This window comes from Oenanthe melanoleuca, chromosome 7, assembly GCF_029582105.1.
Source record: "Oenanthe melanoleuca isolate GR-GAL-2019-014 chromosome 7, OMel1.0, whole genome shotgun sequence".
NCBI classification, from domain to species: Eukaryota; Metazoa; Chordata; class Aves; order Passeriformes; family Muscicapidae; genus Oenanthe; species Oenanthe melanoleuca.
In genome coordinates, this window is record NC_079341.1 from 34,814,310 (window position 1) to 35,061,907 (window position 247,598).

Consider the following 247,598-nt stretch of genomic DNA (forward strand, 5'->3'; position numbering starts at 1 on the left):
CTGGGATCTCCTGGACAGCTGCAGGAGCCCTGCAGGATCCCATCCTGCTCCCTGGGAAGCAATGCAAGCAGAGAAGGTGCTGCTCTGTCCCAGAGCACAGTGCAGCCCCTCTGCCCACACTGCCTCATCCCAGGGCAGAGCAGTGTTTGCAAGCAGAGCAGGGAATTCCTTCTCTCATCCTTCCAGGCCTGGAGGCTGCTCCAGAGGCTCCTTTAGGATCTGGGAATAAACATCCCAGCTTTACAGACCCACACCAGTGCAGGTTTGATGGTGCCCTGTGTGCTTTTGTTTATTTTCCATGGGGTGATGTCAACTTCCCTGGCACTTTCCCTTCCTGTGCCTCCCCTCAGCTCTGGAGCATGGTGGGTGAAGGAATGGCTGGAATGTGTTTGGTGGAGAAGAGTTTTCTGCTCTGCAATCACTTGCTGTTTCCTGTCAGACTGCAGGGAGAAAAAACTAAAAACATAAACAAAGAGGAAAAAAAAGGCTTCTTTTAATATCCCCCGTTCAAAATCTAGCTCAGGCTCCATCTTCTTGGGATAAAAGAATGTTTTCTTAATGGGAATTATGCAAATCAAAATACTCCTAATTCATTTTTCCCATTAATTTGCTCCTTTCTATACTGAAGCATGTAGGTCTCTGTATCTCCTCCATTATCTATTCCTGTGTGCCTGTTTTGCAGAACAAAGAGATGGAAATTGTGGAGCCAGTTCTCCAATCCCAGCTCTGTCACAGCCACATGAAGAGGCACCACCAGAGCCAGCAGAACGGGATTCACAAGGAATAACCTCAGGAGGAGGGAGTTTCCCAGCTGTCACTGAGCCAGCTCTGCAAAGCTTCTCCCTTGCAACCAGGGCAAGAAGAGCTTGGAGATATCCCTGCTCTTTCCCTTCTGGCTTCCACAGCTCAGCATCCTCTGCCTGAATGAGACCCAAAAAATGGAATCATGGAATGGTTTGGCTTGGAAAGGACTTCAGAGGTCCAACTCCAGTGTCCAGGTTGGAGGCATCTCCTCTCCTGACTGGATAAGCAGAGCAAACCCAGCCTGGGCCCTCACAAGAAATCAGAATGTTTCAAAGTTGGGGTTGTTGTTCCTCAAAAAGAAGGAGTGTGTTTTTTAGGGTAAAAAAGCATTCTGTTCTGCTACAATTAATACAAGATCTTTTCATTGGTAGCAGTTAAATCTTTATATCTGGTTCAATCCAAGAGCAGCTGCCCTCAGCTGTTTGAATTTAAACCCCGTTTCTCATTGCAAGCTTTCCAGTTGCTCCATATCCAGCATTTTCCTCCCTTAGCTGACATCTGAAATTTGTCCCTGGTTTACAAGGCTCCAGTAGGCATTTTTAGATGTATTCCTTAAATGTCATTTACAGAGGTTACTGCCTTGGAATATCTAAAAGCAACTGCAGCTGTATCTCACTAAAAAAAGAAAACAAGTTCCATTTATATTGTATTCACGACACCAGAACCAAAAGCATCCATGGATTCCAAATTATTGAAGGATGTGCCTATTTTTGCTCCCACTATAATTGTGAGGAAAATAACCAACCCCCCCCAAAAAAAAAAAAAAAAAAAAGAAAAAAAAATGTAGTGACATTTCATAACAAGCAGTAGGGTTTTAAACCTCCATCCCATTTCTTGTTGATATTTCAGCAGGATTTTTCAAAACTCAAAGATATTGGAGAATCATGGAATGGTTGAGGTTGGAAAAACTTCCAAGATCATCCAATCCCCACCTTGTCCCCAGCCCAGAGCACTGAGAGCCACATCCTTCCTTGGGCACCTCCAGGGATCCCTCACAGAGTTTCTACATCCACTCACTGTGCCTTTGCCTTTATAAATTGGGATTATTTTGTAAAATTAATCTCAAAGATAAAACTCCAATTTAAATCCTAACCTGCTGGGCACTTGGTTTCCCTCTAATTCAGGGTAAAGACAAAATATTTCTAATTCTACAACCACCACTCGGGATTTAAATCAACATTTATCTTTTCTGTCCTTGATGGAATCTCATCTATTTCAGACCAAGTTGGTCCAAAATATTGGATTTTTCTATTTTTGCTATGTTCCACAAAGATCTGTGGTGATTTTACTGTTTGGATTCTAAGGCTGACTTCAGGAATATTTAACCTGTTTTATTCATTTTTGCCATGATTATATTTTTAAAAAGACCATTTATAGACAGAAAATCAAATTTTCCCGAGATCATGTGTGATTTCCACATCCAAGGATTTTTCTCATGCCAGTATATGTTGAATTAAAATTTTAAACCCAGTACCATACACAGCTCCCATGGTGGTAACAACCACAGTGTTTGGCCCAGGCAAGCAGGAAAAATGGGAAACTTCCCAAGTGAAAATGAGGAGTGGAACAAAAGCATTTCCAGTGAGCTGCCAAGGCTCTGGAGCACCCAGCAAAGGTGCACAGAGAAGCAGAGAAAAGGAATGGGGATATGAAAGCTTTGCTGGGATGAGGGAGAGGATTGCAGGATGTTTGGGATGGTCCTAAGGGCAGAACCTGGCCTTGCATGGGATGTGGCTTTGGGATGTCTGGTGGATATTCCTGTTCCACATCCTGGAGGAAATCTGTGGGATGCACTGACCTCCTGGTTAATGCTGAGTGAATAAGCTCTAATTGGAACTAATTCTGAGACCAGGCAGGAGGTCAAGTCTGATCTCAGTGAGAGTTTTACTGCAGACAGGGATGGGAAATAAGGAAAGGAGTGGAGGAACAGGAGAGTTAGAGATGAACAAACTACCTGACATTGCTCCTACAACACACAGGAGGTCTTGACATCCTCTCAGCATCAGGATCAGGGGACAATCCAGGATGAGAGGAGAACCCCAGCCCAATCTTCCTCTCCAAAATCCACCCCAACTTCCTCAGAGTTAAACCAGCCAGGCCCTGAAAACCTCCAAGGCACCACACAGCATTTCTGAGCAACTCTTCCCCAGCTTGGCTGTCTAATGAGGCAAAAGGATATTTTTAAATGCCCATGACACCATTAGCCAAGTTTAGCTTGGCTTTGGGTAAATAAACAGAACAAGCAAATCATTTGCTGTTCCAGTGAGTTAATAGACAGATCCCTGAATGCACCACCTACAGATCCCTGCAGCATATGGAACTTGTTGGGAGAGGAGATGCATCTCCATCCTCCACAACAACAGTCAATAGCAGCTAGCAGTGCTCCCAAGCCTGTCACATATTTGGGTTTTGCTTTTTGTCATTCAGGAGGTGGGAGAGCCCAAACAAGTGTGGCTGCCCTGGGGAGGTGGCTGCAGCAGGAACGTGCAGGGATTGCAAGGCACAGCTTGTGCAGGTTGGTTCACACAGCCCCAGCCTGCACAGATTTCTGACTGCCCCTGAGCCCAGCCTGGAGCATCTATATTTTACTGCTGCAAACCAGACTGGGAGGCTTCTCCTTGCTGACTGTGCTGAAAATCCAGCTCCAGGCTGCTCACAAACACATTTTAATTGATCTCAAGTCCCTCCACTCTGCCATAAAGACAACAATCAACAAACTCAGGGTTCTGGGAGAAGAAAAAGACACCAATTTCTCCACTGGACATTGAAATAGTAGAATAATGATGGCAATAAACTGTCAGATATACAAGCCAGATAAATACTGAGGTTGTTATTTCTTTCTTGCAGCTCCATCTCCCATCCCACAGCTCCTGTCACACATGAGCAGCTTCTCAAAGGTGCAGCTCCCCATGGAATTCTCTCTACTCTGGCCTTTAATGTCCTTTTTGCACCTGCACTCACCCCCCACTGCACACTTAACAACTTTATTCCTTCTTTGGATGTTTATATTTCAATATATATTTCAATACATTTCAATATATTTTCTCCTATAGTTCTACAGAACAGGCTCCACGCTCTGTTTATCAGCAGGTTGGTTCACAAACTATTTTTGGCCACAAAAAAATGGAAAAAGGGGAAAACCAGGTAGATTTGGTGGGAATATTTTTGGCAGTGCTTCTGCAGTGATCACACACAGCTCTTACACCAACCTAGGCCGGAAGTCCTAAGGGGTATTTTCCTCCATAAATCCAATTAGTATTAATTGGAGCCACATCCACGTTTTGAAAGAGAAACACAGGCTAAGAAGTGACTGATCAGAGTGGGATTAGTCACCTATATCAACTACCAAAATGTGATAAACACAGGCAGAATTCCATGATGAGATCATTCCCTGCTCAATTCCCTGTGCTCCAGGATGAGAGCCATCAGAAGTTGCTCTTGCCCTTGAAATGATCTCTTTATAGAAAAACTTTCTTCAGTCATCATCAGATTTTCTTGTCATTTCTCTAATCAGCACATGCTGCTGGAAAACTAATTTGGGGGAAAATACATATATATATATCCACAGACATTAAAATCCACCTGCTGACTATATATAGATATACTTAACATTTCAAAGTAAATGATACAGCCACACAGAAGAATCTCTTCATGGCTTTCAGACCCTTTTTTGCTAATAAATCACTAATTCTGAAACTTTATTCATGAAAAACAGAAGGGGAGAGAAAATGAGTCTGGTTTATTTTAGGAAATGTAAAGGGAAGGATGTGACAATGGCTCTGGGATGTCTCCCTGTATTTCCAGAAGGATTTATTTCAGGATTTGTTGGAAAACACACCAGTACAGCTTGAAGCTGGTCTTTGTGGCAGTGTCTGGTGTGAATTAATATTAATTTTGGATTTTTTAAAGTTGATTGTTGTAGGAAAACTCTTCATAGGACAGGTAAACCAGGCATCCAAAAAATTGGCTGCTTATTTTTAAACACTGAGAGGACAAAACAATATTTAAAAAAAAATTAAAATACCTACACTGATGTCCCTTCTTAAAAATTAGGTTCAAAAATTAGTCCAGAAATCTTAAGTGAAGTTAATATTTAAAGGAAATAACAGAAACTGGGAGTGGGACATAACATCAGTTAACTGTGATTGTATTTTATACATATATAAATAAAAGATATGATAAAGACAGAGAACAGAAAATTTTCCAGAAACCATAAAACAAGAACAGGAAATCTATGAAAAACAACCTTGGAATAATTAATTTCAGCTACAACCTATTGATGAGAAATTCCTGAGCAGCAGAAAGCTAAAGATGGCAAATACTGATTTTTAAGGAATTTCTTGCTCATCCTTCACAGAGAAAACCCAAAAGGGCCCTAAATGTAAGTGCTAAATGCAGTGTCACCCTGAGATTGTCAGGGGCTGCAATAAATAGATTTTCACACCTGTTTTGAAGCCACATCCAAAGGTTCTGTGACAACAATGAAACCCTATAAAATTCTCCTTCTTTCCAAGTGGTGCCATAAACAAAAGTGAGACAAAGAATTCAGGGAAGAATCATTACAATTTATTTCTCATGAGAAAGAGGAAAATTGACTCCAAACTCATTCTAACTGAATGTTTCAAGTCTCAGGACTCTTCCCAAATATTTTTTGTTCAGGTAGAATCAGTAATTTCTCCTAGAAAAGAATTCTCAAGGAGTATTTAAGAGGGTTAGGAACAGGGACAGACATTTATTTTTTTAAACTAAAACATGCTCCTAAACACAGAGAGTGTTTTAGATCCAGATTTTATAGCAGAGTTAAACTAAAAATTCTGGAAGTTTATAATGGAAATGCTGACAGACCCTAAAATACAGCGACACCAGTGTGTGTCACTATAATAAAGTGGCATTTAGGACTTTTTTTTTTTTTTTTGCTAGACTTTGATTCCTGCAAAGGTCACATTTGAATAAAACTATCAGTAAACCTCATTAAAAGTATCAGCTCTGCCAGAAAGGCCTTCTTTTTATTATTTTTTTTTTTTTAACTCAACTTGCATAGTTTTAAAGAACAAATGATTGTTTTTCTGCAGTTTTCTCTCCTGCATCGCTCAGGATGGAGATCCATGAAGGGCAGAGGAGGAGGGAGGATTTCCCTGGAGCTGAATTCCCAGAGGATGGAGCGTGGGGGTGGGACCCAGAGCCAGGCAAACCCTCTTGGCTCTGTCCCAAGCCTCTTTTCTCCCTGATTATATCCCATGGGGGGCTTAGGGAGCTTAAACACTACATGGGATTTTCCAGCAAAAGAAAGGAGCACCAGAGGTCCCACAACCAAAATTCACCCTCAGCTTTGCACTAAAAGGGAGTAAATTTCAGGACACACCTGACTTTCTTTGCTTTGCTGCCTTTCCACCACAATTTGGTCATGGAAAATTTATTAAGAGTTTGTTTTAACCATTGGAAGGGCTGGAAGTTTTGCCAGAAATTCAATTTGATGAGCACTCTCAGCTGGAAAATTCAGCAGAATTTAGAATTTAAAATTCAGAACTTGAATTTAAAATTCAGAATTTAGAATATAAAATTTAGAATTCAGAATTCCAAATCCAGGCATCCCAGCAAGGTTCCTTTTCCCAACAGGCTTTCAATACTTTTCAGATTTAAAAGTGGTGATGTAGGGCTGCTGAAATAAACACCTATTTTAGGATGCCTCACTCCAGGGATAAATCCACAGTCCTCAGCTCCTTTACCAGATAAAGAAGGAGAAAAATATCAGGGAATAGTTCCCAGGAGCTGGAGGGCTGGATGAAATATCCCAGGGCTTCAAAGGAGTTAAAAACCAAACCAAACAACAACAAAAAAATCACATGTAAAACTGCTACTACAAATTCTGGTGACTGCTTGGCTTGTCCTTCTTTGGATTTAATATCTAATACCAGTTTAACATATCCTATTTTCAAACTGGAAATTCTGGAAACTGCAAGTGAGGAAAGGTACAAAATGCATCTCCTTTCATCACTGCTCCACAGTGCATTTTTCCAGTGGGAATGCTACAGCTGGAAAAGGATTCACAAATGCAAAAGCAGAGTATTTATGGGTCAGAGGTGGGAAAAAATCCTTCCTATGTATGCTAAACTCAAATTTGCTGTGTGCAACATTCTCAGGAAGTGGAGGAGAGTAATTTTTAATTTTGTATAAATTACCTGAATCTAAAAGCAAATGTCTGTCCTTACCTGGCTCATCCCAGTGCAGAGTTACCTGCAATTCCCATCCCTGGAATGTTCCAGGCCAGGCTGGACAGGGCTTGGAGCAGCCTGGGATAGGGAAAGGTGTCCCTGCCCATGGCAGGGGTGGGATTGGGTGATTTTTAAGGTCCCTTCCAACCCAAACCATCCCAGGATTCTGGGATTCCATTTTTCCATGATTCTATCCCTCCCAGATGTGTCACAAAAGACCATTTTACATTTTGCTCATGGAAGCTGAGGCTGAGCCCCACCCACTGTGCAAACCCTTGGCTGTGTGAGCTGTGATGGGCCCAGAAAAGTCTCCCAAGAAGAGAAATAAGAAATCACAAGTCTCCAAGACAAGCCCAAAGTCATGGGATGATCCACTTGATGAATTAAGGAGCACATGGAAGCTCTGCCTCCCACATTAGTGGCTGCTGGTTTTGCAGATTTTGCACAGTCCTTTTGTCCTCCTGTGCTGTCCCCAGGCAGGGATTGCTCTGTGCTGGGCTCTGTCCCACTTCCTCTGCCACAGGGAGCTGCTTTCTCCACACTGCCCAGGGGAATCCTGCTGACCAAATCAAAGGGACAGCTTCTTTCTCTGCCTCCCCTCAGCCCTCTGCCATCAGCCACACAGACATGAAAGCTGGAGGCACTGCAGGCTAGGGACCAGTGGCTCCTGATGGTATCAGAGCAGCCCCAGACACATCAGTGGTCAGAGACAGGAGGCTCCTGTGGGAGCTGGGAAATCAGGATCTCACTGGGTGATGCTCAGATGTTTCAAAATGAGGGTCAGAAAGCCCCACATGGAAAATTCTCCTCCACTGTGGATACAGCTGTGAAAAGAGGTGGATGCTCCATCCCAAGGCCAGGCAGGACAGGGCTTGGAGCAGCCTGGGATAGAGGGAAGTGTCCCTGCCCATGAAATGGGTGCCACTGGATGGGATTTAAGGTCCCTGCCAACCCAAACCAGTCTGGGATTTTGGGATCTTATCTCATTCCCTTCAGTAGCTACAGTCAACTTAGTATTGGTCAACTTAGTATTGGTGGAGTTTTTTAACTTCCCACATTTATGTTTAAGTCCAGCACTATTTCTAAATTTCATCTGCAGGATCTGAAAGTCATTTCAAGATAATTAACTGTGCTCCCAGAACAGGCATCCTTTGCTTCACATAAACTTTCTGCACATATTCTTTCCCCTAATATCTCTCTTAAAGTTCTCTTTCACAGGTAGATTCCACCTGCATTAGACTACTTTTTTCTTTAATATTTTTAATAAATAAACACTTGTCCACAAGCTGAGTATCCTCATTTTGTTATTTCTTGCTTTTCTTTTAATCTGTGTGATTTCCTGCTCACTTTCTGCCTCTCCTGTGCTAATTACTGATAATCAACTTTGGGATTGGTTCTGTTGAAGACAGAGGGAGCAGAGTCAGCACTGCAGACCTGGAGCCATCAATCAGTCTGGGAGAGGAGGCAGCTGATGCCAGCTCAGGGCTTTCAGATAAGATGTCCCACGCTGTACTGGGATGTGGGGAGGTGCAGAAATCCCACAGTGACACATCCCAGAGAGAATCACCAGCATAGTGCTCCATGGAGTTACACATGTGCCATGCCAGGAGAGGGTGATCCTCACAGGGACAGGGAATTCTGGAATGGTTTGGGCTGGAATGTGCCTTAAAGATTTTTTTGTCCCATCCTCTCCCATTGGCAGGTGTTGGAATCCTGGAAATTGAGAATTTTAGACTTTCTGTGCTGACAGGCACTGACCCCCAAGAAAACACTGCTTTGACCTGAGGCTGTGGAAAAGTTTTCCAAAATTGAATGACAGAACTGGGATCATGGGTGTGTAGTTTGAATAGAAATGTGTAATATCACATGGTGGAAAATTTAGAGTTTAAAGGTTTGGAATACAGCAATATATAGAAAGCAAGATGGAGGTTTTGGAGAGTAGGTTTTGTCCTTCTTCACCTTCTTCTTCCTGGGTTTGGGTGATCTTGTATAATTGGATAGAAAATTCCACATTGTGGATCACAGGTTTTGGTTATTGGGTTAAAAGTAAAAATAATTTAGGTGTCTATTCTTGGTTGCACAATTTGCCCTTAAAAGGCCTTGTAGAGAAAGAGATACATCTCCATTTTCAGTTTGTTATCTAGAAGTGCTATAGAAATCACTGTAATATAGATAAGGCTCAATAAACATCTGAGTCCAAACAAGAAATATCATCTAATGAGCATTTAATCCTGACCCTGGCTAGAAGAAGATGAAATGTGAAAGGCAGGGACACCTCCCATTATCCCAGGCTGCTCCAAGCCCCATCCAGCCTGGCCTTGGGCACTTCCAGGGATCCAGGGGCAGCCACAGCTTCTCTGGGAATTCCATCCCAGCTCCTCCCCACCCTCCCAGCCAGGAACTCCTTCCCAATATCCCATCAAAACCTCCTCTCTCAGTGTGCCTCCCTTCCCCATGTCCTGTCACTCCATCTCACACATATTCAGCACATATGCTTCGGATTTCCCTGTTTTTCCAACTGCAGCTAATCACTGACATTCCATAATCCCTCCCACTCCCCCAGAGTGGAGCTCAGCTATTCCATTAAAAGTGCACATCCTTGGAAATGTTTCCGGCTTGCTGCTGCAAGGGAGCTTTTAATAAATCCACTCCCAATAGCTGTGAATGCTAATAGAAATAATCAATTCAGCACTTAACACTTCAATCACAAGACATATTTTTAGCCCATTACTGATAGCCATGTTTTAAAAACAGAAGTCTGTTCTGCTCCATGCTTTTCTGGTGGAAACAGTGCCAGAAACAAGCAAAGAATTTCAGCTTTTCCATCTTATTTACTTGCTGTATCTCAGACTAAAATAATAACACAGAAGCTCCACTTTGGCTCCACTGTTGTCTTGGTGAGTGTTTAGAATGTCAGGCTGGCAACAAGGTAAATATTTAGTGATTACTTGGATTCTCATCAGCATGACATCCTCTGAATTCAATTTTTTGGGTGATATTTGAAACCATTTCAAATCCAGATTGAAGTTTTATTCCATCATATCTCATATTATTGGGTTTTTTTGTTTGTTTTCCTTCTTGGAAACTGATATGAAAAAGCCACAAGCTTTTGTTTTCTGGAGGTTTCCACACATAAATACATCTGTGAATAGGTCACTTTAATTAGGAGAGCTTAATCCTCAGGGCAGCTCAATTGCCTTGCAGAAGGAAATGACTCTTGCTGCAATCATTGATTCTCTCTGCAGCCCCAATCTACATCTTGATTCCAACCACAAATTAATTACAACCATGTGACTTGTTGCACTGGAGTCAGGGAGATCTGGACAATCCAGTGTGTCCAAGCAGAGTTCAAGACAATCTGGGGTGTTCAAGTTTCATGCAAGGATTTTAAATCTGTTTGGCAGTCCTGGAGGTGCCTGGAATGAATTCCCACTGATTTGAGATGTCTTTGTGCCAAACTAATGATCCATGCACGGGTCCAGCTGGACAAGGCACACCCAGCCCTAGAGTAGAGTGGAAACTCAGAAGTTCAAGGAGGAAAACTTCCTCAGGAAGAAGCAAATTCTACAGCCAGAGCTACAATTCCAATGCAGCCCAGTTGTCCAAGCAAGAAGCCTTTGGATGAAAGACAATTCACACTTCTGGTTTGAAATTTGTCACGAGAAAATTGCCAATGACCACATTTATTCAAATATCACTTTTCAGTACTTGAAGAGGACTTAAAAAGAATTAAAATGGATTTTTACATGGGCAGATAGTGACAGGACAAGGAGGGATGGATTCAAACTGAGAGGAAGTTCAGTTTGGATATTGGGAAGGAATTTTTGGCTGTGAGGGTGGTGAGGGGCTGGAATGGAATTCCCAGAGATGCTGTGGCTGCCCCTGGATCCCTGGGAGTGTCCAAGGCCAGGATGGAGCAGCCTGGGACAGTGGAAGGTCCCTGCAAGCCCAAACTTCTCTGTGGCTCCATGAATCAGAAATTTCATAGCATTACTTTTATCAGGTTCCTTTTGCACAAGGAGCCCAGCCCCTTCTAAAGCAGGGACACACTCCATGTGCACTGGGATGGAGGCCAAAATCCAGAGCCTTTGGAGGAAGAAACAAGATAAATCATTCCAGGGATGCTGCCTGCCTCATCTCTGATCCATTTTTATTGATTACCCTAAGTGAGCAGCTACAAACAATTGACACCGAGATTCCAACCACCAATAAATAAAACTGCAGGGGGAAATAAATGTAAACAACCTCCAACTAGAAAATACCTTTTTTTTTTTTTCCTCTTTTTTTTTTTTTTTCCTCTTAAATCTGTGCTGAAGCAATGCCTGCAATAACTCTTAGTGCACCAGAAGGTTTGTGAGGCTGAATTGCACCCAAGGCACAAATGCATTCCCACTCTGCCTGTGCCTCGTGGCGTCAGGAGTCTGACTCAGAGCCCTTAAGTGCAGCAAGGTCAATGCCAGCCCTCACCAGAACGTTCAGCCACTCTCCCAGACGTTTTAATGTATCTATTAAATTTCTGCTTTATTAACCTTAGCTAAAACCTACAGTAATAACCCTGCATCAATTAAAGCGGTTCCACCATTCCTAGACAAAGGCAAGAAGGAAGAAAGAAGGGAAAGGAAAAAAAAAAAAAAAAAAAAAAAAAGGAAAAAAAGGAATGCATTTTCTTATTTCCCAATCTGAGCAAGGAATGAGTCTGAATGAGGAGGCTTGGATTGAAATCTCTTACATGGGATTTCCAAAATTTAGGAATGCAGTGATTGATATTTGGCTTGTCCCACACCCAGCAAACATCAGAGGAGGAAACAATCCCCCAGATAATATCCTTTATTTCATTTTAATATATATATATCTTCATATATAATATATATTATTCTCAGTTAATATCCTGTGTTTTAGTATATGATATATATATATAGTCCATATATTATATATATTATCCTCAGATAATATCCTTTATTTCATTATCTATGTATTCAATGTATAATATATCTATTATCCTCAGATAATATCCTTTATTTCATCATATAATGTATATATTCATATATAATATATATTATGCTCAGATAATATCCTTTAATTCATTATATAATAATATATATTCATATATATAATGTATCTATTATTCTCAGATAATATCCTTTATTCCATATATAATATATATCTATTATCCTCAGATAATATCCTTTATTTCTGTCACAGCCAGCCACACTCAGTGTGCCAATAAACCCCCTTGGCCAAATGTTCCTGAGAAAATCATGGAGTGAGGAACATTTTCCTGGTTTGTCCATCCTGGTTTGTCCCTTTGGGCTCCCAGGAGGGGCTGCACTGTTGCATTTTCCCTGGAAATGAAACTCGAGTTAATTGAATAAATAATTGATTTAATAGCAAAGGGGATCTGTGTTTGAGGACTCAGGGCTCTCGTGGGCATCGTTCCAGAACTGCCCCAAAGGTCCCAGACAAAGATCCCCTTGGCCATTGCCTCTGCTGAAATGATCTCAGATTTCAGTCCAGGCTGGGGAAACAGCACAGGGCAGGTATTGATCAGCAGCACTGATCAATAGAATAGTATTGATCAATAAAACTGATCTGGGCATTGATCATTAGAACTGATCTGGGCTTTGATCAGCAGCACTGATCAATAGAATAGTATTGATCAATAGAACTGATCTGAGCATTGATCAATAGCACTGATCAATAGAATAGTATTGATCAATAAAACTGATCTGGGCATTGATCATTAGAACTGATCTGGGCTTTGATCAGCAGCACTGATCAATAGAATAGTATTGATCAATAGAACTGATCTGGGCATTGATCACTAGAACTGATCTGGGCATTGATCAATAGAACTGATCTGGGTATTGATCAATAGCACTGATCTGGGCATTGATCAGCAGAACTGATCTGGTATTGATCACTAGAACTGATCTGGTATTGATCACCAGAACTGATCAGGGCACTGGATCTCTGCTCACTGGAGTTTCCCCTTTCCCTGTCCCCACACAACAAGGAGCTCCAGCTAACTCAATTAGATTTTTATCCACTGGAGCCATTCCCAATCCTAGTTCCACACTTTTGCTGCTGGTTGGAGTTAAAGGCTCAGCCCAGAGGGGAAGCTCTGCCCCATGGCTGAGGCTGAGCTGGGCACAGCCACATTCCCAGCTTTTCCCAGAAAAACAGAGCACCTGGAGGATCTCAACCTGCTTAACCCCCTTTACCTTTCACAGAGGGCAAAAAGTCAGGAAAATGAACATTTTCTTCTTGTTTTGGCCTGACCAAAATGCCATCTCAAATTTAAAAATACCAGGAATGGGGAATTGAGGAGGATCCAACTCCCTTTTGACACAAAAGTCTGGGGATGTTTCTTTTCCTCTTCACCTTTTTCCATGGAAATATCACCTTTTGCAATTACTACTCTGGCTAAAAAAGAATTTGGACCTGAAAAGTCTTTATCAAAGGATTATAAAGAATTTATCCTGCCAAATTATTATAATAATATAATATTATATAAAATATATATAACATTGAAAAAAAAAATCACTCTGCTCCTGAATATTTTCTTCCTAGAATCACAGAACCAGAGAATTCTTGAGTCATTTGGGTTGGAAGAGATCTTAAAGCTCAGCTCATTCCAACTCCTACCATGGATCATATGAAGGAAAAAAGGATTAAAGGACAAGAGCTTGATATGGACAATATTCTCTCCATAAACTTGCAGAGAGGCCCAGAGATGTTGAAATGTTGCCCTTTCCAATATAATTGCTGTTTAATATCTGGACCATCTGGAATTATTTATTTAGGCATCATATTTGTTGCTGTTGCTATTTAAAGAACCTCTCTGTAAATTCAGGAAATGCTGTACATATGCAAAGGTCCCATAAAAATCTAAGGAAATCACTTTCTAAGTTCCTGGGAAGCTTTCCTGCTGATTTTCCAGCCCCAGAGGAGCACTGGATTCCTGTTTCACCCAATTCCTTTGCCAGCAGTCAATACTCCATTCTCTGTAACTTGTCCAATAATTCCAGTGTGGTTTCATAAGTGATTTCCAAACTGCAAGAGGCAGTGCAAGAAAGATTTGTGTTTACTCAGAATTATTGCATAACCAAGACTGAAAAATCAAGAGCTTTTCATTAATTTCATGTGAAGAAGCTACTTCCAAGAATAAACATGAAAAATCAGAAATGTGGTAGGTGATGGTAACTCTGGGGGCCTCTTTCAGCTCTGAAAGGGAATTTATAGGTCATTTAAATGCATCTGTTTGGTGGGCAAGTACTCAAAGAAAGAGTAAAGAAAGACTTAAAACAGAAAAATCTTGAGGTAAATGCAAAAATAAATCATGCCTTGTATGACACAAAAACTTGGCTAAAACATTTCTTAATACTCCTTTGGTCAAACTATTTCTCCCTCTCACACACTGGATTTAATCATGAGTTAAAAATAAGATATGGAGATTCTCAAGCTACAATTTTAATTTTTTCTTAAAATCATTGGAACAAACAACTCTGATTTAAGAGGCAACAGAGTTCTTGTGTTCCACTTCATGGTCAGCAGGAACTCAGGCTCTGTGCAAGAGAAAACAATTCCTGACCTTGGAGAGATGCATTAAAACCACAAACTCCTCCAGATAATGCTCAGCCAAAGACAAAACCCTAATTTGAGGAGCTATTAAAAATTAAATCAAATTTTAAAATCCTAGTGCTATCACTGCATACCTGAGCCAAAAGTACAGATGACAAAAACCCCACCACTCTTTTTTTTTTTTTAAATTAACAAGTGAATCAGAAACAGTCAGACTCAGCACTCTAATTTCCTCATTTCCTATAATTAACTGAGCTTTCAACACCTCTTCTAATTTACTGATGATTATCTTTTTATTCACCAATCTAGATTGGAACATAACTGACATTCTTTGCTACCCACTGGCTCAGATGTTCTCATCTTTCTGCCTTGAAAGATAACAAGGAGTTGTTCCTTGGTGGATTTATTTTCCTTCCCTTCTCCCACTCCAGGTGTCCACACATGTCCTGGAAACCAGAAATCCTTCAAAACCCCCAAAGTTGCTTTTTTCTCATCACTAAATAGAATTTTTCTAAGAGTCAGCTCTTTCCTCATCTTCACCTAAATCAGATTTAATTTTGCAGAGGGGTTTGATCAACCTGTTGCTCTTCTCTGTGCAGCAAATTTTTCATGCTTTGACACAGCAATTTATATATCTACTAAAAAAATGAATCATGGCACCAGGATTTGCCCAGCTCTTATTGATGAGAAAAATGGGAAAAAGAACAACAACATAAGAAATTCATAAAAAAGATAGAAAACAAAACATTTCTTAGAATTAGTCAGCTGTTTGCTTTGTTTTTCAAGTGTAACAGATATAATTTGATTTTTTTTTTTTTTTTTTTTTTTTTTTTTTTTTTTTTTTTTTTGAAGAACTTTCTTTATCCCCATTTTTCCAGTGTTTCCAGAACCCCCCAGCCTGGGAATGTTCTCCCTGCCTGCCCAGGCAGTATTTCTGCAGTCAGGAGCTGACGTGCAGCTCCTTCAATTGCTGCTAATCTCCCAGGATAATCAATTGCAAACCAAGAAAATCTCGTCTCACAAGATCCTGGCCCAGCCCACTCCAAAACGAGCATTGCCACCTCTGCTTTTCCAGCTTCCCTCTGCTATTTTTACACTGCTGCTCCTTCAGGATGCCTTGCAAGCACCATTCCCCCAAATCTTCTGTAGGCAACAGAATAGTGGATGAGATCCCCAGTTTTGTGTAATTCTGAGGAGTTACAAGCAGTTTTAATCAGGAATTTGTGAGAGTAAAAGCAGGTCATTTTCCAAGTTTTAGGAACAATCTTCCAGGCAGCCATCAAGCACTTTGTCAAAACTGAAGGGTGGATGGATGAGCACATTCCTAGAGAACAGATATCCCGAGCTTTGGACAGGGATCAGATTTCTCCTCTCTATCCCCACAGCAGGGACCATATGGACTCTGCAGTGGGAGCCTCCCCAGCAACTTCTTCCACCCAGGGAAAACCTAAATGTGATCTCAGTCCTATCTCCAGCCCCATCTGCAGGCACTCACCTGACTCCTTATGAATCAGATCATTTACTGGGGTTTCTCACCTGATTTAACCTGCTCTGTTCTCCAGGCTGTAATTGCTGCATTATTACCACACACATTCCCTGAACAATCCCTGTGCTTTGTAGGAATTCCTGACAATCAGGGGCAGTGGTCTGGACCCCCCCACCATGCTGCTCCACCTGATGTGCCCACACACAGGAGTTGGTGTATTAATGACTCACAGATTGATTTATTTCCCAGCTCACTGAGCCCAGAATTCAGCCTCTCTCCCCCAAATCTCCTTGGGAACAGAGAGGAACAAACTTCAGGTGCTGTACATGAGGGATGAACACTCCACAGGCTCTGCACTCTCTGCCACAGCCAATATCAGCACTTCTAATGGATGGCATCATTAACATTAATCAACTTTAAAGCCTGCACACCCAGACTGTGCCTATGGTGAGCTCTTTCTGCAGAAAATCCCTGCAGTTGTGGTTCCCTGGGGCTTTGCTCACCTCCTTCCCCATGGCCATCCTCACCCATCAACTCCACTGCCAGGTCCTGGCCACACATTCCTCCTAAACTGAACTAAAGTTTTTCTCAAAGTAACTCAGCATCTTCCTCTGTCCCCAGATCTCCCTCCTGCTGTCTCCAAGACTGATTTCCACCTCAGCACAGCCCATAACCAGATCTTGTCTGCCTTTCCCATTGTTCAAATACATATTTTATATATCCTCAGCTACTGTTCCTCACACACAGAAATTATTTCCTGCACAAGTTACCCAGTTGCCCTCTTTCAAATCCTGCTTGGAGGTTTTCCTCTGGGTGTTACCTGTTCCAAAAATGATGTTTTGCTTAAGCCCCTTCCTGCCAAGTGGATCCATTTCATCCCAGTGCTGCCAGGGGCTTCCCTGTTTTGGTGGCTTCATACTTAAATCATCAATTAAAAGTGAATTGCCATATCTAGGGGACACTTTTAATTCAAAATCTGAACAAAACATTGCAGAGCAGCCCATGTTCTGTAACTTCACTCCCCAGGCACTGCAGTTACAGAAACAGTGAACAATAAAAAGAAGTATTTGGGGGGGGGGGTGGTGTTGGCAGTTTTCTAAGCAGAAATACAAATATAACAAAAAGTTAAAATGATTTTCAGGACCAGAAACAGATTAAAACTAAAGCCATGCAATGTGCCAGAGAATGCAATTTATTCCTCTTGATATTCATGGAATCCCAGAATGGTTTGTGTTAGAAGGGACATTGCAGCTCAGCCCCTGCCAGGGGCAGGGACACCTTCCACTGTCCCAGGCTGCTCCAGCCTGGCCTTGGACATTTCCAGGGATCCAGGGGCAGCCACAGCTGCTCTGGAAATTCCAGCCAGGAATTCCCAATTCCCAATATCCCAATATTCATCCCTGCTGCTGGCATTGGAGCCATTCCCTGTGTCCTGTCCCTCCATCCCTTGTCCCCAGCCCCTCTCCAGCTCTCCTGGAGCCCCTTTAGGCCCTGAGCTCCCCCTGGATCCTTCCCCTCTCCAGGGGAACATTCCCAGCTCTCCCAGCCTGGCTCCAGAGAGGCTCCAGCCCTGGAGCATCTCCATGGACTCCTCTGGATCTCTCAGCAGCCCCAGGTTCTCCTTACATTGATGTGCTGGTGTTTCTCCAGCTTTGAACAGATTTATTCCTAGGACAGCCACAGCATCTCCTTTCTGGCTGGGATCCTCCTTCCACCAACCTCTCTCCATCTGTAAATCACAGGAGTAAGAGCAGAAAGGGGAATATCCAACATTCCATTGTCCATCCATCCAAACTCCAGAGTGAACCACGGCCTTGGTGTGGAAGCCAGACCCCCACTGCAGTGCTGGCTTTGCCAGTGCCCTTCTGTGGGAATATTTTGGGGTTTGGGGGAGCTGTGGTGCAAGCTCAGCTCTGCTTTGGGTGATTTGCAATCCCAATCCCTCGGGTGTGTGTAAACCCCAGGAACAATAACCAAACAATGTCTCTCAGTTTATGACTAAAGGAAATTCTTGGCACTGGCAGCTCTCTGCTGTATTTACTGATTTTACAGTGTAAACACATATGTTGCAAGACAGATGGACCTTTCCCCCCAGCTTTCAGCAATGGGTGTCTCATCAGGGAAGGGATTAAGAAGATCTTCAAATCTTTAAACAAGGTTTCACAGCCCTGGCCATGGGCAGCCCTGCACCAAGGCCAGGATTATGGGACACAAAGGGCTGTGCTCCCAGGGAGCAGCCAGGCCACACTAAACAGATCATTCAGCAGTGTTTTAATTACATTACAGAAAAGGGGTTAACCATAGATTTGACTATCAACTGCAGCCAGGTGGCTTTGCAAGACAAAATTTTGGTTTTTCAGTTCACATCCATGCTCTGAGCAACAGTGGGGGCTGTGATTTTACAACAGTTCTCATCTGAAACTTCTTGTGCAGCACAGCCACGCTATCAAATTGTCTTTGACACATTTTCTAGGAAAATGGAGTGGATTTTGTAAAAATAGAACCTGTGGGTTTGGGGATGAAATAAAATTCACCTCAAGGTTCTCAGAAATTTGACAGAGAATAAAATTTTTAGCCTCAATCTTTGTTTGATCAAAGGTCTATTGTGATATTTGTCAAAGTCCACCTTGTAACAACCAACTTTCTTTTTTAACTGGGGAAATCTCTGATAGGGCAGAACAAACTCAATCTATGAACAAGAGGCTGATAAACCCCTAAATCTTATCTGGAATCAGTTTTTCTTCCAAAGAGTTGCAGGAATCATCATAGTTCCTATTTCTTCTGGAAGTTTTTTAACCAGAAAGTACATTTTTTTCTGTATTTAGCTAAGGAAGGCTCCAGAGAACTTCACCATCACCAGATTCCTGTCTTCATCATTGGCTCTGGGAGAGAATTACATCCAGAATTTTTATCCCTGTTTTGTGTTTTGAGGGGTATTTTTGTTACTTTCAGAGACAGAGGCTTTAAAATTACATATGGTAAAGCTAAAAAAGCCTGTTTTAATGAAGTTACAAAGATTTGTCTCAAGTAGCTACAATCTTTCCAAGGCAAAAAACCACCAGCAGAAAAGAAAAGCTGTGGAATGACTGGAAAGATGAAGGGCATAAGACTTTTGACTGATATTTGAGAAGTATTCAATAATTTGTTGGTGTAAGGCTGGGTTAGGGAAGATAGGAAGGACAGGTGTGGAAATAAGTGGGAGTGAAAAGGAAGCAAGGAGGCAAAGAAGAAGAGAGAAGCATGAAGGGCATGAAAATCTCTCCAACTAGCAAAACAAGCTGAGAAGATGAAGAAATGAGTGATTTCCTGCAGGAAAACAAGCTGTTGTGCTCAGTTTGGGGGGTGGGATCAGAGGGGAGCTCTGTTAGCAGGGATGCTGCAGCACATCCTCCCCTGACCTTGCACATCAACGTGTCTGACAATCACCCTGTGCTCTCCCATCCCAACGTTGGAAAATCTCTGTGGAGAGGCTGGGCTGTCACACCTGCCCCATTCCACCTCCTTTTCCTCCCTGATTTACCCCACTGCCAACACTCCTTTCCTCCATGGCACAACCACCTTTGCCAGCAAAGCCCTTCTGGAATCAAACCTCATTTTTCAGCACAGCAACTTGGAAAACAGCAAACCTTGTGGAGCAGGGGGTGCTAAGGACTGCCTGCCACTCTCATATGTTATGGATGAACACACTCCCTAATGCCACTTAAAAGATTTAACGTCTGATATTCTCCTAATGAGATTAAGGGGACAAAGAATTGAAAACAAGGGATGTTTACAATTACTGGCACCTGAAAAGCAGTGATGTCACTGCTGATGGAAAAATAAACTTTCCAATGTTCTCAGTTCTTGTTTTTCTGCTTGTACCTGTTTCAAATGCTGGAATGGAGAAGAGAAATTAATGCAACAACAGGGTCAATCATCAGCAATTAGAGGATGAGCATATTTAAATGACAGGAGGAATCCAAGTGTAGCTGGGAAGCAAAAGAAGGAAATTATCATTAGGAACATCCCATGCTCACTCTCCTCACCTCTCAAACACATCCCAGCTCACAGAATAACTTTTTTTTTTCCTCTGGACTGCACTGCTTTTCCCTGAAACACCATAACCTCCTGTCCCCACTGTAGGAAACAAATCTGCTAATTCAGAGTCCACAACTCTCACCTTCCTCCTTCAAACCCCCACTGCTCTTCTACTGTGTTATTTTCAAAACACAAATTTTGAAAAAGGGTGACATTTTCAAATTTCCTAAGTGACAGGCAAAGAAGCAATAAATTTTTTTTAAAAGAGCCACTTGCCTGAATAAGCATTACAAAACTCAAGGGGAAAGTTGGATAAATATTTTCATGTTATTTCTGTTCACTCAGTCGTGTTCTACAAATGTGCCTGAGTTTTACTCAGAGATGAAGTCCTGCCAACTTTCTGAGAGCATGAAAATGGGCCCTGCATCTGAAAGGTGTCAATTAATTCTTTTTTTTGTTTGTTTTAACATTTCAAGAGCTGGGTACAGGTAACATCATAACTGGAGCTTGGGACCCAAATCTGAGCATTCCAGATCCAAGGCTGCAAAACCAAATCATGGAATAGTTTGGGCTGGAAAGGACTTTAAAGCTCTTCTTGTTCCACCCCTTTCCATGGGCAGGGACACCCTCCCCTACCCCAGGCTGCTCCAGGACTCCTGGTCCCCATCCTTAGGGATCCTGGTTGGCCTCTGGGTTTCAGCAGCTCAGCACATCCAGGGCTCTGTCCAGGAGCTCTGCCCAGGGGTTGTGTTTGAGATCCTGCAGATCTTTAAGGAGGGATGAACATTCCAAGGAATCCCTTCACAGGGGAGTGCTCTGTTAGGCTCTAAAAAAAATTTTAAAAATTAAAAAATCCAATTTTCCCACTGTTTTAAGAAGAATCCATGGCCTTCAGTTGATCCCAAGTGATGGAGCCTGAGATAGGCACCAACTTCCAGAGGAGGATTTCCCTTGTCTGTCTCCAGAGATTTCTCCAAACCTCCCAGGTGACTCCTGGCAACAGCTGCTCCTCCCCAAACCCAAAGCCCCAGATGGGACACATGGGGTGACCTCCCCAAAGCTGCAATTCCCACCCTGCTGTGCCCATCTCTCACATCCCAGGTATTTTTGGGATCTACCAGTCCAGCAGAGGAATTTGTTTCTGCTGTGGCCACTGAAAGCTCAGACCTCAAATTACTGAGTTAGGAAAAAACCCACCAAACAAACCCCTTCTTATTTGTGGAGCTTTGATCCATGCAGTGCTTATTCTTGAAAACCTCTTATCAGCTCTGAGGAGGTAAAATACTGTGATAAGATATGCAGATCTCATTAAGCTAATTTTTATCTAATGTCATCTATGCTTTTAATAGAGAATGCAGCAAAAATTCTGAAGGAGAGGCATCTCCTTTCCTTTCTTGGAGATTTTTTTTAAGTCAGGGAGCTTTGAGGTCATATTTAGAGGCTTCTCTGGGGTTCTGTTTGCACAGCAAACAGCAGTGTTTTATTCTTCAGAGGTTAAGACAGACTGCCAAAGTAAAATTTACTTCTGAATGTGGTTTTTAATAAAAATATTGAGCTAGAGATACAGAGCTTGGCAAGAATGACAAACAAAAACAAGCACACAGGAAAATGACACCTTTCTCAAAGGGCTGAATCTCCTGAAAATACAAAAACTGCTCTCAAAAGCAGTTTTACAACTGCTCCCTAAACCAGACAGTCTTTCAATGTCTTAATAAACACTTTAGCTGCCATGTTTAAATATCTGCTTCACTGATTATATGGAAATGAAAGAGCTCAAACATTTAAATTAGTCATACCAATTTCTTCTATCTGTTAGTGATGTGTCACAGCGCTGGAGTACAGCACAAATTCCTCAGACTAAAATTGTGGAGTGGTTTGGGTTGGAAGGGACCTGAGATCATCTAGTTCCACCCCTGCCATGGCAGGGACACCTCTCACTGTCCAGCCTGGCCTTGGACACTTGCCCCTGGATCATCTCCCCTTCCTGCTGCCCAAGCTGTGGGACCAGCCCAGGGCACTGGAGGGTTCTGGGTGCCAGAGAACACAGCTGGGACACCTCCAGCTTTTCCTCAACCAACATCCCCAGTTTTTTCCCCCAGGACTGTTCTCCATCCCTTCTCCACCCTGGTTTGTGCTGGCCCTGTAGAACTTCACAGGGATCACTGGTCCCACCTCTCCAGCCCATCCCCATCCCTTCCCTCTGGCTGTGACCTCACCCAGGGCAGGTTTGGGCTCTCTGGCCCTGGGCTGTGGCCACCAACTCCCCCTGATTCCCACAAAGGATTGCCTGATTCCCTCAGGCACACCTTTACTACAGGAGCCAGGAGTGGGCATAAAATTGTCCTTCCAAAAGGCACAGAGCTCCCAGCTGCAGATACAGAATGGAAAATGCTGCTCAAAGTTCAGAGCTGCCATCCTACCACTTGCCCTTTCCCTAATCCAGTGCAGTCAGGACCTCTCACTGCGTTTAATGTTTTCTCTCAGAATCATTATAATGAACAACCTTTATAAATAATACATTTCCTCTCCTCCCTTTTGTTCTGTGGGGACAATTCCTTCTCATGAAACATCACAGATGACAGAAGAGAATCGGGATTTGAAAAGATTTAGAAATGTTCAAGCATCAGAGGTTTTTTTCATCTAATAATGTAATTTTTTTTGTATTTAGTTTAAGTACTTAGTATAATGCTATTTTGTTATAAAACACCCATGCTGTACATATTAAAAAATTACTGGTCTTGAGCTCATCTCTTATGTTCTTTCTGTCAACAACCAGACACATTTTGCCTCTTCTTTCATGAAGCCATTTCAAGAAATGTCATTATTCTCCAGTCATAGCCCACAGCTTCATTATCGTTGTCAGCCTGCTGCTTGAATATTTATCTCTGGAATTTTCTTTCACTTCAATGGTACAGAGGGACTTGGAGGGGTGAAGATGAAATACAGATTTTTCTGTCACCTTTTTCTATATTTTGAGGGGTTCATTTACAGATTCCCCAAATGCACAGACACAAACAGTCCTTGAAAGGTTTAAAATTATCTAAGTCCATATTTACTGAAGTTTATGAATCATTATTTCTGCCCTAGTTACTTGAAAAGATGCCTTGCCTGCTTACAACTTGTTTGAAACACACTGATCTATATCTGAGATTTTTTCCTCAAAACAAAAACCCATCATTTCCAGCAGCAGGGATTGAGCTGTATTTATTGGGAACAAATACATAGACATGGGGCTGTGCTCCTTGCAAGGGGGACAGGATGTCATTGTCACCATCACAAATAAGGACTGCACTAGAAACTGAAACAAGAAGAATTTCCATGTGCAAATTCTAGTAGGGAAAATGTTTTAAAAATTGAGATTTCTGGACAAGAGAACAAAGTGGGGTCTGCTACAAGTTACTGGTGAATACTTAAGTTACAGGGCACCAAATATCTACTTTCAGTCATTTACTGGTCTTGTCTGATATCTCTAAACCACAACTGTGTTCCCACCTGGGCTTTGACAGAATTAAGGAAAATAAAAGTGCAAAAATTCATTAAAAATGGAACTGATCACCAGGGAAGTTGTGGCTGCACCTGGATCCCTGCAAGTGTCCAAGGCAGCCTGGACAGGGCTTGGAGCAGCCTGGGACAGTGGAAGGTGTCCCTGCCCATGGCAGGGGCTGGAATGGGATGAGATTTAATGTCCCTTCCATCCCAGACATTCTGGGATTCTCTGTTCCCATGGACTGCAATAAATACAGATGTTCCCAGTCCAGCTTCACCACACTCAGGTTAACAACTGCAAATCAGGCTGCAACAGAGTGACTTATAACACATTTAGTAATTGGTAACAAATAAAAATTACTCCCAAATAGAGTTATATGTATGTTTCTTGAGCCATCTGCCAAATATAAAGAGCTGGGTGTGTTGGGAGCAGTTTCCCAGAGCAATCTCATCTGTCTTGTTGTCTGCAGCCTTAAAGAGTTGGATGACTAAAACTGAAATCTATAAATAAAGATTTTGTACAGTTTTTAAATTTATACTCTGGAGCTTTTCATATAATACAGCTTTTCTGTATTCTGCAATTTCCTACATTCTGCTTTCATACTCTACTCAAATTCTGTCACACAGCTTCTCTGGAATTTGAGTCCTTTTCAGGCAGAAATGAGAATAAAGGGAGAATTGTGGAATCACAAAATCTCAGAATGAGCTGGAAGGGACCTGAAAGCTCATCAGTGCCACCCCTGCCCATGGACAGGGACACTTCCCCTACCCCAGTTACAGAAAATCCTGCTGTGAAAAGCCAGTGTCCATAAAGGAGAGTGAGGACTCCTACCTACCCTCCCAGGCAGGAATTCCTTCCCCAGATCCCATCCATCCCTGCCTCTGGCAGTGGGAAGCTGTGGGAAATAGAAAAGGTATAAAACTCTTAAAAAGCTGAGTGAAAGCAAATCTGAGGATGGAGAAATGCAAGAATGCTGAAGATGCAAGGACAAGAAACAACAGGGCTGGGAGCTGAATAGAGATAGATCTCAGGAAAACATATTAGGCAAAATAGAAGAAATCTCTAAGGTTAATAATGAAGATTTCTCCATTGATTTAAGCTATTGCAAGCAAGCATTGCTCAAAGCAAGATGTAACTGCAGCTTTATTAATTGGGTTAAGCAAACACTTTTAATATTAGTTGCTATTAAGGATTTTAATCACATTTTTTAAAGAGTTTGTAACACTGCTGTGCCAGCAGCTGAAGCTGCTCCATCTTTCCTGCTTGGTCTGTAAAATGAGACTGATGGCTGTAATGGAATAAAACTTTGAGACAGCAGCTCCAGCATTCCCATCCTTTGTTTGTGTGCACAGATATGTAAGTATAAGGTAAGAGAAAAAATATCCCAGGAAAACACAAGAGGAAGCCAACCCCTGTGTCCTCATGGAGCATCTGGGGCTGCAGCTCCTCAGGATTCCCGAGTGTCCCTCCCAAACATCACTCCTGAGGGATTCCTCTGCTCACACGATTCCTGGATTGTTTTTCTCAGCTCTCTCTAATATATAAATGAGGCTTTTTTTCACTAACACTAAAGAAAGGCCTTTATTCAAATGCTGGCATTAAGGATGATTGCAGAAAAACTAATTTAAATTATTAATTTATAGTATATGGATATTATTAATTACAGACAGAATCTGTGTGTGGAATCACTCCAGGAAAACATAGATGCATCACCCTCAACAAACCTGGAGTGGTTGCAGTTTTCTCTGTTTATTTATTTCTTTATCCCTCCTTTGGATAGCCAGTATTTTGGGAACACCTCTGGAGTTAATGCATCTGTAATGAAATGAAGGAGTTTTCCTCTCAGATTTCTCACACAGGCTCAACCTACTTCCATAATAACTCCAGGAGTTTGCCTGCTCACTTTGTGGTAGATCAAAGCAGAAAGGCAGGATTCAAACACAGGATTTTGTTCAGCTTTTTCAAGAGCTCTAAAACTGCCAAAGAGACAACACCCAATAACAAATAACAAAATGCCAAAGAAATAACACAGATAACATCCCTTTTTTTCCCCTCAAATTCTAAAATAAACACTCAATATTTTAATTTTTACTTTATATTTACAGTGTGTTTGCATTCTGTCCCTTTGGCTACAACTGAAGTTCATGTACAGCTCTATTTTTTGGAGTGGTGGGCAAACTTATCACTGTTTTAGTGATAAAGTACTAATATATTAATATGATATTATTACTATTATTAAGTTCCTGTAACTTCCTCTGCATACAACCTGCTGGTAGAGAGTAATTGAAATATAATATTTGATTTTTAAAAGGCAACTCCCAAGAAAACAAACAAGACCAACCTTGCACTGTTTAGAAAGGTCATGGGTGAGAGCACTAAAATTGCCAGGAGTAATTCTGGGGCTTGGAAGGAGAAAAATTATTCTCCTTTCTTTGCATATGAATAATAAGGGTTTATTTTTTTACATAAAACATGAGAATAAAGACACCACAACAACCTCTTGAAGCTGTTCTGGAATTCCACAGCACCACCACTTCTCACCACTCTGCAGTGTTTTTACTGAGCTTAAAAATCATTTATAATTTTGTGTATTGCAATGTAACACAAAAAACTTTCTATCTCATCAATGTGAGGCTGAGTAGAAAAAAACCTCAGTCACATCTTGTAGATATTTTTTGATACAGCAAAATTCTACAAGTCCTGACACCACCTCCACCAGCACATCCCATTGTCCATCCCTGTTTTAAAAGGCATTCCCAAGAAAGCAACAAAAATTTAGTGTATAATTCCATCAGTGAATTTTTCAACATAAAATTTTATAGTTTATATGTCATGGAAATGTAAAAAAAAGGAATTATCATCAATTACTTTCCAAAAAATTGATCTGTGATGTTTTGAAAACTTTCTCATGAATTGTAGCCCTTAATGATTCCTTCCCCTGGCAAAGGAACTTTGTTAGAGAAATATTAAAAGTTTTTTCTACTAAAAGGGGCATGAACAGAAGACAGCAACAAATTTAACTGTGAACAAATTTTCTCTGTTTCCTATAAGGAAATATAACTAAAATCTGACTCTGGAGCAGATGTCCAGGAAAAGTATCCAACCTGTGGATTGAATCTGATTTAAAGATCAACCCCTCTCCAGCATCAGTAAAATATTCAGAAACACCACAATTTAACAAGTAAAAATTTGTAATTTCCAACTGAAAACCAAATATCACAAACAATTCCCTCCCAGGTTTCTGAAAAAGTCTCCAGAAACACACCTCAAAATCATGACTGAGATTTTTTAATCAGTAAATTGTATTAGGGATGGGAATTTATAACTTCAGTCTAGAACCAAAAAATAGGAAATTCCTTAATCTGAGTTTAGCTAAAATAAGAAAATATTCCAGGTTTTGATGGGATACTCACGAACAACTTCCTGAATGCAGCTTTAAATAAGTGTGTTTAATTTAGAGGTTTATCATTAATGCCATTATTAATATTATTATCAATATATGGATTCTATCCAAAACCATCCAAAAGTTCTTGCAGGAAAATCCTCCATATGTTCAATTCTGGTTGCTCAATAAATAATTCCTGGGAAAACTGCTGCTCCTTGGGTCTGAGCAGCCCTGAATTTGTTGCTGCTTCTGTGACCACTCTGCTCTGAAAAATAAGCTGCAATTCCAGCCACACAAATGTCCTGAGACCCTCTCTGATATTTTTAACTTAGCACCAAAAAAAGGCAGTTTAGTGCATGATTCTCATTAACAGGGCACAGTGAGCTCTCAAATGTCACTGGCAGCTTGTGCTGGTTTTATTTGGGCTCCCTGGGGAAGCCACCAGGCTGAAATAATAATAAAATATAATAAAATATATATATTTAACCCTACTAAACAAACAAGGGTTTTTATTTTTTATATTAGGTCGTTAAATGGTGAGGAACTTGTGGGTAGAGTTGGACTTTAATGTCCAAGTTATGAGTTCAGGTGAAAGAAGCAAAGAACAAACGTGCACAGCTGCTGAAGTTTCTGGCACGTTTCACCAAGAAAATGAAATATCAATGGGAGGTGCTCAGAGAGTTACCAGGAAAAAATGTGGGAAACAAACTTCATCCATCCCCCAGGTCACTCCAGAACTGATTTCCTTTTGAAACTCAGGCTGAAACATTTCTCTGTTTGAAACCAAAACCAGTAACAATGACTTTATTTGATGTTTCCAAGGTTTAAAAGTGTTTATTTCACCAAAACTATTTGCTCTAATTTCATACATGAATTTTCCAGCAGTGCTATCGAGCCAAATTCTTCTTTTTAAAGTTTCACTACAAATACACACCCAAGTTTGTATCTTTTTAATGAGTTTATAGGATTTTATAGTCTTTGAGCCTCCTGCTTAGTTCAGGGACAAAACTTCAGCTGAGTTTAGTGAAAGCAAATCAATCCATGGGTGGAAAAACTCCCACTTCTCCTAAGGACCTGCCTTTTTGGGGATTATTGGGAGAAACAGCAGAAAGGATAAGAAAGATGATTTTTCTTCTCACTGCCAATAACTCAGTGCTTTGTTTAATCTATTCACAAATAACTGTTTGATGTGGTTTTTTCTGCTTTCTCCCCCCACTTTGGAGGCTCCCAGCCCTGGATCCCCACTGGGCCCCAGCTGTGGCAAGCTGGGCTTGCTGGTTAATCCCAGCTGGCCACGCTTTAAGCTCAACCCCCTGGAAAAGTGCTGTGCCCGACTTCCAGCCCAGACAAACTGTGTGAACGGGGCCTAAGAGGATTCTGCTCTAATGCTCAGGGGGGAATAAGGCTCCTTAATGCAGAAAAAGCCTCCTAATGGGTCAGTCCTCACTCCCAACAGCACCCAGAGCTACCTGGGCACCTTGACACTGCTCCAACCTGCACCTGCTGCCCTTATAATGCTGATTAACCACCTTAATTATTCTCTCTTAGTCAGTAATGCTTTCTCACCACACCAAGTGCCAGACAGCAGCATCCAAATTGGAGCTGTTCCTTTCCAGCTTCCCAGCTTCCCCCAGAAGTGTTGTCTCCTGAAATCTGGATTTCAAGGGAGAGGATCGAGGCCACCGTGTTTGATCACTCCGAGGCTCCTGTGCTGCAGGTTCCCAAAAATCACACATTTTATTTAATGCCTGACTATTTGGTAATTGCTCCTATTCAGTCTCACACCAGCTTGAATGATTTCAGCTTTTAATGTGCCTCATCTCATTCTGAGGCACATCAATCCAGGAGGAGATCGCAGCACCTTGAAATACTAATGCTTGTCACACACTTTAATCTCCTCTAAAAGGTCTTGTTCCTTGTGTGCTTAAATCTCTTAATAGCTTTTCCCTCTCCCTAGGTTTTTACTTTTGTGCAACCCATTCTAGTTAGGCTGAAGTTTGTTGAATTTTCATTTCAGTGAAGAGCAGGAGCAATAATCTAAAAGCCTGGATTGTTACTGTATTAGTAAAAAAGTTAAAATTGTTTCTGCTAGAAAATGATTTTTTTTCTCCCCAAGCATGAAACTCTTAAAAATGCATCCCTAGAAATAAAATAAACTTTTTAGAATGTAAGAAAACCTGCAAGAACTTACACTTGGTCCTGTCTGAGGATCACTTGGAGCACAGTTGGATATCACAGATGATTTCTGAATTATGGAACAGTGGGAGTGATTGACACCATGCTGCTGAACACCTCTTACAATAACGAGATTATTCTTTTCTTCCAGACTCGTTTTTATTCTATTGCTCATTTAGAAATGGTTACCTGGTGCTGTTTTATCTCCCTGCACCATTCCTGCTCTGGCCAGGCTGCTGAGATTCCTACGAGGGACTCACAGTGGGAAGGGATCCTTACAAATTAAACTACAGCAGAACTGATTTTTGCCATTTCCCTTTTAGTATCCCAGCAAAAATCTAATTCAACAGGCTTGCTCCATGGAGTAAAGCTGCAGGACTTCCCCAACCCCCCTGGAGATCAGCCACACTCCTTGGGACAGCATTTAAGGCTAAATTAACACCATCTGCACAAGAGCAACAGTTGTTAAAACTGTTTTTCTGGAAAGCTGCTGCTGTCACATACAGACTTTTTTAATCCTTTACTCATTGCTCAATCCACTGATGTGTTTCAGATTCATCAGTGTTCACTCAGACCTTCAACTATCTCCAGGATACACAGAAAAAACTGTGCCAGTCAGAATAAGGCACCTGCTCTGTGATACAAAAAGACCCCCAAAATTAATATTAAAAAAATACATTTTACACCCAATGTGGAAATCTTAAACAATCTTTAAAGTTCAGGGATTTTTTCCCCCCCTCATTGTTATCCAAAATGTTTAATAATAATTGTCCCCAATTTTTAAGACATCTGCAGTTCAGCCTCTGTTTGAAGTGAGGGATTCTTGAAGAGCTCTCACACAGAGTTTTAGCAGCAACCAGGGATGGGGCAGGGTTGAAATATTGTCTTGTTTTTGCCTGTCAAAAAGGAACATACCTGATCTATGAAAATATTGCAGTGAGGTGTTTGCTCAGCACTCAGGCCCAGAACTGATAAATGCAGGCAGACCCTGCCCAGGTGTCCATCAGCTGTGGGGTGAATGGAGCCATTCAGTTAAATAACAGTTAAAGATACAGGAGTTTTCCCACTTGGCTATCCAGGAAAACTTCCCCTTTTCCCTCCAAAACACAGCACAGGGCTCTCCCTGCACTTCTTCACTGTTCTTCCTATTTTCTTTCAAAGTTCTGAGGCAAAGGAGATTAAAACAATACCTGGGGTGTTTATGAGATGGCACCTGGGCAGTGCAGGAATCCCACTCTGTTCATCCAAGGTGAGACTTGATTTCTGTGCCAAAATATTTACTCAAAAAAGGGTCCTCTGCCAAGGTGCTGCTATCCCATTTTGTGAGGATTTCCAAGTAGTTTTTCAGTTGGGACAGAGAGGTTTTTTCAAAGAATTCCAGATTGGTTTGGCACTTTAAATCCCATCCAGTCACATCCCCTGGAAGGCAGGGACACCTCCCACTATCCCAGGTTGCTCCAAACCCCGTCCAGCCTGGCCTTGGACACTTCCAGGGATCCAGGGGCAGCCACAGCTTCTCTGGGAGCTCCATTCCAGGGCACCCCACCCTCCTAGCCAGGAATTCCTTCCCAGTATCCCATCCATCCCTCCCCTCTGGCAGTAGGAAGCTATTTCCTTTGTGCTGTCACTGCCTACTTATGTAAAAAAACCACTCTCCCACTTTTCTGCAAGGCCCCTTTAAGTCCTGAAAGACAAAAACAAGGTCTCCCAGAGCCTTCTCTGCCTGCTTGACCTCTACACACAACTTCTGTAATTAAGACCTCCCCAAACAATCAAGTGCAGCTCAACAACCACCTTGATGCTGAGGTCAGGTAACACCTGAACTCCCACATTCTTCTTCCCAAATTCAGCCATATTCAGTTGTGGAATTTTCTGTCACAATTTGCCAGATTTTGTAGGAATGAAGGGAGGTTCTGAGTGCCTGTTCCACCACCCTGATTAACTTAGGGTTTCTCTTCTCCTCTCACTGTTCCAACAGGAGCAGGAGCAACTCCAGAGCCTCACCAAGTAGCTGCCAGTGCCCACCCCTGGCAGGGGATAAAGCTGTTTATTCCCCCTGAGTGTGTGGGATTTCAGCAGAGCCACACTCAGGGGACCAGAGGAGTGTCACATGTGTCCCTGAGCAGGGCTGGCTGCCAGGACCTGAACCTGTGGTTCCAGAGAGTCTACATGTCCGTCTGGGAAATGCAACCTGCTGCCTGGAGCATGAAACCATCCCCAGTTTAAAACTGGCAGCCTTATTCCTCTGGAATGTCCCTTTGGATGAATGGAATAGCCAACCCTGCTGGATAAGCACATTAACTGGATGCTTTGCCTAAAATGATCAGAAGTAAAATAACTCTGCTGGCATTTAAATCACCATAATTCCCTGCAAAGGCAATGCTGGGGAGATGAACAGGAACATGGATTAGCTCCATGTGTTCCCACATCCAGTGTGAGGGCACCACATCCAACCCCATTCCAGAGGTCACCTCTGGCAGTTCAGTGAAGAAGTTGAAGGAGAGTTTGTCACATGAACACGTGGATAAACATGGATGTGATTCCATATTCTGTAACAATTAATTAGGAATGTTGTACCCATAGTACCTGCCTGAGCAGAAAAGGAGCAATCTCAAACATTTTTTAACAATTGCCAAGTGTTTATTTTTATAAAGACCATTGAAGACTTCTATGATGAATTGTCAATAACAATATTTTATTCGTTTTCCCAACTACCAACTGCCTTTAAATATCTTTGAATCACTGGTGATTAACAGCTGCAATAATTATAATTGGGTCACTGCAGCTTTAATCCCCACTTTCACACCTAAACTGAAACACCTGAAAATCAAATCAGAAACAAAGCAGCAAAACACACCTTAAATTCCTGCAGCAGTAGTGCTGCTCTAACCCTCCAGAGGTAATTATCATCCTTAATGACTCCAGATATGATTGAGGCTTTTAACAAAAGGAATGCTGCCTTGGAAGCTGCTGTGAGAAATTGTCAGCTGAGGAATAAATGTGCTTTATTAATGATGGGTATGTGAGGGGATGTGCAAACTCTGCCCAGAAAGAGCTGGGAAAGGTGAAATTCCTTGACTTTTTCAGTGGAAGTTGCACAAGAAGCCCCAGCCAAGGCTGAAGGGAAGGATTTGGAACCATCACCTCAAAACCAACAGGTTGGGCAGAGGAGGGTTTGGATTGGGATTATTTGTGGGTAGGAATGGATTTCCTAAGTATGAAGCACCAATGTTTCTAAATATTACTGCTTAAACAACAGCTCTTTCCACATCCAGTGTTGTGGATGCTGCAACCAACAATCAAATTATTAACCAACAGTTTTGAGATTGAAATGAGTCAAATCAGGCCAAGTTTATCAGGTAAAATAATTCCATTTTTTATACATTACCAATTCTCACATCTTCTGTTGAATAACTTATGAATCCATTCTTATTTCAGCACTGGGAAGGGCACTGCTGGTGTTGAGTTTAAAGAAATCAGGGATGTTAATAAATACCTGAAACAACAGAGCTGTTTTTTGTTTTTCCCCAAAGGATTTTGTGTAACTCAGGACCAGGCTGCTCCTCCGTGTTTAAGACAAGGAGCAAACCAAGATCACCCACTGAGAAATAAAACACTATTGCAAAAATTACTCCAAATTATGTTGTTTCCAGATTGTAGCACAATACACCTGTAGAATGTAATCAAAAATTAGTAACAACCACATGTGCAAGTAACAGTCCCAAAAAGAAAATTCACCTGATCCTGAGAGATGCTCTGCAGATTGCTTTGTATTTTGAATTTCTAAAGCAAATACCACAGCAGTGATTATGATCTGCTAATGACTTTTCCACCTACTCCTCATAACTGTTTAAAAACCTTGAGGTAAGAGTTTGAACAGAAAGTTTGCCTGGAATACTTTCTCTGGAATTTTTAAGGACACATATTTTTTAGGAGAAAGATTTTAGCAAATAATCAAGACTGAAGATCAACCTCACAAAAAATTCCTGCTGAAAACTCCACCCTTTAGGACACGGCTGTGCCAAACCCAGCAGTGGGGATTGCTCCCAGGGGAGCCATCAGCTGCAGGGCTGGAGCTGTACAAGCTGCCCTTTCCCTGGAATGGTGCTCACATGTGTGGAACATGCAGGAAAAACACACTTGGATTTATGGAGGGTAAAGAAACATTCTGCTGTGCAATTATTTATGATGTTAGAATGCTTTTCACTTTCTTGTAATATTCCTGACCGGTGCTGCTGGTCAGATAAGCCATGGCTTCTACCCACCCATGCCTTCCTGACATTTACATATTTGCAATAATTATTCTTAAATACCACAACAGGCACTATTTAAAAAAACCCTTTCTATTTCTCTCTGTTCTGTAGTGAAAGCCATAAAGTCTTTTTTTGGATTATAAAGGAAGTCTGGGACAAACTGGGAAAGGAACAGGTATTTCCTGAATCTGTCAAGAACCGATGGCTTCCAGAAATCATCCTAAATTCACCTTTTCCATAAGAAGAAAGGAAAGCTGACACACAAAATGGCAGGATCAGAGAATCCTGGGAGGATTTGGATTGGAAAGGACCTTAAAGCCCATCCAGGGCCACCCCTGCCATGGGCAGGGACACCTTCCACTATCCCAGGGTGCTCCAAGCCCTGTCCAGCCTGGCCTGGGACACTTCCAGGGTTGGGACAAATTTCAGAATGTGAAGACGGGAGAAAATTAGAGAACATGGGGCAGAACAAACAGAAATAGCAGCAAAGTTGTGCAAGCAGTAAAAACAAAAGACCTCAATGAAGCAATGACTGAGGGGAGAATTCCTCTGGGAATGATCATTACATTATTAGGGAAAGGAAATCCTGACAGAGCTGATTGAATCCATATTCCAGGTAATTTGTATCATACAGACACCAGGTATACACCAAGTGTAGCAGCACAGCTCACAATTATGTTGTTCACCAACAGAATGGGGTAAAACTCCATGAAAAAAAAAATAATTTTTATATTTAAAATCCACTGCCCTCAGTGATTGTTGTGCCTTGAACAAGTGGTCAGTGTGAATTCTCAGTAATTCTCCCATTCTCAGCTCCACCACAAATTGTGTGATTATCAAAAATGAGCTCAGAAGTTTTCTGTCGAGGGGGTTTTTCTTCCAGCAGGAAAACACCAGCAATCACCAAGCTTTTCCACAAAGAATTCAGCTCAAATCAAGATACATCTCAACTTTGACACTAAAAAAGAGCAGGGAAACAGATTAGCTGGCAGCTTTTTAAGCAGCTGGCAGGGAATAACTCTAAATTCACTTCTCCCAAGGAAATTTGCTTTCCTGATTACTGGAAAGAGACTCATAGGGGAGGTTGGTGCAATCAGAACATTCTGTGGTGCAGCAGCACTTCAGAGCTTCAGAAATCCTGAGATTTAAACCACCTAGACACAACTTTATTGTCTAATCATCCTTTTGAACTTTGGATGGAGTTGTTTGAAAAGGAATAAACTTAGGTCCCCACATTTATTCAGTCTCACCTTTGTGTTTTTTAGTAAAATATTTCCCCCCATTGTCTGTAGCAGCCACATAGGTGAGGGTTTTCAGTTTCTGGTTGCAAAACAAATTGTTTCATTTTAACTCACAGCTGATAATTTTAAATTTTGTTTAATTCTCCTTTGACAAGCTGGCTATTTCCAAGGAAATAAACAAGCCAGCCCACTCCTAATCTCCCTGCTGGTGCCAAGGTCACGCAGGGAACGCCGGGTCAGTGCATTAAGTGCTGAGTGCCAGTAATAGCTGCTCTTCTTGGAGATGTCACTTTGCATTTGTCTGGAGAAGTCAGCAGAGGAGTTCAAGACGCCCTGATGGAGGTGATGAGCAGAGTGTGCCATTTTTTAATCAGTAAATTGGTTTACAGGAGCAAACTTTCTGTTCAATTGGCTCGCAGCGTTGGAGCAATGTGCAAGAAATAGCATTTTACCTCAGAATTATTCTGTGCACAAAGAACCTGCCTCATGCACCTTCTTTTTGTATATTCCTAATTCAGATCCAGGTTCTGGGCTTTATCTCAGATGAGAGGTGATAAGAAAACACCCCAATTGCAGTTAAATAGGGGAGGCAAGAGCCAGGCTAACCCACACTGTCCCATCCTTCTCCATTTCCCAAGAAGGGCAGTGCTTATGCCCCTTTTTCCTATAAATATCCAATATAATTCAGATATTAAAATGTCTTGGGCTCCTTTAAATCTCAGCATTATCAGAAAGCTTCAAAATATGTCTTAATAAAATACATTTTTTGCCTGTTTGGGTTTGTTGGGGATTTTTTAATCAACCTGGTTGTGCAATGTGGCGAAATGTCTGAATTCCCAGCATTTCTTCCAGAATATTTTCATCCTGGGAAGGAACATAAGAGGTGAAAGAATGGGAAGAGCTGTAGGATATCTGCTCACTGTGTGCTCTAAAGGCCTCAGGAGTGGACACATTGACTGTAACCAGATGGCTGCTAAAATATTCCCATTTCCAGCATGAACAATGCACTTCTCAGCAGTGTCACTGCTCTGTGCCCCTGCTTTTGTCAAGTGTCCCATGCAGAGCTCCAGAGTGACTTTTTCCAAACCTTTCCAAACCTTTCTGCCTTTCACAGCTCCTCCCCACATCCCCAGCTCTGCACCAATTCCAGCTTTCCCCACTCCTGTTTACAAATCTTCCAAAGGACATGGTTTTACTGGTAGGAAAGAGTTTAATTAAGTCATCCTCTTAATGAGCAAACCCAGCACAGCAATGTCAGGGCTCAAAAATTATCTTTAAACACAGACTCTTTTATAGCTCAGAGCAAAGCCAGGGCTGTTAGGAGAGTTCTAACAGATTTAATGTATTTAATCATTTAACTAACATATGGATTTAATAAATAACACTGTAAGATATGAAAGGGCAGACTTACAAAGAAACCCCAATGTCCCAGTGCCCCATTGCACCCAAATTCCTGTTTCCCACAACCTCCAGCAGCCTGCACCCCTTCCAGCCAGCCCCACTCCTGGTCCACCTGAGCTCTTCTGGATCTTCCTCCTCAATCCTGGTTCTCAGATCCCTCTCTCATTTCCACTCCTTATTTCCCATATATTTCAAATTCTTTCCATGTTTCCAAGACCTACACTGGGCAGAAGTTTCCTGGGAGTTTGGTCACTTTTGGAGAGCAATCATATTGATAAATAGAAGTTTGCAAGGTCACAACAGTTTGTCACATCCTGGCTGATGGAATTATTCATTGTAGAGGACAAATTCTGAGTGAGAGCCTCGATTATCCAACACCATCCATGACAGGTCTCAGCCTCCTCTGAAAAGTGGAAACCATCCCATTCCAGGAAGCTGAAAAGGACTGAATCATTTCTCTGATTGCCCACATCTCCCACAGAAAATACTGGGCAGAAAAGGTGATTAGCATTCCAGTTAACAGAGCCCAAAGTTATCAGTAATAAATCCATTACAACTTTTAATTAAAACCCTGAAACTCGTCAGGCAAAATCCACCCCATACAATAAAATAAATTTATAATATCAGTAATAATTAGCAATGCATCCTGTAGGATTAAAGATCATCAAAATAATTACATTTTGAAGTATTTTTAAATAGGTAATAGACTGCTTCAAAGACACTAATAAAATTATATTCAGAACCTGTAGGCTACTGCCCAGGCAGGATATACTCTGAGCATAGTCTAAAATAATGAACTTACAAGTAATTAACAAGTAGCAGGCACTGGATAATTACTTTTAACGATCTTGCCTTCCTTCTTGAAGACAACAAAGATTTGGGGCCCCTTTGAGCAAAATTTGGTGACAGTCACACTTGGTGTGCTGCCCACTGTTCCCAGCATCCAAAAAGAAACAGGTTCTAGGTATTCCAAGATTACAGGGCCACACAAATAGTCTGGAGCCCAAAATTCCCATTGAGAAAAATCAAAAATAAATTCAAATGTCAGTTGTCCAGGGTGATAAGAACAGGTATTACCAGCAATTGCCAAAATTCAAGTTGTGTTATATAAAGGCTCAATGGACTTGGTTAATATTTGTCTAAAATCATGGGGAAAATGAATCTGCAGGATAAATTCCTGGGTTGGTTGGAAGTTTAGGGGATTTTCCTTGTTCTCTGCTTCCAGAATTTCGTAGAAAGTATGCAAAAGCCTGAGGAAAGGGAAGAGAATGAAACAGCTTCCATGAAATGAAAGGTTAAGGGACAGAGCTCCACTTTTCCAAAGCAGCTCCACTCCACTCTTCACTCTGGCTCCTTCCCAGCCTTGAGCTGAGCAGGATTTCTGGAAACTCCTGAGATCTCAACTGCTCCACCCAGCCCCAATCTGCCAAACTGGTTCATAAACAGCCCCAGGCAGAGATGGATGGAGCTGCAGGACAGAGGAAAGGAAAACTCCATCCTGAAAACCTCCCAGTAGGAAACAACTTGGGAAAATTATCAGGTGCAGAGGATCAAAATTAAAGCTTAATTAAAGTATGAGGAACACACCAACATTAAATGGATAAGCTGGACCTTTAGTACAAGTTTAGATGAAATTATGCCACTTTAAAAATCTCTTTGTACAGCACTAAGTCTCCAAAAGTCCAAGCCCAGAAGCAATGCATTACTTTGCCCAAAATAAAGATTTATCTCAAAATTCAGTGTGGGGTTGAAAGAGAGCTACTAATTTCTAAATTTCCATTAAAAATTCCAGAATAATGCAACAGCACTGCCAAAGCTGAGCGTGGTCAAGCACTCTCAGGTTTTATCAATATCCCCTTCTCATTTAGAATATCTGCAACTGCAGGTGAGATTGGCAGATGTTTGGGGCTGAGGTGCTGACAGCAGCTCAGAAATGCACAGCCAGAATTGTCCTCAATGAGGAGAATTTAGGTGATAAAGTAGCTGAAAGACATCAGCAGGTGGCTCCTCCTCACCTGTCTAATGTGATCAATGGGAATTTGCCTGTTCATGAAGACATTTGTCTGATTGAACCATTTTTTTTGGTTATCATGAATCATGGAATGGTTTGAGACACCTTCAACTACCCCAGGGTGCTCCAAGCAGGCCTTGGACACTTCCAGGGATCCAGGGGCAGCCACAGCTTCTTTGGGAACCTGTGCATCACCATCCTTCCTGCCAGGAATTCCTTCACAAGAGCTAAACTATATCAGCAACTGGAACAAAAATTAAATTTTTTCCACACCATGCACTGGTGTTTCCTGGATAGCCATCCAGTACTGAGTCCATAGGCTCACATCCACACAGAGACTGAAAGTAAACACACAGTGCTAATAAGCAGAATGCAAAACAGTCATTAAAGGCAAATGTAATGAACTGTTAAGTCTAGACTATTCCACAAAGACTGGCAATAGGTTGGATTTTGAGCTCTTTTATGATGTGTTCTGGAATAAAAAGTAACCAACATAAAAATGAAGTCTAAGAAAAAAAAAATCCCTCAGAAGATGTTGCAGTTTTAAGGAAGAATGATAAAAAATGTTTTAAAGAGGAATAAGAGAGAAAGAAAACTGATGGAACAGGATGAAAAAAAAAAAAACCCTAAAAAGAAATTTATCTAAAATGCTTCTTCATGAGAAAAGTAAAATAAATAAAACCCAGTCATCAAGGTAGTGGTGAAGAGCAGCTCTGTGAGTGAGAACTGAGCTTGGCAGGAAAATAAAACTGAAGTGATGCAAACTTGCATATGCTGAAACTCCAACTGAGGATTGTCACTGCCACAAAGATTTAAATTAATGACAGGAGATTCATGGAAGAATAATAAAAAATTTAAGTGAGCAGGGACGAATGAAAAGTCATTAAAACTTTGAGAAAACCTCAGATACAGACAGCATAGCTTAACACAACTCTGAAAAACTGGGGGAAAATGAGTCCTGCCTATTCATTTTTCAATGGGATAAATATTAGTGCTGTAATTGTATTTCCCTCCCTGGAGTTCTGTCGTTGGCTTTATGGGGCAATAACCTGACTTAGGAGTAGGAAGGGAGACATTTAAGGTACAATCAGAAAGCAGTTTCAAGTCTGACTTGTTCAATCAGTTGGCAGTGGGGTACTTTGACCTGACAAGGCCAAGTAAAGGAAGTTGTGGAGTTCAGCACGTGGTGCCTCCAACAGCCTGGCAAACAGCCTGGCAAAGCCATGGCAGCTGCAGCCCTACTCTCAGCAAACCTCTGGGCTGGAAAATTCTCCAATTCTCTGCAAGAATCTCAAAGTTCAACAGATGTCCAAAGCCAAAGTTGGTATCCAGCAGCACTAACTGTAAGAATGATCCAGCCCCATCCCAGGCTCTGTGCTGGGTCCATCCCTTCCCTGTGCTCCTCTGGCTCTGAGGCACCCCCAGGTTCAGTTTCTTTATCCTCCTGTGGTGTGGATGGGATTGAGCTGGAATGAGACAGCAAAACCAGGGACAAACTGGTGGAACCTTGTGTGCTCTGCAGAGAGTTCTGTGAGATCCCAGCCTTTTGTTGGGATGTGTCCTCACCTCAGCAGAGAATCACAGAATCATTGGCACAGGACTCCAGGATCATTGAGTCCAGTGTGGGACAATCCCACCTTCTCACCCAGCCCAGAGCATTGAGACCCAAATCCTGTCATTCCTTTAAAACTCATGGTGCACAGACCTGCAAGGGAATATTGACCAAATTCCTGTCCCTAATTACTCTTTTTCAAGAGAGAAGCTCATTTAGAATCTGAGGTGTCTGTGATGATGTTGGGTATGGATGTGCTGTCACCCCAAATGAGCAGCAGATCCCTGCTAAAGCAGCAGTCCCTGATGAAGGAAAGTCTCCCCTGGCTCCCAGAGGGTGTGAGCAGAGGGAAAGCAGCACTGCAGAGGCAAACTGGGCACAGTGGGAGCTCTGCAGGAGCCTCAAGCACTTCCAGGACTCAGGCCCAAAGCTGGAAGAGCTCCCCTGACAAACACACCCCTGCAGAGCTGACACTATTTACAGAGCTCCAGGATGTTTCCTAAGGCTCAATAATTCCTGGTTCCAGCCACTCCTGCCTTTGGATCAAGTCTGGCTGCTTGAGGGACTGGAGAAAAACAGGCAGTAATCGAGCTCAATGTGGGATTTTTGCACTTAAAGCAGAATTATATGGACTTAGATCACCTCTCCACCTGAAGCAGGCTCATATTTACCAGGGTGGTGTGAAAGACCTCTGGCCATCTGGGATTTTTATTGAAAGAAAAGACCAAGCCTAAGAAGCAGCTAATACTCCCTGAGCAGCTGTGCACTGTCTCCAAGGAGAATTATGGGACAGGCACTGCATGCATGGCATTGCTTTGGGAGGATCTGATTAGACACACTTGGGTGAGGGGAAAAATAAAATGTTCTCCATCAAATAAACACTTGGAGAAGGGAATTCTGGGTGTATCCTCACATGTTTCCTTCTGTTGAAAATACAGGGTGATTCCAGAAACTCCATTGCTGGTTATTGTAGAAGTAATTAATTCTGGCTATAGAATAGGCAATGGAGCTAATTACAGATAGAAAGTATCTATAAAATGAATTAAAATTCACAAGCAAACGTTGCTAAAGGAGTTGACCATTTATTTTTAATGCTTTTAGGAGCATCTACACTCAGAATGAGGAGCATAACAGCATCCAGCCAAAACTTCTCCTTTGAAGAATATAATTTTAAAAAGTGAAATGCACAGTGTGAGTGCATTTAAGATGTTATTTTAAATGTTCTCAAGCTACTCCTGACACACATGGTACAAATTCTGTTGTCTTTGAAGTCATAAGCTGACTGTGACACTGGAAATATACTGAGGATTTAGTTCAATTCTATCTCTACCTACAGAAAGTTGTAGAAAATACGATTCTTTTCTGAATTTCGTTAATTATTTATTTCTATCTAAGGTGTCTGAACCGAAAAGAAATAAATTGTGTTGCTGGAATACAATTCTCAATTTCTGCAGGCACTAAAATTAACTCCTGCACAAATATGGCAGCTGTAAAATTGTGTTACACCCCTTGTGATACAGCTGAAAACCTCAAGTATTTAATATCTGATACAGTCTCCACATTCTGAATTTCTCTAATGCACCAAACCTTTTTCTGATGTAATATTTTAAACACCTGTAAAACTTAATGAATGGACCCAATGTATTGTGCATAAATCCTCATTCTTTTCTGCTAAAAAGAAAAGATTTTTCTGTGGGATTGATTCTCCAAGTTTTTGAGAGCTGCTCCAATAGATAGATCACAGCATGGAAGAATCAAAGATACCCAAGTTTTGTTGTTTTGTTTAATCCCAAGAGAAATGAGAAAAATAATAGCAATTCTCATTTATATAATTTTTTATGTTCATGAGGGTGCATGGTGCTTACAAATTATCTTGGATGGCAATTTTTGCTCACGTGGCACTTTTCTAAAATTGAAGAATGAACAAATGGGAACAAACAACCTGCAATAAACAAGTGGCCTTTCTTTTCTTCCAAAGATTTTATACATCAGTAGCTTGAAATAATATGGATGCTATTTCCAGCCACTTAAAAATAACTCCTAGTGCAGTATTTTCTTGTTACTATTGAGGGTGGGAGCAAGAATAGCTTTCCAAAAGAATATTTGGCATAGGAACAGTGTGCTATATTTTTTTTAATAAAAGATCTCATGACACAAAGGCATCTGCAACTCAAGGACATGGAAATTCAGCTGGAACCCTCACATGAAAAATGCACCTTATATCCCTTAAAATCCTTGATTTGTAAAGAATCATGATAATGATGTGGGATTGGAAATATTAAATGGACTGCAACAAGTTGATTTATGGTAGCAAATAAAAACATACTCACAGGCTATCAACACATTACTCAGTGCAGTGTTTGCTACAAGAGTGTAAATAAATTTCTTCCAGTAGATCTTTATTGGGACCTGCCAGTCTATTTCTACTTGAGGCCCAGCTGGTTAGATCCTGACCTGGTGCAAAATAAAATCATTCACAGGATTTCTTTACAGAGAACGTAGAGAATTAAAAATAAACAAACTGTGCTGGCATTAATTCCTTTGTTGATGATTAATTAAGAAGTGTTTTCTGCCACTCTTCATTCTTAGCTCAGCACTGGATTCTTCCCTAGAATGTCAGCAAGTCCCTGCTGAACCTTGTGATCCCCCACAAAGCTAAAAATGTTGTGCAGGGTTATCAGGATGCCTGCAGGGATCCTGGGCACACAGCAGCAGTGACTCCATAAGGACAGCCCAGCTTTAAAAAGAGTCTGAAAGAAATAGGAAACTGCAGCAAACCCCAAAAGGCTGCAGTGACCTCACCCTGCATTTCAGGAGTCTCTGGAGTAGCAGGAAAGAGAATATTGGGACTATTTTGGCCCCAGCTATGCACAGGGGTTGGTTTGCTGTCTGCAGGGAAATCTGGGCTGTGGGAATGGCTCTGGAGTGACCCAGAGCCACAAGGAGCAGCTACAGCACTCAGTGGGCTCAGAGAGGAGCAGAAGCAGCTCCCAAAACCTGACCTGGAGATCACTGCAATGGTTCAGAAATCTCACAGGAACACTTCCAACAATCTGACCTGGAAATCACTGCAATGGTTCAGAGACTTCACAGGAGCAGCTCTCAAAATGTGACCTGGAGATCACTGCAATGGTTCAGGGACTTCACAGGAGCAGCTCTCAAAACCTGACCTGGAGATCACTGCAATGGTTCAGAGACTTCACAGGAGCAGCTCTCAAAATGTGACCTGGAGATCACTGCAATGGTTCAGAGACTTCACAGGAGCAGCTCTCAAAATGTGACCTGGAGATCACTGCAATGGTTCAGAGATCTCATAGGAACACCTCCCAAAATGTGACCTGGAGATCATTGCAATGGTTGAGACCTCACAGGAGCAACTCACAAAACCTAACCTGGAGATCACTGCAATGGTTCAGAGACTTCATAGGAACACTTCCAACGATCTGACCTGGAAATCACTGCAATGGTTCAGAGATCTCACAGGAACACCTCCAACAATCTGAGCTGGAAATCACTGCAATGGTTCAGAGATCTCATAGGAACACCTCCAACAATCTGAGCTGGAAATCACTGCAATGGTTCAGAGACTTCATAGGAACACCTCCAACAATCTGAGCTGGAAATCACTGCTATGGTTCAGAGATCTCACAGGAACACCTCCAACAATCTGACCTGGAGATCACTGCAATGGTTCAGAGATCTCACAGGAACACCTCCAACAATCTGACCTGGAGATCACTGCAATGGTTCAGAGACTTCACAGGAACAAATCCCAAAATGTGACCTGGAGATCACTGCCATGGTTCAGAGACTTCACAGGAACATCTTCCAGAATCTGAGCTGGAAATCATTGCAATGGTTCACAGATTTCACAGGAACACATCCAATAATCTGACCTGGAGATCACTGCCATGAAAGTACTGAAAGGTTTAAAAACTGCAAAAAAGCAGCTCTGGCAGCAGTCCAGTCTGACTGCAGTTCCCCTCTCTGTCCCATACACACCATTTGTCATTTCAATAAATCACCAGGTAACATTTTTCACTAAATTCCTGCATTCTCCAGCCACATTTCAGTACAAAACCTGTGAAAAGTTTAATTTGTAGCTGTGCTGGGAACTATTTGAGTGAGATTGGTGGACCTGAGTGGGATGGAGGCAGAAAAGAAACACCTCCATTGCTCTGTCAAGATGAACCCCACTGGAACTCTGACTCAGGGGCTCTAAACAGGAATCATGGAATTGTGAAGGTTGGGGAACACCTGTGAGATCAAATCCAACCATCACAGTGTCCATCACAATCCATGTCCTCAAGTGCCACATCCACATAATTTCTGAACACTTCCAAGGATGGGGACTCCAGCATTTCCCTGAGCTGTTCCAATGTTTTACAACCCTTTCCTTGAAGGAATTTTTCCTAATATCTGATTTAAACCTTCCCTGACACAACTTGAGGCCATTTCCTCAATTGTTACCTTTGGAAAAATTTACTTTGGAAAAAAAATTGCTTTGGAAACACAAAACTGATGCTGTGGACTTTGATTTTCTTATATCCAAAGGCAGCTCTTGACTTCATATTCTATTCTTCATATTCTATTCTTAACCCTTGTTTAATAATCCAGAATATTTATATTATTGAATAATAATTCATAACAACCATGTTGACTCTCAGTGATTCAAATACATTTTCCTACTTAACCATTTGCATTCTGTATCTAATAATTATCAATTTTAGTGATCCTAAATACTTCAGTAAAAAAATCTGGACAGAAATTGCATGGAAGAGAACATAAGTTATATCAACTGACAGAATTCAGACAGAAGAGACAGATTTTGGGACCCAAATCCCCTCATCAGAATAAAAAGTGCCATAAAGATTTTTATACTGCTACAAGTGTGTTTTTCTGATTTATAGTATTTAAGATGAGATCTTGAAGTGTAAATTTTGATAATTCACTTGTCAGGTATGACAATATCTGCTGTAAAGTGATAAAAAGGGAGGGCAAAACTCTGATTTGTAAAGTACTACAGGGAGCAAACCCCCAAGGAGTGAGCATTGCCAGCAGATGTAAAAGTTCCTGTGCTAAAATGTTTGGAAGTAACAAAAAACATGGAAAGGCAAGAAAACTGGAATTCAGAACTCCCACCTCTGAATTCAAAATTGTATCAATAGACCTGGATTGATTATTCAGACACAGCAACCAAAAATCACTTAGCAGAGAAAGGAATCTGCTACAACATTCCTGCAGCAGCCTTTGGAATTTTTTCTCCATGGACCAAAAAAACTTCCCATTTAAAGAGGGAGAAAGACAGTGGTCCACTTTTCTATTTATTTAAGTTTTAGAATAATGAGACTTAATTTCTTGCCTAGAAGCAAAGAAAGGGAATTTTTATGGCAAATCATTTGATGTAATTCTTTGGGAAAAAAAACAGGTTTTTCACTGAATTGGGATTGGCAGCAAAGCTGCAGTGTAAGCCCAAGGATATATCAAAATCTCCTCATAAGAAGGGATTTTAATCCAGATTTATAGGATTTCTTGAGTCACAAAACCTTGATATTTTTTTTAACATCCCAAAACATAGAGAAGTCTTTTGAAATACATGTGATAGAGTTTGTGGACACAGCAAACACGAGTTCAGCCACTACCTTTAACCTACAAGACTCAAGACACAAGAAAGAAATTAAGACATGAAGCAAATGTTTCTGTCAATCCATCCCCAGGATGGATCCTGAAGGATGTTAGTGTCAGCAACAGAAGTACATAAGCCAGCAGAAAAACATCATTAAATTTACCACCAATTTTAAACAAATGCTGGAAATTTTTGTGTAATTATTAATAATCAGGGGTTGTAGAGAGCTTATGGATTGCTAAACTCTCACCAGACAAGCAATGACAGATTTCAGCATCCATGGATGGAGAGAATGGATTCCCCAGAAATTTCTAAGCAGAACCTCAGCTTGAGCTGTTTCCCAACCTCTGCTCTCAGTGCTAAAGGTGGTGAACTCCAGCATCCTCAGAGTGAGTCAGAGTTTGATAATCACGAAAGCTCTTAAGGTGAAAAGGACTGGACAAGCCATTCCCAGCACCAGGAGTGTTCCAGGGCTGGAATTGCATGGAAAAATCCCCCCTTAGTGAAAAAACAAAGGATGCCTGTGGAACATTTGGCTCCACATCCCAGCTCTCCCTCCACCTGTTATCTCTGTTATTTTTGGCAGCAGTGCTGGGGGAGTCCAGTTGAAGTGTGGATTTCACTGCTCAACCTGTTGGCAAATTCCATCAAGGGGGGTTTCTCCATGCCTGGTGTCATGGGCAGGGAAGTGCAAGCCATAAGAAAACAGGAAAATCAGAGGTGTGAGCCCCTGTCATGGCATTCCCTCCCAGGACAATGTGGAACTGTGAGAAGGAAGGCCCAGGATGAATTCTGCAGTGCTGTTTGTCTCTGATCTCTCCCTGTCCTGCTGCTGCTTTGGGGTCATTTCCCTTTGGATACTGTTAAGTAGGCAAAGAATGGCTTAAAATGAAAATAAAACCCCTGAGCTGAAGACCAAGGTAGATTTTTTTGCACTGTGGACTGGCATCAATAAAATTGAATTTTTTAAGTGGTTCTAGTGATGCCAGCAAAGGGAAACCATGAAGTGAATATGGCCCTGACAAAATCCCTGACTGGGGCTGAATAATGTTCATCACCTCATTCTCCCAGCTCAGGGTGTCACCAGGGCCTGTAACACCTCCAGCTCCTGCAATCAGCCCTTTAGGATCTTCCTGAGCAGGAGTCTGTACCCTGAGCAGTGGTTTTGTGTGTGTTTTTAGGGTTTTTGTTTCACTTCAATAGCCACTGATGGTGATTTAAAAATCTATTCATGCTTTTGGCCTCGGCAATCTCCTGCAGCAGCGCATTCCCAAGTTTCATTCCCTGCTATTTAAGAACACTCCACGTTTGCATACTGCCTGTTTCTTGTAGATGAAAAAGGATGAAAAATGATGTTCTGTGCACCTTTCCCACACTATTCATGAATTCAGAGGCTCCCTCCATAACTCTGCATTTCATGTTCTCATCTCAGAGTGGAAAAATCCTAAAGAATTCAATCTCTCCTCACAGAGCAGTTGCTCCATAATTTTGATCACTGTGTGTGCTCACTGTGACATCTCAAGTTACTGTCTAAGCTTTGCAAGACCACGAGGCTGGTTTAAATAAACCACAGCTTTGCTGAAAAACAGAGTCACAGTTAAAAAGCAAATCATAATCACAGTTAAAAACAGGGTTAAAAGTTGCCTCTTTCATAAATACAAGGAAAAAGCAATGCTCACAAGTGACTAACAGCACTGTCATGATCTGTTGGTCCAAAGGTCTCTCTCTCATAGAAAAGTCTGTTATAAAAAGAATTTTTATGGTATAGAAAGTTATAAAAATATTCTCTCTCCCATGTGAGGAGGATGCTGTCCTTGTCTGTAACTAGGGAAAAGCAGCAGCTCCAGACAGGTAAACTCTGAGCAGTGGGAGGGTACAAATTCCCAGTGGAGAAATAGCACAGGGAGCACATGGGGCAGTAAATCAGCCCCTGAGCCTAAGGAGATCTCAGACAGGCAAAAAGCAGCAAGCTGGAACAGCTGTGCTCCAGGAAAAGCAGAACTAATGGATTTGCCACCTCCTGACTCCAGGGATCCCAGTACCTCTGGAGAGAACAGCAGGGCCAAACAGGGAAATGGGGAATTGTAAATTGATTTGCTAAACAAGATATAAACATCCAAAATGCTGCTTCATTTCAGTGCTAAATATGTTTTGCTCAGGAAGGAGAGTAGAGATGACTGAAATTAAGAGGAGAACTCTGAACTGGGCTGTGTTTCACACAGGTTTCCCAGACCTGGCACTGACCATTCTCAACAAAACCCACTGGATCTGCCTTTCCTTACTTTTATTTATCCCAAACACAGAGTGCAGCTCAGAGAGACACCCCAGACTCTGATGGACTCCTGGTTTTGTGTGGCACAGAGAGCAGGGCAGCTGTGCAGCCCCAGAGAAACACCAGGATCCCAGAGCAGCCATGGAAAAGGTGCTCAGGCACTGGAAGGGGCTGGGAACTGGGGCAGTCCCATCTCTGGTTGACCAAGGAATGAGTGCACATGGCACCTGCTGGAAATGGGATTGATCCCAGCTTGGATTCGATGCTCTGGGAGGTCTTTTCCAAGCTGGATGATTCTGGAATGTGCTTTCAGGGCTGGAGTGTGGATCTGGCAGCTCAGTGTGGCACTGCAGTGCCTGCCATGAGACATCCTCTGTTCCCAGGGGTGTCTGCAAAATAAAAGAGGATGGGTATTCAGCATGGAGTTGGAAGGTGAGAGGTACTGAGCAGAACAATTCTTACAGGAATGAGGAGCTGAGCAGAACAATTCTTACAGGAATAAGGAGCTGAGCAGAACAATTCCTACAGGAATGAGGAGCTGACCATGGCCAGTGCACGTCCTGCTGCACTCAGGGTAAATTCCACTGGAACTGTGCTGGGAGCAGAACTGGGCTAAGAATTCAGATTGCACAAATACAGCCCATAATAAGATAAATTTGGGGTTCAGCTGACTGACTGCCTTAAAAGATCACTGCTGGCTGGAGGTGTCTGCATTGCCACCTTTATTCTCCCTAAAACCTATCACAAACTCTCTGTCACACAGCTTGTCAGGTAAATGGTCTCTGATCCATCCCTGTCACAAAGGTCCAAGTTCCCTTATAGTCAATACACTTCCAATATGTCAATAATTCACTTTAACCTCAGCCATTTGACAGAACTGCATTTAAAACCTCTTATGTGAAGCTTTGTCATGAGTTTTTCAGTTGTAAATGTCTCCTTCTGTATAACTCAAGGCCAAAACTGGCTTTTTTTTTGTTAAATTAGAACTTCTTTTCATTCCAAAGAAGATTTTTCTTGAAAAGCTATTTGAGAAAGAAAAGCTTCCTCACAGTGAGAAAAAAAATAAATAAAATGGTGGTTTTAAATCAAGAGATGAAAGACTCAAAAATCCCTGAACAGTTCAAATTCACAAACTGAACTAAACTCTGAAAATGCACAGAGGGATTTATTCCAGATTGGCACATATGCTAGAGGAAATTAAGATTTATTTATGATAATGAAATTAGTAAAAGAAATAAGCAAGAAAAAAAGGAAGGGAATCAGTACTAAATTTACTGACATTTGACTAAGATCTATTTAAAGTGCTCTCACAGAAACCATCAAGTTTCAATCAATTTTATTGCAACTGTTCTCATGAAGAATGTTTGATGAGTGTAAATCCATTTAGACACCAACATTATTTATTTTCATGTTGATCAAAACCAATATTCAGGATTTAACAAGTCTCCAAGATAGAGCCAGTTAGGTAATGAAATTGATCATAAAAGTTTATTAATTTGCAGTTGTGATCAGGAAATGGGATTCAAATGAACCAGCTTAAATTAATTTCAAAATCTTCTCTTGCCCAACCATTAAATAAATTTTTAATGTGTCTAAAAGACTGTAAGTATTAAGATATGGTAAAAAAATTCAAGCTGAGCATTTCTGTCTACCAGCAGTACATATTTCAGAATTGACATTTTCCTTTCCTCTTCTATTCATCCATTTTAAGCAGAAATCACAGCTGAAAACAGCTGAGTCAAATATATTTTATTTGGTCTGTAATGAGCATTTTTAAATGCTTCCCTGACTGTTCCCAATAAATTACTTTGTAATTAGACCATTGAATTTGGAGTTGATTTGCCAATATCTGTGTGGATCACAGGACATGGTGGTTTTTATCAAAATTGCCTGAGATAAGGAGCACAGCAGGTTTCTGTTGCTGTGTCTTCTGAATTCAGGTGGGGTGGAATCCTTAAATGTTATCAAAGCACTCCCAGTTTGCTTTGAAATCTAAGCAACCTAAAAATAGGCTGAAAGAGTTTCTGGAAGAAGGAAAGTGTGGAGTAAACCTATTTCAAAACAGAGTTTTCCCAGCAGAACAAATAATCTCTAAGGCAGGAGATGAGGGATGTGAAAAAGGGAGATGTGCCATTAAAAAAAATCTTTATTTTATACTAAACAAGGTGTTTTGCAAAAGTATCCTTTTATAAAAGACACAGGGATTAAAAATAATCAGTTCTGCCAATGTTAACCTATTTTTAAATTCTATTTATTTGCTGTGTGTGCTATCATTGTTCACTTGAAGTAGCTTATAAAGACACATAACAAAAAATAGCATTATAATATTAAATTAGTAATTGATCAGCAGATACATGGGATTTTCTTCTCAGGTTACCACTGATTTTGAACCAGATACAGTTGTACTACTGGATTTATTACAGGAAAGACTGTGGGAACTCTGAGGTTCCAAAAGCCTCCCAGTGTGGGAAGTTCTGTGTCCCCATGTCCCAGAGGCTGCTGGGTGCAGCAATTCTGTGCTTCCAAAGGATCTATTCTCAGCGGACATTGAGATGGCCTCAGTTGTGGCCTCATCCCATTAACTCCATTTGTTCTTCCTCATTTTTTGGGGTGAGGATAATTGCTCTGCTTCCCAGGCAGTGCAATAGTCCCTTCCTAAATAATCCCACAGAGGCAGACGAGGAGAAGAGAAGCAGCATTAATCAGAAGGAGGTGAAATGAGTGGAATTAGCACAAAATAGTCCAAAATAGAAAAGCTCTAGACCACAAGATGAGACTTGTTTCATTAGCTATAAGTAGCACCATGTGTAGGAGCATATAAAGTGTGGCTACATTTCAAATATAAAAATATTACCATGAGGCTTCTCCCTCCCACTCTATTATACTCTCCAAGAGAAAAGAGAGTAGGTAGACAATGAAATTCTTAGTTCACTGCCAAGAATTCCAGTGCAAACAAATTATCAAGAGAATCAGGTAAGAATAATGATGTGATATTGATAGAGAAAGCAGGAGCTCCGTATAAATTAAAGTTTAAAATAAACTGTGGAGTGACAGGAGGAAAAGGTAAAAAGGCAGCAGAGAAAAAGCTCAGTGCTTTGACAGAGGGAAGGGATGGACACAGTGCAGGCTCTCTCCTCCTTGGATAACAGCAGCAGCAACACAAGTCTCTCCTCATGGAAAAAAAAAATCAAGGATTTCAGCAGCAAGTAGTTCCTGATTGCCAAAATTAGCCACTTGGAAAATAGAGTCTCTATTATCTTCGGTGAGCAGTGGAGAGCAGAGAGGGTGACTGTGCTGTTTCAGAGTTTGGGATTGGAGCAGCTCAGTCCGGTTCCCGTGGCTCCTGGGAATATTCCCGGCGGCTCCTGAGCTGAGCACACCAGCAGAGGTATTTTTACCCTGCCTGGCTTACTTTCCTTCCCAAGGTTATCCAGTGTGAAGTGATCAGGGCTGAAATCCCAATTCTCCTCCTTGAGCAGTCTCAGGGATGGTTTCCATTGACCTACTTTTCCTCCTCCTGGATACTCCTGTGCTTCTCAGTTCCTTCCTCTGCTGGATGGGATTGAAATCTGCAGGGAATTCCCAGGGAATGCAGCCCCTCTCACCCACCAACATCTACTCATTCTGATGGAAACCTACCTAGGAAGAAACTTGATCCTTCCCACAAAGAGATAAAGGAATAGTCCAGGGAAATCTGCCAAATTATAAATTATGTGTTGATTTGTTTGGTCATAAATTCAAATTTCAGCAGTTCTCTGAATTTGTTAAAGCATTGGACAGAATCACATTAAATCCATTTAGTGACAATTGGATCAGGAGACCCAAGGAATTCCAAAGAATCATTGTTGAAAGTGAAAATAATTACAAGAGAATGAAAAAATTAAGGAAGAATATGTTTACCAACACACTGAATGTGCTTCCACTTAAAGATGCTCCAAGATGAAAAGTCAAGCACTTGAATAAAAAATTTCACTAAAACTCCTGAAGATGTGAACAGAACTGATGTAAATGTTTTATATTATTTTCCCACTCAAAAAAAAAAAAAGTCTGCCTGGTTTTCAGCTCTACAGATGGTTTTTCATACAGAGAAAAGTAAAATTGGATTTAGCACTGGCCTTCTTTCTTATCAAAAGGAATTATTGGAAGTGAAGTTGAGCCATTCTTCAAGGAAAAAGGGGAAAATAACAAAAAAAATATTTTTTGTATATGTAATGTACAGGTCTATATGTACATGAAATTAACCACATGCAAACTAAAGAAAAAAAAAAAAACACATTATAACCAGAGGGAAAAAAAAGGTTCTAAAATTCTGATGACTTCAAGACTTTACACACCTTAACATGACTATGTAGAAATTGGTAGCTCCCAAAACCAAAATTTCTGTTATTCAAAGAAGACCTGAACTAGATTTCATAAAATCAGGAGGATTTTGTTAAGATTCCTTCCCTCTGTTTTATTTTGTACATGTTATTTTATTGTGTATTGGGGCAGCATAACTGTTTCTCAAATAAAACAAACAACCAATGATTAAAACGTCTTAATCCTCTGTGTCAGCAAAGATATCAGTAATTTTGTTATAAATGTCTTAGAACTCATGGAAATTAATGCTATAAAGAGTCTTCCTAAGCAGAGGCTGCACAATAATAAAGTTACATAGATTTGTCAAAATGGATTCTTGAGCATTTACACTATAATTACCCTTTTCCAAATAAAAATGTACCATATTATTAATGGTTTACACCTCTGGCCTCCCATGCAATTAGAGAGCACTACAAGACTCCACAAGATTTATTTAACAGCCCCAGAAATTGGTTTTTGGGAGTGTCCTCACCCCACCCAGGGATGTTCAGGTGAAGTTTTCTCCCCCTCTGTGTCCATGCCATGGTTTGTTTTGGAGGAGTTACACTTTTGTGATTCTTTAAGCTCTTTACAGCTCCCTCATCTCATTTGCACTGCTGGAGATCTTTAAACCCATTCTCTTCATAGTTAAAAACAAGTAACAAGATTAGGCTGGGAGCCAAGGAAATCAACCCTGTGCCAACCAGGCTTGGAATTCTAATTAGTGCATCATTTGTATTAATTTCCATTTTCCACCATAAGGACAATATTATCACTTCTGTGATTGTATCAGGGCTGGAATTATTGATCCCAGCAATGGATTGCAAGAGAGAAACCATAAAATGCTATCCTAACAGCACAGCTTGGGAGAAGTTATTCAGACAAAAATATATATTAATCTAAAAGTGCTTCATAAAAAAGTAAAAAGAAGAGATCCTTTTGCTCTTCTTTCCTTTAGCCAGAAGAATTTGATAAACAGGAGTATGCACAAGGGTATTTATGTCCTAACCTAGTAAAAGGTCTTTTAGTGGGCTTGGAATTTGGCATTTGGTTAAATTTTCAGGTTTAAATTTCATACCATCATGTGAGACATAACAGTGAGACATTAAGCAAAGGAAGTTATTTGGTGAGTGATCTCTCCAGAATCCAACAAGATATCAGCCTGAACAAGAAAAGAATACATTTTAAACCCAAAACATATATTTTTATGAGAATTTGAATACCCTGATGAACTTCCAAGACAATTCTGTGACTTAAATCACAGGTAATGAATCACTCTCTTGTATTGGAGAGTTTGGAAAGCATGCACTGAAATAAATACTAAAAACACACTTACAGCACTAATTCAACAAACTACAACTAGTGAAATGAAAATAATATTCATATTTCAAACAGAAAATTGCCTAAATATCAGTATTATCAATGCCTGGGTATCCTCACTGAAACTTTTGTTATTCTTTGCAAAATAAACTTAACATAAACCAAACAAAAGTGAATGTGTTTATCCCATTCTATTTACCACAGCAGAATCATATATGAACATGGATCTCCAAGTGTGAAAACACTTTTGGTGCATGTTCTAGCAGTTGTTTTGCTATGGAGATGATATTTTTTTTCCATATAGAGACAAACACAAAAACTGAAATTATAAAATCCTTTGAAGTTCACTATCCTAGAAAAAAAATCAGCTATGGTTCAAAACTTTCATGAGATTATTAATTGTGCTTTGAGTGATAGGTGTAGAGTTCAAATCATATCTCTATGTGACAAAAACTGGCTGAAAAAACAATTCAGTTTTTCATAGGATATCACAAAATTATTTCTCACTTCTGAGAATTTAAATACTTTTCATCTCTGTGACAGAGCAGGTTAAAAAATTTTGTGAAAGGAAGAAATTTCCTATAAAAACCCATGAAAAAATAAAATTGAATATTTTAAGAACTCATTTCTGTCCTATGCCCCCAGGCTGGATGGGATTTGGAGCATCCTGGTCTATGAAGTGTCCTTAACCCTGATAGGGATTGGGATTGGGACTGGGATAGGGATTGGTATTGGGATTGGGATTGGGATTGGGATTGGGATTGGGATTGGGATGAGATGGGATGAGCTTTAAGGTCATTTTCTTTCCAGATTCCTGTGCAGAACTTCCCAGGTTCTGGCAGCCAAGTGGGAAATGCAGATGGGAACTTGTTGCTTTAGGCTAAAATCAAGCCCAGCTGTAACAAAACCTTTTTCAGATGTTTTTCAAGCCTTTCAGAATTTATAAAGCTTTGGTTGGTGTTTTACAAGGCTCAGTTTCATTTAAGAAGTTAATTTCTATTTTGGAATACTCTGGAAGAAAACCGTCTGAGAGGAACTTGATTCTCCCCAGAAGTTTTTTGCCTCTGCAGCTCTTGTGAACACTGAGCAGAGCAATCTTACATTTTAATGTCTTCAGAACTAGGAAAGTTCCTTCCCCAGGAAAATATGATTGATTGTTACAATGACAGTAATTGCATTTTAGTAAAAGTAACCATTATGGTAATTTTCCTCCAGAAAGAGACATTTAACTAACTTAAGTAACTTGTTACTTTTCAACACATTAACTTTGACAAATTTAACATTACAAACGTACAGAGTTCACAGCCACAACAACGTGCATCACTTAGGGAGTGTGCACACTTTTTATTTCTATATATCAAGCAGTGTTTCCAAATAGGAGATGCTAAAAAAACTGTGCATACATAACACAGCATTAATTAAACTGTTAAGAGCATCTCTAGCACATCCAGTGCCAAGTCTCCTGTTGAAAAATCCTGCCTTCCAAGAAGCAAACTTCTACCAGCACTTCACTTCAGGGATGCTTCCCAAGCACCTCTTGAATCCCAACCTCACCCCCAGAACTCTGCACTCTGAGACAGCTCCTGCATTTTCTCCAACCTGGCATTTATAAACATTTCATGGCACTCAGATTGTAGCAACTTATTCAAAGTGTGGTTTCTGAGAATTGAGAATTCCATCCAAAAATAATTTAAGCACCCAGAGTTTGTTTCATGCAACTTCACGAGTTAAAATAAAAATGCTCTGCCTTTGCTTTAAAGATAATAATCATTACTTGTTCTTTAAAGGCATTCTGAACTGGAGCTCAGTGAATTTCCATACTACTGAGCTTTTCTACACTAGAAAAGAACTGAAATTAATCTGGATTCAAATTTCATTTTTAAGAAATTTCCTTTAAATGGAAATATCAAAAATTTGAATTTCAATCCAACAGATTTAAAATTTTTACTTCACATTTCTTACTTCTTTGAAGAAACAGATTAAGTATTTAGCTGGGACAGTCAATGGGTTTACCTCCCTCTTACTTAAAGATCCCAGTCATATTTTTAAGGAAAATAACACAGATGCTACAAGATGGAGGAGAGACCAGAGAAAATTGCAGTGGGTTAAGAAATAAGAAGAATATTAATCTGTACTATCTCAAAGTCTTCTGAACTGCTTTTTCAGCAGCAACCTTCCAGATCATTTTAGAAAAACTCTCAATTTTTCTTTTTTCTTATTTTTCACTTTATTTTTAACTTAAAAGAACTTAACCATGTAAATTGGTCAATGATTTTCTTGGCTCTTATAACCAAAAGCAATTCTTAGGTTGCAAGATCTTCCTGAAAGAAAAGCCAGAACTCCTGCATAGTCAGAATGGATTGGAAATTCACACAGTTCAAGGAATTTTAATTCCAGTGTTTTCAGGGTGTGGTGGAGCCCCCATCCCTGCAGGGAGTTAAGAGCTGTGTGGATGTGGCACTTGGGGACATGGGGCAGTGATGGACTCCATGACCTTGGAGGGTTATTCTAGCTTCAGCAATTCTATGATTTTATAAGATTAAAATCTTTCCACTCCTGCTCATCATCAGAATATTTGTGAAAACCTCAAAATTGGTTTGGTTGTTCAGAGCTGAAGTGAAATCAGGGATAAGTCAGTGACTGCCACACAAACAGCCAGAACCCAGGACACCCGGTAGGAGCTGACTGCCATCCCACCATGGAATTTTGTCAGATTATTTTTGTAACACAGTGTCCTAGTTACTGTTAAGAAGAGGAGGAAACTTCCAGTTTAGACAGAATTGGCAGTCGACCTCTATAATTAGTCCTTTATCTTTCCCATGTCTCCTGAATGACACAAAGCAAACTCCACACCTGAATTTTGCTTGGCAGGGTGCAGAGTTAATTCTGCAATAATAGCTAGGAAATGGAGGTGTCCTTGAGGTGCACAGGTGATGCTTCACTCAGTACAACTCTGAATAATGTCTCCATCTTTGACCTAATGTTTAAGAACCTCCACAAACAAACCCATCAACCAGGGCTGTAGTGTCACTTTTCCTGCCCATGACCACAAACTGCCTGTTCCCTGTAAACAAAGTTCTGTGCTTCTGTGTCTAACAACAAAATAAATGTAATTTGGGATGAGCAAACCCCTGTAAATCCTTGTAATCCAAGGATAAAGCACTTGTGAAACTCAGAGATTATTTTAGCAGAGTTTTGAGAAAATGAGCTGCTTCAAGTGTCAGATTTTAGCACTGACAAATCACCCAACTCCCGTATTTTCCTTCCATTGTTTTGTTTCATAAATACTGACTGGAACTACTAATACACAAAGTATCTGCTGTGAGAGGATAGAAAAATATTTCAGAGGGTGTGGGAACATGTTTTGCTTAGAAACAGTTTGGATCACAGAAGATACAACTGGATGGTTTTAAGAGAAAATTGGTTAAAGGCAGGCAGGTGATGGAGACAAAATTAGTCCAGGGTCACAGCCTGGGTTGTCTCCAAGGTGTGCCTTGGGAGTCAGGGCATAAAAATATGACCATTAATCCTCTTGCAGAATCTCTGGCTGTTTAACAAGAAGCCACAGTTTAAACTGCAATTCCTCAAGCCCTTTAAAAACCAGCCCTTGCAACAAAAAAGCAGCTCCTGGTTTTCTTCACACACTTGTTGTGGTCTCAGCCCCAGGAAGGTGCAGACCTTCAGGCCAGCATAAATATTGGAGAGGCTGGGGAGGAGGTGAGCTCAGAAAGGAGTTTAGAGCTGATGGTTTTGGCTTCTTGGCTGGGCTGGTTTTAACCCAAATCAGTTCCCCAATCAATTAAATGTGCAGCTGCAAGAACATTTGTGCAGGGCAGGGCAGCATCTCTGGCTTATGCTGGCTTAAAGTGTTTGTGGAAGTGCAGCAGGAGTGTAACTGAAGAGCTGCTATAGTCTAACATTGCCAATAATCCACAAATGCCATTCCACAACACAGGAATAGTTAAAGCATATAAATGGCCTGGCCATGTGCTTGGCAGTGGGGCCTAACAGAGGAGAGCTTAGAAATTGCTGTAACAGCTTGAAAAATATCTGAGTTTTGAGGTAACTGCTTGTTCCAAGAGCAAGGACACAATTCTGCTTCCCAGGCTGGTTCATCACAGGCTGCTGGAGGAGAAATGTGCTGGGCAGAATGCACAGAGCAGCTCCTGGGGGGGAGCTGGGACTGTCCTGGGCCATGTCCCCACCTCCCTCAGCCCAGCCTGTGCTGCCATCACAGGATCCCTCACAGCCTGACTCTGCCTCTTACCTTCTCTTCATCAGCCACTTTGAAACCTTTCTGCTTCAAATCCCCATAATGCCCCCAAAGCAGCAGAGAATCCAACTGAGGCAGCAGCAGAAGCACCAGAATCCATTTGGAAATGACACTCCCATTTTTCACTACTACTTTATTATAATATCAACACAAGCCATAGACACTCTGACTGCTGTTTTTGTATAATTTCACAAAAAGTTGGACTGGACATGTGCAAATCCATATTTATTGTCTCTTAACCTGGAAGCCCAAGCTCAGTGCCTCAGTATATCCAACATTTTCTACTCTGTCTGAACACTTTCTCTTCATTTCTATATTGACATAGAAATCCTACCATAAGTATTACTCCAAATATTGAAGCTATTTATAATGGAAAATAATGTAATTACATTCTAGATAAATTTTTTAAAAACACATCTTTATCTGGAACAAATCTCAAGTAGAATCTAATAACAATCTGTAATAATCTAATAATTAGATTCTCAAGTAGAATCTAATAATAATCAAGTAGTAATCTAATTATAATTTGAACAATAATATAGAGGAAAAATCACCTGTAAACATAACAGACATATGTAATATATTGTGCTCATCCCACTGAGTTTTTCTCAGATAACAGCTTTCATAGATAACAGCATGCTATGATTTTAAAATAATAGTTTTTTTAAAAAGTAATTTCAATATTTTGAAGCTTGTTTGTTAAACATTTGGCAATAAATATTTAATGCAGACAGGATTCTTCCAGGTAGTATGGATGGAACATCCAGCCACATCTTAGTGCTCCCCTCCAGCAGCACAAAACAAACATGGCTCAGGCAACTGCCTCATATTTTAATGATAATAAAACTTGGAAACCAGTATAGATTGGGACTATTGGTTGTAACAGATCATTGAAATAAAAATATTAATCAAAAAGGGAAAGCCTACCTGCTCCCATTAAACTTGGCAAGGGATGTGGTCTGAGCTTTAACAATTCTGAAAACTCAGCAGGACCTGAGCAGTCAAACCTGGAGCATCCTTAGGAGAAAAAAAAAAAAAAGGTCAAACTAAGTAGTGCCATGCACAATTCCAAAAGAAAACCTGATCTTTCAACCCAAATTGCAGCCAAGCAACTGTTCCAGAGGAATAAGCCTCCAAACCCATGGGAATGTCTCTCCTGGGAGCTGTTTAAGCTTCCTTAATGCTCTTAATCCACCTTGATATTGAACTGCCAGACACTCTGGCACCCACCTTCCCACTTCCAAATAGCTGCTCAAGTGCTGGAGCCTTTTTCTTCCCCTCAGTGTAGATCCTGACAGCTCTAGGACACAAATTAACCAAGTTTTACCCAACTGTTCTTGTGGCCTTCCACCTCTCTGGAAGTGAAAACCCTTGGTGAACTTTGTGAAAAAGCAAACCATGTTTTGGTGCTGGTTAAAAACTCCAGGATCTGTGTGTGTGCCCTTCAGTTTCTCTGTCTCTCCACATGAAACAAAAATACTTTTCCCCTTGCAGTTTCATGAAAGTTAATTAGTTGATATTACTAAAACTGGGTGCATGCACTGTGTATCACTACAAAATTAGAAGTACATTTTCATTGCCTAAAGAATTTCAAGGCAAAAAAAAAAAGAAAAGAGAAATGAAAACCAGAAAGGCTGATGCTGTGTACAAAAGTTTCTAAGCAAATGGAAAAAAAGGTTAAATTTTGTTCCTTTTAAAACAGCTTGAATTGAAAAAACTTCTCACTCTAGGGAGTAAACAGAATTTTGCCATCTCATATATTAACATTGTCCATCTGAATTGGAATTATTATAAAATAATCTGCAGATGAATTAACTCCAAAACTATTCAGCAGAAGAAGCTGGAGCAGGATTTAGCTCCCCAGTGGCCTGAACAATGGGTATTGTTCAGCAGGCTGGGATGTTCTGCTGGTTGCAGGAGAAAGATTCTGGGTTTGAATTTACAGGATTTAAAACCCCTGGAATGGCTCAGCCCATCCATCTTGTCAGAACACAATCACCAGAGAGAAATGTTCCAGCTGGATTGTCCTCATGAAAAAAGGAGTGGGCAGATATTAGGGGTTTCCTGAGAGACTTCCAAGCCTAGAAACTTGTCCTTCTGAAAACCTGAAATAGGTCAAATTTGGGAACCTTCCATACTATTTCCTATGAAACCTGTAAGGTGCCAGATTTTCAGGAATTACAGCACTTGGGGAGAGGTATTATTTCTGTCACAGTGAACAGGAACAAAGGGGTGCCTGAGCTGCTGTTGGCAGGATTATTTTAATGCTACTTAAATTCTGTGCAGAAATTATGAAATCCCTAAATCAGGGATTATGGGCTGCCACCAAAACACACTGACTTGGACCAATTCCCACCCATTGTCCCAGAGTCACACCTTTGACTTCATCAGGATTCCTGCTCCATTCCCACAGAACTGCCTCTAACAAAGGCTTCAGATAACAGCAGGAGCAGCAGCAGCTACATTTCTTTGAAGGAAATGGGCCTCATATCATATTTCAATCATTTTCCTTTGCAGAAAATCTTTATTAACATAAAAGTGCTGCCTCTGGAAGCAGGACAACTGCTTGTGCCATGCCATGTGTTTGTAAGGGTTAATTCTACACACTTATCAGCAATATAAATTATAAAATCCTTACCAGCTTGTCCATTACTATGGATCTTCACCTTTCATTTTTAAAATTCCAAATGGCAAATTTTCTAATGCAATACTCATGGATTATTTGATAAATACTTGGCTTCCTGTTACCATCCCTTTCTGAAGCAGGTTAGTCACATTCTGAAACCTCAACTTGTGGGTATTTTAGCAAAACCAGTAACTAATATCTGAGTCCATCCATCTGAACCTTCCAGAATTCCACTTTCCATTATCATGCTATAATAACACTGCAGGAAACTTTATTATTATCTGTTGAACCAAAAACTGACATTCTTCATTTGTCTTCCCCAGCTCTCATCTTCTCTGTGACATCTATCTGAACCAAAAAGTACTTCCAGGAATGTTCTCCTTACTGAGGTTTTAAATTACCAAAGAATCAGCCAGCTCTTCTGATTCCACCCTTCAGAAAGCTTCTAGGATATTTTGAATGACACCAGAAGTAATCACAGCTATTCATGTATTTGTATTTCAAAACAACCAGGAGTCATATTGACACAATAATTCTAAAGAGCACACAACTGAATACTCTTAAGATCTGACAATCTCTCCACACTTGGCCACTTCACACTCCTACTTTTTATGACTATTTAATTACAAATTGTTGGTCTAAAATACTTAAATCTTCATCAACAAATATATGTATAAAGCCTTTCAAAGGCAGTGCAAAAGATCCTTAAAATCTGCTATCACTGTCAGGACGCTGTAGCAAAGAAACAACAAACACTTGTCACATATTTTAAGAATCCTTCAAAAATAACGTTGAAAACATGACAATGTTGCAGAACTTTTGCATTCTGTGATGAATACAGAGTCAGTTTATAACTGAATATATAAATTATGGTGTATTCTGAGAAGGAAAATCTCAACACAGACCTGGAGAACCTTGTTTTCATAGCACAGACTGGGATTTTAGGAATTCAGCTTGGACTCTTCACAGCACTCACAAAAAAAAAGATTCTACAGTACAAATGAGGACTAGAGAAAAGTATCCAGAAAATCCAATTTTGCTGGGAAATATGGATGAAATCATAGCTGATAAATGCCACAGTGATAAAATCCTGTGACACAAGGTGCCCCTAAGAGGCAAGGAGTATCTGAAAGGAACCAGAAGCTCCAGAGGGATGGGCTCTTCTGACAAGACTCTGCAAATCCTAGAAAGAAACATCCCTGCCTCCTCCAGGAAAATAGATTGGCTAGTTTGGAAACCCTGTTTTAAGAAAGCAAAAGACTGGATAATAGGTTAAAAAGTAAAAGCAATCCTTGGTTTAAATGTAGCCTTTAAAGAAACAACTTGGTGAAGTTTGTATCAAAGTTAATTTCTGTAATATTTTGTATCTTTCTTTTTAAACTTGAGGTGGGGAAAAATCCCTGCTGGTGTGGGGTCTACAGGCTCCAGGAGTTTAATTGAAAAGGGAATTTGTTACACACAGAGACTCACTACAAAAACAACTTTGCAGAGCACATCCAGCCAAATCACTGTCACAGCTCATGTGAATAAAATGATTCCACTTTAGCCCAGCACCAAAACAGGGTTGTGATTTCAACCTGCATTTGAATTTGTGGATTCAACAACTACATCTAAAATTTTTAAGTTTGATTTAAAACATTAAAGGAGAATATTTTGATGGTCATCTATATTGCCCCAACCCAAAAGCATTGTGGAGGCAAGCTGTGGATTTCATTTCAATTCATCAGCAGCATTTAAAATGTTTATTAATTCCACATTCTCTCAAGTTTTCAAGTTGTGCTACTCATATAACTGTAAAGTATCTCAATAGTTTTGGAACAAAGCAAAAAGTGCAAAATAATTCATTATTTTGTAGGAATTTTATTATTTGTCCACAGGAAGAGAAATTTGTATTAAAAATCTTTAGGATATGATGAGTTTCACATAATTCATGCATATGAAAGTAAAAATACTTTAAGGCAGTTATTTACCTTTTCTAAAATGAAATTATTTAGGCTGTCATCCAGCACTTTTTTCTTAAAGGAAAGTGAAGCTGGCTGAATAAAGAGGGCAACCCTGGGAGAGATTAATTTCTTGCCATTTTGGTCCTTTTTTTTTTTCATTTGGTTATGTAAGGACAGTGCCTGAATGGGGTCTTCTCTTCCTCCAGAGTTTCAAAGAGGGAATGACTTAGACCACAAAGAAAGATGAAAGAGATAATGACAAGGATTCTCTCTGTTGGTGCCACTCCTGATATTAGAAACCCTGTGGTTCTCATTTTGCATTCAGAAATGCTTCTCTAGGTGTTCTGAATGAGTTCTGCACAAAAACTCCTTTCCTACCACATTGGGTTTTGTGTTGATTCACTGCTAAGAGTGGGAACAGCAAAGGCACAGCTGAAATCCTCAATTCCTAGCAGTGCTCCAGAGAGAAAAATGAGACATTGCTGGGTTTTAACTCTCCTCATTACTCCCTAGAAGGAAAAGTTATATTTGTGTTGCCTCTAGGCAAAGTCCCATCCCACATGAACAAAAGACTGAAGCTAAGATCACATCCATTTCATCTCCTCCTGCTCTCCACAGATGCTTAAGTCCCTGACACTGTGTCTTCAGTGCTCATATGTCACAGTAAATGATTCATTAAAAATGCAGAGACAGATTGATCTTGGAAGGGGGGAGAAAAAAAAAGATCTGGAGTTTAAGGCGAAAGGAAAATAAAAATGAGGAGCCAAAAGGTGAAAAAGGGAAACACCCCCAAAATTCACATGAGAAAGACATTTAAAAATAAAGAGGAGACAGCAACTGTGCTGACATTTAATGTGTCTGCTTGGGATAAAACTCATCCTTTTACTAGCAATAAAACAACAGCCTAGCCCTAAGTCCTTGAAGCATTTTGCATCAAGTACCTCATAAAAACAGTTGGCAATTTCTCCTAAGGTCTGTACAATATCTACACCAAACTACTCTTTTTTTTTTTTTTTTTTTTTTTTTTTTTTTTTTTTTTTTTTGGTAGTGTAATTAAATGGGACCAAATATCCAATGCAAGGAGGGAGAGCTCTCTGATCCCAGCCACCAACACCCATCCTAATTCCCAGAGCCCTGGCCATGCTCAAAAGTGGGAAGGGAAAGGCAGGAATGAGCTCTACTCATGATTCCTGTGGTGCTGATAAACAGGTGATTGACAAGACTAACCCCAGAGAATGAGTGTGCTTGGAATATTTCCTGGATGGCCAGAAGGATTTGCTCTGCCAGAGGAATCCTGCAAGCAAAAACCAACCCAAGCCTGAGGATAATAAGCTCCTTGAGTAAGAGACATGACATCCATGCAAATTTTCTTATGCAGGTGGCACATTTCTTCTATTTTTATAAAAAAACAATTGGTAAAATAAAAATATGGACCATAATTTACATTCTTTCAGAAAAAAACAAACAAACAAACAAAAAAAAAAACCAAAAAAAAAAAACCAACAAAAAAAAAACAACTTAGCCAAACCTCTGCAATGGGAAGTACATATATAAATATATATATTCACACACACACCAGCAATATTTTTAGCTATGATTTCCTACTCATGTGGCAACATGACCAGGCTTCTGAAGAAGCTGAGCCAAGTGAAAACACAACCTGCAGAACAGGTCATGTTTAAATATTCTGCTATTGAAGAATATTAAAAACTACAGATTAAGTAGGAGTGTTGTAACACTTAACATTAATTAATGCTTGTAAATCATTCTGAAATACTTGGATAAAAGATTGCATAAAAGGTGTTGCCACATGTCTTGATGCTTCAAGATGTGCACAAGCCCTGACATCTTATTTTGTGTTTGGGATGTTCCAAATCATAAAAAAAAAATAAATGGTCACTGGGTGGATTTAATGCTGGGAAGTGTTGGGACATGACAGAGATACACAAAGGATGTCTGATTAAGGACTCAAGCAGACATCTCAATGTAAAAGAACTGAAGTAGATCAATTTCTTGGATCCTGGTGGGTCACCAGGTCTAGTTACTGATCTGTGAGTTAGAGCTTAGCAATGATACTAAGCCTTGACTTGGCTGTATATTTATAAAGGTGAAATATAGATATTTTTCCTTCCAGTCTAGTACCACAAACTATTCACATCTCCCAAAAAAACCTCTTAGTCCATGCCACCAAACAGTTTGAAAAGGAATCTGGAATCCTATCTGGGGCTGGTGAACAGCATAACCAGTTCTCAGAGAACTTGGTACTTGTTGCTTGTGCAATTAGAGGTGTTCATAGAATACAGAAATTAAAGGCCAACACTATGGCACTTGTGCTTTCCCACATGGATGCCCAGATTTAAGAGCCAAGTCTTCCTTTTTATCCAGAGACAAGAGATGTATTTTATGGCATCCATTATTTAAAAAAAATAAAAATAAAAATAAAGATGTAAGGAGTGACAGCAAACTCATGAAGGAGCAGAGCCAATTAATTACCTGAACAGGACATGCTGGGGAGGTAGAGCCAGATGTTAGTGGTGCATCTCACCTGGAACTGGGGCCATAAACACTCCAGGTGCCTTCCAGTACCTCAGGAGAGCCTACCAGAAACACAGAGAGAACAGCATGGAGTGACAGGGCAATGGGAGTGGATTCAAGCTTAAAAGAGGGCAGGATTCAATTATATGGGATATTGGGAGGGAATTGTTCCCTGTGAGGCGGGGGAGGCCCTGGCACAGGGTGCCCAGAGAAGCTGTGGCTGGCCCTGGATTCCTGCAAGTGTCCAAAGCCAGGCTGGATGGGGTTTGGAGCAGCCTGGGACAGTGGAAGGTGTCCCTAACAAATGAGTTTTCAGGTTCCGTCCAACCCAAACCAGTCTGTGACTCTGATTCTGTGCTGCAGCAGCAGCGGTGCTCCTGAGCAACGTGCCCACAGCAGAGATCACCACAGCAGCTCTCAGCTGCACTACCTGTAGGACATTTTCAGGGACATTTCAGGCTGGGCCGGGGATGAGGTAGAAGAACAGGCCAATTTTGACTCCCCAGCCTCACAGCACGATGTACACGTTACACCGTTGTGACCCCTCCCGGCCAGGTCCCACCGCGTGGCTGCCGGCAGTGCTTTGCCTCCATCACCGGAGCCTGGGAGCACAGCACAGGCCCCCCGACACCTCGAAGGAGCCCCGCGAAGGTGAATTACCGCCGCCGGGGGGTCGGGGCGGAGCGGGGCGAGGGCGCCGGAGGGGCCGCGCCCTGAGGGGCGGGAAGGGCGGGCGGGAGCGCGCCCGTGAGGCGGCGCGCGCGGGCCGGGGGGGCGGGGCCAGCGCGGGGGAGCGCGCTCCGCCCCGCCGCCGATAGGAGGGGCGAGAGGGGGTGGGCGGGGCTAAGCGGCAAATACCGCGTGGTGATTGGGTGATGCTTCTGTCAATCCGGGGCGGCCGCCGCGGCCGTGGGGAAGGAGGGGGAGGCGGAGAGGAAACAAAAACAATCGCCCGGGCGCCGCCATCTTGGGCCGGTTCTCCACACGCCACACGGGTGAATGGGTAGATATGAGATTACCACGGGGGAGCAGCGGCAGCAGGGCACCGAGGGCTGTTCCGCGCTGCCAGCGACACTCGGCGGGCTCTAGGCACGGCCGCCGCCGCCCGGAGAGAATCCCTCGGCTCGGCCTTTTCGCCTCGCCAGCCCCTAAGCTGCACTGCTGGAGGGACAAAGTTGGGCTGAGCCGCGCTGCCTCCGCCGCCCGGGAGACCGGAGAGTTGAGCCGGGGTCAGAGTTAGGGGAGAGGGTGAGGAGGGGATCGCTCCCCGCTCCGCCGTGTGGGAGGCGCGGGGAGAAGGCTCTGCCTCCCCGCCCCTGCCGTCTCCTGCTGCTCGCTCCTAGGAGGAAAAGAAAAAAGAGGAGGAAAAAAAAAAAAAAAAGGCAAGAACTGGATTGAGCTCGGAGGGGTGGATTTTGTGGAGTCTCGGTGTGAGCAGCGGCGGGGCGGCGAGGAGGAGATGTGTCCGTGAGGATCCATCCAGGAGCCGTGAGGAGCGAGAGGAGCCCGGCTCCATCCAGCCTCAGCACCGCCGCCTCCCTTCCAAAGAAGCCCAGCTCTCCTGGAAGCACGAGCAAGGATCTGCCACAAAGAATATACCACCCTCCTCCCCAGCGCCTGGATACTGCATTTTTTTTTTTTTTATTTTTTTTTTTTTTTGTACCCCCTCCCCAGCCACTCTTGTGTGTTTGAATACCAAATATAGCCGCTTGCGGGGGGAGGGGATGGAAATCTCCTAGAAGAATTGGAAATCTTGCCGGGATTCGGGAGTGCTGGTGCTGGAGAAGGGCGGTGAAGACGGGGGGATGCACTGCTCTCGCTGCCTGCCCAAGGACTAGAGATTTGCCTCTTCCCGGGGAGCCCGAAGGTTTGTTTGTTCCCAGACTGTTGTTTCCCTTTCCTGGGCTACGCTAAATCCCTCAGCATTTATTAAAGAAAACCCACGTGTAGCTGGTGGCTGGTTTTTAAGGTAGTTTTTCATCGACAAACTGACAAAAACTTCCTCTCTTCGCCCCGAGCTTTGGAACTGGAATGGAGCTGCTTTTCTCCCAAACACTACACGGGGTGTGAAGGGGGGAGGCAGGACGAAAACATCGCCTTGGACTGATCCCGATCCGACCCCCCGACCCTCGCACCCACGAGGGATGATCCTTCACGGCGCCTGATGTGGAAAACACTTGGAGACTCAGAGACTTCGTCGTGCTCAGCAGCTTAATCGTTGACTTGTTTTGGTTTTGTTTTTTGTTGTTTTTTTTTTTAAAGTGGATTCGTAGCATTACTTTTATGAATTGAATTTTGCCACCGTTTGTACAGAAGCCAAATGACACGTGTGTTTTGAAACACCGTTCCAAATATATTTATCCCTCCCTCAACCCGGATTCTCTCTAGAAAGAGCCGCGGGGAGGTCATCAGTGTCTAAACAAACCTGATTTTTAGTGTTTTATGAACACTACTTGCTGCAGAAATGTTGCTATAAATTGCTTTATAAAGGTTCAGCAAGAAGGGAGATTTTTCCAGCTTGCAGGACCCAGAAAACTGGATACTTAAAGTCACTTAAATGTTTTAACAGCATTGGAAAATGGGAGCTGCTACTAAGTTGGCGTTCGCTGTTTTTCTTATCTCTTGTTCATCAGGTAAGTGAATGTTCCTGGATTTGCCACTTGAAACGGAGGGCTTTAGGGTCAGCACTTGAAAACTTGGGCTGGCTCTGTATGAATGAGAAGAATTTTTTTTTTTTTTGGGGGTTGCAAATACTTGTGGATGGCAGCGACTGTAAAGGCAGGAGCTGCTTTCGTGTTTATTCTTAAAAATATATATAATGTGAGCACTTGAAACGCTCACAGGGCTTGGATTTCAGATCAATTGTGCGGAATAAATGTGGAGACATAACCACCTAGTGTCACATAAGTAACCTGGCAGCGCAGTTATCGGTGTTGGATGCTGGTTTGAAATAAGAATTACCCAGCTGAAATGCTCTTTCCTTCAGTTTGATCTCTCTTACCCCGCATTATTCACTGGTGAATAGCGACCTTCGTTAATGCTTCATTAAATTAGAATAGGTGCCGCTCTGAGAGGCTGAGCTCGTCCTTTGGTGTTAGCGAGGGGCGTGTGCGTGCAGAGATGTACCAACAGAATTAGGGTGAAAAGCCAGGCTTTCGGTTTCTAAAGAATAATTTGTAACCCTTCGTCTTATGCTATTCGCTATGTCACTGCCTTGTGGTGCAGAAAAAAAAAATCGACTGATTTTCTCTTTAAAACAGCAGAATTGGAGGCTCAAACGCCAGCTCTGAGTCCTGGGAAGCGAGCGGGGTGTGAGGACTTCCCCACGCTTCTCCAGGAGGAAAATTGTTATGGCAGCAACCAGTGGTTGGGCAACTGTTGGTCCATTTGTGCTTGGAGCTCCATCAGTGTCACAAAAAAACCCTCTCACGAGCTGTGTGAGGCTGTAACACGAGTTACAAGCCAGCCTGGCACTCCGTGCCCGCATTTCGAACGTGTATTTAGAGCTCTGTGCAGGTTTTGAGCATCCTTGCAGGGTGTGCAAAGCTACACTTGTTTATCGGGCTAAAAGTGCTCAGCCTCCCCGTGTGACCGGGAGAAGGGAGTAATGAGATCCCTGTGAGGATGCCTTTGAAATTTCCAGCGTTAGGAGCTGGAGGATTTTGCTGAAGAGGCCGTTTTGGTGTGGTTAGTAAATGGATAAGTCTCGTCTTGTGTCTGTAGTGCTATCGATCCGCGCTGTGTGCGCTAAATGTGCTGTGAAATGGCGAGCGCTGCCAGGGAGAAACCCAAAAACCCTGCCTGTGCTAACCGGGGAAACGCACAGGACAGACAGAAGGTTCTTCACGAGGTTTAATTTTTATTCTTCTTCTGAAACAAAACGCGATTTCTGACAGTTTTTGCCTTGCAGCAAAGACGTGTGTGTCGTCTTTTCCTAATGCCTGATTTTTCAGCTCGGCAGCGTTCCTCTTAATTCAGCAATATGTTTGGTAGGGAAACTTTTCTTCCCCCTCTCTCTAACAGTTTCTGAAAGTCTTGCTGCCATCTGCTCTCCATGTCTGTCTCTCTTCCCCGTCCACCTCTAAGATCCTTTTGCCTAGAGCACAGAATAGTGGTTTTTATTGACATTACCTATCACACTTAATAGAAGAACAGCTAAGCAATAACATCTTTTCTTTAACATTTCTCGCCCGGGTTGTCCTTGGTAAGGTGAAAAGAATGTTTCTCTTGCCTGTGAAGAATTAATCTTGGCTAAATGAGCAGGAAACTGCCTGCAATCCGGGCTGCTTCTCATGTTAATGACATTGTTTTGGTGGTTATGCCAGTATTACACATTAAGTGTTCCGGTACTTAACAATTATTATACTATTTTCTACTCACACCAGGACTGCAGACACTCTAAAATTTCAGGCAAGTCTAAAAATAAATAAGTTCAACAGTAAGCTGTTTGGTTTATGATCAGAACTACAAGATTATATAAGATTTTAAGCTTGAAGTATAGGCGTTTTTATGAGTAGTGTTTCTTAACTGACTTATTTCAGTGTAAAACCCTACCTGATGAATTGGTTCTAACATCATCATCACCAGAACTTTCTTTTCCAGTCTTTACTGTGAAAATCAGTCTGCCCAGGTTCTATATTTCAGAATATTGGCAATGGTCGAGAAAATCCTGGAGTTCAGGTGTGGAGATGCCTCTCTCTGGTGTGCAGCTCCAGCTCCAGGCTGTTGTAGTGATTGGGGGTTTGCTTTTCTGTATTTGTTCATTTATTTTTAAATACAGCTATTTTCTGCAGATGCTTACATGGCCAATTAATACCGGGGTTCTTTTAATAGGTGAAAATGCTGTGGTTTTATTCTGCGTGGTGGGTGTGGAAGTGCTCTTTAGGTTCAAAGCGATTTATTTTATTAGCTGTAAACTGCTCTATGAAATCCTGTAAATGTACTGCGAATGGACAGGAATTTCCAGTGAGTTTAATCATCTTTGTTCAGAGAGTGAAAATATTTCCCCATCTGACTAAGACATTTGAAAAAGAGCATCTGTGTTGTTATTAGGCTTTAAAATATTTGTAGATGCTTGGATAAAAGTGGGTGTAGGTTTGCACCCATCTGTAGGAACTCCAGAGGCTGAGATGAATTCATATTAACTAAACAAGAAAACAAAGTGCCTGGGTCAAGGTTCTCCATGTGCCCTCTAATATACTTAGATAAACCTGTGTGCATGTTTGATTTCAGAAGGAGCAGAAGATCCTGAAGTAATAATAAAATACTTCAGAACAAGCTTCCTGTGCCTCTGCTGTAGGTGAGGCAAGATTGTAGGAGAGCTTCACAAGAAAACTTGTGACTGAAACAGCTTGTTCATCAAAGAAGGCTCTCTTCAGATATTATCTGTGTGCTCCCCTCCCCCAGGGAAGTGTGGTTGTGTTCTGGTGTGTGTGATTGCCGAGCTACACTTGAGAACATTTCAGGAACAGAGAATGGGCACTTTCATAATTTTCTGGGATTTTCGAAACATATACCCCATGCAGCTGAAAGTGTGGGAGATGCTGAAGTAGTGGATTTTCCTCACCCATAATCTTAGTTTAAAATCTCATTGTTCCTTTTATTACTCATAAACTCCTCATTTCCCAACTCATCATCTCTTCTGAGATACCTGCTCTGCCTTTGGTACCTGGGTGGTCCCTCATCAAAGTAGTTCTGCAGTCTCCTACAGGGAACAAGACCTGATTTTTTTTAAAACTGGAGCTAAAATCAAGCTAAAAATCACCTAAGCAAAAGGAACAATATAAGAAAATTGCTGGTCCTCTCTATTCCTCCAGATCATTCCTAAGCCACTCAGGTCTTGAGTAATTTAGCTGAAGGTATTGGCATGTCAAAGATACCGTTGTAATTGAATTTTTACTGCATGGGGGATGTTTTATTCTCTGATTTTTAATTTATTATTCACTTGTCTCCCAGCGATTATTATCAGAGAAATTATTTTTTAATTGTATCTTTTTCCCCCCTAAAAAAAAAAAAATCTATCAAGAACTGTAAAACCTGCTTTCCATGCTGTGACTTTAGAAGCTGGATGATTGGGTGTCCTGAAGGAATAGGGGAGAATTTTTCTTTGACTTTACTTGTGTAATGTCTTTTTATTATTTTTTTTTTTTTTTTTTTTTACTATCTTTTCATTATTAACTTGATAACCCTTGAAAATCCTGTCACAGGTTTGGGAACGTTTATGAAGTTGTTTCTGCTGGCGTGTTCCCTGCGAGCTGTCCATGACTGTAGTTGGACTCTAATCACTTTATTCACTTTATTGCAGGGCAATAAACCACTTCAGGATTAGTGCTGCTTTTAAAGTAAAGATCCCTTTATTTTATCAGAGGGCAGAAGTTTTTATATTCAATGTATTACCACTGGGCACTCCTAGTGTTGCTGTTGAGAGCAGGACTTTTTTCATTAAATTAACCTATTTAATAATTTTTTCAAGCATAGACTGAGTTATGGAGAGTCTGATGTTGTAAATTATTACAGCTCAAAAATCTGTTAACTATTTCTAAGTTAATCTGTTAATACTTAACAGTTACAAACCCTAAATCTTCTGGGCTCTGTAGAAGAGCTGTAATTGTGCTAGTGCAACATCAGAGCATGTGAGCATCGTTCTGGTGGAACTCTGCTTTCCAAACATTTCCGGAGAGATGCTGCTGTCATGAGTTTATTTGCATCTCTACCCTTCACACACCAGGCTTTGCTGAAGGGAAAGCTTAAATAAGTTTGTTTGCATATGCTGGGTGTAAGTTGAGGGGCAGGTGTTCCATGTGAGGGAAAAGCTCTTTTCTGCAAGAAGAGAATTGCTGTTAGCAGGAATAATAGCTTTCAGCTGGGTCTAATGGAGAGTGTTTCACTTTTCCCATTCCCACCTTTCTGGAATTTGGGGGTAAAATCCCTTAGGTGATGAGCTTGGCTGATTAGCAAATGAGGAAAGCTAATTTTTTTTTTTTTCTTCTCTGTTTAACCCTAGACATTAATTTTTTTTGTATCATTGGTTCTAGGGAAGGGGAAAAATAACAGCACCTCGAACATTTATCATTCCTATTCATTCTACCTTTTTTCCAACCTTCTCCATGTGCAGTTTTTCCAGGCTGTAAAAAGAGAGAGGTTAACAAGGAATCTGATTGTGGAAGAGGTTTCTTGGTGTAGGAGAGATGCATTTCCACCACTTAATTAGCTGAAAGCAGCTTAATGCAAATACCTTCTTGAGCTGGTTGGTAGCATCCATGAGCTGTTAGCTCTCTGATGTTCCTGAAAATGAAAACTCTGTAAAAAGATCAAGAAAATTGCAGATTTTACAGCCAAGTTCTTGTGTGATGAAATCTTAATGTGTTTTTGTTGCCTTGGTGCTTAGAATTCGGCACATCTTATTTCCTTTTATTTCCATATGGAATTGAAGTGATATTGGATGCCAGTGACTTTATGTGGCGTCTCTTGTCTTCTCTCCCTGCACTGTCTGTGTGGTGGTGGAGAGTTTTTTTCTTAGAAACAGTTTGTGACTACTGTGCCAAACAGCAGAGCATATTTAGGCTTAATCCCCCAGAAAATGAATATTTACTGCCATGTTGTTTACGTTGCATATCTCTGGCCAGGAATCCCAAATGTACATTGGATACATCAAATCCTTCAGTTGTTGGTGCAAAGAGGGCAGGGAAGGGTTTTTCCATTGAATAATTATCGTCATGGTTTCACAATAATTTAATTCTTGATGGGGAAAGTCAACATTTATGGTTTTCTTTAGAATTTCCTAGTTCAAGCTGTAACTGGAAACAAGAAAAACAGAAAAATCATTTACTAACTGGAAACATAAATCTTTGGTGGTGTGGTGAGAGGTATGTGAAAAACCCTTGGAAAGGAGGGAAGCTTTTGTGGGAGCACTGTTTGTTCCTGCAGCTGGAGGAGGTGTTGGGATGGGATCAGCTCAGGCTGGGAGGTGGAGGTGTGAGGTCCTGCTGGTGACAACACCTCACCACAGCTGGCTGCAGAAAATTGGGCTTTTTCTCAAGTAGCTCAGTGGAAGAACGTGCCTCTCTTTCCCAGCTCCTGTTCCAGTTCTCCCAGATTAATTAATCCCATTTCCAGGCACACAGTCAAAGGAGAATGAGTGGGATGGGAGCCTTTACCTCTGTGCTCTTGGGACTTTGTTTGTGAGGTTTTCCTAATGAACTGTGCCGGGATTCCTTCATGGACAGAGTGAGCAAGGGACACACTTGCATTGTGCTGGTGCCAGCAGAGGTCTGAGGATGGGCTGTGTCACCTCAAATCCTGGTGCCAGCAGAGGTCTGAGGATGGGCTGTGTCACCCCAAATCCTGGTGCCACAGAGGTTTGAGCAGGGGCTGTGTCACCCCAAATCCTGGTGCCAGCAGAGGTTTGAGCAGGGGCTGTGTCACCCCAAATCCTGGTGCCAGCAGAGGTTTGAGCAGTACCTGTGTCACCCCAAATCCTGGTGCCAGCAGAGGTTTGAGCAGGGGCTGTGTCACCCCAAATCCTGGTGCCAGCAGAGGTTTGAGCAGTGCCTGTGTCACCCCAAATCCTGGTGGCTTCACAGCAGCAACAGCAACGCTTGTGGGGTTGCCACCTCCGTGTTTTGTTGGGTTTGAAGGGAAATTAAGTGTTTCCAAACTCTGAAAACACCTTGTGAAAGGCTTGGTAATTTTGTGTTCTGCTGGTGTTTCTGGTTAAAGTGGTGCAGGATAATGTGTTTCACTCAGGATGCAGGCAGTGCAACACTGTAATTAATTTCGGTGTTATTCTGGAGTTACCACAGTGGCTGGTTGGGAACTATTAAACTGCAGTGTTTGCCCTGATGGGATGTTGGGGACTGTTAGTTGGCAAGAGGGCTACAAGTTCTACAATTAATTTAAATGGCTACATATCACCTGTGGAGATTCCTTACTTTGTTAAAGCATCACTTCTTTTTTTTGAGGATTTATATGGATCTGTAATTAGGTGGTAATTCAATACAAAATATTGAAATGACAGTGTAATTAAGAGCAAACCCCTATGTACTCTTAACTGTGATGGGCATGTAAGAAATGCCAAGATGCATTTCTCTGCTTTTATAACTCTTTAATTACATGAGGGAAACATATAGATAATGAAGAAGAATGCTCTGTCTTGGCCAAAAAGAATATTTCTCAGATTCTTTTGCTTTCTGAACTTTGAGATATTCATCTGCCTCATTAAAACTAAGAGAATTAAGATTGTATTTTGCATTTACAGCAAAATTGTAGATTGTAATTACAATACAATTTAGGCATTGCTGTCTGATCTGGTTTTTGTCTGAATGAGGCTGTTGTCACACTTGGGGAGATTTTCACTTTCTCTAATGATGGCAGCAAATGAGTTAAGTTTTGCTGGTTTAATTCTGAACATTGACACGTTAAAGCTGATACCTGAGAGGTGACTAAAGGAGTTTAATCTGAAGGTTCTGTTAGAAAGTGTGTGTATAATTATTTTGAAAATGCTAAGAATCTGTATTGCTCAGAATTGTGTTACTTTTTTAATGTCTTTAACTCTTTGTGTGCCTTTTATCTCTAAATGGGATGCATATAAGAAAAACATTGAATTTTTCTAACAAATTGCAGAGGTTCTTTGGGCAGATTGGCTTTTAAAGTTGGATGCTACATCCATCCTTTTTGGAAATGCAGGAGGGAGACAGTGCTCAAAAATGCTTAGGATGGAGTTGTGAATTTTCTGAAAGAAACCAAACTTTTTATGAGAGCAAAACATGCAGTTTTTGTTTTGGTTCTGCTTGTTTGGCTTGGGATTTTAGTGTTTGTTTGCTTGGGACTTTCTTGTTTGTTTGTTTTTTCTGGGGGAAAAAAAAATGGAAACTGGTAAGGCAACTCAGTGATTGTTTTAAATTTTTTTTTTTTGTGTGTGTGATTGACTGTAGATGCGAAGAATGTTTTAGAGACGATCCGTGGCTGGTCTCTTCTGCCTGTTTCTGGAATTCCCAGGGCAGTGAGGCTGCAGAGGGAACACAAACCCTGCTCAGCTCCCAGTGCTCCCTGATAGTGTTGTAGCTCGTGCCAAGTGGTGTCTAATGAGATGACACAAAGCACGGTCTGAGGGCCAGTGCCAGGAGGCAGCACAGGCAGGGCTGAACCAGAATTCCTGCAGCTTCAGCACTTCAGTATTCCCTCCTCTGCTGCCTGAGAGTGGAGTGTGTGCCATTAGTGTGCAGTGAAAACATTGGCATCATTTACTGCCTTCAGCTCAGGCCTGTGTTAGACTGGGAGCTGTCCCACTTAGAGAACAGCCAAGCACAGCCCCCACCAGCTGCTCTGGGAGCAGGGCAGCATTGCAGGGATCTGTGCTCAGCCTGGGACCAGTGGCCTGAGGGCCAGGGAACAGTCCTTGGGCCAGCTGTGAACTGGAGATGGATCATTTTCTTTCTTCAAATTATCTGCTTCATATTTAAAGGTGATTCCTGTTCAGATGAGCATTGGCAGTTTGGATGCAGGCCCCGTGCAGCTGATTTCTGTAATCTGCTGCCTGCCTGCTTTTAATGTCACTTTTTAAATGTCACTTCATCATAATGGCTCTGAGTAGAAATGGCCATTTCCTCTTTGAAATGACTTTTGAGTGTGGTGCCCACCAAACCTGCAGGTTGCTCCCAGCAGAGCTGGCACCCATTCTGGCAGTCCCCACTTGTGCTGGTGCAGAGGGTGTGTTCCCAGGCTCAGGACACCACGTTTGTCCTTGTGGAATTCCATAGAATTCCATGTGCCCACCCCTGGAGGCTGCTGGAGTGCCATCCCTGCCCCTGGCATGTCTGCAGCACCTCCAGAAAGGTCTGAGCCAGGGTTCAGCCCTTAGGGACCCTTGGTGCTCCACATCCTCAGAGTGTTCCCTGCAGGAGCAGCTCTGTCCCATCCCAGGCTGCCTCTGCCTCCTTTGCTTGCTCACTCAGCTGATTTTAGTGGCTTCCAGCAGCCTTTTGGTGCCTCAGCAGCTTGTGATTTAGAGGTGGGTTTTATTTCTAACTGAAGCCTGACCTTGTTTTTTCAGGTTGAGAGCTCTTATCTCACCTAGATAACACTAATCTCCATTCCTTAAATGCTGCCTAAAGATTGGAGTGGTCTTCATTCTCTCAGCTGGATTTTGAATATTTGGATTTCAGTATCAGCACATAAGTTGAAATTTGATCTGTTTTTAAAAGCTATTTTTAAATATGACCAATCATTTTATCAAGCCTTCTAGCATGAAAAACTGTTTCCTTCTAGGAATTTCCACATAAACAGGGAAGTGGTTTAATTTTGTTGTTGAGTGTACAAGACAAAATTAAACTTTGCAGTAACTGTTAATTTTAGAAATTTTTGCTAGTGTTTGTCAGTAGAGGGTACAGATAGTTCTCTTTAGCTCACAGCAACTACATGATGGAAGAGTTTTCTTTAAATATTTCCGTGTTTCAGGGTTGAAAAACATTTAGGCTGTGAAAGTTGCAAAATGTCACACAGTTGGAATTACTGTACTTTTTATAAAGAATTAGATTATTTATTTTTCATTTATTTATAAAGCTGCTTTAAAAGTAGCATAGAAAAGACCACTAGATAAATATTTTCATTTTAACTCTCTGATTTTAAATTTTGGAAAGGGTCTGTTTAGCAAGTTGTCCCTGGTGATAATTTAATTTTATGAACTTTAACACAAAGCCCATGAAAAATATTTTCTGCAATGGCTTTGAAAAATTGTAACAGCTTGGTTATATTTTATTTAACTTCACCTTGTGTCCTGGGAACAGACCCCAACAAATCCAGGCTCCTCTGACCTCACCCATTTGGGATGATAGAGATCAGAAGTGAGCTCTTGATGAGTTTCTGTGTGCTGTGCTTGTTCCAAAACCAAGCTGTGAAAGTGTGATTAATTTGTGAGAAGGTGATTTCAAACCACAGGATGGTTTTGCTTCCATTCCTGCCCCAAACTTGGCATTTACCTTTTCTCTGGGAAACCACCCATAAAAACAGCAATTTCTGGTGAAAGTTTTCTTTTCCTGTTCAGCTGAACAAGTTCTGAATCACATCCTTTTGGGTCAGAGGCTTCCAGGGAAGGCAGGAGAGCACAGATCCCACTTTTTATTCCAGTGGAAATGGAGTGGATCCCTCATGAAAAATCCTAATGCTCCAGTGTGCAGCTGGACTTTACCAGGGGCTTGAAAGTATTCAGATGGATGGAAAATCAAGCAAAATTAATTTCTTAGAACCTTGTTTGCAAAAAAATTTAATAATCCCAGAAATTTTCCTCTTGATGTCACAAACACTTTGGTGTTGGAAGCTCTTTCATTCAAAGTGAAGATGGGAGAGAGGAGGTAAATGATGAGTTCCCATTTCTTCATGTGTAAAAAATGTGTGTTGTAATTTGGTTTTGATGAATTTGGGATATTTATATGCTGACAAAGTGTGTTCTGGGGGAGCTTCTGTTGCCCAGCTGAACTCTTCTCCCCCCTTCATTCTGTAACAGAGATTCAGTAATGTAAAAATTTTAAAAGCCCACAACATCCACGATTTTTAGTTGTTCCTCCAGCAGTTCAGCCAGCTTCAAAAACCTGTTAATCACCTTCTATTTGTCCAGAAAGGCTGTTTTAGTTGTAGAGTATTTAAGAAAAAGTGATGGGAGAACAGTGAGAGTTCCTCTTTTTTGTATGTGATCCTCACCCACATCCCCATTTTGTGCTGAAGTCACTCCTCACTCTGGGCTCAGCCCTTGTGGCTCTTGGGTTTGGGCTGGGCTGATTCAATCTGCTAAAGCAGCAGAAATGTCTGCAAAAAACAGCACGGAGCTTTCTGCACTCAGGATCAAAGCAGGAGTTGGGTGAAAGATGAAGGAGCAACGAAAGGGATGGATATAATATTTTTCTCTGGGGGCCCTAGACTCAAGATTTCCAGGCAGAACAGCAGAGGGGCCTGGTACAGGCTCCTAGAGAAGCTGTGGCTGCCCCTGGATCCCTGAAATTTTCCAAGGCCAGGTTGGAGCAGCCTGGGATAGTGGAAGGTGTTCCTTCCCATGGCAGGGGCATGGAATGAGATGAGCTTTAAATCCCTTCCAACTCAAACTGTTCTGTGATTCTGCCATTCCAAGGAATAGGTGATTAAATTCACTCCTATCTCACAAGTTCTTTGGTAACAATGAGATGGGAACTAAATAAAAGGTTCAAACTGACACAATCACAGAATGGCTGATACAGTGGTCAGTAAAATCCAGTTACATCCCAGGTTTAAGAAAACTTTGACATTGGGAAATTAGTTTGGAATATTTGAAAATAGTTTGGAAAGACTATTTGCAACATAATCTTAGCAGCATCTCATTTATGTTACTTGAATTTTAGCTACAGATGTCCTTAGAAATTTGTTCTGAGCAGGTGGGCATAAAACTTTGTGCTAAAATCTGATCCAAGAAGAGAACAGACAGCACTAATAGGTCTGGAGATGATGAGGGGAGAATGTAAGGAATGTCCTTTATGTATAAAACCCTAACTGATAATGCCTGAATGTACTGAATCACAACACTTAACACAGCATCAGGAATCCCATTTACAAACAAGAGCTGATCTGGTGAATTTTGCATATCAGATGAACAGCCATGGGGGAGATCCTGTCCAGGATCTGCTCTGAGAGATCTCAATGCCAGGAGCATCTTCCAGTTGCCAGGGGGATGTGTAAGAATCAGGGAACCTGTCAGGAGCTTGTCAGTCATGAATTGACAAAAGCCATAACCCAGGAATATCTTCTAGTCAGCAGGGCACACTTCTGGAAGGAAAAGCTCTGGATGAGCTTGTGGTGCTGAGAGCTGAGCTGTGAACCAAGTCTTTGGGACAGCACCTAAACTCATCAGCCTTTTGTTCAGTGTGAAGTCAGCCTCGGGCTGCTGTTAGGCTTTGTTCAGACTTCCTGCTACTGTTAATCTTCCCTGAAATTCCACATGAGGACAACTTCTGGGTTGAAATCCAAGCATGGGCACTGAAATTTAGATAAATTGATCTCTGGTAGCAGTGTTCTGAAATGCTGCATAGAGCGTGACTGGAAGTCAAATCAGTTTTAAAACCAGAGGAATCTTACCTGAGGTATTATCCCAGCCATGGTCACTCCCAGCTCAGCCTCCCTTGTAGGGAAGAGAGAAGCCAAGGCCCAGGCTGCTATTTCCATCATCCTCTTCCTTTTTCAGTTAACTGTGGTATTCAAGTTGCTTTTTACTTAAAGCAAAATTTTTAAGCCCTTCTTTGAGATGGTGGCTTCTGCTGAGGGATAGTGCAGTGACCTGCCACCTAAATACCCATTGGTTTTTTTTGTGCCCACCTTTTCTCCAGCAAGGCTGATCACTCTTGGGATCCACATCCTGGGAGTATAATGTTAAAGCTTTTCTATGGAATTTCCAGTAGGTGCTTTTTGCTGGAGAGCACCTATGTAGATTCCTTAAAAAAGTTATTGGTAATCTAAGCAGGTGGCCTCAGTCCTGGGAAGGGGTGACTGGATGGAGTCATCGAGTCTGAAAATGTCATGGTTGTGGGCAGGAATTCGTGTGTGTGCTCTGTGTTCCCTTCTGAGGTGCTCAGGGCAGCTCCACACTCTGTGGTCAGGAGTCCTGGATTTCTCCTGTGACTGTACAGGGAAGTGGGATGCCAGAGTTCAGGGCATTGCTAACCTTGGTATCTCTGCATAAATAATGCTGTGGTTAAATAAACATCGGAAGAGGGAAACTAAGGCAGCTGGAATGTTCATCCACCTGAGCTGTGGGACATACTGCTGGCTAGATCCAGGGTGGAGGAGGTGTCAGGCTCGGCTGGGTTTATAGGGAAGGGAGCTCAGGAAATCCTGGGATTCCTCCTAACACCAGCCTTGTTCCTGATAGGACAGAATAAACCACTCCTAAGGGTGCTACACCGAAAGTTGAGTCATTGTTGCTGTTTGGCCAGTGATTTACTAAATATCTGTTGCTGTGTTGGCTGTCTAGAGGTAATCATTGTCCTGGGGAAAAAAGCCAAACAACAAATGCCAGCCGAGCAAACAACAAAAAAAATCCTGATGAAAAACCAGACAATTTCTCTTCTCCTTTGCAAAGGCAAATTCTCCTTATTGATCTTACTGATAGAAGTGTTTGTATTCACGTTCAAACACTCATTGACTACCTCAGGATAAACACCTGGAGCAGGCAAGGCACGAGAATTCTCCTATACATATTTTTGTTGCATTTGTGAAGCTTTGGTGTTCTTCTGGCCTGCCAGGAGGATTTATTGCTGAGTGAATTCCTCAGCTGTGACAAGAGGAACACCTGTTTCTGTGTGAGCACAAGCACTTCTCCATCAAACACAACATCTGGCAGTAGAAGCCCTTAAACTTGTGTTTATGACTACTCTGGGTAAGAGCTCCAAATACAACTTTGGAATTTCTCTGGAAGAAGTCAGCAATCCCTGTGACACCAGGAAAATAAGGAAAATAAAGCCATAAAAATATATCATCATTCATTCCCTTAATACCTGAAAAGTCCTTATTTTGCTACTAATGAAATACACGTTTTGGATGTTGATATTTCTTTATCCCCAATAGCTAAGAATAAAGGTTCCATATGAATGCATATATAACTTAACTAAATATAAACAGCTTGAAATCTGCTGAGTTATTTTCTGTTCTAAAAATTCTCAGCATCAAACTTACAGGATTTCCCTTTTAAGCATCATCCTGGTTTAGATCAGGTTGGAAATTGGAAGTGAATAACCCAGTTATTCCATCCCAATCCATGCCAACATCCTATCTTTGTCTGATAACCATGAAATGCATTTCAGGATGATTTTGGGGCTGAGTACCTTGCTAGCTTGTCTTCCTGCTGGCCAGCTGCTTCACATCAAATTCATCCAAATGATTGATGAAGGTACTTTAAACAGAAGAAGTATGTCTGCTAATGATGGGTAATTAAACTGTAGAACTCGGTGTTTCAGAACATGTGGAAATAAAAAAATGATCTCACAGATGGACAAATTCAGGGAGGAATAGTTTGTTCAGAGGTGATTAAACTTGAGTCTGGATGGAACTTCCAGATGAAATAATTCCTGATTGCTGAACACTGCTGCCAAAAGCCTCTAGTTCACCCCACACTTCATATTGTCTGATGCTTTCAAAATTCTCCTTAGAAGGACAATTCAGATTAAAACTATGCCAACCTTCTATTTGTGCTTTTCAACACCTCATGTGTTTGCACACATTTGTTTCCTCATCTCTTCCAAGCCGGACAGCAGTTGTAGCCTCAGAAGTTTCCAGAGCTGCCATTACACGGTGTCCCTTGCCCTGGAGGTTCCCTGGAGTGTGACTCTGGGTTTCTCTGGAAGGGAGCGGTCCCTCCCCTCCCTGCGCCGGGATTCCTCGGGCTGGGGCCGGTGTGGCAGCAGGGAGGGGGTGGGATCAGCCCTGTGAGCCCGTGCAAAGTTCACTCAGCTCAGCTCCGCTCACCGTCTGCTTTTGTAGAGTTAAATTGTAGCTGTGCTTGTCATTCGTGCTGCTTCCCCTTGCGTTGTCCTCGGGGAGGGTCCTGCAGGGGCTGAGCAGTGGGGTGAGGGAGGGCATCTGCCCCTCTGAGTGTGTGTGATCCATCCCAGGCTGGGTTCATGGCTGAATTCTCTCACACTCAGCCAGCCTGCAACATCCCCTGTCAGCAGATCGAGTGGCACGTGGTGCTGCTCTCAGCTGGCTGCTCTGGGTGACTTCAGGCACAGTGAGACATGGCAGTGATATGGGCTGATCCAAACTCGGGCTCCTGGGCTCTTCTCATGCCTTGAGTCCTCTGCTTCTGCTGCTTCTTTATCAGCAGTGCTTGAGCAAAATACATCCAAATGAGTTTATGTCATTTCTACTCCTTGTTCAAGTACAATTTTTTTTTTTTTTTTATTTCCCGTGGTATTAAGACTCCTGCATTGATAACTTTGAAGTTAAAATTCTGATTTTTCTGGTTCCCACACCCTGAAAAGTTTCTTTATCTTTTTACCATGTGCTGCTAAAAGAACTTCTTGAATAGCTGCTTTCTTAAGCCTTGCTTAACACAGGGTACTCCAGGCTGGTCTGATTTTCCAAAATGCTGTGAAATCCAAAATTCATCATATTTAGTGGGTGTTATCCCTTGGTAGATTCCATGAAGAGATCCTTCCTTGCCTCTTACTCACCTGCCTCCACGTGCAGTGGGTGGAATGCTATTTTCAGGGAATCCTGCATGTTGGAAGCACTTCACTTCTGGGGAATTCATGCTTATCAGAGAATGGCATTAATAGGCAGAATTGTAGCTTAAATGTCTTTTTGTAATCTTTCATGCAGGATAGCTTAAAAATTGTCATTTTCCTCTCTCACTGATGTTCTGGTAATTTCCTGGGAGTGTTTTTAAAGATGTGATAGCAGATCACCTGTCTGGCAGGTCCCTCCCAAATAAACTAATGCCATATATCCACAGTCATCTCTGTCCTCTTATCTTTGAGAGGCAGGAGAGATTCACCCCATTGCCTCTGGGCATGGGGAGTACCTGTGGAAAACGTGTTTAGGGAACCCTCTTGAGCCTTTTATTGCCGTGGAATTTGGAGTTTTAATTGTCAGACTTCAGGCTGTTACTTTGTCAAGTGTCAAGAGGCTTTTAAATGGAGTAACAGCATTCATGTTCTGGCTTTAAATGTGTTCTTGAAGAAGAACAAGAAGGTCAAAATCATATCCTAAAGTGCCTTCCAGATTTCAGGTCACTAGATAACATTTTCTTAATTGTTATCTAAATTTAGAAGACAAATGATCTTGTAGTAGCAAGTGCAGTGCTTTTGCCCTAAAGCTTTTGTTTGTGGTGTTGTTTTCTTGTGTCACGTACACAAAGTTCCCTGATTCATCCATGGACTTTGGAATTCTGGTTTCCACTGGAAGTTCAGTGAGAGCTTGCCTTGTCTTTAAATAGCCACAGTGTTATTTCTCCTAGGCCATTGTGGTTCATTCCATGAGATGAGATAATAAAATTTAAAGTTCATGTAGCTGGATTTAGGATTGAAACTAAATTTTATTTGCTTTTTTAAAAGCAGCTGTCTAGTTCTAGTTATTCTGTCAAATTTACCTCATTAAAATTTTGCAGCTCTTTAAAACTTCCTGCTCTGCCTAAATACTTGTATTTTGTTTTAACTTTAAAAATCGTGGTGGAATTGATCAGATAAGCAAATTGAAAATTGGCCAGAAAATAGATTGTCTTGGTGTGGCTATATAAGGTGCCTAGTTAAATAACAAAATAAAACCAAGAAAAATGAACTTAACTCATGGTATATGAGGGTATTTCTCCAAGCATTCCAATTTCCACAGGTGTAGGAGTCTCAGAAGGTGTGCAGAGTCTCCCTTTGTTAAACTGCTTTTTGTGGGAGGTTAAAGTTACATTAAAAAATAAAAAAAAGTGTTGTCAGTAGGCCTAAAGATAGGAAATTCTTTAAATAGCTCAGGCAGATGAACTCCAGCACTCCAGGAACTGCAGAGCTTCAGGAGGATGCTGCTGCCTGTGCAGGAAGAACAAACCAGGTGCTTTTCCATGGAAATTCAGTGAAATCTCCACTGTTGAGTGTGGGATGAGTTACTGGGGCTTTGCTGCTGGGAAATCTCTGCTCTGCAGCAAAGTCAACAGACTGGGGAGGATTTGGGAAAAAAGGCATTCAGGAATCATCTTGTTGTCTATCAATTTCTGGAGAGGATCTCAGTCTGTGTGGAGCCAGGAGCAGCGGGATGGTCGGTGAAAACAGAGGGGATCTCCAACTGAAAGGTACCAGCAGAAATCCTAAAATTCCAAATTTTCACTGAGTCCTGATGCAGGGGAGGCTGCTCACTCTGTCTGCTCTGAACTGAGGAATTTAACACGGAGATTTTTGAATAAGACTCATAAATTTTGGGTTTGCTGCTGCGTTTCACGAGCTCTCCTGTGGGATGTGGGGCTGCTGGAGAAGCTGAGCCCAGTGCAGAAATTCCCAGTTTTGTTCTTTGCCTCTGTGGGTTTATAATGGTGTAAATTTTCACAGCTGTTGCCTCAGGGTTGTAAGATGATGGATTTTTTTGTGAGTTTGTCTCTGCCAGGCTCTTGTCGAAGGGTAGATTGTATGAAAACCTTGGCAGAAGGGAAAACTTTAATGCAAGACACTTATAATAAAATAAATGAAATGATTGCTAGTGAGTAGGCAAAATCTTAAGGGACAATGGACCAGAATATAAACAAAATAAACAAAGGTAAACAAGGAATAAATTGCTTTTGTATCAAAAGATATGTATTATCACATAAATACTCCATAGGTAGAGATGCACCATCTCTCCAATTTTTAATTCCCCTCTAAAATGTAGGAGCGAGATAAATTTTTTTTATACAAAGAAAATTGAAAAGAAACTGGTTATTTATATTCTCAAGTCATTTCCCAAAGCTAAAGAAAACACTACAGAAAATTTTTCACTCTATTGCTGCCTGCTGAGTTATGGTCTGAAATGCAGAGGAGCAAACCAGAACTTAATTCAATATTTTGAGAATTCCCACTCTATACCAGGGTGTAAAATAATTGTTACTGTTCACCAGGCTTCCTTACCAATACTTTATTCCATTTTTTGTCCAGGGAGCTCTCCAAGTGTATTTCAAATTACATCAGCTTATTTCAAAGTGAACAGAACAGCTTTGCAATCAGTGATAAATATCTAATTTAAAGATAATTAAAAATGCTTGTCACATAGAAGCATATGACTTTTAAGTAAAAGTTGTTTCTGCTTGCTTGGGAGGTGATAAGATTGTGGACTAAATGTGATTAATGTTCTTTGCAGATGTTGCTTTATATGCTTAGGCTTTCAAAGTAAAGCAGTCTAGACTGTCTGTCTGCATTCTCCTACAGCTTTGATCTTGATTAAAACTGGTTGTATTACATTTATCATCTTCCTTTCTTGAATGCCAGAAAGTCTCTTAACTGGTTTTTTGTATCTGTATTTGTTTGTAGAGAAAGAGATTCAGTATCATCTCTAGCTGCTGGAAAAATTACACATTTGGATACGTTCAGCAAGTGGCAAAAATGGGTATTTTGTATCTTGAAAGGCTTTAAAGAGTCCTTTGGGTTATTTCAGATGCAGCAAACGTGATTGCAAATGTTGAACTCCCAGGGAGGGAAGCAGGTGAGCCCTGAGTGGGTTTTTCCCCTGCTGTTGGAGGCAGATCTGAGGGAAGGTGGAGGATGCTTTGATCCTGTGCTGCACTCAGCTGGATTTGTGGCAGCTCTGATACAGTGATCTGGAATATCCGCTGCTTTCTGCTCCAGCAAGATCCTTCTTCCTGATTTCACCCTCCCTCCCCACTCTGCAGGATGGAGCTGGATTGCTTCAGGCTCTGGAAAAGGGTCAGAAGCAGCCAAGTACCCAAATAAGCACATTTGATCAGGTACTGTTCTGAGTTCTGTGTGGCAGCAGTTCCTCAGATCTCTGTTTGGGTCTTCAATCTGTGCCTGCTCAGGGAGATGGGCAGCAACTCATTTGTGTGCACCAAGTACAGCTGAAGGGATTTCTCCAAGATCTGAAATACTCACATTTGCTGTTTATTCCCTTATTTATTCCTCAAGATTGTTTAGGGCTGATTTGAGAAGTTGATGTATTTTATGGGGAAATTTGAAATGAAGGTAAACCTTTTAATACTAAAGCAATTTGTTGGTTGGTCAGTTTTGGGTAGTTCCATTAAATATTAAATTTGGATGGGGTTTGTTTTCTATTTCAGTTTTTGTTGGTGCCTCCACTGAGTGCTTTATCCCAGTCTGTTGGTTACAGTTTAGAAAATGTTTGTAGCTTCTAGACCACAGTGGTGTCTCAAATCCAGATTTGGGAACAGGGCTCCATGAGATCATCCAATACACAAAACGATGGAGAAGTAACCAGACAATAAGTTAAATAATATTTAGCTGTCAAAAACCACTTGGAAATCCATTATAGGAGTCAGTGAGTTGTGCATTGCTCTGTGTTTGGTCATTACTTAATTTTTTTTTTTCCCTGATCTTTATGAAATGCTAAAGCTGTTTTGGCTTTGTTGTGACTTAGCAGTGATGTGTGATTTTTTAAAATTTATTTTTCTTTAGTTCTGTAGCAAAAAATAGTATTTTTGTGTTACAACTGGGTTATCATTCTGGAGATCTGTAATCTTGGCTGAATGTTGATGCAGCAACAGGGGGAAAATGAATTAAAAGAAAATATTTTAATGCAAGTCTCAGCCAGCAGATCTGGATTGCCCCTGTTTCAAAAGCATCACCCAGTACAGAACTGAGGGACTGGTTGAACTGGAGTTGCTGTTCTAAATATAGATCCTGGTGTGGTTGGGATATGTGCAGGGCCTCCTGAGAGTCAGTTCTTAACAGAACTCCTGTAAATTACCTTAATATTCCAAATCAGCACATTGGAAAGTTAACACTGAAGTTTTGGTGCAACATTTTTGTAACAAATGGATTTTCTAGGCTTTTTTGCAAAGTGAAATGAAGCAAAAATTAAAAAAAAAAAAAAAAATGAAGCTCATTTGAACACTTGAAGGCAGATTTTTCATTGAAGTGCAAGCTATAAACTGAAATAGTTTGGGATTATTGTGCTGTGTTAGTTGTGGGCTGTAGAATCAGGGGGTGTTTTACCAAAATTCAAATATCCAGTAGCACTGTTTAGTGTGATTTTGGATACTCTTCCTAACAAACAGTGATGCTGCTGTTGACTTGCAATCCCCTAAGCTTGTGTGAATGGTTCCTAAATGAGATTTAATTCAATTTATTTATTTTTAAATGTTTACATGCTTAAAACCTTTAAAACATATCTTAATTTTTTTTCATAGATATAATTCCAGCAATAACCCTGAGTCTCTAAAAGGTATTTTTGTGCTGTTGAATAAGATGGTGTAGATTGACATCAAATTTGTTGTTACTCATACAGAACCAGAAATAAGAATATTTTGTCCTTTTTTTTTCCTAGTTGAATTTTTTCCTGAATTACTTATTGTTGGTAGGATATATATATATATGTGTGTGTGTATGTATTTAAATCCCCCAAATTTTTTATTTTAAGGAATGAGGAGATCATTTACAGGTTGCTAGAACTGAACTGCAGTTGTTTTTAATAAGGTGTTATCTTAAGAAAAACACCAAACATGGAAACATAAACCATTTGTAAGTGCTTTAGGCAGGTAAGAGAAATAAACCCCACTGTCCTGGATTATTTTTGTATTGATTTGATTCTCATGTTAGATCAGGGCTGATTTATTTAAAGCAGCTGTTGCAGGAGTGGCTGCATTTGATGTTTTAATGATAATAAATGTGCTGGGTGGCCAATATGTAGCATATTTTTAAAGTCCCTATTACAGAGTTATGCTCTGAAAAGAGTTTTAAAATTATAATTTTAAATTGCTCCCCTTTCCAGTCAGTTGTTCCTAAAGCTCTGATAAGAAATACAAGAAGAGTTAAGTTTTGGTATGTATTATGCTGACTTTAATAACCTCCTTTTGATCTTGAAATGCTTCTTTTTTTTTGGATTTGTTCCTTTGGGTGTCCATCTTGCTTTTCTGGATACAATTAGTAATAACATTTTTAAAAAGAGGACAAGTGGATAGCAAAATCAGCTTCATGAGAATCCATAAAAATTAGAAAAATTGAACAGAAAATAGGTTTTTATTGAGGTGCATGAGGAAGTTGCTTTGTTGTTCCATTGCTGTTTTCTTCTTCTCAATCTTAAATAAATGATTTTTTTTATAGTTTACTGGTCACTTATATCCAAATTTTTTCTCTGTGAAAACAGAGACTAAAATAGTAAAAATAGTGACTTTTAGTGAAATCTGTCAGTTCTCCCTTCCTGAGGAAAAGCTCACTTGGAGTGGATTTGGAGCATGAAAAGGTGATAATGGGGTTTTAAATGATGAGCATTTAAATTATGACTGAAAACATTTACTTAATGAAGACTCCATAAGGCAGTTGGACTCTGGATTTCCCTTAACCCATTGAAAACAAATCCAGAAGAAGAAACTTGAGACAAAAAAAGTCTTTGTTCTCTTTTCTTCCCTCCCTCAGAGGTGCCAGGATCTGCTTTTGAGAATGAGCCCTGGTGCTGTCTTTGGAGCTGGGGCCTGGCACAGCTGGCTTTGGAGAGGATGTGCTGGCCTGTCAACAGTGGTTCTGTCTGTAAACATGGTTGTTTCAAGATCTAGAAATGGGATTTTTTTTCACCTAATCTTCAGATTACAGTCTGGCACAGGGAGCAAAACGAGGCAGCCTGAGAGGGGACAAAGAAAATCCATTCCAAGTGACAGCCACTTTAGCTGGAGGTAAAGAGGCAGTTGTGCTGGATTCTTAAATATAATCAACACTGATTTCAGAGCACAAAGACACAAATTTTAAAACTCTTTCTGTGTAGATAAGGTTTGGAATTTGATCTCAACAGGACTGGACAGTAGAAATGGAATTAAACAGATCCAGCAAGTTGGAGGTTATATAGATGTTTTGCTCTAGGAAGAGAGTTCAGCAGTCACAAACATATTAGCATTTCTATGCTGATAGGTATTTACTCAGATGTGTGATGCTGCAGCCTGACATTTATTTTAAGTTTAGTGGCTGAAGGAAGGAATTACTTCCACTCATTTGTGCCAGTTCAGCTGTTTGAGGCTGCACAGCTCAGTGGGATTTTTGATTGTGCTACAGCTCCAAAATGCTTCTCAAACTGGGCTCTTGCATCAGAGCAGACACCACGAGCTGCCAGTGTCATCCTTCAGTGATGCAGCTGATCCCAAAATGCTTCTGCAGGAGTATTTCCTAGCAAACAAACCCAACATCCACCCCAGAGAAATCCTTGGGAATGGCTGAAGTCCTGGCTGGAGTTTGGCCAAGTGGGTGAGCAGGATGAACTTGGGAAGTCCTGTTGGGATGAGGTGGGGAAATGAAAATGAAAATACAAAACCCCAGGATCATGGGCTGTGTGGAATCAAGACTGAAGCTCAGTGTGATGCTTGTCCATAAATAAGTTGGAGAATTGGGAGGGGTAAGGAAAGTTTCCAGCTCAGTGGAGTAGGAGCATTTAAAGATTTGAATTTTTCAGTGCTGGGTTCTGCCTTTTCCCCTGCACTTATCCTGTTTGCCTGCAGCTCCCAGGTAATCCCTCTGTGTGTTTACACAAATGTGGGACCTGTCTCTCCTCCTTTTAGCTGCCATCTGGACAAGGGCAGCTGGAGCTTGTCTGGATGTGCACTGACCATCCAGCTCCAGCCCATGAGCTCAGCACTTGGGAATTCTGCTGGGCTAGCTTGAAGGAAAAAGATACATCTGATGCTTTAAAAATTAAAAAAAAAGACCAAAAGCAAACAACGAAGCTGGTTGTAAGTATATTTAGGCTGAGGTTTTGGTTGTAACCACAGAAAAAAAAAAGGAGAAGTATAGCAATGGCTAAAGAATTGGGATGTAAATAAGAAGCTTGATCAGCACATGTAGGAGAACTGGGTGGTGTTTTTGCTTGCAATAGCACTGAGTGGGACACGACACCCACAGAGAGATTTGTTGGAGAGCTGAGTTGAAGGCAGAATCACACTGGTCCTGTTGTCTTTTAAATAGTTACATAAGGTCCTGTAAGACAAAAAAAGAAGTGGGGGTTGGATATATCATGTGGAGGAAACATCAAATGTGGAGTTGGATGCTTGCCTCTTAGATGTCTTGACTGTGTTTTTGTTTGACTTGGTGTGTGGTTCTGTTTGCTTTGCAGTCAAACTGTTACATTTGCATTGTGCTTGACTGATTTGGGAACCAAAAGGTAGAATAATTTCTTGTAATTAGCCTGAATTAACTCTTCTGTGCATGTTTTTGAGGGGTCAGGAAGGAGTCAGTGAAGAGGAGACTCCTTATTTGTCCTTATAAATGCAGGTGAAATATTGACACTGGTGGTATTGTACAGCACCCTGGAAGATGTGTGACACAAACAGCACAGAAGGAGGGTTGGAGAAAATGTCATTTCCTGATCTTCTCTTGCAGCCTAACCAGAGAAGGAAATTTGAAGACAGCTAGAATTGACATCTAAAATGAAGCTTTCCCAATGCTCTTTAATGAAGTGATTAATATGTTCAAATTTCCCATCTTCATGAGGCTGCAGGACTTTCAACCCTCCATTGAAGAAATGTTTCATAGCTCATAATTGGGAACTTCTCAGAAAGTTTTGTAGCTCAGAGAAGAACCTCCACAAACACCAGCTCAAAAAAAAAGAGATAATTTTGATCCAAAATCCATTGGGATTCCCAACTGGGTGTTACTGAGAGGAAATCCCCATATCTGGTGAGCTGCAGGATTCCTCTGGGTTTGGGATTCTCAGTCAGAGGAACAGCTCTGACAGGTATCTGAGATCATTCCAGGGAAACTCCCTGGCAGGTCCCAAAATAGAAATGCTGCTGGTTGCCACCACCAGCATGAGACTCATCCCTGAGAACGATTCATAATTCCTGATCCAGCCTGTGTGTCCTTAGGTGGTTTATTTAGGTGCTTAATTGGTGCCTTCAATGCTGAAGGGCCTCTTTTTTATTTAATAACAGCATTCCAAGACTCCATGTGGAAATGGTGTCACTCCCCTGTGCAATGGGAGAGAATCCCTGGCTCCTTCCTGGGCAGCTGCTTCCCAGAGCCAGGAGTAGCTGGATAATCAAGATAATCAGGGTGCAGCAGAACCCCAGTTTGCAGGTTTTAATGTCAAAAAATTAATTGAGGTTTCTCCTTATTGTTCTTTGTGTTTGGGGTTTTGCACTGTGGAGAGGAGGAAATCCAAATTAGGAACTGGGTATTTCTTGTGTGAGTGCTTGTTTCGCCCTATTTTATTTTTTTCCAACATCTGATCTTGTAGAATTTAAACTTTTGAGTTTTGATCCCTGTGTTACTAATATTGGGATATTTTATGGTACCAGGAAGGGGACATTTGCCCAGTACCTGAGAAGAGTGCAGCCCTCAGGCTGTGCCTCAAATCTGACAATTTCCAGGATCTTTTGAGCTTTTTTCTCCTAGAAAAATCACCAGGCAGAGGCAGGGAGGTGTTTGTGCTGTGTGCTGCTCACACCTCACAGTGACAGCAGTGGCATGTTTGAACTTGAAAACATCAGCCTGTGTTTTACTGTGTTCCCTTGAAGTCAGGGAGTGTGAAAAATAACACTTAACTCCAAGTCTCTGGAGATTCCCAAAGGATGACAATCTTTCTCTCTCAGTGGCACTTGAATTTCTACCTAAAGAACAGAGATGGCCTGTGACCCTTTTTCTCCATTTTCTGCCACGTGTTTTTGCTCTGGAAGGATTCTGGAAAACTTGGGCACCAGAGATCTGGGGGTTTTCCCACTTCCTGAAATTTGGGCTTAAATAAGATATTTGGAAGTACAAGGCAGAAAATGGAAGCTCTCTATAAAATCCCATTTCAGCATTATTAATTTCTTCTATCAATGGCACAAGCTGCTGGGAGGGACTGAGAGAACACATTGGAAAAATAATTCCAGCTTTTTTTTTCCTTCAGCAAGAGCACCATGCATATATAACCAAGATATATCCATATATGTAAAATAACATCATCAAGTGGTTAGAGCAGCTGATTTATTTTCCACACTGTAAGTCCAGAAGACTCAGAGTAAAAAAAAAAAAGGTGGTTTTTTTTGTTACTGTCCACCAAGCAAACCAGGGGCTGCAAAGGTTTTTTTAACAATGCAGATATTATTCCTCTCACCTTCCCCCTCTTCACTCTCAGTTCTCTTCCCTGTTTTTAGGTGACATCATCCTCCATATTTCCACTCTATGTAATGCCTTTGGGTTGATCACCCTTCAGTTTTCCAGCACTGGATTCTTCTCTTCTTCTTTTTCAGAAGTGTTATCTCAGCTACAAAATTTCATACTTCCATGGCAGGCTCATCCCTACAAATTTTCGATTTTGAAAAGGTGTGAACTGCAAAAAAATTGAAATATTTTCCAAGTATGTGATGAGATATCTTAGCAAATACACATTTCCTATTGTTCCCCCCACTATAATCCTGGAGAAAAATGCAGCTCTTGCCATACAAAACTACACTAAAGCTTACCAAATTTACTCCTGTTCAAGGTGCAAACTCTTTTCTTTCTAAGGACTATTTTAGAAAAAAGAAAGCAGCTTTCTGGAGCATTAGGTTAATCTTTAAATTTGGAATATTCACAGGGCAGGGTGGCAGCAGTGCAGGTGATTTGTTATTTCACTGCCTTGTTTATCTTTTTTGCAGTTCTTGCCTTGCCTGAGTTAATTGCTGCTCTGTTTGGATTTAATGAATGTACTTTGGCTCAGCTCATCTGAAGTACAGTCCTTGTTTGACCTGGGAGCATTGAGAACAGTGATAATAGGACTAATATTAGTCTAAAATCAACAAAATAAGTTTGGGGACATCGTGGCATGTAAAAGGAGGACAGAATCCTTTCTCTTGGAGCTCAGTTTGCTTTATTAGGTTGGAAATAACTTCTTTCTTCTTCCTTTGAGAAACATTCCCCTGGGTGTTATCAGAAAAAAATAGAGAATGATAAAATCCTGCTTCCTGCTTGCAGGAACATCAAAGCTGGGCTTTTTTAGTCTATATTTGTAGTCTGTTCTTAGATATATTTGTAGGGCTAGAAAGTGTTTGAGATCACTGTGGAAACAAATAGAATAACACATATGGGGAAGTACTTGAAAAAGGTACCTGTGCAGCAACTGAAGGTTTTTTCCCCAAGTTATTTCTATTTATGCTGCATTTTCTGTTCTTTTCTGCTCCTCTAGAACAGTGTGTTACAATTCTGATATTGTGGTGAATGGGCCATTCTATCTAGAAATTATTCAGTCCCTGTGGTGCTTCTCTGCTCTGCTGGCTTATTCTAATAAACTGCTCCATTCCTTGTATTTCAGTACTTAAAGAGTTCAAATTCATCTTAAATATAACCAAATTTAAGTAACCTTTCTGCTACAGGCAGAGGTATCTTCCAGACTGAACCTCACCCTTTAGTTCTTTTATATATTGGAAGTTTTCTAGGGAATAGCAAAAAAAAAAAAAAGTCTCCTTGGCACCATCAAACTAATCTTTGTAGGCTTTTCATCAATTTTCATGACTTCAGCTTGAAAATGTTGTTACATTTCATAAAGCAGTGAGAGATCACAGATTGAGTTCCCTTTGCCCTTTGTGTCTTTACATGGTGTCACCAACTAATCATGCAGCAAAAGCAGGATTTGGGAATGAGGGTAGGACGTGGGAAGTGTTGAAGTCTTCCCTGGAAAAGGAGGGAGATGATCATTATCACATCTCAGACAAAGTATCAGGAAACCATTCCTGCATTGCAGACCATGGGCTTGTGTTGCTCAGTTTTAGTGTGGTGGATAATGCTGGGTTATGAGCTCCCAGGAGTTTCTGCCCTTTTTTTGTCTCTGTAAGAGACAATTCCTATTCCATCCAGCATCTTTTCACAGTGATCCCTTCCTCAATTAAGGCCATGTTAGTCCTTAGGAGCTGAGCACTGTTTGCCCCTTTTTATTATAAAAATGGGTTGGGTTTTTTTTCTTTTTTTGGTATATTTTTATGTTTTTTTCTTTTCTGATTAAAAAATGGCAGCCAGTGCTTCCAGCTTCCCTGAGGTGAGCTTTTCCAGGCTGCATGTGTACTCTCTAATAGAATTGCTCCCAATTCCACTCTTTCCTGTACTAAGAGTGCTTCAGAAGTTCAATTGTTGTTCCCTCAGTGCAGCTTTCCTGGATAGGCAGGAGTGTGAAGGATAGAGCAGCACTGGGATGGGAATACACAGATATCCAGTGGGATCTGACTTAATATGCCCAAACTAAACTCTATTCTGTACTTAATTGCTTTCTCAATGTGTTTTCCACCCAAGTTTTCAGACCTCATGTGCCACCCATAGGACACTGCTGGAGTTTGGCTCATGGCTTCTTTCAGCAGCATCATTTTGCTTTTTAAGATTCAGGAATTGGTTTCTGAGTTCCATGTGCACTCAGAATGGGTACAGGAGTTCCTTTGGAACTGGCTCTACCTAATAAATTTGTTTTGCTGTAAATGCCAGCTGCCCTTCTCCCCTGGGAGCTCCATCCCTGTGGAGGGGGTGGCAGAGCTGGTTGGAAGCAGATGGGCTCAGGGCTCTGCCTTCTGTGTGTGGTTCCCCTTCTCCTCTTGCCTTTCTTCCACCATGTTCCTGCCTTTCTGCTTTGAAGGATTAATCCAGAATTGTCCAGGTCTGTCCAAGCCTGGGTCAGTCTGGCCAGACCTATTGCAGGTGCCCGTTCAAGTGAGAAGCCCCAGCCAGATCCAAGGTCATTAAACCAACAGCAACTGCTGCCAGTCACTGATTGGAGCATTATTGGATTAAAAAACAGATGGATAAGAAAACCTGACTATAAAGAAGACAGGAATAAGGAGAATATTTATGCAAAGTTAGTTTTACTGCAGTTCCTGAATTTTATAAAATTCAGCTTGTCTGTGGTCCTTCAAAGCTGAGCTTGGCAGGAGAGAAAAGCAATGGCACGTGTGAGAGAAATCCAGGACTTCTGCTTTATTGCACTGACAGAACCAAATTGTTCAATCTGTTGCCTCATCTGTTTCTTGCCATAGCTGAGAGTTGTAAAGGTCAGGCCATGGCAGCACAAGGAATATAATGGTTCCCAGGCTGCCCCTCACAGCGTTCCCAGCTGGCTCCTGCCCCTCTCCCATTGATCCACCAGCTCCTGCCTATTTTGGGAATGCTTCACAGGCAGAACTTTGGGAAGGAGCAAGGTGGGATGCTCAGGATGGGCTCAGCTCTGGCTCCTGTGCTGCTCTCCCAGGGCTGCAGCAAGGCTCAGGTAGAATAATCCTCATTCTGCTGGAAAATGTGCAGGAATGGCTGCTGGGTCAATATGGGTAAGGGGGGTAGTGAGTGATGCAAATAAATGCATAAAAAACTGCTGTGAGGAACCTTTTCTATTCCAGTCTGGTCTTCAGTGTGCTGTGCAGTGTAATGTCTAAAAAATACTGAATGTATAGATAAATACAGGCAAACCCTTTGGCATCCTCTGATTCTCCAGCTCCTCGAGCTCCTTCTCTGTTTTCCCATGGTTCTAATGCATGTTAAATGGTGGAGCTTCCATGGAGATTAATGGCACGCTCTGGGCAGTGTCTGACAAGAGAAAAAACAGAAATCAAAGGCACTTCTTGCTCACTTCCTGTCTTTTGTTAACAGTCTTGCTTCCCAAGAACCCTTCACCTTTGCAGGAGCCAGGCTGGTGTTCTATATCCCATTAACTCAGAAGTTCTCTGCACCAGAATCCCAGAAAGGTTTCCTAGATCACTAAATGATCTTTAAGGTCATTTCCAACCCACACCATTCTGGGATTCACTCTTGCCCCTAAACACTTCCTGGCTTTTTTTTTTGGGTTTCTGAGATTAACTCCCTGCTCTTTTGGCCCCTGTAACAAAATAAGAAGCACAAATGCCTTTTGGTGAATTTTTCTGGCTAAATCTCCTGGTTTGGCGAATATTTTAATTAAATCTTCACTGCTCAGCATTCTAAATTTTCTCTGCTATTGCTATTCATGGAGAAGTATTGCCATGACTTGTTCTTCGTTTCTGCAAATCTTGCTAAGTTATGCAAGTCACTGTTTGACTTCACAGAAGATCTTTGTTTTATGTTTCAACACTTGGAATGCTGCTGAACTTTACATGTTTTCTCCCTTTATTAAAAAGAGGGGAGACAGGGCACATTGGTACAAGCAGCAAATGATATTTTTATACAGCTAGCATTTATTCATATACCTGATCCTGCAGAATTTTATTTAACTGTGCTTCCCATCCCTGCCAGGTGCCATCCTGGGCAGATCAGAAACACAGGAGTGCATCTTCTACAACGCTAACTGGGAGAAGGACAAAACCAATCGCAGTGGCATCGAGCCCTGCTATGGTGACAAAGATAAAAGGCGACACTGCTTTGCTACCTGGAAGAATATTTCTGGATCCATTGAAATTGTGAAGCAAGGCTGCTGGCTGGATGACATCAATTGTTATGACAGGTGAGTTTTCCTAGGAAGTTTTGAAATTGATTTGTCATTGTAAACTCTTTTGCCTCTCCATAGTTTCTACGTCATCCCCTCCACAACCACGGCTTGATACAAGTGAGTCTGTGAATAATTATCTTATTTTTAGATGCTTGCTTGTATTTAGGGACCAGATTCCATGTGAGTACATTGTCTGTTTGCAGAATAACATGCTTTACCTTCTTAAAAACACCCAGGTGTTTCATTTATTCTTTTTTAGTCCATAAATAATAGATTTTGTGGTGCCTTGGTAATGCCAAACAGTGTAAATAAAATTATTGCAACCAGGATGCAAAGTTCTCTCGTTGATTTTTCCAAAGTCTTTAGAGTTGGAAAGTCAGCACTTTGTCTCTGCAATTTATCAGATCATGGAAGTATTTTGGCAGTTTATTAATAAGCTCAATGGCAGCTCTAAGAATATTCTAAATTTCCAGTTATTTTGTTGATAACAGATGGTCCAGAAAGAGCCCACGAGCAGTAACAGCAGGACTAGGGGTTTGTTAGATGCTGACTGAATAAAGGTCGTGACTCTCTTAAGCAATGGTGTTGCAGTTTTTTAAATACTCCACTGGGTTTTATTGGCCCAAAACATTTATTATTTGGGAAGACAGAGAATTAAGAAATAGATCCACAGTGGATCATCATTTAAAAGTATTGAGGAATTATTTCAGCAATATTTTATAGCAGTTTTCCTTTGTGTTTCTTAAAAGTTGAAATTTTAGAAGAAAGCCTTGCAGTCCTTTCTCCCAAATCAAGCTGCCCCCCATCCTAGGATGTTTTTTGCTTTAATGACAGTTTAAAGCTCCGTCCCACAATCTAAAAAAAAAATCCTGAAATCATGAGATTAAATTCTTTCTTGAGCAAAGAAAAGAAATAGAAAGAATAAATCAACTGCAGGAAGGAAGGAGTTGGAAACTGAGTAACTGTAAGTCCTCATTAAGTAACTTGTGCTAATCACACACAGTGCTGTGTTTGTCCAGAACAGCCCAAATCTTATCTCTGCAGTGTGGGGTGGTTTTGCTGCTCTGGGAGCTGTGGGGGTGACTCCAAACAGCAGCAGATTCAGGACATCAAAGGGAAAATGTTCCTGGAAGTCACAGGGCAGGGTGACAGCAAGAGCTGGCTCTAGGGAATAACCCCAAGTTTTGAAGATGAGCCCAAAACCTCCTTGACAATGTTCAGCTGTGTTTAAAATCCTTCAGTATTTCTTCAGCCTTTTCCAGTTCTGCTGTCAGGTTGGCTCCTGGTTGCTGCTTTTTTTTTCCTGATGGGAATAGTTTCAGCTTATTTGTTAGCAGAAGATTAATAGGAAAGCCATTCCTGCAGTTAATTCAGGGAATGAAATAAGCCCTGTCCCTGAGCATTATGTAGGCAGAGGAGATTGTAGAAATTTTATCATTTTTTTCTACAAATATAATAAAATTTAAAAATTTTCCTTCTCACTTATCTCCAGCCTTGTTTGATCACTTGCTTGTCCTGTTTAAATCTAGCTTGTGAACTGCTCCTCAATGTCCTGCTGGTGCTTTTCTTTAACTTCATCTTATAAATGGCCAAAGTATATTTCTGTTTTAATAAAATTTCCTTGCAATATAAAATACCAAAATTTAATTTATTTCATTATGTTTAGCTGTTATTTTGGTCATGCATTACACGGTTTACTGAACAAAGTTCACTTTGGAGATTTGAAAGCTGGGCACATCTTTCTTTTAGAGCAAAGACAACCCAGCTGGAGATGAATGAACTTTTTGCTCTTGTCTCCTGCAGGAATGATTGCATAGAGAAGAAGGACAGCCCTGAGGTGTTTTTCTGTTGCTGTGAGGGCAACATGTGCAACGAGCGCTTCTTCTACTTCCCGGAGATGGAGGTCACACAGCGTGAGTTCCTCCTGACAGGGATCTTCCTCCTGCTGCTTGCTCACAATTGATCAGAATTTTCCAAAAGTCCTGCCCTGCCTCTCCTCACAGAGCTCTGTGCATCCCCAGGCAGTCCCCAAAATCCTCAGAATTTCAGCCCCCAAATCCTGGCAATTTTATGTGTCAAACCCTTGGAATTCTGGCCCCAAAAACCTTGGGATTCCAAGCTTTGAACTGTCAGAATTTCAGCCTGAAAACTCTGGGAATTTTGGGAACTTTGGGAATTTCAGCCCCAAAATCCTGGAAATTTTAAGACCCGAAGCCTGGGAATTCCTGCCTCAAAATCCCAGGAATTCTGTCTCCAAAAACCTGGAAATTTTGGCCTCAAAATCGTGGAATACTCAGCCCTGATCCCTGGGACGCAAATTTGTTTATTCCACTTAGGTGCTTTCCTGTAAAATAAATAAAAGGCACTTCATCTCTTTTCAAGGGTAAAAAAGGAAGGATAATCTAAACCAAATGCCTGGTTTAAGATAAAGAATTTACTGTCAAATCTTAATTATATGGTTAAGCTCCTGTAAGGGTGTAAATTGTTGGACTAAAAGCCTTCTCATCCCTGTATCCCTGTGCCAGCCTGGGGATGCTCCATTTCTTCCAAAAATCCTCTTTATCCCACCTGGACCTTTTGAATTTCTCTAAGTGGACACAGTAGCCTCTAATAAAGGGGAAAAGAATTTCCTCCAGTTCACAGGATCCTTGTGGGTTCTTCCATCTCAGCATATTCTGTGGTTCTGAAAGACAACCAAATTAGCCAGACTTAACAAATAATTATTTTAAAAAACACCACCTAAAAGGTGATTTGATTTTTCTTGCCTATCTTCTTCCAGTCAGGAATCTGCTGGAAAAGTGTGATGTTAATAACTGAACTGAAAACAGCAAATGTCTCATGTACCAAATAGCCAGAGGAAGTTGTTTATGAAATGAAAGAACATTTTCTGCGAGATTAAAATAGCCTTTGTTGACCCAGGAGATATTGTTGTCATTTTTGTCAGTGATGCTGCTAAGGCAATAATTGACATTCTTCCTCTCCTGAGCCCTCTCTGGCCCCAGGGGGGCTGTGGCTGCCTTGGAAGCAGCTCCTGCCTCTGCAGAGCCTTTTTTGGGGTCATGTGGAAGTGGCTTAACCTGGAGAACTCCTCCTTCCAGCCCAGCACAGAAGTGCTAAATCTCTGTATTGATTGGTTTTCATTCATTGGGTGAGGAATTCTTGCAGTCCCTGGGAATACAAACACCCCTTGCCCCCTGTAGGCTGCTGGGAGTTAAAGGCCCAGAATTCCAGCGTGCTGAAGTGTGAATCTGGGATGTGAGCTATTCCCATTGCTTTCCAAAGTGCTGCCTTTTAACCAGGTGTTAGTTTGTGCTGGCTAATCAGGCACTGGGAGCCTGCTGTGATGATGGCAGGAGCTGTTAGAAAATCAGCCTGCTGCACATTTCAAACACTGCCTGCTTTTGTTCCCTAAAAGCTGTGTCCTTTTCTGTTTCCCTTCAGCAACTTCCAATCCTGTTACACCGAAGCCACCTCTGTTCAACACCTTGCTCTACTCCTTGGTGCCTATCATGGGAATTGCAGTGATTGTGCTCTTCTCCTTCTGGATGTACAGACACCACAAGCTGGCCTATCCTCCCGTGCTTGTTCCCACCCAGGTGAGTCCCTGCTGCAGCATTTGGGGTTTTTTAAGGGCCAAACCACTCCTGAGGGGGATCTGTCTCATGGCTGGTCTCTGTTGCCCTCCTGATTTCAAGGTCCTAACGCTTGCTTTCCCCTAAAGCAGAGAATTAAGCTTTACTTAAACAGCCTTGTTAATTATTCTTTGATGAATATATGAGCAGCTACTTCATGTTTTTATGCATCTGTTTGTTTGGGAGGAGAAAAACTGAACACAGAGGGCAAAGACACAGTGAAGGGGTGTTGGGGGCTAAGCTGTAATGCTTAGCTAGAAACAAAAAGAGATTTGCCAGTTCATCTTGGCCAGAAAATAGCAGCTAAGAGAGGATGAGCTGTTTTTAAGGAAGCCTGGAACTGGGATACAGCTTCAGTTATGGGGAATGTTAAAATCCTCAAGCTCAAGTCCAGGGCATAGCTCAGCTCATGGATTGTGATTCTTGTCATCTTTTTCCTTGTTTATGTATTTTCTGTTTTGTCTTGAAACGTTTCAGTTTTAGGGGTGTTTGTGTTTTATTTCCAAAGGATGAGGTTGTGGGCTCCACACTTGAGTTGTGCATCCAAACAAACCTCCTGGGACTCTTGTGTGTGGGATTCCTGCTGTTGGGAGGCTCTAGCTGATCCTGGAGCTGGAATTGGTGCTAGCACTGGAATTCCTCTTCCTTCACTTACTGTCTGGAGATCCAACTGAGATTAGGAGGCTTTTATGGAAAGAGTTAAAACGGAAATTCTAGAGACCAAAGCAGGAAAGATGAAAAAAATGTGGTTGTGGAAATGAAGAGAGAAATTATTTGAATTTTTGCAGTAGGAATTAACTTGAGCTTCTAACTCAGTGGAGTGACCAAGGGTACATGACCTGTCCTACAGTGATGCTATTTGTGAATAAAATGAAAACTCTTGTTATTTTGGGTAGGATTGCCAAGGACTGATCTCTGTGCTCTGTACTCCAGCTCCTGGGATATTTCCAGTGCTGCTGCTTGACTCAGGGGTGCTGCAGGAAGCAGGATTGCCTGGGGTTGATAACTCAAGTGTTTTGGTTTCAGTTTTGCAGTAATAGATAAGAGGAATTTGGGGAGAGGCAGTGGCCATATGTTGTTGCCAAATGAAAAGAACATAATTTAGAAGAAAAAAGTCTGTTTGCTGTCCTTGCAGAGAGGATTGCAGCTCCTCAGACTCCCTGCAATCTGTCAGCATAATTAGTTCATCCAGCTCCCATTTTATGGATTTGGGACTTTACATCAACCCAGTGGTCTTTGCTGGGAGATCAAATTCATAACTGCTAATTGTGGGGATAATTCCAGCGTGGGATTGTCTTCCTAAAGAAATTAAGTCATGGATAAAGCCACAGAAAAGCAAGTGAATGTTAAATACATGTGGAGTATCAAGAACTTGAATTCTGATTCTCCCTCCTTTTGCTGCAGTCTTTCCCTTGGATGAGCTGTGTTTGGGGCAGGATGGGTAACTAAGTTTTTAATAAATAGGATAATTAGCTGTTGTGTTCATGCTCAGATTGTATCTTTGGGATAAATGTACCTTGCTACTTGTGGGGCAACAACATTTTCCTATCTTGTGGTGAACAGGCATTAAGGCTCATGTGGAAAGTCAGGAAAAGCCACTTCTGCCTGAAAAACTACCCAGAATTATTATGTAAATCCAATGTATAAACACTCTCCCTTATGCAGCAGAGCAGTGGTTCCCACTTGAAATTTGATTACAGCTGGTTGGAACAGGAGACAGGGGAAGCAGGAAGGGAGGGAAAGTATTGGGAACTTTATAACAACAAATAAACTCTGAAATATGTGTGCAATTAATCTGTTAATAGTATATTTAATAATTGGGGCATGAGTGTAGTTTGTAGGCAAATGGATTTGGTTTAAATCTTTGTGTGGCAGTGGTGGAATGGAGAGCAGGAAAACCAGGGGTTGCTCCATGTGAGATCCAGATAAAGGATATTCATTTTTCCTTGGTTTATTCCCAGAAACCATGGGAATACAGAGCTGCTGCCCTGGTGGCAAACTTCCAGGAAAAAATGAAAGGATGGATGAGGAATAAGCAATGAAGAATGAGAAATGGTGAAAGAATTAGAAAGAAATGGTGATAAGTAAAAGATTAGAGAGCAAAGGGGAAAAAGAGCAAGAAATACTCAGTAAGAAATGTTTGAACCTGTAACAAGACATAAAGGACAATTAGTCTTGGCTTGTTTGTGCTGTGTGGGGAACTATCCAGTGAAAGCTGTCAAATTCCATCAAATCTGTCACTTCTGTGCTCTCCAATGAGTTATTAACAAACCCATGTTTGCTGAATACATCTGTGTGTATGGAAAACACTTAAGAACTGTTCTGTCTCCTTATTTCTATTTGATTTAGCAAACATAAATTCACCATCTGATAAAATTCATCAAAAGAATCAGATTGGTGTTTGAAATATTTGAATGTGAATCAGGTGTTCACGTTTTTCCCATTTTGGTCTTCCAAAAGCCACATATTTTTTTCTTGTTGTTGTTAAAGATATTTTAATAGAAACATTTCAACACTGGAAGAATGCAAGGGAGAGGTGGTTTTTTTTCAAGGATTGAATCCAAACCTGGGAAGATTAATGGCTACTTGAAAAACACACCCAGGGAGAAGCCAGGTGCTTATAGGAAATGGGAAAGGAGATTGGAAAGTTACTGCAAATGTACCCCTGAATGTGCAGGGAGTGGTGAGGAGCCTGAAACTCAAGCTCTTTTTTTTCCCTAATAGAATCCAAGTTAAAATCTATAACAGAGGGAAGAATTTGTGTGAAAACACCCAAAGTGCAGCTTTTACAGATCAGAAAATGGTTGTGGGCAGCCCAAATTTTGGGAAAACCCCACACTGCTTAGGTTTTTATTGGTCTAATTGCTTACAAATATTGTAACAGAGCCATTAGAGTTGGTTTTCAGGCAGCATCAACAGCAGTGAGTGTGTTTATGTACATTTGTGTGGGTGACAGGGTTTTTGAGGGGGGGTTTTATTTGTCAGAGTTAATTCCTGACAAAAATCTCAGATTTGCATTTCTTTTGTAGCCTGATACCCTTAAACTGCTGCCTCTTGGATTTCTGCTGGGAGCCTGAGGTGATGCTCTGTGGCTGAAGGGGAGGACACTGGTTTATAATCCAGAGGTGTTAATGAGCATAAATACATCTCTGTAAAGTTTGTGTGTGGAATTTATCAGTGTTTGGGGAGAGCTGATCCCTCCAGGGAGGAGTGAGAGGTTTGGGAGAGGGCTCATTTCTCAGAGCTTCATTTTTGCAGTTCCTCACTATGGTCAGAGCACAAAGATTGAATTCATACATATTTCTGCTTATTGCTGAGGAATTTCCATAGTTCTCTGGAGCTGGAGAACTTTAATAATGAATATTCCTGGGGAAAAAAATGACTTTCAGCCTCTTGGGCTGGATTTTGCTCTGGTCTGGAGCTGCACTGACCAAAGGAGGAGGAGATTCTGGTGAATCCCAATGCTTCAAGTTCTGTTACAGGTTTATAGCTCCATTCTCCAGTGAATCCTCCTGGATTAATTATTGATATTAATCTGGTATTAATTATTTGGTGAATGGGAATTGTCTGGAGGCAGAGGGGAGAAGGGGATGGCAGCTGGAAACAGGGCCTTGAATCCCTCTCTTCCAACATCCATCCCATCCAGGTGTAAAGGACAAAGAACATGGCTCAGGTGCAAGAGCCACAGAATCCTGGAACAGTTTGGGTTGGACAGAAACTCAAAACTCCTCCCAGCCATGGCAGGGACACCTTCCACTGTTCCAGGCTGGCTCATCCAGCCTGGCCTTGGGCACTCCCAGGGACCAGGGGCAGCCACAGCTGCTCTGGGAATGCTGTGCAGTGCTCCCAGTGCAAAGTGCAGGAGGAGGAGCATTATCCATGACTTTGGCCTGGGTTTTGTTCCATGGTCTGTGAACTCCTCCTGGATTGTTTGGAGGAATCTTTACTGGTGTGATTTGTCTCTGGCAGTACCTGCTGGGTGCAGAGTGTTCGAGCTGCCCCTCTGTTTCGGGATGTGTGATCAGGGTGGGTGATGGAGCCCAGAGCCGCGGTGCCGTTCATTGATCAAGTTCCATTCCAACCGGGCCAGTGGCAATTGGGAATTGGGATTGGAATTGGGATTGGAATTGGGATTTCGCTGGTGCGGCGCTGCCCCCTGGCGGGCAGCGGGAGCACTGCAGGGAACGGGCTCGCATCCCAGCCTTTGGAATTTCACCTTTGGAAGTTCCACATTCCACGTGTTTCTGCTCTGCTTGTAGTAACACGGCTCAATGGACGTTTCTCGATGTCACTATAAAATAATTCAGTTAATTTTCTATATCCCCATTTTCCTTTACTAACAGTGCTGGATTTCTTTGCTGTTTTAAATGATGTGTTTCTGGTACAGGAAAGTTTTGCTGTCCCTGTGAATATTCCTGTCATTAACTCACAAATAATTGACTTTGTCTCCTCTAAGCTGTTTTTACATCCCATTCCTGGTGTAAATAGTAATTTCTCTTGCCTGTGTTTTTTCCCTCTCTGCAAGCACGCCTTTCATATAATGATTGAGGTAAGAGGATGTTTGTTCCTGGCTCTGGGGCTTTCTGGGGATGTGGGAGACATTGTTTGCTCTGAGTTGTGATTTTCAGTATTTTGGACAAGCATTTGTCAGTGTGGTTTAAAAATGCAGCTTTAGCCAGTGGTTCATGGCTCTCCTGAAATTCCCTGGAGTTCCTGAGAGGGGTGGGGTCAGGATCTGCAGTTTGGGATTGATCTGGAGCACAGGGACATGGCCAGGGGGGAATCCATCACCCCAGGGGGAGCAAAGGGGCTCCCACCCCCCTGTGCCCTGCCCTGGGTCTCCATTCCCATCTCCCACCTGTGAAATTCCAGTGTGGGGTGTCCACCTACTGATCCTGTGTGCTGCAGGAACTCATAAAAATGAATCATCTGAAGAAAAATAAAAATACTCCTTCACCCCTCAGTCTCTTCATTTTTCCCACTGACCAGGAGTTATTTTTAGTTGTATTCAACTCCAGGTCACTGTCACCCCTTAATTCACAAATAGGGTCATTCCTGCTCAGCTTTTCAATGGAATATTGAAAACAGGAAGATTTGAGATGTAATAAAAATGCTCAATTTTTGTTCTGTTTTCATCATTAAAGTTCTCTAATTAATACCTGAAATACCTTGGAAATGCAGTTTAGAAGAAAATCCAATGACTTAAATCTATTAAAAATTTAAATGTTTAAATATTTTCCTGACTGTACCTTCATAAAGAGTTCCCATAGTTCCTGGGATCTCTATTCCATGTTTGGCTTCCTTATCCCAGGCAGGGATGCAGAGTCCTGCCTCCAAGGAGCTGCTTTTAATAGATTTGAGTTCCATAATTGCAGAGCTGTCTCTGATCTCAAGACCCATTTTTGAGGACACTTAAGGAACCCCTTTCCTGGAAGTCACCCTTCCTTAAGGAATATTTTCCTGCTATGACTCAGTCTGAGGAAAAGGGAATTGGATTTTTGGGCAGCTGGGAAATCTGGGAGCCCAGTTTATCCCCCTGCCATCCCTGCTGGCATTCTGGCCTCAGCAGCACAGAGATCAGCCCCAGAGTCACACAGGAATAACAGGCCCTCTGGAACTTTAAACAATTTTTCTTGGAGCAGAACAAGTTGGAAATATTGTCAGGGAATGTTTCCATGTACAAATCATCCCTGGAGCTGCAGAGTTTGGAGTTAGATCTTAACCAAGGTGGTTAGGAAAAATCAGAGAGAAAAAAAAAAAAAAAGGAAAACTTTTCTTTCCAGTTGTGTTAACAGCAGGAATTCTGCTGGAAAGGCCCTGGCAGGTGCTGGGAATTTGGTGTGGAGAGCCAGGGATTTCTAGGAAATGGGGAATTTAGTCTAATGGGGAATTAGGAAAGTACCAGGTTTCACTTCCAGCTCTTGGCAGAGATGCTGGAACTGGGTTCAGCAAATCTTGGAGGTTTTGATTTTCCTGATGGTTGGGGAAGAATTCAGGCACCAAGTGCTTCCAAATCCCAGCAGTTTATTGGGAGGAGGGCGTGGGAAGGAAGGGGGATTTGGGTTATTTCCCACAAATTTCTCTGCTTCAGACAAGGCAGGAGGTTCTGAACTTGAACAGTTCATTAAATCAGGGTTGGCTTTGGGGGATAAATTTGAGCATCTTGTTGCCACTTCCTCCCCTAACAGCAACAAAGTGGATTTACAAATATTTATTTAGTACACTTTGTATTTTACAAATTGAGGGCATTGCTTTCCCTGGTGCCTGGAATATTCCAAGAGGGCTCTGGCACAGAATGAAAGGCACCAAGGGAGGGAAATCTTTGCTCTCAGTTTTGGATTTCTGTGCTGCAAACGTTGATGTCACAACTTCAAGCGCCTGTCGCTGTCACATTGACAAAAGGATTTCCTCCTTTTTGGGGACAGTGTTGCAGTGTGCCTCTAATTTGAATTTCAAATGCTATTTATTCTTCTTCTAGTTATTAATTTGTGCAATGAGGTTACTCTGCTCTGAATCTTTCTCTGACACTTGTTCTTTTTAATTTATTTGTTGTTGGATAAGAAAGCAGAGAGTGGGTGTTTATTCCTGCACTGAAACTACTCAGGACTTGTCTTCTCAGCACTTGTCTCTATTCTCCCCATAGTAAAGTTTGTCCCAAAATGTGTCTTTAAGCTGGATGGAAGTGCTCAAATGTGTAACTCTTTATTGAGTGCTCTCCTCTTGTAGAAGCAACTCCTCTGGTGGTTTTCATTCTCTTGAAAATCTTTACAGGGGCTCTTTGGGGAAAATAGAGGAAAAAAAGGGGTGTTTTGGAGGTTTTTTAAAACTTTGGGGTTTGTTGTTGGGGTTTTTGTAGAGGGACAAGCTAATCCCACCTGGAGGGAAAGGGCCAGCCCAGAAGGAAGCAGAGCTTTGGCAATAAAATTGAGAATCTGCTTGTTCTGTTCAGAGGATGTGATACAGCAAAACAGAAAATGCAGGGTGTGCAATAAACTGCTGTTCCCCTTTCCCAGGAAGGGAAATGGTCCCAGGCTGTAGTGTGGGATTGGGGATATGGGTCCTGCCCTGTGGGAGCTCATCTCACCTCCAGTTGTACAAATCCTGCAGGACAGGACCAGGTCACCTCTGCAGTGTAATCCCAGCCTGTCTCTGGGTGCTGGATTTCAGGATCTCTCTGGCAAAGTTGGGAGCCGGGCAGGAGGGGCTGATCCCCAGGATCTGCAGGGTTCAGGGCTCCCACACTTCAGATAAACACAGAAACCTTCAGTGCATCCAAGGGGCTCATTGCAATTCCAGCTCTTAAAAGTATAACAAGTAAAGCTTGATTATCTTTGTTCCTTAATTTCTGCTGTGCTTTCCCACCTGGTTACAATATTCCTTAATTTTTGCTGAGCTTTCTTCCCACCTGATTAGACTAATCCTTAATTTCTGCTGTGCTTTCCCACTGATTCAATTATTTCTTAATTTCTGCTGTGTTTTCCCACCTGATTATATTGTTCCTTCATTTCTGCCTTACTTTCCCATCTGATCATGTTATTCCTTAATTTCTGCTGTGCTTTCCCACCTGGTCACATTATTCCTTAACTTCTGCTGTGCTTTCTCTCCTGATCATGTTATTCCCTAATTTCTGCTGTGCTTTCTCTTCTGATCATGTTATTCCCTAATTTCTGCTGTGCTTTCTCTCATGATCATGTTATTCCTTCACTTCTGCTGTGCTTTCCCAGCTGGTCACATCCTGCCTTGCTCCCTGCTGTGCTTTCCCAGCTGGTTATCCAGGTGTTTCCCATGCCTGTGATGCTCCCTGTGTGTCATCCCTCCTGAGCACATCTCACAATCCCATTTCCCATCCTGTGGAGAAGGGATTTGTGCCTGGATGTTTGGGAATTGCTGCTGTGGGGTTTGGCTGGGTGGTCCCAGGCTCTCCCCATTTACGGTCCTTTATCAGTAGTGCTGTCAGGGGTGATGTGAATTAATGTCATTAACAACAGCATTAATTAATGGTCTCTCCTGATTGTAGGATCCTGGGCCTCCCCCACCATCTCCCTTGATGGGTCTGAAGCCGCTGCAGCTGCTGGAGATCAAAGCCAGGGGGAGATTTGGGTGTGTGTGGAAAGCTCAGCTGCTCAATGAATATGTTGCAGTCAAAATATTCCCCATCCAGGTAAGCACAGCTCTGGGGCTCCTGGGTTGTGCTTCACATTAAAGCAGCTTTTCTTGGCCCAATAATTCTGTAAATCCAAGTGGAAACGGCCTTGAGGTGTAAAAGATGCAGGAAGAATTTTAGTGATTGAAAATAAGTTTTTTCCTGCAGTAAACACATTACTGAAGCATAAACCTGTGAAATGTGGGTTTCTAGTCCTAAACATATTCAGCATCTGTAGTTTTAAGCTGCTCTCATCCAGCTCTTGACCAGTGAATAATCAAATTAAATTGTTCTTAGAAGGAATGTCCTGAAATGCAAACCCTGGAGTGATTGTTCCAATTAACCATGTCTCAATTAAGTGCCATAACACTCATTGCCCAGCGAGTGCCCTCGCAGAGCTGTGGCTTGCATTAAATGAGCTGAAGAATGGTGAGAGCACAGAGTGATGCTGGAGGGTGATGCTGGGATGGGTTTTCATTGATTAAAGCACCCCCTGCTACTCGAGGTGCAGGAATTTGTTCCCTCTCAGCCATCCAGGTGCTGCCTTGCAGAATAAACACGGCAGGCTCTCGTTCTTTCACGAGAAATTCCACAAAGTGGCAGCATCATTCCCAGTGCTGGGAGCAAACTCCCCTGAGGGCTGCTCCCCTGGTGTCCCAGTTTTGGTGGGTAACTGGGGCTGTTCTTGCAGGACAAGCAGTCGTGGCAGAACGAGTATGAGATCTACAGCCTGCCCGGGATGAAGCACGACAACATCCTGCAGTTCATCGGCGCCGAGAAGCGCGGCTCCAGCATCGACGTGGACCTGTGGCTCATCACGGCCTTCCACGAGAAGGTGGGGCTGCCCTGCTGGGCTGGGGGGCAACAGCCCCAGCCAAGTGTCACACGTGTGCAGTTGGGGCTGTAAAGGGTGAAAGCTGAAAGCAGCTCTCACTTAGCTGCTCGCATTTCACCGGATGTGAATTCGCTGCAGTTCATTTTCAGACAGCTGAGAAAGTTGTCATCTGATTTTAGTGAGGGAGTTGTTTTAGGGAGCAAACAAAAATTAATTCTACCTTTTTTTTTGGCTTTTTAGAATATAATATCCCCAATCTAAACCTGCCTAAAATACATAACCTCCCATCTTGCAGAGATTTTTGGGGGGTTATTTTTGGTTCACTCGTTGGTTGATAAGAATAGAAATGAAGTGATACAGATCAATTCTATTGTGACAGCAAAAAGAAGAAACATGAATACAATTAATTCAGAATAAGTTCAGTTTTATGTTGAATAATATTGATTTCTTTAGGTTTGTTCGGAGAGTTTCACTCTGTTCAGTGTTTCACTCTGAATCTGTGGTGTTGAATGATTTAATCTCTGTCTATTCAGAGTATTTCACTCAAACTGCAGTTGTTCCATAAGGAAGGACAAGCAGAGCTCCTGCAGATGTGAGTGGCAGGAGCTGCAGGTTTCCTTTCCCTGGCTGGGTGGGGCTGAGCTGGCTGTGCCTGTTGTGCTGCAGGGCTCCCTGACAGATTTCCTGAAGGCCAACGTGGTGTCGTGGAACGAGCTGTGCCACATCGCCCAGACCATGGCGCGGGGCCTGGCCTACCTGCACGAGGACATCCCGGGGCTGAAGGACGGCCACAAGCCAGCCATCTCCCACAGGTACAGCCCAGCCCTGCCTGCAGCAGCTCCTGCAGCTCTCCCAGGAGCCTCCCAGGCACATTGGCCATTGCTTTGCTTCCTGCTCTTTAAACAAAGTTGCAGTCGCTGCACACTTGGATTGCAACATTTTCATTCCATCTCTGTATCCCTCATGCATCATCCATATCCCTGTATGCCTACATTCCTGTATGCCTACATTCCCATATCCCTATATCCCTGTATCTCTACATCCCTGTATCCCTGTATCCCTATATCCCTGTATGCCTATATCCCTGTATGCCTACATTCCCATATCCCTATATCCCTGTATCTCTACATTCCTGTATCCCTATATTCCTATATCCCTGTATCCCTGTATCCCTACATCCCTGTATCCCTACATCCCTATATTCCATCATCTGTAAATGTAATAAATACATCTGTATTTATTTTAAAAGCAAGCACAAAATTACAGTTCCAATTACTGCCTCATTTATTCCCATCAAGGTCTGCAAGGGCACTCCAAGGTTTTATGATTATTATTTTGTTGGTTAACTTACCTATTTCTTTATCATGTTCTTGCCTTTTATACCATAATATTCCTTTTTTTTTATGCTGTTCCTTTTTCCTTAGGGTTTTATCTGTGTTTCATGTTCTAGATCTCTAATTTGTGGTTTTTTTTCTTGAACTTGAAAGGGACATCAAAAGCAAGAACGTGCTGCTGAAAAACAACCTCACGGCTTGTATTGCTGATTTTGGTCTAGCTTTAAAGTTTGAGGCTGGGAAGTCTGCAGGAGACACCCATGGACAGGTAAATCCTGAGTTAGCTCCAGCAGTGATCCAGCTGTTACTGGATGTGAATGGGAATTTCCCCTCAGGCTCATTGCATGGCCTATCCCCCTTTTATCCCAACTGGACAATTTGGATTATAATATTTTATTAATTATTGAATAACTGTTCAGCAGACCCGTGCTGGAGTTGATTGTGGGCACAAATGTGGGTGTTTTGGTGGCCTTGCAGGTGGGCACCCGCAGGTACATGGCTCCAGAGGTGCTGGAAGGTGCTATCAACTTCCAAAGGGACGCGTTCCTGAGGATAGACATGTACGCCATGGGCCTGGTGCTCTGGGAACTGGCCTCGCGCTGCACGGCCGCCGACGGTGAGCGCCTGCTGGGAGAGTGGGAGATATCCCAGCCAGGGCAGGGTGGGGAGCAATGTCCTGCTGGGGAGAGTGGGGAGATATCCCAGCCAGGGCAGGGTGGGGAGGAACGTCCTGCTGGGGAGAGAGTGGGGAGATATCCCAGCCAGGGCAGGGTGGGGAGCAATGTCCTGCTGGGAGAGAGTGGGCACCTGGAGAGGGGAGATATCCCAGCCAGGGCAGGGGTGGCACTGCAGGGTGGTGAGGAATGTCCTGCTAGGAGCACCTGGGATGGGACAGTAGGTGAGAGGTTCTCCAGCTCCTGGCAGGGGTGGCACTGGACTGGCCGTAAATCCCTTCCAACCCAAACCACACTGTCATTCTGATTCTGGCCCCCATTCCCAACACTGCAGTCCTCTCCCCTTTCCGGAGGGTTGGTTTTACTGGTGTTCCCTCTGCAGGCCCCGTGGATGAGTACATGCTGCCTTTTGAGGAGGAGATTGGCCAGCACCCCTCCCTGGAGGACATGCAGGAGGTTGTGGTGCACAAAAAGAAGAGGCCTGTCCTAAGGGAGTGTTGGCAGAAACATTCTGTAAGTGTCACCCGAGCTGCTGCTGCAAGGATTTGAGTCCCATTTCTGTCCATGCTGTGTTATGTCCATCACCCTGGGGCTTGGGAGGGACTTCATAATTCCAGTGGGAGTTAAATGGGCTGGAAATGTTCCTCGCCTTAAACTGCTCATTCTTCAGTATTAGGAAGTGAGTGATGTTTTTATGGTTTTTGGTGGGAGATCCTGGAGTTACTTTTCAGTGAAGTCCCATTTGGTGCTGAGGGATTCACCTTTCTAAAACTCTGTGCAGGGAAGGATTTGCCCCCTATTGTTGAACAGTTTTTGTTCAACATGCAGAAGAAAGCAGAGCTGAGGCCCCACAGGACGCTGCAGCCCCACGTCCTGTGGGACACAAAGGTTCCCAGTGCCATTTCTGTCCCCTCTGTGACGCTTTGCTGCCTGCTGTCCCCAGGGAATGGCCATGCTGTGCGAGACCATCGAGGAGTGCTGGGATCACGACGCCGAGGCGCGGCTGTCGGCGGGCTGCGTGGAGGAGAGGATCATCCAGATGCAAAAACTCACTAACATTATAACAACAGAGGACATCGTGACTGTGGTCACAATGGTGACAAACGTTGACTTTCCTCCCAAAGAATCCAGTCTATGATAGTTGCACTGGTCATGGAAGTGACCACAGGACTCTTCACTGGAGCTGCTACAGCGCACGGACTGCTGGGTCACTGCTGTTCCGGGTGCAAGGACGGACGGTAAGTCTCTCTGGAGCCTCACCAAGGGGGCTTTGTCCTTTGTTTTCCCCCTTCTCCTCCTCCACGTGGATCCATGAGACTTTCTGCATTCCCTGCTTACACCTGAAGGACGTGACTGAGAACCCCTCACGTGCTGATAAGGAACTTGCAATGAAGAATCCGGACCTGAACGGGCTAATGAGCATTTTAAACACTGACATCCGATTTCTTAATCCCTGTCAGAAGAGACTAATTCCTTTAAATGAACTACTGTTATTTTTTTTAAAATCAAAAACATTTCATTTCAGATTTAAAAACAACAAAAAAAAAAGGGTAACTTGTTTTTATTGCATTCGTTGTTGTTTATAAAATGACTATTGTAATGCGACTACGACACAGCTTGTGAATGTTCCGTGTGCTGCTGTTCCGTGTACAGAAACAAGAGTAATCAATGGGATAGAGCAAAGAGGCTTCCAAGTATTACTTAACCTCCCTCAACCAGGTATACCTCAGTTCCACCTCGCTAAATTATGATTGACAACACTAATTGGAATAATAAACCGCTCGGTGTTTTGTAAATGATGTATTCCCAATTCCCTGTGTTATTTAAGAAGGGGAAGGCTTCGTGCCCCCAGGAAGTGGCCATTCCTAGAGCCGTGTTTTTAGCCTTTTCTTGTACTCGCTTGTTGTGTATAAAAAAGAAAAAGTGCTGTTTATTGAAAGAAAATTTCCTTCCTCTTTTAGTTGAAAGCTTTTCCCTCCATTTCCCAGAGTATCTCATCCATTTATTTAACTGAATACTATTTAGGTTTGCTGTGTCTGAGGAATATTTGAAACCTTAAGCATGACTTTTCTTTTTCCTTTTTTTTTTTTTTTTTAATTTTTTCTGAGCTGTGACACTGGAAAGCTCTGAATTCTTGTTGTTTTTTTGAAAGAGTCTTTTTCCTATTTATGTTAGTGCCGAGGTCGCCGCGCACTCCCCGTCGCAGGCAGTGGGGGCTGTGTCACTGTTTCAGGATCACCTCAGGAAGCTCAGTTCCCCCTTTCCTCACCTCTGCTGGAGACTGGCAGCTTCCCTCCACTCCAAGCTCGCTGCCATCGCAGGGGGTGCAGCTCGCTGCCTGTGAGCCACAGGTTGAGCCTGGAGTCACACACAAAGTTCCACCCGCAGATTCCAGATCCCAAATGTTACAAATTTCAGGGATAACCCAGTTCTGCTCACAACATGCAATGACCATTCCGAGGTAACGAAAGGAATGTCAATGTCCAGACTCACAAAAATCGAGGAAAAGCATGGAAATGGCTTCACAACTCCAGCAGTGGAGTTCAGGATGTCAAGCCTTCTGCTGGAATTACAGTAGCTGGGTGCCAAAGTGCTTCTCCCAAATCCTGTCCCACTGCATTGATTGGATCCTTCACACCAAATTCCAAGGAAGATAAATGTTGTAACCCCAGGAGTGCAGTGCCAGCAGCGGCCCGTGGTGTGCTGTGTGTCCTTGTCTCCGTGTGTCCTCTCCAGTGTCTCTGGAAAGCAGCAGGTGGGAGCTGCTGAAGGCTGGAACCCAGATCTGGGAACTTCTCTCTGGGAATAGGGGATGTGATGGATAAAGCAGAGCCAGCTCTGGGCAGGGAGGGAGGAAGGGCTGATGTTCCACTGCCTGAGGATCCCAGTCCAAGGAGCCCTTGGGAAAGGGAAAGAAATCCAGAGTGTGGGGTCCTTTCGGCTGGACACTTCCCTTTGGCTTTCATTTCTGCTTCACTTTAATTAAACTTCACACAGAGCAGGACAGGCTGGAGTTGTGAACAAATCCCACCCCGTCCTTCTCCACAGACACCTCGGGGCTTTTGACCCTCCCGGGCTGTTCCCATTCCGTGCTGGTGGAGATCCGATGCCAAAACTGAAGCTGTATCCGAGTCCCTGCTGTGTGTGCCCCTCCCCATGGAGCTGCTCCTGCCTTTGGGATATCCCTGCTCAGTTCCTGTTCACTCCCAGCTGCCTGGGATTTCCCAGCATCATGTAGCGTTCCTGAGGAGAGGCTGCTCCTCCCAAAGCTTTGGAATGGGTCAGAACGATCTCTGCTCCAGCCGTGCCCCCAGGGCCTTGGGAGTGAATTCCTGTTTTGGGAATGTGCCAGGGAGGATTCTGGCATTGTTTGGGCAGTGCCCTTTGTCCCTGCCAGGCCTCACCAGGTGTGGTTTTTATCAGTGAGGATGACAAGTTCCTGTCCCAAGTCCTCCAAGCTGCTGGAGGGGGTTGAACCAGTGCTGGTATTCCCAAGCTGGAATCCCCCAGGACCCACAGGGGTGTAGCTCTCAAACCTCAGTGTAACCAGTGCTGACACCTGTCCTGCTCCCATCAGCATCCACACAATCAGTCAGGTCACCCCCTCTCCTCTTTTCCAGCTTTTTTAACCTTTTTTAAGGCATTGCTGTTAATCAGGAACACTTGGTACAAAACACAGGAAGCTGCAATACACATCCCTGGGCAAAACGACTCCAGTAGCATCCTTGATGGAACATCTGTTACCTCAGATACTCAACCAGCAGGACTGCTTTGCTTTCTCCCTCCCTTTGTTTTTTTCAGTCCATCTCCTCCTCGTTACCTCTCGAGTTTGGTGAGCGATTACTTTGACTTTCCTCTTTGTATTTGTCAGTGTTTTGGGCACAGGTTGTTGTACTACTGTCAAAAGGCACTTGCTGCTTTTCTGCAAGTGCCAAAAAAACCAACCAACCCCCCCTCGCCCTCAATAAAGTGATTGTTAAATATTGTACAAATACAAATGTATACTCTGCCCTCTTCCCCAGCGGGAAAATAAAAAATGTGACTACTCTGACTTGCAAATGCTTCTTTGAAAACTTTATTTCAAACTCATGGGGATGGTCCTACAGCAGTTCTTGAGCCAGACTCTTGAGTTTTGCTACAAAAATCAGGTATGGAAACATGTTACCTTGTACTTGGCACAAAGTAGCCCTGTTGGATTGAACACGTCATGAAGTAAGTTTGGTTGTGATTAAAGTTTAATTGGGTAAATTTTCCATGTCAAGTCAGATTTGAGATGGAAAAGTGCAGAGTGAACTTTGACCTGATGGGGCTGTTGAAGGGAACCAGGAGAGCAAAGCCTGATCCAGGATCCAGAGCCCTCAGCCACAGGGACAAACCGCAGAGCTTGGATTTCTCCAAGAGGTAACAGTGAGAGCAGGAGTTGGCACTGAGCTGTGAGCGAGGCACAGTCCTGGCTGCTGGAAGGGAACAACAGCACCGTTCTCCCTAGGAAATCCCAAATGGATCAGCACAGCAAGCTGCTTCCCAAAGCTTACTGATGTGAGCACCTTGCTGTGGGTGAGCACGGCCTCCTGCGGAGCTCAGAGCCAGCTGAGGGAGGAGGCTGCCCACTGCTTGACGTCGGTGGGGCAGTTGGGGTAGAGCTGCAGCGCCTCCATGATCTGGCTGCTGTCCAGCAGCAGCCGCAGCAGCAGGAACTCGCGCTGCGCCCGCGCCGACGGCCGCTCCAGCGGCTGCACCAGCTCCAGCTGCAGCAGGTGCTCAAAGGCCTGCGGGGAGGGGAGTGCAGGGGCAGCATCCTGCCCCACTGCACCCCACTGCCTTCCCAGGGCTGTGTCTGAACAATATCCTGCCCCACAGCAACCCACAGCAACCCACTGCCTTCCAGGGCTGTGCCTGAACAGCATCCTGCCCCACTGCACCCCACTGCCTTCCAGGGCTGTGTATGAACAGCATCCTGCCCCACTGCATCCCACAGCACCCCACTGCACCCCACTGCACCCCGCAGCCTTCCAGGGCTGTGTCTGAACAGCATCCTGCCCCACTGCATCCCACTGCACCCCACTGCACCCCACAGCCTTCCAGGGCTGTGTCTGAACAGCATCCTGTCCCACAGTGCCCCACAGCCTTCCAGGGCTGTGTCTGAACAGCATCCTGCCCCACTGCACCCCACTGCCTTCCAGGAGTTCTAGTTCTCCCTCCCAGTCTGTGCTCTGGGACTAAAACCTAAATGTTTTACAGCTAAAAACAAACATGCACTTCAGGCTCACCTTCATGACAACTGGCTTCTCGAAGTTGTACATGGAATGTGCTTTCCTCTGGATGAACTTCTGGAATTCTGTACCAGGAGGAGGAAGAGAAAAGGGAGTCAGAAGGAAGTGAGTGGTGTGGGGGTTGCAGAGCTCAGGCATTGCTCTCACCATTGTAAACCATCTGGAAGTTGAATGGTTCTCCATCATAGACCTCATTCAGGTGTTTCATGGCTATGATGAGGCAGATTTCCAGCACAGACAAACCTGCAGGCAAAGACAAGAATCCCAAGCATTACCCTTGAGCACATCACAAACATGCAGCTCACCCACTCTGTGCACTCCTCTATTTTTATATTCTCTGGGCCCCACCCACTGGTGTTCTGTATCTTTATTATACAAAGAAATTCCAGAACTGGATAAGAGAAAATTTGCTTGCTGTGTAATTGAAGCAGCAATATTCAGGAATGGGCTGTTCCCACCAAAAAGCAGGAAGTATCTAAGTTGGCATTGTTGCACCCACAGGCAGTGTGAGCTCAGAGCAGGCTCCATGGCTCATCCCAGGGAACAGTCCCTGCACAGCATCCCTTCCCCTGCAGGATTCCAGGGAGGGCTCTGCAGGAAGAGCTCTGGGAGAAGAGGAGCTTTACCATGGACAATGTTTGCCTTGGAGTCGGTGCTGTGCTGCCTGCTGGCCTCCTGCAGGTCTGCAGCTGTGAGCAGGGGGTGGTGCATGGTCACTGCACTGACAGCCAGCATCTGCAACACAGACACAGCTCACTCACTCTCCTCACCCCCCCAGCCAGGAATTCCCAATTCCCAATATCCCACCCATCCCTGCCCTCTGCCGTGGGAGCCATTCCCTGTGTCCTTTCCCTCCATCCCTTGTCCTCAGACCTCTCCAGCTCTCCTGGAGACACTTTAGGCTCTGGAAGTGCTCCAAGGTCTCCCCAGAACCTTCTCCACAGTTTGTCCAGGAACTCCTCACTCATCCCTGCAGAATGTGTATTATGTGCTTTTTTGGGAAGCTGACTTGAGAACAAAAGGGCTCTTTCCAAAGGAAGAACTCAGCACATGCTGCAGAAGACCATGGGGAAGTTGAGGCCCAGCTCTGTCCTGCTCTCAGGGAGGCTGTGGCTGCCATCAGCTCCTTTCCTGGCCTCCTCTGCAGACACAGGGCCAGCTTTGGGTGTCCTGCACCAGGAATAATCTGCAATCCTGCAACCAACTGCAGTCACAGAGCACCCCCAAGAGGAGAGCTCTGCTCAGGCTCTGCTGGTGCCCCTGAACGCTGCAGGGAGGAGCTGTGAGCTCTGGAACCAGCCCAGGGGCAGGTACAGTCAGGGGCCTTTTCACACTCACACAAGCACAGGGATATTTTAGGATTGTTAAATAAGTGTTATTTATCCTCTGTAAAAGTGTCAGTGTGTTTATATGAGCTGTGTTCAAAAGCAGAATTAGGTAGGCAGCTTAAATTTAAAAAAGACCCTCCAAGAGAACTGCAGCTGCTGTGTGGTGATGGAAGGAAGTTCCAGTAGAAAAAAGAGGTTTCAATATCAGCAGATGTCAGGATTCACCAGGAACCAAAAACAATCTCAGACAGGAAAAAATAGTTTCAAAGGGTTTCACCTACAGTTTTGTTTTATAAAAGGAGAAAGTTCAATAGGAAAAGCTCAGCCCCATCTGAATTGAACAGACCATCCTGCAGGGAACTGCTGCAGAAACTGGAGTCACCCCCAGTCACTGACACAGCCTGCAAGGACCAGCACTGGCACAAGTTCAGTAAATGATGTTTGGGGCAAAGCTCAGCTCTGAGGAGCAGCAGAGCTGCTGCTCCGTCACTGCAGCCCAGGGAGGTGTTTCTGAGCACCCACACACACACCAGGAGCAGGTGCAGCGAGCGCAGGTCTTTGCTGTGGTGGAAGAGCTTCTGCAGCACGTCCTGCACAGTTTTATCCTCTGACAGATGCTGCAAGGAACAACAGAGTGACATTTTAACCATCTCAAACTCACTCTTAATCATTTCACACTCACCTGGAGAAATAACAGGTCAATAATTCTTTGGAAGAGCTCACGCTTGACAATACAATTTTTATGTCCAACCTCAACTTTCTGGTTTTTCCTGAGACAATTTTACCTCCAGACTTCAATAAGCAAAGATTCTCTATAATAATTTAAATTTTCCCACACCACACTCAGCCAGTGGAAGGAAATGCCAAACTTAGGTAAAAGTTTACTTTTACTGGTAAAGTGTATAAAGTAAACCAGCTTTACACTGTTCTCACTTTAGATTTTTTTCTAAAATCAAGTATAAAATGCTTTAAATACCTGAACATTATTATTCCATTTTTGTGCAAAAGGCTCATCAGGAAATTCAGCAGGAAGAGAAAGCTGTTTCTTAAATATGTTAATGTACTGTTTAAAATCAAAGGAATTCATCAAATATATCTGCCTGTGGGAGAACCTTGACTTTACTCTCTTCTCCAAGAGCTCCAGGATGTCCTTGATGGGGGAAAAAAAAAAAAAAAAAGGAAAAACAGTAATTAAAAAGCAGATGAATTTGGTGTTTTCTTTACTACAGCACAGACAAATCACTGAAGTGTGCTGAAAAAAGAAAGAATTATTGAATTCTCAAGGCTTAAAATGTTGTAACATAAGTTAAATGCTCTAACAAGCCCTTTGCTGATTATTTTAATTGATGTGCCTTGCAATGGCACCAAGCATCCCAGCCCACGTGATGCTCCACATCACACAGGATCATTTGTTGCTAGGAAACCCAGCACAATTTCTCCATAGATTATGGGAATATTTCAGCTACTTAAGGCTGAATCAAACCCTGCAGCCTATCAGGGCTCTGGACAAGTTGTATGGTCACACTGGGGCTGGCAGCTGACAGCCCACGTGCTTTTTGTCAGCCTGAGAGACTACAGCTTCAAAATCCAAAAAAATACTTAAGTGTCAAAAAACCCCTCAGAAACAGCAGCTGTCAGTTCTGGAGACACTTCCTTAGTCACACTCAAAATGGGATAAAGGGTTCTAAATAATGGGTGAGGAGCACACCAGGCTCAGGCAGTGATGATGCAAAAGGAAAGATTGTAATGTGTTAAATCAACAATTAACTTTTCTATTAAATTGCAGAAATTTGCCCAACTGGGCATCACCTAATCCCAGTCAAATCCCAGGCTCAGATAAGAGATCTGAATTATTCTTCCTGTTACAACCCAACTATCTTCAGCACCAACAGTTCAGTGTGAAAACAGGATCAGTTTTATCAAGAACCCACAGTGTTCCCCAGGAATTATTTACACACAAACTGCCCACAACTCAACATAATGCCATTGGAAAAATCACAGAAAATTGAACATTTTATAGCAAAAGTGCCTTACTGAAGTGGTTACTTAAAAAAAGAGATTTAAACACAGTTAACTACAACTCTGTCCTTACCATCTGCCAACCAAGAAATTCAGGAGCCCCTCCAAAGAGTGAATATTGAATTCACACAGTCTAATACTGAATGTGTGTCCTTGGAAATGTTGGTTTGCTTCTTCAGAAGTGAACCTGAAGGCTTTGGGCATCTTCAACTTGCTCTCAGCACAAATTAGTTTTTTATTTTTCATCCCCCTTCCCAATTCAAAAGTTAGGAAAATGGGTAATTGAGAAAAGTCTCTTAGGAAATTAAGCTTCCAGGGAAGGAGAAGTTATTCCAACTAAGACAAAAGTCACTTTAAAACAGCTACAGCTTTGAATGAGGCAATGGCATTTCTTACCTGCCTACAGGTGAGTCCAATCACTGTCACTGGGGTCTGAGCAGACTGGGAGATGTCAAACAGGTTGTAGAGCAGGGTCTGATTCTTGTGGTGGACAAACAAATCAAATTCATCCAGGACAAACAAAATGGGGCAGCTGTTGGTTCGGTTTCCTGAGGGAAATTTGGAGAGTTAGCATTAAACTTCCATTGTTACAGCTTTCTTTAATGATGGGGTTATAAAAATGCACAGATTTTCCTTCCATTCTCACTAAGCCCTCCTTTCCTATAGGTACAACAGCAAAAAGGAAAATACATGGAAAAACTGGGAAGGTTATGTAGTGTTCTGCCAAGCAGCATTTCTGGCTACAAGGAAGACAGACTTGGCAAATTTTGTTTTAAAAAAAGGATTTTTAATAGCATCAATCTGGATAAAATAATCTGTCCTTTACCATGCAAGCCTTTACAGTTACATCAGGTGTATATTCTGTATATAGTAATCAGTATTAACTATTTTTTATATTATTTGTAACCATGACAGATTCTTGGGCTAAGGTTCTTCATTCCACCTGTAAGGTAGAAGAGCAAACTCCACTTTTCAGTCAAGTGACCCAGAGTCTCAAAACAGGGGTTTTTAGTGTTTACCTTTCCTCAGAGCTTCAAGGAGGAAGGCAAGGTTTTCAGCAAAACTGCCCTAGACAGAGAATAAAGGAGTTTCAGAATGGATTTGCAGTTCATTCCCAGAACTGTTTAACTACAGCAAATTCACACATGCAATGGAGGCCATTTCCTCCCAAAACCATGATTTCAGAAATATCCCATGCTGTACAATCAAACTCCTCAGGACAAGAAAAATGATGGATAACTCTACATTCATCCAGTTTTTTTCCAGTCTGAAATCCCCAAACTGCCTCAGACAGGCAAAAATATCAGCTCAATTCCCAAGCAGCTCTCTCCTTCCTGAAATAGCTGTTGCATTCTCATTTCCCAGCCACACACATGGAAAAAGTGCCACCTAACGTGTCCCACTGAGAAGGAGCAGGATGCAGGGTTCAACTGAGTTTTATTGAATAGATGGAAGCATCAAACACTTCTGAAAAAAAAAACCCACTGAATGGCTGTGCCCACTCTGTTCCAGTTACACAAATTCTCCCACTCTGCAGCACTGCAGGTGTGAGGTGAGAAATAATGAACTGAAGACCACAAGCCCTATCAAAGGGGGCAGAAAAGCCAATTTAGCCTCTGGGTGTGAGTTACAGAAAATGAGGGGAATTCATTTTCAAGCACTTTGGGCACTCTCCTGTCTTCAGTAATAATGTAAATCAGTTTATCTGTGGGAAAAGGGAAATAGCAGCAAATATTTTAATAGAAATTCAATGGAAAATGAGAGTTCTAGAAAGTCTGGATAGACTTCCTTTTTGGATACACAAAAAAAAAAAATTGATAATATAAAGATTCTGCTTTTTGGTTGGTTAATTTGCTAATTCTTCATTTTGAAATGTTAAAAACAACGTTTCCAAACTCTTCACCCCTCTGAACAAAGTTTCTTTGGAACACTTAAGTTTGTTTCATTAAGGGGCTTGTTAAGAGAGATTTCCCTTTTTCCCTGCTGCAAGGCACAGGTTGATGTATTTTTAATTACTAGTAAAGGTGCTCAATCAGCAAAGGGAACCTGAGCACTTGTGTGGAGCTGCTGGCAGTCACAGCAAGCTCCATCCCACAAAGCCCCAGTTTCCCAGGAAAGGGCTTTTGAGGGGTAGGTGAAGTTACTCACAAAAACTTTGTCCCCAACCACATTTTCCAGCTGCAGCTGCCTGGTGATCTCCTTCAGGGCCACTTTGTCATTTGTCTGCAGAAGCCCTGAAAGAAAAGGATTCTCCATGAGGAACTGGCAGACATCCTTCACTCCCACAGGAAACTTACCCAGCAGCTTTCTCCCCCTCTCCAGCCTTACAAAGCTTTGCCTTTTTAAAACTTAGGCTGGACAGGAGTTTTCTGTACCTGACAAGTTATTTAATTCTGTCACTAAGAGCACAGAAGTCCCCTCCATACAAAGAATACAAAGAGAGGCACTTTGGAGCTCACAGACAAACATGTCCATAATTTAGGCTGGACTAAATTGGTGAAAGTAAAAATTTTACTCAGTGCATACAAAATACAGAACTGGATATAACAGAACCCTGGACCAATGATGTTTTACTTGCCATTCAGGTGGACTTCCAAGAGGTTCTCTCTCACTTGTGTCATTTCCCTGAGGTCTTTTAAGACATGATTTAATAACTATGAAAGAAAATACAGAATTTCTGTGAGAAGATTAATTTTTTAACAGCAAGGAAAGTGTGATTACAGACAATATAGGATAGGAAACAGTGTGTGAGGTTTCATTAGGGAACATGTTTGAGTAATTTCCAGACTAAAATACTAAAATGACAACTTTGCATTCACCAGAACAACTGTGGCAATTACATTTGTTCATTCTGCTGAACTGGGAGGGAAAGGAAAATAACTCTGGTATTTCAGTCACCGATTTTTGGGGTAAAGTCTGGGGCTTTTGCCTTAACCAAAAAACTTTATGAATTTGAGATGTGAGAGAATCTGGCTCTTGAGTTGGTGCCATATTCAGCATCATGGCTTCTTTGGATGCTGTAGAAAGAAACTCTCTGTCTTAAATCTTAAAAGGAACTCTGCTTATTCTTTCTTTTGGAAGACAAAACTATCACTGCACATGATTACACCAAGTGCTGCTTATAAAACTCCCAAATTTGCTGTCCATCAAGAACTTGTTACTTGTAAAAGCCAAAAGGAACTTGTATTAAAATATCTGTAAGTAGTAGAAATGTTAAATTTAAAAATTAGAAGGCTATTATTTGCTTTGGCTTCTTCAGAGGAAGGTTTGTAGCTCCTACCTCTGTGCAAGTATAAATATATAAATATACATACACACATGATTTTCTTTACTCCAGCATCTTTCAATTGATGTGTGAAAAAGAAACAATTCATTCTGCATAGGTGATTTTGCTAACTTATATTCTGTCTATATTTCTGTATGAAAACACAAATTTTCATGACATCATTTAATAGAAAGACCTGAGTGTTTGAATAAAGCTAAAGTGTTACACACTTAAGTTAGAGGTCATCCCTTCATGTGCCTCAGCTAAGGGGAATTCCCTTAAAATACAAAACCTACAAAAACTTACAAACCATAACTGCTAAACAATATCCTGCTCCATGGCAGGTAAATATTCCTGACCATTCCCTGCATGCACACAGCTAGGGAGAAACCCATCCCTCACACTACTCCTTTTTAGAGCTTTTTTCACAGTGAGGACCCAGAAACAGGTGAATTAAAAAGTAATCAGAATAGTTCTGATTTGGTTCCGAATTGCAATCTTTAATTGCAAAGACAAGTGTTAGGAACAGATTTCTCCATGCTGCCCAGAACAGAATTAGCCCCCAGAAAGTGCTGGAATGTTTTGAGCAATTCTCTCTGTACAACAGGCAGGGCAGAGAATGCAGCTGCAGAGGCTCCCAGGACTCAGGGAGGCCCTGCTGGACCCCACCCAAAGCCCCAGGGGCTGCTTCTACCGTGGTTTTCCCGGATCCCCGGGGGCCGATAATGAGGGCAGAATTGCTCTCCCCGTGCACCGTGGTTCTTCTCAGCAGCTCCAGCAAATGTCTGGGTTGGAAACAGAAAAAGGCTGAAAACCTCAAAGCTGACAACATTCCCCAAAACCAGGGAAATTCAAAGAATAAAACTCAACCCACTTCAGCTTGATCTGAGAGCCAACACTCAGGGCATGCAAAATGTAGTACAATAAAGTACAGAGGGCTCAGTGATCAGAGCTCTGAAAATACTTTAAAATATTAAAACATGCAGAAGTTGAGAGTATCACTAATTCATAAATTCTCTGCTGTGAAAGGACAGACTCCAATAATTATTTCTTTCTTTATGAAATAGATTGCTTGCTCTAAATTACCTGCAGATGGACTCATCACCCCAATTAAAGTCCTTACAGCAACCACTGACACCTCCAATTCCCAAGTGCTTACACATCAATAATAATTTGGAATATGGAATCCTGACATCCTGCTAATGCTTCTGAAGGGTGAGAGCCCTCATGGAGCAGCTGCAGCCAACAGTATGGGTTTGCTCACTCTTCGAGAGCCAAGCCCAGCCAAGAGCTCTGACACATTTTGGGAAGGAAAAAAATCAGAGCTGGGGAGTGTTTTCCCTCCAGGACAATTCAGTGTCAGTGAACACTGAGTGGAACACGGCCTGTAAATCCCTCTTGTATTGGAAACTTGTGCTCACATCAGGTGATTTCACTTACATAAAGTCAGTCTTGGAAAAATTAATTGTTTAAAAGAAGTTCTTTAAATACCTGTTTGTTATCTGCAGAATTTGACCTGAATCTGTAAAATAATCAGTAGTGGGACAGTGCTATTGCCCCAATAAGTCCCTTCCTCCTAACCCTAAATTCCACATCTCAATGGCTGCAGAAGCAGATTTAAATATGGGCCTCAACTTCAACAAGCATGATGCTGGCACAGAAATTTTAAGACTTAGTTCTAACACAGTTCACCAACAAACAGAAAAATAACTGAAATAAAAATAAAGTATTACAGCAAGAGAATTTAATTTCTTACTTTGCCAGGCCATTACACAAAGTCTTAGAACATGCACTGGAAATATCTTTCAGTCTCAAAAAGAAAAGTGCTTCATGAATGAGAGATGTGAAACAAGGACAAGAAATCCAACACTCAGAGTCTGACAAAATCAGAAAGGAACAGTTGTATAAAAACTCTTAAAATCTGAGGCAAGTAATTTTTAGAAGCACTGGGCCGAAGTCATTTGAAGCTGTACCATTTAGTAAAAGAGAGAAGCAGAAAGTTCTGACTTCACCAGATTATTTTACTACTGCAGTTAAAATTAGAAATCACTGAATCCTAGAGCCTGCTCACTCACCTGTACTGCTGCTCCATCCCAAAGAGTTTTCCAGCAGCACAGAAATGGTGACAGAATCTTTCACGTAAGATTTTTTGCAGCTGTGGATCAAACACAGGACAGGAAAAATGTTTGGGGCTTCAAACATCAGAATTTACCAATAATGTAACTACAGCAATAAAATAACAGTAAATTAGGCACTTTTGTGGTTCTACAAATATTCTATAATACATCAATCTTTAATGCCATCAATGATAGAGGGGTCTTGAAAGTAAGAATAAAGTTGCAGGAGGCAGAATATTGTATAAATATTACATAAAGGAGAAAAGCAATTAGAAGAGATTAAAATATGTAAGAAATCACTGACCCAGAAGTAATTCCTTGCAAGATGCATTGTGGTTTTAACCAGCAGCTTTGGGAAAACAGGAGAATAAAGGTTCAAAAAAACCAAACAAACAAAAAACCAATTTGGCAGCTGCTGTCCTGCTGCTAAAATAGTCAGCTGGGTTCTGATTCACCCTATAAACTGGAAGATGAAAAACCCTAAATGGATAAAAATAGATTTATGCACATCTGTTGCCACAAACAAGACCATCCTTTCAGTTTTTTACTACATTATTACTGCAACAGGTGAGAAGCTGAAAGAAATACAATTGGAAAAAGCCATTTACAGCCCTCATAATTGTATTCAGTATCTGTCCAAGTCTTTCTAACTGGTCTAGGAAAAAAAAAAACCACAATTACATGAACAGCAGAGGGTGGAAAAGCCCCATAACTTGAAAACAAAGTAATGAATAAAGATGTTACTGACCTGGGAAATGCACTCAGCACTTTCTGCACTGCTGTCCTTCAGCTTACGCTTGCTCATTGCTGAAGGTTTAATCTTTGGAGAAGAGAAGACAAATGTTTTATTAAACAACACTGCTTTCCAAACAACCCTAGTGAGAAACTGTACTTAGATGTTGGTCATTTTTAAGGATTGTAATGAACATCTGTTGTTGCAGTCCATCTTCCTAGTGAAAAGGAACCAAAACACTGGAAGCATTTTAAATTTATTTCTGATAACATTAGATAACCTATGTTTACACACATCTCCTAAACAGCACTGGCTTTAGGATGCTTTACAGAGTTTAAAATAACATCCTTATGTTTCTGCAGCTGGAACAAGCTACAAGCACATGGGAACACACTAAGACACAACAAAGAAGTTTTTACAGGAATAACTGGCCTTCCTTGTTTATAAAGTGCAGGTTACAAAAATAACCACAGCATCTCTCTGGATAAGCTCTGAAGGGGACTAGAAGGGGTCCTAAGGGGATTGGGGGTCTCTGAGGAGATTTAGGTAGATCCAGAGGGGGTTTGAGGGGAAACCTGAAGGGATTGGGGGATCATGATAGGATTGAGAAGTTGGAGTGGGTTCTGAGCAGGATTCAAGAGGGCCTGAGGGAATTAGGGGGATCTGAGGGAGGCTCTGAGAGGAATTTGGGGGAGAATTACAGGTCTTGAGGAGAACATTAAGGGTTTGAGGGTGGTCCTGAGGGACTGGGAATTTATGTGGGTTAGGAGGGTCTGGGAATGCTCTAAAAAGGAATGGAGGGGGAGGGGAATGCCCATGAGGGAGCAGAGGAAGGGCTGTGGGAATGGGGAAGGTGGGGGTCTGAGAGAGTTGATTTTTCGGGGCTGTGACGACCCTGGTGAGAGAAGGGAGAGGTCTCAAAGAGCTTAGGAGGGTCCTGAGGGGCTGGGGGGACGCTGAGGGCGGGTTTTGGGAGGAAATAGGGGGGGACCCTATAGGGCTTGAAGGGTCCTAAGGGTGTTTTCCACCCCACCTCCCCTCACGCCGTTTTCCCGCTTGTTTTCCATCACCCGAGGGGCGGCGGCTCGCACGCTGCCCTCAGCCCTCGCCTCACCCCCGGCACGGCAGCGGAGACCCCTCCCCAGCAGCCATCCACCCCCCTCCGACACCGACCCCCAGAGCCCGCTACCCTCCTCACAGGCTGCATCCGCGGCTCCCTCAGAGATGCCGCAGCCCGAGCGGACGAAGGGCGGGCCGGGGGGCGCATCCTGGGCTGCAGGTTGAATCTCCTCCGCCCCCCTCACGGCGCTGCCCTCCCGGCGCTTTCCCGCCTCTCCTCCCTCACCTGAAGGCGGGTCCCGCCCCCCGAGCGCGCGCGGGCGGGCGCGCTCCCACCGGCCCCCGCGCGCGCCGCCCCCTCACGTCACCGCGCGCTCCCCCCTCCCTGGCCCGTCACTTCCTCCCCGTCCATTTCCCCCCTCCCTCCCTCCCTCTTCCTTCCCCCTCATCCACTTCCTTCCTCCCAGTCCCGGATCCGTTTCCGGGAGCGGCGCGCGCGGCGCTGTGGGAAGTCGTCGTCCCCCGTCCCCCCCCCCCCCCCGTTTCCCCCCCCCTCCTCCCCGCGGCCTCCCGAGCTCCCCCGGGGCGCATGCGCGGTGGCGGCCGCCGCTGCTGCCTCCCCTCCTCTTCCTCCTCCTCCTCCTCCTCCTCCTCCTCCTTCTCCTCCTCCTCCTCCTCCTCCTTCCCGACAGCGGCGGCGGCGATGAGGAGGAGCGCGGGGGGGGGGCGGCGGCGGGACGGCCGGTTGTTCGCGCCGCTGAAGGGACACGAAGCAGCGCCGCGCCGAGGCGGGGGCGGGGGGCCCCGAGTCGCTGCCCCCCCCGCAGCCCCGCCGGGGAGTTTCTTCCACATCCCCCCCAAAACACACCGAGACCCCCCCGTCCCTCGGGGGCGGCCCCGCGGAGCGCCGCTCCCTCCTCCTCCTCCCCCTTTATTACCCTTTGTGTGCGTCTCCGCCTTCCTCCCTGCGCCCGGGGGCCCTGAGGTGAGTGCGGGGGGAGCGGCGGGGCGGGGGGGGGGGGGTTTGTTTACCCCGTGTTTACCCCCTGTTTACCCCGGGGGGGCACCGCCTGTCAGTCCGGGCCCCTCGCCGGCGCCCCCCCGGCCCAGCTTTGTTGTCGGGGGATGCTCCGGGGATGCTGCTTTGGGCCCCTCCGGAGCGGCAGGGGAGGGGGGCGATGGTGGCGGGGGCGCCGGCCAAAGTTCGGGGTGGTGCGGTGGGTGCTGAGCCCCGGCCGAGTCCCGAAAGTCTTGTTTTCCTGCGATAGCAGGGTTGCCCCCCAGCTTCCAGGCCGTTGTTTGACTTATTGTTTGAGTTATTAAACCCCTGCGGTGGTGAAGGTACAAAGACCACTTGTACAAAGACCCTTTCCCGAGCTGAACTTCCAGGGATAGGCAGTGCAAGAGCTGGACTTGGTGTTTGCAGGGTTGGGATGTGGTTTGGTAGCAGCCCCTGGTTATCAGTGGTGCCCGGCTATATTTGGGCAATGGTTTGTTCAAATCTATATGTCGGGATGTGTTTTTCCATGGTTTTCTGCTGGGAAGGCCAAGTGTCTCCATCCCTGCTCACGGTGTTGGTCAGGTGCGGCTGGTGGACTGGCCTGACCATGTTTTCTGCTGGTTCATGTGTTAAAACGTCTGAAATAGGTTAAAATGGAATGGCTTTAAATGTCAAACTAAATTCTGGACTCGAGGAAATGTTGGGAGAAGCCTTCTAGATGTTTGCAAGGATCCAGAAGTAAGAGTTGGGGCATTAACACCGAGTTGAAATGAGAGAGTCCCCTACACAAGTAGGATGTTTATATTGAAATTGCTGTTGTCTGCTTAATTCTGGAGCTTAATTATGTCCTCTGTAATTTCTGAAAGACAGTCGGAGTGCTTTGGTTTATTTTGGGTTATTTTTTTTTGGTTTATTAAGTGCCGTGGAGTAGGCCATGAGTGTGTGTTCCAGAGGGGCATCCCAGTTAAATGGTGGTCAGCAGAGAGTGTGTGTCATCTGTGCCTCATGCTGAGGGATGCCCACAAGAAAGACCTCTCCTGACATGCTGGGCTATCTCCCATTTCTAATTTGTACACACGTGTCTGGCGTGAAACAGCAATTTTGGGATGGGGCTGGGAAGAGTTTGTGAGAGCCATAATTTGATGGGGTGGAAGGAATAGGAGAAAACCAGATAACTTGGCAATGTTGTGATGGAGAATTGGAGGTAGCAGCCATATAACTGTAGTTCTTTCTAATAGTTTGCTGTTAGTTTTCTTTTTGCTTGTAATAACTTTGGGGTTAAACATGTGGGGGAAAAACCTCAATGGTGACAATCCCCAAAATCAGCAGATCTGTGTCTAAACACCCACAATTTAAACATGTGACTCTCCTCTTAGTTTACTACAGGTAGGAGTTGGACAGGCTTTGCCTGTCCAAGAGTAAAGGACATAATTTCATTCTTTTATTTCATGACAGTGCTGCTTTTCTCAGCCTGAGATCCCATTGATCTGCTTTCCTCTGTAGATGGAAGCCTACAGTGGCTGCAGCATTACATTCCCTGTGTGTGTAGAGCTGCAGCTCTGCCCCCAACTTCCATGGCCTACAGTGATGTGATACATTAATTATTACAGGGATTTAACCATCTCCTTGTGTTTTGGTCTTTAAAGTAGCTATGGTTTGGTTTAATTGAGCAGGGTTCTGAAGCTGGGCAGAACAATTCAGGGTTTTCTCTTGCTTTAAATCCTGGAGATAAAATTCCTGATAAACCTTCACTTCCACAGGCCTCCAGTCCTGCAGCCGAGTCTGTGCTGGAGGGAGAGCTGTGGGATTGGGGTGGGAAGGAAGCACTGGTGGGACTGGGATTCTGGATGGCAATTCCTGCATTTCTGCAGGCTTAGCACAAAGGGGTCTCTGGCTGATTTGGGGCTTCTGGCTGCTGTCACAACCTTCCAAAAGCTGAATGAATTGAATCTTTCAAGGAAAGATTGTGAATTATCAAGGGCTGTAACTTAAAGGCAACACAGTTTCCTTTTATTTGGGTTCTTAAGCTCTTTTTGCTGCTATTATCAATATATTTACAGGTGCTAATTGCTTTTAGGAAAACTTTGTATGGATTTTCCAGTTCTTTAGGGACAGAATTAATAATTATTTTGCTGTATTCTGGGTCAGTGGCTTCCTGGGCTCTAAGGGCAGATAGTTTGGAATTAGCAAGGACCTGCCATGGCTGTGCTGAACATAAAGATGCTGTTTAGGCCTGACTTTAACAATGTTCCCATGGAGTTTGCTGCTGTACCTTCCTTCCTTTGTGGACAATTGAGTTGGTCTCTATTTGGATTAGGGAGGCGGATGTTTGAGGAGAAGCTTTATGATGCAATACCTTCAATAATTGAACTTTTCTTGTACAACTTGCAGTCCTTTGGGTCTTTGGCTGTGGAGGGATCAGTGTTTCTCCTTGTTGAAAAGCACTGGGGATCCTGGCATCAGTCACAGTCCTCTCCAAGATGGAATGCCTTGGGTTTCAGCTGGGTTATTTAATTTGCCTTGTCAGTGGATTTATTTTCTATTTTCCTACTGTTCCTCATGGCTGTTCCTCCTCTGTGGAGGATCAGTGGCTGGAATGGTGTAAGTGCACCATGAGTTTGTGGCTCAGCAGCCAGTGCTCCCTGTGGATGTTCCCTGTGGAAAGCCAGCCAGGTGGGAGGCCCCTCGTGCCCATCTGGAGCCCCACTAATGTCCCAGTGGCTTTCTATGGACTTAAGAGGCCACGTGCACAAAGCAGTTCAGTCTCATCTGTTCATGGCCAGGGACACAAATTTTTAAAGTGGCTGAGCTTCCTTTGCAAAAATCCTGTCAACATTTTGGGAGAATGGGGAATTCCGTTGTTCTTTCAGGCTTGTTGGGTTGTCTGAAGGTTTGGTTTTGTTTGGTTGTCCCTGTGTTGGTTGTTGTTCTCAGTGGAAATCAGAATTACCATTGATTTAAAAAAGTAAAAAGATACAGGATACATTTATTTCCTTTCTAATGTTCTTATGTCATTAAGGACATGCTTATTTTTTTAAAGAGTTGCTTGAATCTTGGAAACCACAGGCTCCCATTGGCTTTTCTTTGTATTTATTTTTGGAGCTGTGAGGTGGAATAATACTGCTCAATCAGTTTCAAATGGGCCTGCACAGGAACCAAGGCTGGCATTAGGGATGAAATTTTGGAAGCTCATTGGAAAAAGCTTTCAGGATGCTTTAATTTTTCTTTGTGTATCTGGAGCTAAACGAAGAGGGAATAAAACAAAATGCAGCAGTTAAGAAATTGAGAAGTGCTGACTCCTTCCCTCTCTTGAATTCCAAGTTCTTTATTATAGCAATTCCTATTTTCTTGATGAATCGTCTAGAACGGAGTTCAGACTTGGTACTATTTTTAAATCAAGGTAAAATTTGTCAAAATCACTTGGGCTACAACGTTCAAAAGTGTATGAGTACACATGCAAATGAGTTTAGCTGCATACACAAACACACACATTCATAAATGAGCATCTCCAAGAAGTGTAAAAACCAGATAATTGCAACTTTTCAGTGCTGCTGGAAGGTCCCTGTGGCTCCCAGGATGTGCATTGTGAGCTCCCAACTCCAGGCTGTTGTGCTGTGGCCCAGGGCAGCAGGAATCAGTGAATCCCTGCCATGGCTATTCATAGAGCTTTGTGAAATGAGTTGCTCATCTGGGTTTATCTGCAGCCTGACAGGTGTTGCCAGCCCCAAAATCTCCCCTGCCTCCCCTCCTTCCCATGGCAATGACTAAGGAACAAATCCTGCAGTGGCTTCAATTGTTGGCTCTAGGTGGGAGCTGGAGATGCCCAAGATACATTTCTTGTTTGTCTGAGGTTTTTCTTCCTGAAATATTCTGTTTAAATGTGCTTGAAAATGAAACTGTAAAATGCTTACAAATTCTTTTTTATGTTTTTAAGCAAACCTTTATTCTTTCATTTATTACTCTGGTTAAATTCAATGTGCTGTTTATTTTACATATTTTTATTTTACAGAAAATGTTTTAAAGTAAGCAAGCAATATTTTAATTCTTATCCTGCCACAACAATATCTGATAACCAAAACCTGTAGAAGCAGTATATTAATTCATTACTGTGCTATGAGGTAAAATTGAAGCTTGGAATAAAAAAAAAATATATATTGTCATAATTTTTGCTTAGTCTACAATTTCAGTGACATTAAATGCAGAATTATTTTGGTGTCTGAATAATCTGAAATGTAAATAGCATCTGAAATATGAGGGTCCTTCATTTGCAGCATCAGTGGCCTCACTCAGGAAAATTCCTAAGTGAGGGAAGCAGAACAGTTGTCAATTGTTTGCACAACAAATCCTGCTGGATCAAATGGTGATATTCCCAACGTTTAGATCAAGGAAGGCAAGAGATAATGTTGCCTTGTAGCCCAGTGCCAAATGAAACAAACACAGCCTAAGTTAGGAGAAAATTTGGCCAGCTAGAACCTGGGCCTACATATCATAAATACAGATAGTCAGAATTTTCCATTCATGCTGCCTAATGGTTGGAAAACATGGAAATTCAATTTTGCTTGGCCAATTTTAGACTTGATTTTTAAGCTCTGGAAGATGGTTGCTAACCTGTTATTTAGGATTATCTGTTGTGACAAATTAAAGAATATGTGAAATATTTGGGTTTGTCTTCATCCTTTAAGCTTTTACTTGTCTATCTCATGTATATATATATAATACATACCTCATGTATATATAAATTATACATATATATATATATATGTATATAGGTGACTAGGCCCACTAGAATGAGTACAAATTCCATGTATTTTGGTAAGACTGAAGCTGTAGCATTGAAAATAATAAACATAGCCTTATATTTTTGGCTGTGTTTGTCCCTAATCTATTTAATTTAATTTTTTTACTTTTAAGACTGATGCAATGAAGCTTTATGTATCTATTTAATTTTTTTATATAAGCACACTGTCAATTTAAGGAGATAAATTTTATTTATTTTAACTGTGTGTAGAAGAGAAGCACAAAAAAAAAATTTGCTGGATCCTCTCATCCAAACTCTAGATAAGAAGAATTTTTTTAGTATCTGCTATTTTTGGAAGAAAACACTGCAAAAGTGAACAAATGAGATCATTGATTCAAGAAACAAAGTAGTCAGGAATTTGTAGTGAGCTGGTTTTTTTAGAACAGAACTTCCTTTTGTCTTTTAGGGGCTTGGGGGCAGGAGAGGGATATGTTGTTCCCTCGTAATCTTTATGGGGAAGAGGCTTGGATCAGATTTCAGAGGTGGATGTGTTGGCACAGACTGGTGATGCAATGTGGTGTTGTCTTGTTGTTCCTGAAATGGCAAATATTGTAAATTTTTCTGGCTTTTTATTTGTTTCTGGAAGGCTCATCCCATGTTTCTCAAGGAGTAATTCCCTTTGAAAACTTAGTCATTTTCTTGAGGAAATATGAATTTTCCCTATTGATACTATGCTGGGAAAGGTTTGGTTTTTAAAGATGCTGTTTAAAACTACTTTTCCTCCTACTGCATTGCTGGGTTTGGGAGGCTGGAGTGCAGTGGAAGGGTTTGTTTGTGCTGATGGCTTCAGAGCCCCCTGGTCATGGGGCAAACCTCAGTCAGAGCTGAACCTTCTCTTGTCTCAATAGGTCAGGGAGCTGCAGAAAGGATCAAAACCAAGCAGGGACCTGTGATTCCCTCAAGAAATTCCTTCCACTGGTTCCTTTCAGCTTCAGAACTTGGAAAGACTGGCATCTTCAAGGTTTTCAGTGGAAGTTTTCTCCTAAATATCAGAGCTGCCATCAAAATCCTTCTACCACAGCCCTTGTGTTGTCCAAACTTGAAGCACCATTGGCTTTTCCCTGCTAAGATAATTTAAATTTCACAAAATTTCATTCATTTTTCACAGCTAAGAGCTGTGAAATCCTACCTGCTCAGAGTAGCAAGAATGGACAAAAAAAACTAAACCCAAGAATTTCATATAATACTCAAAACTTGGGAATGATGTTTGAGTTTTAAGGACCATGTCCTTAAAAATCTGTGAGTTGTTGGAGCCTTTTAAAACACGTGGTTCCCCTTGAAGTTGCCTGGGTGTTATTAAGTAATAAAGCAGGGCTGTGTCTGTGGGCCAGCTGAAGCAAACCATATCTGGGCTGGAGGCTATTGGTTCCTCACCTCTGTTTTAAAATTAGTCCAATCATTTGCAGCGTGATTCATTTCTAAAAATGTCTTGTCCATCTGTGCAGGGTGCCCTGGCTCGAGCCTTGCAGTGCTGCTGGGGCTTTGCTGGAAGTTGTGTTACTCCCAGGATATCTTGTAGCTCTTGCATCCCACCTTCCTTTGATAAACATTAATTCAGGCATTAAGCTGGTTATTAAAAGCTGTGATGTGGGTGATTTTAATTTTTGGAAGTATCTATCCAATGTTTCTACTCTTGAGACTCTACTAGTAAAAAATGTAGATATGAAATCTTCAAGGGGAAAAAGAAATATAATAATAATAATATCTATTCTGTTTTCACTGCTAAAATATTTATCAATTTCTTAGATGCTGGATCAAGCCCTAAACCTGAATTTTTCCTGAGTTGTAACTTCACAAAGCTCTTGAGGAACAAAACTTGTAAGAAAGTAATGCTCCCCCCAAAGTTGGGCAGCTCCTTCATCACCTGCTCTGTGGATTCCACCTGGAGCTTTCTTCCCAGAATTCTGGGGATTCCTGGGCTGTTCCCCTTGCTGCTTTCCCTAAAAACTTCACTGTTATCAATCAATCCTTAATCATCTTTTGTAACTCAAGTCCTTTGATGGAAGAGTCCTGCTAAGGATCTTAGACATATGGGGAGGTAGAATTTAGGAGCATGTTCCTGGAACTTAAAAATAAACAGAAAATCAAGACAATATTTTTTATTTCCATTTTAATGTTAAAGGAAATTACATGCCAGTAAAAGTATTCCCATGTGTAAGAGCAGCATCATTTTTCTTAAATAATAATTATCAGACTAATAGCTGTTGCTTTGTCAAGAAGGAATATATAAACTTTGGAGAGCTCATTGTTACATTTTTGTCATTTTCAAAGAAAAAAAATCAAAAATAATTGATCACTTTCTCCAAGTATTGATCTGAGCTAAATAAAACTAAGTTAAACTCTATTCAGGTTTTTTTTTTGATGTTATGGATTTGATACAACAGCCTGAGACACACTTATCCCATAGATGAAAATTTGGAAGTATATTATTCTCATTTTTAATGTTATTACATTAAAAAAACCAGTAAAAACCTGCTAATATTCAGCTTTTGCTAATTATTGCAAATAATTATAATTCTTTATTGATTGTATATGTGAGTTCGGAATGTTTTTGTGCAATTATAGAAAAAATGAAATGCTTTTTAGTTTGTGTTTTGGTAGATAGTAGAAAAATGCATTTGTAATATAGGAAGATGTTGAGTACAGTGGTGGTGAATGTGAACTGAATTACTGCTGAAGGTGAACCTTAAATTGAGGATATTTTAAGGCATCTCCAGTTGTTGTCTTGAAAGCAAGCTCTTTATAGAGGTTTTTATTTCATGTCTCAGTGTTGGGAGCTGGTTGTCCTGTGCTCCAGAGGTCTTCACAGGCAGGTGGGATTTTAGGATTAGGTTCTGTGAACCTGGATATTCATCAAAAATTCGTAAATAATTACTGGGGTTTTTTTAATCTCTGTTAATCCAGTCCAGTGTAATCCATAATTATTCATCCTCAATTTGCACAGACTCTCCTGTTGTTTACTCTTGCTTTACTCACCTACTTCATTGTGCCCCAATAGACATTCCTGCCAAGTTACTAACTCTGAGTTGCTCTGGGAATTGTCTGGTGCTCAACTGCATGTTTTTGGGGCAGTGAGTTTGTCACCCCACAAAAAACCCATCAAACTTCAGGGAGTGCATCCACCAGATGAAATATTTTGATTTTTGTGCACAGGATGGTGAAGCTGCTTCAGGGGAGAGGGGAGTTCCGTGGAGCTGCAAGGTGCAGCCTGTGGATAAACCCTTGCTGCTGTTCTCTGTGGCTTTTGGGGCTGGGGAAGGGGGGTTTGGCTCTCAGGATTGGAGCTGAGAGCTGCTGGAGAGGCCCTGGGGTGGCAGGAGGAAGGAAACCAGCAGAGAAACGTTCGGAAGAGGCAGAGGATGGGAGAGGGGTTGGTGGTCAGGAGCAGTGCAGGGGATGTGGTAGCAGCAGGGAGGGAAGGGGATGGAGGCAAAGCTGGGTTTGGGGGAGAGTTGGAGGCTGGGCTGGTGCAGAGGTGGTCAGGGCTGTAATGAGAATTAGGGGAGTCTGAGGAGCAGGCTGTGTAAAAATTATTTGTCATGATTGATGGAGGGGAGCAGATCAGAGAACCATGGAGTGGTTTGGGTTGGAAGGGAGCTTAAAGCTCATCCCATTCCACATCAGGGACACCTTCCACTATCCCAGGCTGCTTTAAGTCTCGTCTTTGTCTTGGACACTTCTAGTTATCCAGGGACAGCCACAGCTTCACTGGGCACCCTGTGCCAGGGCCTCCCCAACCTCACAGGCAGGAATTCCCAAAATCCCACCCATCCCTGCCCTCTGGCAGTGAGAGCCATTCCCTGTGTCCTGTCCCTCCATCCCTTGTCCCCAGCCCTTCTCCAGTTCTCCTGGAGCCCCTTTAGGCCCTGAGCTCTCCCTGGATCCTTCTCCTCTCCCGGTGAACATTCCCAGCTCTCCCAGCCTGGCTCCACCCCTGGGATCCACAATGTGTTGGGAAGAGGAGCTGGTGACTCTTGATGGGAAAACCCACCCAGCAGCCTCGCTGAAACAACAAGTATCAAGAATATTTTCACACAGTATCAACCAAAAAGTGCTGCTTAATCACAGCCTTTACATCCAGCAGCCTCAGAATGATTTGAAAAGGGAAGTAAACAGGCCTGTGAGTGTATAAATAATTCCATAATATTGCCACTGTTGCAGCCTCAACTTGGAAGAGCTGGAGTTGCTGCAGCCCTGCTGCTCTCACATCAGGACCTATCAGTGCTGCAGAAGTGCTTTAGCACCTTGGGGGACTTTGGGTTTCCACAAGGGAAGTGTCCAGGCAGTTCAATCCATGTCTGGGGTTCTCCTTTGTGGTGCTCCAGTTCTGCTCTGTGCTGCTCCCAGCTCTCCTGGGCACCCACCCATGGCTGAGCTCTCCTGGGCACCCACCCATGGCTGAGCTCTCCTGGGCACCCACCCATGGCTGAGCTCTCCCAGGGAAGGGTCCCACTGTGCACAGGGTGCCTGGGCACCCACCCATGGCTGAGCTCTCCCAGGGAAGGATCCCACTGTGCACAGGGTGCCTGGAATGCTGGGCATGCCTTGCCTGCCTTGTGTTTACTTTGACTTTATTCTCCTTGCCTGTCCCCTGAGTAAACAATCCTAATCCAGTGCTGCACATCCAAGGCAGCTCTGCTGGGTCTTGCTGAAACTCCCTGCATTTTTGTGCCATCAAACACAGTATTCCTAGGCAGGGAAAACCACTGATTTATATGGATTATTCTAATCCAACATCATGCAAGCAAAATCAAAAAATAGTTTGACTACCTAATGATTCAGAAATGCAGACGTGTTGCCAAAAATTTTAGCATTTGTTAGCTTTACACTTGAGCAAATGCATTCTGGTAGAGAATTGAACTTCTTTATTTTAACTCTTATCTGTGGAGTTTTAAGACTTAGGAATTTATTCCACCAAAAAAAAAAAAAAAAAAAAAAGAAAATTCATAATCATAACAAATATGAAAATTAGTCTTTAAATTTCTTGTATCTTCCTCTTTTTTGGAATAAGTATTTCTAAACTTATATATACAGGGACAAACATTTTTCCTTTAAATACAGCCAGAAAAGTTTTTTCTTTTTTTAAGCAGGAGCTCCAATATGATTTAGCATTTTCTACTTTGAGAGAATGGGTTGAAGCAGGGCTTTAATGAAATAAATTCAGTGTAGCTTAGTGAGGAAAGGGGGTTTCTCTTGAATAACTCAGTTTCTTTTGAGTGCTTAAATATTTCAATAAAAACAGGAACCAAATTTTTGGAGGAACCTCAGCAGAAGAAGGTGCCAGATGTGTTGATTTTGTAAACATTAAACAATCTGCATTCTAAGAATTATTCTCTGATCCCTTTGAATTCAAGGACTGACTAAATTATTCTGTGTCTCTCTATTGGACAGTGTTTTTCTGTGCATTTGCCAATCATAACCAGAGCCTTGATATTACTCTAATGTATAAAATACTAGGAACAATTTGGGATTTTAATATTTTGTCACTATCTTCTGTTAAAATTACTTTGGATCTAATAGAGGGGGATAATTTTATAGAGTTCCATAAAGAATAAAAAAAAAGGAAGTGGTAATTTAGGATAAGCAGACCTCTTATGAGTGCAGAAACTTGAATTTTGAATATAATTTCTATTGGATAATGTAAAGTCAAAAGTACTGAGACTGTTATGTGGTTACCTGGAGCTAACTAAAAACTAATTAATTTAAATTTTTTTCCTATTCTCCCTGAAAAAAAAAAACAAAACCCAAAGCTGTCCCAAAATATTGTCTTTTTTCTTTAAATTACCACAGCTATACAACATTGTTTCAAATAAATATTCTCCTGTAGTTCTGTCACAAGCAAGAAAAAGGGATTTGTTCAATCAGCTGAAATGAAATTATCTTCAAATGAGCAGTGAGTTACTTATGCCTTTTCCCCATGATTCACTGTCTGATGAAAAATATGTTAATATTTGTTATAACTTATAAACCAGTTTTGAGAGGATTTGGGGTTTTATTTAGATTTTTATTTAGTAATACACAAGTCAATTGAGTCTTTGACATCAGACAGACTGGGAGGGACTTGAACCAAGTGAAATTACCTGTTCTGCATGAAATTGGTCTCTCAGAATCTTGCTTGGTACAAGTTTTTCTCACTGTTCTAAAATACAGAATTTAAAAATCAAACTGAATTGTTTTGGATAAAAGTGAGGAAAATAAAAAATTCCTGCCACATTCCAGTATAGAATATTAAATGGGAAGTACATGGAGTTATTCCATGTTTTAAAGTGCTGGTTTTGTTTTCATTCATAGGCAGGGAGCTTTATGTTACTTTTACATGATTTTTACTTTATTTTACTTTTTAATGTGGAAAAGTGATATATCTTTTAATTTTTAACATATTTTAGTTCTATTTCCTGTGATTTGGTGCTGCCATAAATACTATTAAATATTAATAGCAAAGCTTAGGTACAAAGAGTTTTAATTAATGTCTGGGCAGAGTGCTGTGTGTTTCTGGAGAGAAATCTCTTTGGTTTTAGGGGAGCAATTACTTTTTCTGTGTGTTTTGTGGGGTTTTGGGGGGATTATCCCATAGGCACCATGGGCTGGATGGGGCTGGGGCCTCTCCCAGAGGTCAGCTGCTGTTTCCTAGTGGAGTGCAGCATATTTTTCTCTGTGCAATGAAAAAAAGAAGTTTTATGACCTGAGCAAAACACTTTCCCCATTTCTGTAGAGACTTTTAGTGTCCAAAAGCTTTTCATAAATACAGCTATAGAATACCTAAGGCTATTCAATTCATCTTCTCAAGGGCAAAGGATTTCTTTTTTTTTTTCTTTTTCCTTTTTTGATTAAATTTTTTGGAGAAAGGAAGCTGTCAGAACAGACTTTATAGTTGTGCCTTTGTTGAATTGACACTCTATAAAATTTTATTTTAGCAGATTCGATACGAGAGGGAAGCAAACGATAGACTCCAAGTAGGGCAGAGAGGAAAGTTGTAGGTTATTAAATCTTTTCAAGGAGAATGGGAAGTAGTTGAGTGTGCTCACACAGGTTCCTGTGTCAGCAATTGGGAAGCCTGGCAGAGATTATCTCCAGCCAGCAGCAGGTTAAGGAGGACAGGGTGGGAAGGGGACACTGAACTTCCAGTATGAAGGAAATTGAGATATTTAACCTGATTTTGGGGTTGCTTTAGATCTCATTTTACTCTGCAGTCCTTGAGCTGCAGTGGCAAAGAGTTTGGAACATACAGGTTAAAAAGTGAATTTCAGTGTGTTTAAATAGGCATCTTAATAGAATTGTTAAGTTTTTTTAGAATGAATGTATTGTTAAGGAAAAATGACAGCAGCACAGCAGATAAATTGAGTAATTTTATATGTAACACATGGCTTGGGTTTTTTGGGAGGAAGGGTTCCCACCCCATACTGCCCTCCATGAGCATCCATGAAGGTTTTGTTGGGAGCTGTCCCCTCTCCTAAGGCCCTGGGCAGCATTAATGGAATTATTTTGGGTCACTTGTCCCCAGGTCTGTGCCATGCTGTGCCAGGTGAGATGGGTGTTTGGGGTGAGCCCAGAGCACAGCAGCATTCCCAGCAGGATCCAAGGGCTGTGCTCCCATCCCTGGGCTGGCAGTGCCTCTGGAACATTCTGGGGTGTGGAGCCAGGTGAGCCATGGAGGCTCTCAGAGCTGTTGCGTCCCTGCCAGTTGGGACTTGTGAGACAATCCTTCACTCCTGTGTCATTCCCACAGAAAATTGCTTCTTGTTTTAGGGGACTGGCCTGGCTGGTGCTTGATACAGCTGTGGTAATGAGGGGAAATCAGAGAGAAAATCCTAGAGAAATTTTTGTCAAGTTAGTCCTTCATGGGGCTTCGCTGGGAGAGTTGCACTTGTCCTGTGTCTAGCCAGGGCAATGAGAAATATTGCAGCAGGCTGACAGCAGGTGAACATTATCCAGACTGCAGCAGTTTGGGAGTCAGACCTTCTGTTTTGGGAAGTTGTCATTTCTGCAGTCATGGAGACGCTCATTAGACATCTCACATTCAATATGCAGCTTATTGAGCAGTTGGCTGAGAAAAGATGAGCAGAACAATTGCATCTAGAGGGAAAGCTGTCTTTGGAGAGGATGGTCTTCCCTGGCTTAATCATATACATGTTTCAGTTTTTTTAATTAGATGGTGCTGGACAGAGACACTTTTCTGATGGGATGGGGTAGGGTCATACTTTTGTGTGAAGATCTAGAATGAGCAGATCCAGTGTAAGTTTATTTTTTTTATATGCTGGTACTAGAAATCCTGAGACCCTTCAATAATGAGGTGAGATAGATGCAGTTCTCTGATTCTTCTTCCAAAAGTTAAAATGACATTGCAATAAAAAATAAATAAATAGCAGAGCATTAAACTACCCAGAAGTACATGGGATAACATTCTGGTTTCTTGTCCACTGATAAGTTCATAGTTAAAACAGTGAAAAGAAAAATTGATGTAAAATTGTGCCCTTGGACACATTTCTGCTAAGGGTCCAGAATAGTCACTTTTTGTATACTGAGACTTCCACAAAATTCTTATTCTACAGCTTTCCTAGCACAGATAAAAGGGCCTAGATCAATGATATAATTTACCAATTTAGATGTTAGTTTCTATTTTTAAGTAAGTGATATCTAATATTTGGTAGGGGGTTGGGAGCATCTTGTGAAGAAACATTTATTTCTGACCATTTTGGATTCTAAGGCCAGAATACATATAGGAGAGCAGACCAAATTTACAAAATATCAGTCTGAGCACAACAAAAGGATTGAGGCTTCTTGCCTTTGAGGTGTGTTTTTTTTGTTCTTTTTATCTCCTAACTGAAAAATACTCCAGTTCTTCCCCACCCCCAAGTGAAAGAAGAGTTGGAGAGAGCAGCAGAAAAGGTGAAAAGCCCCAAGCAGCAGAGGAGGCCATAAAGGGTTTGTTGTGTGGTACACAGGTTGTTAATGCTGTTAATGATTGAGCTGTTTATGGGGGATTACAAAGGGGTAGGAAACGACTCTGCTCAGGAATTCCACTGAATCCCAGAGACAAGAACAAAAGTTGAGCAGGATGCTGGACTGGGACTGGGCTTAGCCAGCAGAAGCTCCCCAGAGCTGGTGAGGAGCACAAACACAGGTGGCTGCAGGGTCACCCTGCTTTCATTGAGCCACTGGAAGTGTCCCCCCAGGCCAGAGGGACACCAAGGAGTCTGTGGCACTATTGAGTTACCAGCCTGGTAGGGTTACAGGAGCTGGGAGTTCACAGAAATATGCTGTCATACTTGCTAGACCTGTACATCGAGTTTGGGGGTTGGGCATTTTGTTTGGTTTTGTTGTTTTTCTTTTTTTTTTTTTTTTTTTTTTTTTTTTTTCCTAAGGGGTTTTAATAAATGCAAACTTCCTAAAACCCACTGATAGTTTGATATTTGGGTTTTGCCCTGCTGGGTGTCCATTTAGTTGTTGAAGATCAGGAGCATAGTTTTACTACTGTTTTTATGAATGCTTTGGACATCCAGCTTGTTCTCTCAGAAGTGTAATATTATGGTCTATAAACTGGAAGGCTCTTCTCCTGTTTTCCCACATCATAATCAAGTTTCCAGCAGCTCTGGCTGCTTCTCTTCTGGTTGTGTTTCAGGCTCAGCGGCTGGGATTGTGTCCCCATGGGTGGTGACCTTAGGGAGGGCTCTGAGGTGTGCTGGGACTTGTCCTGTGTTGTGCTGTTGCAGTCTGAAATCATCCTGTCCTAGTGACAAACCTATCATGCACAATCACCAGGTCTATATTTAGAAATCGAGGAGGAACCTTTCAAACTCCTCGTAGTAGAGATGGGAAGAGGAGGAGTAGCCAGACTTGTCATTTTCCTGCAAAAGAGGCTCCTCAGTTTCTAGGAATGTTTCTGATGGTGTTGAGTGGTTTGATCAGCCTCTAGCTGTGTTTTCAGTAAAAAATGCATATTTTTGATGTTTCTCCCAAAGCCATAGACTTGTCTTTACCCTTAGTAGTTCTTGGGCACATTATGGTGATTGTTATAGATGGTGCAAAGTGGTGAAAGTGCTCCTTTGAGCAGTGCCAGGTTTTAGCATTGCAGGTTTCAGGGAATTCTGAGCAGAGAGAAAAGCTGGAACATCCTAGTCGTTGTAGTACTCTGACATATCAAATTACACTCACACACCCCCATTTGTGCAAAAATCATTAATCCAAACCACGTGTTTGTTGTGCACTGTTTTATTTCACCTATTGAGGATACCAGGTCTGGGGTGAGACATCACTGGGAGTGAAACTCCAAATGGGAGTCCAACCATGAGCCATGGATCAGGCTGGCACCATTTGCATGAATTAGCAAAGTCCATCAGCTGCCAATCAAACTGCATTTCTGGCTGGAAGTTTAGGCTTACTGGGGCTAAGCTGGGTGTAGGAACCCAAGTGCAGTGGCTGCTGCAGCAATCTGAGCTGCTCTGGCTGGGAAGGGGAGCACTGGCTCACAAGGAAGCTCCCAATGGAAGTTGTTCTGCAGCAAACTGTGACAGTGTTTGGTGTGCAGGCTCCCTGCTCCTGGCATGCTGTCTGCTGGCTCTTCATAACCTATGAAATACAGAGTGCAAGGATACAGGGATGAATCCATCAGTTTGGGATAAATGTTGCTGTCTTGGGGGCCTTCTCAGAAGTTGTTCAAAATTGGATGTAAAACGTGCATTAAACCTTGGCAGGCAGCAATGTGCCACTTTGCCGTGAAGTTTGGGCTCATCTGTGAAGGGGATTTTGGAGAAATAATACTGATCATTCCCATTCCTCCAGAGCAAACAGAAATGTGCTGCTAAAAACTGGTGATTTTTTTTATTTTTTTTTTACAGCTGTTTTGGACACTGGAGAGAAGGGGCAGTGGATGTGTCTGAATTCTCTCTAGAGTATTTCATAGTATCATTTAGGAATATTTCATCATACAGTTGTGTTCTGCAAAAGTCACAGGATCCATACTCATAAATAATTAGTGTTTTTTGTGAACTGCTCTCCTTTAAAGCCTGCTCTGTTCAGCAGCAAGTGCAGAATGAAACCTCACATGATGCACGTGGGTTTAGCAGTTGATGAGCAGCTAATTAAGAGGCTGCTCTGGACCTGGAAGGAGGTGCTGTGGAAATGTGTGTCCAGGAAATCAGACCTTAGGCCACCCTTAACATCTCCTGGGCGTCTGGGATGGAGCTGGAGAGAGTCTCCCATTTGTCCCAATCAAAGAATGAGTGATAGTATCACGTTTTCTATTTTATGTGTGGATATTTACAGACAGATTATTCATCTCTGCCTCTTTCTCCCCAGTACAGGAAGTTTTGCTGGCATTTAAGTAGCTTGTCTCATTTTGGATTTTTTTTTCCTTCTAAAACCCAAAGCTTTTCACTGCAAAAGAAACCTAAGGGAAAAGTTCTCTGAAACCAGGATGTGTGTGCAGAATGATGGCTTGGTGTCCACCCACAGATTAAAACATTCCTGCCAAGGGTAGCTCTCTTCAGATAGAGCAAAATAGTTGTGTGGGGATTGTAAGTGGTAGGAAGTTGTTGCCTGTTCTGAGAAAGTATGGAAGAGAAAAAAATCTGAGTTTAGTTTAGAAGTTGAATTAGAAAGAACTGAAAAGCAAGATGAAAACCCTCCATCCTGCAGTGGCATTTATTGCCCAGGATACAGATTTGTGTTATTCCCTTTAAGAAGCTCTGCAGGACTGTTTGTGTCTGAAGTTCTGTACCTGTTACAAGTTTTTGATGTTCCTGCTAAAGGATGAAGTTGTTCTCTTGTAAATTCATGGATAAAGCAGGCTGAGCTCTCCTTGTCACTTCCTGTGTCTGTCAGTCCTGGCAGAGGTGTTGGGAAAATCCTCTCCACCTGCATGTTGGGAATTGCAGGCAGCTGCTGCTGGGCTGGGCTCCAGCTGAGAGAGGAGGTCAGGGGAGGTTGTTGTCACCTGCCCAGCTCAGGTGAGAGCTCACCTCCAGAGCTGCCTCCAGCCCTGGGGCCAGCACAGGAACCACCTGGAGCTGCTGCACAGAGTCCAGAGGAGGCCATGGAGCTGCTCCAGGGCTGGAGCCCCTCTGGAGCCAGGCTGGGAGAGCTGGGAGTGCTCACCTGGAGAGGAGAAGGCTCCAGGGAGAGCTCAGAGCCAGGGCCAAGAGGGGCTTTTTGCAAAGGAATGGAATGACAGGACAAGGGGGAATGAATTCACAATGACAGAGGGCAGGGTTAGTTGGGATTTTGGGAAGGAATTCCTGGCTGGGAGGGTGGTGAGGCTCTGGCCCAGGGTGCCCAGAACAGCTGTGGCTTCCCCCGGAGCCCTGGGAGTGTCCAAGGCCAGGCTGGAGCAGCCTGGGACAGTGGAAGGTGTCCCTGCCCATGGCAGGGGGTGGATCAAGATGTGCTTTGATGACACTTCCAACTCAATTCCAGGACTTTTTCCATCCTGGGTGCTGCCCAGGATCCTGTGCATTTCCTTGCACTTACTTGTGCAGGTGTCACAGGGCTGGGATGCTGCCACCTTCTCCCTCCCTTTGCCAGCAAAGCCCAGGTGCAAAAATGGCACAGTTTTTTTAAGGTTGGTGAACACCTGTGAACACCTCCAGTCACAAATCAATAATTGCCTGGCAAGATCCATTTGGATTCTACCAAGGTTTTTCAGTCACCAGTTGTGTGTTCATTGCTCTGTAACACAGAAATATGAATTTCTCACAAACCCCCAACAATTTGGAAAGGAAACAGATGTCACAGGTGTACCTGGAAGCTGAGTTTGTAAACCCAGAGAAGTTTTGTGCCAGAACCTTTCTGAAACTCAAGGTGTGGCAGCTGCTTTCTATTATCTGGTGTGCCTGATTCGAAACCATCCCCACACTATTAATTAAAGAGCTAGAAAGGAGGTGGTTGGTATCCTGTTGTAGTCCCTTTGGAAGCTGGAAAAGTGCCACTGGATGCAGACTTGAGTCAGTACAGGTGAGCTGGAGATCAGAATCCCTGAGCAGGATGTCTCTGGGCACAGGGGCTCATTTTGGGGTTTTCCATTAAGATGAAGGAAGAAGTAAACTTGGAGAGCTTTGTCCCAAAGATGTCTTCAGGAACAGTGAAGTTTGCCTTTTGATTTTTCCCAAAATTTTGATTTTTTCATCCTTCTTTATCTTTCCCTCTCCTTGCCTTTTCTGGCCCCGACACTTTAATACTTTAAGGAAAGGGCTTCAGCATTTTGGCATTCTTTAAGGACACAATCCATCAGTGGGAAATAGCACTTAGGGGTGGGATCATTGCTGAGGATGGGAGAGAAGAAGAAAATTAAAAAGCTGCCAGTCACTTTCTGCTTTTTCATGGAGAGCAGAGCCAGATCTCCAAAGGAAATGGGAAGAGAGGAGCCCTGCCACGAGCTGAGTGCTCAAGGGGCTCTGCAAGGAGTGCTGGCCTGGAAGTTCAGAAATTCTCCTCTCAGGGGACTCTGCTGCTTGCAGCAGTCACTGGGAGCAGGGGTTCCTTCAGCTGGGGCCTGGGAGTGTGCCTGGAGCAGAGTGAGCTGCAAGAAGCCCCAAAGCTGCAGAGGGACAGGCTGGGACATGCTGGAGCCACTGCTCTGTGCTGGCAGAGGGAATCTGGGCCATGTATGTCTGTCTGTCTGTCCAGCCCTCCCAATCCCAGCCTTGGCTCAGCCAGCCAAAGCAGGGACAGTGTTTCATCACAGGAAAAGGCTCTTGTGCTGCTTTGGTAACACAGGAAGGATTTATTGCAGTGACTCCTCCTGAGCTTGGTGAGTTAGAGAAGCAGCACTTCCCTGGGTTTAGGAACTGGGAAATGAGCGTGGATGCTGTGTTCATAAAATATTTAATTACAGCATGTCAGTGATGCCATTCCCTGAGCATAGGTGAGTGGCTGAAAGCCTGAGCTGGGCTCTTTAAATGGCCCAGGATCCTCCTATCCCTGCCTGGCCTCCTCCCCAGTGCAATTCCCAGGCAATTTCTCATGCCCACGTGTCTAATCCACTGTAATTCCAGCCTATGGTCATTATGTCCTAAAAAGAGAAAACATTTCTAGTCCAAAATAACCAAGGTTTACTGAAGTCATTCATATTCACAGTGGCAAATATCCAAACATCTTTCTTTTTGCCTACTTCCTTTCCCATCCTCCAGCCTGCATGGGTTCTTTTCCTTAAAGAAAATAAACTTTCACTTCTAGATCTCAATGCATTTTATTGCTGTAGATCTCAAAATATGAAGGGAAAAGACCTTCAGGTGAAAATCAGAATTTAAAAGCAAATTCTGTCCTGGCTGGGACATTATTTGTATCTTCAGTTTTAAATATGCAAATTTATTTATTTATATCCTGCTGAAGCTGCTTCACAGAGGCAGTGTCAGAGTGGTGCTTTATACCTGAAGAGGGGTTTTTGTGTGTGGAATTCCTGGAGCTGTGAGATATGTTGTAATCAGACAGGAATTTGGGAAATGTATAGGTCTTTCAGGAATGCATAGCTCATGTTGTCATCATTTTTCAGCTCTCCACCATCCAAACTTTGCTTCAGCTAATGCAAGCCAGATGGGTTATTGCTATTTTATACACTAATATTTGTATTTAGGGTTTTTTAATGATCTTTGCTAATACTGCTGAGGCAGGATGAATTATATAATCATGATTAAGGAATTATTTTTTTTTTACTTCAGTTGTTTTGTTTGTTTCTCAGTGCTGGCTATGGATCAGGTGTTGCAGAGATTTGATTATTTTATGTTTCACTAGGGGGAAAAAAAAGGTTGCTTAAAGATGGATTTCTGGTCTGCTTTGGGAGAAAGAAACAGAGTGGTTTATACAAATGCAATAAATAAATAAATAACTCTGGGAAAAAAAAAAAAAAAAGCCCTGCATGTGAGTACAATGCTGCAGGAAACATGAGACAGCAGAAAACCAGCCTTCCTTGCAGAAATACTTGATCAGGCATTCTTCTCCCCTGAAGTGAAATTCAGATTAATAATGGTGACAGTTGTCAACTTCAAACCACCATCAGTTTTATAAGCTCAATTACAATCTATTTTCTTTGTAGATAATAATTTCAGATAAATATGGCTAAAAGGGAGCCTGAGCTGAGGAGACAAAGCAATTAAATCCCACATTAATTTGTTTACCAGTGTCACACGGAATAAATCGACTGTAAGTTTCCATAAATTATCTGGAGGTGCTGGGGAGAGAGTTTTTGTGGAATTCTGGAGAGGGGGAATGTGGATTCTTTGCTGGAGTCACGTGCTTAATTAGACATTATGTAAATGATACTTTACATGACAAAAATAATCTTGGCTGAGTTCTGTGCTGATGCCAGGGCTGCCTTGGCTATGGAGAGGTAAGAGATGGGAGGAGGGAAGCAGACACAAGTGGGCAGGAGCTCTAGGAACAGAATTTCTACTGGTTTTAAACAGTGCCACACCAGCCCCATCCATGCTCAGTACATTTTAGCTTGAAAAGATCAATTTTTGAACTCTTTTGGTTTTAAAGGTAACCTTTCAAATGTGTGCCAGAGCAGCCTGGAATTTCCAGGAGTACAAACAGATTCAGTGCTTCTGCCTCAAACCTCCCTGAATGGCAAAGCAGCAGCAGGAAAAAAAAATCCTAAGCTTGTTTTTTTGGGTTTTTCTTTTTTTTTTCTTCAGGCAATGTGAAAATTAAGACAAACATCCTGATTTTTATACTGTTTGGAAAAATCTGTGAGTAGGAAGGGAAGCTTCACTTCTGAATATCCTTAGGTTGTTACTCTTTGCTGTAATTATTTTATGATACCTTCAGAGTACCTGATTTGGTTTATCTCTTTTGTGGTACTTTGGTTTTCTTGTTTTGTTTTTTTTTTTTTTTTTTAATGATCTCAAAGCTGCATCTATTGCTGCATCCTCATGGTACTTAAGAGGCAAAGAAGAAAAATCTGTCATTTTCCAAGTGGCAGCTGAGAGAGATTAAATAACTTGCTCAAGTCAGTGTCAGAGTTGGGATTAGAAATCTGTTCCTGCTGTGGTCTCTGAAAATAAGATTATGTTACTTCTGCCCTGAATTATGGTCAAATAAAAGAGATTTTAGAGCCTTCTGTGGTAGGCATGTCCTGTTGCCATTTGTCATGTCTGGGTAATAAATAGGAATTTGTAGATTTATTTAGTGGGAATTTTGAAATGGATTCAGGGGGTAGAAGGATTATACCTCTGCTGGTTTGTGGGTGCATCATAGTTTCAATTCATGGATGAAATGTTAAATTCACCATGTTAAATTACCTGGTCAAAGCTAAAAGTACAAACAGGGATTGGCTGATAAAGGGCAGGGGGGATTAGGATTTTAAGCAATAATTAAGCACCATAATTATGCACATCACTGTATTCATGAGAGGAATTAACAGCAAAAAATAATAAGGGAAACTCTTGCTGCTCTTTGGCATTTTTGTGCTACAAATAGAGTAAGGAAGGACAATTCAGGAGAGTTTTTTTTATGACTGGGATCTAAATCTAAGGAAAAGGCTTTCAAAGCAGAATGTTTTTTCATGGTTGTCCCCATGCTGTCTAAATAATGCCAGGTATCAACAGAGTATGAAAAAAATTAGTCTCAAATAAGATTTAGTATCTCCAGAAATTTATGTTTCAATGAAAACTTCTTTGATGCTCAGGGTACCGAATTAAGCTGATATTTTTATTTTAACATCTTTTAAATTTTGGTCTTTGAGTAAAACTAAATTGTACATAAATGTGTATAACTCAGTTAAAATGATGAAAATGTGGAGTGAGCAGTCTCAAAGTACAGGTTTGTCAAAAAAGGGGTCCAAATATCCCTTTACTTTTCCAATGGACAGAGAATTGGTGATTTTTTTGTGGACTTTGAGTGTGTCAGAAGAGTGAAGAACTTGAGTCTGTCCAGGTTTGAGAGCAGTGCTAATTGTTACCTTACAGGAGATAATAAAACATAGCTAGGCTTTAAAAAGGGAAAAAACCCATATTTTTCTGCCCCTTCTTCAAATCTTCAGAGTCAGCTCATCCTTTACAAATATTTGTGTTTCCTCTCTGGGCAGGTAACTATAAATGCATTATCTTAGTGTGAGAACAACTTTTCTCAAAAAAAAAAAAAAAAAAAAAATCAAAATTTGCCATCAGAATCAGACCTCTCCAGGACTTTTTGGGAGTTGTGGAGCCTTTGGAGAAGGATGGAAGTTCTTTCTCTGTTTTTTATTATTTACAGACAGATTTTCCTTTCTTTTTGGTGCTTCCTGATGTCCCAGTGGGCAAGAGGAGCAAATGTTGTGGTCTCAGAGGAATTACTGGGATAACACTGCAAATCCCTTCCTGCATTTGCCTCCATGGTAGAAGAACAAAATCAGGATTATTTAGGTTGGAAAAGCCCTCTCAGACCATCGAGTCCTGCCAAAGCCACCAAGTGCCACATCCACAGGGCTTTTAAATCCCTCCAAGGAAGAGGAGTCCAGCAGCACCCAGAGCAGCTGTTCCAGGGCTGGACTCCCTTCAGTGGAGTTATTTTCCTGATTCCCACCCTGGGGCTCTCAGGCATTGCTGCCCACGTTGGGTGGATGTGGCAGGAGTGGGAGCTGTTTGTTGGGCTCCAGCCTCCTCATTAGCAGGCAGCAGGGCTCTGCCACCTTTGCTGGCTGCTTGAGGAAAGGAGGTGTGTTTGGAGCAGTCTGGCTCAACAAAAGCAGTGTGGGAAAAGGTTGTCTGCTTGTTCAGGAGGTGTTGGGATGCCAGGGCAGCATATGGTCCCTGGTGAAGGGTCCCATTCCCAGCGCTCTCACTTCTTCCCCTCTGCTCCCATCCCGGTGCCACCCTCCCACAGCTGTGCTGGAAAAGTGACTGATGGCAGCCCTGCCTCACTGCTAATAGAATGTGAGATTTATTCCTGTTGGGAGAGGGCTGGGGATTACAGGAGCTGAGCACACGCAGGGGCTGCCAGCGACTCTTCCTCGCAAGGGTTTGTGCTGGTGTCGTTTCCATGAAATTTCAGCCATGTAAATGATGTCTGACTCACTCACAAGGATTCAAAGTCAGCTTTTAAAAGACACTTTTTGAAGTTTTCAGTGTTGCAGACCCACGGCTGAGGCAAAGAGCAGAACATGAGAGCAATAAACAGAAGATCAGCAGGCTTGGAGCTTTCTTGGCAGTTGTGTAACTCCCAATATAAATTTGCATTCCTTTATTTTATTTTGCTTTTAAGTGGCCTTTGCATGATATCTTTACTTTTCCCATTTATAATGAGGAAAAAATTGACTGCTATCAGAGCTGAGACGTGCCAAAAAGGGTAGGAGCTTATCACTTGTGAACTTGCAGAATGATTTTCTGTCATACTCGGTGTGTATCGCAGGAGTTCATCATTGCCAGTATCGAAAATGTCACAGGAGAAATTTCATGTTTGATTTTGTAATTAGAGAAGTTCCAACATGATTTGTTTGGGGTTGGTTGGGGCGGATTTTATATTTTTTTTTAGATGAAAGGAAGACAAGGCTCAGCTCTACGTGCAGTGCCTTGACATGAACAGTTCAGATTTGCCTTCCAGCTCTGTGTAACTTTGTGAGGAATAAATTGTCTAAGTCATGGGATTATTGTAGAATCATGGAACGGTTTGGGTTGGAAGGGGTCTTAAAGGTCATCTTGCAGGGACATCTTCCACTGTCCCAGGCTGCTCCAAGCCCTGTTCAGCCTTGGACACTCCAGGGATGCAGGGGCAGCCATGGAGTAACCTGTGCCAGGGCTTCTCCATTCTTCCAGCGAGGAATTCCTTCCCAAAATCCCACCCATCCCTGCCCTTTATCAGTGTGAAGCCATGTCCTGTCCCTCTATCCCAGTCCCTCTCCAGCTCTCCTGGAGCCCCTTCAGGCCCTTCAAGGATCTCTGAGCTCTGTCTGGATCCTTCCCTTCTCCAGGGGAACATTCCCAGCTCTCCCAGGCAGAGCAGAGGAGCTCCAGCCTTGGGAGCATCCCCATGACCCCAGTCTGGAGCAGAGTCCTGTCCCTTACCCTGGGAAGAGCAGGCAGGGGCAATGTCCCCATGCTCCACCCTGGCTGTGCCCTGACCCCAGTGTGCCACTGTGTGCCAGGTGGCCCCTGGCCGTGGTGGCACAGCCCTGCCCAGCCTGTGCCAGCCCCTTGCTGCCTTCTGGGGGCCCCAGGAGCCTTTTGGTGGCACAGGAGCAGCTGTGAGCAGAAAGGGCCCCTGCCTTGCCTGGGGCCATATGGTTTATAGGGACAGCGGGATGCTGCTGGGCTGGCAGCTGGTGGCAGCTCAGGGATTAAATGCAGAACAGAGCTTTCACTGAATTCTCTGGGAAGCAACATTAAGGAAAACATTGTTGAGCCTTAAAAGTGACTGAGCTGCCCAGATTGCACTTGGAGCATAGAGAGAGAAATGCTCATTTAAACCTAACACTACCTTGAAGAATTTCACTGCTATATTTAAGGATTTTAATTCCACATTTAAGGATTTTAATGCTACATTTAAGGATTTTAATGCCATATTCAAGATTTTTTTCCAGCACCCTAAGTTCTTCTCTATCACAGCATTCAGGACTTTGAAAAAGATGGCTCGTTCTTGTTGTGTGTTATATTTTTAGGGTATAAAAATATACTTACTTTAAAAAAAGGAAGAAGTAAGAATATCCTGAACTTCTATGTGTTTATATTCAGCAAGTTGAATTGGTAAAAAAACCTTTTTTTTTTTTTTTTCTGATTTAAGAAACCAAACTATTACAGGTAAAAATGCATAGTAGAAAATGTTAGACAATTAAGTGTGTAGCCCAAACAGTTATTTAGGTAGTCCTATTTATCACTGATGATAAGGCATCCTTAAAAATGGGTTTTATTCCCTTCCATTTTGAGGCCACTCATCTTACTTTTTAATTGGGCAGCTCTAAAAGGGATGTGGGAATTTAGTATGGGAAATTGAAATGGGATCCTGTTTAGATTGAGTAGAATTGGAATAGCCCTCAGAATTTAGAAAGCTTTTTTTTCCCCCCCCTTTTAATTAAGGGATAGATGTATAAGTCAACATTCCCTAAAAAACCCCATCAGTTCTTCATGGAGGAGCAATTGTGGGACCAATTTAAGGCATCTGCTGCAGGTGTCTGAGATGGACCTCAAGTCTGAAACCAGAAAAGTTTTTCCTATTCTTTAGATTCTCAACCAATAGGACACAACCCAGTGGCATTCAGATTGTTTAAGTTGTAGAGATCCCACCCATTTCTGTGATGTGGTCAATAGTTGTGGAACACTAGTTGAATGATGGATGTTAAATTTTTACCTCCTCATTGTCCTACAGGGAGTCAAGGATTGTTGTTGGGAAGATGCTGCTACAACACAAAGTCAATGTGCAAAAAATGATGTGCAGTCACTGACCCTTCTTATATTGAATTTTTTCTTCCAGCTTCTCCCCAGCAAGCTTAGGCAAATTAAAATGGGGCATTTTCCAGGACTCCTTGATGATTTAATCCAACCTGTTGGGATACACCTTCACAGAATGAGGATCCATCCCAGCTCAGGGCAGACAGCCCAGTCAGCACTCAGCAGGCCAAGAGAGATTTAGCCTACAGATATCACCTCAGTTCTGCTGCTCCACTGTCTGCTAAAAGTAATTAAAACACTCAGTGCTAGCAGAAAAATCTGTGATTAAAATCCTGGGGCTTCATCCAGCCATGTCCAAGGCAGAACCACTCATGTCCTTCCTATAAAACCACATTAATTTGGGAGCAGAGAGTTCTGGGCAGTGGTTGAGTTTTGACCCATAGTATTGTGATGGAATAATTTTAGCTTAATCCTTTCCTAGATAAAAAATAAACATTGAGAATTTGGGGGAGGCTGCTCTGGTTCATAGAGTTGAATGATTTTAATTGTGATTTAATATCATAAATGGTACATGATGCATCTGCATAAACATTTCCATTTTTGTAGGTATGAATCAGTGTTTGGTGTCTAAAATCAATGTGCCCTTAATTCCTTACATAGGATGACATTTGAAAAGTGGCAAAGTTAGAGAATATTGGAGCAATCTCATAAAAGGTGAGTGTTTCTCTGCTTCCAAGGAACAAGAGGGAAGGGCCTCAGGTTGTTCCAGGGGACGTTTAGGTTGGATACTGATGAAAATTCCTTTATGGAAAAGGTTGGCACAGGCTGTGCAGAAATCCCCATCCCTGGATTAAAAACCATGTGGATGTGGCACTTGGGGACATGGGGCAGTGGTGGCAGTGGCTGGACTCAATGATCTTAAAGTTCTTTTCCAACCTGAATGATTCTGGGATTTTATGGACATTTTGGGTATGTAAATATGTTCTGATGGCTTTGTCCATACTTTTAAAAAGTTATATAAACTCACAAAGCAAACAAACAAACCCAACCCTTTCACTACCAACTTTTGTATTCCAAACATTTGTATTTGAAAGTTAAACTGAATATTGTGTTCATGGAGTTGAAGGTGTGGTGGTGCAGAACAGAGAATGTCCAGAGCAGCATCCTGAAAACCAACACAGTTTCTCAGTAGCTTTTGAACTAATTTCTGCAGAATGGGAATAAGGTTTTGCCAATCACAAATGGTTTGCTAAATTTCGAATATTTACTTAGAAGAAATGCAAGTTAATTCATTAAATTTTTTATTGACTAAAGTCAAGAATTCTTGTACACCTAAAGCATTTTTAGATTAAATTTTGAATTCTGTAATTTAATAAGCTTTAGACACAAAGTAATTCCCTATATTACATTATTTTTGCTGTTGGGTTACAATGGGCTGATATAAATGAGTATATTCTGATGTTTGCAGGTGTGAGAGGTTGCATTTAAATGAAGTACAATTTAAATCAAGTCCATCTGCACTGGCTATAGATTGGCCTCCTCCCTCCCTTTATTTTTCCCTCCACAAGTAAATGATGCCATGTGAGATTCCTGACAGATCCTTCACACTCCTTTTAAACTCTCCAGCAGATAAGGAATATTTACTGAATATTACTATTGCTAGTCTTGATTACTTTTTTGATTAAAATCTTCATATTTTTTTAAACTCTTGAGCTGGCTATTCAGGAGTTCTCAGGTAGTTTTGTGCAGGAAGAGGTGGTGGAAAGGCAGAGGAAGTTGTGCTTGTTAACTCTTTGTAACTTTTTTCCTCATTCATTCAATGTTATGTACTCACTTTGTGCCCAAAGTCTTGATATTGAACACATCTTGCAATTTTTTCAACACTTCAGTTTTTACCTGTTTTTTGATAATACCAATAAATAAATATTGCCTTTATTTCCATTAATTTGCTTTCTTATTTGCAAGTTCAAGCACAAATTCACAATCCACATATTCACATATTTTAAGCAACTTTAAGATGTCACCACTCAAAATAGTAAATAATGCAATTATCATGTCCCCATAATTGCCCTAAAAGTTGTAGCAAAGAATTTCTTTGTCATCTTTAGACTTTGAGGACTCTAATTTATATGGATACCAGACCTTACCTTGGTGTTCACTACTCATGTTGATTTAAAATTTCCCAAATGCAGCAGCAGTTTGTGCCTTCTTCAGCAAAGAAATCCCATAAAAGAGGGATCTTGGAAATATTAAGTTTAAAATAGTCCCTGTGGGACCTAAATTTGTGTTGACTTTTCTCTGTTGTGTTTTGGATTGTTTTTTGGGGTTTTTTTTGTCTTTCTTAAAGGCTGTTGGAGTTTAACTGAGGACATAGTCCAGAATTTAAAATTTAGTAGTTCAAATACACAGAGGTTAAAGATGGTGACTCCATCTCAAATCATGCTTTGAGTGAAGCTTTGCACAAGAATGGTTTTGCCACATAAATACTTTACTTGAATTGAATATTTTCTTTCACTTTGCACTTATACAATTGTAAAATTTAGATTGACAATCGTGTTCTGTTTGTTCCTCAGTTTTAGTGAGAGCCCAGTGCCTGTTTGCTCCCAATTCCATGGAAGGAAATAAATGCTGTCTGTGCAGGAGTAGGGATGGAGCACATTTCAGCTTTCCCACCTGTGGCACAGCTGGATCAGTGAGAGAAGATGAAAGCCAGAAGATCAAATCAGTTTGGACAGGAGAACTGAAAGTGCAGGAGGTCAGCAGGTTCCTCATGTGAGGAATTATTACCAGGCTAAGATGGGGGAGTTCTACTTTTAGTTTATAAGAGTCTTGTTGACATAAAATAAGAAAATAAGGGATGATGACGAGAACTCACATCAGAGGGGAAGATTAATGTGATATTATTTGAGGGATGAAGGAATTATCAGGAGTCCAAACTCTCAGAGGGAATAAATGGATTTGGGGCTGCAGAGCAAAGCTTGAAGAGGGAGGTGGGGGGGAGAAAAGTCATTAAAATAAATTAATAAGGCTTTACATTTTTAAGATAAAAATCTGTCTCATGTTTTTGGCCTTTGTGTCTGGCACCTTCCACTATCCCAGGCTGCTCCAAGCCCTGTCCAGCCTGGCCTTGGACTCTTCCAGGGATGGGAAATCCACAACCCCTCTGGGCAAGTCACTGTCCTTGAGACACTGAGGAAATACCTGGTGGAAATAATTGGGAATGAATCCTGGGAGAGGGATTCAGGGAGCCTGGAGTGGGTTCAGTGCATGCTGGGGATGTGGAAGGAGGCAGCTGAGAGCATCCAGGGAGACAGAAGAGAGATTTCCATCTTGCAGCTATTTTAGACTCCCTTGTTTTCCATGGGGAATTCCCATTCAGCAAAGAATGGTGCCATTCTGGTGGAGTAATTCAGTGAATCTTTGTGATAGAATCTTGTATTAGAAACTTGTTAAATTGTAGAAGATACTCCAAGAATTAACCATCTCAGCAAAGCTTTCAAAAATGAATGAGAGAAAAGGGGAATTGTGCAGGTAGCACAAAGTTAATCCAGGAAGCAACTTTGCCTTCTAACCACATTAAACCCAAAGATTATGATGATTAAATTATAACATTATTTATACTAAGTGATAGCATTCCTAAGAAATCCATGGAATCTGTGCCTTTTCCTAGCAGAAAGCAGTGACTCAACAACAAACTGACACTGTGACCTCAGCTGCCTAAAAGGACCCAACTTGCTTTGAAAAATATTTCCTTATGTTTGAAAAGAAAGGAGAATCTTGCTGAGGTATTCAGATCTGTTGGCAGTATCTCTTGCTCCTACAGTAGGCAAAATTCAGAATATCTCAGACCTTGACAACCAAGAAATGAAAAGTTATGGGACAAGAAAATCCAGATTTAAATCTTCCCCTGCTGAGCTGGCAATCTGACTGAAAATTGTTTGCATGCTAAGGTGGAGTTGCTGTGAGTAGTGGAAGGAGCAGTTGAAATGTCTAAATGGAGCTGTTGATTAGGTTGGATTTAAGGAGATTTATTAAACTTTCCCTGTTCACCTCATGGACAATCTTTTCTGCATGTTTATGTTTCATTTCCATGGTAAATGGGGCCCTTTTTCTATCAGAAAGATGAATGTGAAATAGAGATGTGGGTTTAGTGATACTCAGAGTACAGAGCTGGTTGTCATCCAGGGAGGGGCAATCACAAAAATGCATTTCTTCCTGGAGAGTATGGAAAAGGCAGAGAAAGAGGAATGGACACAGCTTGGGAAGAAGGAGATTCCAGTTAGGTACAAGGAAAATGAAAACTCCTGGTTGTGTGAGTGCTGGGGAGGGACAAGGTGCAGGACAGGAACAGGAGTGAATGTGAAAATGCAGAAATCTGGGATCAGTTTCTGATCACTCATAAAGTTACATTTACTCTGTGCTAATTATTTTTTTCTTCATCTAACCACTGGATTTCTTGACATCACACTGGTTTTGAATGGCAGGATTATCAGCAAACACATAAACATTTATCTAGGTTGTTTTGCTATAAAACCATATCATTCTATATTTACTTTACACAAAAAAAATTTTTGATTTTCTATGAAGAGGATTTTGGTATGTGATTTTTGTCCTGCTGATACCCAGTGTCTATTTTCATATTTGATTATTTAGTGTGTATTCCTGCTTGCATTATTTGCTGTACACAGGTTACCAAAATCAGAGATTTCAGGAAATACCTGGGTTTTTTTTACATTTTCAGTACCAGAGGCTCATAGATCACAAAGTGAGTGCTGGACACAAATATCCCATTTTAGGAGCTCAGTGCAATGCACTGGAGGGGATGTAACTGGTTTATGACTTATGGCCATGTCTGCATGGACACTCACTCCAAGGGATTCCAGCCACATGATTTAGGATTCCTACTTCAGGGCTAAAATGCTGCTTTGCCTTATTTATCAAAGACACCAGAATGTGCCTTTGTCTGGTCTGCTAAGGAATAATGGCATGGAAAGAGGAAGAGAGGGGAATTGCAGGACAAGGCTTAACAGCCTCTGTGGATCTGAAATTGTAAACAGGGGAGGATAACAGGGAAATGCTCAGGCTGGAGTGGGGAACTGGAGCTGGAAATGAGGAGTGAAATGGAGAAAGAGATTAAGCCTAAATGTCATGGAGGAGCATTCAGCAACACTCGTGGCTTTTTAGATGAGTCTTCCAAAGAAAGCAAGGGAAAAATTGTTTTGGGACAAAGGCCCTTCTTTTTTTTTTTTTTTCTTTTTTTTTCTTTTTTTTTTTAATTTGCTTTTTCATTTTTTCCTGTTTCTTTCCTTCAGCTTAACCACTCCATGTAAAAGAATCTCATCTGGGTATACAAAAGAATGCATGACATTTTTGAGGCATGGCTGTGGATCTCAGCATCCCTGGGATTGCTGTGGTGATGCCACAGGACTTCCAAAGGGTCCTGGAAGGGATCTTAGAGCCCATCCCATTCCATGGGCACCTTCCCCTATCCCAGGTTGCTCCAAGCCTCATCCAGCCTGGCCTGGGACACTGGGATGAGGCACCCTGTGCCTCCCCACCCTCCCAGGGAAGGATTTCTTTTCCATAGTAAAGAATTCTACTATTAATTCTCCATGGTAAAGAATTCTATTTATAGTGACGAATTCTTTTTTTGTCATAAAGAATTTCTTTCACTGACTTCAGTGGGACTTTTTCAGAGAGATTGGGGTAGTTCAGGATTTTGTTTAGGTAAGTTGAAAAACATAAGAGTAAAAACTGGGTTGAAGTGGGTTGAGATGAAGAGAGGAAGATTTTTTGATGAGTGTTTTGCTTTTTTGGTTTGTTTTTAATGCCTGTAAATGCTGTTGCTTTATTTACCATGAGGAGGACCTGGATGACAATTCCAGCAGTGTAGACTATTTAATTTGAGATCAGTATCATTCTGTAGGAGCAAAAAGAGATTTATGGGGGGCAAAGAAACCACCCAAATTTAAACTTTTAAATGGGTCAAACAGCTGAAAGTTTTGAACAATATCATTATTTTGACATGGATACTCCTTGGCTAAGCTTTTGATATCTTTCCTTGAAAACTTTCAGTATTATCTCTGGTGGCATAAAATTCTTGCAGATCAAAATTTATTTGGTGGTTTAAATTGATGAGTTAAACTGGCAGCACCTCCCTGTAAAGGATAATTTGATTTTTCTCCAGCAGCCAGACTGTTGGACAGAGTTCTGCCCACTTCCTCTTGCCCATTTATTCCTTCTCCACATGAAGGTTTTCTCCTCTTTTTGTGGTGGTGTCTCTGTGGGTTAAAGAAATGGAGCAGATAAAACAGATTTTGGTGTGTTTTTATTGGGAGGGATGATTTAGATGGGTTCTACAAAATCTCCTCCAGTAGGTTCAGGTTTTGGGGGAGTTGTTTGTTTTACTTGGACCTTTGCATTTTTCTTTTTCCCACATTTATATTTCCAGTCTCCTACCTATCCCAAACAACCATTAGAAACTAAAAGATCTTTTAAAACATGAAGAACTTCGAAGAAACTTTTAAATTTAAACCACAGTTTTATCCTTGGGCTCAAACTCCTCCTTGCTGCCCTGAGAGGTTTTATGGCATCTCAGGCACTCCAAATTTCCTTTCCTTGGAGAGCAGCCTGCCTCATCCATGAATTCCATAACCCAGCACTTATCCAAGCAGTTTTTCCACAGTTAGGCTGGGAAGAGTCAAATCCTGATCCATCAGGATCCTGAAACGAGCACAGCCCTGCTGCTTCCTCCTGGTGACAGAAATGGGGATGTGCCCATTGTGACTCTGCAGGGAAATGGCTGGAAAAATTAACAAGGTCGTTTTCTCCACAAAAAAACAAAAAAATTCCAAAGCTCGTTTCAGCCAGGCAGGAAGGGAATTCTGCTGTTCTCTGCTCCTGGTTTAATTGTCCACGTGGCTGCTGTGGAGATGTCTCAGGTGATAGTGGTGCCTCTCTGAGGCAGTTTCCCTGGAAGGTTTTCTTTTTACTGGAGATAAGATGGAAATAGTAATGATGGAGACAAAACTGATAAGGGCAGGAATATCAGAAGGAATGGCAGAGTAAAGGCAGAGCTTTGACTGAATGTGCCTTAAACAGGGATTTGTACCAGTGGGAATCCTTGTGGCTTCCTGAGTTTTGGAAAGCACAGGTTGCTATGAAAAAAATTCTGAAGTCCACCCAGAATCATGTTTGTCCTTATTTTAATAAAAAGTAAAGAGGGGTAAAAAAAAACCTATTAAGACTTTTTCTTTAATGTGCCTAAACCCTGTGCTTTTCCAGCAGGCAGCACAGTGAGCTGTGAGGAAATAGGATTTTATCTTCTATTTCACAAGGAAGGAATACAGGCACGGCTTCAAATAAATTTGCTATTAAGAAAAAGTCCATTATTACATTTAAGGAGTGTTCTGAAGTTTCCAGGAGTGATTTGCAGGGGCTGATCTGTATGAGCTGCACACACAGCTGAAAAGGGAGATAAATTCTTTTCTGTTAGTAACACAATCATCTCTCAAGGTATTTTTTATTAAATTAGATTGGCGTAACTAAAGTGCTCCTGATGTCATTTGTGGATGCTCCTAAATCATCAGCTAAAGAGCAGCTGATCTAAGTTTGGCCAAAGAAAGAAATGAAGTTTTAGAGGATTATATTCCTTATTCCAATCAATCAGAATTTGATACTTGTGTACAGGATTGTTTTAAAAGCATTGTAATTATGGCAGTGCTATAAATCTTATGTTAATGGAGAAGGAAAAAATATGAAATGTGACCCATACTTGAAACCTAAATATTCAGTGGATGTTTCTTATGGAATGAGGGTGAAGGGAAAGCAGGTGGAGTAATAGGTCTATATGAATGTAGGCCTGGAAAAGTGGGATACATGGATTAAAAACATTTTAATTTTGCATAAAGTCTTTTCCTAGATTTTAGTTTGATGCTGAACATACCCTGCTATATAAAGTATTCCTCTGTTAAATCTTGGGGGATTTGGAGGCACTTATGTATTAATTTGTTTCCAGGAGTTCCATCAAAAGAGGAATCCTTTGTAAAACTGTAGGTATTAAAATACAGACTAAAAAACATTTCTTGGTCTGGGAAATTAGACACAGTTCTTAGCTGAATATTGAAATTAAAATGCAGTAAAGACCCCTGAAACCTGTTAATTATTACTTTCAGATTTCAAAGAAATACTTTTCTAGAGTTACTTTCAGGTTTCTTCCCTTAGAAATAAACAAGATATTTGTGATTTCCTGGAAATCTTTCCAGTGACACCAAAATGTATTGTTTAAGCATTGATAGCAGTTAAATAAATTAAAATATCCAGGAGAGGAGGGACCCAGGACAGCCCCAGCCATGGCAGTGCCCAAAACCAGGCAGAAACTGCTTGAACTGTGATGCAAAACTCTGCATTTTGTGCTGAATAATTATAATTCAGTGGAAATAACAGGAAAATACTGTTGAATGGAAATTGTCATAAGATCAGCCAATTAACACAATTTTTCTGTTGCATTTGATTGCCTTTTCTGTCCTTGGAAGAAGCCAGAAAATAAACCAAGAGATGTATCTGAAGAGATGCATTTTTTCCTTTTGGCTGCCTAACCACAGATTGATACATTCATAAATTTACAACATTTTGGGCTTCTGAATGTTTCTATTTTCATTTTGGAGGAGAGGAATATTTCTTCAAACAACTGAGGCTCAACACTGCACCATTTTCCCCCTTTTTGAAAGGAAGTCTCTGAAGAGATGTCAGTGTTTTATCTGCAGTGAAGTGTCCTCTTTTCAGGTTTTGATCCATGTCATCATTTCTGGTACCCAGTGTTTGAAAGCACAGGAGCATTAATTATTTTATAATAGTAAATGTCAGTGTGCAGTTGTCTCAAAACCCACCAAAAATAGAACTTTTAGCCCAACTTGCAGGTTTTAAACACGGGCACTGCTAGGAAATAACCATCCAGAAATGAAAGCTTTGTATCCACACTTGTCTCATTCATCCCCTTCAGTTTTTTAGCTCTAAGTTTAGAAAAATGGGAGTGTGGCATCAGTTGCCTGTGCAGATTTGTTACAGACACAGCCTGCCCTGGAGGCAGCAAACGCTGTCAGGGTGACAGCCACTGCCACAAACCAGAGGGGAATATTTTTGGAACCATCCAAACAGCAGAGGAAGAACATCCTGTTATAAACACACTGATACTTGCATGGCTGGAAAAATATTATTCTCTTTTTCATCCTCAAACACAAAAAAATAAACAACAGGGAGTGTTCTCACCCTTCCATTCATTTTTCTGGGTTTCACAAGTTTGGGAGAGCCCTGGCTCTTCACAGGGTTGGAAGCTGACAGGAATTTTGTGTTTCCCTTCCAACTGTGTCACCACCCTAGCAGGGATTTGAGGAGGTCACTAAAACTCACTGTGCCACCAGGGTTTTGTGGGAGTGAAGCAAAGCTCTGTCACCTCCACGTGACTCAGGAAGAGAATTACCCTTGGGAGGCTATTTTTGGATACAGGAGGTGTTTGGGTGAATGGCAGTGGAGATGCAAAGGATTTCCTTTTACACCTGCAAGTATAAAAGGCCAAAATCCTTTTTTTCTCCTTTCTTTCCTTTTTTTTTTTTTTTGTGTTTTGAGGTTGTTGAATTTGCTGCTGCGTCACCTGAGAGGCGAGTGACGTGTGAGTGGTCACTTGGTTATTTTCATGAGTCTGAGTGCAGAGAGCACTTGGGTGAAATATGAGTAAATCTCATTACTCTGACAGTGGTTGCCTGCCTACAAAGAAAGTTTATATTTAGTAAACTACTCACTCCTGTGACCTAGTTTGCTGGGGATGATAATTTTCTTGGAGTGGCTCTGAGCTTACTTTTCCCTGTTCAATTTCCATGAATGAGGGATTCTTCCCATCTCTGCATTTCTGGGCTGCTCAGAGCAAGGAAGACTCTTGGAAGTTGATTCAATCCATGGATTTCTTCCCAATATCCCATCCATCCCTGCCCTCTGGCATTCCCTGTGTCCTGTCCCCCCATCCTTTGTCCCCAGTCCCTCTCCAGCTCTCCTGGAGCCCCTTTAGGAACTGGAATGGGCTCTGAGCTCTCCCTGGATCCTTCCCTTCTCCAGCTGAACATTCCCAAATCTCCCACTCCATGGCCTCTTCTGTGCTCTGTTACTCTGTTCAGCTTTAAAGAGAGATTAGCTGCTAAAAAAAAGTATTTAGAAGTAATCCAGAAAGGAAGAAAATGGAGATATTTGTGTTTGGAAGATAAATGGGATTTCTTTCTAATGGAGTTTGTGTCTTACTGAGGGCTGCGGGATTTATTTCTTCCAGAAATATTTTGGTTCTCAGAAATTTTGGTAGCACTGGGATTTTGCCTGTAGTAAACAAGAAAGTTATCTGTTGTCTATATACACAGAGAAAACACATTTTTTTATTCTATATACTTATAATACTTAAATAAATTATGTGGGTTGGACTTAAATATGAATACATAGAGACAAGTATGTGATGCAGAATACAGCACAGCACCCCCAAAACTGCCCTTCCCCAGAATATCATTACACTTGTAAAATTAGTAAGTCTCTCCTACTTTTAGTTAAACTATCTTCTTGTTTTCTAATGGTAATTAGAAAATTCTGTTCTTTGGGTGTCAGTAAAATGGTAAATAACAGTTAAAAGCAGGATGGAATTCTTTCTTAGGACAATCTTGGAGTAGACTCATCTGTCATGTGATCTCATTAGTCCTTGCTCGCTCATCTCTGACAAAAACAATCTGACCTGCTTTATTTATTTCTCACTTCAAACTATTAATTTACAAGAAAGATTGAGGCAGCCTTTTCAGCATTATTGTGGAATAAAAAAATGGAAAACACTCGTGTTTTCCTCCTCCTCCTTCTCCAGAGGTAGCCTTTGGAACTGAGCTGGATCATGGTGGGGGTTCTGAGCTCAGAGGAGAATCCAGCCCTGCTCCTTCCTGCTCTGCACCCCTCAGGTGTGAAAATAGTGTTTTTTCAATCTGCTGCTCCTTTACATTTGCCACTACAAAAAAAATAAAAAAAAGGAAATATTTTCCTAACTCTGTGTGCAGATATTGTGTTATGCATTGAAAATTTCTGCTGTTTCCTGGGTGCATTTATCTTGCTGTGGAATAATTTTCATGTGTCTGGAAGGATTTTTTCTCACAAACAAGAAAAACACCTCCCAGAGGCAACAACTGATGGAAATTTCAGAGGCTTTGGAGTGTTTCTGTGGTGGTGCATCCCAAATATTCCCTTATCTAACAGAAAATGATGTGAGATTTTGCACCTGTCTGAGCTGATGGGTTTCTTTTCATCCCTAAACATCTCCAGGAAGCTCAGGCATGTTTGTCACCCATGAGATTGAAGAATTAGCATGGAATTCTGGAATGAATTGGGTTGGAAAGGACTTTAAAACCCATCCAGTGCCACCCTTGCCATGGGCAGGGACACCTTCCACTGTCTCAGGTTGCTCCAAGCCCATCCAACCTGGCCTTGAACACTTCCAGGGATCCAGGGGCAGCCACAGCTTCTCTGGGAATTCCATTCCAGGGCCTCCCCACCCTCCCAACCAGGAATTTGTAAATTAATGTTGATTTAGTAATGAATTTTTGAACATTTAATAATTCTTGTCACGTATTCAGACAGTTCAGCTTCTTCAAAATTGTTGCATGAGAATAAATTAACAAAAACTTATAGGAAGTTTCATATCTCAGAAGATACTAAATGTTGAGTTGTATCTAAAAAATGTTTTGTCCCCAGTCCAGGAAGAAATTTCAAAAAAAAAAAAAGAAAAGAGAAATCAAAACAGATTCTTCCATTTGAGCAGAGACATATGTTTGGTGGGCTGGCACCAGACTAGGATGCAGAATCCTGTAGAACCAACTCTTCATACTCTGGGATATTTAGAGGAACAACATTCAAAATAAGGTGCTGGAGAATATAAGGAAAAGAGAAACATTTTAAGAAGAAGAAGAACAGGGAGCACCTGAAGAGCAGCACAAAGGGATTCCAGGCACTCCTGGGCTGTGGTGACCAGGGAAGGGTGTTCAGGATCCATGGGGATCTGTTGGATGGGGCTTGGAGCAGCCTGGGATGGTGGAAGGTGTCCCTGCCCATGGCAGGGGGTGACTCTGCATGAGCTTTTAAACCATCCTGGAATTCTGTGGAACTCTGTCTTTATTTGTGTATCAAATCTTAGAGGAATCAACACTGTAAATCACAAAAAACATTTAATTTTCATCAATAAATTCCCATTAATTGGTCGTAGTGACTCATTCTGGTCTTAGGGTGATGATCCTAAAATCATATGGAGAAAAAATGAAACACTTGGGTGCCATTCAACAAAATTAACAGGTCCCAAGAAATTCAGCAGATTCCCTTGAAAGATGTGGTTAAACACAGAAGAAATTTCTTCCCAGTGCTGTGATGCTCCAAGCCCTTGGAGAAGGCTTAGAGGTTTTGAGAACAAAATTAATGATACCCTTACAATTATTGCAGTTGTTCTGTTTGAGAGTGATGATTAAATCCGATCAGAAATAACATCTGCAGTGGGAGCAGAGTTTAAATTTCTGGATTGTGGCTGTGCAGTTCACAAAGAAAATAGAAAATATCATCTATTAACACAAAAGGCAACGTGAGAATGATTTACTTGTCAGGCAGAAAAAAAAATACAGCTCTTTTCATGGCACTGAAAAAAATCTGGGGAGATTAAGAACTGAATGGCAAGTTTGAAGCACAGTTGATAGAAAACCTCAACACCAAATTATGTGAACAAAGTCACTTTAAGGGACAACTCAGAACCACTTCCAAACAAGAAGTGTTTAAAGTGGCACAATGAAATATCACATTATCATCCCAGAGCTGCTCCACATCATGTGTTCTCCATTTAAAATGCCATTTTTCACTCCAATTCTCAATCCATTTCCCAGTTTGCAGCAGGTGAGCTTTCCTCTTTGGAGCCACTGTCCAAACTTCTGTGCTGAACTCGTTAAAGAAATCACTTGTTGGGTCCTGCCTTGGCTTCTGGACCAGTTTATTCCTTGGACTTAGAGACCAAGTACAGGACACCAAAGGCAACAGAGCTGTCAGAAAGTGGTGCTGGGTACACTTGGTGATCTCAAGAGCTTTTTCCAGCCCTAACTACTCCTGTAGGTTTTGGCTGCACAAGGTGTGCATGTGAAGCTGATTGGATTGGGTTTGGTGTTTTTGGGGTTGGGAAAGCCTCCAAGGTGGTGGAGTCCAAGTGTGACCGTGCCCACCTTGTCACCAGAGCCCTGGGTGCCACCTCCAGCTGTTCTGGGCCCTCAGAGCAGCAGCATTCTGTGCCTGGGGTTGGGCTGTTCAGTGATATCGAGCTCATCACCAGAACTTTTCCATCTCTTGTTTCACTGAAACTTCCATGACTTCCTTGAGCCTTCGATTATAAAAAAAAAACTTTTTTCCATTCCTCTCCTGTCCCTCAACCCCATATCTGAAAATTCCCCACCAATCTGCCAGGGCAGCATCACCTCCAGGGCTTGCACAGCAGCTTTTTGGGACTTCCCTGGCTCATTTTGGGTCTGGAATGTTTTCCCCACACTGATCCATCCATTCTCAGCTGGGCAGCCCTGGAGGTGCAGGACACACAGTTAGTTTTTCAGGTTTGCATGAGAAAGAGAGGGAAAATAATTGTGGGCAGTTTTATTTCAGAGACTGATGTTAGTTATTTCCTCTATGAGGATTTTGCACTTTTGGAATCTCTAGAAAGAGCAGAATATCCATGGAGATATAATAGAGATAGATATAGATATAGATATATAACATATATAATGTAGATATTCCATAACTTGCTGGTTGGTGGGAGAAGTTGGACTGAAAGGTGTTTTTTCTCAGGTGATAAAAGTCTAGGGGATTTTCCTTTTGCTTACACTTGGATTCCTCCATGGTTTTAGAAAGTCTAAACCAAGTAGAATTGACTGAGTAAAAAAGAAAAACTGTTTACAAGACAAAAACTTCTGGGCCTGATGAGTTTTCTAGTGATTTAATTTTTTATATTTATCTTTCCATAGCTACAGTGCTGAGATATGAAAGCAGCACTAACAAATTATGCTCTAGGGTTGCATTGTTGAATAATTTTATTTTTTAAAAGCATATCTGGCATTTATAGTGGCCTTGTCTTAAGGTTACCTTTAATTTCAGTCTAGGGAGGTGGTTTAACTTTCATAATGTATTAGTGCTTATGATATGTCACATTTCAGTACTAATTTGTATTTTTATTTAATTGAAATTTTAACTCAGGAGATCCTTGCTGTTGTTGTTTTGAATTCCCCAAGTTAGGTGTATTTTTAAATATACTAATGCAGAGTAATTATCATATTCCTCTAGTAAATCAATCCCTTCCCACCTAGTGACTGTTTATTTTTAACAGCAGCTCCTAAATTCATCTACTTCATGAAATTGTGCCTTTTTAATGAATAAATCAATCAGGGTTTAGCTCTCCTGGCTGATTTTCTGCTCTGGTGTGGCTCTGCAGATCCTTGCTGACGATGGTGGTCGCTGGAGGCAGCACTGTTGAAGATTATATCATTTACAGACAAGATCTCTGAAATCTGTTTCCTTCAGACAGCAAAGGTAACTCAAATCATCCACATTCTGCATTTGTCCCAAAGTAATAAGTTGTTTTGACCTCCAAAATTGAACAGCAGCTGAAGTTTGGGAGTCTGACCACTCTGCCAACTTTTAACCTCTTTTTTAATGTTTATTTATTCTGAAGTGAAAAATAATTAATATCCATGGAAAGAACTCAGTTTCTACTCCTCCTTTTAGTTACAGGAATATCCTTAGCTTGTCTTTTTTTTCTCTGCACTTACTGTTTTTCTTTATTCTTCTTTTCTCAAGAGTATTTTTACCTGCAGATCAGTTACAATATTTTTGTGGTACTGATGAGAACCAGCACTAAAAATCTTAAAAGTAATTGAGGATGGGGCTTATGCTCAAAAAGACAAAAATTAGGTGAAAAAAGGGTAAAACATTGGTAAACCTCTTAAAAATTTCTATAGAATTTTAGAAGTATGACTTCTTTAAATTAAATATTGAAAGCACAAATCTGATGTGTCCTGTGCCATTTATTTTCTCTGCTTGTATTATTTATTATCAACAAATGATCCAAATAAATGTGAGGAGAGTTTTGTTTATGGATCATTTTTTCCTGTTTTGAAACTAACTCTGTATAACACCATAGGTAATATGGGACTTTTTTTTTTTTTTCTATTATGGAAATAGAGCTAATTTTCCCACTCATTATCTGCTGTTAATTTAATGTGTGGCAATATCTGAAATTTAGTGCTGATTATGGCAGTAGATTTTTGGTTAGCAGTACAGCTCATCTATGAGCAAACCAATTAAGACATCATTTCAGAATATAATTGAGCTCCTAATGGGGCACTTGAATTCATTGGGAATTTACATATTTGCTTTTCTTTGCTTTAGCAAAGAGAGGTCCAAAATGAGGCTGCAGCTTCAGTTTTGAACTTCTGGAGGCACCAACTCGAGCTGAGGCTTTTCAAAGTGAATCCTGTAAAATGCTTTTGACTAAGGGCATGGATGAATTCAGGGATAAGCTCCTTAATTCTCAAATTTGAACTTTAGGTGGCCCTTGGGAGGTGGGAATATGAGGAATACAACCTCCACTGTTCTTGGGATGCTGAGTTCCAGGTGATGCTCTGATGCAGCACAGTTAAAACTGATTTAAATACAAAGTTTTTTCAGTGTTTGTAATTAATTTACTTCTTTTAGTCAAATCAGGATCTGCTGGAAAAGGGCTAATTCTGCAAATCTTTCTAATACATATCTTTCTAATGCATATATAATATATACATATATAAAATCTCTATTTCAGACAGTATCAAGAGAGAATTCTTGGAAGTGCCTTGTTAGCCCACACAAATTAAGTGTCTCATTTATGGAGTCTTTGAAAATGAAGGAAAAAAAATGAAGACAGTTCTCTTTCCTTTTCATTTTGCCTTAGTTTGGGGATTTTTTTGACCCTCAGAAGGAAGATTTTTCCATTTAAAAGACAAACAGAGCTGAGAGAGGTTATTTATACCTCTGCCTTATTGAGGGGTTGGGTTTGTTTTGTTGTCACTCTTCCCTTCCAGGGTAGACCTTTACATATGTTTTTATTTGTTCTAAAATGGGAATCTACACCATTTGGAAAACCAAATGTTTTGGGGGAATAATTATCAAAGTCTGTGTTTGGGTTCCAAAAAAACCTTTTTGCTATGTGAAAAACTAGGGCAGGGAAAGTAGTTTTCTCTGTAAGGTTCATGTTGTACTGGTTATTTCCTGAAAGTTTTAATATGTACATGTGGATAAACCTCAGGATGCTCCAGTGAAATCCAAGAAAACATTTAGTTCTCATTCTCAGCATCTTAACTTGTATTTTGTACTTTTTTTTTTTTCTCCCCTCACTAAAGTGCTCACAGCTGTGCAGGTATTGCAGCCTCTACTGCTGCTCCATTTGATCTATTTTTGAAAGCAGGGGCTCTCTGGATGGAATCCACATTCCTGTGTAGTCCAATACTCCCAAACCTTCCTGACCCTGCCTCACCCACTCAGAGCTCGTGCATTATCTTTAATTACATGATACCATTGCTATTTTCCTCCATAGGAAACCCTTCCATTAAATAGATGGAATTTAACCAGCAATCCACTGCCTTTAATTGTTCAATCCTTCCTTCCTCAGTAATGTCCAGGCCTTTCCCTGCAGATGGAATTCACAATTTGCTTTTGTGATTTCTCACCCCTTTTACCAACAGGTTTTGGGGAATCCCACACTGGTTTGGGTTGGAAGGGACATTAAAATTCATCAGGTCTGTGGCAGAGCTCCCACTATCCCAGGCTGCTCCAAACCTTGTGCAGCCTGGTCTTGGACATTTCCAGGGATCCAGGGACAGCCACAGCCAGGAATTCCCAATTCCCAATGTCCCATCCATCCCTGCCTTCTGGGAGTGGAATCCATTCCCTGTGTCCTGTCCCTCCATCCCTTGTCCAAATTGCCTCTCCAGCTCTCCTGGAAGACTGAGTCTGCACACCCAAGGTTTGGGTTGTTGGATTTGTGGGTTGAGGCTCCCAGTTCTGTCATTCCCAAGGTTTGGGTTTTGGGGCTCCCAGCTCTGTCATTCCCAAGGTTTGGGTTTTGGGGCTCCCAGCTCTGTCATTCCCAAGGTTTGGGTTTTTGGTTGGGGTTCCCAGCTCTGTCATTCCCAAGGTTTGGGTTTTGGGGCTCCCAGCTCTGTCATTCCCAAGGTTTGGGTTTTTGGTTGGGGTTCCCAGCTCTGTCATTCCCAAGGTTTGGATTTTGGGGTTCCCAGCTCTGTCATTCCCAAGGTTTGGATTTTGGGGTTCCCAGCTCTGTCATTCCCAAGGTTTGGGTTTTTGGGGCTCCCAGCTCTGTCATTCCAAGGTTTGGGTTTTTGGGTTGGGTTATCCTAAGGCACACAGGTGGCAGGAATTGGTTCCAGCAGTTTTCTCCTCAGCCTATTTTTCCTGAATTGTCATTAAAAGCCAGGAGCCTGCTTGCCTTTTCTGAAGACCTGATGTTTTTCTGAGAACAATCAATTTTCTGTCTAGCTCTGTCTCCTTTCCATATGAAAGGTTTGGAGTTTTATGAAATCCCAAAGTGCTTTCTCTAACACAAGGTACAAATGAATTCTACCTTCTTAAATTTAATAAAAGGAGACCTACTTCATTTGAATATTTTTTCCCAAAGAAATTATTTAAAGGATTTGGGTTAAAAAAAAAAAAAAGACATTTTCCTAATGTTGCTCTTTAATATCACAACTTTTAGGAGAATTTTAGAGCCAAATTTTCAAAGTACATTTGAAATGTAATAGATTTGATAAGTTGTTCTCTGCCTGAGCATAAATTTTTGTACCACTTCTGCCAAGTTTTTGTACAGAGCAAGAAGTTTGTTTTCCCTGATCCCAGTTTCTCTTCCAGCTGCTCTTTCTGAAACTGAATTATGGGCTGGCATTTTGAATTCTTCCTTACACAGATATTGTAAATAAAACCAACTACAAAGGCTTTTCATTTTGAAAAATTGGAGCAGCAGGCACCCTGAACAAAAGGAAATGTTCTCAACACTTCTTTTATTGTAACCAAGTTAATCAAGCTCTGGGATTTAGTTGTAATTTCCAAGTTAAATGTTTAAGTAATGCAAAACTTTTTAATCCTGCACTGCCTCTCTCTTTAAAATTCATAACAAAACAGCAAAATTGTTACAGTCAGTTTTTTTAATAGTTAATTTTTCTTAGCAAAGCTAAAGATTGGCTTCCTACAACCCCAGGAACCTGGAGACCTCCAGAAATTTTGAGGTTCTTGGGATATCTCCAGAAAATGTTGAGGGTTTGGATTATTTCAGCCTGTGGTATTAGAAAAAGTTACATATCCTTAGGTTTTCCTGAAATATCACAAGAACTTTCTGTGAAGTAAAAGCCACATTTTTTGGCTGAAAGGGCTAGTGGTTTAAAATAACAGATAAGAGCTGCTGTCATTATTTATAAATTATGAATAATATTTAAAAGAAAAGTGTATTGTGTAGTATTTAAGATAAACCAAATTATTCTTTTCTGTTGAAACACCAAACTCAGATCATTGATTTTTGTTTCAATAATTCTTTCTGGAAAAAAAAAAAAAAAAAAAGGAAGGTCAATGGCAGCAAATTTAAAATTCAGCTGTTAATGAAAACCTAATAAAATAAAAGTAGAATTTTTTACATGAAGGTGGCCTGAAAGGTTGTGAAGGGATTTTTTTTTTTTTTTTCATTTTGTGCTTCAGTTTTGTTTTCTTTTCCCCTTCTTATCAGTTCACATCCTTGGAGGGCCACTGTCATGGTGAAAAATGTATTGAAATGTTAAAGGAAGGATTATCATTTTTGAGATTCTCAACTGGCCTTTTCCTAGAAGGGTCCCAGTCCAGGGAAATGCTTGAAAATTAAAACCAGGGATGCTTTTAAAATCAAAGTTTCTGAAGAAAAGAGCCTCTCTTCCTCTCCAAACCTGTGGTGATGCTCCAGAGCTGAACACAAAATGGGTTATTTCTATTTTTTACCACATTCCTGAAAAATATTCCTGGCAGGTAAAGGTCCTCACCAAGGTGGGTCAGTAATTGCCACAGGTGGCTTTGGCTCAGCCTCCCAAACTAAATTTGGAGCACTTCAAAGGATTCATCCCATTTCTTTGAGGTTTCATCACAGAATCTTGGAATCTTTTGGGGTGGAAAAGACCTTTGAGGTCACAGAGTCTGACCATTAACCCACCCTCAGTCTATTGGTGCCATTCTGAGAGTGGGGGCAAAAGCAGCTGGGTTTAGGAAAGGGAAAAATTAATTAAAATTTCTGTTTAAAAGCTCATCAAAAGTTAAAATAACTCCTTTTTTGGTCAGTCCTTAATCCAGGATCTAAAACTCTTTAGCACACAGATCCAGTGAATTTTCCATGGGAGCAGGAATCTCTTTGAGGTGCTCATTGTGTAGATGTTAGAAAACAAAATGCTCTTGTTTCTGTATCACATAAATGGGAGTGTTCACTGGTCAGTCCTGGTGTGATTTGATAATAAATAGTTCATGGGGAAGTAGATCCAGAAGTGAATTCTTGTTTAATTTCTGTCCCAACAAGGGAACAGCAAAACCTGGCCACAGGTGCCCCTTCAAAAAAGGCAACAGAGGAAAACCAGAAATATTATAGGTATTATAATGTATATTTAGTAATTCTAACACCATTTTTTAATGCTGCTAATTTTTATTTGGAAGTTTTATGCCTTTTTTTTTTTTTTTTTTTTAAATTTGCTTCAGTTTTCTTTTTATCTGCAGCACAATTTCAGCATTTGAGTGGCACTTGCAGGGGACAGATCCTGCAGGCAAATGAGCAGGTGACAGGAGGCACAATGGCACTCAGGAACAGTCTGACACGTGGGTGTTCCAGCTCCAGGATCCTCTTTGTGTTCAGTGAAGTTCTCATGGAGCAGCTTTCAGTAGAAATTGTATTCTCAGAGTGTAGAATTCAATGTATCCCCATCACACACAGCCTTCAGCTGGGCTCCTTTACACCATTCCTGCTATCATCCTGCCTTTTAATGCCACCTGAAGTGCAAAGAGCTGAGCAAACTGCCTCTGAGTGTTGGATCAAAGTGATTTGCATGTTCCTTGAGCAGGTTAATATTTATTCACTTGGTTGTGATCCTTAGAAAACAGTTATTGGGAGCTGGTGATGGGAGGGGAAGAGCTTTGTTCCTGCAAAGGGCACTTCAAAACTCACTGGAAACTACAAAACTTCTGTCTTCCAGTGAAGCAAGTTAGCAAATCCCTGATTCAGGTGATGCTACTTAAAAATGAAGCCATATTATCATTATTTGGCTGGTTTTTGCATCTCTCAGGAGTATTATTAAGGCTGTGGGTAGCCCTGTTGTGTAAAATCCAGCTCTTTTAAAATGTCTCCTCTTGGAAAGGATTGTGAGGGTTTAAAAGTGAGCCACTGAGCACCAGGATATAAAATCTGAGGTTCCTACCAAATGTTTTTCCATAATTCCATTGGTTTTTCTCTTTCTTAGTATTTAAAAGGCTTTTTTCTAATTCTTTTTCAGTGGAAATTTTGATTGTGAGCTAGTCCACACATAAAACTAATTTTTCTGATTTGTCTTAAATTGCATTTCCTTGATGATCTAAAATCTAAAATACATTTCAAGCTTTTAAAAATAGACCCACAGAAAGGGACAAGTCCCTGCTTTGACACAGATGTTTCTGCAGGAGGGCAAATGCCCTCAGATTATCATGATGGTCCCATCTAAACATATTTAAAATACAAAATTACACATTCTCCATGAATAGTTTTGATTTGGGCTGCAGGAATGTGGAGCTGAAATTCCAGTTCAAGATGGTTTGTCATTCTGAAGGAGCAGCCTGGCTGCAGCTGCAGGGACAGGGATAAGGACACACTGATGAGCCTGGAGCAGGAGGTGGGAATCACACACCTGGAAAAACAGACCCTGAGAGCTCCTGTTTGATGCCCAAAGTTCCATTTGGGTACTTTTGTGAAGATGGCAGGATCCAAACCAGGACCAGGACCCAAACCAGGGGCAGGATCCAAACCAGGACCAGGATCCAACAGACCAGGATCCAAATCAGGATCCAAACCAGGACCAGGACCCAAACCAGGGGCAGGATCCAAACCAGGACCAGGATCCAACAGACCAGGATCCAAATAAGGATCCAAATCAGGACCAGGATCCAAACCAGCAGCATCCCCCCATGGTTGAGCTCCCACAGCCCAAATGGTCCCAGCCCTCATTCCAGGGAAAACACAGGGTTTATTTTGGTCACAACTTGACATTTTGGAAGATGATTATTACTGCTGGACACCTGCTGGAAGCACAGGGACATTTTGTGTCTGCTGTCCTGGGGAGGATTTCTGGAGAGGGGATTTGGGTAAAGACTTGGAGGGACAGGACACAGGGAATGGTTTCCCACTGTCAGATGGGATCCTGGGAATTCCTGGCTGGGAGGGTGGGAAGGGGCTCAGATGGAATTCCCAGAGATGCTGTGGCTGACCCTGGATCCCTGTCAGTGTCCCAGGCCAGATTAAACAGGGTTTGAGCAGCCTGGGGTGGTGGAAAGTGTCCCTGCCATGGCAGGGATGGGAATGGATGAGTTTCCAAGCCCATCCCTGCTGGGATTTTATGAATTTAAGGAGCCAGAGGCCAGGAGAGAGCCCAGGGACTGTTCCCAGCCTTCCTGCAGCTCCCAGGCTATCACCTTTCCCACCCCCTGGTCACAGCTCCTGCTCATGTTTCAGAGCCTGGCACTGACACTGAGCTCACCACAGCACCTAGAAAACTGTTTCCATATTAATTACCCAAAATAGTAACAAATTGCATTTTATATAAAATTACTCCTCTACCTCTCATCTGGATGATCTTAGAAATCTTTTCCATCTTTAACCATTCTGTGATCTGGACTGAGATATAGAAAATCTCTCAGTGTTTTATATATATTAAATAACTATTTTTATTTTGTTGTTGCTGCAGTCCATTATTCCTTGTGCACCTCCCTCAGCTGTGCTGGTGCTTCAGCCTTTCCTTGCATTTCCTGCTAAAAGGAAAAACGATGCCAGCTGGGGAAAGTTTGTGCAAGGCAATTGTGTGGAAATGATGTGCCAGGCAGGAGCTGAGGAGCACAGCCCAGTGTCCTCCTGCTCTGATCTGTCAGGTGCTGCATTTGTAGCTGCACTCCTGATGTGCCTTGGTTTTTTATCCCCTAAATTACTGATAGACACAATGTGGTAGATTTTAAACAGAGATTTTTTCAGAGGCTGAAATATTTGTTAAAGTAAGGGCTTGTGCTGTCCCAAATAAATAGTTAAACACCAAATTCTGAGGGAATAAAGTGGCATTGCTGTGTGTTCAGAGCCTGCACTCCAGGTACAGAGTGACAGAATTCCAGCATGCTCTGTCCTCTCCCTTGGTGGAGAGATTCTGGAGGAAGAGCTAAAACCATAAGTGATTTTTGGGTTCAGGTCAGGGGGATTACACTTCTGGCTGGAAGCAAAGAAGGGTCTGGCTTCCTCCTGTGTGATCAATCCCTAAATCCAGAAGGATGTAAGAAGCTGAAAGCAGTTTATTCCCTCAGCCTGGGAAGTGAACTTGAGAAGTGGATGAAGGGAAGGGGGGCAAGGAGAGGTTCAGGGATTACAGACTCACCCTTCCTTGTTGGAGTAGCAGGGCTGTGCTCCTTAGAGTAAATTTCAGCTTAGATTCAAGCTCATGGAATATTTACAATAATGGGAAGTATTCACTGAAAAGGGAGGGAAAAAAGCCCAAACCACAATATACAAAAGATCTGCTGGACTGACACACCGGTGAATTATTTGTTTAGGTGGAAATAGAAATTTATAAAATATGAATCTAGGATTGAACTGTGTGTTCTAGCAGTGAACTAAATGTGATTTAGTGATGATGAAAAGGTGATTTTAAAGCAGACAGATTGAAGGTTGTCCACCTGGAATTGCTGAATCTTGGAGTCCTGACTCCTGATGGCAGAGCTGAAAAAGCATTTCAGTTACATGCCCAAATCAGAGAATCACGAACACAGCTCTGTAATGACTGAATTTCAGTGTTCCATTCCTGAATTTCAGTGTTCCTTTCCTGAATTTCAATGTTCCATTCCTGCATTTCAGTATTCTGTTCCTGAATTTCAGTGTTCCATTCCTGAATTTCAGTGTTCTATTCCTGAATTTCAGTGTTCCATTCCTGGATTTCAGTGTTCTGTTCCTGACTTTCAGTGTTCCTTTCCTGAATTTCAGTGTTCCATTCCTGAATTTCGTTGTTCTGTTCCTGACTTTCAGTGTTCCTTTCCTGAATTTCAGTGTTCCATTCCTGAATTTCAGTGTTCTATTCCTGAATTTCAGTGTTCCATTCCTGGATTTCAGTGTTCTATTCCTGTATTTCAGTGTTCTGTTCCTGAATTTCAGTGTTCCATTCCTGTATTCTGGAAAGACCTCTCATTCCAAATACCTGACCCTTCTTCTGCTTTTCAAACATTTAGGTAACTCTGCATCAGGTTTTGCAAGATGAGCTCTAGGACAGAGATTCCAAACCAGCTAAATTTCTTCTGACCTGTCCTTGAACTCATGTAGAAGCACTGTCAGTGCTGATGCCATCATTTCCATGATCCTATAGCTCCAATAAAAGGTAACAAATAAAGATTTTGGAGAAGTATTGAAGATGTTTCTAATGAGGTTTTCCTGTGAAGGTCTAGAGAAAATAAGCATGAATTCTTTCATCAGTAGATCTTGCTATAACATCTGCAACTTGATGATTTAAGTTTAATAAATAACTAAATTCAGGGTTTGGCTAACTCAAGTGAGTGGTGGGACAACCTGTGGCACATCTGGATTTGTCCAAATGGATCTTGAGTTTATCCTTGTCCACAGCAGCTCAAGGCCTGACAGTAAAAGAAAACAGAATATTTCTGAAAGCTCAGAACACTGAGTTAATGCTTTCAAGTCTAGAAGGCAAAATAGTACAATAAACCAAAAACCTGATCTGTGCTTCTAAAAAAAATGCATTAAAAAAGCTGAAAACCTGCATCACCTTCAAGGCACCCTTTGAACATTAGAAAAACCTGCATTTTATCTCCTTTTCACTCAAAGGAGTGGTCTTGGTGTGGTTTTAGCAGCAGAGGTTGGTGATCTCCAGGGCCTGGCTGCTTTTTCCTTTGGACATTTCCTAAGCACCTAATGAAGCCTGGGAGGGCCTGCTGGCTGCCTAATGGGGGTGATTTAATTTTATAACAGCTTTCAGAAGGTGTCACATCTGGTACCTCTGGATGGATTCTGACAGGAGTACAAGACTGAAAGCCTTTGGCCAGTCCTGTGCAGGAACCTGTCTCTTCACCAGAACCAGCCCAAAAACAGCTTTAGGGGTTTGGGAGGTGGGAGCAGAGCTTTCCTCATGTCCCTTAATTCCCTTGGAGTCCCCCTGAGCTGTGCTGCTTCCTGGTGGCTCCCCAGGGGGTTTCCCTGCCTTCAGTGGGAAGTTCTGTTTGGATTTTTGGGAGCAGGACACCAACTTGTGCTTTCAGCATGGACACTGGCAGGGTGTGGGCAGTGATTCCCAAAGCTGCACATCCCAGATTATCATGGAGTCATGGAATCAGTTGGGTTGGAAAGGACAATAAAGCTCATCCCATTCCATGGGCAAGGACACCTCCCACTGTCCCAGGCTGCTCCAAACCCATCCAGCCTGGCCTTGGGCACTCCCAGGGATCCAGGGGCAGCCACAGCTGCTCTGGGAATTCCAGCCCAGCCCCTCCCCACACTCCCAGGAAGATGCCAAGGCTCCTAACAGGTGTTTATCCAGGAGGATTCATCCCTGAGGGAATCAATCTGGCAAAATTCATACTCCTTAGGTGGTTAAAACCACCAGGATTTGTAGTATTCCAGAGAACACTTCCAGAAAGAAGTTTAGTAGCTGAGAACTTCACAGTTAGCATTCCAGAAAGCTCCCTGGCATCTCTTGGAATGCACCTGGGCAGCATTATCACTTTTTGCCTAAAAAATAGAAGAATGTGTTAAATTGTATTGTTGTTATACAAAAAAAGAGCTACCAAAAATAAATGAGATGCCTGTTCCTTTTTTTCCCTCCCAAAGAACAAAGACTAAGCTTAGATTTCCTGGCACTTTATTAAATTTAAAGAGAAGAGAGAAGACACATTGGCCCTGTTAGACTTTTCAGTGGTTTGAGAAAGAAAAAGTCACTTTTTAATGGAAAGAGAAAATGAGTCTTACTTTGAGTGCTGGAAGCCCAACAGTTAAAAATTCAAGAAATCTTGTACTACTGCAAATCCTGCTCAGTTAAAGGGAAAGTGGCAATTCTAAATCATCTGTCCCAGGAAATCAACACTGGTTTGAAATGTGTACAAACTGAAAACAGTCTATGCCAGAACTCCTTGTGCTAGTGCCAGCTAAAAGCAAGAAAGAAAGGGGGAAAAAAATCAAATTGATGGGTTTCAAAGCTGATAATTGTGCTTGAGTGCTGTGGCTGTAAATCACTGAGTGGCTTTTCCTTGGATGCAACAGTCACTGCATGTAAATGCACACATGTTGCCTTTGCAATGTACAAAATACCTGAAATCCTCCATTCCAGTGATTAAAATACAACCTGATGCAACATTTCAGCATTTGCCTTAACCTGAGATGATTCCATGAATGTCAAATACCAGAATGCTGAGGGAAATCAAAATTCATGCACAACATGATGGCAGAATGTGTGACCTTAACTTCAGAGCAGCACAGCGTGTTAAATTATCTTGCTGGAGTTCCAAAAAGCTTCATGGATTAAGTTTTTTAGGGTGTTACTCTTGAAGAGTGGGAAATTTTTTAAAACAATTTTCAATTCTGTGTGAAGAGACTTTTCAGTTTGGCTCAGCTTCTCCGAATTCATCTCTCAAGTCCCTGCCTGTGTCTGCAAATCATTTTGGGCAGAGGAAATCATTGCTCTGGAGGAGTGTTGGGTCTGTTCTTCAGGATGACTCCCCACCCCTGGTTACATCCATGGCCCTTCCCAAATCATCTCCTGTTGCTGATCACACAGAAAATTTGAAAGTAAATGTTAAAACAAGATTCTGTTCCTCTTTATTGGTTTTATGTCTTCACTATTCAGAAAGAGCAGCTGGAAAATGTGCTACAGAAATGGATTTTTATCAAATTTACTGGCAGAATTTATCCAGAGGTACAGAAATTGTACAAAATTACACAGAAATTTATGGAATCACAGGATGGTTTGGGTTGGGAGAACCTTAAAGCTCATCTCAGTCCACCCCTCCCACTATCCCAGGCTGCTCCAAGCCCTGTCCAACCTGGCCTTGGGCACTTGCAGGGATCCAGGGGCAGCCACAGCTGCTCTGCCCACCCTCCCAGCCAGGAATTCCTTCCTACATTTTTATATTTGCAGCTTTGAGACTTTTTTTTTTTTTGCAAATCCCAGGCTGCCATTCAGGGTGTGGTTGCAACAAATGTAGAGCTTGTTGTGGGTTTGGGGTTTGGACCAAGACAATTAATTCAATTAATAAAGCAGAAGGGATGTTTGTGCTGTCACATTAATTCTGCCACAAAATGACGTGGTTGCATCAAGTGGGGAGAAACACTGAAATAAAACATTTTGGTAAATAGGTGCAATGATAGCCCTTGATGATAATTTGAAGAATATGAGAGTACAGGTTATTTCAGGCGAATTCATATTTTCTGTATTTAATGTTTCTTTGGACAAATAAACCCAAAGTCTGTTAGGGAAAATTCTTGGTTTAAGCTGCTGATTTTTATCTGCTGCCTCAAATATTTGAAGGTGCTGAACAAACTTTTTTGTGTTGCACCCTCCTGTGTTCACCATCATGTGCTCAGTTGGGCTGACCTACAGCACTAAATTACTTGGTGTGTCCATTTAAAACGTTTTCATCTGTGTTTTAGGAGAAATTCTTAATTCTTGAGTAAATTTACTCCACTTTGTAGTGAAGCCCTAGTATGCAAAATGAGCATTTACCTGAAGGAGTACATTCTTAATTCTGGTGGTTTAGCAGAGGACATGTTTATAGTTCAGAAAATTAATAATTCAGGAGCCTGTATCTGCCTTGTGTTGACTCTTTGTAACCCTACTTGAGATTTATTAATTGAGTCCTTCCACTTAGTACTAGTTAACTGTTACCTGCAAAGACCTGAGTTGAGGAAAGACCTGGGCACTGTTATTTGAAGCTGCTAATGCAGAATATCAAGAAAATAATAATAGTTGTTGTTATTATTATTATTATTATTATTATTATTATTATTATTATTATTATTAATAATAATAATAATAATAATAATAATAATAATAATAATACTGTTATTACTGTTATTACTGTTATTACTGTTATTATTGTTATATTTTATTATTATTATTTTTAATAATCATTAATATATAAAATTTCTCTTTTGAGGCTGCTGAAAGCTTTGGATGGTGTCACAGTGCAGGAAACTCAACTGTTCACTAATGATGTTAGAGCCCCAGATCTCAGTTCATGGAAAATTAAAGATGCTCTTACTGATTTTCAGGCTATCTTGATTTTTGGGAGAAATATTGAATAATCAAGGAATAATTCTTGTTGTCCACACTAAATGTTTCCATCTGTTCTCTGCAACTGAGCAAGACTAAAATAGGCATTTTCTGTGCTCTGGTGCCATTTACAGACTGGCTTCATTTTATCTTTATGTTCAAAACCCTGTTTTGTTGGCATTCTGTAAGAACTTTGGCTGCTCAAATGAAGGTCCTGTTCCTCACACTTGTTGATCACCTTCATCCAAAGAGAGGGCAAAAGCAGAATTCCAGGTTGAGATTATTTTAAGTTTTGTTTAGGTTTTGTTGCCACTTTTGCACATTCACACATTTCCACAAAGCAGGTGGAAGTTTTCTCCCCTGGCATCCCTTGAAAGGTGCTTTTAAAATCCAAGCAAGTTCTTTGTGTGTGGAATTACTTTCAGCCTTGAGCTCTTTGAAGGGGATGGGACCATTCAGATCCTTTAAATTTGGTTTGGTTTGGATCTGCTCAAAAAAACAGAGCCCAAAAATACTGAAATACAGGAGAGGCTGATTGAAAAAGCAGCAGCTGACAGGGTTTAAGGTAGGGAGGAAGTTTCTGCGTGGAGCCATGTCCAGATAGGACATTTCTGTTTTTTCTGTGTAAAACACAGATCCCAACACAGATCCCAGTACTGATCTCAGTACAGATCCCAGTACTGATCCCAACATAGATCCCAGTACAGATCCCAACACAGATCCCAGTGCAAATCCCAATATAGATCCCAGTGCAGATCCCAACATAGATCCCAGTACAGATCCCAACACAGATCCCAGTGCAGATCCCAATATAGATCCCAATATAGATCCCAGTACAGATCCCAACACAGATCCCAGTGCAGATCCCAATATAGATCCCAGTACAGATCCCAACATAGATCCCAGTACAGATCCCAGTACTAATCTCAGTACAGATCCCAGTACAGATCCCATTACAGATCCCAGTAGAGCTCCCAATACAGATTCCAGCACAGATCCCAACACAGATCCCAGCACAGATCCCAACACAGATTCCAGTAGAGATGCCAGCACAGATCCTGCTGACACATTCCACCACAGATCCCAACACAAATCCCAATACTGATCCCAATACAGATCCCAGTACAAATCCCAATGCCTGGATGACATTCCCAGTGCCATATCCCTGTCCCTCAAGGGGCAAATTCCTGTCCCTCAAGGGACAAATTCTGCTGCCCAGGATTTGGGAGGATTTCTCCCAGAGGTGCCAGCTGAGCTCAGCTTTGCAGGAAGCTGAAGGATCCTCTCTCAGCTCACTGTGGGTGCTGGAGCACTTGGATGGATTTGCAATCTTCTCATCTCCCATCTTCTCATTGGCCATCAATTCCAGTCTGATGCAATTCTGGAGGAATTTCAGGTTTTTCTCCCTCCTTGGGAGATGGAGCCTCTCATCCCATTAACTCCTTCCTGCCAGACCTTTGAATTAGGGAAGTTTGCAAGTACAGGAGAGGAAACAAAAGCTTCAGGGGTCAGAAACTTCATCTTTTATTATGCCTGAAGCCAGAAAGTGTAAAAAACAGGCTGAGAGTGAAGGAACTGGGACACTTTAATTGTGGTTTCTGTGAAAGAAGAAGAATTCAGTCATTAAATTGACATTTTTCCATTCACTGTTCTTAGAGCCATACAAAACTGTAAGGCTGTAATTACAGTTATTACACTTATATTTTCATTATTGAATTAATATTATTTATTCTATTATTTATTATATTAGAATTAATATAGCTTAATTCTTAAGCTAACTTAAAGCAATTGAAATTGTCCAGTTTCTTGTGTATTAGAAATTTCTTTAGCTTGAAAGGGTTTTTTTTTTTTTTTGGTCACAGAGAAAACTTCATATAAAATCATGAAATAAAAAAGCAAATTCAGGTTTAACTAAGTTGTCTGTTCAGTGCTACTGAAACTCTTGTTCTCAGATCCTTTTTCTCTGTGTGCTCTGCTGACATGAAAATCCTTCAGTTTATACTTGTGTCTTTAATTTTAAAAATCTGGAATTTAGTCATTCCTGTTGTTGATTTGCTGTCCAACACTTTGACACCTTTAAATCCTTGTTTTTACTGTGCTTTTCCCCAGTGACATTTGGTGCATTTATCACTAATAATATTTAATATTTCTCTTTGGCCATAGTGCTGTTGTGACACATATTTCTAAAAGTCAGAGGAATATTTGATTATTTAGTCCAATTTACTTAGAAATACCTTAAAACCAAACTTTACAAAATCTCTCTAAGCTTTCTGAAAACTCATTCAATCCTAGGCTAAATTTTTATCGAATTTTGAGCCCTATTCCTGAATAAATAAGATGGATATTTTTAAAATGATCAAACAGATTGAAATAGTAGGGCATTTTTATATAAATATAGACTCAGGAGTGATCCAGTGTGAATTATATTAAACTCAGTGGGAAATTATCCATTAACCTGAGTGAGAATAGAATCAGAATTCCAGAAACTGGATTCTGCTTTAGGAGCCCTGTGCCTGGGGATTATTCAAATACCTTCCTGATGCTTTTATCAATGAATTGGACAATTAGTTGTAGTAATTAGCAGCATCACTTGGAAAGAACTACTTGGAGGAAGTGGAGTGACAATGGCAGAGGCAGCCCAGAGCAGGCAGGGATGGAACTGGGATGAAATTCCTTCTCTGTACAAATTCATTTTGAGTTTTCTCAGCCTTTCCAGGATAATTTCAGGTTTGAGCCTGAATCCAGAGCAGAGTCTGCTGGAACCTCCTCTCTGCTCCCATGGCAGCATCTGCCCTGCAAGAGAGTTTAAAATAATCAAGATTTGCCAGTTATGGAGATTAGTGCCAAGAATTTTTAAATAAGAAGTAACACAGTTTAGCTAAGTTGATGTTATTTTCTTTGGGGAGGATTTAATTTTAAACAATGGCATAATGTCATGTCTAAAAGAAGACACTTTATTATGTGATGATAAAGTGTCATGAGGCACAAATATAAACTGTTGGTGTGCTAGCTGCATGAGATTTCTTCTCTCCTAATGAGTTTGGGGTTTTGGGATAAGAGATTCCTCTGGAAATCCAGGTTTCCTTTTCTTCTGGTGCTGTGGGTTTGCTTATCCAGGTGTTGGTAGAGTTGTGGAGAAATGGAAAAAAATCTGGTCTTGGGGTCAGCACAAATATATTTACATGAAATAATCTGAGTCAGGAGATAGAAATTGAGATTTTCTGGTGGGTTGAGTTAACTTTGCCTATGGAGGAAGTTGCAGGAACAAATGTGACAGTTGTTTCTCTCCTGTTTATCTTATTTTAGTTTAGTTTAGTTTAGTTTATTTCACTTTAGTTTATTTTATGTGTTAAGTTTATGGATTAATTTTATGGATTAATTTTATGTATTTGTTTTACCAAATGGCTTCACTTTTTGGGGGGTTATTTATATTTCATGTGATAAGGCTGAGATAGAGACACCTAAAGAGAGAACCTGAGCATCCTGGCCATGGGACTGGGTGGGATTTAAAGTCCCTTCCAACCCAAACATTCTGGGATCCTGTGATTTTAAAAATCAATTATTTTTAAGTATGGAGTAGTAACAACTAAATTTTTTTACTAGCTCATTCTTTTGTAGCTTTAGCAACATTTGTTTAGAAGTGGGAGAAAAGACAAATTGGCATTATACAGACCTGAAATTCTTGGTTTATTTTCTCAGCTCTCATCAGTTTCTCAGTTATCTCTATATTAAATTAAAGATCAGTGAAGGAGAAAAGTTGATTACATTTCCATTGTGAGCCAGAAAACAGCAATGCTTGTACACCAGGTATGCAGAGGGGCTGAGGGAAACAAATCAAGTTTTCAAAGTGTGCTGTGTTACAGATGAATGAAAATAATTTGTAAATTATTCATCAAATTTAATTCTAAGATGTTTTGAGAAAACCAAAATAAATTGGGACATGTGATTGTTGGAGAGACTTTTATTCTCCAGACTTTACAGGTTTAAATCTTGAGTGTGGAGAATGTCCAAACTGCAGGCAGAGGTATCAGCTGCTCAGGATTTATGGGATTGAAATGCTGACTAAACTGATGGCTGATCTTTAACTCTTGCAAATTAATTTTATTTTTTTTATTTCCTGTAATTGTACACAAAAAAATAGATAATATCCCTTCTTATACCTAAATGACAGCATTGGCAAACCTCTGAAAAATGTTCCTTCTATCCATATATCACAATTAAAATAAATATGTTGGTAAGTCAGCTTTATATATATCACATCCATATATATAAATATATCAGTGTGTTGCATTTATAAGGATGTATCACATAATTTAAGGAAATGTGATAGTTTGTTGACCTCCCAGCTGATTTCTGAATGAACTTGCAGCAAGACCTGCCTGGTTTTTGGTGTTTCACGTTTTTCACGTGGCCCATGGTGTTGTTAGGCAGTTCCAGCTCATTCTGGAAGTTGTGTTCATCTGGCCAACTTGTGGTACCAAACCCAGGAAAAGGCCATATGTTCTGCAAAGGTGGCCTTGGAAGGTGGGGTAGCTGCTGCTGCTTTTTGCTTCTGCCATCTGTTCTGCTTTAACTTCATTTTCTCCAGATCCCGTGTCTAGCAAATACTCAGATAATAGATGGGAATTCTGATCACTATGGAAGCAAGATTATTGTTTCCAACAATAGATTATTTACACACTTCCCTTGCTCTTTGGTGTTCTAACAGTTAAAATTTAGAATGAGGAAGCTGTAAATAGATAAACATTCCTTTTATTTAAACAGCAAATACACTGAGATGCTCCCATGAGCAGAGAAGAGATTTTCAGTGCTGCTGGCTTTAGAAATAAAATGAGCAAAAATCCTGGATTTCTCCAAGTGGCTGTTGCTCTTTCCACTTGGAGTTTCTCATTGCTGTGCCTGTGCCACTCCTTGCTGCTCCAGCCCAAGCATTCCTGCAGCCACAGGGATTAGGGAAGATCTGGGTTAAGACTAATCCAGCAGAAATGCACAAATCTGGGCTGATCCAGGAGGACACAGCCTTGGAGCAGAGGGATGAGTTGTGCCCTCTGACAGGAATTCCCTCAAACTCAGGAAAATGGAGCAATAAGTTAAAAATGTGATGTCACCAGAATTTTCAGGCTTTCAGCTGAGGAGACAGCAGAGCCCTGATTTAAGCCAGGCCTTCTGGATTGAGGCTGAATTCTGAAAATCCTGTGAGCCCTGTGCTTACACCAAGCATAATAATGTGTATTTTCACCCACTTTTTATCCTGGTTATAGGAATAAAATTAAATAAAAGGCCATGCTTAGACCAAGATCACGATTTGCCATCACATGTTCAAGTCACAGAATTCTGCTTGGTTTAGGGGGAGAATCTACAAGGCATTTAGGGAAAAAAATAGAAGTTTGCAAGTCTATAACCTACTTTCAATGGTTCTAAACGACTTTGGGGGGTTTATATTAATTTATAGAAATGTCCATGTGTGTGAGTGTCTATAAAAAGAGATGTGTGTATAAATAAGCAAAACTGGGCGTCCTTTTGCTATTTCAGTTCTCTGAAGTTTTGTGGTGGATGCTCTCAAGAATATCTCACTTTCAAGTCCTTTTCTCCATTCTCCAGCTGTGTGGGCTCTGTTTTTACAGCTTTAAATTCTCTCCAGGTGTAAAGCAGGGGAGGATGCAGCCAGACCTGGACCCCACCTGGACTGGAGGGAATTCTGGCTCTCTGTGCATGGAGACAAAGATCCTTGCAGAGGGAATTCAGGAATAATTTGCCTTTCTGCAAATCTCCCTTTAGTACAACATGTCTTTTGTTGCAGGAAGAAGAGGCTTTATCACAGCAAAACGGGCAAAAACCACAAAGACTTGAAGAAACAGCACTTCTCTAATTCTTCCCAAAAGTTCTGAGAACCACCAAATCCTAAAGGATTCCACCCACCAGTCTTCCTGATTTCAGGTAGGTAGGTGAATTCTCTCTTTTTCCTCTCTTTCTGAGTATTCCCATTCCCTGGAAGTGTCCAAGGTGTTGGAGTATATAAAAAGTATTTCAAGAAATTAAAATATATTTAACCACATAAATATGAAATGAAAGTGCAAGTCTTAGTTTTAAGTAAATAAAAATATACTTTAAGTGCCATAAAAAAGTAAAAAGCTCTAAAGCCTGGTTTAAAATGCAGCAACTTAGCCCTAAACATAATGAAAACATAGCAAAACATTGCTTATATTTCTAAATGAAACAAATAAAACCATTTACATAAATAGATAAAACTGTATATGTAAGTTATATGTGAAAACTGACACTACTTTCATACTTTAAAAATTAAATTCTGATGGGTGTAGAAAAAATATTTTAAATTTGATTGAATTATTTATAAATGAAAATCCCCTGTATTAAGAAAATACACACAAGAAAAAATGGGAAAAAAAATTTTAAAATAAGAAAGAAGGAAAAAAAAAAAAGGAAGCTACAAATGCTGCTGTTACTTCTGCTCAGGACTCTATGCCAAAAAATTCAGCATAGATTTTAATATTCTGAACTCTTTGCCTTCAAGACTGATACATTCATACAATAAACAGCTTTACTAGAACCAACTATTGCTATTATCTCTTTAAAAACCCAAAGCCAGGTTGGACAGGGCTTGGAGCAGCCTGGGCTGGGATTTAAGGTCCCTTCCCACCCAAACCAGTCTGAGCTTCTCTGATTTCTCTGAAATGAAAGACAGTGCAATTAATAAATATAATTTTGTGTGATTTTTTTTTTTCCCTTAACAGAATAAAAATAACAATTACTGTAAAGAAAATCAGACAGAACTGGATGCTCCCAAACAAAAGCTGCTGCTGTTATTTTCCAGCATGGAGCTCATGGCTTTAATTTGGAATTAACTGGTTTGGAGGAGAGGTTTTCAGTTATGCCACAGAGTAAATAAGAAAAATAACCTGAGAAACAGCCAATAATCAAGTTGTTTGATTTAGAAGAAATGCATTTAAAACCCAGCTGAAGTAAAAAGAGAACTGGCTGACTGCCACCCTCTTTTTTTACTCATTTGTGACAGCACACAATTAAAAAGTTCAGTTTGTTGCTCTTACAGGAACAGTTTTTGGTACTTTTCATGTTTGTTCATAAAAAGTAGCTTTAATTTTAGATCCCCCAAATACTGTAGTTGTAAGAATATTGTTTGTATCTGGAGAGATTAGATGGGGACAGGATTTTTTTAATCTGTTAGCCCAGACTTGTTATGTAAATAGGAGGCTCACAAAGGAAGGAGGCAGCAAAAGGCTCTGAAAAACCAGATGTGCCTCCCCCAGAGATCAAGTCACCACTGCATTCCTGCAACTTTTTGGGAAGTTTCTTGTTAGGGATGTGCATGGAATAAAAAAAAACCCTCCAAATTCTGTAGTCCCTGTGTAAATCCATTACCATACACTCAGTAGAGAGAATTTTATCATTCATTTATTGTTGCTATTTAATTTTGATAAATTCAAAATCAGATTATTCATTTAAATGAACTCTTTTGATGCTGTGCTGTTGATTTCTTGAGGCTTTTAGAGGAATCTCCTTTCCCTGCTGCTCCTCCAGTCCTTAGCACTGGCCATGTGACCCAGATTTTTTAAGCCCTGCTATGACTTTAGGTTTTATTCTTGGGCTCTTGCATCCAAGTATTGGAATTGTTTCCAGTAAATTGGAGTTTTACAGTGGTTGCTGTGATTAGCATTCTATTCTCATGGGGAATTCTTCATAAGAATGTCTCTGATCAATACCTTTCAATGTGTTTAAACATTAATATATAATTTGATATGAAGAATTTACATCCATAGTGGAATTATGATCTAAAATACATTGTTATGCAAATTCTTTAGTGGTAGGTTATACCATCTTTCTATCTGTTTTTGTTACTGTGAGGATAAATTATAATTATATTAATAACTTGCATAAAATGATCATATTTTAAATACTTCCATTCAGTAATATCTGGATATTCAATAATATCTGTGGACTGAATGTTCCTTGTTAATGCTTGGTATTGAAACCAGGTAAATCCTCTATAGAGACTAAACAATGAAGTTTTCTAGTGCCCCAGTGCTTAAGAAAATCTAAATATATATTCATAATTTATAGGGTGTCATATTATGAAGTCATATTGATCGGGGAAGGACTTTACAGAGTTAATCATTTTTATTTTAAGTAGTTTGCATGTGAAAAAAAAACATTCCTGAAAGGCTCTGCCAGGTTGGTAAATGCAGTTGGAGACAGCCAAGAGCCATTAATGCCCATTTTTACAAGATGCTGGGCCCTGATTTTGCACTTAAATTGGGAAGATCAGTTGAAAATTCAGTCAAATTTGGGATACTGATGAAATCAGTGAAGCCAAACTGCAGGTTTTGCTTCTAAACTCCACAAAGATGTTTCAATAATCACAGGACATGCTGTATTTGATTTCACAGCCAGTGCACTTTGTGACTTTTATTGTTATACCCTGTTTGTTTGTCTTACCTGAAATTTTTCATTTTCTGTTGGGGTTTTCTGTGCCAGGAGAAGGTTTTAACAACAGCCCAGACCTTGATAAATGGCTTTAAAAGAGATTCCAAAGTGGTGATTTGAAAAATCAGAACTAATTCTTTCCATTTTCCAAAGGATTCAAAAATCATTGATGTTGCACTTGGTTTTAATGGAAGATTTATTTGGGGGAAAAAGGACAGAAATGGCTCAGGAGCAGGCAGTGTTAGGGAATAATGAGCCAAGGCCAGGCTGGGTGGGGCTTGGAGCAACCTGGCCAAGTGGAATCAGCTGATTTCAGGGTCCTTCCATCCCAAACCATTCTTGATTCCATGATCCAGCAGCTTCTGTTTCATCTGGGGATTCACCAGTGTCCTGTACCTGAGACTCATTTGTAGCTCATCATTTACAGCTCATCACTGGTGGAACCTTCTACCTCAGCAAAGCTTTTTTTGCAGCATCACAGCTCCAAAATTCAGCTTGTTTTGTCTTCAGCTGGAGGGTTTTGGTGTGGATCAGTACAACTCTTCAGTTCCATCAAAGCCATTCCTCAGAAACAAATCTCACTTGGTGTATGTACCAAGTAATTGTGCAGGGACTGACAAAGCAATCAAGAGAAGTGGAATGAAAGCATTTGTTTTAATTGAGATCCTGTGGTTGTCTCAGCAGATGTGAGTGGGGTGCAGAGCTCCTCAGATGAGGGCAAGGAGCCAGCCCCAATGGACATAGCCCATCATCCAGAGCACCACAGGACACTGTCTAAAGCAAAGCTCAAAGTGCAGCAGCAATCCTAAAAAACCCTAAAAGATCCCCAAGATAACTTGAAGCAAGACCATGAGAAGCAATGTAGGTGAGTATTCTGAATTAGTGCATTTATTGAGCTGGGAAACTCTTGATTTTTTTTTTTTTTTTTTTAATTTTAGTAGTTTTACACTGCAGCAAAAAAAGTTTTAAGACAAAATATTTGAGACAACATTTTAAAAAGACAAACAGAAGATCAGGCATCTTCAACTTTTGATGGTGCTGAAGTAGGAAAGTAAACAGTTCAGTTTGGTGGAAGGTGGGCAGTGCACCCAAACATGGATTTTTGATAAGAGAACAAAGAATGAAACTTTCCTGACCTCAACTGAAGAGATTGTATCCAGCCAGCATGTGAAGCACAGCATTTTAATGGGGAAAAAAGCCACCATTTTGTGCTGCTGTGATTCAGATGGAGCATTAGTCACAATTGGGAGTAATATATTTTGACATAATCAAACAATAGAACTCCAGTTCTCTGTTGGAAAATCTGCAGCACCATTCCTGCCCTGGATGATGTTGGAGTAGCAAAGTGGAGCTGCCTGAGATGGAGCCAGACCTCTCCAGCACAATATCAAATCAAATGCTCTTATTCTTCTAGATTTCCTAATGAAAATACAAGGTTACAGCATGTCAACAGCCAGCAGATGGGGAAAAGGAACATCCTAGGAAGCTCAAAGAACACACTTGGAAACAGAGCTATAAATACCAGGCTAATTCCATAGCTTTAAGATTTCTCCAAAGCTTTTTTAAATCCCTCCAGAAAAGGCTGAAGAGATCCCTAATCTGAAGTGGCCCAGTTGAAGGAATGTGTGTGTTTTTATTTTTAAATGGAGTGACATCTACAGTAGTGTTGGGCATCTCAGTGAGTCACTGGAGTGGCTGTGCAATATTTGTTGGATCAAAATAAGGATTTTAAACACATTTTCATTCTTATCAGAGCTTTCTTCTTCAGAGGAAATGTGGAATTCTGTCTGATCCCCTCAGAACTGATGTGTGCAGCACTCCCCCAGAATCACTGATGGTCACAACTCAATTGGAATCCTTTTTTTGAGAGCTGTCCCTGATTAGGGAGAGCTGACACAAGAGCTCCCAAAATTCCCTGGTGGAATTTTATGTCAATCTCTTCTTCCTTGGCACAAGATTCCCAAAGAAGTTGGGGATTCCTCATCCCTGGAAGTGTCCAAGGCCAGGCTGGAGTAACCTGGGAGAGTGGAAGGTGTCCCTGCCCATGGCAGGAGGTGGCTGGGATGAGCTTTAAGATCCCTCCAACCATTTTGGGATTCTCCTTCCATTGGAATCTCTTCATTCCTTAAAAATATCCCAGATTTCCTTAGTGTGTGTTTGTTCATGCTGAGATCAAAGGCAGAAGGAGTTTTACAATACTGGACCTACCCTTATAATTTACAAAATAATATTATAAAAATAATATTAAAATATTTATTCTCTATTTTAGAATAAATTTCATGTCTATTGATTAATTTTTAATAAATAAATGTCATTTAAATTGGTGTTAGCCAGAGGAATGCAAAGCAGAGCAACCAGCCCATGCCAGATTTAGAAATCAGAGCTCTCAAAGAACAGCTGAAAGGGTTGGGTTTGTTTATTGTAGGAAAAAAGGGAACACTGTAGGATGGGCAGAAAAAAGAGATAAGGGGGTTTTATCAAAGCAGTGGTGGGGGTTGCTCTGTAGATTAAAAAAAACAAACTAAAAAGCAAGTTTAGCTTGCACCAAGTGTAATTTAGGAGAGGTGGAATGAGAAAACAGGCCAGGGGTTTTTGTTTTACCTCATATCTGACTGCAAATGTGGATGGAAAAGTGGGATATTTTACTTATTACTATCAGGAAACTTTTAAAAACACACAAAGAAGGAGCTTCCAGAGAAAATGTCAGTAATTTTCACCTTCCCCACTGACCATGGGCTGAGCATTTTGCTCTCCTGAGATCCCTCTTTGTTCCCATCCTCAGTTTCATTCTGTCACCTTAATTTTGGGATTAAATTTCTCTCATTTCCCTGCAAACCTTTTCCATTCCCAACAGCACCTTTCAGTTGAAGGTGTGCAGTAAAAATGACCCAAAGGACCTTTATTTTCTGAAATAAAATGCTTTGAAAAGCTCTTCTTTCAGACAAAGTGAAATTGGGGTTCAGCAGCCTTTGGAATTTGGCTGAGTCCAGGAGCTGGTGCAGAGGAACATGAGAAATAAATACCTGCAGCACAAATGTTAAATATGTGGTGCTGAAGAATTGCAAGAATTGCCTGAGTGCTTCTTTGCCCACATTTTCCCCAATAATTCACTTTTTTTGGAGCAGAACATCCTCAATATCTGCATTAGGCAATTCCAGAGCCATTTTTGGGGCACTTTCAGAGAATAAAGAGCTGTTGGAATTAGAAGTTAAGATATATATTGTCCTTCAGCTGGGATGGGAGCAGTGCATTTTCCAGGCTCTTATCTTTTTTGGAGCTTTGTTCCTCAACTCTTGGATGTGCTGCATCCTTAAAGGGCCACATGGTTTTAATTCTTTACTCTCATTTTTCTTTTCCCTTCTTTGATGAGCTGGTGGAATTCTCTTATGCTTGTCAAGCTTGTGTGTGATTCTCCCTTTTGTTGAGCTCCTTCTCAAGAGAATCAAACTTTTTCTGTCTGCTTTGGGGGTATTTCTCAAACAGGAAAATCAGATTTTTCAGAGCAAAGCCAGAGATACCTGGCAGAGCTGAGCATCACCACCAGGTACCACCTTTGTGCATCAAAAATTAATTTAAAAATGAATTTGTTGTGTTTGGATGGCAAATCCCTTCCAAGGAATGTTTTATGCTAAAATCAGCTGTTTCATTTTCCAGAAGCCAGGCTCCACTCCTCACACTTCATTGGCCAAGGAAATTTATAATTTATCCTTATTAAGGTGATGGTGTGAACACATCTGATCATTGTTATGTAAGAATTCATCCCCAGAACAGGCACCAACTTGGAGGCACTTTGCTCCTTTTAGTGGGCTAAAAATACCTTGGCTTGCTGAAAAGTGAAGGGATTGGGGCAGCCAGATATTCCTGAAACACAAAATTTTATTTAAAAGTGGGGAAGGGATATAAAGGTAAGAATTTTGATCATCTGTGTTGCCAGAATTCAGGTTAAATAGAGTAAGGCTGATTTTGTAAAAAGAAATCATACATTGGCAGTTTATTAAATATTAGATTCTTTTTTCCATGCTGTGCTGTTTGATAGAAATGAAATGTGTAAAAAACAAGAAGTGGGAATAGTTATTTCATCATTTATCCTAAGAAACGTTTCTAAGTGTTTATAAATATGAAGAAATAATTAAGAGTCATTTAATATTGGAATCTGAAGCTCCTAAGTGGAGTGTGTTGCTCACTATTGCTTATTTTCTGTTTTAACTGATTATTTTCCAGCTTGGAGTGAGCAAGATGAACAGACCCACCTTCAATCTAATGCTTAATGAGGAAAAAGGTCAGGATTTTTTCATTTTCATTTCAATCCCCTGCCCCACTTAATTAATACATTAACAATTGCTTTATATGGGCCTTTCTGGTTTCAAAGCTGTTAAATAACAAAACAAAGGTGATGTTTTAATGGCAGGGTGAGCAAGAATATTTTTAAATCCAGTGGTGAATTCAGGAAAGAGCTGACTCAGAGCAGTGTGAGTAGAAAAAGGGACTGGAGAAGGAAAGGTCATGTATACAAATCTTCATCAAGATTGATTTAAAAATGATTAAACTCTTAACTAATAAATCTCTGCTACAGCAAGAAGGAAACATTTGGCATTTAAAAGGATTAAAGTAACTTTTTTTTAAAATATCCTTGAACTTTTGCATCTTTTTTTTTTTTTTTCTTTTTTTTGGAAAACAGAGAAAACTCTCTCAAATAAAACAGTGTATTCTCCAAATACTTCCACATTCAATTAGTAGGTAATTATCTGCTAATGGAGAGATTAATCAGATTTGTAACATCCCAGGGTCCAGAGGCAGTCCAGACTCTCCAATATTATTCCATTTATGCCAGATAAGGCAGGAGGGTTTGTATTGAGGTGTCTGAAGAGCTGATTTTTATTGTTCTCATCTATTTTTTAATACCTTAAGTGTGTTTTCATCAGGGAAATTGCTGAGCAGAGCTACGTAATTCAATAAACAGTTGGGAAAGGGGCACTTGGAGAAAAAATTCCAAGGGTTTAAAAATAGCTCAGCCACGTGATTACTACTTTGGCACAAAAGCATAATTTATGGGTTTAATTTGCAATCTTGCTACAGTTCTGACATTCTCCTGCACAGGAGATCAGGCTGAATAATTCAAATTATTGAAATATTGCTCCGTCCTCAGCTTCAGGTGTGTGGTACAAAGGAGGTTGATATTGTTTATGGGAAATATGGGTTTTTCATTTTTGCCATTTATTGCTTCATTTTTGGTCTCAAAATTAATGGAGATCTGGGGCTATTCAAAAATGGTTATTCCAGCACTCAGAGTCTTTCCCCAGATTTTCAGGAATCTTAATTTTTTTCTTGTTTTTTAATTGTTTGGTTAAAATCTAATTGATTTGGCATGGTCAGTTTTTGTAAAGAGTTCCATTCAAATTTTTTTTTTCCTTTTAAATTAAATCTTTATTTTCCCAAATTACCATTTCCCTGGTAGCCTCTAAATCAGTAATGTACAGCAGAAGTGAACATTTACAAATAGTTATTTCTTCCTCAATTTCTGCATCTGTTTATCCTGAAATTCATATCATCATGATAAAAGCATTGCAAAACTGTGCTGAATAATATCAGCTTTTTGGAAGCCTGAAACATGAGAATTGAAAGAAAATTCCTCATTTCTTTATCCAAATTCCCCTGAAATAAAGTGGATGTGAAGTTTCTCCACTTCTCATTAACAGTTTGCTCAGTAATATTCCATTTAATAATATTCCCTAGGAAAGGTTTGGATAACAGTGACATCATTCCTAGCTGATTTCTGGTGTACACCAAATATTAACCTTAATTTTGACAAAAATCTGAGTGCTGCCATCATGCTGACACAAAATAGATCTGTGTCACATGCACAGTTCTGAGCTGTTCCCCTTGGAAAGGAAAAAATCCACGTGGTGGAAAGCCTGGAAGAGCATCCTGGGTGTCCATCATGGAGTGAAAATAATAAATATATTGTTAAATTATAAATAAATATTAATCAATCCATAGTGAACAGTCAGGGGTGAGCATTAAAAACAAAATCCTTTTCTTTCCTGCCTTTTTTTCTTTTTGATTTTTTTTTTTTTTTTTTTTTTTGTGCAAAGCCTTTCAGAGATCTCTGTGTTTTGGGAGGGACTTTATCCATTCTTTCATTGGAGGTGACAGCCTCAGCTGATCCCAACTTTGGGAATTGCACAGAAAGATGGGGTAAAAGTGAGAAGATTTTAGGGATTGGTGTTATCCAGAAGCACTGCTAAAAAAAAAATCCTGCTCCTTCCCAGCTCATTACCATGGATGACTTCATTGCACAATTAAATCTCCAAAACTGAGAATACTCTGATTTTTCCCTGGTGGGAAGGATATCAGATTTATATCTGGTTAATTAACAGCACCCTGATCCAAAGTGCTCCAGGGAAAGGGATTTATGTGCCATGCTCCTAAATGATCAGCTGGGTTCCATGGGCATCAATCAGTTTTTCTCCATGAAAATCATTTTCATGTTGTTTTATTAGTGAAAGTTCCTGCATAGAAGTGGCTTGGGAAAATAAATTCCTGCTGGGAAAGCAGACTGGGAACATCCAGAGCTTGGAGAGCAGGGACAGGGGCCTGGAATCCTCCTGGATTTTTGTTATTTATGGCTGAATTCATCCAAATGACTGTCAGGGAATCATCCAGAAATCATCTTTGTCACCAGCCCAGAGCACTGAGTGCTGCATCCAGGTGTTCCTTGGACACCTCCAGGGAATTCTTTGATGGAGTGGTTAAATTCCAATCCTAAAAAATTTCACAGCATCAATAGTGGTGTAAAGTAAGAGAATATAAACCTTGTTACAGATATAAAACTGCTTTAAAAGTTTGAAACAACTCAATATCAGAGCTGCTTGGGTGGTGTGGAGTGAGCTGGCACTGGGGCAATTTAAAATGTTCATTTTAATTAAGTTATTCAGAGCAATTTTCTGATTGTGGCAAAATATTCTTAATACTCTGTTTTTACAAGTGAGATCTGTTTTCAACCCAAAGGCTGGAGTATATCAGGATTATATTGTGTCTATCATGAGTAAATCATGAGTAAATCATGAGTAAATTGTGTAGAGCTGAGCCATGGCCTGGACTCCACCCCAAGGAAAAGAATCCTGAAGGATTCAAGGTTTCCTTCCTACTTCAGGCACTTTTGTTTGTTGAATCACTGGCCTAAAAATAGGCTCTCATAAAGTATTCACCACTGATCTAATTAGTCAGGAGAATGCTGCTTTTCAAACTGGGAAAGCATTCCCAAAAAAATGATGCAACATTTGGATCTAATTAGATGATACAGGAGAATCCTGGCTAATTGCTTTGATAGACTTAAACAGATTAATAATGTGCAAGTGGTAACTGAATAAAAACTCCTTTTCAGTGAGTGCTTTGGAAGTGATGCTTTTTAAGAAGCTAAATTTTTTTTATTAGTTCTGAAACCCCAGGACTGTGATTTGAGAGCATTTCTCATTTTGGAGGTTTTTCACTGCTAGAAAAGAAAGCCTCAAAAATGAGATTGTAATTTGTGACTCTAAGCAGTGTTTGGTTTTATATCCAAAATGTGGCCATTCCTTAGGTGGGAGCTGGGATTTGTGCCTCAGAGAGCCAGGCAGGGATTGTGGAATCCATGGAATTGTTAGGCACTTCAAAGTTCATGTAAGGAAAAAAAAAGTAATGGAGCATCAAAAGTATTTGGAGGACAAGGGAGAGATTTAGGTTATATTTGAATAGGAAAAAATTCATTACTCAGAGGTTGGAGCAACCTGGGAAGGTGTCCCTGGGGGTGGAACAAAATGAGCTTTAAGGTCTTTCCAACCCAAACCATTTGCAATATCAGCCTGTCAAAATTTGTCTTAATTGGCTCAACAGTCACTTGCTAATAAAATAAATATTATTTATATCATATGTAATCCAGACAATTAATATCTAATTTAAATTTCTTTTTACATCCTATCAAGTTCTCTATTTTTCCCACTTGACTCAAAAATTGTGAAAGTAAATATTAACAGCTGAGTGTGCAAAGAGGCTGCCTGAAATCCAGTATTAAAAAAAAAAGGGAGAGAGTCCCATTAAAAATTGAAACCACACTTCCAGCAGATGAAAATGAAGGAGAAATTTTCCTTGCAGGGAAGGGGTCGAGGGGGGAGGGAATTCTGTGTAGCTCTGCATAGTTCTCCAGTGAAATATTTTGAAGGATATCATAATGAAACTGGACTGCAAAACAAATCTAAACATCATGTGCTGGCACAGGGCAAAAAGCAGTCGCTGGTTTGGATGTGGGAAGTGGTGAGATAACAGGACTGGTGTGGAGCTGCCAGGAGATTGCTGAGGGGAGGGATTTATTCCATGGCTGATGGAAATCAGGCCTTGGATTCCTTCCAGTGTCCAGAACACTTTGGGTTTGCTCCAAAATCCAACTTCTTTGCATCCCAGTCCAAAATACTTCAGAGAGTGCTTGGATGGGAAAGGGACAAATGGTGCATCAGGGGATGGGGGCTCTGCACTCATGGAATCCCCAAATCCCTGAGCTGGAAAAACCCTCCAGGGTGCCCCATCCCCACCCTGTCCCCATCCCAGAGCTCTCAGTGCCACCTCCAGGAATTCCTGGGACACTCCAGGGACTGGGATCCAAACCTCCCTGGATATTATTTCCAATCCCTGACCCCCCTTTCTATGGGGAAATTCCTGCTGGTCTCCACCCTGCCCTCCCCTGGCACAGCTTGAGGCCATTCCCTCTTATATGAATCTCTGGAGCTTTGACCTGTGTGTTGTTATTAAATTAATTAAATCAAATAACACCCAGGAACTTTTCATGTGTGGCTCACAATGGCATTTCATGGAAATGTGGATGGGGGCACCTCTTACCTGTTCCATTTCTGCCTGTAGAGACATGCAGAGGTTACTGGGGTTTCACTTTGTGTAAATCCAGATGGAACTGGGCTGGATTTTGGGGAAAAACATCTCACTGCCACGAGCATTTCCTATAAAACAGGGATTCTGTGTGCACTGGAATCTCCCTTTCCAGGATCTCAGCACACCCAGGCACCTCAGGGTGTCCTCCCAGCACAGAAAAGTCGCATTTGGGGACTGGGAATAGCTAATTTTGTACCTAGAGGAGAACAGAATTTAGAACCATGGAATTCCAGCATGGAAAAAAAGTTACTGTGAGGTATCTCCTGCAAAAATAAGCAATTGCTGGATATTATTTGCTCATAGTGGCCCTAAATAGCAACATGAGCCACAGCAGGGCTGGGCTGAGACATGAGCAACTTCCCCTGCACCAAGTGCTCCCAGTATTTGATAAATCCTCTGATTTTATTGCATTACAGAAGGTTAATTCTCAATTAATTCAGAACAACAGGGAATTTTTTTTTTTTTTACCTGTTTTACCCTTGCATGGGACCTACAGTGAAAATGCCACTGCAGCTTCCAGCTGTAAGGTAAATTCTGGCCTGCTTTTGATGAAACCTCATCTGCTCCCTCCTTAATCAGGATAAAACCACTCAAACCCCCAAATTTCTGAACTGAAAACCTGAGTGAGCCCTGAACTGCTGCCAAGAGCTCTCCAAATCCTATTTCTGTGTTGCAGCCTGGGAGATTAAAGGGTGGATTGTTTGATAGGAGGCATGACAGGGTGTCTGTGGGACATCCTCTGTGACCTTTGTGGGGCAGGAGCTCTGCAGATCCCTCATCCCTTCCCCACTTTGGGCTGGCCAAGGATTGCATCCCCTTGGAATTCTGGGGAAAGTGGAACCAGCCCATTCCAGAAACCTTCATCCTGCAGAAAATCTGAAATCACACACTCATGAAGGTTGGGAAAAGCCTCCAGGATCAGAGATTCCAACCTTTGGCCAATCCCCAGTTCTTGAGATTGCAGCCCCTCTCTCAAGGGGGTCTGTCCAAGCAGCTCCTTTTATCCACAGCCTTCTTGGAAATACCCTGCTGAGGTTTTTGTTTTTTTCTTTTTGGAGCATTTGAAACTTTACATTTCTAAGCAGCACTTCTAAAGGGAATGTTCTGCATGAGGGTACTTAAGGGAACATTTTCCAGGACTATATTTATGCCTCTGTAGTCTTCCTTTAGTGGTCTTGAAGGAAGGAGCTGTTATTACTGTTAAATATAGATGTAATGTGGTGTTATTGCAGAAATGTCTTTATGTTCCATTTCTGGCTTTACAAGAAAAACCCCTTTTCTTATTAAAATCAGTCAGGTCTGTAACATTTATTATGTTTTAACATGTTGGCATAATGTTAGTGTTGGGGATAAGGCAGGATTGACATCTGATTCCAAATAAAAAATAAAATCTCCTAATGATGTTACTACAGCAGTCATCTGTACCATAATGTATTTGAATTTAGGTTTTTTTCTGGTATATTTACTATTTAGATCCCATATTCCACATTTGTCTCACCTTAATAAAATGTCCAGTCTCAAATGTTAAGTCTCACCTGGTCATCTTGAAAAAACTATTTTGGGGGGAATGACACAACTTCTGTCATGAGAGAAAATCTCTGAGGGGAATTATTCCTGAGGATATTCAGATTGTTTCAAAGGTATTCAGAGATCAGTCACTGCTGCTGGCTTTTCTCTTTTTATTACCCAATTTTTTGGTGAGATGATTATTTTAATTCAATCAGAATGCAGGAGGTTTGCATTTTTATGGATATTATCAAAGCCTGGAAGCAGCTTCCTTCACATGAAATTCATTCAGTTTTCTAAACAATTTTTAAAGGGCATTAATTTAGTCATCTGCTGATAGTTCTGAACATATGTGAAAATTTCAGTAAAAGATGCATCCCTGAATTCACCCAAACTCCACATCAACTATTTAACAGCAGTTGCTCTCCTGTAGCTTTTAAGATATAGCTCGATGGCATCCACGTATAAATAGAAAATGCTGGCAGGATTCTGTTTGCTCTGAGCCTTATTTTGATGGTTCCATTGACATTTGAAATTTTGATTTGAAGCTCTGGAAATGGCTGCAGCTGTAAAAATCTCCCTGAGTTACTGGGCTGAAAGGCTGCAGAGAGGGGCTCACATGTTTCCCACATCTGTGTCTTCCAGGCTGGTTGTTTGGAGCCAAGGAGTCAGCAAAGAAACTCAAGAAGACAACTTGGATCATGACCAGAAGATAAAAAGAAAACAAAAAGAATGTGGCATATAAAGGGTGTAATACCTGGAGGTATTGGATCTGACTCATGTTTATAAAAATGAGAGGAGCTTTCACAAAACACAAGTTATCTTAGACAGTCATCAAGCTTGGAGCCATCATGCTGTTGAACTAGAAATTCTCCTTTTCCCCATTCTCCTTTCTGACAGGTAACAAAGGATTGGTGAATTATGATTTTCCCAAGTTGGAAGCACTAATTTTTATCTATATAGTTCATCCTTATGAATATATAAGGAGTTAAACATTGCATATTTAATGTGGATTATAATGGGAAAGTGACTCATTAACCAAAATGGCCACTTTTAAGGACTTGGTTTCAAACTGAGCTGGAGCCTCCCGATGCACTTTGTAGGATTTGGGGAAAGCTGTGCTGCAGGGCCTGCTCTGGGAGGCCAGGATGACATGTAGTAAAAGGATATCACCTTACTGTTGATATCTCTGAAGACTCCTAAGCAGAAACAGGAAAATGAATGGTGGGAAGGAGTGTGACGGAGGGGACACGGATGGAGGGCCACCAGCAGTGCAAGTTCCCGTTGGTTGGCAGCGGAGGGTGGACCAAAGTGGAGTTCTCTACATCAGGTAAGGTCACTCAGGGGCTGGGCTGGGCTTTGCTGGAGTTTGGGCAGGAAATTGCTGCCTCAGCTCAGGTCTGGTGCTCAGAAACTTCAAGGAATTGTTCCTCAAGTGAGATTGTCTCGGGAGCTGAAGGAGGGTGGATTTAGGTGGGATTGAGAAGAATTCCTGGCTGGGAGGGTGGGGAGGGGCTGAGGTGGGATTCTCAGAGAAGCTGTGGCTGCACTTGGATCTTTGGAAGGTTCCAACTGAAGTTTGGAGCAGCCTGGGATATTGGGAAGTCCCCCTGAGCAGGGATTGGAACTGGATGAGCTTTAAATCCCTTCCAACCCAAACCATTCTATGATTTTGTGACTCTTTTCAAAGTAAATTTAAGTCCTGTGACTAGCTCCCAACCCATTGTTTTATGCCATGTTCACTATCACTGATGTTCTCCAACTTTTATGGATCCCTCACATTTCTCACTTGGGAAAAAACCCAAGACCTAAAAGCTAAATCCAAAGTTTTAGCTACTTTGTTTGTTTGTTTTCTTAGCTTATTGGATTTTTTCTTTGCTTCACCCTGGAATGGACACAAAGAAATGCATTGAAATTGCTATGAAATAAATGTGTTCAGACAAAGAGAGCCTAAATTAAATGTTATTGGAAAAAAAGATCAAAGTTAGCTTTATAAAATGTGGGGACATTGGGTTTGCATCTGTGTGATTATCAGGCAGTTATTTGCTTAAATTTCTTCCACTGTTCTATGATTAAAATAACCACTTCTCACATTTTGTGTATTACCAATACAAAAGTCTTTAATGAGCCAGAGCACACTCCAATTTTACACTAAACTGCCATAAGGGATCAGATGCATTCCAGGATTTCTTGTTTGTGTTCTCCATTAGCAGAATCCATGTCAGTGATACCCATGGCAAAGAGAACCCACCCTGCCCTTGTATTTCTCATTAGAGCTGTAACTCACTGGTTAGATGTAATTCAGGTTAGATCTTACAGATCAGTGGGAAAGGAAAAGTTGTGGATTAGGGGTTTTTTTCCCAATAATCTCTAAATCCAGATATCAGGAATATAATGCTTTGATATTTTTGTGTACCTGATGATCCCACCAGCTTTTAAACTTCATTTCCCCCAGCCCTGACGAGTTTTACACAACTTTGGTGAAGCTCATTCCTACCCTCTTCCCAAGTTTCCCAATGTATTTTTTTATTCTTTGGTGAATTTTCTGGTATTTTTCTGTACCTGATGATCCCACCCAACTTTTAAACTTCATTTTCCCCAGCAGACAACAGCTTTGGGGAAGCTCATGTCATTCCTGCCCTCTTCCCAAGTTTCCCAATGTATTTTTTTATTCTTTGGGGAATTTTCTGCTTGCCTTCTCTGAGATGTTCTGATGAAGCAAAGTGTTTTACCCTCCAGTGTGGTGCAAGGCACAGAGCAGGAGGGTTGGTTGGAAGGTTGGAAGTCCAATAATCCAATCTGCTGCCTGACATGGAGCATCCCCAGGGCTCTGAGGGCAGCTGAACCCTCCAGGATTGAGTTTCCACAACCTCCTCACTGCCCTGCCAGCATGCACAGTGCTCATGGAGGCAAGGAAAGGTCAGACAATATTGACTCCACAGCTATCCCAGGGAAAATGAGTGGATATATTAAGATCTGACATGATTCAAGTGGAATAGATGATCCCAGCTGAATAAAGACTCTGTGTTTGTGCCTCCTTGGGAAGCACGGACACTTTCCTGTCAGCTGTCAGCAGTTGCTTTGGATTAAATCAAGATTAAATCCATTCATTAACTGGTTTTCATTACCTGGTGGAAGCATTGAGTTGACTCTCAGGGCTTTTCTTAGCAAAACAGAGCTGCTAAGTGGGGCCTAAATCATGCCTGGAAGTGTCCAGGGCCAGGCTGGGATGGAGGAAGGTGTCCTGCCCATGGCAGGGCTGGAATCAGCTGAACTTCAGGTCCCTCCCACCCCAAAGCAGGCTGGAATTCCATGATTTTGTGGCAGTTTCTTACCAAGGAAGCTGTGGATTATCCTTTCTGTTACAGAATTAAGTCAATAACTTTGTGCACATAAAAGAGACTCAGCACTTAGAGCTCTGCCCAGGATCAAGGCAGAAACAGGGAAAAAATGGCCCTTTTTAAAATGTAGCTGGGTTTTGTGGATAAATAACCCTGCATGTGTGTGCAGTAGGAATGCTGGGTCCCACATCCCACAGATTGAGTGGATTGACCTTCCTTTCCACTCACTCCTTTTTATTCCAGGATCTCCTGGAGCCTGCACTGGTTATGTGTGCCCAGGCAAACAGCACACCCAGGTTATTTAAAATCACTTTTTTCTAAAAATATCCCAGGAAAAGTAGTCTTTTTTAGCCAATGCAAATAAAACAGCATCCTCACTCCAGAGCAGATTCCCAGAAATGCCTTTTAACAGGAGATTTTAAGGATCACAGAAAGTGTCTGGAGAGATTTTGGGGGTAGATGGGATGGTCCAGAGCAAATGTCAGTCTGGGATTCTCCCATGGGAAGCTCTTACATCCTCCAGTGTGGAGTCTGTGACCAGGACAGGTGGGAACATCCAAAGGGATCAGCCAGGATCCTGCTTTAATTAAAATAAATAAAAGTAAAGAGCAGTTTCCCCCTGCTCCCCAAGGATTTCAGGCAGGGAAGGTTTGACTCCTGACCAGTCACCAGACCTGTACCTTTATTTTTAGATTGCTCTTTCATCTTCCTCACCCTCCAAACTGTCACAGCTACACAGATTCAACCTGAGCACTTCTCCCAAAAATAACTATTTCAGGGCATGGCTGGCAAAGAAATTCCTTATTGAAACTGTCAGCAGAACTTTAAATGTCACTTGCAGATGTTGCTTTAGATGGGGCTCAGCTCTCGTGCAGGATGAGGTGTTTATGTGTTGGATTCCAAGGACCAGAGCTCGTCATCACTTGGAATTTTGAGTCAGGAGTGTTTTCGTGATCCAAGCTCTTCCACTTGAGCTGTTTTTGTTTGAATTAGGGCTATTTACAGCTGCCATTAATAACCAGTGTTTTATTCCAGATAAACAGTTCAGCTGGCCCAGCAATAAAGAGCAATCTGCAAGTTACAGGCTGGGGACACGAGAACTTTTTTTTTTTTTTTTTTTTTTTTTCATCTTATGAATTAGTGATTTTGTCGTAACAGAGTTCCCAGTGCCCTATTTTGGGATGTGGAGATAATGATTTTCTGGTGGGAGTTGGAGAAATCTGAGTGCAGTTTATCAGGAGCTCTCTGGCCTGGCTCCTTGGTGTAATATTTCTTACTTTCAGTGAGAAGGTCGAAATTTTAGCTGAATGAAGCCAAACATTGTGCAACAAAGAGACCCAGCTGCAAGAGTTTTGTTTCCTTTAAAATATGTTTGGGTTTTTTTGTTTTTTTGTTTTTTTTGTAAGTATTTTTGTAATGATCTCAATTCTTGAGTAAAACCAAGAAGTGCTATGAGAAAAAAATTTAAATGTGATTTTACACACTGTCCTGAGCTATCCAAGAGCTCCTATTCATCATTTCTGTTCCTTTGCAGTCCCAGTGGGTCTTTATTATCCTGTTTGGAGCAGGTGAAGACTTACTTGCTGACTGATGGAACGTGCAAGTGTGGCCTAGAATGTCCTCTTGTTCTTCCCAAGGTAAAGCACAGCATCATTTGGATCTAGGTGTGAGAATATTTATGATTCAAACTCTGTTCAGATCATCTTTAAAACAAGTGGTGTCCACCCAAAGTTTGGCCTTGAAATACAAAATTCATCTCCCCTCTGCCTTAGCCCCTCTTGGAGAGGATCTGACTCAGTTATTAGAAATACATTCATTTTTTATTTGTTGTTTCCAAGCATCCTGTCAAGGAATCTCTTGGGCAGTATAGGAGCAGTGAGGAACAGAGGAAAATTCCTCTATAAAATTCCTAATTTATGTGAATTTGGTGACTTTGCTGCCTGTAATCATTATTTTAAACCATTTTCACTGCCAGGTCTTTAATTTTGATCCTGGAGCTGCTGTGAAGCAGAGAACTGCTGAAGATGTTAAAGCGGACGAAGATGTCACCAAACTATGCATTCACAAAAGGAAAATTATTGCTGTGGCTACACTTCATAAAAGCATGGAAGCACCACATCCTTCACTGGTTCTAACTAGTCCTGGTGGTGGAACAAGTGAGTAAAATGAAATCATGCAGAATCATGTCATAATCTGATTTTCCTACACGTAATTACTATGCAAAACCCACCCCGAAAGTCTGGCTAGGAGTGCAAAAATAAGCAGATTGAAGGAATAAATAAAGGCAGTAATCAGAGATGGAGGTAGATAGAAAATGAGTCTAAAAGCAGGTCAGCCCAGACTAAGAGCATGATTTTCTTGGAAAAGATATCAGATTGTTCTAGACAAAGAAAATACATTAGCTCTCATCTTTTGGAACTGTAGTAATATGTCTGATATTCTGTCACATGGGAAATTAGAGGAGCAGAATCAAGTGATTATGAAGGGATTAGGATGTGGCTAAGGACTTGGCTAAATGGGAAATTGTATTGTAAAGGAGAATAGACAGCAAGAGGAGATCTCCACTGTCATTTCTCAAGGATTATTTTTGGCCACCAACCTGGATTAGCATTTTAATTATCCCCATCAATAAAAAAAAAAAAAAAAAAAGAGGAAATTTGTTGGTAGCTGAAGTTGGCAGGTATTCTCCAAACAAAAGATGAAAACATTGTAAAACCAGGGGAGCTCCCTGAGACCTGGAGTGAAAGCAAAGTTAGCACTGAAACAGCTCCAGACCTAGAAATTCATCCAAAATTAGGGAGTTTGTGAGGAACAAATTCTCTGAAGAGAATTACAAACCCCAGTGGGCAGGACAAAGGAGGGAAGGGGGCTGAGTTTGTATTTCTGCATCTCCTGGGAAAAGGCCTGAGAGCTCTCTGCACTCCTCGTTGCTGTGAGAGCACCTGGCCAATTGCTCTGCCCACTTCAAAGTAGAAATATTATAAGAAAACCAAGAAATAATAAATTTTAGATAAGTGCCAATGCTAAGATGAACCCATGCTGTTCATAGTACTGATGTGCCCTTTTTTCAGTGTAATTTTTTTCAGTGTAATTTTGTTTTTTAACTAATAGTGCAATTTTCCAAGTTTCTTTGCATTTCCCTGCCTAATTTTTTCAATGAGATGTACTTAAATTACATTCCTGTTTTCAAAAAATCAGCAACATGAAGGAAGTAATTTATATATATATGTGCTCTTACTTTCTCTGTCAGTCAGAATTTTTTGCATAAGCAAAGATGAAAATTCCCCAATAAATCCCCTTGTAAGCAAAATTTTTGCACATTTATATGTGACCATTTGTTTATTTCCAGCACTCAAGGTGAGACCTCTCATAATTATTTTATTTTGCAGTTCAGCCTTTAGTTTTATCCCCTAAAGGAGACTTTGGTTGTGTTTTGGGACAGGGGAAATGTTTGTTTCTCCAATATTGGAGCAAATAGGATGAAGTCAGGATTGTCAGTGCCATCTGAGCAGGCTGAAGGAAAGATGAGTAGAGGAATTTCAAGGCACCTCTGAGTTCATTTGAAGACAGAATTTTTAGCTCCCAATTCCAGTTGGATTTTGCACATCCAGAGGCTGCATGCCAAGCACTCTGAGCTGAATTGCAAATTCCCAGAGCAGCAAAACTGGCAGAAAGTCCCCCAGACTTGGAGCTGCTCGTGCTTCCAGGCTGGAAGTAAAACATTGGAAAAAAATCTTTTTAAATAAAGATGGAAAGTGGTCTTGTGTTTGTTGGAAGGTGTAGCCTCAAAAATGGGATTTACAGGGAATTTTTCCATCATGTGCAAATACCCCCAAGGCTTTTATCCTGAAAACAAACAGAAAGCATTTGGGGTCCCTCATCAGGGACAGCATTTGGGACAGGACCTTTCTGTGGGAAGAGAGTCTCAGTCCTGGATGGGCTTTGTTCCTCCTGTCCTCAATAGATGGTGCCAGAGGCTCCTTTTCCTGCCACAGCCATCCTGCTCCTCCTGCCACAGAGGGGATGCTGGAGATGCAGGAGGCTGGAGGGGTGCTGGGAAGGGCAAAAGGGAAGGAGAAAGGTTGAAAATGTTCCATATTTCTGTGGGATATGGAATTACAGCTGTGTAGCTGGGGACAGGCACCGCTCAGTGGTGACTGAGGGTTTCTTTCTGCTGAAGCAAAAGTTCAGCCAAAGGCTCCATGAGCTTTTGGGGATATTTTCACCCTCAAAGCTACTGAAACATGGGATGCTGGGTTTCCAGGCAGTAACTTGTGTGTTTCCCATGCCAGGTGCAACGCCGGTAGTTCCCACTCGAGCAGCAACCCCGAGGTCGATGAGGAATAAATCACATGAAGGAATTACAAATTCTGTGATGCCGGAATGTAAGACTCCTTTCAAGCTGATGATGGGGGCATCTAATGCCATGGGTAGGCTTTATGTGCAAGAAATGACTGGAAGCCAGCAAGCAGAGCTCCACCCTGCCTATCCCAGGCAGAGATTGGGGAGCAGTGAGCTGGGCCAGAAGTCTCCGTACCGCGGCAGCCACGGGGGGATGCCCAGCCCGGCCTCCTCGGGCTCACAGATCTACGGGGACGGCTCCATCTCCCCCAGGACTGACCCTCTGGGGAGCCCTGATGTGTTCACCAGGAGCAATCCCAGTTTCCATGGAGCACCCAACTCCAGTCCCATCCACGTGAGCAGGACGCCGCTGTCCCCGCCGTCGGTCATGCTCCACGGCTCTCCCATACAGTCATCCTGTGCAATGGCTGGAAGGACTAACATACCTCTGTCCCCCACCCTGACCACCAAGAGCCCAGTCATGAAAAAACCCCTGTGTAACTTTTCAGCTAGTATGGAAATACCACGAGCAATGTTCCACCATAAACCCCCCCAAGGCCCTCCCCCACCTCCTCCACCTCCTTCCTGCGCTCTTCAGAAAAAGCCATTACCATCCGAGAAGGATCCTCTTGGCATCCTGGACCCCATTCCCAGCAAGCCGGCCAACCAGAACCCCGTGATCATCAACCCCACCACTTTCCACTCCAGTGCCCACTCTCAGGTACCCGTGATGAATGTAAGCATGCCCCCCGCCGTGGTGCCCCTGCCCAGCAACCTGCCCCTGCCCACCGTCAAACCCGCCCACCTCAACCACGGCGCTCACCTCCAAAGGGTTCAGCACTCGGCTGCCACCTCCCTGTCCCCGTCGCCGGTGACGTCCCCCGTTCACATGATGGCGCCTGCCATCGCCAGGATCGAGGCTTCTCCCCAAAGATCGCGCTCTTCTTCCACCTCCTCCGATCACGGCAACTTCCTGCTGCCTCCAGTGGGGCCGCAGGCGGCCTGCGGTGGGATCAAAGTCCCTCCCCGGTCCCCGCGGTCAACCATCGGCTCACCGAGGCCGTCCATGCCATCCAGCCCTTCCACCAAGCACGAGGGACTCGGTCAGTACAAGGACATCCCTAACCCGTTAATTGCTGGAATGAGTAATGTGTTAAATCCTCCAAACAACGCCGTTTTCCCCGCTGCATCGGCCGGAAGCGGTTCCCTGAAGAGTCAGCCTGGTTTGCTGGGAATGCCTTTAAATCAGATCTTGAACCAGCACAACGCTGCCTCTTTTCCAGCGAGCAGTTTACTCTCAGCAGCAGCCAAAGCACAGCTAGCAAATCAAAATAAACTTGCTGGTAACAACAATAGCAGCAGTAGCAATTCTGGAGCCGTTGCCAGCGGCGGCAGCACCGAAGGACACAGCACTTTAAATCCCATGTTCCCTCCTGCTGCCAACGTGCTCCTCCCCACCACGGAGGGGCAGAGCGGCCGGGCAGCACTGAGAGATAAACTGATGGCTCAGCAAAAGGATCCTCTGAGGAAAAGGAAGCAGCCGACCACCACGGTGCTGAGCTTGCTGAGACAGTCCCAGTTGGACAGCTCTGGGCTTCCCAAAGCTGCCTCTGATTTGATAAGAAAGCCAAGTCCAAGCTCCTTCCCCATCAGCTCCATGTCGCAGCTCCTGCAGTCCATGAGCTGTCAGAGCTCCCACGGCAGCAGCAATAGTTCCTCGGGCTGCGGGGGCTCCAGCAGCGCCCTGCCCTGCCCCGGCCCCCAGCTGCAGCTGGCAGAGCCCCCCCTGGGCCCTGGCAGCGTGCTGCCCCCGGGGCTGCCCCTGCGCGGGGAGGGGCTGCCCTGCCCCAACCCCGGCCCCAGCTTCGGCCCCGGCGCCGCCCCGGCCCCCTCCAACCACCTGGCCGGGCTGCTCAACCAGATGCAGGCCAGTGGGGGCTGTGGGATGCTCCCCCAGGCAGGAATGGCCTTAGGGAACTCCTTCCATCCCAGCCCAGCCCAGGCCAGGCTCCAGGCACCCCCCACGCCCGGGATCCCCAACAGCATCGGCAGCAGCTGCAGCCAGAGCAGCCCTGAAGCAGGTACGTGGCTCCCAAGGGGCTTCTGCATCCTTGGAATTCCATGGGGGATGGTTTGAATGCTTCTTGTTAAACTTGGGTTTGTCCTGGTGAGAAGTGCACCTGAAAGTCACATACTCAAAAATAAAACAGAAAGGAAAAAGAAAAACAGTGGTAAACTAAAACATTTCTCCCTTTTTCTGGATGAATCCATCCTTGCTGTGACAACTCTTGCCTCTGCTAACTTCCACACACTCTCCATGAATAAAATCCATTCACTTCTGGACATTTCCACACCTCTTCTGTCACTTCTCCAAATAAATTGGAGTTTTTTTGCAGCCTGCCCTGCTCCAAGCCCAGAAGGTTGTGGCTCATCTGTTCCAGGAGATCCATGAGTTCTTTCCTGCTGGAGTTAGAGAGGTTGTGTCAGAGATTGGAGCAGATTCTAGGAGTACCAAAATGTACAAAATAACCTTTCCAGGGCCAGCAGGAGGGAATGCCAAGCCTGTGTTTGCTCTTATTGAGGTAATTTTTCTAAGGTGGTGATTAAATGGTTGAATAAACGGAGTGTAGAGAGAGATTTTCTGGTCCATCAGGGAAGATCTTGAGAGGAAATGGGTTGGCTGCTGTTGTCATCTCTGGGAGGTTTAAGAGAGAAAGGAATCAACTCAAAAATGTGAATTGTATTGACCATTACTGGTTGGGCAAAGTATTAGAAATTTCTGAAGTGGGATGGAAACCCAGCTCTCACCAAAGAGTTCAAGTGGCTTCTCCTTAACCCAACCTGCTCTGCATTCTCAGCTTCCTCCTTTAAAATGGAATGGAATTCTAGAAAAGCTGAATTACAGTCAGATATTGTTCTGCTATTATTCTAGTCACTTCCTGATGACTCTTAAGGGTTTTTCCCCATCCCAGGGATAAAAAAGTTTTGTTTTTCCTTGCCTGGAGTGGTCACAAGCAGGATCTCTCAGCCCTTGCTGGGCTCTTGTGCCTTGTCATACTGACACAGGGGCATTTCCTGATGCAGCCTCTGAGACTTTGCACTCTCTGTACAGAACAAAGGTCTGGCATTGCCTTGGGAATTCACTTCCCTGTCCCACAGAGCACAGCACACAACCCTGGGGCAGGAACCCCTTGGTTCCCACCTGGCCTGGGGTTTCCACCTCTCCCTAAGGTTCCTGTGTTAGTCAGAGCCTGTGCTTGTAATTCCACTCAGCTCCAAGCTGAATTTCCACCCAGAAATACAAATGCAACAGAACAAATGAGTCAAACCCTGAAGAAAGGTTCCAGCATCAACATCCAGCTTGGTTCTCATCCCTGTAGAGACAGGAAGAGGGGATATCCCCACCTGGGGACTCTGTTCTGGTATAGAATTACAAAGCTATAGAATTACAAAGCCTCAAGTGACACTTTTTTCCTTATGTAAAAGAGAAAAGGTAATTTTGTGTAGGCAAAAGCTGGAAAGGTGGGAAATGTTCCATTCTCTGCTGCTGAAGTTGTTCCTTTAGTTTGGTGCTTGCAGGATGCACAGCCTGCATTTAATTATTTATTGAATATCCATGGTAAAGTCTGGAGAATGTTCTCTTCTCTGAGGTGAAGTCTCAGGTTGTGTTATCTTTGTGTTATTCCCTGAAACTCTGCCTGAACCTTCACTGAGCTCTTGCTGAGCCCTCAGCAGCTCAGGGATCAGGGGTGAGGTTTAATCCAGATGTTGTGAAGCTCCAGAAATGGGAATTCTGCATTTCCAGCAGAATGGGAATGTTCTTCCCATGAAGCTCATGTGAAATGTTGAGTGTTTTGTATTAATATAATTTTTTTTTAAATAAAAATGAGTTGCCAGCCTGCATCCAGCTCTGTAACAAAACTGGGAAGAGGAATATTGGGATTTCTCCTCTGTTAGTTTTGGGGATGAAGCTGGTGAAAGCCCCCTGTACACTGAATTTTCCAGAGCAGTTCAGCTGTGGAAGATGTAAAAGGAACCTCTCATGTTCATATTTCAGTTTGTGGCTTGTTTTTTCCCCTTTGTTTTGAAGTATTTTAATTGCTAAATCTGTTTTCTGTGTCTGTGCCAGCAATTCAGAACAGCTACTCCTCAGAAATAGCTCCTGAGAGAAAAAATCCTGTGAATCCCCACAATTAGCTGGTTATTGCCTAAGCTTTTAATTATATTTTAACCACATGGACCAAGTTTTGTTATTCCAGCTCTTGTTTTCTTCTTCCACAGATAATATCTTTAATTCCCAGGTAATTTTCAAGGTGTGTGTGGTGGAATTTGTTCTTTTTGTAGGATGGAACTGCATTGATTGTAGGTTTTTATTTATTTTGTTTTGTTTTATTTTATTTATTTACCTTTTTCTTGCTGTTAACTTGTGGTTCACGGGGTATAAAATCTGTGTTTGAGTGTTGAACATCCAACATCCAAATCCTGCTAAGAAAGCAACAGCCATAAATAATGGGATGGATGGAAATGAGTGAAAATATTTGGGAATAAAAACTCTGGACTGCTGATAAGGGAAATTAAGGGAACCTCAGTAAACACAGCAATTAAAGAGGATCAGTGGTGTCAAATACTAACATTATATTATAGGAGAAATTCTGGGTCTAGAAGTTAAGAGGTGATAAAAAATAGGCAGATTTGGCCAAAAAAGGCTGAAGTTCCTTCCCTGGAATGGGAATTTTTCCTGGTGAAATGCACAGAATAGAAATAGTAAAATATAATTAAACAGGGAGGAGCACAACACCAATCACTGAGGGTGAGGAGAGGAATTTGTTTGGGAAACTGGGAATGGAACATGGCTTTGGAAAACAAAACCCCCCAAAAAAGAGGTTTAGGAGGCTTTGGTTTAATCACCTCAGTGCAAACTGTTGAAAACACAAATTAAACCAAAGAAGTCTGGATTTGCTTCCCAAAATTACTTTATACATCCTAGAATTACAAAATCAGAAGAATTTTTTGGACTCCAGGGTCAGAAGAGTATCTGACAACTTTTTGGGACTTGCTGTGTCTGAGAAAAAATTTCTTATTAAACTAGAATCACTCCTAGACAGGATGGCAAGTACCTTCTAATAAACTAAATTTAAATATCCCATTGATTTGGGGTTCATAGAAACATCCACAAGGACTTTTCCCTGCTTGGGAGAGATTATAAGGGATCAGTGTTGCTTAAATTTCCAGGGGTTTTTTCCCATTCTTATTTCTAAATAACAACTTATTATTAATTAATAAGTTAATATTTAAAATAATTGTTTCCCTTGTTTCCCTTCCCTATTTTGGGGAGAGGAAAGTTTTTGGTTTTTTTTTTCTATTCAGGTAAGAACTGTGAAGAATAAGGAAAATGTTCAGTGCTTTCTTGGACACAGCTTGGAGTTTTCTGGTGTTGTATTACCTCTTAAAATTTGAATTTGAATTGACATCTTTCAGTTAACCAGGCCCTTACCTGGTTGGTGATTTTATATTGATAAAAGTCATGGAGTTTGTAAAAAATGATAACAAATTAATGTAAAACTATGAGTCTTATTAAAGATATTATTATGGAGAAAAAACTGAATTAATTCTGTGGGATTTCCCACACATATTTAGCTCTGCAAGTGGAACCAGTGGGCAGCTCCAGCCTTTGCTAGAGGGAGGATTATTGGAGGAAATGATGCTTTTTATTGAATTTTTGGCTTCCCAAACTCACAGTCGAGTGTTTTCCTTCATTTGCAATGCATCTGCCACAGCTGTGAGTGGGGAGAGAGGAGAGCAAGTGAGAAAATCCTCAATTCCTGCTCCTGCACTCGTGTGCTGTTGTCTTGACAGTTTTCTGCTCCAGCACTGCTCTGCTTTCTGCTGACAGCTGAGCACATCACAACAGTTTCCTCCAAGTCATTTTCAACCCAGAAATCACAGGAGATGGGCAGGGAGAGGTGCCAAGAAATTCAGGCAGGTATTAAATTCTAAAAATTCCATTTTCAAAGAAGCCTAATTTTATTAAATTTTAAAAATACTAATTTTATTGAAATTTTAAAAGCCTAATTTTATGGATTTCTGTTGTCCTATAAATAGTTCTGGGCTTTTTGCCTTTCCCCTGAAATTTTAGGGGCCATGATTTCAGGTTTGTTGTAAAAAAAAACAAAACCCTGTGATCATGGAGTATGGTGTACAGGAATTCTGGGCAGGCAGGTGAATATTTCCCAGCAGAGCACATTCCATGGCCATGGAGTGCTGCATACAAGGATTTGAACTGGTTCAAATGGGGATATTTGATTTATTGGCCCATTTTTGGTGATTTCTGTGCTGTCTCAGTGCAGGATCTTGATAAGGAGTGACAGAAGTTTGTGCTCAGCTGCTGAATTCTGCTTTCTTTGGGATTGGAAGCAGTGTAATAAAGGAGATATCAGATAAAGATCTTAAATGTTTTCCATTCCAGGAAGAAAAGGGGGAATGTAATTGTCAAAATGTGTAACTGCTGGTTCCAAGTGTGCAGGTAAGGGATGGAATAGGGAGTTACAGCAGGAGCTCATTGTCTGGGATTTAGGGACTCTGAGGTTGTGTTTTCCATCAGCAGTTTCCCTGGGAAGTGAAGGATCTGCAAATCACTAATTGAACAATCTGCCCATTAACACAAACTCAGAGGTTTTATCTGTAATTTGATTAATTCCCATTTCACCCTGGTGTGGCAGCTCTGGGTGACCCCTTGGTGGCTGAGGTGTCACAGCCCCTCTGGCTGGGGCAGTAATTAAAATATCTGAGTGATCTGAGCTCTCACACCCTCCTGCTCTCAGGGTGAGCTCTCTGCACTCACACTGGGCTGCAGGATGGAGGTGGGTGAGGATGGCCAAGGAGAGAAATGGGAGATTCCATTTTTGAATTGAAAGGTTCCAAATTAGAAAAGCAGCCAAGAAAATACCCAGTCCAACAAAGCTGTAGTTTTAATGGATATGCAGAGATGATTTACAAGGGCTGGAGGGACAGGACACAGGGAATGGTTTCAGCCTGCCAGGGCAGGGATGGGTGGGATTTTGGGAAGGAATTCCTGGCACAGGTTACTGCATGGCTGCCCCATCCCTGGAAGTGTCCCAGGCCAGGGCTTGCAGCATCCTGGGACAGTGGAAGGTGGCCCTGCCCATGGCAGGAGGTGGGACTGGATGGGATTTAATTTCCCAAGCCATTCTGGGATTCTCTGAAAAAACTGAGAAAGTGGAATTTATACCATTTATTTGTGCTCAGTTCTAAAAATGTTTTGGGTGTTAATGGCTAATGAGCAATTCTGCACTTTCACTTTTCTCAGTGTTTCACACACCTATTTTAGTGATTTTTTTTTTTTTTCCCCACAGATTCCAGCACTGTGTTTTTGAGACTATTTAAATACTGGGATGTGTAATGGAGAGTTTCTCACAGGGAAAAGAGTTGTAAAATAGCACTTGAAATATTTTTTTCTAATTAATACACTCCAAGTGCAGTCCTTTTGGAAAATATATCTATGGTTAGGAAGAACAATTCTGGGATATTAATGATTAATATCTTCCACTCTGATTCTTTATTTTAAGTGAATCTTCTCAAACACAAACTGATTCCATAATACCCATTTATTTTATTATCTCTGCTTAAGAACACCTTTAAAAAAAGAAGCACAGCTAAAATCCACACAGGAAAATGAACCTGCTCTGAAAAGAAAGCAGAATTAAAAATGCTCATAAATAAAATCAGTAATTATTTAAAAAATTTATATGCTATTTATTTACTCCCAAAACATTTATTTGACCCTCTAAGAGAACAACAGCTCTGCTTTTTCTGCATTCTGAATTTTTCTCCTTTTCACTGCATTGCAAAGGATTCTTTTTCTCAGCAAGTGGCAGAAGAACCTTTGGCAGAGTCTGTGGCTGCAGGAGCTGGGTTGGCCTGGGCTTTTATGGCTTTTGGTCTGACTCTTCATCTTTTTTCATCCTGATTAGTGAGGACTGTTCATTACTGAGCTCACACATGCTTGGCTTCCCTGGATCCCAAATATCACATTTTTGTGGAACTGGGAATTAAACTTGGGATTTCCCTTTGGTGTTCAACTCCTGTTTGTATTTCTCATCCAAAACCTCCCAAGTGTCATCATGAGAGTGGTCACAGAAAACCCTTGGGTGGGGGAGTTTTGAGATTTTTGAGTTTTGGGGTTTTGGGTTTTTTGGGATGTTGTCATCATTCTGTCCTTTGGTCTGGGGCCAGACATTGGGAAGCTCTCACAGCTCCATATTCCAGTGAAAGTTACTTTGCATGGATGTCCTCACCTGGAATATTGATTTCTTGGATGGGATTTTGATCCCTGGTACCACAGAGAAATTTGTCCCCAACTGCAGCTGTAGATTCTGTAAATCCATCAGTCCAGGAGTTTTCCAGCCCAGTTCCTGCTGTGCCACGTTGGACAGAGCCTGGGGGGGAATATTTGTGTTTTATTTTCCTGCTGAAGTCTGGCTGCTCATCCCTTCTCTGACCCCAACTTCTCCAGTCTGGACTGAAATAAGAACACATTTTCTCCCTCCTGCTCAATATCCATCAAGCCTTTTTTTTTCCCCCTCAGGAGCAATTAATTAATTACTTAATTAATCTGGAGAAAGGTGTTGAATGCACTTTGGAGCTCTCAGAAGCTGGGGGTGAGAAAACAGAGCCATTTCTCCCCAAAACCTGGCCCCAGTTTTCCAACTTTGAGATTTGTTGCACAGCAAATCCTCTTCCATGGGATCATTTACCTGAGCAGAATGGAAAACAGGAGCAGGAATAAATTACAGACAGAGATGAAGTCCATTGGAAAATACCCAAACTAGCTTTGATACTCAGGAGAGCTCTCCAGAATAATTTCCTCGTGCCTGAATTAAAAATTTCTCCATGCACTCCTTGACACATCCAAGGGGGAGTGGTACAGCTGATTCTTCCCTTGGGAATTTCTTAAATCAAAGGTTCTTTGGGGCTTCCCATAGTTTTTAAATTCTCAGGGCATTAGTTCTAAATACTGATTTTATTTTTAAAAATAAATAAATAAAATTTGCTTTTTATAAACAAGAAGGTTTTTGACCCACTCACCCAGAGTAGGATTTCCTCTGCTCTGCAATTGCACTTTGCTCTCATTCACCTTTTCTTACTTTATTATTTAATTTCTGCTCTGAAACGTGGTGATAGCACTGGGAGAGAGGAGTGAGATTTCTCTTGAGTTCAGGGCAGTGCAAAATGTTCTGTGTTCATTTTGGAGTTGTCACAACATTACAGCACTAAAAAATGGTAGTTTTAGTTAAAAACAATGTAAAAGTTTGGCTCAGTTCTTCTCAGTTGAGTGTGCATGCAAATCCCTTTTTAAGGAGTATTTGTTCAGAAAAATGGGAATTGGTATTTTGTGATCATTGATGCCTTTCAGTCTCTCATCCTGAGAGCTGTTTGAGTGACCACTGTCATTTCAGAACAACCTTAAATCAAAAAATAATAATAATTTCTATTTCAGCTTTGCTAAAGGGGTAGAAAGATACCCAAATAAACATTTTTACCCTTTCTTTGTTGCCTTCTCATGGTAAATTTACCCCATTGCCTTTTCTTTTTCTTCCAAATGATGGAAAAAAATTTACATTTTTCCTTTACAAATTGTGAATTCCTGCTGACCTGGAACAGTCTCATCATACCATGTGTGTTTTTTTAACTCCAAAACAATGCCTTAAATAATAAAAATCTAAAATCCAAAACCCCACCAGTGAATGAGTTCAAACTGGAAGTGGATCATGGACTCAGTCTGTCACCCAACATCATTCCTGGTGGTTAATTCCAGCCTGTCCATCACTAACTCTGTTAAGTCAAGGCTGGTTTTGGGTTTATGCTGTTGAAAATCTGTGGTTATATGTGAATTAAATGCTGTTATAACTCCTCTCCAAGAGCTTTAAGGGAGTACAGGTGCACAGTGCCATGATCTCCAGTGGGATATGGCAGAGAGTGCCTGGAGCATCTCATGGCAGATCCATTCCTGTTGTTCAGGCACTCCAGGGTGGATTCCCAGCCCCTTTCCCTGTGCTGTGTGCCCTGGGGGTGTCACTGATCACATTCCTGCTTTTCCCATTCCAGGGGCTTTGGGCCCGGCATCAATAGCCATCGCTGGCACCAGCCAAGCTGCCATTACCAAGACCACATCTGTGCTCCAGGACGGTGTCATTGTCACCACTGCAGCTGGGACCCCTCTGCAGCAGGGCCAGCTGCCCATGGGGGGCGAGTTCCCCTTCTCTGGCCACGAACACTCGCTCCACTTCCCGCAGAACAGCTCTTCAAACAACAACCTGCCACATCCTCTGAATCAGAACCTCCTCAACTCCCTGCCTCTCTCTCTGAATCAGCAGCACCTCCTCAACCAGAATCTCTTAAACATCCTCCAGCCTTCAGCAGGAGAAGGCAAGTCTGAGGTGAACCTCAACCCTTTAGGTTTTCTGAACCCGAATGTCAGCGCTGCTTTGGCATTCCTGTCCGGCGACGTGGACGGGCAGGTGCTGCAGCCCGTGCACTTCCAGCTGCTGGCAGCCCTGCTGCAGAACCAGGCCCAGGCAGCTGCCATGCTCCCCGTGCCATCCTTCAACCTCACCATCTCGGAGCTGCTGCAGCAGCAGAACCCCCCCGCTGCCCCCGAGCCCCCCGAGCCCCTGCTGCCCGCCCCCGTGCCCGGCTTCGGGGGCTCCGACTCCTCGGCCCCGCTGCTGCTGCCCGCCGGCCCCGCCGCCCCCGCGCTGATGGCGCTCAACCCGCAGCTGCTGGGGGGCGTGCTGGGCTCGGGCAGCCACCCTGAGGTGGCCATTGCCACCTCCTCTCAGGCCACTGCCACCACCACCACCACCTCCTCGGCCGTGGCCGCGCTCTCGGTCTCGGTGTCCATGGCGGAGACGCTGCTCAACATCTCCAGCGCCGCACCGGGGCCGCCCAAACTCAGCAACAGCTCCGTGGTGCCACAGCTCCTGAACCCTCTGCTGGGCACAGGCCTGCTGGGTGAGTGCAGCTTCTTGGGGGATCCAACCTTGGGACAATTTCTGATTTTATCGTTATCTTCTTTTTTTTTTTCCTTTGTGTTGTTGCAGCTCATTCGCTGATTGTTCTTGTCAGAAGTTTGAATCGCGTTCTGCTTTCGTTCCTCAATGTTTAATATTGATCTTGGGGATTATTAATTCTGCCACCTAGACCTACTAAATCCACCTGAAAGTTGTGTGAGCAAGTGGGTTTATTTCATTGTTCAAGAAGGAGCACCTCAGGAGCATCCCTGGGTCAGCTCTGGCTGCACAGAGTTAGTGGGGTAGCTGTGCTGGACATAACAAACCAAATCCCAAAACAAGTGGTGAAAAAACCCTTAAATACAAAGTTTTTCTCTCCTGGGTGATGATTTTCCAGTTATTTTTACCAAAAACTTATAACAGAGTAGGTGTTCCTCTGTTTGTAATCTATTCCTGGTGGGAAACTTCACCCCAGCCTAAATGGCTGCAATGAACTCAACCTACTTGGCATTTTCCCTTCAAAATACATCTCACAGTGACTTCTGATATGGAAATTTTAAGTAAAACACAAGATTTTGATTTTAAAAGAGAAACAAACTAGAAAATGGATGTGTTTTAACCTTTATTATTTCATAAAGTCAGGTTTGACAGTGCATTTATTTTTTTAGAGCTAAAATGTTCGTGTAAAGTGAAATTTTCATGTAATAGAAAACATTAATTCAACTTTTGCCCTAGGAAGTAAAAAAAGAGTTGTTTTGAGTTGTTTTTGGCTGAGCCAAAAAGCCTTTTCTCCTTCACAGCTGGTGAAAGACTCATTTTGATTGGGGTTTAAATGATTTTCTCTTTCTCCCCCCTCCTCATCCCCCTCACCACCCCAGTTTCAGTGAGATTCCAAGGCTGGAATTCCACAGAAGCTCCTCCTGCCATCTCTGGCTATTCCAGGAATCCTGTGACACAAAAGACCTGAGAGTGGAGAAATAGAGAGCAGGAGAGCCCCATTCCTAGAGGATGGAGGAGAGCAGGGTTGTTTTTCCAGAGGTTTTCCTGGCAGTCAGTGGAACTGGAGTGCAGGGAATTGCTGAGTGGTGTTTGCCTGTGCTTGCCTTGCAGGGGAAATGTCATCTCTGAACACTACTCTGAACAACCATCAGCTCAGCCATCTGCAGTCACTCCTCAACAACAATCAGATGTTTCCTTCAAATCAGCAGCAGCAGCAGCAGCAACAGCAGCAGCAGCAACAGCAGCAGCAGCAGCAGCAGCAGCAGCAGCAGCAGCACCTTCTCCAGGGCTACCAGAACGTGCAGGGCTTTCAAGGCCAGCCCCAAATTCCTGGCCCAGCCAACAACCCAAACCCCATGGCGTGTCTGTTCCAGAACTTCCAGGTAGAAAACAAAATTAATTCAATATTCAAGCAAGTGTGCAGCTCTCAGGAGGTAAAATGCCATCCTCCAGAGTTTGGGTTTCTTTGCTGATTAGGACAATATCGTTTATATAATGACATGTATGCTATAGATAATGCATTCTTTCAGTAGCTGATGGATTTTGCAAATCAGGAACATTTGTTATTGAAATTTTATCCCTTTCTCCCTAGGAACTGGGTTTAGTTGTTTTGGAAAGAGTTATGCTGCGTGTATTGAAAAAAGTTCCTCTATCTGTTCACAATCACTATAGAATTTTAACAAAACTCTTTTCCATTGCACAGAAATAATCTTAAATTCCTGTTTAGCCCAATTCAACAGTGAGAAATAAATACTGATGGCACTTTGCAGTAATTAGGAACTTAATAAGTTGTTGTAAGTGACTGTGTGCACCAGTCCTCTTGTATTCCCACTGAAATGGGATGGAAGAGCTGTGATGGGGATTGTGCAGCCTGGAAAAACAGGAACTGGAGTGAATAAACAGTGACAAACTGGGCAAAAATGGGGTTTCCCTGCTCTCCACATTACACAAATGTTCCTAATGCAGGTTGGGGATCAACAGAGCAAAAACAGTTGACAAACCTATGGATTTGTTGTTCCTCACTATTGCTGCAGCAGTGCAGGTGTGAGGAGGGGAATGCAGAGGGGCCAGGCACTGCTTTCACCCTTCCAGGAGGAAAAAAGGAGCTGTGGAGGAGTTTCCCTGGAAAATCTCACTTCTCTGCCTGTTCCCTTCTCCTGTAGGAATTTTGGTGGCTTTAGCCCAGTATTTCTTTGTGTCACATTTCCAGTGATATAAATAGTCACAGTGAGTAGTTAAAGGGCTTTTGGAATATTTTCCCTGTGGTTTTTACAGTTTTTGTTGGAGTGCTCTTGTTGACATCATGTTCCCTGCCTGTGGATGTGACAAGGAGTAGGAAAAGCTCAGGTGGTTGAATCTGGAGGTGTCAGTTTGCTGTGGCAGGGCCTGGCTTAGAGCACAGGGATGTGGGATATTGGAGTCCATGAGATCCCATGGGAAAGGCACACAGCAAAGGGGAAAATGGGAATGTGGACCAATTCTAAAAGCACAGGCATTCAGGAATTTATTGAGGAGCTCACAAGGACAGGAGCAATGTTGGGGTCTGGGAAGGGAAGAAGAGGAATAGTTGAGAGCAGAACTCAGAGGTTGTAGAGTTGAGGTCTCTCCTCCTCTGGAGATGCACAGACCCCACCTGGATGTGATCTTGTGCTCCAGTAGGAGGCTGGATTAGATTTCAGCTGGAGAAGGCACCTTTGTGGCAACTTCCAGAGTCTGGAGGGGCTGCAGGAGGCTGGAGAAGGACTTGGGAGACAGGACAAGAAGGGATAGGTGAGGGAGGGCTTCAAACTGAAAGAGAGGAAATTCAGGTGGGATATTGGGCAGGAGTTGTTCCCTGTGAGGGTGGTGAGGCCCTGGCACAGGGTGCCCCTGGATCCCTGGGAGTGTCCCAGGCCAGGCTGGAAAGCCTTGGAGCACCCTGGGATAGTGGAAGGTGCCCCTGCCCATGGCAGGGGTTGGCACTGGGTGGACTTTGAGCTTCCTTCCCATCCAAACCATCTCTGTACCAGAAATACTGACCTTGGTGAAGTTGTTTAGGACTTCAGGAAAACAGGAGCCTGCTGACACAAAGTCTGGGACAGTGCGGGTTTTTTCTCTAAATCAGGCTTTTAATTCTCTCTCTACCTTGTTCAGCATGAAAACTTGTACCAGGTGTATGACAAAAAGAAATGAATGAGCACAGAGTTTCTCTGCTTGAGTGAGAGCTGCAGTTCCCATCTTGTGCTCTCCTTTCCCCAGGTGAGGATGCAGGAAGACGCCGCCGCCCTCAGCAAGAGGATGATCACGCCGATGGGAATGGCGCCGGCCGCCGAGAGCTCCAGCGCTCTGCTGCCCCCCTTCCAGGAGCCCCCCTGCGAGCTGCAGCCGAGAGCTGAGGCAGCCCTGGGCCAGCAGGCCAAGGACAACCCCAACCCCAGCGCCGGCGCCGGCGACGCCTCGGTGGACGCCATCTACAAGGCGGTGGTGGACGCCGCCAGCAAGGGCGTGCCGGTGGTGATCAGCACGGCCGGCTCCAGCTGCGCGCAGCCGAGCCCCCTCCCCGCCCTGAGTGCCATGAGTGCCTTCACAGCCTCCATCGGGGACCCCCTGAGCCTGAACCTGAACCTGAACCTGAACCCGCCCGGCGCCGCCCACGAGGGGCGCGGCCGCGGCGCCCGCGGCGCGCGGGGCCCCAAGAGCGCCGAGCACGGCAAGGGCGAGGGCGACGGCTACGAGTGTTACAAAGCAGCCACCTGTAACACGCCCAAGAAGCAGTGGGAGGGGGAGCAGAGCCCCGGGGGGGACATCAGCAGGTGGAAATGCGAGGAGTTCCTGGAGCACTCGGCCCATCTCCACGGCAGCCCGTGCCACGAGAGGCCCAACAACGTCTCGGCGCTGCCGCTGCTGCAGGGGGAGCAGCACCAGGCCCTGCTGGCCCAGCGGAACTGTCAGAGCGAGAAAGCGCTGGAGGAGAATTTCAGGTATAACAATTACAAAAGAACTATGATGAGCTTCAAGGAAAGACTGGAGAACACTGTGGAACGATGTGCACACATCAACGGGAACCGCCCGCAGCCCAACAGGGCCTTCGGGGAGTTGCTCAACACTTCCAAACAAGACCTGATCCTGGAAGAGCAATCTCCCAGCTCCTCCAATAGCTTGGAGAGCTCCTTAGTGAAAGACTACATCCATTACAATGGAGATTTTAATGCCAAAAGCATTAATGGCTGCGTGCCCAGCCCCTCGGATGCTAAGAGCATCAGCAGCGAGGAGGATCTGCGGAACCCCGAGTCGCCCTCGTCCCACGAGCTCATCCACTACAGGCCCAGGACGTTTAACGTGGGCGACTTGGTCTGGGGCCAGATCAAAGGACTGACCTCCTGGCCTGGCAAACTTGGCAGAGAAGAAGAGGTTCACAATTCCTGCCAACAGAACGCTGAGGAGGGGAAGGTATATTTATATCTCTGTCCACATCTCCCTCTCTCCCCCCTCGCCGGCAAAATTTTGTCTTCTTTATTTTGTCTCTTCTTTTAAGGCTTTTTTTTTCATAGCTTGTAGAGCTGAATTTTCCCCTTAATTTCCTGCCAGGTCTATGAGACAGGTTAGATTTGTGTTTTGCTAAATGATTTTTTGGTGTTAACAAAAAGTGGTTCTCACTCACGTGGCGTGTTCTGACAAATTCCTGGCTGTGTCCAACGCGTCCGGAACGGAAATACCTGAAAGTGTTGAAACTGCAGAAAAGGAGAAGTGGCCTAATCAGATCGAGGAATCTTTAATGAGTGAAGTCTTGCTGATTGACACACACTTCTCACAGGAAGTGCACACACATTTCCAACTCTAAAGGAGGTTTTGATCATCATTTAGTAATAAGGGAAGTGTTCCAGTTTGCTCTTTCATACTAAAATTCTTTTTTGTGTCAACAAATCATGTGCTTGTTGGGGAATATACAGGAAATGCAGTTATCAAGGAGTTATTGGTTATTTTATCATGGAAAATATTCCCAAATCTGGTCTCCACTGCTTGTCTAACATTTTATCTTTGTAGTTCTTATAAAATGCTGCACATCTTCCACCTATAAATATTAAAAATTTTAAAAATGCATAAGCAGAAAGGGGAGATTTAAGGAAATAGGGGTTTGTCAGTAACACAAAGAAATCAAATCACTTAAAACTGAGGAGAGTGGGTTGGACCAAAGTGTTCCTTCCCCCAAAATTCAGCCACTAGCAGATACCCAGAGGAGAGAGGGGACAATCATCCCATCCCACCCCTGCCATGGGCAGGGACACCTCCCACTGTCCCAGGCTGCTCCAGCCTGGCCTTGGACACTTCAGGGATCCAGGGGCAGCCACAGCTGCTCTGGGAATTCCATCCCAGTCCCTCCCCACTGGAGCTGTAAGCCCTGGATGCTGCTGAGCCACTGTGGTTTCACCCCCAGAGCAGAACTTCAGTCTCCCTTGGCAGGTGAGAGTGCTGAATATTCCAGAGCTTTCCATGGTTTAATCCATCCCAGCCCAAAGCAGGAGAGTTTCAGAGCTCATTCCTGAGGAAGCTCAGATCCCTCAGTTACAAGTCAGGCAGTGGAGGCACAGGAGGAGATCACAAACATCTGGGATGAAACAAATCTGCAACAATTCCATGTTCAGTATCCCTGTCTGTGTGAACACAGGAACAACATTCCCATTCCCAGTGTGCTTTTATGGGTTATCTTCAGAATCTGTGTGTCCAAATCTCTGTGAATGTTTAATAGAATTGAAGGGTTTATTTTTCAGAATTTCTGTAAGAGGGGAATTTTCTTACCTGCATTCCTGAGCAATTTGCTGTTTCCTCCCTAACCTGTTGGTTTTGTGCAAACCTCCTTTACTGTGGTGGGGTTTCTGTGCATTGTGTGGGGATTGTGGGGTGTTCAATCCAGTGGCACCCATTTTATTGGATGCTGAAGCACAAAAACCAGGGAAGCAGATCCTTGGAATGCTCACAGCCCAAACTCTCCATGAGGAATTCCCACATCATGGATCACCTCTGGCATCAGACCACCTTTAATTAATCAATCATTTTTAATTTAAATATGAAAGAAATGTGTTTAATTCCTTCATCAAGAAGTGAAAAGTGAGCAGCCATTCCAAAGGGCAGGAGTGGAGGGTGGAAGGTGGAATACACAGGGAAAAACCCACACCAAACCAGAAGAAATCACCTGGAAAACCACAAGGAAACACCCTTGAAAACCACAAAGAAACAAGCTTGAAAACCAGGAGTTCTTCAGGAGTTCTGCACCAGTCCCTGGTGGGAGTGACCTGCAGCACTTGGGAAAATTCCTTTTTCTCTGGAGCTTTCTGAAAACATCTTGTAAATTCTTTGTGTAACCAAATGTGACCCTCCTGTGTTACATTAATTTGCTGTTGGGATTTGTACATTCTCTGGTCTTTAGATTATTTCTTATTTGATATTTTTGTTTCCATTTAAAAAAAAACTTTGGGCATTCAGGTATTTAATTGAATACTGGATCTGTTTGGAGGATCCAGGCAGGAGAAGGAGGAATATTACACTTCCTTTCTTTGGTTTTTGGCTACTGGAAATTAGAGGAGCCCAGGGAAGAGCAACAGGAAGAAAAGGAGCAAGCCTGAGTCTAATCCCAAACCAGAGGAGTTGGATCTCATTAAGGAATTAATTTGATTATTACCCACTTTGATTATTATTCATCACCCACAGGTTTTGTGGGAGCTTTTCATGGGGAATTTTAACAGGGAAATCCTGGGCTGGTTAAACTGGGATTTTCTGGTTCTGCAGGTAAAACAGGAGGATTCCTCCCATCTGTGTGATTTGGTGTTCACTGACCTGCTGTTGGTATTGATGATTATTAATTGTTATTTCTGTTGGAGTTGCTTTCCATACCCTATTTTGTAGCAATTTGAAATTTCTTCCCAAAAAAAATCCCAAGTGGGTTTTTTTTTTAATGTATAACCATCACAAAATGCCAAAAAAATGATTTTTTTTTTTTTTTTTTTTTTACTTTAAGAGGTTCTTTGTTTCCCAAACATGATATTAATTCTTGAGAACATTATTTTCATTGAACTTTGTAATTTTTCTTCTGACAGCCCTTGGCAGTTTGTTCCTTATTTGACATTTCTGTCATGGATAGGGATCATTCCTTTTTTCTCATGTTTGTCCTTAGAAAAGCTGCCCACATTTCCTCTGAATTTGTGTTCTTCCAAAATGCAATGAGGGGAGTGGTTATTGGAAGTATTTGTATCAAAAGTGAGCAGGTTTTAAGGGGAAAACACTACCATTTGTGGCATAATTGAATTTATTTCATGAAAATTGAGATCTCAGCTCCCCAGGTGCAGATTTCTCTATTAATGACTCCTGGAAGTGTCTGGAGCAGCACATTGCCAATCTCTTTAGCACAAGTGTGACTTCAAGGCATTGAAATTTGATCTAAATGTGTAATTTTGGGCCTTATTTTGAGAATTTTGGCAACTGCTCACTCATTACCTCCACCTTGTCGTGTCCACATGTCAGATCTGTGCTGAATATAAATTATTTAAGAATTGGAATGCTGAATTTGGAGGGAATTTGCATTCCCACTTCATTTCTGGGTTGTGTATAGGCACACACTCAATAAATTTGTATTTATGTAAAATGTCAAGTAAGATGTAGCAAAGAAACAGGAACTGAACCATTTATTTTCTTGAGGTAGATGTGTTCTAAATAATCTGATTTTGTTGTTTTTACCAGCAGGAATGACTGAGCCAGATCAAAATAGTAGAGTGAAGTGGCTTCATGTTTTGAGATGCAAATGATGAAATTATAGAGATATTATCTTTAATTTTCTGCTTTTATTTATACTGGGACTTACTGTTGCCCACACAGTGATTGAAATTGCTTAAATTTAAAATAGTCAAGGTTTGAATTCCCAGGTCTCTTGAGCACGTGCCCAAATTAATCTCTGATGGCTGAAGAAAAATCAAAAATAATGAAAATAACTGATTTTATGACAAATAAAGAAGCTGGATAAAGCTCTGGTGAAGATTCCTGGATTCAGAAGGTGAATGAAGATTTCCTTCTGGAATGGGAATTAATTTGGCTGTGCCATGAGTTGAACAGAGACCTGGAATTCCTCACCCAGGCACTTTGGTGTCAAAATGGGATCATCAGTGCCAGGCACTCAGGATTCCAGGTGTAAAATCCACCAGCACACCAAGAAAGGTTTTTAAAAGATTCTTTTCCTCAGTTTTGTCACCATAAATGTCCCGGATTTGTGTTTCTGTGAGAAATCCCAATAAGGGGTAAATGTGGGAGGGGTGGGGAGCTGCAGGTGTTGTTCCTGCCCTGCTGGAGGGGGATCCCAGGGCTGGCAGAGCAGGAAGGGTGGGATCTGTGCTGTGGGTAACGAGGTTTGGTGTCATCCCTTCCCCAGGTGGAGCCGGAGAAGCTGAAGACACTAACGGAGGGGCTGGAGGCGTTCAGCCGCGCCAGGAAAAGGAACAGGAAGTGAGTCCCCCCTGCTTCCCACTGAACCCAGCCTTCCCTTCCTCTGCTGCCAGTCTGGGGCAGCTCAGCTCTCCTGGTGTCTGCTGAGAAAGGCCTCTCTTTGAAATGGGCAATGTAAACTCCTTCCCTCCAAATTATTATCATTTTGAAATTAAGGGGCTCCCAGGCAAAGATGTGGGAATTAGGAATAACAGTTCTTTACTAGGAAAATTAAACTAGAAATGCAGTATTACACAGAACAATCCCAGCCCTGCCAGAGTCAGAATCCAAGCTGACACCCGTCAGTCAGTCAGGGTGTTGGCACAGTCCCATTCAATGGTGGCTGCATCCTCCTGCAGGGGCAGATGTGGTTCAGCTGGAGCAGTGCTCCTGGAGAAGGTGCAGTTTCCTCTGAAGCTCCAGGGATGATGTGGAAGGCTCTGGTTTTCCTCTGGGATCCAGTGGCAAAGGCTGCTCTGCTGTTCCAAATCTCAGTTTTTATCTGGGTAGGAAAGGCTTGGCTCCTCCCCTGGCTGGAGCATCTCCCATGGGATGATGGAATTTTATCAGTCATGCCCTGGGACTCACTGGCCATGAACAGGAGATATCTCCTGGAGGGAGGATGGGCTGTGGGAAGATAAAGATGATTGCCCAGCTGGGTTAAAGATGGTCCATTAACAGGAGATATCTCCCACAGAGATCAGGGGCACTGCCCCAGCTGGGTTAACAGATGGTGATAGAATACAGATTTTTTTGGTCATGTCCTGTACTGCAACCTAAGACACCAGCCAAACCCAGGGGTTCTTTCCTTGGGATTCCTCATGTTAGAATCTGGTGTGTTTTGAGTGCATCTCCTCTGTAAATATCCCACTTGTGAGAGCTGCAGCAAAAAAGTCATTGCATCAAAACTGTCCTGACCAAAGCAGAGTTTGTAACCAGACCTGATCTCCTCCCCTCTCTCCATAGCAGCTGAGCACAGGTTTATTCTGAGAAATTCCCTTTGTTCCCACTGCTGAGAGGTGTTGCAGGATTTGTGGGTGAGCTCTGGGTCACACCTGTGTCAGCTGCTGGGGTTTATCCAACTTCCAATACCAGTAGAGAAGAACTGTGAAACAGCAAATATTGGGACATGAAGCATCAGGATAGGCTAAAAGAGGAAAAATACTAAATTTTGGGGGGGAAAAAACCTCTCTGGACATCTTTAAAAGGGTTTTTATAGGAGGTGTCTCTGTGAGGGACAGGTGTCCCAGCAGGTGACAAGTCTGTGCCATCCCCTTCCCTCATTGCAGACATGGTTCTCCTCCTCCTCCTCCTCCCATTTCCTCATTCCAAAGCAGGACCTGTCACTGTGTCCAAGTTGGAAAAGTCCTTAAGGAACAAACATCCCATAGAATTGTCACTGTGCCATGAAATGCTTGGAGCAGCCATGGCCTGGGGTAATTTGGGGTTGGAAGAAGAAAACCTTCACCCCACCTCTCCCTCACCTGTGGGCTGCTGCCATAAAACTGGGAATAGTTGGGATAATTAATAAGTTTATGGGAAGTTAGAAGGATATTTAACTTTTCTTCCATGATCCCAACACAAACCTTTCCTTCCCATAATATTGTTACAGGTCTGATCTTCCTCCTCGTGCTCCCAGCCTGGGAGGCTCCAGATCAGAACATTCCCATTTGTTTGTTATTCACTTTTTTCAAGTTTTCTTTCTGTCCTCAAGAATTACTGATGGCTTTCATCTTTTCTCCCTAGAAGTGGAAAGCTAAATAACCATTTAGAAGCTGCTATACACGAGGCCATGAGTGAACTAGACAAAATGTCTGGGAATGTAAGTTCCTTTCCTTGGGAATATTCTCCTTTTCCATGTTTGCATGTGTGTCCCTTGCAGGGTGCCTTGGTTTGGGGTGGCTTTCTAACAAATTCTGGTTTTATTTTCTGAAATCATGAGGAATTTTCAATATTTCTCCTGCATTAAAAAGCTGTTTGCAAATCTCTGATGGTTCAGAAAAATGGGAGAAGTTTTAGGATTTTAGGTGCATTGAAAATGTTATTATTTTAACAAAAGAGATTTAAATATCCAGCCTGATAATCCTTGGATGAGTTCCAGTCCTGCCCATGTTCCATGGGGTTCCTCTGCTAATGACACAAAATCAGGCTCATTTGTTTCTCAGTTGGAGTAGCAAGGTATTGAAACCACATTTGAAAGCATTTTCCTTTTGAGTGCAAAACTCTTGGAATTCAGTTTTCCCCACGAGAAATGAAAGATATTGTCATGAAAGGTAAGTTTGAAAGGAAAAAAAAAAAAAAATATTTCTAATGTCACACCCAAGGTGATTTTTCCACACTAATTACACTGTTATTGTAACTCCAGCATCTTTCCAATAACAAGTTTGGTTTATAAAATATCCTCATTTTTATTTCTGAAACTTGGCTGTAATTTCATTGCAGCCCACCTAAAAATAAAAAAATAAATCTATCACAGCACATGTAACCTTCCCACATCATTTATTTGGTCATTAATTATTCAAATGATTAATTATAAAATGTTTGAACACAGGAAAAAAAGTTTTTTTGCTGATATTCAGTGCTCAGGACTGAAGAGATGCAGATTTGGAAGTTACAGTAACACTTTGGGGATCTTCTGGAGTATAAAAAAGGAAATATATTTATATTTATTTATATATTTGAAGAACTGGAGGCTTAGAGCTGATTTCAGACCCAACAAGAAATACTTAAAAAATTACTTAGTAACTTTATGTAACAACCCAACCAAATCTTTTGTTGAAACTGAATTTTACAAACTGAGATTTGAGCTTTGGTTTAAAACAACATTGCTGTGTTTCCCTCCTTTGGAAGGACAAGGAAAGCAGGGGGTGATTGTTGGTCTGTAACAAATAAATTTGGGATGGGTGTTGGGGCTGGCCTGTCCTCTGCCACCTTTTCCCACCCATAAATCCATTATTTTAATTGATAAAAATATTGATTTTTTTAATGAATAAAGGAATATGAAAAGCTGCCTGCTCTGGGCATTGGGAGCAGCAGAAAGTTTCCACTTCAGGGGAAGTGCTGTGGTTGGATTTGCTGCTCTGGTTCTTCTGTCACCCAAACTATGGACCTGCAGTGCCTCAATTGATCCTTCCATTGTGTGGGCACAGAATTTGGGATCAGGGCTGGTTCCCATAGGGATTGTCATTCCTAGAAGCACTCCCAGGGAATCTGCAGCTCTTTTTAGTGACTTGCAGCTTTTGCAGCTCCTGCTGCTCAGCCCCAGCCGCTGAGAAATGGGAGATGTGCAGCAGGACTGTCAGCTCCAAGAGGGAATTCTGGCAGGGAATGTCAGGGCTGGAGAGCTCAGGAGGAGCCCAGGGAGCTGCTGAGGGGTTGGTTGCTGTGCTGGGAGCTGCAGTCTGCCGACAGATGGTGGTGGAATTCCACACCAGCTCAGCCTTCCTCCTCCTCTCTCTGCTGCTGCTCTCCCTGAGAGCCAGCAGAGCCAAACTTTGGCTCTCAGATCCATCCAGCTTTAGCTCAGAATTGAGTGTTTCCTTTTAAACACCAAGAGTTTCCTGAGCATCCCTCATTCCTTAATAACAGCCCTGAGCTGCACTTCCTAATTTTCCCTGTTAGCAGCATTTTCTCACCTTCCCACATTTTATCACTGGTCACTGCAGTGTATGAAAGTTTGTCACTGAATTTGCCATTATTGCACTTTGGGATCAGTCCCTGATTAGGGGGTCTCAGTCCCTGATTTTAGGGGATCTCAGTCCCTGATTTTAGGGGGTCTCAGTCCCTGATTTTAGGGGGTCTCAGTCCCTGATTTGGGTGTCTCAGTCCCTGATGATCTGGTTGTTTCCCAGCCACAGCAGCTGCTGCCTCTGTCCAAGGTTTGGGATGCACAGGTCATGGATTCAGCCTTTCCCTCCCAGTTTTTAAAGCTGTTGAAGTCCCTTTATTGTGTGTAGCTGTGAAATGCTAAGAGCTGGTTCCTGACAGCCCCTCCAGCCCTCCTGCAGCTCCTTGACCCTCTGACCACTGTCCTTTGCTAACTTGTGAATATACTTATTTTTAGGTCCACCAAATCCCGCAGGGAGACAGACAAGTGAAGCCTCCAAAACTCAAGAGGAGGAAGATCTCTAGATAACATTGAATGTCTTTGTTACTGGTCCAGTCCTTATCACAGTGAACGTGCACATGATCTATCTGTAGGTGTTGATGCAGACGTGGCTCTGTCAGGATTTCTGTGGAGACAGCTGCTGCCATCGCAGGGCACCACGAGGAGCAGTGGTACCACATTTGGGATGCTTAGGAGGGATAGAGGTTGCTGGATAAGCCAATCAGAAATCTTGAAAGGTTGCAGTAACAATGTCAGATGATTACTGAAATTTTTTTTTCTATAATACTAAAAATTGTGATTATAAGAAATAGTCCAAATGTTTCTGAGAAATTTTCATTGTGTATATAGATAATACAGAATTTCATGGTGATATCTGAACTGTAAATATTGTACAATATTGTCATGTACAAGCGTACCTAATGCACACTTTATCTTTTATTGTACAAAAAATAGTGTACAAAATTCTTTGGTTTCTATTGAGTACACATACAAGAGACTACCAGTGTAAAGTGATAAATAAAAATACAGCCTAAATGCTTTTATATGATAATGTAAAAGATGCTGTTTTTGTATTTAACAGCAGAGAGAAGGCATGATTATGTAATACCTTAATTATGACATCCACTTCACGCCACTGAGTGTTCATTGCTCTGTCTGTTTGGAATGAACCTTGCCTGGAAGTGCTGTACTCCAGTTCAGGCCTGTAGGAGAGCACAGCCTCGCAGATTCCCAGCTGTGATGGGATGTGGGATCACAGCTCCAATTAACCATTCAAAGGCTGCAACCCCTCGGTTGCATTTTTATTTACTTAGCTTTGAACGTAGAACGCTGTAGATTGGATTAAAAAGGACAAAAAAAAAAAGAAAAAAAAAAGAGTAGAGGGACTATTTGAGTCAGCCATTTCTGTAGGAGAAGTTTCATAGCCACCTGAGGAACTAAAGAGTCGATACCCCTGTAACGCTGAGCCCCTCCAACCACCCCTAGATCAATTAGCTCAATTATCTAACGTCATTAACACGGTGTTTCCTCGGAAGGGGCAGAGGCCCCTTTCAGGAGTGATCAGGACTGATTGCTGTTGATTACCTTTGGTTTGGCTGTAGGATGAAAGGGCAAAAAAAGCAATCCCAGGATCCATCTCGCAGTATTAAAACAGAAAAAAAAAAGTTAAGGGTGGCTTACAAAACTATTAGCAACAGTAATTTTTATCAGTATTATGTAACATATCAGATTTATTTTATTTAAAAAGAATTATTTATACCATTAACAGATTCTTATATATATTAATGTGGCTGAAATGCGCAGGTTAAATCTATTAACCAAATTATTTATGTTATATTAAGTGAGAAATGTGAAACATATGTAGAAAAAAAAATTAATACACTACAGATTTAAAAGTCTAAAGCTATGAGCCATTATAAAATTAACGAACGGAAGTGTAGCACAACATTCTTTCCATTTGATTTCATTTTCTTTTTCACACGGCCGGTGCTGATGGTGAGGGAAGCCTGTGAGGCTTCCCAGAGTAACTGCAGCTCACCATTCCCAGTCCCAGGTGGAGCTTTACTCCAGCTCTGGGGCCGGCACCAGCGCTTACCTCAGATTTCCTTCTCCCGAGTCCCGCCTGTCGCTCTCTGGCTAAGGACTGGCAGTGATCAGCACCCTGGGCAGCAGAGGGTCCCGGGGATCCCAAAGATCCTGAGATCCCAAGGATCCTGAAGATCCTGAGATCCCAAGGATCCTGAGGATCCCAAAGATCCCAAGGGTCCCGAGGATCCTGGAGATCCCGAGGATTGTGAAGATCCCAAGGGTCCCGAAGATCCCAAGGATCCTGAGAGTCCCAAGGATCGCAAGGATCCTGAGGATCCCAAAGATCCCAAGGGTCCCAAGGATCCTGAAGATTGCAAGGGTCCCAAGGGTACCAAGGATCCCAAAGATCCCGAGGATCCAAAGGATCCCAAGGACCGTGGCTCCTCTCCTCTTGCCGAGCCCTGTTCCACATGCCCCAGGCCGGCTGGGTTCGGTGGCCAGCGGGGCTCAGTGCTCGGTGGTCAGTGGCCAGTGGGCTCAATGGCCAGCAGGGCTCAGTGGCCAGCGGGCTCAGTGGTCAGTGGGGCTCAGTGGCCAGTGGGCTCAATGGCCAGCAGGGCTCAGTGGTCAGTGGGGCTCAGTGGCCAGCAGGGCTCGGTGCTCGGTGCTCGGTGCCCGGTGCCCGGTGCCCGGTGCCCGGCTGCAGCTCCCTCGGGCCGCGGGGGCTCCGGGCCGGGCGGGGTCCCTGCGCAGCCCCTCCCTCGGGCAGGTTCATTTGTCTCCGTCCTCCCCGCCCAGCCCTTGCCGGTTCCCGTTTTTCCGTCGCGCGTGGCCGTGTCCCGGTGCCCTCGGCTCTTCCCGTCCCGGTCCGTGCGCTGGGCGAGGCTGGAGCCCCCGTCCCTCGGGATTCCCTTCGCCTCCTCCCTCTGCTTGGTGTCCCAGAGCTGAGCTTGTGTCTCCTTTGGCCCTTAGGTCTGTGCTCCCTCCTCGCTGTTTTACTTTACATCCCTAAGATTATGTAAAGTATTCTCGTGCACTTGATTTCCTCGGTTAATAATAGCATTGATGTGGGTGCTAGGAGTAGTTTGTTTCAGTCCATACCAATTTTTTTTTTTCTCTCTTTTAGAGTTTTTATGGTTTCATGTAAGCAGTTAATGTAAATATTGTGAGCATTACAGGTCATGCAGTGTTGTAACATTTTAAGAAATGTTGCACCGACTTTACGATTAAAAAACTGGTCACTCATACTTGAATTTTGCCCATAGAGCCATTTCTTTCTCTTTGCATTAAAGCATAATCTACTTTTTTGATGGAGGCCCAACCCTTCTTTCTTACCTTATTATTTTTTGTTTAATAAATCTCTATTTTTTCTAATAGAAGACTTAAAAATGAAAATTTAAAAAAAAATACTTTTTGCCTACTTTCTAATTTAAGAGAGAATTCCTATATTTAAAAGGTGAAGAAAAAAATAATAAAAAAAAAAACCACACAAAAAAAAAAAATACACTCCATTGTGGAAAGTGGAACACCACTGGATTTGTCATTAACATGGCACAATCACCCAAAAGTGGCTGAGTACAGCGAGCCCACGACGCCGATCAGGACCTCGGTAGATTTAGGGAACGCCGTGATTCCTTGAGGATGTAAAGTGTTGCATTTTCTTGTCTATTTATTTATTTATTTATTATGCTTTCTTTTGCTTAAGTGGGTGACAATGTGGTTGAGTCATTCAGATGACATTCAAATTAAAGGAAATATTCCTCTTTCTGTTATGGTGCGTTGTGTGAACGCCATCAACGGAACGAAACGAAAATAATTTCATTTCTTGCAATGGATTTTCTTCGTATTTTCAACTTTCTGGCTGGTATCAGCTGCAAAAAAAAAAAAAATAATATCCACATAGTTTAAAAATAATTTTGAAAAAGAAAAAAAAAAAATAAACCCACCCCACCTCTGATGTCCCAGGTCTGTTATCCTCACAGTCTAAGGTTTTAGGGGTTAAGAGGAACTTCAAATTCCAAGGTCTTTCTGAAATCATCTTTGCAGAAGGTTTATGAGTCATGTGATATCCTTTTGGAGTCCCTGAGTTTGATGGTCTAGAGATATTAGAGGGCTCGTGGTGGACTGAATTACCTTAGGACTGAATTACCTTTCTTAGCTACAGTTTGTATTTTGCTATGTAGGGTTGTAATGTGAGAATTCCAGAAGAGCCGTAGCATAAAAGTGCTTTTCTATTTTTTAAAAAAACCCATTCTAGTCTTACTAAGAATTAGAGAATTTTTTTAATATCAGTTTTGTAATTTTTGATAAAGTTGTCAATATTATGATTAAATCACCAGAAAAAACAGTTCCTGTGCTGTTCTCTTCGGGGCAGGGACTTTGTCTTCCGACGGATTATGGGATGCCCACTCTTAAACGGGGCCACGGGCACCGCTGTCGAATTAAACTAGCAACCCACAGCTGTGAGGTTGAGTTAAATCCATGAGAGCCAAGGGAATTCCCAGTTCAGCCTGCAAGTGCCAGTGCCTGTCCGTGGTCTGTGTGCTCCGGGGAGGCCGCGGCGCCGCGCCCGACCGGTAAGTTCAGGGAGCCGGCGGCTGCGGAGCCGGGACCTCGTCACACCAGCCAGGATCTCATCCCAGCCATCCACATCCAGCCCATCCCACCCCTCTGAGCCTGCAGCTGCACCTCCAGGGCCAGGATTGCCCCCAAAGCACTGCCAGTGCTCCAGGAATCCCAACCACCAAACCCATCCTTCAGTTCGATACTCGCCGCTCACACCGGGGTCCAGTCAGGGATGGAAAAGCACTTGGAGGCTTGAAAAACAAAACAATCCTACAAAAAATGAATTGCTCCATCCAGCCTGGGAGCTGTAGGGTCTTCCAAGCCCACAGACACCCCACCAGGCATTCCTGCCCCACTCCTGCTGTCTGGTTATCCTCGTGCTCCCGAGGATAAAGAGCAATCCCAGGCTCTTGTATTCCTTAAACATTGCTCAGACTTACAGTTGAGTTGGTGGTGATGCCATAAATGCTGCCTGAGTGCTCAACTCCCAGAAATTCCCCCCAGCCTGGTGTGATCCTGCCTTACCACGTCTCCTTCAGCCTGGGATGGTGACACTTTGTATTGGCTTTGCATCTGAGAGCTCAGACCCCTCATTTCCCTCTGCCAGGTCCTGGCTGTGAACGCTTCAAAGCAATTTTTTGTTGTTCTGTTTAAAAAAATAATAATTAAAAAATCAAAAATTTGATTTGGAGTCCTCCCTGTGAAAGAAGATCCTGGAGAGACTCCATCTTCCATGTTTTTACCTGCTACAAGATAAGGATTTGTCTGGAATTGAGTGTCATCCCAAAGGGAGATAAGGGGTAGAATTTAGAACTGGAAAAATCTTCTATTTAGAGCAGCACTGTCTGGAAAATCCCGCTTTGGGAAAGATCTGGGAAGTGGGAAGGGTTTTCCCTTGCACTGGATGAAGGGAAGGAAGAGCAGGAGCATCCTCACAAATTCCTGTGTGAAATCCCAGGGAAGCACACGTTAGCACAGGTTGAAGTTCCAAAATTCCAGGCAGGAATTGATCCCAGTGAGAGATCCTGGGCTGGGCTATGGGATGGTGAACCAGGTACAAATGGGATGGGCAGCAAAGGCTTTTCCAGCCAGATCCACATCCATGCTGCAGGTAAGTGCAAAGTCCTTCACTGATAATTCCAGAAATATCTGAGGAATGAATTCTTTGGGTCACAGAACCACAGAATTTCTACCCAGGTTTCTGCTTCCCTTGGACCCACAGCAGGTGACTGGGGGGGCTGCAGTGTCTGTGCTGGGAGGAACCAACTTTCCAGGTACCAAACAGGATTCTAGTACAGACATTTTCTTCATCCCACTTCAGAAGTTTCTGTCTCATCAAACCACAATCATTTGAGGCCTGTTTGAAGGAGAAGCAATTCTGAACTCCCAGCAGAAATAGAGCTCGTTTTCACTTCCAGCAAAATAAGTTCTTGCTTCTCTCAATGATTTTTTTCTCTAGAGAGAGAAAAAGTCATAAAAATAACAAAGTTTTGGGGGTTGTCATTATCTGTTCTCAGTCATGGGATTGAACTCTCTGCTTCAGAGGAAAAAGGGAAGATTTACATCTTAAAAATAAAACCTTACTCTTTCCTCCTTCTCCTTCTCCTTCTCCTTCTCCTTCTCCTTCTCCTTCTCCTTCTCCTTCTCCTTCTCCTTCTCCTTCTCCTTCTCCTTTCCCTCATTTGTTTAATTGGGACCAAAAGGAGAATCTGTAGTTCCCAGGCTTGGCCTTAAGAGTTTCATGAACCAAAATAACAAACAGGAGATAACAAATTGGGTATTGGGAAGGAATAAACCTTTGCATTTACAACTTGGTTATAATGGTACAAAATAGACAACCAAGTGTTAGACAATAAATAAATAAATACTGTATAAATTTTTAAAATATATTTTAAAAATCTGAACAAATTTTAGGAGATTAATGGAAGTACAAGTGTGGGTTTTGCCACTCTAAAACCAGCAAGGGGACAATGACTTTTATAGAATTGCCCATAAAGTCTTGTTTTAGCAGCCACTTTGACAAGTTTCTGTCCAGATGTTGGGTCCAGGTGTGGCTCCCAACACCTTTTATCCTGGGATCAGGAGTGTCCTCAGCTGCATCCACACAAAGAGTGAGGTGGAAGGGGTTTGTCCTAACGTGAGGCATGGAAACACATCCAAGGCACATGTGATCCTTGTTAAAATACTTGGGATGCCTGTGGGGGAATTAGGCTGAAGCCTGGTAATGGTGCAAATCAAATCTGTGGCAGCAAGGAGTCCTCACCAGGGCAGATTTAAGCCAGGTTTAGCTAAAAACAGAGTCAAGCTTTGGGAGTTACAACAAAATATCTGCAGCTGCTGGAACTGATTGGCTTCGCTGAGAGCAGAGCTGATACCACTGAGGAATAAAAGAAAGGCAACAAAGCCCAGCAAGCAGCAAATGATGAATTATTCAATGCAAATGTCAACTTTTAGCAGTGACTGTGGTTGTAAATCTTTTTTTGCAAGGCTGAGCGTTGCCATTAAGCAACTCCACATGATGCTACATCTGTCAGATTTCTATCATTTTATTTTTATGGATGCCGGGGAAAATATTGGGAATTTCCATGTTCAGATTTTATTAACATCATTTCCCCAACTTCTGTCGTCCTCTGATTTAATGTTTGGTTGGTTTTTCTGGCAAGGCTTAAATCCATGCCCACTTCAGGAACATCCCAAGCCGTGAGTCTTCAAATGAAAATCAGCTTTTGTGAAGAAATTTTAATTTTCCCGTGTTTTGAACCCGAGTTGAATTCATTGGGAAGATGGGGAATGGTGAGGGAAGAGTGAGGAGTGTGAGTGCTGGGGGATTCCTATCACATCCATATAATCAATCTGTCCAAGGATTTCTATAGCTCCCATTATCCCCCGTGCCTCCAGGATAAGAAGCTGAGAACAATTGCCCATTGTCAGTTTATGAAGGAACTTTTTCATCTTCCTTCCCCTAAGACTCGATTCTTAATTAAGTAAATTAAAATTAATTACAGAATGTGTACAACAAGATGTTATCAGGGCTGAGCTCTGTGTGCTGTGCCTGCTCTGTGTCCTGTGTGTCACAGGAAGGGATGGAGGGGACACGGGGATCCTCCAAACTGAGGAGCAGATGGGACACTGGGGAGGAATTCCTGCCTGGGAGGGTGGGGAGACCCTGGCACAGGTGCCCAGAGCAGCTGTGGCTGCCCCTGGATCCCTGGCAGTGCCCCAGGCCAGCCTGGATGGGGCTTGGGGCAGCCTGGGACAGTGGGAGTGTCCCTGCCGTGGCAGGAACGTCCCCATCACCTGGGCAGGGCTCAGCCCAGTGAAAACTCTCTGTACATTTCAGGTCAGGCTCTGTGGAGCACTGTGGGATGTTAAAAACACCTTCCAGACCTGAGGCTGAAAGAGTTTCATTTGTTAAAAGATAATTTAATATTAAGCAATTCCTAAATATCCAAAGGACATTTCCTAACAAACCCCAAAGCACCTCTGCATATTTTGTAATTTCTTGTGCTTTGTTAGCCAGAGCTCTGAGCTGAGCCACATTCCAAAGGACAGGAATGCTGCACTTCCATTCATTAGTTTCCAAAGGAAGATGTTGCCATTAGATATTGACAGGGATCCTCTTATTAACCTGATAAGGATGACTTCAGTATCTCATAAAATCATGGATTAAACAGCAAGAGTGAGTGAAGTGTATCCCAAGGATCATTGGACCTGCAGCAAAATGAGCACAATTATTTACTGAATGAAAGTGGAATAGGTTATTGATTTAGATCCTAAAACTTTCAAGAGATGAAGATCTCAGAGATGTCAAGTGTTTTCAGAAGAGCAAATGTTCTTGTTCCATGAGCTGGTCAGAGCAAGGAGACTCCTCAGTGAGAGGTCAAGGAAACCCTGGGAAAGGGGGAGAAGAAAAGATGGATTTTGTGCTCCCATAGCCAGGGAAAGCAGGGTTATCCCTTCATCCCAGACATCAGGGGGGCTCCCTGAGTGCAGCTTTTGGGGCACCATTCAGCTGATCCAAATGGACAACACTCAGTGTCTTCCCAAATGTGATTAATGACGTGTTACAGAGCTCATAATAACTAGGTGGCCTTCAGTTATCAGGTCCATGCAGTGGTTCATGGGATTTTGTAATGATCCTTAAAAGATGGAATGAGGCTTCTTAAAAATTTCCCTCAGCTAGAGATCTCCTAATTTCCAACTCTTCATCCTCAAAGAAGTTTACTACTACTTCTTTCTGCAATAAAACCAAGCCCTGGTAAGGCAGAAGTTCATGTTTTCTTCTACTTGTTTCTGGAACCAAAGAAAGTAAAATGGTTCAAAGCTTCTTCTTCTCAGCAAAAGGAAAGTTAAAAAGTAAGGTTGTTTTCAATCAGCTACTGCTGGTGCTGCAGAAGGGCATCAAGACCCATGAAATCAGGTAAATAACCATGAATTGAGAGTTTTCTCATCTCAGAAATTGCTGCTTTTAGCTCCAGTTGCACGATCTCTTTTTTGTTTGAAGTCCGAGAGAACTCTTCCTTCAGCCCTGCAGACAATTGCACCTATTCAACTTCTGGGAGAGTTCAGAAACACGGGGGTGTTTGGAAGCTTTTCTGGAGCATCTCCTCAGCACAGTGTGAGAAGCACAGCCTGATCTCCAAACAAACCCAGCTAAATTTACTCTGCTCCCACCCACCCTGGCGAGGACTCTTGCCACAGTTCCCTGCTCACACGTCTGGGTCAGGGCTTAAATGCTCCATGAAAATTGGATTGCCATTCCACAAAGGCTTCCAAAGACTTTGGAAATTTATTTCTCCCTTCAATCTCACTGCTCTGCTTTTCCCAGTTTCTCCAGTGCCAGGATGAGGCCCTGCTTGTTTTCTGCATCACTGAGGCTAAAATGTTAAATGCTAAAATATTTTGCTCAAACCCAAAAATTCCAGCCCCAAAATAGTGATGCAAGGGCTGTGCCAGTGCTGTGCTCAGCCAGTGCCACCAAGCAGAGCATTGAATAATCCTTGGAAGATTTTAAGCTCCATCAGAGCACATTTGACTTTTCCTCCTGTTGCTCTGATTGGGATATCACCCCACAGCAGCAATTGTCTCCTGATTTCCACCCTCAGTGCTGTTTTCATCTGCTCTGAGAGTTGTTCAGCCTGTCCCCCTGGATGTGTGATCAGTGCTCCCTCTCCAGCCAGCAATCACATCCCTCTCCAGCCTTCCTTCCACCAGAGCAGGCCAGGCACACCCCTCTCCTCTCCTCTCCTCTCCTCTCCTCTCCTCTCCTCTCCTCTCCTCTCCTCTCCTCTCCTCTCCTCTCCTCTCCTCTCCTCTCCTCTCCTCTCCTCTCCTCTCCTCTCCTCTCCTCTCCTCTCCTCTCCTCTCCTCTCCTCTCCTCTCCTCTCCTCTCCTCTCCTCTCCTCTCCTCTCTCTCCCATGATTGTTTCCCCAATCTTTGGTCATTTGGGCAGCTCTTGGCTGCCAGATTGGGGGATTTGTTACCCGTGGTGTCTGAGGAGGAGGAGTTGCATTTCTCAGTAGTCTCAGCAAAATGTGGCTGTTTCTCTCCTAAATACTTTTAATTTAGATCATCTGAGCCATATTTGGAGCTTGTGCTGCTGTTGGAATCAAGTGAAGTGTGTAGATGTTTGTTGGTTGTTTCCAGTCAATCAGATTCAATTCTATTTTCACAATGTTTATATTAAAGAACAAGAATTAGTATGTGGCACTGGATTTCAAAGTAAAAGATATTGCTATAAAAGAAAAGAAGCTAAAATTAATGCTGCTGTACAAGAAGATACATCAGGTCTTGTGCCCCAGGGTTTGTGGCCTGTGGAGGAATGGCTGGATGGGGACTGACTTCCCTGTGCCTTTTGTATTTCCAGCTCCTGCAGGATTGTGCCCCTTGCAAAAGATCACACTCAGCTTGTGCAAGGAAGAATCAGAATCCCAGGATCACTGAGGCTGGAGATCTCCAAGACTGAGTCCAACTTGTGACTGATCCCCACCTTGCCAATTAACAAGACAACCTGGTGTAAATTTTCCATTTCTCCTCTTTGTTTACTTGTTAATTCACATCTAAATCCTCTTTATAGTGGGAGATCCTAATAATCTTCACTTATAGGGGTTTCTAAACTATTAGAGAAGAATAGGATGTCCTAAGGTGGTAGGATTTACAAAACCACAGAGGATTTTCTGGTCAATAAAACAAACAAAAAAAAAGAACTATCTGTTTTTTTCATCTTCCAGCATGCAAATGTTGCAGTTCTGAATATCCCATTAAAATATTGCCTAAATCCCTCTTCTAATTTCCAGAGGACCTCACATCTGGCAGCAACTTGCTAAACATTATAGAACATTCTGAAAAAAAATGAAAGTCTGTCAAAGCTTCATCTTCTGCTAGGATGGGACTTAGCAGAACTCTTCTGTAACAGACTGAGTTATGTTTTCTTGGAGCAAGTAATTGCCTTCATGTCTCATAATATGAACCACTGCAAATGAAGTTCCTCCCTGGATCCAGAGGCAGCTCACATTTATATCCAAATAAGCTCCTAATATTGAAGAAATGTGTCAGATTCCACATCTTGCATGGCAGCTGCAGCTCCCTCAATCATAGTTCTTAAAGAATATTTGCACACATTGCCATCTCTGTCTGTTTAGACCATTTTTTTTTTGCAGTTTTACAAAACAATTTCCCTCCCTGAGTCTCTGCACAGGTCAGAGAGGCTCTGCTGATTGAGCTCAGCAAGTGGCACTTTTGGGCTGCCTATTTCTTCTCAGTAAATCAGCCTGGGCAGGAGTTTCACAGCAAATGAGGAGCTTTGTTTTTAGAAAGTTCATTGTTCCTGCAGCCCTGCTCTCTTTGGTTTCAGACAAACAGGCGCTCCCTGGTTTGCTGGGATCGATGAGTGAGGGGATATATTGGGAAGTGGTGTGGGTTTGAAGTGGGATTTGCTTTGATATTTCTGTGCAAATCCATGTGATGGCTCACTGACTCATACAGCTGAAAATAGGTGGTGATATCAAGCCCAGAATCCTTTACAGATTTTTTCCCCCTTTTCTTGCTTAGCTAGCTGCTCTTCCAAAAAATTCAGGTCATTATTCAAATCTGTGCTTAGATTAAAACTCCAGATAGAATCACTCTTACTCACTGATGAATCACACTGGAGCAAATTTTGGTCCTACTGAACTCACTCTGTGTTGCCTTAGTCATAAGTTTGTTTGGCAAATCACATGTCATGCTCAAATTAAGCACCTGCTTAAATAAAATACTTTTAAAATACATTTGGGTAAGTTTGCACAGAAGATTTATATAGATAAGATTTATATTGCAAACTTGTCAAAGCAAAACTAGAGAATGAAAAATTCTGTTAATTCTGAGTTAAAACATGAATTTATGTTGTCAGCAACAAAACTAAAGGGATTGCTGGACATACATGAAATTAAACTTGTTTTCTGAAGTCTGTTTCTAAATTAATTTGAAGTGTTGGCTTTTGGGAGGCTTTGGAGCAGCAAACTCCCCCTGGATGTAGTGATGCCACCACCACCCACAGCTCAGTGTCACCACAGCCTCTGCTCTGCCACTGCTGACACCAACTTGACCTTTCCCAATGATTTTTTTACATTGCTTGATTCCTATGCCAATACCAAATTTGCACTGAATCTTTTAAAGTGATACCACATGGCTCTTTACATTAACAGGGCCATTTTTCCCTGAATGAGGATAACAGGAATTTCCTGAAATTAGAATTTAAAAGCTAAACACAAAATAGGCAACGTAAACAAAACCATTTCCAAAAATAGTTAGAGCAAAACAGCTGTGAAATAATATTGGAAGGAAGGGCAGGAACTGAGGTGGGGATGGTTATAATAAATGAAAGATTATCAATCTCATGGCGGATGCTCCTCAGGAAATTCATCACTCCACTCTGTGCCCAGAGCTCCTTGTTGTGGCTGTCCTGTCATGGGGAGAACCTGCTCCCTTCCCAGCTGGTAATGGACAGAACAAAACCTGTTACTGAAGAGGTGCCAGCAGGAAAGGAAAGCTGGCCATGGAACCACAACTGCCCAAGCTGGAATATTTTCATGTGTCCCAGGTGATGTGAGGTCACTGTTGGTTTATTACAAGTGGAGTTTGGATAATCCAGACAGGTTGGGATTACAGCTCCTCCCAGCTTTATGGATCATTTCCTCAAAAGGATTAACCTGTGACTTCAGGAAAAGCTCACAAAATATCTGTGTGCTTAAAATAGAGAGAATTGTGCAAAGAAATCCATTAACAACCAACCACTGAATACTTGGGGGAAAATGGGGATGGATTCATTTGGGCTCCTTGAAAATCTACCTATTGAACTGGCTTTTTTTTTTTTCAATTGAAGAATGAAATTCTGATGCAATTTTCCTATTATATAATGGCATTATTTTCCACTCCTTTATTTCTCCTTTGTTTCCAAGAATGATTAATTAGTGACACAACTCAGGTACCTGCAGAAACATTTCCAAACCCAGCCATTCTTTTGTCTTGGAAGATTTTTTTCCCTATACCTGGAGTAGCCAGAAGCACCAAAGTCCTTTCAGGTAATCTCATAGGATTATTTATGATTTCATGGTTAGAAATTCCCATCACACCTGTGACATTCCCTGATTTTCCTGTGGGATTATTGTGCAGGTTCCACAGAAATGGTCCCAGGTGGTTTGGGCACCCCTCAAGTTCTCTTTGAAGCTTCAGCTGCTCCTGCTCCTCTCTGCATTGGCTCTTCCATAAATCCTGCCTCTTCCCAAAGAGCTGGCCTTCTAGATGCTGGGTGATTGCAGTCCCTGAGAACCACAAATATTCCACAAATATTCCACAATCATGCAATCAATTTGATTGGAAAAGACCTCTGAGATCACTGAGTCCAACCTGTGACTGATCACCACCATCACATCCAGTCTTTCCTGAACACCTCCAGGGATGGGGACTCCAAACTTCCCTGGGCAGTCCCTTCCAATGTCCAGTCATCCTTTCTGTAAAGAAATTCCTCCTCATGTCCATCTAATCCTCCCTGGCACAGCTTAAAATTTTGTCCTCCTGTCCTCCTTGAGTAATCCATGATTTTCATTTTCAAGTTTCCAAGGCTCACATGTGAAAATGATTTGAAGGAATGACCATTCCCTCACTTTCACCAGTGCCAGACTCTTGCCCTGTCTGCTCCACCCCGTGGCCACATTTCAGTTCCCACTAAATTTTCTTCCTTTTTTCCTTAGTGAAGTTCAGAGGAATTTTATGAGCAGCTCCTGCTCTGTCCATGCCTGGTCTGGGACACAAGAACACACAATTCCAGGGGTGGGGCAGCCACAGCTTCTCTGGGAAATCAGTGTGTGCCAGGGCCTCCCCACCCTCACAGGGAAAAATTCCCCCCCAGTATTCCCCCAATCCCTGCCCTCTGGAAGTGGGAATCCATTCCCTGTGTCCTGTCACTCCAAAGTCCTTCTCCAGCTTCTACAATAAACTCACTGCTCCATCTTGCACGGAGTTTTTTAACCAAAAGCACAAGAGTGAAGTAGCTGGATGTGCCAAGGGGCAAAGCTGTCTCCCCTTTTCAGGGAGCATTGTGGAGTCTTCAGTCTTTATTTGGGAAGAAATTCCTGAGCTGAGCAGGGCTCCCACTGCTCCTGAGGGAGCAGGAGCTGCTGGAAAGGTGTGAGTCTCCTGGAGCAGCTCCTCAGAGCAAGTGTGTGTCCATGAAGATCTGGTTGTACCTGGAGCAGCACATCTCAATGAAGAGGGATGGATGGCAATTTGGAATACTGCATCAGCTTTGCTGTGACTGATGTCTGCACTGTAAAAGTGCCTTTTTTAATACCATTTTCTTAAAAAATCCTTTGACAAGGAAGTACAGCAAAGTGAAGCTTGAATACATCTTTAAATCTGCATGTTGATTGCATAGCTCCCCACGACAGCTCCAAACTTCCTTTTGTTATTACAACTGTGTGCACAGAGCACTGCAAACATTGTCCCCACTCCTCACTGCCAAGGAAACACTTTCATTTTCCTTTTGACTCCTCTTGCAGCCCAGCAAATATTTGTGTTCCCTGATGCAATGTTGCTGATTCTGGTTTTGCTGTGAAGGCATTCAGCCCCACTTTGCAGGAAAATGGGGGAAGTGACACTGCTCCTACAAGTGACAAGAAGCTTCCCTCTGATCTGCATCACAGTCAGATAAATGTAAAATCTTCCTTTCTAGGGAAACATCCCCTGACTCCACTTGGCACCAGCAATTTGAGACAGGGGAATTGCTTCCAGGAGCAAGACCTGGGTTATTTCTGCACAGCAGGAAATGGCTCTCACAATGGTTCTAGCCCAGCTGGGGAGATTTTTGGGGTTTTGGGGGTTTTCTCTGCATGGAACATTAAACATTCCCACTCCAGATCAGCACAAAGCAATGACATCAACCTCAGAGCAAGGTGGGCAGGGAAAATGTTGCCATTATGAATCAGAAAGAAAAAAATGGTATATCCAGGCCATTAATCCAGAAGACAGCAATTGTCAGAGGGGGTTTATTGGTTTTTTGGGGGAGCTTTTAGATGGGTTTTATTTTTATAAAAGGTATACTTGGTGTATTTCCTAATTTCTTGCTTTTACCTAGTGGAAGGTGTTGTAGCCCATGGAATGAGGTTGGAATTAGATGAACCTTAGGGTCCCTTCCTACTCAAACCATCCTGAGATTCTGTGATTTTATGGTCTTACAGTTGCCTGAAAAACTATTCTACTTCTACCACTACTACTATTCTACTTCTACCCACTTCTACCCTTGTGCTGAAATCCAGTAGAACTAGAGAGCTCTGAGGAGGAAAGGGAGCATCTCTTATTTCTGGGGCAGAGTTTTCCAGAGTCCCCTTTATGGCAAGTACTTCACTCTGGCTCCTAAAATCTGAATAAAAATAAGAACAGTTTTCAATGCTCCATGACTCTTACTTTATTGATAATTTAAGTTGCAGGATGGGGGTTGCTTTGATGTTTTTTTACACAGGCTGGGGAGCTCCCAGCTCCTCAAAACACACTGATTTAAAAAAAAAATTAAAGAATTGTCTTGTATTTGCCTTCTGAAGTGTGAGATTTTGGGATAAATTTGCATACATTTGTAAACTTGGTTTTCATTATTTTTCTCAGCTGTTTTTTAAGTAACATTTGAGCAAATCTCTCTAGTCTTATTTTCCAAAGTTAAAGGGCATAAATACCATCCTTATTATGTACTGATTTTAACAATACTTTTCCAGTTCCAGTCACAATCGTTATTTTCTTCACATTGTAAAGTTACCTTTTCCCTGGTGGTAAAACCCCAGATTTCTGTGGGTTGAGCTGCACTCCTGCAGGTGCCCATTGGTTTTATTGATAATTCCAAGCCAAACTCCTCTGGTTTCATATCTGCATTCTTGTTAACTCACTTGTTGAATTGGGCTGTAAAAGAGCCCAGTCAAGAGTAGATTTATCTTTTGAGTCAGAATCCAAGATTTTATACCACAGGAAACAGCTGCAGCAGGTTCCTTTAAAGAGCTCCTGATGCCTGTGGTAACCTCCACACACAAAGCACAATTCCCTTTCATTTCAAACCTATTTCTTGACACAAATAGTTTTGATATAAAACTCTCAAATAGGGAGCTTCCTGCTGCTTTTCATCATTGTCCCTTCCTGCTGTAATTTGGGGAATCTGCTATTTTCATAGCTGACCTTTTATTTCATTTTATTTGGTGCTGGGTTTGAGATTTTAACTCCATTTTCAACTTTTATAATTTTTATTCAGAGCTTTAAATCTCCCAGGAAGCTACTTCATAGTCGATTTCAGGGTTTGGCTGATAGGTTTGGGTGACCTTCGAGGGGGAAATGCACAGGCTGCCAGTTCCCTAAACCCTTGGAATAACTGGAAATAGAAATGGATGGGAATGATACATTAACTCTGAGCATTAGGCACTAAGCATGCTTGCTGGCTACTTTGATCGAGCTCTTTTTTCCTGACAAAACCCCCTTTGAAATGAATAGGACAGAGGTTCCTTTCACTTCAATCAGAGTTCTCAGACACAGGGAGAAAGAAGGACTTCATAACCTTTAAAAAGACTCCCCTCGTCCATTCATGGATCTCCTGGAAAGCTCAGCACTCTCCCTTGTGCTGGAGTTACTAAGGCAGCTCCTGGATACTCTCAGCCTCCCTTCTAGTGAGGATTTGCTTAAACATGAGATGTAAAGAGCTGCAATCTGGGGTTTACAGCAGCAGGAGCAGTGACACTGGGAATATTTGGTGCTGTGGAATGTCAGCATGGCTTTCCTGCTTGCACCTCCTCAGCCTGTACCTGGCTGTGGCAGAGGGTGATTCTTTGTGCACTTCAGAACTTGATTATTTGTGTGTATTTACAGTCATCAGCACCCTAAAAATTCCAGTTCTCTTCTAACACCTTGAATGAAGGTTTTGGACACCCAGCACCGTGCCTTGGCAGGGTCATTATCACTTCTGGAATCTCTGTTTCTGCACTCTTTGAGTTTTTTTATTTTAATACTTTTTGTACTTAGTAACAACACACAGAGTAAAGTAGTGCATGCTCCTGCTGGATCAGGTTGCAATAATGTACACTAAGATAATCATCCATAAGTGATCTTGGAGATGATTAATTCAGTGAGATATGAAGTATTAGGGAAAAAAACAAAACCCAAACCAACAAATAAACAGGATAAATCTGCAAAAAAAGAGCTCCAGAAACACCCCAGGATTGAGGCAGCTATGGTGAGAACAAGGATTCTTTGTGTTAAATGGCACTATGGAGAAGCAGAAGAAAAACAAGGATGTGATAAAGCCCCTGAGCCTATACAGATCTGATTTTTCCACTGATATATATGTTTAAATAAAATATGAGGATTTTTGGTCAATCCAGTGTTCAAATGTGCATATTCAATTCCATTATCTCTATGAAGATGAGTCAGAATTCAGCTATTGAACAAATAATTTTGTTTGAGACATTGCTTCCTTGATTTGTGCATGAAAAGTAAATTATTTGATCTACAGGTGAGTTACAGCTCACAATTTTTTTTACAGCTACAGTTCTTTAGAAAACCTGTAATATTTTAGAAGAGGAAGAGATCAGATTATGTGCTTAAAAGATGGATGGTTCTGGCTTAAAACTAAAGTAATGCAAGCTGAAACTTTAGTTCTGCCCATGTTCAGCTCTGTGCAATGGCCTTTTTGACTACATAAAAACCCCTTCTGTACCCTACAGGGCATCATTTAAAAAAATTGCATTGCTTGTAGAAATAAAATAATGGGATGAGTTTAGGACTAAGAGCCACCTGGAGGGTAAATATGTTTCATTTTTGTACTTTTTAAAAAATTTAACTATTGAAAAAGAGCAGAATATGCACACAAAAGGAGAAGATTGTTATTATCTATTGTTCAGCTGTGCTGACTGAAAGGGGGAAAAAGTCTTCCAGCAGTGTGTAAAATGCCTGTTTCTTGCAGGAGCAGAGAGAGCAAAGTCGTGGTGTCTTTTAACTGCTTGAGGAGGAGCTGCCTGTTCCTGCCACAGGGATGTCACCTCTGCACTCCCCAGGTGGGGGCACCCAGAATTGTCTATCTTGCAAAATAAAAATACTCTAATTATAAATAAATTATAAATAAGTGCAGTCCATCACTATCAGTTTTGTTCTCTGTTTTTTTTCTCATATGA

General features: G+C 42.1%; 3 protein-coding genes and 1 long non-coding RNA gene across 9 annotated transcripts; 2 read left to right on the forward strand and 2 right to left on the reverse strand.

The window, feature by feature from the left end:
- Nucleotides 1-46,674: 46,674 nt before the first annotated feature.
- LOC130255798 (uncharacterized) lies at nucleotides 46,675-65,305 on the reverse strand. The gene is made up of 4 exons (XR_008840994.1): nucleotides 65,199-65,305; nucleotides 64,497-64,600; nucleotides 58,362-58,451; nucleotides 46,675-47,892 (listed from the first exon to the last, which is right to left on the reverse strand). It is a non-coding gene; the product is annotated as an uncharacterized LOC130255798 (long non-coding RNA).
- Nucleotides 65,306-65,472: 167 nt separating this feature from the next.
- Nucleotides 65,473-114,233, forward strand: ACVR2A (activin A receptor type 2A). The gene is made up of 11 exons (XM_056496812.1): nucleotides 65,473-67,171; nucleotides 95,372-95,579; nucleotides 97,368-97,477; nucleotides 99,006-99,160; nucleotides 107,214-107,357; nucleotides 108,031-108,174; nucleotides 108,841-108,986; nucleotides 109,662-109,776; nucleotides 109,986-110,124; nucleotides 110,565-110,695; nucleotides 111,126-114,233. Exons 1-11 carry the CDS (start codon nucleotides 67,117-67,119, stop codon nucleotides 111,318-111,320), a joined length of 1,542 nt encoding a protein of 513 aa, XP_056352787.1. The 5' UTR covers nucleotides 65,473-67,116; the 3' UTR covers nucleotides 111,321-114,233.
- An 8-nt stretch (nucleotides 114,234-114,241) lies between these two features.
- On the reverse strand, nucleotides 114,242-126,332 carry ORC4 (origin recognition complex subunit 4). Of its 2 annotated transcripts, none has more exons than XM_056496814.1 (14): nucleotides 126,263-126,332; nucleotides 124,933-125,004; nucleotides 124,143-124,222; nucleotides 122,762-122,852; nucleotides 121,381-121,456; nucleotides 120,951-121,036; nucleotides 119,822-119,870; nucleotides 119,199-119,350; nucleotides 117,760-117,933; nucleotides 117,314-117,400; nucleotides 116,082-116,190; nucleotides 115,603-115,698; nucleotides 115,453-115,520; nucleotides 114,242-114,951 (listed from the first exon to the last, which is right to left on the reverse strand). In XM_056496814.1, the coding sequence occupies exons 2-14, from the start codon at nucleotides 124,987-124,989 to the stop codon at nucleotides 114,763-114,765; spliced, it is 1,314 nt and encodes a 437-aa protein (XP_056352789.1). In that variant the 5' UTR covers nucleotides 124,990-125,004; nucleotides 126,263-126,332; the 3' UTR covers nucleotides 114,242-114,762. The 2 variants fall into 2 exon arrangements, with proteins under 2 accessions (XP_056352789.1, XP_056352788.1); XM_056496813.1 differs by having other exon boundaries at nucleotides 126,116-126,332.
- A 378-nt stretch (nucleotides 126,333-126,710) lies between these two features.
- Nucleotides 126,711-230,374, forward strand: MBD5 (methyl-CpG binding domain protein 5). 5 transcript variants are annotated; one of them, XM_056496818.1, is made up of 16 exons: nucleotides 126,711-126,961; nucleotides 166,581-166,678; nucleotides 185,486-185,622; nucleotides 188,830-189,010; nucleotides 192,367-192,424; nucleotides 199,213-199,467; nucleotides 199,763-199,897; nucleotides 203,443-203,545; nucleotides 203,884-204,064; nucleotides 206,201-208,330; nucleotides 216,375-217,280; nucleotides 218,390-218,661; nucleotides 220,517-221,707; nucleotides 225,672-225,745; nucleotides 227,471-227,546; nucleotides 229,788-230,374. In XM_056496818.1, exons 7-16 carry the CDS (start codon nucleotides 199,785-199,787, stop codon nucleotides 229,857-229,859), a joined length of 5,118 nt encoding a protein of 1,705 aa, XP_056352793.1. In that variant the 5' UTR covers nucleotides 126,711-126,961; nucleotides 166,581-166,678; nucleotides 185,486-185,622; nucleotides 188,830-189,010; nucleotides 192,367-192,424; nucleotides 199,213-199,467; nucleotides 199,763-199,784; the 3' UTR covers nucleotides 229,860-230,374. The 5 variants fall into 5 exon arrangements, with proteins under 5 accessions (XP_056352793.1, XP_056352794.1, XP_056352792.1 ...); XM_056496819.1 differs by having other exon boundaries at nucleotides 199,213-199,330; XM_056496817.1 differs by having other exon boundaries at nucleotides 188,827-189,010; nucleotides 199,213-199,897.
- Nucleotides 230,375-247,598: the final 17,224 nt, after the last annotated feature.

Bases quoted from the DNA above. Each gene is read 5' to 3' on its own strand.
- ACVR2A (XM_056496812.1), top strand. From the start codon at position 67,117: ATGGGAGCTGCTACTAAGTTGGCGTTCGCTGTTTTTCTTATCTCTTGT. The intron at 67,172-95,371 runs GTAAGTGAATGT...CATCCCTGCCAG, and splicing joins TCTTATCTCTTGTTCATCAG to GTGCCATCCTGGGCAGATCA. The intron at 97,478-99,005 runs GTGAGTTCCTCC...GTTTCCCTTCAG, and splicing joins GGAGATGGAGGTCACACAGC to CAACTTCCAATCCTGTTACA.
- ORC4 (XM_056496813.1), bottom strand. From the start codon at position 126,184: ATGCGCCCCCCGGCCCGCCCTTCGTCCGCTCGGGCTGCGGCATCTCTG. The intron at 124,223-124,932 runs GTCAGTAACATC...TTTGATCCACAG, and splicing joins GTGCTGAGTGCATTTCCCAG to CTGCAAAAAATCTTACGTGA. The intron at 115,699-116,081 runs GTAAAGCTCCTC...CTTTGCCTGCAG, and splicing joins CAAGGCAAACATTGTCCATG to GTTTGTCTGTGCTGGAAATC.
- MBD5 (XM_056496817.1), top strand. From the start codon at position 199,785: ATGAATGGTGGGAAGGAGTGTGACGGAGGGGACACGGATGGAGGGCCA. The intron at 208,331-216,374 runs GTACGTGGCTCC...TTCCCATTCCAG, and splicing joins CCAGAGCAGCCCTGAAGCAG to GGGCTTTGGGCCCGGCATCA. The intron at 227,547-229,787 runs GTAAGTTCCTTT...ACTTATTTTTAG, and splicing joins TAGACAAAATGTCTGGGAAT to GTCCACCAAATCCCGCAGGG.